Source organism: Sinohyriopsis cumingii, chromosome 3 (genome assembly GCF_028554795.1).
Source record: "Sinohyriopsis cumingii isolate HCF-2022 chromosome 3, ASM2855479v2, whole genome shotgun sequence".
In the NCBI taxonomy this organism is placed as follows: domain Eukaryota; kingdom Metazoa; phylum Mollusca; class Bivalvia; order Unionida; family Unionidae; genus Sinohyriopsis; species Sinohyriopsis cumingii.
In genome coordinates, this window is record NC_142963.1 from 75050399 (window position 1) to 75338756 (window position 288358).

Sequence of the window (288358 nt, forward strand, 5' to 3'; positions counted from 1 at the left end):
CACCAGAAAGCCTTAAATCCTCTATCAAAAAGAAATGCATCAAAATTTTAAAGATTAACGATAACTAACCAATGAAACCGAATTTAACAAAGGCAATGACATGTGAAGAAATGTCTCTCACTTTGGAAAGGTAGGTAAATGTAATCTGTCATGCACCATCAACTTGAAAAAATTATAAACAGAGAGAAATCTGAATACAAAATTAATTTTTTAAAAATTGTTTCGTTTCTTTTTTCTTTTTTGTAACAAATCTAAGCACTAATATAGAGTGGAAAAGGGAAAATGCACATAAAAGCTTTGATATTTCTGAAAAAATGAGGGGATATTCCTAACGTTCATAATCACCTATATATGCTTGGACTTGTCTGTGACTTATCCACAAAACAAGATGTACATATTTCTGGTCAAGCTGCAAGTGTGTGCGTGTTTTGGAAAATGGTAAAAATTGGATATACAATTTTCTCGTGACACTTATAAAGTGAAGAGTCTGTGCAAGTGTCAAAAGCCAAAGTCATATAAGTTTTGTATTTTGTACGGCTTGTAAAGATTTCCACTTTAGAAAATGTGAAGTATCACAAGTTATTATCACAAACAGAAGTGGAACATAGGGGCTTGCAAGAAAGAAAATAACCCAGACAGTTGGTGTCATCAAGAGTGCTAGAGACGGTACCCGAACTTGCTTGCTTGCTTACTTAATTAAAGTGATTTTCTCTCCAATGGAGCATGTATCACTGGTTTAATCACGCACCGCGTGATTTTTAATTACTCCTGGGGAAGGAAAGAGAGCCTCATCCCCCAGGATTTTATGTACTCACAGACTACTTTTAAATTTAGCCACTCAAGGTGTAGGACTAAGTAGTCCTTAACAACCTGACGGAAAGGCTTTGAACATGAGTGGGAATAGTCTCACCACACACTCATTACATTGTCGCCCATCATGGCTACGCATTTCCTGATATCAAGAATCATGAGACTAGGAGTGCGGGAAAGATCGTGAGGGCGAAAGAGAGACGTGGTACCTTCTAGCAGAAAAAACAACCCTTTCTAGGGCTCCAAAAGATTGAAAATCAAAACGGGGCAATCTCCAGTCTGCCCATCCATTGTCGACTCATCTTCCTACGAAGATGTGCTCAAGATTAGCCAAGTTCTCCATGAAATCGTTTCATCTTATTGCAAAATTACATTTGACTAGGTTTCATACGCAGCAGGTCCCTGTATATAGGGAGAGTGTCTTAGCGTCAGAGTATTCATTCCACTCTGAAACGATCAAGAAGATGGAAGAGTCAGCACAGATCGACCTGCTGGTCAAATATATGCTAAAAGTCATAAGAAAGCATAATTCACAGGCGAAAGTGGCAACAAAACTTACTCTTTTGGTCGTTGATTTGATGAGAGTCATACGAAAGTGTGTAAGTGCTGATGAAGTTTGCTATATCTGCAAAGGTAAATGGGTATTTGTCTCCAGAATACCTGCTTCGTCTAAGAAAGAGAGACAAAAGTCAAGATACCTAATATCGTTGTCAGGAGAAAGGACACTGGGATTCAGAGTGCCCTAAGAGAAAAGAGAAGAAACAGAAACAAGACGAAAAAGAGAAGAGGGATTCAGAAGAAGAAGAATTTGAAGATGAGGAAGAACTTGTGCTAGTGAAGACATGGAAATGGAAAAATTGACAATGTGAGCCGATGCGTTGGCCCTGATGTGAAATTTCATACTACCTTCTAAAAGAGAATAGACCAGAAAGAAAACGTAAGTGTCTCTTGGTCTTGACATTGTATAATAAGGATGGCGTGTTTTGTGTTTACTCACACTTTATGAAATTGTGCTCTTTCACCTCTCTCTATCCCTCTGGATCATGTTTTAGTTAGAATTGAAATGGAAGGATGTTTTCCTTCACGCACGCTCTTTAGGCATGCAAGTCGGTAAACAATAGTCAGTGTATTCATCCATCATTTTGTGTCTTGATGTTTCCTAAATCACACACTGATGCCATAAAATAACGGGTTAAATGGGTTTTGTAGTGTTGGGGTGGGGTGTGGGGTGTAGGTGTTTGGCAGAGTTGGTCATTGCAGGTGAGGGCTTAGGTGCTTTCAAAAAACTTTTTCTTCTTCACTCTGTGTTGATGGAATATAATGGGTTATTTTCTTCACTCTCTGTTGATAGTATATATAAGGGTTATTTCTTCACTCCGTGTGGATAGTGTATAATGGTTTTCTTCTTCCCTCTGTGATGTGCGTGTGTGTGTGTGTGTGTGTGTGTGTGTGTGCAAGAACGTCTGGATGGTATATTTGTTGGTTGTTTTTCCTCTTCCCTGTGTGATTAGTATATTTTGGGTTTGTTTTTTCTTCTTCCCTCTGTGGTGTGCGTGTGTGTGTGTGTGTGTGTGTGTGTGCGTGTGTATTGGTCTCTGTTTGTCCCTATAAAACTCCCTTTATCTCTATCAAATACATTCTACCTACCTACCTACTGTAGCGCGTATTCAGGTCAGCCACTTGCAACACTGTTGCTATTTATCCCCTAGTTTCCAGTACAGTGACGTCACTGGCGCTGGAAAATTTTGAGACTATAAATATGGACTTGGGGTTTTCCACAGGTTGTAGCTATACATATGTACTAAAGTTCATAAACAGGAACGTCACTCAAGCTGAGGCTATAAAAAGATAGTGGGGTTTTCCAAAGGAATAACCCACAAGTTGTAGCTATAAATAGATATTGAGATTTCATAGGAATTTTAGCTGATTATAGCTATAAATAGATACATGGGTGTTTATCCACGATCGTCACACAAGTTGATATTGTAAGTAGTTATTAATGTTATCCATTTTAGTCCAAACCATTGTAACTTAATTTTCGGGGATATATTTATTTTCCTTTAAATTCTGGGACAATTTCGTCATTTTAGCGTTAGTTTTAGTCACATCCATTTTGTCGTTGAGCATTTCCTTGATTATAGCTATTTATAGCATCATTACAATTATGCAAATTTTTGAACACCCCAGCAAGATTTCAGGTCTTGGTAATGCTTTATATATAAATCTCAAGTTTGTACTAGTGTATGTATGTCACTGTCTCTGTTGTGTTTAGCCCTCTACCATCATTGTCCCTAGACAGTCCCACCATGTTCAATTCCCCTTGACGCTATACAGACCCACCATGTTCAATTTCCATATGTTAAATTCTCTTGAGGCTATATCCCCCCATGGGGTTTCCGTAATGTTAAATTTCCCATTGTCCCTAGACAGTCCCACGATCTATTCGCCATGTTCAATTTCCCATTGTCCCTAGACAGTCCCATGATCTATTCCCCTGTTCAATTCCCCTTGTCCCTAGACAGACCCAAACTCTATTCCCCATGTTCAATTCCCCTTGTCCCTAGACAAGCCCAAACTCTATTCCCATGTTAAATTCCCATTGTCCCTAGACAAGCCCAAAATCTATTCCCATGTTAAATCCCATTGTCCCTATAGTGGCCCAGCAATTTTTCCCATGTTAAATTTACATAGTCCCTAAAGTGGCCCAGGGGTGTTTTTAATGGTAAGTCCCATTGTCCTTAAAGTGGCCCACCTTACTACTAATATAGCTACAATTATTGATGTATGACATTTGATTAGTGTCCCCCCCCCCAAATGATAACAAAATGGAGAACTATGTTTGATGGTGATGTAGCATGCAAATAATATACAATAGGAGATGTGACCCCATCCTTCTTCCGAGTGTGGTGAGTGGTGCAGTTCTGTGGCAGAGGATTTAAGAATAGAGGTATTTTGTAAAAGATTCTGATAAATTAAAAAAACATTAATGTAAAAATTGAAATGTTACAATTATTTTTCTAATTTTATTTTCTTTAACGTTTAATTTTTAATTTAAAAAATAGCATGCAGATTTAAATCTGTTCATGTGTAAAAAATGCCTCAAACTATTTGTGAAATACTTATAGAAAGTTTGCTACTTAAATAATTCAATGTTTTACCGATTCCAAAGAAATCGAGAACATAATATTTAAACCCTTTTAACACGTGTCCCCCAATAAATTAACTTATCAGTACAAGTAAACAAAATAAATACAGAATTATTATAATATGACGTATAGATTAATTTAAGAATAGTATAAATGAGTGAAGATTCGGTGATGGCACAAATCAATATTTGCATTAATGTTTCAATGGCATTAAGCAATGCTTGGAGAAAAAAGAAATGATTCAGAAACATAGACCAATTGGTCTTTTAAAAATACATGTAGACTTTAGGATCAGACTTATGAAAATACCTACCAATACGGAAGATAAAACTGAGTGCACAGAACAAGACCCGTAGACATAATGAACAGAGGTGAAATGAATGATGTTATGCAACATTTATTTGACACGAAATGAGAAAAAGTATGAAACAGATGTTTGACAGGGATGAATATTTGAATTGCACATATATACATGTATGCAACGCAGAGGAAATTCATATACAGATTTGTTAGATTGTAGCAATGTGCAAAATACATGATGATTCTTTTCAATGATCAGTTTAAAGTTGAAATACTCACACTGAATCGCAATAAACCACCAATATATAAATTGAAAATGCCATAATGATGGTTGAATGTCTGTCTGATGAATACTGAGGATGTAAGAAAATGTTAAAAATAATATGACAGATCTGTAAAAGTGTTGGAACCGCTTGAAGGTGGTGGGAGCGGTATGGTGTGTTGGAACCGCTGGAAGGTGGTGGGAGCGGTATGGTGCGTTGGAACCGCTGGCAGGTGGTGGAAGCGGTATGGTAAAAGACTGCATTAAATCTCATATAGAGACTGCATTACATCTCATTGAGAGACTGTATTAAATCTCAGAGAGAGAGAGAGAGACTGCATTATATCTCAAAGAGCGACTGAGTTAAATCTCAAAGAGAGACTACATTATATCTCATAGGGAGACTGCGTTACATAAAATTGAGACTGCATTAAATCTCAGAGAAACTGTATTACATCTCATAGAGAGACTGCGTTAAATCTCATAGAGAGACTGCGTTACATCTTATTGAGAGGCTGCATTAAATCTCACAGAGAGACTGCATTACATCCCATAGAGTAACTCAGACATAAAGTCAGATAGATTAGCATGTTGATAATATTTTCCATAAAAAGATCCTTATTAGTGAAAAGACAAAAGAGATCATTACCTTTGGAACGAAATAGTTATCAAGGTTAGTATCTAACCAAATTAATGTACAGAACAACAAGACATGCATGGTATGAAAATGTTAAATTTTTAATAATAAACCCAAACAGTTAAGAGAACAAAAAAAAAAACAAAAAAAATAAACAACCTGTAGTCTAAACTACAGACAAGTCAAACATACAGTAGAAAAACCTAAATAGTTTTTATTATGATTTTGAAAGTATCGTCGAACCGTATACAATGTTTCTGTGCTGCACAACACAGAAATGTAATAGTGATACTTATCACAAATATACATAGAGGATAAAAAGAAATTAAAAAATGTTTCTTTCAGTTTTTGCAGATATGTGAACATAATATACAAATTTTACAAACTAATTACAAAGAAAATGGTTGTATTTTAGTGTTTCAGAAATGATTGAGTAATGGAACAAAATTAAAATCTAAAATGCAAAACCTGTGGTGCTCACGGACGATGAGGAAAAATCATTTGAACTCCACTAACATTTGTCATAACTGTGAAAAAGAAACGTTAAACAGGAGACCATAAGCATTCCACCAGTTAATATAAACGTCTTGTTCATGAAGACTGTAATTTAAATTTCAGGTATCCAAATTGCATCTCTTTGTTCATTCAGAGCTTGAATGGTCATCACTGTCATCCCTTTTATTAATCAAAACACTTGAAAAACATTTACGCTAATCAAGAATTATAAATTATACCGAACAACAATAAGAAATATATTTCATTGAGCAAGGATTTTTTAGCTGATAGGTTCAGAAGGAAGGCAAGGAAATAAGAACGGGAAAAAATAATTAAATATTTAAAGAACTTTCTGTTTATGGCTCGATCTCGAGAGCAGCTGGCTAACTATTTCAACGAGTAAAAGTTTGTTGGGCAAAGGAAACATTTTGACACAATGACACCTGTCTTTTTGAGGAAAGACTTGTAGTCATACAAAAACATCGATAGCTATGTGTTATGTATATTTAAATTGCAGTGTGTTGATCTTTATCTGTAATTGAGGGTAGAGAGGTTTGGTCTGCCATCCTTTTCTCATATTTTTTTCCTTCATGCTTTTAAGTTATTAAAAAGTTGTTTACTGATACTTGAGTTCAAAGTCTAGCCTTATTTACAAACTTAGCATGTTCTGGAAGCAAGCTTGTGACCCACATCCTGTTCATTTTATTGTGTCTTAGGTTTATATATAAGGCCTTGGTAAACAAAAGTTATTCATTCATGTTTTGATACCAGTCTTTGGGAATCTATAATCAGAGCTTTTGGCTGTGTTCAGATATACTTTGAAAGAGATCATTTACAAAGTATTGATTGGAATGACAAAGTGCTCATTTACGTTTAGGACAAAAATATGTTTTGTGATTATTGTGAGTTCATTCAAATACATTCTGGATTATATAATTGTGATCCATCAATATTGTTGGCACATAAACCTATTCAAGACTATTGGTATATCAGCATATTCAATATTGAAATTTATTTGGAGCACTATACTTTTGGACTTGTTATAGAACATTTATGATTATTTGGGATTTAGTTCACAATACTGTGCGTTTCTCATAAAATGTCACGTTGCAGTTTAGAGAAATACATTTATTTGCTGACTGTAGCTAGATTGTTGCTTTTGCTTCAAACTGTTACATAATTTACGACGATTGAGTCGTACGATTTGAAAGAAAATTCCAACTGAAGTCTATGTCCATGACTCAATATTTGCCAAAAACCACCAAATATGGCTGGGCCATGATTCAATATATGCTGAAAACCACCAAATATGGCTGGGCCATGACTCAATATACACCTCTCCCTCGATAACTCGCGCACAACGGGGGGGGGGGGTGGGGGGTGGGGGGTGGGGGTGGAGGGGGGTTCCACAAACATAGACCGCACTATAAGCGAGGCGCGGGTTACCGAGGGACCTCCAAATATAAAAAAAAAAATCGCTTTGACATCGAGAAAACCATGTGTGTGTGGGGGGGAGGGGCGGCGTTAGGGAACTGAGCTGTTTAATGACTGAATCCTCATTTTGCAATCACGTCGATAATAATTTTTAATAATGCGCTTTCTAATGAAGTTTTTCGTTATTCTGTTTAAATAACATTTTATTCTTCTCAAAATATCCAACATATGAAAGATTGTTCCAACTGGTTTGAACAACCATCACTTGTACGCGAAAAATCTGTGTATTACGTCACTGATCTTTTGTTTTCTTGATGAGTCTGGTTCCCGCAGTGGTCTTTAAGTTGGCGCTCTACAGTTGCGTATTTTGCCAACATTCTCTCCATTGTGCATGTTTTAAATGCAAATTACTTCCCCTTACATACGTCACTCTCTCAATAGTACATAATAACTGGTGAGCGCCCCCAATAGGACATAGTACACAATTAATTTTACTATATGTTCTCTACATTTGTTTCTCAGTACTGACCTTTCCACTGTGTGACAATCAATGCAAATCATATGTTAATCTAAAATACCTTCAAAGATGACTTCGCGGTGAAGTTCTTGTCAAAGGTTGAACTGCTCTTTTTTTAGATGATTGACTGTCAACAGAGCAGCATGTAAACAGAACACAGATTTCACTTCCGGATCATCACCAAGGCCTTATTACTCACTGTGCACTGTCACCAAAATACATACAGACAACAACACCCTGAGCTCATATTATCAAGAATAAACAGTTACCTTTAAATCCCTACCAAAAATGCATAAATAAAACTCTTCTATCAGCACCAAAATGAGAGAGGAAAAAATGTTCTAAAAATAGACTAGAACTACATTCGTGGGTACTGAACTGGAAGTATTAATTGTGATGTAATTCCAATAGTATCTTGCCAAATCGGTAGTCCACAATTTGAGAACTAGACTAACTGTTGATACACCACCAAACAGGATTCCTTTTTTTTTTCAAAAACACGCGACATTTATTTCGTGACACGTCTACGTCGAAACTCAATTATTTTTTATTGTTCAATCAGTACAATGTTAATGTCGTGATTTCAATGGAAGTAATAATGAAAGTTCTTATCATCCCTGAGGATATCTCTAAATGCCACTTCAAGAATTCTGAGACTCGCTTGCCCACAATGGTCCGTACCTGTGAAATCAAGCTCTTTATTTTGCAAAGTATTCTTTTCGCTTTGCTGCCTCGTTATCTTTGATCAAAGTTACGAAAGAGTTGGTTAATTTAAGGTAGTTTCTGTTTCATACACAATAATAATAATAACAATAATATAATAATAATAATAATAAGGCCTAATCTTTAGAAGCTCTAAGCATTTTACAACATTAGACAACACCTATAAGATAAAAAACATATAATATTATTACAAAAACAAACACCATGAAATTAAAAAAAAACATTTTTTAAAAATAATGTTTATTACAGTGTTCGAATGATCAAATGAAGTGAGTTCACCCGACATACAACCAAGGCCGCTAGATTTTAAGGAATGTATGATGAAAAAATCAAAATTCAGATGGACAGCTTTTTAAAAAAATTATTCGAGGAAATTCTCTTTGAAATGTCAGATGACTGTGCTAATGGTTGTATTTTAGAAGTTGACTTGGAGATTCCATCATGTCTGCATCATGATTTCCACTGAATATAGTTTCCATTGCTATTCTGTCCAGAAAAAGAATATTTTCCCTAAAATCTTTGACTGTAAAGTTGTAATTTTGTATACTGTTACTTCAAAAACTCTAACATAAAAGCTAGTGTGTTTGGGTAAGATTGCACCAATAGTCCTTTACAAACAACATATTCATACCTTTAGTCAATCAATAATGGTATGTCCTTTTCCATTTAATATACTCCTTTTTAATAGCTGTACAGCTGATTTTAAACCAGAGTGTAATAATTTGTTTTGAATTTGCAGAAATTGCAATTTCTCATGAGAAAGAAAGTAAAAATGTTGAACTCAATTTTAAAAGAGTCTGTGCACATTCAATAGCATGGATACAAATAATAATTTTGTTTTTAAATGCTGATACACAATGATTGTATCAAGGCCTACATCTTAGTGCAGTTTGTATACACATTTTAACTTTTTATTTCACATATTTTACCTTTACCACAGCTTCATAGAGGAAAGAGAGCATGTTTCACAACTAAATCGGTTTAGGATGAGTGAAGAGCCAAATAAATGTTATGCAAAAAGCACACACACACACACACACATATATATATATATATATATATATATATATATATATATATATATATATATATATATATATAGAGAGAGAGAGAGAGAGAGAGAGAGAGAGAGAGAGATAGATAGATAGATAGATAAAGAATACAAATCATATGGCGAATAACAATCCTTTCAAGTGCACTGAGTCCAGCAAGGGATCACATGTGTCAGGGATTGATTAAGATAAATGCAATTAACTGACAATGAACAGTGTAAACTATTATCTAGCTAGCCTGAGTGCTTTTGACTCCTGAATGAGTCTTTTTCAAAGGCAAATACAAATCACAGACAAGACAAACAAATAAAACAGAAAAACTGTTATGTTTGTGAAACTTTACATGGCTGTTTCTACAGGAATTCAACCTTTTAACTTCATTAAGTTTCAAATAGACTCATTAAAGAGTCGAAAGCACTAAGGCTAGCTAGATACTAGTTTTGCACTGTTCGTTGTCAGTTTATTATATATATATATATATATATATATATATATATATATATATATATATATATATATATTTAAGCAGATCCATTCCACAAATGGTCTACACCTGTACCAAATACTACTATTCAAAAAACAAACACATAACATATATGAAAATTGTTCTGTTCACTTAGATATAATACTGTTCTGTCAAATAAATTGATTTGAAAGGTGTTATATGCTGACATCACAATTATGAGACACAATTTTATATAATTATTATGTTCACAAAAAAGTATATCAATATATGAAAATAGACAATGCAACAATAAGAAATTATGATACTATGTCATTCATATAACAAACATGAAATAGTTATATTACAATGTACATATAACATGGCATTATGAAATACACCATTCAATCACTAATGTGAAGTTGCCCTTTTTCAGTTTAATAGCATAACAGAAGGAATGATTCCATATTGGTATACCATTCCCCTCTGGCAAATGATGTACTGTAACCTCTCTTAGCAAAGCCACATTAGATCATGAACCACTGACCGCAGACAAAACTTTTTACATGGCTGTTTCTACAGGAATTAAGCCTTTAATACAGTGCAAACATAACTGTTTCACACTAATATTGTTTGAACCTGATACAAATATATACAACTTAATTGTGTAATACATTAGTCTATAAAAACAAGGCTAAACTGTTTTAACTTAGGAATTCCTGTTGACACAGCCATGTAAAGTGTGCAAACACAATGGTTTTTGTGTTTTATTTATTTGTCTTGTCTATGTTTTGTATTTGCCTTTGAAAAAGACCCATTAAGAGTCAAAAGTGCTCAGGCGAGTTAGGTACTAGTTTTGCATTGTTTGGTGTCAATTTATTGTCTATATATATATATATATATATATATATATATATATATATATATATATTTCCAACCTTGAAAATACAAGACTTCTAAAAATAAAATAATAATGGATCCCATGTATGAGTGAATAGCTGTTAAAAATTTGTAACTTTAGTTTGAATCATATTGAAAACTTTCTTCAAGATGTTCATAATATTTTTAATAATATTACAAGATGCCATTTTAAAACTTTGCACTGTAGCTGAGTTTTATACCAAACAGGTTTGAATAATATGGTACATGAATTTTCACAAGTCTGACAGCTGCATTTGAATCAACATTGGATTTTGTACTTAGACATTTTCATGAATTACAGCCTTAAGTCCATTATTTACCATTATACCAAGTTTGAATATTTCAGTGGAGAAGAGAAAAAAAATTCAAGTTTAATTTGGGGTTTACTACCCTAATTTAATTTTGTATGCTCACCAATAACCTTTACAATAGTTTAAGTTGTATAGGTATGTAATATTTATGTATTTTTCTTTCTACTATTCATGTTTGATAGATGGAGTAATAGCTAGTAGATGATTTGGATTTTTGTTCATCAATTTTCTTATATATATATATATATATATATATATATATATATATATATATATATATATATATATATATATATATATATATATTCTTTTCTTTTTTTCTTTCTTTCTTTTCTTTCAGTGAATAAATCAGAGGATCAGAGGAAGATTATTTTTTAAGTGTTTTGGGGACCAGGCAGTTAAAAAAATACCAGCTCCTTCCCCCGTGACAATTTGTCTGTGCCTTATAAGACCATTTGATTTGTAAAAAATATATAGATAAGATTCATTTATGAACTTTGTTACCATGTAATTCCATGTAGATGTTCCTAGCAGAAAACAGTTACACACCAAAAGTGTATTTGATGTTCAGCTGTATACATTTCCAGATGATTTCCTGTGTGCTTAGCACAGCAATATTGGCAGTTGATTCATTTGTGTTGTAATGTGATGTGATTTGGATTTTTAACATAGCTTGAACAATTTTCAGTCATAGCACTATGATGTTTGCAATGTGGCAGTTTATAGTGATGTCTAGCACTGGGGCATCATGCCACAGACTTTTCAAAGCATGATGTCCCACTCAGTCACATTATCCTGACACCAGGCTGACCAGTCCTAACACTGACTTCTTAATGCTGCGCACCAAGCAAGGCAGCTGTTAGTACCATTTTTGTAAGTCTTTGGTATGATTCGGCCAGGGATCGAACCCATGACCTCCTGCATACAAGGCGGATACTCTAACCATTAGACCACTGGAGCAGTCAAATCATTTGTGTTAGTTGCTAGGAATCCAAGTCGCTCAGATCAGCATCAATACATGATCTGACCTTTGTCTGTACTCTAACCATTAGACCACCGGAGCAGTCAAATCATTTGTGTTAGTTGCCAGGAATCCAAGTCGCTCAGATCAGCATCAATACGTGACCTGACCTTTGTCTGCACTCAAACTATTAGGCCACCGGAGCAGTGAAATCATTTGTGTTAGTTGCGAGGAACGCAAGTCGCTCAGATCAGCATCAATACATGACCTGACCTTTGTCTGCACTCTAACCATTAGGCCACTGGAGCAGTCAAATCATTTGTGTTAGTTGCGAGGAATCAAAGTGGCTCAGATCAGCATCAATACATGATCTGACCTTTGTCTGCATGAGAGTGAGGCTCTGATAGCGTTCTTCGGCAGACCGGAAGGAATGCCACATATTGATTCATTCCAAGTGTTACACTGAATTACAGTGCAATGGTGTGGCTTCATGATCATTTGAGGAATGAAATAGTTTCATAATTTTATGTTCATTATATGAACATTCAGTATTATAATTTCATATCTTTGTATCTATTATACGATGAGAACAATTTCATATTTCATGTCCATTAAATGAACAGTTTCATGTCTATTAATAGAATAATATTGTAGATCGTGTTTCTGCACAGGATAGTGTGTATTGTTGAATTGGTAATATGTAGCTATTCAAGAGTGGATAAATCTAGTATTTGCATGTGGGGAATTTCTTGGCACTTGGAAATGTCAGCATCTGATTCAGTATAAAAATGTATCATATGTGTAGACTGTTTTTTGAAAGTATGTCTAATAATGAAACGTGATCCAAATCAAATTTTGATTATATATATATATATACACTCACATACACACTAATTGCTTCATAATGATTCATCACATGTATGAACTCAATCTACCAAGGGATCTAGGAAATGTAAACAAATGAACCTGACCAAAGCCTGAAGGCAAATATTCTTCATGACCTTGACCCCAAGCTCAAAGGGGACAGAGTCGCTGAATGCATTACCATTATTTCATAATGAGTCATCTCAAGAATGAACAGAATCCCTTAAGAGGTTTACTAAATTTAAGCAAAACATGAACCAATAATATAAGACAAATCATCTACAACTGTGACAATCTATCAAGGAGTTTTAGGATGTGTGTGTGTATATATATATATATATATATGATAAACTGGAACCAAAATCTTAATAAAACTGTTCGCGCTACTGCCCCATGAGAAAAGTGACTGTATTACTCACCTTTCCACTACCAGAACTAGTATAACTGACAAAGCAAATTTCTTATCTCAGTTATTTTTGGAGTCTGGAATGGAGAAAAAATATGAAACGGTGTTATATCTTTGTATGCAGTTTATTTGGATAAAGTAGCAAGCAGATCACAAAGACAGAATCTTTGCCAGACAGATGCATTAATTTTTTAAAATATAAAATACATGACAACAAACTGAATAAAATGGATGGAAGCATGAATTACAGTGTTAAAATGGACTTGATTGTATTTTAGTAGCTAATAACAAAAAATGATGATATCAGTAAAGAGCAAGGTTCCTACCACTTTCTAGAATAATCAGCAACAAAACTGGTAATCAAACCTACAATCTTGTAATATTAACAATTTCACAAACAAAAGTACCATAAAATGAAATTTGCCAGACTCATTGATCACTGTCTGAATGGACAATAACATTACATATTACGGAAGACATATAAAAAGTGCTACAGCATGAGAAAATCTGATGAAAATAGATGAAAATTAAGGTGTTTTCCTCTATATTGATGACATACTTTATTTACATTGAAAGTATAGTAGATCTGTCTTGTTTCATACAAACTCTTTCTTTGGTATTAAAATCTGGCAGCTACAATGCCATAAAAAAGCTTTCTTGGCTCATCTTGTGATAGAATAAGCATGATCTAGATGTATAGTACATACATTTGCATTCTTTACTTTTGTGTTAGACCCCTCTGTACAATATGTATATGTACCAATAATCATTTAGTCATGTGATGAAAAATGCTGTTGAATTACTCTTTTAAATTTCTGAATCAAACCAATTATGTCTCTTTCAAGGTTGCATCAGATCCTAAGTTGGGATAATTAAGCATCTATCATCCTTTACATGGACAAGACTGGATACAGGTTTGCTGAATTGATTCAGTTTGATTATCTAATATAAAGAAAAACATGTACCATGAATGGTTGTTTTTGTTGTTTTAGGGTTTAACACCATTTTTCAGCACAAGATAGGCTATACATGGCAGCCAGTATAAATGGTGGAGAAAGAAACCAAGAAAACTCTGGAAATAACCACTGACCCATAAGAAGCTAGGGGCAAGCTTTCTCACATACCCATACTGGCCGACTGCCGAGACTTGAATCCATGCAGATTGGTGAGATGGCAGTGATCTGTAACAGTGAGAACTTTCGACCAATCATCTACCATGAATGGTACACTGCTCCATGTTTAATAGTACTGTGTTGTCAATACTGCAATACTATGTTGTTGCAGCAGGGTATGGTTGACTTAAAAATTATTTATAAATGGTACTCAGTGACCTGGACATTTGGTTAATGTATGCAGTCTTGAACTATTAACTTACTTTCCAGAAACCATTATTTTCTTGTTTGGCTCTGACTTTTACTTTAAATTTTAGTTAAAGTACATGGTCAAGAACAGAAATTGTTGTGCAAAAACCATTTTTTTTTGCAGTGACCACGACTTTTGGGTGTTTTACTCCCTTATTGATAGGTTTCTTTACTATCCGAAGTGTAAGCCATTCACAAAATTTCATCCAGGACAGCTTGTAAAACTACTGTCATTGTCCTGAAACTATTTTTCTTCTTGCACTCAGTAATCTTGATCTTTGAATTGGAAATTCACTCTGTTTTCTTAACTGTAGTGCAATTCACCTACAATGTTTTTGTGCAGGACAATGATGTAAAACTAATGTTTGTTAACAGAAACCATTTTTTAAAATTTCATTTACAGTGACTTTGTGTCTGCGCCGGTTCGAGTCTCAGATTCAGCCAATGTAGGTATGTGAGAAAGCATGCCAGTAGCTTCTTGTGGGTCGGTGGTTCTTTCTGGGGTTTTCCCGGGTTCTTCCTCCACCATTAATACTGGCCGCCATATATAGCCTATCGTGTGCTGAAAAATGGCGTTAAACCCCACAACAACAACAACAACAACAGAGACTTTGACCTACTAACCTGAAATCACTGGGCAACTGCCTAAATTCAAGTATAAGTGATCCACAAATTTTGGGAACTTTAGATCTTGAGGAATGAAATTAGATGCATGTCAATGTATGAATGAATGAACAGACTATGTAAGCATGGATGGATAACAGCTTAATGTAATAAACTCCACCCATATGGTGGGAATGTAAAAGTCGATTAATCTGGTACAATCATTTTCTGATACTGGGTCCTATAAAAGTATTAATTGTTTACTGATATTATCAGTTTTGTGTCTGAGTTATTCTGGTAAGTTACCAAACATATCATGTGTTTATCTCCATTCTTCTTTTCGCACACACGTTTAATAAAGCTTTTATTAAAATCACTTGACAGAAAATGAGACATAAAACAGGTCCATGTAGAAACTGGGTTCTTCATCACAAAACTCACTAACACTTTAGACTTTTTTCAAAAGACTTCCATAGTAACTTAAGCTTCTAGAAAAATTAGCTGGCATGGCTTTGCAGATAAATCCAGTCATTTCATTTACTTTCATGAGTGTCATTATCATGGATTTTTCCTAAAAGGTAATTTTTGTGGGTACCTGAATAAGTCAATTTGCCTCCGTCAGAGTATGTTTAATTTCCTGGATTAACAAATGCACAATACAGAAGATCAAAAATATGCTGGCAACAAAGAGTGGTTGCTTGAATGGTTGAAATAACTGGCTTTATTGATTCTGGTGGATCAAGAAAAGATAAGCCTTAAATCACAGAGAACTGCAGAAAATAAAATAATGATATAAATAAACAAGTCTTTTTTATAAATCATTTCATTATTTGCTAAATGTTTTTTAAAAAAAATTAATAGTAGCACTAGGGTCTTAAATGCTTGTTCTCTTTTCCATCTAATGTTATTCATTTCACGGTACAAATGGAGTTAGGCAGTGAGTTGCCAAATATTGTGGACATGTACGAGGACTGAAACAAAATGCTTTGTTGTGGTTTTTATAGTTTAACATCATTTTGCAACATGTAATAGGCTGTATATTGCAGCCTGTATATCTGGTGGAGAAAGAACCACCAACCCATGAGAAGCTAACCACAAAACTTTCTCACGTACCCATTTTGGCCGAACCCAAGACTTGAACCCACATGGACTGAGGTGAGATTTCAGTGATCTCTAAAGTCAATCACCTCGGTCAACTTGGGCACATGGGGCCCCTAAAATGCATTGTAAATTCTTTATAATTCTTATATTTTTTTTTTAAAAAGGGTCAAATAACAACAAACACATATGAAAGGTAAGAGATAATATTTTCAGTACAGTAGTCAATCTGAACTAACAAATAACAAATAGCTGAGGTTAGTTATAACAAAAATAGGTCATGGTAAATGTTAGTGCTTTCACTAACAGCGCAGAACAGGCTGTTTCTTGAAATAATCGGTCTCTTAATCGGTATCAGCAATTTTAATAATTGGCTATACGCTGTATTGGCATAATCGGCAAGAAGTGACATCAGTACAGCTTTAGTGCTGAAGCAACTGAAGCAAAGTGCCTTGCCCAACAACACACCACAGTAGCTGACCCGATGGTAGGATCTGAACCCACACCCTTTCAGTTGTGAGTTGAATATTATTCCATGTTCTTGAAAGAAAACATTAGCTGTAGAATATGATTATAAAGAAGTGTTTTTTTTATATAGATGAGAACAGCTTAATTTTGTATTAATAATACAAACTCACTTGTACTGTACATACTGTAATAGAGAAACAGATCTCTTAATTTGCAGTGTTATTATTCATAAAACAAACACTGACAGTTGTTAAAGGTTAACATGCCAACAAGATCATTATATGTTGATGTGTTATGATTTAGTTTGGTTTCATGCAGCAATACAAGTAGGATTTTTAGTGCTGAAGCAAATGGAGTAAAGTGCCTTGCCCTAGGACACACCACAGTAGCTGATCCACGTAGGATTCAAACCAACACCCTTTCGCATGTCAGTCTGGCATGCTAACCACTGTGTCTCCTTGATGTAATATGAGAGAAGCCAACAAAATGCAAAATAATTTCATACACAAATTTCCACAGCTCATGAAATGTGAAAGTTAAAAATCAGATACATGTGAAAATTACAAGTAACATTTTTTAAACATTTACACGACTACAACAGTAGTTAAATGGATAACAATAGTAATTGATAATTAACTATTATATTAGAGAATGTGATGCAAAGCCTTCATCCTTTTCAATACTGGCAATGAATGTGAGCTGCAGATGTGATGATAGGGGTCCCATTAGTAATGCCAGGACTTACAGTATGTACTCCCTCATAAGTCTTGTCCATCTGCACAGGTACAGATCATAATGTGCTGGTAAATTTAGGTCTATGCAGTTTTGTTAAGAGTAATTAGGAGAACAAACAACATAGACACTGATCTGCCAGTGCATTTTGTGATGGCAAATCAGAGTCTATGTTGTTTACAGTTGGATCCAAGTTACTGGAAAGAATATATGATGAAACCAATGAATGTTAATGGATTTTAGGATATCAAAGGAATGCCCTGATTGAAGTTTTGTATGCAATTTATATGAGTATAGATGGTAAGTACAAGGACAGCATATGCATCCTTATAAGACGATTTCAACTGCATACTGCACAGACCCAGATCTGCCATCACATAATGCACTGGCAGATCTGGGTATGTGAAGTTTGTAAAGAATAATTAGTAGAACAAACAACAAAGACCCTGATCTGCATGCATATTATATTATAGCAGATCAGGATCTTTTTGTTTGCAGTTTGATTCTACTTGTAAGTGAGCACAGACAGTAGCATCAAACTCTTAATCAAAATCCTGAATCGTGTTTCCTTGTTTTTTTAAAAATATGATAATGTTTGCATCTCCATGTGAAACATTCTGACTTGAATTTATGATGTAATTTTTACAATTATAATGTACCTAATCTTGCGTCTTGAAAATTTGGTAGACATATAATTGTTATTTCACACTTGTCAATCATAATGCACCACCAATGGTGCAAACTTGTGGGAAATGATTTTTCAAATCATCAGAGACTAAAAGAAGGTATAAGTGGAAGCCATAGAAAAGGTATGCTATTAATAACTCTATTTTGTTGAAATAAAAATAGCAATCCCATTACTGGCTACAGCCATATGGAATGTCTTTACACATTCATCTTCTGAGTTTTATTTTCCATAAAGATGCATACCTCAGGATTTTGCTGTAAAAGAATAATAATTTGACATCCACACCATCAAGTTGAATGTATTCAGAAATATTTTCAATTTTTGGAATAATTCTATCCATGTGGCCCATTTCCATGTTCACCATATTGGTATACATCAGCACACTATCATACTGCATTTTGTATTGGATCAGGTTCTTTTTATCTGTATCTGAACCCTATTTGTTTGACTGGTTGTGGAACTATTTTTGTTTATTCAAAATATTACTTGGTAATATAAAATAACATTGTACCTGTCAAATGAATGGTTTAGTAATGGTTGATGGTCAATCACTGTTAAATAAGACTGAACCAGAATTTATACTCAGTAAGCAGGCAGAATGTTATTTTGACACAGGAAGATGGTGAATTAAATTGTTAACAGAGTGCTACAGATGTTTTTAGTAACATGAGATATTCTGCATTTTCTCCCCAAATAATGAGTCACATGGCTGGTAGAACATGTTATCTATTATAATCCGATTTAGCAAATCATGCTGACAGCTGTTATCAGAAGGTCTTTTCCAAACTGGAAACTTTGTAGCAATGCATATTAAAACATACTGCAATACAATCATCTTTATGACAATATACTGGAATATGATTTCAGCTGGCAATATTCACCCTTGCCAAGTACATAATTCTACATAATCCTAGAAGTTTTCAGATAAAGAGGACTTGTACAAACTACAGCCCATGTCATCCCTGAAGGAAAAGTGAGATATGCAAATGCAAGACTAACAAGACCAGGGACTCCAGTTTAAAGAAGAAAGATGAGCCCCCAAAAAGTATGTGACTAAAACAATGGTAATAAAAGAGACAACAATAGATGAGAGCACACTATTTTACAAAAAGGAAAAGAAATTACACTGCAAAGCAAATGGTACATAGATACAGCAACAGATAGGGATTTTATAAAAAAAATGCACTGAAAACAGACTTTCTTTACTTTATTGCTTTCTTTTGTCTGCTGAAATACAAAATAATTCAGTCAAACATTGTGTTATTGTTATAATTAGAAACATTCAGATGGTTTCAGAATTTTACAACCCATAAAGTGTTGTGCAGATAAGCCATATTGAATTTATGCATTTTCTATGGGAAATTTATTTCAGTTTTGTCTGGATCACCAAGTATTGGAATGCTGTTGCCATTTTGGGGTCTAATGCCATGTTTCTGCACAAGATAGGCTGTACATGGCAACCAGTATAACATGTGGAGAAAGAACCCAGGAAAACCCTGAAAGAACCACCAACCATGGGAAGCTACTGGCAAGCTTCCTCACATACACTGGCCAAGCCCAAGACTCAATGCGGACAGAGGTGAGACGGCAGTGATCAGTTAAGGCAAGTGCTTTAGACCATTTGGCCTATAGGGCTCCACATTACTGGAGTGTGAAAAATGCTTATTTCTGGAAAATGCAAAAGCAGGATAGGTCTTGAATGTTCTGAAGTTAATTTTACTATCACTTCCAGGAAAACAATTGTTGACAATATTATTTTAAAGATTCCTTTTGTATTAATTTCAGAGTAATTCACCAAAAGGCCTGGATTAATAGGAACAGGTAATGTGAGAAACATAAACATGTACATTGTCTTCAATGATTGTATGATCATCTAAATTACTGCCTTGTCACCTTGGTCCTAGATTAAGTTGTTAGACTGACTAATATCATTATTTCCATTTATTAAGTTGTTATCCCAAACTATCTTTTGCTGCATCCAATTAAATAATGTGCCAACTCGACTTTCTGTATTTATCATAACTTACAATCTAATCTTGTTTTTAGTGGAAGCATCTAAATGTATATAGCTAAATGGTTAGCATGCTGAACATGCAGTCACAGGGTTGTGGGTTCAAATCCTTCTTGGCATCAGTCAGGTACCATAATTTAATAAGAAAGCAACTCTTACTCTGAAGAATGTAACTTGGTTAGGCATAATTTTCCACTATGTAATTTAGTCAGATACAACTTTCCACTAATGTAAATTAGACATAACTTTCCACTAATGTAAATAAGTCAGATATAACTTCCACTGATGTAAATTAGTCAGACACAACTTTCCACCGATGTAAATTAGTCACATATAACTTTCCACTAATATAAATCAGACATAGCTTTCCAGCAATGTAAATTTCTTAGACATACTTTTCACTAACACACTAAGATAATGGCATGAATTTTCTTTAGGAATGAAAGCAACTGAGACTTTGACAGCAATTCTTGATGCAATTAACAGTAATACATTTTCAACTTTTGATTTAGGTTGATACATCGATTTATGAACTCTCCAAACACAATATTCAAGAATGTTGCAGGTTGAGATAATTATCCAGATACAATGCTGGCCCCATTTTCATGACCAGCATACTGATCAAAGACATTTTGTAAGTTACATCTGAAAATTGCATTGGATTTTTAAATATATGATATATTCCACTCAATTAAATCTATTATCCTGATAAACCTAAATTTTCTTACAGTCAGCCAATTATTGCAATATTGTCCACTTCTTGGAGTTCCTGTTTGCCACAGACTGCTTACAATGATGACTTGGTAACATGACAGTATAATGAGTTTCTCATTTTAAAGATTACTATAAAAATGAAAAGTAATCAACAATGAGAGATAATTCATATAAATGCAACCATCATCAGATCTATGATACAAAAAAAATCATTATACTTTTTGATGTAAAGAAATCACAACCATAAAATAATAAATACAAGTCCTCTCTACCTAAAATCTAAAACCTTTTAAAATTATGTACTCTGCCATGGAAAACATGTAAATGGGCCACAGGTTTCAAAATTATTCCTGAAAAATTAAAATCTTTTTGTGAATCAGACCAATTTAATGGCATGGATGTCATTTTGTGATTATTGTTAAATCAAGATGCTGAGATACTGGTATGCATTATTACAAAAATATATATTAAAAAAAGATGAATCTTTTATGCATTTTGTGTGACCAGTAGCAGGGATGTTATCTTCATATCAATAACATAGATAAATAAATCACATACTCGTTTTGTGACTTCCTTTTCCACCATTTATTTCATTGCCTGTATGTTGGAAAAATGTTATGGGCTATTCCATTTATGCATACATGGTACCCAGGGAAGGCACTTTAAAAACAATATATGCTAGGGTACTCAGAGTTCATATGAAAACAACAAAATTCTAAATTGCATCTATGGGTGATTACTCTACATTAAAAGTGCCTTCCCTGGGTCCCATGTATATTTTAATATTTTACTGGAATAGCCATAATGATGTACTGTCATTGTTGCAAGTGCATTATGACTGATCAGCATGTGTTTCAAAATTGAGGTAATCTTAACAGTTAAATACCCAGCCTGCAAAAGAATCTAAACATGCCAAACAATATTCAAAACAAGATAATAAAACTAAGTCAATAGTTAAAATAAAGACTGATACATGTATCAGAGGAAGCTTTTGGGGATGAGACAAATCTGAAAAATGATCCAAAGGCTGTGTCACAATTCATCGTTTACTTTTGCGGGCTTTTCGTCACTCATCTCACTAAAGTCACCCTTTGCTTTCTCAGGATCTGGAAAATAGGACACTTTAATAAGTACTGTTGCTTTTAAAACTAATGAAAATCATGTACAAAATGAATTCCTTCTTTTTGAATTTAAAGGTCACTGCTATAAACACTGATGTATTTAAAATTATACCTACAGATCAATATGTCATAGAAGACAAATAGTTCACACCTGTGTATTAATTGTAAATGTTTATTAATTGATTACAACAATGTCCCAATAACCAATAAATGCAGTGTGTGTGTGTGTGTGTGTGTGTGTGTGTGTGTGTTTGCAATGGATAGTTTCTTTTTTTTCTCCCAGATCCTCTGTGGACCATAATTAGATGTGTAAAATTCTAGTCACCAATACTTATGTTTTATAAATGTATTACTGCACTATTTTCTGAAAACAATATAAGTATCTACATCTATATTGCAGGTCAAAAATGGAACTGAAAAAAATATTCACCAAACTGACATCTAATACATCATTTTTCACAATGTTTATGTAATGTGGGGATCGGGTCAAAGTGCAGTGGAAAGAATCAATGTACAATTTTCCAAATGCAAAGACAAAAATGATTTAGTCTGAACAAGTACATTAATATAGCAAATAGTAGCACATATTGTAGGAATCTGGTAAAGGAAGAAATGGAATTCTAAGGTTTTTTTTTAATATACACATACTTGTACACAAAAGAGAGCTTGTGATCAAAGTTAATACAGGTAGAAAAATGTCTGAGTCTTTATTCATAAAGTGGAATGACTGAAAGTATTGTTTTTTTGTATAACTTGTATCTCCACGCAATTTGAATATCCATAAACAAATTATTATACAAACCTTTAGGTTTGGACTTTTTCTTCTTCTTTGATTTCTTTTCTTTGCTAGGTTCATTTTTGGAATCAGACTCTTTCTCTTTATCAGACTCTATTTCAGGCACTTCATAAAGACAACCTGAAATTGATCAAAATTTGTCATTAAAAAAAAGTAACACAAAAAGTAAAAATGCTGAAGGGTGATACCATCATATCACTCATGGTCAAAGATCTTAGGTTAATTTAATACAACTACATACCACCATCTATTTTTCACCTTTTGGAATAGTACTTCTTAAGAACTATTTCATCAAAACAAGAAGCAGATGAAGGGACCAATAATTTACAATGGAAAGAATTTGGAAATCATCTCTGATGTTTGGAAGCCATCTCTGACATTCTTAAGAAGAATGGCATTTAAAAATAAAGGACTGTGGTGACCATATTGGATGCAAGATTGGCACTACTTGCATTAATATGACCAACTAGATATCATTAGAAATCTCGAAAAAAAAAAATCACATGGCGTAAATACTGTACTTAGCAATTATCAAGTGTTATAATTCATACTGGACGCAAGATTGGCACTACTTGCACTAATATGACCAACTAGATATCATTAGAAATCTCTCTAAAAAAAACCCCACATGGCGTAAATACTGTACTTAGCAATTATCAAGTGTTATAATTCATACTGGATGCAAGATTGGCATTAATTAATACACATATCTGAATGCTGTGATGACATTGAGAAGGGAATGCTTCAAAACACTATTTGAATCGGTTGGGAAGGGACATGAGGGGCCAAGCAGGGGAATGAACCGAATAGCTAGAGGCATGTAGGCAGAGACTTGGGACTGGAGCATAAAAGGGGAATAGGCCACACCTTCAGTTGACTGGTGGACTCCTGGCCCTGAGAAAACTTGTGCACAGGCTCAAAAACCATAGCAGAGTTTGGGAGCAACAGAAGAGAGTAGGATCCAGAAAGCCCATACAAACGAGAAAGAATCTTACTGTCCTCAGTCCCAGAAAGCTTTGGGCAAAATTGTGTGGGAAAGCAGCATGTACTGCAGTATAAGCAAGTCTAGCCTTGAATGATGACAGGGAATAGCTGCAACTTTGCTGATAGATTCAAAATGTGCTTGTCTGTGAAATCTTTATCGCCAGACTGGTCTTTTGATCAAAATGTCCGGACCTCCTCCTTTTCAACACCTAACCTGACAGGTAGGTAGGAGCAGGAAACCCAAATGGAAGGGAAGGACATGCGCTAACCACCCTTTCTTGGAACTCATTGGAGTTCATCAGAATGGAAAGAGCATAATTTCCTAGACCTGCTCCAAAGGAAAGATAGAACTATCTTCCTGGCATACCTCTCTGGAAAGGGATATGTTGATTTAGGGTTTGCATCATCCCATAGATGCTCACACAGGGTGTGGGTGGGGTGGGGGTAATGGGACTAAGCATACTTTTGTCTAGTTGTCCTCCAAGGCAAATGGGATTGCTGTTCCCTTCTTAACGGTCTTAGAGGAGACTGACAACCCAACTCTATTCTGATGGATGAGGACACAGGTGACATAGCAGGTCCCCCTTCTGTCATGTCCTCCATACATTGAAATCAGGTCAGGGACATCCATTATGTCAAGACTCACTACTACTAGCAAGGTCCCCAAATTCCATGGAAATTAAAAAAGGAAAACTGGGAAGGAGAGTTGCCTATCTAATCCTCTTTTCCAGATGGGCAAACAAAACATGACCCCCTATCCCATATGGATTGGATGGTAACACAGAGATGGGGAGGGGGTAGAGGTATGGACCTGATTCCTGTCCCCAAACCAAACCAATCAGAATGCCCAGTATGACCCAATCATTGGCACTTTCAGCCCAGTGACTGGACAGAGACTGGCACAGTGACGAGTCAAAGACTTGTCCAGCAACAAAGATCAGACATATTGTTTCTTCATGTTGCTGGGAAGGTGCAACTCACAATTCATCCCTTCTGGGAAGGCAGGACTCACTCCCAGTCACTTATATTTCTTTGGGAGGGGCCAAGGATCTATTATTTATTGGCAATGACAGCATGGGAACAAGAATCAGGGATCCTTGGCCATTAGGTGATCTCCAAACCATAGAGAATACTCCTTGCTTCTGCCACACAGGGTCAGACAGACTGATGTATTCCATACAATATTTTTAAAGATTCAAAGCTTAGGAGTAAATCACCATATCTTCAGTGCAGACAGACTGATGATTCAACTCCACAGTAAATATCTAGGTCCAGTCCCAGTTACATAAAGAACTCATATGATATGGTCTAGGAATATGACCTTGACCTGATAGCTTCAACATATTCCTATGCCATATCAAACCTGATTCTTCAGAACAAAACACTTATGTAGTTTTGTCTATATATCAAGCAAAGTTTCGCTCTCACAGTATACTTAATCCTTGTCTGCCATCTTTAATACCAGCACTTGATGTCTTGAGGGCTGTAAAAAAGCAGCAAGGCTTACCAAAGTATGGTGGAGCTAATAATATGTGCCTTGTTGATCAAGATCTCAAGAAGGCTTACAACAGTATATCTGAGCTAATAATATGTGCCTTGATGATCAAGATCACAGGAAATATTACACCAGTATGGTGGAGCTAACAATATCTGCCTTCACAAAAAGATCTCAGGTAAGTATGATAATGAGTGAGATCCAGCAGCCTCATGGGATGATTTATTCCTTGCTACCATTCTGAAAATCATTTTCTGATCTGTGTTTGATCAAACTTGGAATATAGGCTTATACGATTAAGAGCTTACATGAATTCAGTAATGGGTGAAAGTCACACATATTAATGAGGTAATTTACTTCTGATTTTTGAAATTGTCACCACTTTAGAGACTATTTCTTGCTCAGTTTCAGTTAAACTTTGCAAATAGAATTAAATCATCAAGACTGCAAAGAATTCACCTCTATTAGTCACCCCTTACGACATGCAAGAGAGCACATCTGGCTTAATCTACATTCCCAAAATAGGCATGGATCTTGCTCATTTATAATTTGATTAATCTGTATTCTGTATGATATAGGCACAAATTCCAAAAATGATCAAAACCAGATTTAAATATGGCCTCCTGAGTGTAAAAAAGCTCAGTCAATTAGATGCAAGATTATCTTATTTATTTGTGTGGATCTTGCTCATTATCAGACTGAGTTCTTGAGGATATAATCTCTTAATCCAAGTTTGATCAAAATCAAATCAGACACATGGCTGCCAGAGTGGTAACAAGCAATTATGATAGTCGATGAATACACAACCAACAGTAAAGGAGGGTCGTACCCAATCTGACTAAAATCAAGATCTACTTATACATAAAGCAGAGCTGATGGATGCTGATATCAGGTCAGGTCCAGCAAACATTTTCACTGATCACATTTTCAGCTTTTATATGGCTGAGAACAAACTTGTAACATATCATTACTAATATTAAATGGACTTAGAGTGATATGCAAGGCTTTATCTAATTGGCTACTAAAATTAAGTGGACTGTGAATTCTAATGGTTACTAGAACATGAACCTTTATCAGTGCCTGTCAGAGATCTTAACTTTAATCTGATTGGGCCATCCCATAAAAATATTAATGGCATCAACTTACTACTGTCATCTTTTTTGAGAACGATATTTTTGCAAATGTATTCCATGAGGTCTTGATCTTGATGGTTGTAATACCATTCTTCTATGTCTTCTTCATAATCCTCCACTATCTTGAAGCACTGTAATGGTGTTATAATAATAATAATAATAATAATAATAATAATAATAATGCCAATAATAATAATAATAATAATAATAATAACACCAATAATAATAATAACAATACCCCATTCCACTCACATATAATTATGTCTTATTATATACATATATATAATACATTCTGCAGATCAAATAAAAATTGTCTGACAATATGATACTGAAATAAAATAAAGCACCCATAAGTATTTTCTCATTTTGTATTGTCAGAGCCTGAGAAAAAAAATGGAATTACCTGTACTTTGTGACGTCATGTGAATGACCACCATCAAACCCAAATTTCAAGAAGTTAACGTTAGTTATAGAATCAGAACATGTATATAATTCAAATAATTACGCAGTTTCAAAATCAACAGCAGCAAAAATCCAACTGTTTTTTTCAACAATGTTTAAAAGCTTACTACAGTACCCAGCAGTGGTCAAGTGGAGATTTGAGGCCAACGAGTTTCATGTAGTTTACACTGACTCTGAATAGTACAATTTGATGAAATACATAAAACCAATTAACTGAATCATCAGTGTCATCCATTTGTATCAATACAATTTTTGTAAACAAAAAGATATTTCAAATTACTGATACTGGCACCATGTAAATCAAATTTACAACATTCATGAGAATGTCCATGTTGCATATCCAGAAATATGTCACCATATCCACTAGAAGTGCGCCATATTTCCAGCATACAGGTTCACCACTATATTTATTTCTAGTGGTATGTACCATGGTACTTTTTCATGGTAGTGGTACTTTGGTACTTTGAGTCAGAATGGAATGTAGGAAAATTCCTGAGTAATCGTTACAAATTTAATAACTTTAACAGCAGGTTTTCATTTTTCGTAACACAATAATATTTTTTTTTTCTTCACAAAACAGTTGTACTCATCTCAAATCAATAAGTTACAAATATAATTATATTTATGATCCTTTAATCACATGTTTGATAAGAGATTTGTGTTAAAGGTGTGTTTAGCAGTAAAAGGCACTCATCTCTAATGAGTAGCCATGAAGATTTCTCTAAAGGCATGATCAATCTAAGAAAATATTAACTATCTACAAACAGTGTTTATCATTTACTGTTTACGTAGCAACTGCAGGAGACAGAATCAACTTACTGCACAGGAGTTTGAAATTTCATCCATAGAAATCATGAAATGTTACATTGTATGAATATTTGCTGACATGCATCAGACTAGAATCACTGTTCAAGGAATTTACAATAATATCTGTTCATAACCTCACAAACTGGGCCAGTAGATTAGGGTCTATACTGTTTGCTCTACTGATTATTCCTATCAAACTGAATGGTCCTAGATATGCTAGATTACTCCTAACACACTGATTGGTCCTAGATCTGCTAGATTACTCCTAACAAACTGAATGGTTCTAGATTTGCTAGATTACTCCTATCGAACTGAATGGTCCTAGATCTGCTAGATTACTCCTAACAAACTGAATGGTCCTAGATCTGCTAGATTACTCCTATCGAACTGAATGGTCCTAGATTTGCTAGATTACTCCTATTGAACTGAATGGTCCTAGATCTGCTAGATTACTCCTAACAAACTGAATGGTCCTAGATTTGCTAGATTACTCCTATCAAACTGAATGGTCCTAGATTTGCTAGATTACTCCTAACAAACTGAATGGTTCTAGATTTGCTAGATTACTCCTATCGAACTGAATGGTCCTAGATCTGCTAGATTACTACTAACAAACTGAATGGTCCTAGATTTGCTAGATTACTCCTATCAAAATGAATGGTCCTAGATCTGCTAGATTACTCCTAACAAACTGAATGGTTCTAGATTTGCTAGATTACTCCCAACAAACTGAATGGTCCTACATTTGCTAGATTACTCCTAACAAACTGAATGGTCCTAGATCTGTTAGATTACTCCTAACAAACTGAATGGTCCTAAATCTGCTAGATTACTCCTATCAATCTGAATGGTCCTAGATTTGCTAGATTACTCCTATCAAACTGAATGGTTCTAGATCTGCTGGCACATTATGTGACGCGCCAGTCAAGAATGAACACCAGACAGATTTTGTGTCACAAATGAAGTTCAATGCAAAATAAGGACAGCGTAGAATGGTCAACACTCACAACAGTGAAGTAACAGCAGATATTTGTATTTACCTTTCTATGAAGGTGTGAAACTTCAGCTGGAGTGTCATTCCACATCTGATAAGGAATACCAAGCTCCACTTTCACTCCTTTGTTCCTATAAAGAATGATCTTTTTGTGTAATCTCCTTGAAGTATGATCACTGAAGTACACTAACCTAATTTCTAAAAGTTACTTTTTTTAATGTTTCAAGAGAAATGCAAATAAACCCATACATAAACATCACAAGGCAGCAAAGTTACAAAAACCCTATTAATACTGCATGAAATTTATTATTTAAGTTTCTACCCAACTGACTGGTGACATATAACACTGGTGACATATTAACAGATGTTGTGTTTTTGGTAAACTTCTGAACAGCCAGGCTACCTTTCTCACACAGGAAGAGGGAACAAATACAGAATGTAAAATATAACATTATTCTTTTTAAACAAAAATTCTGCTGGCTGTTAGGTTTAAACTGAAACATCATGAAGGCTCAATTTCTTGCTTTTATTTTGTTTTCCTCCATTACATATCACACAGATAAATTCATAATTATATTGTATCCCATGTTATTAATTATGTGATGTTGCTCATTGTTTTCAATATTTACCTAGGGAAATTTCATGTCATGAGTCCATTCAAAGTAAATGTTTCACATAATGGCATAACAACAGTTCAATAACTGTGAAATGCTAGATGAATCCAATTTAATTTATGACTTAAAACTATTAAATTTTAATGAGTTTATTTCATTAAAAATAATTATATTTTTACATGTGACAAATGGAACTGAATATTTATTTCAAATTCATCAAATTTAAGAAACTTGTTGAATAATTTTATATGACGTAAACATCCAAATAAGATTCTCTATTTCCATTTCCATTAGGTTAATGTTTAATATTTTTTAAAGGTACTTATGTATGTCATATTCCAGTATCCTGTCATAAGCACTGATCAATTCATCCAAATCCATCAGGAGACATGGATTGTTTGCAGTTAATTGGTAGTTTGGATAAAAAACAATGTTCATTATAATTTATAAGATAAATAGGAATTCATTATTTCAGACTTCATCCATACATCTAAATTAAAATGTAAAATATAAAAGTATTTTCATTGGTGTCTTGTGTACAAATATACAGACTAATGTACAACTACAGAATGTGTCTGTCAATTTTTAAGAACAAAATGATGTAAGACATTTAAAGAGTGATTGGTACAACAATCAATCAACGGCCATCTGATGGATCCAGGCCACACAAGTCTTAATTGCTGGCACCTGAGTAATTTATGTTTCACTAAAGTATACTCATTTTCCTTCATCTTGAATTATTTATATAATTTGTATCCAAAGATATTTTTGCAACATATGACCTGCAACTTTTTGAATACTTTAAAAACACATGCAAGAATAAAACAAATTAGTAACATTAACAGTCAAAATGCCAACTCTTGACTGTATTCTTCCAAAAAAAAATAATCCATAGAACTATTCCTACACTAGGTTTTGTAGTGTCGACATGGTCTGACTACGTCCCCTGGCAAAGCGTAGACTGCCTTTCCTCTCCTTATGTACGTCATATTCCAGTATCTTGTCACAAACGTGAGGCTCCTGAAGGGCTTCTATCAGTCGAAGCTCTCTGAAAATTAACAGTATGAATGAGGTCACTGATTTTTCTCTTCAATCTTACAGCTTCCATGTGATCTATTTCTTACATGTAAGCCATGCTGTGATATATCCCTAATACACATGACTCTCAAACCATAACAGAATTTAAATGATTAATGCTTTCTTTTTAACTCTTCAACTTTTCTAAACTAAATGTTCCAGGAAAAGTACACTAAGTAACTAACAGTTTCCAATTAATCCATCCTACCTTCCTATGTCACCAATGACATGGCAGATGTCACCAATGCTGGTAACCAATTGCCTTTCTATTATACAAGCAACTTGACCATTCCCATGTCTGTGAAATCACAATGACTATGAAATAATATTAAAACTATAAAATATCCCCCAAAAGATTAAACTTGTGGTTATAATGAACCAATGATTGATCTTTGAATTTCAACCAGTTTCCAGCCTAAAACATTTTAATACACAATATCTGATTATAAATGCCACTGCCATCACTGTCACTGTAAAAGTGATACAATGATCCCTAATTATTCAAAGTACCTGTGTACACAATATGTAAGGATGGAATGTATCTCAGTATCCCATGCTTGTTTAGAAGCCATGGGATATTGATGTAAACCACATTAGAATTTATTCTCACTAGCCATCAAATGAAATAAATCCTGTAGCAATAATAGAACAAAATGAAGCCAGTTTCATGGAATTCTTTATCATGCATTCATTATATGAATCGCCATCATATATATGGGTACCTTTTATTAGGGAATCTGTGATGTACATAGGTACTTTATAATTATGGAGGCTGTGCTGTACATAAGTACTTTATAATTAGGGAAGCTGTGCTGTACATAGGTACTATATAATTAGGGAAGCTGTGCTGTACATAGGTACTGTATAATTAGGGAAGCTGTGCTGTACATAAGTACTTTATAATTAGAGAAGCTGTGCTGTTCATAAGTACTTTATAATTAGGGAAGCGGTGCTGTGTACTTTTTAATTATGAAAAATGTGCTATACATAGGTCCTTTTTGAAAGGGAAAGCTGTACTGTACACAGGTACTTTGTATAATTAGCGATCATTTTATCTTTTACAGTGACAGTTGACAGCATGTTGTACAAAGAGCAGTCTGGAATTAAATTTTTAAATGGCACCCCCCCCCAACACCCACCCACCCCGACTTTCCAACAATGATGAAAAGAAATGTTTGCAGATATAGAATGGCTTGATTTTTCAAGACTAGAATTAAGAGGAATATGCTACGTAATATAAGATAAGTCACAAGTGATACGAGTTTGGGAATGAAAATTCTTCAAAGCAGGTGGAAGTAAATGAGATTGGCAATTAACTGTTTTGTGTAAATGGCAAAGTTACTGTAGTGGCAGGCTCGTTTCTGAACAAGCTTTACAGTCTGATCAAAGTCAGATTCAGAGAAAATTTTGGAAGGTCTAAAAAACAGTAAATCTTATCATTCACAATTTTATCTGAGCATTTCATCAATGGAGAAACTTTTCAGGATAATCTTGACCTTACCATAACTTGCAAACATTAAAACGTTATTACAATTTATACTGAAACTGCAATTGCTGAAATTTATCATCTGATGTGAGCAATATCCAATAATGTTTTATTGATTTTCTGCCTTCACATTTTACGTGTTCAAAATGTTCCAAGCAAGTCTTTCTCTCTCTCTCTTTCTCTAAACAGATGTTGGTATGAACATTCCCCTAAGTTAGGGGATAGGGGAAACGTTGAAGACCAGAGTGTCAAGAGTCTGACTATGAAAATGTTTGGTTTTAATGGCAGAGAGTAGATAGAAAACTGTAGCTCCTAATGAGTTTTATTATTGTAAATAACTACAGCCTCATAAAAGTACCGGATGCTTACGCTGTAGAGTATTTAATTTCCTTTTTCTTAGTGTCCAGGCCATGACCAGTCCTTATGATTTCCTTGGATTTGCCTGTTTCCTCAAGTCTTGCTTTCAACTCTAACACCATGTACTTGCATGCTATGAAGAGAAAACGAAAAACTATTAATGTCAATCATTAACATGTGCGATGGTTAACTTTAAATTGAAGCTACATGCCATGTTCAAGATTTCATAATCCCCCTCACTGATACATGTATACTGTATATATATGCTCTTGAGTCCAACTGCTAATTGCACAGACCCAGATCTGCTGTCATATAATGCAATGACAGATCTGCTTCTATGCAGTTTGTTGGAGTAATTGGTAAAGTAAACAACACAGACACTTATCTGCAGGCGCAATATGCTTCAGCATCTTTGTTGCTTGCATTTTGACTCTACTTATAAGGGAATATATATGGTAAGTAGTTAATCAAATCCAAAGTTTATTGCCCAAGTCCCCAAAATAAAATGAATTTATTTTTTAACTTTATTTATTTCATTCAAGTGAAGAAACCAATGCAACATAATTAGTAGCTAGATGAATAAAAGAAGTAGATCTTTCTGACATACAAATCTGACTTTCTTTTCTAAATTAAGTACACACTTTAATCATCATACTGGGAGTTTTAGCTCATGGGTTAAATATGTGACATGATCCGCAGAACAAGCAGAATGGAATCAATTTTCATGATATTATTCAAAGCATAAATGAGATTAGTTCTGTTAATGTGATAACAATTCTGTTGTTTTTGTTGGTGCACAAAATAGCATTCACTCGTACAGAACCATGCTGTGAAACAAAATATGCTAAACACAAAATGTCTGGGAAATGAATATGAAACGGGTGTAAATTATAATGGCTCCTGCATCTATCACTTTTAAAAAGCAAATATATTACTGTGTTTACTTTGAATAACTGCATATATATTTTCAAAAAATCACCACAAATGAAAATACAAGTATGATTTGACTTCAGAATTATTTCAACCTACAGACTTTTGCTAAACGTTCTTTACATCAAATAAATGCACACTCATGTCCATTGTTGTTATATTTTTTCCTTGTAGAACTGGGAAACATCAAAATTTTAGTAATACAGTAAAAAGATCAGAGTATTTATCTTGATTTTAAAACTTCCCTTTTTCTACATTTTTTTTATATTGCTGTAAACAATTTTCAATTATCACAAACTTGAACAAGGTGGCACAAGCCATAGATTTATATCTTTCCTTCAAGCTTTGGAAACTGGCTCATTTTCTTCCTATTCAAGCCTAAACAAATATTATCCTGAAGTCTCATATATGTTGGCATGTAATAACAACTAATTTGGCTAGACATCATGAGCCAATACTAAATATCAACTCTGTAAAATATAGAATAACATGGAATAAATTCATCAGGGTTCCTGTAGACTTAACAAAAGCAAATTCCATGACTTTTATAAAACTTTTCCAGTGTCTTTTCACAAAACTCTAGGACCACAATATCTTGCAATGTCGATTGTAATTGTGTTGTGTTCAAAACAACAGTTCCTAATCGGTGCTTGGAGCTAGAAATTAGCAGTAATCAATTATTTATTAACTCCTTGTCTGAAATTCCATGACATTTCCAAAATTTTGCAAGGTTTTGAGAAATTCCATGACTTTTTAGGCCCATGAAATTAATTTTTTAACTTCCAAAACATTTCCAGGACCCACAGGTACCTGGATTTATGGTTGCCATAGGACGGTAAAAGCAATATATCTGGTGTGCCTCTGTCATCTATTCTTGGACCACTGTTATTTTTTAGTTTACATTAATGACATTGTGACCGATATTTAGTCCAGTATAAGACTCATTGCTGATGATGCATTGTTGTCAATTATTTTTGAGGACCCAACCCTGGCTGCTGGTACATGTATTTTGCATGAAAATACTTCAAATCAATTTATGGCATAATCAATCGTCAGTTGATTTTAATCCAAACATAACCGGATCAATAATAAAATCCACAAAATCTCAAAGGGAACAACACAAACAATTTTTAATAAATTACATCGTTCTTAGAAATGTCACTTCTTATATGCACTTGGGCCAAACTTTAAATGAATCCCTTTCACTGACTATGATGGAAATAACTACAAAAAAGCTGATAAAGTTAGACATACTACAAAATTTATATTTAAACTTGACGGGTTAATCATTAGAACTTCTTTATTTCACCTTTATAAGAAGTCTTTTGGAGTATAGGGATATTATTTGGGATAAATGCACCCAATATGAAACAGATCACATAAAAATGGTAATAGTACAGTAAAACCTGTCTTGAGAGACCACTGCTATGAAAGACCACCTGCCTTGACAGACCAGGTTCTCCATGTACATATTTATTGATTATATGGTGTTATGACCTGTTATGAGAGACCACCTGTCATGAGAGACCATTATGTTTTGGCAGAAGTGGTGGTCTTTCAAGACAGGTTCCTCTGTAGTACAAGCAGAAGCAAGTAGTATCTTATCTGGGGGCAGTAAAATATACATTGTATGCTAGAATTTTGTAAGAAACAAAATGGGAAAGACTTTTAACAAGGCACTAAAAATATTTGATGACTTTTTTAAAAATAAATATGGCATGGCTCCATAATGCATGCAGGTGTCCAGCATTTAAGCAATAGACAACTTCGTGATGGCACAAACCTTTAAATGCCCATCACCTGGACAAATCTATAACAAGGTTTATTTTTTACCATGTACTCTTTTAAATCACACCTAAACATAAATCCTGAAAAGTCCCAATCTATTACTATCAAGGAGACTGAATAGCAAAATTAATGCACACAAGACCTCAACTTAGTTTCGCGTTTAATGAATAATGAGCTTTTCAGTATGCCTTGAACCAGAAACTGAAAAGCATTTTTTCTTCAATGTTACAAAATATGTTACTGTCAGAAACCAAACAATATGAATATTGCCCAATATTATAGATATAACTTCATTATTAATGGGTAACTTATTGCAATTGGTTCTGGTCAATAAGGAGGTTTTTCAAGGTAGCCTATATGTACATAATTAATGCCTAATGAATACTTATGTTTTCACTTTAAGCCACTATATCTCTAGTACATATTTGTTTATAAAAAAACCTAAACTGAAGTAAAATTGCTTTATCTACTCCATCAATCTTTATACTTTTCTTTCTAATTTGTTGATTTTCAACTATACCATAAAATGTTTCTGCCATAAATGCTTAATTATTACTATCTAACATTATTACAATAGTGTATATATAATTTTCCTTTAATATCTACTTATCATTTTTCAATGCTTTCAACAATATGCCTACATTAATCACATCAGTCACATTATAAAACTAAAAATAGTTTTTGCTTAATGGGAACAGAAATTAAAATAAGCTTATGTTTGTTACACAGTCATCTAATATGACTCTTGTTCAATTTTCTGTACTTTTCAGGATTTTTGTAAATACTGTTCAAACCATGATCTTACAGATATCAAAAGAATCAGAAGAAGCACATAAAAATTAAACAAAATTATATTATTACTGTTTTTAAAATAGAGAAATGGGGGTATGAGAATGGTTGTGGTGTGGATACTGGTACATAATGAGTTTGTAGGATGCTCCTGGCTGGCTATAAAAATCCTTTGATCTCCTCTGCAGTGTCCAGTCCCTGAGCTATTTTACTTTGATGGTTTTGGTGATAGTTTTATTAAAATTGTATTTTTTCTGTGTTTCTCCACAGAATTAGCATAAAGTACTTTCTGGCTGCCAACCTAACATAACTGTTTAGTTTCTGTCTGACTCTGAATTTGAAAGAATTAAATGTTAGAAAAACATACCCCCAAGTAACCACCCATTTCAATCTTCATCTTCAAGTGCTTTCACCACTACCAATATTACAAGATTATCTTCATAAGTTTATAAGAATACTTCCTTTTTTTGTAAAACCATGAGCAGGTATGTATAAAAGGCAAGATTGATAAAGATTTGAATAAAATTATTCTGTTATACAGTTTTTGTTTACTTTTAAACTGCCAATAAAATTAAAGCTCATCAAATGACAAAATGACATTCTATAAAATGACTTGTAGATGTGCATACAGCGCATAAGACTCATGCAAATGTATGCATATATGTAACATACATAAATGACAGTGATGCAACGAGTCAGAGAAGAACAATTCTGCTACTGTGCAAACAGTACACAATAAAGGGCGGTTGCTCTTAAGATACTCTCTGTTTAATATCAAGACAAATTTGTATCAACGTTTGTGGGTGCAATTCTCTGACATATCATACAATTTTAATGTTTTTTTTAAACTGTTTTGAAGATCTAGAACTGGTGAGCTGGAAGTGGCTGCTGTCATGGGGCCAACAAATTACAACGCTCAATACACACTGAAAGATATTTCTTTTATTACATGAATTAAATCAATAGCTGTTTTTAATTAAAAAATCATTAGAAGCTCAAAAAGGTTTGTACACAATAGGTCCCACATCTATTGGTAGCTGATAAAAAATAGGCTTGTGATGAAATCACCCAACAGCTATTCACTAAATATGAAAAGAGTGACCAGAAACACATGAAATGATGTGATATATATCCTAATAAATACCCAATTATTTCAAGATATTTAAAGCACAAGTTCCAAAACACTGTAAATTTACAACTGGGATTTCTAGTCCTCCTCCTAATACATATATCAAATATCTCCATTAATTTCCCAGTAGCAATATGTATTACTAAAAATAATCAAGGTAGCTATTCCAAAAAGACACCTATGGAAAATGCTAAAGATGGTACTAGGATATTGAGACTTCATTTTTATCCATTGCAAACTGGAGTAAACCAAGTCTCCCATATCTAGTTTACCAGGGGTGGGTATAAGCAGGGTAATCAAGCATAACTGAGCTTAGTTAAGCTCTGATCACACATTCCTTTTACTGTAAACACTCATAAAGTCCAATTACTGTAAAAACTCATAAAGTCTATTTCATTCTTTTTTAAATATTAATCATGGGATAAATGAGACAGAACTTTGTTTCATCTTTAAGATATTGGTTGTGAAATAACTGTCAAAACATGTTCATAAAAGTTGATTTTGTGTATTTTATTTTAGCTGCTTAAATATGCCTTGGTGGTGGTACTAGTTTAAAAAGTATTGAATTAAAATGACAATTTTCAAGCTGAACATCATCAGTTCATCGCCATATATATATATATATATATATATATATATATATATATATATATATATATATATATATATATATGCATATACACACACAAGTCCATTGAAAAACATCAATGATTGCTCTGGTGGCCTAAGAGATTAGAGCATCTGCCTCAGATGTGGGAGGTCACGGGTTTGGACCCTGGCCGAGTCATAATTCAAAGACTAATAAAAATGGTTCTAACAGCTGCCTCACTTGGCATTTGACATTAAGAGATTAGTGTTAGAACTGGTAAGTCTGGTGTCTGGATAATGTGAATAGACGACATGTCTGCAGCATGATGCCCCAGTACTAGACACCACCATCAATTGCCTAACTGCAAACATTGTAGTGATATGACTGAAAAACTGGTTAAAGCTATGTTAGAAATCCAAATCTCTCTCTCACACAATGAAAATAAACAAGATTATAATTATACTTGAACAGCTCTCTCTGTCTTCATTCAACCCTTCTTTCTCTCTTTCAGTTTGTTTCTATGATATCATACATATATGTCTTCTTGACCCTTGTATATTTCAACTTTCAACTTTCTTCTGTTTGAGGGTCCAGTTCTCGAAATGTTACCAACAGCTTTGACTGTGGTTTACTCAGTATGTCCATAACTTTGTCTTCTACAGTATGGTTGGGTGCAATCCAAGTGTTATCATTTAATGATCACACATCATTAGGATTATAATGATACAATTGTACTTGAAAAGCCATGTCTCTATCTTTCTCTCTCTCTTTCAGTTTGTGTGATTGATAACACAGCCATATGTCTTTCTTTTAGGACCCTCACTTTTTTCAACTGAACCCTTAGTTTCTATAGTCTGAGGGTCCAGGATTTGTGGGACTGCTCCAGTTACCCAGCGGTTAGAGCATGTCCTCTGATGCTAGACATCATGGGTTCAAATCTGGGCCAAGTCATAACCAAATACATAAAAATGGTACTAACAGCTGCCTTGCTAGGTGCTCAGCATTAAGAGGGTAGTGTTAGGACTGGTCAACCTGAATAATGTGATTGGGTGGGACACAATGCTACATGTCTGCAGCCTGATGCCCCATTGCTGGACATCTCTATAAACTGCCATACAGCAGACATATGACTGATTTTTTTTATAAAGCTACATTGAAAATCCAAATCACACACACACACAGAGGCTTCATGGTCCCAAAATTGTAACCGCTCCGGTGGCCTAGTGGTTAGAGAATTCACCTTGGATGTGGGAGGTTGTGGGTTCTATCTCTGACCATGTCATACCAAAGACTTATAAAAATGATACCAACAGCAGCTTCGCTTGGCACTCAGCATTAAGAGGTTAGTGATAGAACTGGTAGGACTGGTGTCAGGATAATGTGACTGGGTGGGACATCATGCTACATGTCTGTGGCATGATGTCCCAGTGTTAGACATCACTATAATTTGCCACACTGCAGACATTGTAGCGATATGACTGAAATTTTTTAAATTTTTTTTAGCTATGTTACAAATCCAAATCACACACACCCAAAATTATATGGACAGCTCCGAATATGACTGATTGCTCAGTCTATCTACCCCCACCCACCTACAGCTGAACTGGCTTTATATAGTCATGACATTTTGAAACCTTTACAATATGGAGGTAAATGTGGCATTTTAAATCTGCTGTAAAAATTTACCAAACTTGGTACATATGTCGTCCATGTGATAATTATCTCTGAGTGGGGCATGTTTGGGGAACCTTGGGACCAGTGGGAGTGGGTTACTGGTCAAACATAGAAAAAATCACATGTACACTGCCCTATTTTACATTCCCGAATGGGAGGTGGGTTTTTAAGGCGAGGTCAGCTGCAATATGGTTATGTAATATACAAAGAAGAGAATTTCCAGTGGCCAGCGATGGAAGTGAACTTTAGTCTTCAAATGGTACAGTGAAGTATTAAATACTGAAACCAGTTTATTGGCACAACACACTAGATTAGACTGAAATACAGCAGCAGAGGGGGCGAATCGGACATTTTGTCCAATCGTTATTTTGCTTAATTAATACTTTCTGCACTCAACGATCTAGTGTCGTCAGCGCCTGGTAAAAAAAAAACGACGACGGTCCATCCTACACGATGGTGACGTCATTTGGTTTAATTAACACCTTCTGCGCGCCGATCCCCAGTGTCGTCAGCGTCCGGTAAGCACATCGACGACCGCGTCGATGTCATCGCCCCCTCTGCTGCTAAGGAGTTATTTACAATGAAAATTATTTACAACTAACCGAATATTTGGTCAAGTCCGATACGATATCGTGTCCGAGGATCATGTAAATTTATCGTTACGAATCCATGTGGGGTCGACTGAGCATGACTAAAAAAGTTTCGAAAAACATTAAAGTCCATGTCACCGCCGCACCATGTCTGCCAAATATTTCGTAGCGTGTGTGTATCAACGCCGTTGAACACAGCAAGAATATTACAGTTGTCTCTAATTACTTTTGGAATCTGAGTGTATCGTTGAGTGACATATATCACGTCAGTGTTTTTATGCCTGCCTCTGGAAAATATCCTAGCTGGGTTCTTTTGATTGTCTAACATAACATCATCGTACACGACTAGATTGTTAACGTCGCCATCAATATCATCGATACCCGGTGCATCATTGATATCCGTAATAAACTCAATAACATTCTTTTTAGCGATCGCTGATGCATTCTCGTTGAAATCTTTCAACACCTCGTAGCATCGTTGATCATCTACGCTAGGAGCAACCAAATACAACTTATCCCACTTCATCCATCTCATTATTAAATTGAGTAACAATTGCGTCTTGCCGGATCCAGATGGTCCGATGATAATCATCCGGATCGAGTTTGGTAACGCTGCAACATGCTTAACTGGTTCTCTTGTTTTAGTCGCCGAAAAATCAATTATATTCATATCTCTATACATAAATTATGGATCTATATTGTGTGAAGTGTAGAGTGCGTACTGGCACAAATGATATGACAACCGTTACGACAAGAAATAACAGATCGGCGCTTACTGGTAAGTGTGTACAATGCGGTACAAAGAAATTTAGATTTATTTCTATTAGACCCGGAGATGTTTTAAAAAAAAGCGAGGAGGTGACATCGCAGCCAAATTGGCAAAACTCCCCGGAACACCGTGGGCAAAGTATCCAGGAGAAAAACACCTCCCAGGATATAACTACTGTGGCCCCGGAACACGATTAGATATTAGACTCGATGATCAAAATCAGCCCAAACCCGGTGAGTATCCAATAAACGCTATCGATAAGGCGTGTCATGCTCATGATGTTGCTTACAAAAGTAGCGATCTGCAACAGCGTCATATCGCGGATGTAAAATTAATTCACGCGCTAAATGCTATTCCTGATAAATCCGTCAAAGAAAAATTGGCCTCATGGTTGGTAAAATCGGCTATGAAAGGTAAATTAATGATTGGCGCTGGTAATTAATAACAATCATCCAAGAAAAACGATGGATTCCATCTATTATTCTCCGAGAGGATACTGGAAGGGGAAGGCCGCAATTGGTAAGCTTGCAAGCGCTGCAAAGGTAACAAAGACCACTGCGGCTAATTGGTTATCCAAACAGGCTATATGGCAAATCTATCTACCACCGCCTAAACAAATCAACTTCTCGCGCTTTGATGTCAGCGTACCTAATGAAGTTCATCAGGCTGATATACTATTTCTGCCGCATGACAACGGTTACAAATACGCGCTAACCGTAGTTGATGTTGCGAGTCGATACAAACAAGCGGAACCATTGAAAACAAAGTCAGCAACTGAAGTAGCCGATGCGTTTGAGCGGATTTATCGAAGAGGTCCTCTGCGCTGGCCAAATCTATTACAAGTTGATCCTGGTAGTGAATTTCGCGGCGCTGTTTTATCAACGCTGAAACATCATAGCGTCGCGATACGACGAGGTCATACTGCGCTACATCGTGATCAGGCAATTGTTGAACGATTCAATCGGACTCTCGCTGAACGGTTATTTGGATATCAATACGCGAAGGAATTCATCCAAGAAAAACGATCTCGTGAATGGGTTAAAAGGTTGCCAGGTGTAATTGCAGCGTTAAATAACGAGATTACCCGAGTAATCAACATGAAGCCCAGCGACGCGATTAAATACGAGTATATACCCGGAAAATCAAAAATAAATAGCGTTTCCAAGCCGATTCTCGGCAATGTCACCGTGAGATATCTATATGAACCAGGAGAGCTTGAAGGCGGTAAAAAAAGGGCTACCGATCCTATTTGGAGTGTTACCACACATAACATATCAACGATAACACGATCAACTGGTAGACCACCGATCTACAGACTGGATTCAACTGCTCCTCGGCGCGGATTTACACGCGAGCAACTACAAGTGATACCTGACGATACTCAATTGCCCCCGCGTGGCCTTAACTAGCGCCGTTGCGTCTATTGCACTCAAGACAGGTCAACCTCACATTGTTTTTGACATGACCGAGACTGTTATCGATCCTGTCCACGGTAAATTGGCGAGCGTCTTTATCCGAATAACGCCAACTCATTATACAATTGCAACTCGCGCAGTGATTATTCTGTTGTTGTCGTAACGCAATTATTAATTCGGCATCAATATCAAAACGCCGCTGTTTTTTTTTATCCTGTTGGCGGTAACCCGAGAGTTTTCTATTAATGACGCTTGCATCGATAATGTCGTTGTCGTTGGTGACTCCGTCAGTGACTCCGTCACCGGCTTCGTCAATAACAATTCTTCGAAGCTGATTTATTCTCCGTACTCGGGACACTGCAAGATAGACTAGATTTGACCATTCGATGCGATTATCAACCATCCAAACAATTGTGTCCGTGATGGTTAGTCCCTGCGAGGAATGTATTGTTGTTGCGTATCCTAGCGTCCACGGGGATTTATCAGCACGTAGCGCGTCCTCAACGACGCTGATATCAACGAGCACAATATCATTCAGCACGAGAATTTGTTTTTCTGTCCGGCCCGGGATTTCAACTTCAATGTTCTGCCGCCGTGTGTCCGCGGGTCTATAACATAACGGCACTGGACGCGTTGGAAACTTTTCCTTATGCAAAGTAAACAACCTCCGCTGAAGTGTGTCTCTGACTATCTTTCTACTCGCTACAATCAAATCGTTTGGTCTCCATGTTTCCCAGAATTCATTTAACGGCGTTTCCGGAATCACCTCGCGGATTATTTCACACTGAATTCTATCCGGCTGTAATCTGATTAATTTTTTAACCTCGCGCAGTTGTTCATCAAGTGCTCGGTAATCAGTATCGGTTTCTTCATAATAGTCCACAAAACCCCTTAACCAATCATGTGGACCCTCGCCGACAAATGGTGGTGGTTGGCCATGGTCGCCACACATGATTACCGCTGTATTCGCGCGCAGCAACCAATCAAGAAACATTTGTAAAGTATCTAACGAAACAGTACATATCTCATCCCAAATGATAACCCCAGGAATAAATTTTTCACCCATTCGATCAGGAGTCCACTCACCGCCGCTGTATCGAAAAAAGCTGTGATAAGTAACGGCGTCAACATTTCGTTGTTTTATCTCTCGCGCTAGTCTATGGGTCGGTGTAAGCACGATTATACTTGCCCGCGTTCGAAATAATTCAATTGCCCGAGTCGTCTTTCCTGACCCGCCACAGCCGCTTAAATAAACTGTTTTATATCTACAAATTGGATCAGAACACGGTGGTGCATTAGACCATTCTGACAATTTATCACCGCGTAAGTAGTTGTTCTCAACGGTGACATCTGCTGACGGGGAATAATCGCGTCGTATTTCATTTTTAATTCTCCATGTACCCCAACTCTCGTCCGGACTAGTAAACTCGGCTACGTTTTCCTTATACGCTACGTCTATATAAAATGAATCAACGGCTACTCTAACCGCGGTATCGGGGAATCTATTTATCATCGAGAATAAATTGATAGCGGCATAACCCAGCATAGACGCCCTCAAATGTGGATACGCCGGGCTGTCTCCGTCGCTGTAGGTAACAACTGTACCCAACTTTGTTCCATTGGACAGCAGAGCTGTTTTGCAGTTCACGTATCTATTTTTTACCACTGCGTCCTTGATTACGAAATCATATTCTGCGTCATCTATAATCAGCCGTGAGCAATATCGTTTGTAGTCGTGGTTTTTTCCACCTTGTGTAAACTTACCAATTATTCTTCTACCGAGATCTTTTGCCTCGTGGTTTCGTTGGTTGAATATCCTCCTGGACCATTCGATGATATATTCCTCGTCGGCATCAATGTGTGCTCTGGACTCGTCAATTATGCTATCTAGACGCTCCGGTTCTGGTAACCAGACTTCAGTCTGCGCTCGGTATGATATAATCGCGTCACTGACAATCAACGAAACTAGCATGCTACAATCAATCATATACCGTAGCAGCGCTATTGGCAGCCACTTCTTTTCAGCCATGTGTCTACCGATCCAAATATAACAACAGCGATGAAGTCCTGCCGCGAATTCAAATGATACTATGCGAGCGAATCCGGTTAAATCAAAATCAGGCAGTGGTCCATTAATAGCAACACGAGTCATTTCATGACTGGGGTGTCCAAATCGTCTAAAGTACTCAGCGGTGGATCCATACCCGAGAAAACTCGCTGGATAACAGGCAACCATATCAACTGAGATCATAGCGTCGCGGCTGTATTCAGTGTTCCATAGTCCACCGTGATAGTATTCCAAACAACTGGATTGTATATCCGGTAGAAATTCCCTGCGCGTTGGTCTCCACGCATTTTTCCTTGCTGCAACATGAGCTACAACCGATGTAATCGTAAAACAATTTGTTAGCAGTTGTTCATCATGCTCCTCAAATTCTATGGCGGTTTTTTTCATCCTGTTGTGAAATGCTTCAGTGCGATATAATTCGCCGTTTGGTCTTACAAACTGATCAAAGGTATCCGCATCGTTTTCAGCGCTGCGAAGTAACCACACTGATACAGGGTCGTTTTTACACAAGTAGGCAATAGCATCAAATAGTTTCCTCTCCGCGAGAAAACCATCCCGGGAGAATTCTTCTCCTAAAAATTCCCCCGGGATATACTTTACTGTTCTATCCCGTGGAAATATTGTGATCACGGGCGTCCATGCGTGTTCGTTATGATCAATAATTTTGATTGGGGCTCCCTTCGATTTATACTTCGATTCGTATAATACTTCACCGGTTATCGTTGTAACGGTTATTGGAAATCTCAGCGATGTTTCTAATCTCGCTATGTCGCTGATGGTTGCTCCACGCTCTTTTACGGTTAGTTCCCACTGGTTGATTTTGCTACGTCGTAAATCAGTCAATTTGTTTCCTCGACATGCATTTGTAAAATGCTCTATTATTCGTTCTGCTACACAATTTATCCCAGTTGACTGTTTCATCGGTTTCAGTTTTCCGATATCAGGTTTCTTATTTAACGGGTATATTCCATAAACAACTGCTGTTTCAGGATACGCTCGTTCATAGTATGGTTTGTCAATTCCGGTTAACAACCCCGGCTTGGAGTCGCGGCTGACAGTGACTGTTTTCTTGTCGCTGAGAACTGGTTCAAATTTATCACGCATGATCCAATCGCCTGATTCCACCCGGACAATGAATTTTACTCTGAAGAAATACCTTTTACCGTCAAGTTGTGATATTATCATTGCTGCGCGGTTGTCGTTCATGGTAGCATCAACAATGCCATCAATTCGAAATGTTGACCAACTGTGAGATGCGCCATCACGCTTGAATTCATTGATACAATCGCGTATTTTACTCAACAGGGTTTTATCGTTTATTAACGCTTTTGGTGTGTCCTTGAGGACTCTATCGAGATTAAACCTAATATTTTTCCGGGGTTTAATTGCTGCCAATCTCTCGAACTCATCCATATAATTAAAACAAGTATTTAAATGAAAGAATATAGTATAATGAATCACTGCAAATGGTTGATGATTGGGTCGACAACCCCGTGCAATAAATCATGTAGAGGTGAATTCTGCGGGTATCATTTACAAAGCGTTCGTAATGGTTCTCTTGGCCCCCTCCCGTGCTTGGTTTGCCACGTCGGTGTAAGAGGAAAATCACAGTTGTGTATCAATTGTGGCGGAAAGCGATACAGGGAACTAAAACGCTATTATGACAAGCGAATTAAAAACGCCGTCATCAACCCCACCGCCGACTTCGTCATCAAAACCCCCCAAGACTACGTTGAAAGATTCATAATTAAACCAAATAATAAATTAGACAAGTAGTATTATTATACAAATGGACCAAGAATTTCAGCCGCATCCCCTGCTCGTCAATTACGAGGCATCTCGCGACGGTATTGTTAGAAATCGTAGACTGAAGAAGCCGGTTGGATGGAAAAACAATCACGGGTATTTAATGTTTACTACTGGAGGGAAAAAATATCTCTGTCACAGAATCATCTATGAATGTTTCCACGGATTGATCAAAGATAGTCTCGTTATTGATCACATTGATTCTAATTATCAAAATAATAGACTGTGTAATCTGCAAGCCATCTCTCAGAGTGAAAATAGTAAAAAAGGCCAAACTGGTAAATACTCAAAGAAAGCAAAACCCGTAAAGTCATTTGATACAACAACTCACGAGGAAAAAATATTTCAGTCGATGAATGAGGCAGGAAAATATTTTGACATTTGTATCGCCTCAATACAATTTGTTGCAGAACGAATATATCAAACAGCGATCTCAAAAAAGACGGGTCATAGAATTCGATTTTCATATATAACATCAAAGGGAGATAACTCGTTTTGTGATAGCGTCGCATGACAAGAGTTACGTCCCTTGAAGTCTAATTAATGTTGCGTCCCTTGAAGTCCAATTAATGTTGCGATTAATTAATCATTTTACGATGAAAACTAATGAAATACACGCTATTATCTAACAGCTGTATTCTTTTTTTTAATGTTTTATTTGAGTATTTGGTTTCATTTAAATGCCGTGAAACACCATTAATAAGTATTTAAGGATTCAAACGATTCAAGGGAATTCAAATTAACACACACCTTGTGACTGACGCCGCTGTATTAGTCACTTTATATATAAGATGACTCGTTATAAGCCTGGGGCTTTCGAAAGCCAATTCAACTAATCAAAACTAACCCACGCTCTTGACCCGGGCGTGTGGTTGTCTTTTGTTCACAATCATGCAACCGGGTTAATTTAATTGGGTTGCTTTTGATTGGTTGAATTGGCCGTAGAGTTCCGCCCCGCCGTTTTATGTTTGTGCTGTCTTGTGCCGTCCCATCATCCATCAATCATTTCATTATAAATATATTCATCCTTAATTAAGTACATGTAGTGATGTCCCCCAAGCATATCTTCTGGGCGGTCTACGATGACGTTTGTCACCCTAGGCCTCCCTCCCGGAGATGTATGCTTTGGGGTTCCAAGATGTGAATGTCCTTAATTAAGTATATGTATATGCCTGCAATCTGCCACAACACTCGAGTGGAGATCTACGGCATTGTACTGTCCATGTATGCCTGCAATCTGCCACAACACTCGAGTGGAGATCTACGGCATTGTACTGTCCATACAAAAAACGGGTCAAAAATGGCCCCAATAATTTTATTAAAATTTTTGATATTAGAAATAAGATGTTTTATAAGAATAATGAATATCGAAGACATCAATAATATATTAACTGAGATTTCAAAATTAAAAAATCAAGGAATTGAATTATCTGATGGTCTCGACAGTGAAAAAATATTATCCGATTATGAGATTATTAACGAACAGTCGAAACGGGGGCGTTTTACCCTGGCCCGCGAGTATTTTTTTATAAAACGATTACAACATACGATTAATGAGAACCTGTACCACAATGACGCAAATGCATTCATTGGACTATTTACTGCCGTTGAAATAATACGAAAAAAACTCGGACGTGTTTATGAACGACGCCGGGAGATTTCTAGTAAGATCAAAAACATTAGAAGGATTATAGACGAAAACTCCGTGGAGCTCCCGATGGTACACTCGGCGGAAAATTAGAAAATTGCGGATCAATTTACAATAATGGTAGGTGAATCACTTACTACTCGGCTAGCCAGAGAGCGGCTAGCAGCGCTTAAAAAGTTTATACCGTTACGAGACAGGGTGAGAGAGAAACTTCAAACGCGACAACAAATGCAAACCGATTTTACTGTTGGAAGCGAACAACTCTTTGCCCCGGTAACTAAAGCGACTAAGGATGTTACAGCGGCAACTGTACCCGTTCTTGGTGCGCTTGAAAAGATAGCGGCAGAGACAAAACAAACAAAAAGGTCTTTAGAAACACTCCCTGCAAAAATAGCGGCTGCTACAACACGGAGGCCACCACCACTCGCTATAACCGAACCACAAGAACCTTATGTTACAATGGCCGACGAGGAAGAATTAGGTGCTACTGCGAAAGAACCAGAAGAAGAAATACCCGAAGAAACACCCGAAGAAACATCGAAAGAAAAAAAGAAAGAGGGAAATATACCCCGTAATGTTCTTAAAAAGTCCGCAATAGATCAAATTAGAGACATCGACGACGATGAAGAATTAGTTAATTTTGTTGCTACAACATCAACTAAGAGCATTCGAGATGAGTATATCAATGAAGGTTACAAGAAAAAAATAACCTCGACGGAGAACTGGGCAAGAATAGTGTATTTAGCGAGTAAACATAGAGAAGCATTACCACATCGTGGTGATCCCGATTACGATAAATTCCTCGAGAAAGTTAAGAGTAGAACACCAAAAAAAGGAAAAGGATACCCTGTTGGTAAAGAATCCTACGGCGTTACCTGCCCTAATAGTGTTCTCAGTGATATATCACGGCTGGAAGTACTAATTGGAGGAAAACGAGCCGGAAATAACTCTACGGAAATAATCAATGAGGCCGCTGATATTTGCAAGCGGTTATTTGCAGGCGGTATTATGGACATTAATGCATATCGAACGCTCATAGACGAACTCGTGGATGATTAATTGGAAAACTGGTGTTTTTAATAAGGATGATCATACACTACAACCATGATAAACCAGTACTCGTCTACTTGGTAAACTCGCGATTGCCTGTTTACCGCGCGTACTATGGAGATGGTCTCGGTAGCACCATTGCGGGGTTATTTACAAGAATGGCTCCAAAAGTAGCGCCGTTAGCCAAACAATTAGGAATGAAGGCTATTGATGTTATTCGTGATAAGGGTATTAGTGCCATTGGAGATGTTGCCGGAAGGGCGTTTTCAGCCGCGCGGGACAAACTAATGTCATTGGTGAAATTCAGGAGAAAAAAACAGAAACCACCGGTAATGCCATCAACGACAGTGATGCCTGCAAATGTCAGTAAAGTAATAAATAACGCCGTGGAAGAAAAATTAGAGTCGTTGGCGACGACTTCGCCATCCGCCGATGCGGCAACCAACGCGCTCATGAACGCGATAGCGGGGAGTGGTTTAAATTCAAAGAATTTACGACGAAAAAATCGCAATTGAAAACATCAACATGATAAATAATAGAATGTTTGCGCGTACCGCTGATCCCGCGTTTGATATGGACGCCCCAGTACGCAGGGATGATTCTGTCCGTGATTATCAATATTATTCTTATTATGCAGCGCAACCTGACCTACGATCGCGAATTGAACTTCAAGTCCAAGATACCAGTAAATATTTTTTGCCGTGTGAAGCGTTTATCGAAATCGAGGGAGAACTCGTGACAAATGCCGCCGATAATGCACCATACGCAGATGACCATCGTGTTCGAGTTGGCTTCGTCAACAACGGTATCATGGCGTTATTTGAGAGCGCCAGATATCTTATTGACGGGCGAGAAATTGAATCAATAGAACGCGAGGTTGATGTTGCAACAACGATAATTGGGTTGGCGAGATACTCGGATGATTATACAAGATCGGCGGGCCCATCTATGATGTTTTCGAAGGACACCACCAATAACGCTGACCATCTTCAGTACGTTAACGTGCTGACACCACGAAATACCGCAGCTGACCAGGATGAAGCAGCTAACCCAGACCGCAGAGCAAAACCAGGTGACAATTTCACTGTTATAAAAAGCACCAACAATGATTTCAATCTAGGATTCGCAACACGAGTAGGAATGTTGCAAGGACCACGCCGAAAGTTTTCATGCGCGATTCCACTCCATCACATATTTGGATTCTGCAGAAATGTCAGAAAAGTTATCTATGGGGCTAAGCATACAATCGCGCTGACGCGAAGGGGCGATGATAACAATGCAATATGGCGTGCTGCTGGTGTCGCCGCCGGTAAAGTCATTTTAACTAAAATGGCATTGTGGATGCCGGTGCTGACTCCATCAGTTACCACGGAAGCACGATTGTTAGCATTTATGGAACAGGGAGGGAAATCGCTGTTGAGTTGGCTAGCGGTAACAACTGATGCTAAAGAGGATAACGTCGCCGATACGTTTACATGGCACCTGGCGTCAAAACAGGGTGTTTCAGCCCCGCGTCATATATTCATAGCGCTGCAGAATAGGAATCGATTGGGTAGTCAAGAACACAGCCATATGATATTTGATCAATTAGGAGTCAGGGATGTTTCGCTGAGAATAAACGGACAACAGGAACCATCCGAGGATATACAGCTTAATTACGGCGACAACCATATCGCACGTGTGTATCATCGATTGCTGTCATATATGGGTCGTGATCAAAACGTCGACACTGGTTTGCAAATATCACAACTTGATTTTAAAAACCTGTATCCGATTTATTACTTTTCGTTGGAACATCTTGATTTAACGAGACAATCCGTCGTTGATATACACTTCCGAGCTCGTATAGCCCCGGGTGGTGTTAATTATAGAGCGGTTGCTGTCATTCTCAGCGATAAATCAATGCTGTTGGAAGGCGTTGGTGGACGAATGAGAATCGTTGATGCACCAGTGGAAAACATGTAATTGAAAACACAAACGCGTTTACAATAAAATGTCGTATAGTGTCGTCAGTGTAGAGTTGACTGATGGTCAAGTCAAGAAATTACGATCAAAGTCGGCTAAACAATGCGGAACCACAATAACGCTGAAGCCGTCACAGATGGCGGGTGGTAATCATAAGATATCGTTGACGGCGCGTCAAATAAAACATTTCAATGATGCGATGAAGAATAAAAAGGGTGTTCAAATAGATTTTTCCGCCGCAGCAATTAAAAACATGGAAAAGACCGGTGGGATATTTCCGCTGTTAGCTGCGATTCCAGCGTTGATTGCCGCGGCCGCACCAGCAGTGGCTAAGGCGGCGGCGTTGGGGGCCGTTGGTACCGCGGCGGGAATGGCATTAAAGAAGGCAACCGGGAAAGGCTACAAAAAAAAACGACCCGTGGCCGGAAAGGGTCTAAGACTACCGGGAACCCCGTATTCATGGTATTCGGGAAAGGGTCTAAGACTACCGGGAACCGTTTATTAACTCGGGAGTCAATGACTCCTGAGTCTATGACTCCAATGTCTAATTTTGATTTAATAGACGCCGCAAACGCGTTAGCGATAAAAAACTTCAGAGGTGTTTTTATGAGGGATCAATTACCGGCGGCCCCAAGGAATACTGAAACAGGCATAATTAACCTCGATGGGTCCTCCGGAGCGGGAACTCATTGGGTTGCGTACGCGATTGATCCGCGTGCAATCGTCTATTTTGATTCATACGGGTTAGCCCCGCCGAAAGAGTTCATGCGGTATGTCCGGGCGTGTTCAGCCCCGGCGTGTTCAACCCGGGTTTTTTATTCCACGCTGCCAACACAGCAATTGAGTGACCCACCGATATGTGGCCGTGAGGTATTGAACGTACTCGCGGCGATTTCATCATCGCGAAAACCACCTCATGTGGTTGTAAACGAATACACTAGTGGGGTCGTAGAAGCTCAACGGATTTTAGAGAATAACATTTACAATAATAATGATTGATATCTGGGGACGACCGGTTTCGGCGCTGAAAGAATACACGGAAACGGCCGCCGCCGACATAAAAAAACTAATTGAGGATGAAATCGCTGATATGTTGAATCTAACAAGTGTTGACCCGGGCGAAATAGTTGTATTTCAAGACCGCCAGGGTAAATTGAAATCCGGTAATATGTCACTGAATGACGTTTTAATACGACAGCGTGATGCCGCCGAGGACACTATCGCGCTGTATACCAGCGACGGACGACTCAAACCGGGTGGACATATATCAGCGGTGACGGATAGGGTAACATTAGTCCAGGGCGGTTTTACAAGGTTAGATAGATCGGTGACCGAACTTGACGCGCAGGTGAAAAAATCTGTCGCCGAGGTGAAAAAATCTGTCACCGATATACAACTCACTACCGCTAGTTTTTTTGGAACCCCGACGGTAACCGAACCGAATCTTGCAACAATAAAAAATACTATTTTGGAGTTTACGACGCTGTCGGGCCAATTTACCTCGTTACGAAAAAATGTTAACAGGATCGATGACAACTTTGATAAATTCCTTGGTAAAAAAAATGCCAAACCGGATGAAATCACAATAACTATAAATGATATCACTGCGTATGGACAGGAAATAAAAACAATCAAAACTGATGTTGCAACAAACAAAAGGAGTGTAGACGCGCATGAACGGGAAATAGAAATAATCGGCGCTAATGTTGCAACGATCATAAATAATGTAGACTCGCATGGACGGAAAATAGAAACAATCAAAACTGATGTTACAACGATCATAAATAATATGGACACGCATACACAGGAAATAGGAACAATCAAAACTGATATTGAAGCGAACAAAAAGGGTGTGGACGCGCATACACAGGAAATAGGAACAATCAAAACTGATGTCGAAGCGAACAAAAAAAATGTAGACGCGTATTGGCGGGGAATAGGATTAATCAAAACTGATGTTGCAGCGAACAAAAAAGGTATAGACGTACATACATATGAAATAGGAACAATCAAACTTGATGTTGCAGCGAACAAAAAAAGTATGACCGAGAATACACGGGAAATAGAAACAATCAAAACTAATGTTGCAACGAACAAGAATAATATAGACGCGAATTTGCGTAGAATAGAAATAATCAAAACTGATGTTGAAGCGATTAAAGACGGACTACCGAGAATAACAGAGCAACTCGAAACTAATATTGAAGCGAACAAAAAAAATGTAGACGCGTATGGAGGGGAAATAAAAACAATCAAAACTGATGTTGAAGCGATTAAGGACAAACTACCTAGAATGACAGAGCAACTCGAAAAAATGAAAACACCTCATGGGATCATCGGCAGTGGCGTATACACGGTTCAATACGGATCATTCGATTGGACTCCTACGCGTAATGCAATAGATGTCACCGCAATTGTTAAGGGCATTTATCGATTGACATTGATTTCGGCGATGCAGTTCAGTATATCATCGCCGAGTTCATCCGGGTTTAACAATACAATATCAACAATCATCGACAAGGATACAATCGAACGGTTTATAATTAAAGCCGTTGATAGCAGTCTATTTAGGGCAAACATCACATGGTATGCGGAATTTGTAGTGGATCTAAGTAATTAAAAACACTAGCTCTTTTAAAATAAAAATGACCACCAAGGAAATTGAATCAGAGGTATCACCGACGTCACATCAATATCGATTCGATACCGCAAAAGAATTTTCCGCGAACTTGAAAACGCTTTCCGAACAATACCGTGTAAAAATAAAAAAATACCGTCGTAAAATAACCGCCATCGACGCGGTCGTGTACTCGGTGTCGGGTATAATAGCCGGTACCGGTGTTATTTTATCCACGGTAACCACGATAGCCCCGATCGCTGTTCCAATCGCTGTCTCCGCAATGACAACAGTTGCTGGAGTCGCCAACGCAATCACTAAAAAGATATCATCGTGTTTTCAGAAAAAACTCAACGAGTATACAGTAAAACATCAAATAGTATCCGACGCATACTCGAAATTATCCGGGTTGATCTCGTTATCGATTGATAATTTGTTCGTATCCGATGTTGAATTCTCCACGATGGTCCAGTTGTATAGCTCCGCGATGTCAAAAATCGAGGATTTTCAACTGGAAGCCGGAACCACCTCAATGGGCTCTGGTTATTAATATTAAACACTAAAGACAACAAATAATAATAATGTCACTGAACCCCGAAGGGTTTCAATTACTTCAGCGGATCGCGGAGAACACCACTCCGGTACAAACAAATATGATATCGATAACATCAACGAAACCCGAATTCAGTGTAAACTTTCCATCACCGGTTCCAGTGAAGGAAATAGCGCTGGCAAAATTGCGAGTATATCACAGTTGGCCTAATATTCGAGCGGACGCATTTAACGGACAACAACCTAATAACTCGCTGATTTTTGCACGGAAAAATAAACCCGATGGAACCCCAAACTGGGAGGAGGTTACAATACCAACTGGGTCATACCAAATAGAACAAATCAATAAAGAATTTCAACGCAGGATAAAATCGATCACAGGAAAGGAATCAAAAATCGCTATTACGGTTCATGAACCGACGTTATCGTCGACGATTGAAATAAGCACACCGGGGTATATGGTTGATATTTATAACAGTTCAATAAGAACCATACTAGGATGGCCTAAGAATCCACCTTATGAAAACCCCGAGGGCAAACAATCGTATCATGAGATTAATCCCAATTATCGAGATGTTTTGTTTGTTATGAAAAACTCGTCACCCCCCGACTGGTTTACATTTCAAGACAGGAATACCATGTATTGGTATTTTAGGTACGAGAAAACTCCTGGATCGGTCGTCGAGGTCGAAGTTAATTTAAATGATATCGATAGGTTTTTTATCGAGATTAATCGTATTTACCAATCACAACTAGAACAGCTACGGGAAACAAAAGCACAAAAACACGTTGAGGTGTTAAATCAACTTATATTAGACATGGAATATATCAATGAAAGAATCATCGGGGTAATATCCACTAGCAGAATTGATAATAAACAAAAATTCCTAACCGAGTATAATATCGCAGAAGCCGATTTACCCGATTTTAAGTTTCCAAGATACAACACGCCAGAACTAAGAAAGTCTCTTAATGATTTTATCGGTCCATCAACTTATATCCTCAGACACGATAACGGGGATGATGGTAGGCATATTGCTCCATACAACGTAAATATCGCATCGGTGATAGCAATCAATCTAGTGTGTGATGTTATCGAAGGGAGTTACCAGGTAGATACCAATCAATCAAATCAAGCTCAACAGGGATATATCCTTTATTCATTTTCACCAACAGCCCCTCCGGGATTTTTAATCGTTGAGAATCCGATTAATCCGGTCTATATGCGATGCCATGATCGGTTTTTAACGAGAATTAATTTTAAACTCACCGATCAGTCAAATAACCTAATTGATCTACAGGAGGAGGAGTTAGTGATCACTCTGTTTGTAAGATCATTGTAAATAACCACTTAGCAGCAGAGGGGGCGATGACATCGACGCGGTCGTCGATGTGCTTACCGGACGCTGACGACACTGGGGATCGGCGCGCAGAAGGTGTTAATTAAACCAAATGACGTCACCATCGTGTAGGATGGACCGTCGTCGTTTTTTTTTTACCAGGCGCTGACGACACTAGATCGTTGAGTGCAGAAAGTATTAATTAAGCAAAATAACGATTGGACAAAATGTCCGATTCGCCCCCTCTGCTGCTAATACAATATTTCTGTGATCATCCAAACTGCCATATAATACATATATGACTCATTTAAATGCACCCCTGCATATTAAGGTCATCTACAGCAATAAAAATGTACACACCGACATCATGAGTAAAATGCAACCAATTTTGGTTTGTGCACCTAAATAGTCCATGACTGGTTTATGACTCCATATTTAACCCAGTTCCCTGGCAATGTGTGGAGAATTTTTTTGAAATTCAAGCTTTAGTTGTGTTATTAGAATTAATCTCACTTGCCAAACAATGATTTGTGGTTGTCCAGGCTTGATGGGCTAGAGAATTGTTGTCCCCTGACAATTAAATATAAGACAGTTCATGTTCTTCATTCTAATAATGTGTCTTTTAAGACACATACAAAAAGTATTGAATATGGAGAGATTATTTTTTCCCTTCACAATAAATTTATACTTTTACAATGAATTTAATTAATCTGCTAAAAATCACAATTGAGATTTAAAGCACATTTATATTCAACAGGAAGATAAATGATACACCTGTCCAACCAATCAGATAACACCACATGGGCTTTATTTTCCTACCAAGATAAGCCGAGTTTTCTGTAAAAATTCAGACTAAATTCACAAGATCTTAAGATTATTAAGACATTAATTTAACTCTTTAAGTGGTACAATAGGTACTGTAAAAAGTATTTTAAAAAACAGAATTATGGCCGGGGATCATTCTTGGCCATAATTAAATTTATTCCAATATAACATTTTCTACTTTCTACGTTTGGTACAACCTTCACATAGTGTTGGTTCCTTCACCGGTCCTTCGTCCTCATCACCCTTTGCACATGTCACATATGGAAAGAGGATTGAGAAAAGTATAATTCCTCGAAGAAATGGTCCCACTCTCATTACTGTAAGTCGAGCCAAACTTTAAAAAATTCCGACGTTGCCTCAGCGGAGACAGTGCAGTGCGTACTTATGTACCACAAGGAAGACCTTCTTAACCTCTGACCTTTCACTTTCGGTTTATTTTACGAAATGTCTAACGTGTGGGTTTCAATATTTGAATTTTTTAAATTATACAACTAAAGTGTTTATATTGTAATAAATTGCTACATAATATATTAATTATCTTTTCTTAGTATTTCATAATAATATAATTAATTATAACCAAAAGATTGACATAAAAAAATCTTTCTCGTTTGCTATCACGTTCAAACCACGTGATTTCTGAAAGTCTTCCGGGATAGAAAATTCGTGTAGACTGACCATAGTCCACGAATTTTGTCCGAGTTTGTGTAGATTTTAAGCTTATGAAAATTTTAATTAATTTTGTGTAAACTCATTGTTACGGCGAGAAGGTAATATTTATTTTCTACACTGCGAAAAATACCCTTCTTAAAGGGATACAACCATCTATTACGTTACAGAGATCAAGTTCCAAAAATACTCTGGTCTTATTCCTAGTTATACATGTAAGACCTCGACGCTAATATTTATGTTGTGGGCGATAGCACTAAAACAAAAACAACCTGTGCTATGTCTTACCTTGTAGGACTATTCTTATTCCTTGTTAAATGAAGACCACCTTAAACCTCTTGAATCAACACGGGATGCCTGGGTAGTTGGATCCATGCATGACTAAGTGTTTAGTTTGGTCTATGGAGGGTATTACCGTTATAATTGTATTGATATATATTATTGCATATTCTGTTTTGCATTTTCTATGTGTGTGGGATGTTCGTTCTATATTGCATTTTTTCATCTACCAATATTTATTTCTAAATTTGATATGGGTATTGGAACGCTGCAATTTCATATCTTCAGTTTCCAAGTACATATTTTCAATACATTTTTTTATGGAACACCCCATTGTTGTGAAATAGTTAGGACCAAAACATTCTTCATTGAAACAGTGTATTGCTTATGTAAACTATTTTGTAAAGTGCAATATTTGTCACTTGAAACTTTGTACACAAATCAGTATTAAATTTTAATTTAAAAAATGCCTTGCTAAATGTAAAATGTCTATAAATTTAGTATGATTGCTGTATTACTAAGAGGAAGGATTATTTTATAGCTGTGAATAAAGAATGATAACTATAGGAACAATACTAGGTGTTCATCTATTTTCATTTACCAATTATGCAGCTTTGTGTGATTGAAATATTTTTAAAAAGCTTTTTAAAAACATTAAATCTACCACATGATGCTGTCTTGTGCATTTATTAATGTTATCACTCCCACAGGAATGCTTTATTTGAAATGGTTGAGTCAGAGTATGTATGGGTACTAGTTCTCCTAACGTATTATAGTTGGGTAACAAATATTTTCATTTTGTGGCCTTTCAGTATATATGTAAATGAAATCAGGAACATATCAGGGATAGTCTTTGCTGAAATAAATGATGAGTATCACAACAGCATTCAGCTCCTTGTTTAGTCAGAAATGTATGATTTTACATTTTTGCTGGCCTTGCAAAACAGCCAGTTAACTTCATATACCCATTCCTAGCCCTGAAAGGCATGTTTCTTGAGCTATAATTGAGAAACTTTTGAGATCCCTATCCAATAACCATATATATACTCGCTTGGCATGATAAGACAAAATCAAATATGCAACAAAAATTAGTCCCTGTTTTGTTTTTGATACTGAAATCAGTAATCTTGTGACAAGATTGTAAAATCTTCCTCAGTTTTTGTTACACTGTTTTAAATTTTTTTTATATGTTTCATTGTAAAATGGTCAAGATGTCCTTAAGTATTGTTTAAATGAGTTTTAACTGTCTCCATTGACACCTCTCTAGTTTGTCAGTTGTAGCTGGACTCATTTAAATCCACTTGCATGCCTGGGGATGTGGAATTGGCCTGATGCAACCGACTGCATGTCGTTTGAGGCAACATAATAAGACAAGGCCATGATGGCACAGTGGTTAGCACATTGTACATGAAACTGAAATGGTGCAGGTTTGAATCAGCCATGGTCAGCTACTATGGTGTTTCTTTGGGCAAGGAACTTTATTCCAATTGCCTAGTTGTGTTTTTGTGCTGTTAAACACTAAAATCAGTCATTTTGATATCCTATGTTTAATATATTTTAGGCACAGCATTAGAAGATCATGGCTACAGAGAAACATGACTTTGGAACTACCTCCATCACTTGTCATTCATTTAGTGCTGACAGAAATCGTAAGTGTGGTATTTTTATTGAGCCCATGTTTTTGGGAATGTGAGACATAGCACTTTTCCCATTGTTGCAGCCTATACTTTGTTTGGTTGTTTTTTTCTCAAGAATTTGGTTCAAGTTTATTTATTTTTTGCTTTCTTAAATCCCCGTATAGATTCTTGTTGTTCTTAGCACAAATCATGTGACATGCTTCTTTCACAACTTTGACCCCAGGGTCATGGTCACAGTCATAATGCATCTTGCTTTCACATTTTAAATAAAATTGTTATTGTGCTTATAGTCAAACTTATTTATAACAGCCATCATTGGGAGAGGGAAAATGTGGCCTTTGTACTTGGGTGATCTCTGAAGGAAGGTACACCTCTAAAGCTTGGTTCAAGACAAATGTATATAGTATGAACCAAATAGTATTATCACTATTATTATTTCACTTGTATTATTAACAGTATTAGTATGCTACCAGGATACATGAGTTTTGTTTAGCTATTTAACAACAATCAAGAAAACTACAACTGTGTACATGCGCTCATTTATCTATTTCTCCCTCTCTTTCTGTCTTATTCTAAAACTGCATTCATTTATCTCTCTCACACAAAAAACGGTTATCTTATCAGTAGAAATAGCTCCTAAATAAATTACTAATTGACAGGGATATGTATTGGATTCCACTCTTATCATTAAAGCTCAGTGTCTCAAATTTGCTTACATACAATTGTCGCATCCAGTGAACAGCTTCATACATATATAATGTTCTCCAATTATGACCATCTCTTACTTTTCAGCATTAAAGCTAATTGGTCATGCCTGGCTGAATGCATGTAGAAATACTATATATACTCAGTTATAAAGTCAAATCCAACTGCAAACTGCACAGACCCAGATTTGCTGTTGCATAACATGCCATCATATCTGGGTCTGCTTAGTTTGTTAGGAACATCAGTAGAACAAACAATATAAACCCTGATCAGCTGACACTTGATGCGATGGAGGTTAGGATCTATGTTATTTGCAGTTAAATCCTTTTTATGGTTGATTATCTATGGTACAGATTTAGTTATGTAAGGTCTTGCATATCAACACTCTAGATGTTTTATATCGCAAGGTATTGCAAATTATTTTCATAAGTTACTTGCCAAAATTTGCAAGCATGAGATCCAGTTTTATTCCCAGTATTGCTAAAAACAAGTGACGCCTGAGTAGTTAAATATTGAAAAAGATTCTACATGAATGACTATAAAATTCTTTTCTGATCATTACAATATAGCTTTCAAATATATAAGCTGTATTTTATCATTTTTCATAACATTTGCAATAAATCTATTTGTTTTTAATTTTGTCAGAACATTTATTTAGAATTAAGATTACAACATAATGTTTTAAATCATCATCTAGTTCATTATGTCATCAGCCTGATATAACCTTTGTGCTTGGGATGGCTCATTTCAGAGTGAAAACCTTTATTTGCTAAATTGAATTTTTTGTTACTACAGATTCGGAATTTACAAGTTTTTAAAGTGTTATGCAATTTACATGTATATTGTTTCAGTATATGGTTACGATTTTCAACCATAACAGATTAAACATTGTTGTACAACAAAAATCTTTCATTTCTTTTTTAATGTTCCCTAGAGTTAGCTTTGTCCCAGAATGATAATGAAGTGAAGATCTTCAAGAAGCAGGGAATGAAATTTCAGGAGACTGGTACACTGACTGAACATGGGCAAAGAGTAACAGGAATAGACTGGGCACCCAAAAGTAATCGCATTGTCACCTGTGGTGCAGTGAGTGTACTTGCCTTAACCCCATAATGTTCACATCATGATTTCTTGTTCACAGAACAGTAACTAGGATGACATATTGCCGCCGAGTAGAATATTTAGAATTACCTACACACTTTATCATGTTTCTTGAAGTTTTATTAGCTTTATATATGCATGTTTTTTCGTCACTAATAATTTATGCACAAACTGAACTTGGCCTTAAAATAAAAATTAAATGTGGAATTAAAATAGATCTGAGGACATAATTTAAGTTGAAGTTGTAAAATATCTTTTTACAATTAATTGGAAGAAAGTCATTATATGTATAATTTAGTCTTTCATCCAGCTTTCTTTTGCTTACATAAAGTATAGAGTAACATATTAATTTTAAAGCTGTTAGAGAGGTGGCTTATGGTGGGGTGGCATCTTTTTTCCAGAGTTTTGTTACAAAATGATAATTCTCTTTGTGTGTTTAGAGAGGTTACATTGGGTGCAGTGGCATTTTTTCCCAAGTTTTGTTACAAAAGGACATTTATCTTTGTCTATTTAGATGGATTGCTTATGGTGAGGTGGTATGTTTGTCCAGAGTTGTTAGAAAAGGACATTTACCTTTGTCCATAGAGGTGGCTTATGGTGGGGTTGCATCTTGTTCCAGAATTTCATTATAAAAGGACATTTATATTTGTCTATTTAGATGGAAGTCTTATGGTGGGGTTGCATCTCTTTCCAATTGTTACAAAAGGACATCTGTCTTTGTTTATAAAGGTGGCTTATGGTGGAGTTGCATCTTTTTCCAGACTTTCATTACAAAAGGATATTTATATTTGTCTGTTTAGAGTGGTGGTTTATATTGAGGTGGTATCTTTAAGTTTTGTTACAAAAGGACACATTTCTTTGTTCAGAGAGGTGGCTTATGGTGGGGTGGTATCTTTTTTGGTAGAAAAGGATATTTCTCTTTGTTTAGAGAGGTTACATTGGGTGGAGTGGCATCTTCTTCCAGAATTTTGTTACAAAAAGTAATTTATCTTTATCTATTTACTAGAAAGGTGGCTTATGGTGGAGTGGCATCTTTTTCCAGTCTTGTTACAAAAGGTCATTATCTTTGTCTATTTAGAGAGATGGTCTATGGTGGGTGGCATTCCAGAGTCTTGTTACAAAAGGTCGTTTGTCTTTGTCTATTTAGAGAGGTGGCCTATGGTGGGTGACATTCCAGAGTCTTGTTACAAATGACATTTATCTTTGTCTATTTAGAGAGGTGGCATTCCAGAGTCTTGTTACAAAATGACATGCTGTAGAAGACATTTATCTTTGTCTTGTAAAAGGAGACAAAAATGCAGACCATTATTTCATCAAATATGAAAAGCATCAGAAAATGTGTCATAAAACGAAAAAAATAACAGTATTAAGAATATACTGTGGTGATATGGATAAGAGACAGGGAGGGGCATTGGTGGTAGTTAGGAGCTTTATGGGGGGGAGGAAGGGGGTTTACTCCTGTGTTCTGTTTATATTAAGCTTATGAATTTGTACACGTTTGGTTATGTAAATAAATTTAAAGGCATGGTGATTATCATTTTCAGCTGTATTTGTGACACAGTGGAAGTAGTCTAAATGTATTTTGATTAAGTATCGAAGAAACCGATTTTGATCAAAGAATTGATTTCTTATTACAGGACAGGAATGCATATGTGTGGACAGTTCAAGGTGGAAAATGGGAGCCATTGCTGGTCATCCTGAGGATCAATAGGGCTGCCACCAGTGTCAAGTGGTCACCACAAGGTTAGAGAAGCAAATATATCATTATGGAATAACAATAGCATTCCCTAGTATCATTTTGGTTTTTAGAGACATGTATATTTTGATGTTAACTGCTTGAAGAAAGTGTATGAGGACATACCACCCAAGAGTCTTTCATTTTATAAATAAATGCAGTTTAAACAAAATTTTAGTCATGCTTTAACAATTTAACTTTATGCTTTTTATATAGATTTTACAGAAATGTAACATTTTTGTATGTTTTATATTTAATCTTCTTCTGCATCATGTTTGTATTTGTTTAGAAGGGTTTATCTTCCTGGAGTTTTTGTGTGATTCATTTTTAAATGTGTGAACAGAAAGACTCCATTTTTGGCAGTTTTTACAACAAAGATTTAACCTTGTAAAGATGACATACATGCCAAAGTGAAATTTATGGTATATAACCTAGTGGAGAAATGTTAAGGGACATACTGCTTTGTTGTACATTCTAGCTTTGGATGTTATGTGGTAATTAAGGGAAGAAAATCTGTTTGACAGTGAAGACATGTCGACCTCCCTTTAAAAATGTATGGCTGAAATTTTATTCAAGACATATTTTATGTTCACAGTGATGACTACATGTGGATCCCCCTTTAAAAATGCATTAGCTAAATGTTATTCAAGGCATATTCTTTGTTTAGTACTAAAGGAGTTTTGCTTTCTTCTGGCAGAAAACAAGTTTGCTGTTGGAAGTGGAGCCAGGATAATATCCATTTGCTACTTTGAAGTACAGAACAACTGGTGGGTCAGTAAGCATATCAAGAAGCCGATCAGATCCACCGTAACTTGGTAAGGAGCAGAAGAATCAATGTTATTTTTGTATGTTAATTTTAAACATGGGCTTAGAAGTCTTTACATTTTTGCATTGATTTCTTTGTGGAAAGGGAGACACATCACTTTTTCATGTTTCATGAATAATTTGCTTAGGTTTTGTTTGAAGTTTTCTTTCATTTGCATATATTTCTTAAACCGCTTGATAGATTCTCATCATGCATGGCATGGACTATCATGAAGCTAAGACAAATCATTCTATGATGTGTTCATTCACCCATTTTACCTTTTATAGGTTCTTATGTTTGGCATAGTTGGCCCCTGTGATCTTAAGAATATGCTCAGTCAGAGAAAAAATTCATTTTATGTTTTGGTTTCAGTTTTCATTTACTTATTTGTTCAAACCAGTTGATGGATTTTCTTCATTCCTTGGATGAATCATTGCGAAGCTTATTCAGTGACTTGCAGTATTACCCATTTAACCTTGAGGTCGAGGTCACAAGCATATAATTTTTTTTAAGGTTTTGGTTAAAGTTTTAATTTATTTGAATTGCCTTGCCCCCAAAATGGATTTTTATCAAACCCAAATCAGTGATAAGTGAGATGTAGCAGTCACCTTTCCTGATTATAGAATTAGTGTAAGTGCCATAATCAATGTCAACAGTTAAATATTTTGGTTTAAGTATTTTATTTTCACATATTTTCTAAACCTCTTGATACATTCTCATTCTGCTTGGCATAAATTATTATGTAGCTAAGAAAATTATTTCAATGACATGCTCACTGACTCCTGTTACCTTAGAAAAGTTGTGTTAAGGTTTTGGCTAAAGTTATTTCATTTGCTTATATTTTGTAAACCCCTTGATGGATTTTATTCATACATTGAATAGATCATTATGAAGTTAAGACAAATCATTCTGCAACATACTTGCACAACCTTTTGACCTTAAGGTCAAGGATACATGTTTTATAGCGATGTTGTGATCGCATGTATGATATACATCACCTGGCCATGTCTTCATACTAGATATGAAACATTATGAAGCCATGCAATTCATTCTGCACAATGAGGTTTTGCTCCTTTGATATTTGTGTCAAGGTTACAAAGAAATAAAATCAGCATTGCGATTTAGTTCAAGTTTCTTCATTTTCATTTGCATATATTTCATAAACTGATAGATTTTGTTCATACATTAGACAGTTCATTATGAAGCTAAGACAAGTCATTCTGCAACATGCCTGCTCAACTTTTCAACCTTTCTTTAAGGTCCCTTTTCACAGCAATGTAATCGTGGGGTCTGCATACAGGCCTTGTCCATATTTTTATTTTGGCCCTATGTATGTCAAAATATACTTACTTTTCTGTTTAATGAATTGATGATCATATAGTAATTATGTTTTTGTGTTGCAGTTTGGACTGGCATCCCAATAACGTGCTCATTGCAGCTGGATCTACGGATTTCAAGGCAAGGTGTGTAATAAATGTTTACTCCAGGATGTGAAAATATAACATGCTTACTTATTGATCAGATGTCAAAACTTGTAAAGTTAAACAGTACAGTTGTACACAATATAGACACCAGTGTGCTATCATTATGCATATTGTGATGTACAATTGTACACAACACAGATACAAGTGTACTATCATTATACACATATGGTTTAAAATTGTACACAACATAGACATCAGTGTGTTGTGATTGTGCATGTTATGGTATACAATTATACACAGACACCAGTGTGCTATGCATATTTTGATGTACACAGCAGACACCAGTGTGCTATGCATATTTTGATGTACACAACACAGACACCAGTGTGCAATGCATATTTTGATGTACACAGCACAGACACCAGTGTGCTATGCATATTTTGATGTACACAACACAGACACCAGTGTGCTATGCATATTTTGATGTACACAGCACAGACACCAGTGTGCTATGCATATTTTGATGTACACAACACAGACACCAGTGTGCTATGCATATTTTGATGTACACAACACAGACACCAGTGTGCTATCGTTATGCATATTTTGATGTACACAACACAGACACCAGTGTGCTATCGTTATGAATATTTTGATTTGCAACTATCAATATCTGCATATTTTTAGTATATATGAGAATAGGATTGACAGTCTTGTATTTAGAGATTTTATTTAAAATAAAACTTTTTCTTGTACTTTTCTTTCATTTTATCAAATATATTTACGTTAAGTTTATTTTAAAATGCTGTGTCATGAGACTGTATGAAGGTGTGTTATATGAAGAAGAGCAAATTATGCATAATTATCTTATTTTCTTACATAGCATCAATATTAATATATCATTTTATCCAGAAAATCATATCTGACAATATGAAGAAAAAAAAGAAAAAACAAATTGTGCAAATATTTTATTTATTTTTAGGTTCCACTGCTTTTTGACATTTTTTGCACAGGGTTTAAAATTAAACACAAGTTGATTCTCCTGGTTTTCTCCAATGATAATTCATGTTGCTTAAAAAAATTGTATTTTCCTATGAAAGGTTTAAAGCATCTACAATTTTCTTTATTTTGACTTTTAAATAATGGGGTTGATTTGGGTTTAAAGGACAACAGGTAGACCTTATTTCTGATGAGCACATCTTTGATGATTGATAGCTCTGCATGCCTCTTTTCACTTTCTGAGTTTAACTGGAATGTTAAAAAATGAGCCAAGTATTCTTAATATTCTGATATTTTATAATTGTGCTTTCAGAATATAGTAATGCCTACACCAGTGTTGTCCAACCCATGGGTCACGTGCAGTTTTCTGCTGCGGCCCTCAGCTTAAAAAAAAACATTTATCAGTGGCCCATGGTATCAAAAAGGTTGGACAGCACTGGCCTACCCTATGAAAATTTGTTTCTATGCTTCATGGACTGCAAAGTTTATGTACTTTGTGGTATTTCAGGTACTTTCCATCATCATCAGCTGTCTGTTTCTGATAATAATAAAATAATAACTGTCATTCCAGGAAGTAGGTAAAGTTGATATAAGTGCATATTAACTTTCTCTACACTGTGAGAGTTGAAGAGAAAACAGTGCCATCAGCACTTTCAGCAGTGCTTCTGAATCCAAGTGCAGAACTATAGGAAGATCTGTTGAATGCATCTTCTCAGACACTGATAAAAGGAGTTCCATCAAATTTGTTTGGAAACATCTTTATATTCAACTTTACAGTGTGCACTGACTGTTCTGGTGACCTAAATGGTTAGATCATCTGCCTTGGATGTGGGAGGCCACAGGTTAAAACGCCAGTTGAGTCATGCCAAAGACTTGCAGAAAAATTGTACAAGCAGCTGCCTCACTTGACGCTCAGCATTAAGAGGCTGGTGTTAAGATTAATTGGCCTATGTCAGGATAATGTGACTGGGTGGGACATGATGCTACATGCCTGCAGCATGATGCCCCAGTGCTAGTCATTACTATAAAATGCCACACTGCAGACATCATAGCGATATCACTTGAGAATTGTTGAAGCTACGTTACAAATCTAAATCACACACACTCACAATTTGCACAAATGATGCAGGTCTGTTGCACATGGCTGTTATTACAAATTTGAAAAACCTTTAAATCACCTTTTGAAAGACTTGTTAACAGAATTTGGTAAAATTTGACAGAAGGCATCCTGGTTTGGAGGCCTTTAAATATTTAAAAAAAATGATGCTACTCTGCCATACAGATGAAGATAGTTGAGAAACCTTGACAAGTTTTATTTTTTTAATAACCTATTGGCAGAACTAGAAGAAGAAAAATTTGTGACCCAAGTTAACGAGAGATTTCTTCTGGACCAGCTCTTGCATTTTGGCTTTTGTGTAGATGTAGGACAGATGAATGATTTCGTGCCTAGTTGGGTCTCTTGTTTTTCTATGGATTCTGCTGCCTGTACAGTTGAATTCAGTTCATGTTGGTAAAATCATTTCAGGATTTTAAGTAGAGTAATATAGTCAGATTTTCATAAATTCTAACGTGAAAGTTTATTTTTTGAATTTTTTAGAATATTTTCTACCTACATAAAAGACATTGAGGAGAAACCATCTTCCACAATTTGGGGGAGTAAAATGACCTTCCAGTCATTGATGGCTGAATTCTCTAATGGAGCAGGTAAAGAATTTAAGTTTGCATTTTTAAATCTATAGATCATCAGTTTGTGCAGTATCATCTGACAAATTTGTACTTTATAATCACTTTTTTTTGCAGGAAGTTTTGTAAAGTCAGATTTTGTTGTGGTCATTGACCAGTTAGGTAGTGGTATGGTGTTATTTGACTATATACAAGGGCTATATCTTGGCAAGTTCGTACTCAATCACCTCTATGGTGTGGTGATCCTTCATTTAGATTCAGATGGGTCATTAATGAGGGGGGTCTGTTTGTACTAGGATTAGGGGCAGTCGGTTTGTTTCTTATCCTTGGTCATACTCATTTACCTTGTGATATTGTGGTAGCAATCGGATCATGTACACATCTTGAGCTAAATTATCTATGTTAGAAGCTGTACAGTCATCTCCCAGAGACATTTGATTTTTACTTAGCACAATAGTCTGAGGCTGTATTTCTATTTCATATTGCTTCTTAAAGTAATTTGAACAAAGAATGTTATTTTTTTCGTATTATCATTATACAGGCAAACCATTGTTCAAGACTACATGTTGTAAGAAATCACAAAATTTCATAGCTTATATCTGTAGATACTCCAAGAGACTTGTATTTTGGTATCAGCTATCTTTAGAGACTGTTCTGTCTTGGTTCTGCAGCTTAGGCAAGATATAGGCATGATACACTGACCTGCCAACCCTCACAATTTTGGCGTGAATTTCGCGACTCTCGATAGCAATTCACAGATTCACACCACATGCACAAAAAAAAATCACGAATTCCCCTATTCTCAATCAGCTTAAATCAGGAATAAAATAAATTATAGCTCATTAAGTGCTACTCAAGATGGCAACAGTGGTCCCTGATACCCATCACAGTCCTGTATTGCTAGTCGTAGTGATAGTAGAACTATATACAATAGTGTGTCCTGTGGCAAGCATTATAAAGTATATAGTATATGTTTAGAACACAAATTTTAAAAATACTCATGAGGAAAACCATGGCCCAACCTTTTATTTTGCACGTATATATACTTATAGCAACTGTACTTTTTTTTAAATAAACACTAAATGAAGCAGCTTTTTCGAGTGTATGAATTTCTGAGATTTTGAAAGATTAGCATGTATCGACCTGTTAAGAGAAGCAAAGATGCAGGATCCAGAACATACCCTCAGGTGTTTCCTGAGGTGGACAGACAATATCCACATCATCTGTTGAAGACTGTTCCTACAGTTGAAGGGAAGAATGATGACATTACCCACAAGTGCTGGCCACTTGGCTCAAGGGAGATATTTAATCATTGTAGTCTGAACTGTCACAAGACTAATGATGGTGTCCTCTCAAAAAATCTAGTGACCATCATCAGCATGGACTTGCATATAATGGCTCATTTTGGGACATAGCGAAGTCAGCTGACTGGCATGCCCAGTCTGCCTTCTCTAGCTTCCATTTGCTTGACATGGCCTTGATTAGAAGAGAACTGAATCTTGTTGGGTTAGTAGTAGCTGCACAGACAGTGACCACTGCTCATTCATGAAAGCACAACCTTTGATCCAGACATGAATTTGACACTTTTACTGGATTTGCCTGGAAAACTTTCAATGGTGAGACAGTAAAATCCCTCTCATGTGCATAAAAATATTTTCCCTCAAACATTTGGAGGAGTTCAACCTTTAGTAGAGCAATCATGCTCCAATTTGGTGACACAAGTAGAGGTAAGATGATAATTTTTTCCTCCTTTTAACTCATCTCTTAACATAATATGATCAGGTAGTGTATTTGCAAGAGAAAGCACTATTTTTCTTGTAAATTGTGTTTCTTCAATTATACTTATCTGATCATATTACAAATAACCCCTTTCACCCTTCCCATAATGCAAACATCTTCAAAGGTTTGGCTTAAGTTTAATGGTAACCACTTAGTGTGGAAGAAAGGGAAGATAGCCTGTAAAGTTGCCTCCCTTTGTCTATCTATATAATATATTGCTAAAAAGACATTATTTCTCTGCATCTTTCAAGGGGGCCTGAATTTGAACCTAGCAGAAAAAGTTATCCCGAACGTAATTTGATCAAATAGGTAGTATCGTTATTACTTTTTTTAAAAATTGCTTTGTCGTGTTTTGTTATGGGTCACTGTTAAACTTTGTACATACAATGGTCACTAACTAATTTTGCACATACTGACAAATCTCTGTGCTCTTACGATATTTTTAAGAGTTATTCCTCTAAAGTGACTTAGAGCTGGATACATATTTATAAATGCAACTACTCTTGCAATATTTTTCCATGTTGTGAAAAGGTATATATTATGGTCATCATCAGAAGTTATGCAGAAGAGTTTTGTGCTTTGTTTTACTGTAGATTCAGCTCCATTATGAAGTAAGGGTGGGATCCTGGATGGGTGGAGCTATATTTGGGTGAGGAAGTTGCTCACCATTTCTCTAGTTTATAATTAAATCTTGTTGCTACAAAAAAAAGAGCCTATTCGTAATGATTACACCTGAACTTGCAAAACCTGGTGGTCCCATTTTTGTATTTTTATGTCTTATGACATTGATTTAACAAAGCAGTTATGACATTTTTCAACCATTTTTCTTCATAAAAACAGGTTCAGAAAACGGTCTTCATGGTTCTTTGAAACAGAACATTTATCTTTTTGATTTCAGGCTAATATGGTTTTTGCATGCCACATTTTTATAGTTGCATTTTGTCCAATTGTAGGTGGCTGGGTGCATGCTGTGTCGTTCTCGCCTAGTGGGGACAAGCTGGCCTGGGTTGGACATGATTCCAGTATCTCCATTGCTGATGCTGCCAATGGCAACAGGTAACAGTATTTCTCATAATATGCACAAACAGAAAACATGTAAAGCCTTATATTGTGTTGATAAGAGCTCATCCACATCCGTTATTGATCAGAATTGAAGGCTTTCAAATATTGTGTGGTCTCTATTAAATAAATTTAGTCCAGTTTTTCAAAGTCATTTCATGCGATGCTTCTAAATGATGGGAAATAGAAAGTAGCTTTATTGGCAGGAGTACCAGATAATCTCTTTTACTTTTTATCAGTTTTTAACTCATGGACATAAGGTGAAATGGCCCTTTCACTGTTGAGCATTGTTCATCAATCATCGTCGTCTTGTAAAAAAATTGTATACAGATTTCCTTATGAAAGCCTGCTTGACCAATTTGCACATGACTTTACATGGAGCATTATGGTATTGGTGTCATTCAGATTTTTTAAAGTAAATACTCATAAGCCATCAGATTTGACTACCATTCCTAAAAAAAAATTACTGAGCAGAATTTGACCAAATTTTACCAAAAGTGTTCTAGTTTGGAAACTTCCAAATTTTAAACATTTTACCAAGTAACCATCAAAGATGGCTGCCATTGCTAAAAGTAGTAACAATTTTTTCTCGAAAGGAAATCAGCAGAATTTGAATAAATTTGGTAAATAGCATATCTGCAATTGTTTTTAAATGATGCTAATACTTCCTCAAGTTTGGTAGAAAAACCTTGAAAGCAACTGATCAGAATTGCTCCAACAATTAGCATCCTGTCATAGTGGGCTTTCAGATTTGTACAGATGAAGCTGATCCACTGTCAAATATGACTGCTTTTACTAAAATATCACACATTTAAAAGACTAAAACCATTCAACAGAATTTGATCAAACTTCAAGATAGCATCCTGACATAATGTTTGTTCAGGTTTTTTCAAATGATACCAAATACTGACCAATATGGTCACTATTACCATACATAGAAAAAACATTAAATAATTTTTTCCTGCTTAGCAGAATTTGACCAAATTAGACAGTAAAAGTATTCTGACATGAAGGGCTCTTAATTTTATCCATATGATACCAAACAACCATCAAATATGGCTGCAGTTATTAAATTTAGGAAAACCCTAGTAACTTACATACAAAACTCCCGAATAGAAACTTGCAACCTCCTACATGTCATATGAGGCAATTAATCAAGGCAACATTTTTGCAGTGGCATGCTTTCCATAATAGTGCTCCAAATGAGAAGGTCTAATGATAATGGGGTAATCTTGCACACACGTTTAGATGACCTTGTTACCAATTTTAATGCTGTATTTCTGATCCAGTTTTAATCAGACTTGGAATATATCATCAAGTTCTTGGACAAGTTTAGTAGTGAGTGAGATCCATGCATAGTTATGAGGTTATTTTGCATGTGATTGACCTTATTACAACTCTAGAGATTCTTTCTGATCTGATCTTGATTATTTTACTCCTTTATGCATTAAACTCTGCTTTGTATGCCTAAACTTACTTGGAACCATTCAACACAGGGTTAACATGTTATCGGGAAAAAGTTAGGAGAAATGATATAAAAAATTCCCAACCAGGAAAAGTCCTGAAATTTCACAAATATTGATGAAAGTCTGGAAAAACCCGGAGATTTTCTGCCACAAATTGATGCCTGAAACAATTATGTAATTGAGTCATAACTAGACTGATCGTGAGTTAAATTTATCAAGTTCTAACCAGAATATTCGAAGGGTGTAGTATGGGTCATTTGGGTGCTTGCAATAAACATATGCTGAGTCAGTCCAAATGCTCAGTGGATTAAATTCATCTAGTAGACTTTTATTTTCAAAGTCAGCTCGATATCCATATAATTCCTTACACTGAATGTATAAAAACCAGTCTAGCATCACAAGAGGCAAACATAATGGTGGCAAAGTGTAGCCACTTACCGGATGGCCTAGCAAACTTTAAACATTGTTAGATCGAGTGATACTTGCATGAAATGGATATGAAAAGTACTTATTTTTTTCAGAAATTGTGAGTATTAAAATCATTATTTCTATTATCTGCTGAAACACAAGATACTACTATGGTGTTGATGAAATGTGACCTGGTACTCATGATTTGCATTGCTAGTCACATGAGTACACAAATCTAACCCACATTTTCAAACGTTGTAGAGAAAGAAAAAAATATTAAATGAAAGTCGTATACTGGTTGTAATAAAAATACAAAAACGAAAAAAACACAAAATTTTCCATATTTATTTATTCTGAGAACAACTTCTGGAGTTTTGTTATAACACTTGTCTACCATGTTGACATGTGCTCTCTGCTTGATAAATCAGACTGGCCAGATTGTAGGTTTCTACAAAAAGTATCTGACTTTCATTTAGTATTATTAAATTTCTCTACAACAACATTAAAATGGAGTTTGTTGTTGACATCACGTGACTAATGGACTTCCGATGTCGTCATTTGAAATTTGTGAAGTGACTAGTAATGCAAATGGCAAGTACCGGGTCAGGTTTCATCAATGCTGTAGTTTCATCTAGTCTGTCAGCAGATTAAAGACATAACAATTATAATACTTGCCATTTCTGAGAAAATAAATCATTTTCCTATTGATTTCATGCAGATATAAGCTGATATAACATAAGTTTAAATTTTCTAGGCCCACTGGTATGTGACTACCATGTGTCGTAACTGCACAGTGATGGCAATTGCAATGACCCCACACCACAATCTAAATGTCCAAAAAAATGGAGTGAGAATATTCAGAGGAAACCTGATTTAGAAAACAGACTGCTATTCATTTTAAACTAAATTTGTAGTCCAAATTGTTGAATCTCATCTGAAATGAGAAATTGTCGTTCCTTGCGTTAAATATTAAAAAACAATTTGAGCCCCTGTATCAATACAAGTTTGGGGATTGGTTTAACAAATTACAAGAAGACAAGTTGATTTACAGAAAATTCAGTCCTTGTATATACAACAGATTATAATTTTGAAGGTCTTTTGTCAAAATTTAAATCAGCTCTTTTGAAAATGTTTTTTAAATGATGGATTTTTAACCAGATCGTCTTAAGGAGAATAGGTTGTTTGAAAAATCTTCTTTGGGATTTTATTGGCACAGATAAATTCAGGGATTAAACTGTCTTTGTTACAAGACAAGATTCTAATTATTTGCGTTTATTGTTTTTTATACTGTAATAGAAAATGTTTACTTTCTATAAGATGCAAATATATATTGCTATAGAATTCTTTAGAATTAAAGGTTTGAAAGGAAACAAAACTAATTTGTGTTCTTTATGTTGTCCTCACTTTGCAACATAATGCAGGTCAGCAAAATAAAGTTAGAATTTTTATTTTGTTCATTGAAGTGACTTTACATGCCAATTTATAGGAATATAATCAAATTGTTTTGTGTGATACATTTTGTGGTTTTGTACATGATCGTCTTTTCTGTCTTAGATGTTTTGGAGAGTCTTGAAAGAGAACCAGCTTTAGATTTTGAAAATGCATGTTTTATAATCCAAAATGTTCTTTAATTCCATTCAGTAATGGTCATATGTGAACCTTGAAAAAATTAATTTCATCCTGGAAAAACCCTGGAAATTTATCTTTAGAAAAGCGTGGGAACCATACATCATATGCATGCATCCCTCCATCCCACCACACATGCATGCACATACACATGGGGCCCCAGATGGCAGAGTGATCAGTGATCACTGACATCTCACCTCTGTCCACATGGGTTTGAGTCTCAGGCTTAGCCATCATGGGCATATGAGAAATCTTGTCAGTAGCTTCCCTTGGGACAGTGATTCTTCCAAGGGTTTTCCTGGGTAATTCCTAGGTCAAATATGCTATCTGCCATATATATATATATATATATATATATATATATATATATATATATATATATATATATATATATATAGCCTATCCTATTGCTGAAAAATGGCATTAAACCCCATGACAACAGCAACAACTTAACATACATAACATGATGTACAAATGCTAAGCATAATTTGATCAGATTTAACAGGAATCATTCCAGTTTGAAGGCCATTCAGACATGTAGAAATTATGCCAATCTGTCATCACATATGACCACCATTATTGAAATACAGAAACATTTACCCAGCTTTATCTTTCCCAAAAACTGCCATGCAGAATTTTATCAACTTTGTCAGAGAGCATCTGTCATATAAGCTTTTCAGTAATGGACAAATGATGAGAGAAACAAGAGCTGGAAAAAGCATTAAATAATTGTTTTCAGAGCATATGCAGACAACAGCATTGGAAGGTATTTATTTAGAAAGCATCCGTTATATTTTTTGGCCAACTGCTCCTGCATTTGACTGCTAGGCAGATGCCCACAGGCGAGCGATCCCAGCCCCACTTGGAGTTTTCTTTTAATAACTTTGTATGATTTGGTCTCATGAATTACCGTAGAGTTGTAAAATAACAACATACTAAATATACGTCATTTACTTTCACTTGGAGTTTTCTTTTAATAACTTTGTATGATTTGGTCTCATGAATTACCGTGGAGTTGTAAAATAACAACATACTAAATATACGTCATTTACTTTCAGGCTGTCTGTTGTAAAGGGAAACTTCCTGCCATTTGTTGATATTACTTTTGTGACAGAGAACAGTCTGGTTGCAGTTGTAAGTTATTGCAGTCCCATTACTTTATGTTTATTATGCATATAGCCTGTTACAAACACACCTTGCTGTTGTTTTTTTGTTGTTGATATGAATATATAAAGTGGTATATCAGATAACATTTTGTTCATCTATTGTTTGTAAACTTTGTTGATTTGTACTTGGGTTTATTAAGAACCCTGTTGATTTTGAGGTCCAAAGGTCAGAAGTCAAGGCCACTGTGAATGATGATAAAATATTTTTTTGTGCAATGATATTAGTTCTGCATCTCAGACATGGACCAAACTTAGTGGATGGCATGCCCTTTGGGTAAGGAAGAAGCCTATTTGGGGGTTAAAAGCTCATAGGTCAAGGTTTTTGTAACTGAACAAAGAGTGGTCTCTGCACAGAAATTTCAGTTATCCACATAGAGGACTGTTAAGCGTGCATTTTTTACTAAAAGACTTATGTAGTTGGTCCCAAATGAAATTGGTGCTGATCTTATGTCAAATATGGTCACTATGGTAACTATCTTGAAACTCTTGTTATAGCTCCAGAATATCAGAGATGGTTTTAAAACTTACTTGGCAGTTCAAAAGAAGAAACAATCATGGATTTCCTGGAAATTCTTTTCAGATAGTAGAAAATCAGTGCCCAGTAGGGATTTTTTTCTCTTTAATCACATATGCAACAAGTGGCATGAAAGGTAAGACATGTCTTCATTTTGTCCTGCATATGTCTATTATTTGTCTTATATTTTTCAGTAAATTTTTAACAGCTGATTTTCATTCACAAATTTACTTTTTTCACTCCCACCAAAGAAGTGCATGGTGCATGCATATAGTGTTAACCATGTCTTGTCTCATCATTCTTTGCATATTTTATTTTCACTTAGTCACTTTTAAATGACTTTATGGACTGAGACCAAATTTGGGTGTGGGGCTTCACTTGAAGGATATCTAAGTAAAGATTTTCATCATTGTCCATCAAGATTTAATGAAGGTATGGCATGTTGTTCGATTTTGCCCAGAAGTTGCATCTTACTGGCAGGGACATTTGTCTCATATGGACAGACATTAATTCTGAACATATGTTGCACACAATATCATCTCTGAACAGGGATGATATTTGCTATTTACTGTACTTGGGTAGTAGGTCTCAGAAAAACAAAGTTCAAGATCATTAAAATAAAAAATATCAAATGACAGTAAGATAGGAGGTAAACACTTGTTAAGATCATAGGGTTTAAAAAGACTGGTGATGTGGCATGCTACTTATTCTTGTGTTATTAAAATTATTTTGTAATTTTTAATAATTATAACTTCATATTTTTATCATATGACTGTAATACTTGGCAAGGAACATCAGATTTTAAATCAGGGTTACAAATTAGAACTTAATATGGTTTCACTTGATTATAGTTAGAAATATTTTCCTAAGGTAATCACAAAATGCTTTTTCTCTTAATTGTTTTATGGACATCACAGAGTGGTTTTTTATGAGATGAAGTGAAGAAATATTTGAACATTTATGATTAAAGTGTATTGGTATTTTTCTTTTAATTATTACAGAATGGGCTTTAAATATGTTTCAGCCTGGATCATGTTTATAACTCAGATCACATGACCATTACTGGCTAAGAATTACATGAACCTGCCAAGCCATCAGTATCTTGAATACTTTGATTTTCTCTAGGGTTATGATTGCTGCCCAAAGCTCTTTAGTTTGAAGGCTGGAGAACTCGGCTTTGTCCATGACCTTGACATTCCAGATGAGAAGGAGCAAATGACCAAAAGGTTGGATAATAAAGAAAGAAATGAAGAATTTATTTACAACTAGAATATCACCATAATAGCTGAATTTTGTTACTGATCTCTTATCTTACTCTGGGATGTATGTTACATCTATAATGAAAACAAATTTTTGTAATGTAAAAGTTATGAATAATTAAATGCATGTTTGTCACATTAAGTCAAAATCATGCTGAATATGTGTATTATAAATTATAGTTTACTATGCTTTTGGCATTTCAGTACCTTGCCATTGCATCAAAGAATGTATGGCATTCAGTATGGCTGTTCTGTCTGCATTTGTGCATCATATACCGTCAATGCATATGTTGGATACTGCTTGGGAATTAGTTTTGGCCTGAATACTTAAACCATTTTTATACTATACCAAAGTCACAGGACTTAAGTGTGTGCGTGTGCAAGCCAAAAATGATGTTAGTGTTAGTTGATATACTTGAGTCATCCAGTCATTTACATGGAATAATCATTCTTTGTTGGGCCTTTAAGTTTGTGGTTGTAGAAACTAAACCATAAAAACTGATACACTAAGAAAGTAGCAGATGCACAGTATTTATTGTACATCATCTGTCTGATTTCAGTGCAATGATGCGCTTCAAGGATTTAGACCGAAAAGCAACAACCGATGACACTAATGTGGACCTGAAGACTCAGCACCAGAACACCATCACGTAATATTTGTTTGTATTTAGAATGCATACACCTGGTCTAACTTATTTGTGTGTGTGTTTTGAAATCACCATATAGAAGCAAAGATTGTGGACGTTTGTCAGCCATCTTGATGTAGTTCATAAACTACAAGTTAAGATATGATGGTTCACTGTGTTAGTCATCTGTCGTCTGTGTTAGTCATCTGTTATCTGTGTTAGTCATCTGTCAAACTTATGTTGAGTTATGTTGAGTTCTACTTTTGTTGTCTTTCTGTCATAAAAAGGTCAGTAAATTGGCTGAACAATTACATAAGGTGAAACATGATCACAATCGCTAACAAATCCGTTGACTGTTTATGGCAGATGTCATCCTCAGTTGTGCATGAATTAGGAGTAATCAGAAATGACCAGCAGCTACTGAGAGAGAGTCTGATAAATCCACCTTTTTCTTAGCTATCTGCATTCATTGCATCTTGACTTAATTACTAAGTGATTGCATATGATGAAGATTTATGTCCTTGTGTGATAAAAAATTTCAGCCCCCCATGATTTCCCATGAATAATGGTGAACATTTTATTAATGGGAAAGGGTCAGGTATAACAGTCTATATGTAGATTTTATTTTGGGTACACCTTTTCACTTTCTATATTAAATGTATTAATAACATGATGTAAGATGTGACAACAGAATATGTTGTAAATCTTATATATAGTATGATGCATTATTGTGGTTACTGCATTAAGAAAATGACTGATTGATACAATTACAGCATTTTGAAGTAAAATGACCTTTGAATGCATTCTGATGCCTTGGCATTACAACTTTGCCTTATGTGACATCATTAAATTTTTGTTAGTGTATGTACATGAGGTAATATCAGAATGTATTTATATCGGAATGCTATAAAACGGTTCACTGGGATACTCATCCTATTTTTAGTTGACTTAGAACTTTTACTTTTCTTGCATCAATTTATTTCTTCTTCATCCTACACTGTGCTTGTTAGAGAAACTGCTTAAAATACCACTTGTCCAATGGGACAAGCATCTTCATTGACTTGCCCATCCTCAGTTGACACTAGTAAATATGAGTGGACAAGTGGCAATTTCAGACCAAGTTATTGTTACAAGCCCATTTTTTCAATTAATTTAATTAATCTTTTGTTAGTACTGGAGAATTTCAGTGCCTTTTTATTCTACCAGCATTACAGGGGAGGAACATTTCCAAATTTTAATGCAGGGAATATTATGGTATCAAAATTGGAAGATTTTTTTATGTTCCTATTAACAAATTGGACTTCATAAATAAATTTCATTTGCCTGACACTCATTTATAGTTTACCAGGCTACAGTACATGTAAGATGAGCTAATACTGGTGTAATTCCACATTATTAACAAATAGTAAAAACCATATGTTCTTGTTTTCTTTGGTATAATAATTGTTTTAAGAGACCATGTCCATAATTAGAATAAGTCCATTATGTGATATAATTAAGTGCACAAATATTCATTATGGATTCGAGCACAAAAATTATGGCCTGTTCAGAAAGTTACAAGGGTTGTCCCAGTAGGTGGCGAGACCAACAACACATCATATGCAGTGCAATCAGAATAACCCTTGCAGTCCATTATAGATATGATTAATTATCTTAATTTTTCTGATTATACAAAAATGCCCTACCAAGCCTTGTTTTTCCAAGCCATTATTTTGTGTTATTTAGGTAAATTGTGTTTATTACTGAGAAAAACTCATAAATGGAATGCTATTGTTAGCAAATCTTGTGCATACTCTAGTTGGGCTGGAGAATTCACACACCATAATTAATTTAGACTTAGATATGCATATCACTTTTCCAGCAGCAGTGGTGTGGCTTTTGCCATTGTTTCAAAACTTTTTTGTTGAAAAGTTATGTATGGTGGTCCCTAAGTATAAAGTCCTTCAGTTTACTTTTGCCTCTCTTATTAAACAAGTGTGGTCATTAGTGGTGCACAGTAATAATGAACTGTTATATTTCATGGTAAAAACCTATGATATAAAAATCACTTTATATGTGTGTTGATATATATATATATATATATATATATATATATGTATATGTATATGTATATATATATATATATATAAAATTTGTTCTTTTTCATACATTAATATTACAATTTTCCCACCTAGATCTGCTGGTGCATTATGTGATGGCAGACCTGGGTCTGTACAGTTTGTAGTTGGAATCCACTTGTAAACAAGTTTCACTGTTACCTTCTATTGCATGTTTGATTCTGATCTTGGGATTACTATAATGAATTTAATTTTAAAAAATTGATTGAGAGATTTAAATTCACATTTAAAATTCTTGCAAAATAATAAAACCATAAATCACACATGAAATTAATGGTTTACAGTTGTTTTTTTATCATTTGTTCCAGTCAAGTGTCCATTTATTCTGGTGACAAGTCCAACTGCAGCAAGTTCTCCACCACAAGTGTGGATGGGAACCTAATCATCTGGGACCTCAAGGTACAAGATTATTTGAAACCCGCTTGGTTTTACTCTTTGCAAATTAAATAAACTAGGTGAGGTTGTGACTAAAATGTATTTTTATTTACTATGCAGCCAGTACAGGGTACATCAACTATGCTGTGCAGAAAACAATTTTTAGCTTGCCATTCTACATGGAGAGACATTATATTATCCCATTATTGACTTCCATGTCCATACATATAAAAGCATTATGCATATGTACAGTCTCCCAACATATAAAGTCTTCTTCCAATTACCAAGGCAACAGTTTGGAATAGTTTTCATGGCACCTACCCCCTGGGGAGATTTCTAAGGAGACTGACTTGGTGCACACATTAATTTGTGCATTCTTGGTTAAGATTTTGCATTTAGCTCCTGGACACATACAGCTATGCCTGGAATCATGAAACTTGGTGAGAGAGTGCATTTTGATGAATCTTACAATCTTACACCCTCATTGCAAAAGTAGATCAGTGTGACTGACATTTCATGTTTCATTGACTTCAATTTTTTTTCAATTTTGTGTTTTGCAAGTTTTATTTCTGAAGCATTGTTCACTCTAGAATCATTAAACTGATTGTTTACATGCATTTTTGCTAGAACCACACCCATACAATAAATGCAGGTTATTGTGACCTAAATTTAACATTTTACTTTGCTTAGTTGCAGTTTTGCATTTAGCTCATGACCACACATCATCCTGTGTATATACTATCACACATATAATCTTGAAATGTTTTGAGGGGATGCATCTTGATGAGTACAATGCCACATTTGAAAAGTAGGTTACTGTGGTCCAGATTTTATTCTGTCTTTGAAGTCCATTTCTCATTCCCTGCTCATGCTAGAATCATGAATCTTGACAATACAGTGTCTTTAGTACCACACCATTGCAATAAAAAAGGTTCACATTTCACTTGTTCAGTTTTAATTTGTTGCATTTAGCTTAGGACCACACGTGTTTTTGCATGCTGTGTATTTACTAACCAACCTAGAATCATGAAGTTGGGCAAGGGGATGCATCCTGATGAATACAGCATGTTATATGCATACCATCTGACCTAGAATCATGAAACTTGGTGAGTGGATGCATCTTGATGAATACAGCATATTATATGCATACCATCTGACCTAGAATCATGAAACTTGGTGAGTGGATGCATCCTGATAAGTACCACATTCTTAGTGCTCAACATGTCTTTGTGATCTACATTTCATGCTTCTATGGCTGTTTTGATTTCATGTTTTAAGCTCTGTCTTGGGTACTGTGTATATAGGAGTCAAGAGACTGCTCCGGTGGCCTAGTGGTTAGTGTCCGCCTCGGATGCGGGAGGTCGTGGGTTCGATCCCTGGCTGAGTCATACCAAAGCCTTACAAAAATGGTACTCAGCATTAAGAGGTTAGTGTTAGGACTGGTCGTCCTGGTGTCTGGATAATGTGACTGGGTGGGACATCATGCTACATGTCTGCGGCATGATGCCCCAGTGCTAGACATCACTGTAACCTGCCACATTGCAGATATCGTAGCAGTGTGACTGAAAAATTGTTAAAGCTACATTAAAAATCCAAATCACATCACATAGGAGTCAAGAAATATGAGAATTATATGCATCAGTTAGTACTAGACACTTGAAAGAAGGTCGTTATAACCTATATGTTATGATTTACCAGCACAGGATTTTTTGGCCCATGAGCACAGAGATATTTTGCATGCTTTAACCATACTAACCTACCCTAAAGTCTTTTGCTGACTAGTATGGACCTGCCAACACTTAACCATAAGGCTGCTAAACAACTCTTGAATTATGGACTTGTGGAACAGTAGCAAAAAATATTGGTTTTGTTTGGTTTTGGGTTAGGCACATCAGAAAACCATACAAACTTTTCAGGCAAACATCAGATTTAGTCTGAATACCATACTAACTTTTCAGGCAAACATCAGATTTAGTCTGAATACCATACAAACTTTTCAGGCAAACATCAGATTTAGTCTGAATACCATACAAACTTTTCAGGCAAACATCAGATTTAGTCTGAATACCATACTAATTTTTCAGGCAAACATCAGATTTAGTCTGAATACCATACTAACTTTTCAGGCAAACATCAGATTTAGTCTGAATACCATACAAACTTTTCTGGCAAACATCAGATGCTATAATCTACCCACATTCATGTAAACCACCTTCATGATCAATCTTTGACTTTTGCCATTCAGTTCATTATTTTGAAAATGCTTCACTCCATTTGCTTTTCCATCCTTCCGTCATCCTCACTTTCATTTCAGGGGCAAAACTCCATAAATGTTTAAGATAACTTTGTAAAAGTACAAGATGGGGGGGGGGGTTGGGTTGGGCAGGGCTTTTTATTCCTCTCCCATCGATGAAATTATGCACATATTAGAGTAGTGGTACAGAGATGCCTTTGCTGTCAGGAATGTTTCAGTTTCATCTATTTTGTATGGTTTTGTTGATTGATCTATCCATCCATATCATAGGTTCATTTCTGGAGCAAACTTTAGAGTGTTGGTGACTTTATGAAACATTATGACCATTTGTAGCAATCATCCAAGATAAATAGCCATAGAGAAACACCCCAAGCTGTGCTGAATGCCAACATCACCTGTTCAGTTACTGGATAATTTTCAAAGAGATATAGAACTGAAGGTGACACTTTAGGATATATTTGTTTCCTTGGTGTAAATATCATTCTAATTGAGTTCTGTTTTTTTTTCTTCTAGGGCTTGGAGCGTAGCATGGCAGGGTTGAAGATAGTGTAAAGAATCTACCCAACGTCTTTCACTCCTCATTCACAAGGAGATTCATATATCTGTATATTTCAATATATGCATGTTCCTATAATGTCTAATATTATATTCATATAAAATACTTCAAATTAAACTATTGCAGTATTTTATTAATGCAATATTTTTCATTCATGATGTATTTTTTTGTTCAAATAAATAAAACAGGTATGGTAATCATCCTTAAACTTTATCATCTTCATCAAGAAATATAAAACATATGAAGAATTAGATTAGTCATATGGTTAATACTTTCTATGCTCAGCTGTGACTCAATAGACCTTGACCTGCTGTCAGATGATGTGCCAGTGGATCAGAGTCTTGTTTGTCCTACTGATTACTCCTAACAAACTGCATAGATCCAGATCTGCTAGTTAGATTTAGAAGCAAGTGCATTGGCAAATCTTGCTGTTAAAATAAAGAACACCTGTGTCACTGTATCAGTCTTGTAAAATTGTTGAGTGTTTGCTGGCTTATTTTGACTGTTATGTGTAACATGATCATTTGAATGCATCCCCATAAACTGTTACCAATGCATCTGTTACACTCTAAACATCAAGTAGGGCATACTTAGCTATGTATTACTTTATAATGAGCTTTAAAATAAGAAAAATACTGACACTAGGTTGGTTATTGAATTTCCCTTTTAGTCCCCAATTTTGTTAGAAAATTTCATACATTTTCTGTTTACCAGGAAAGGGTTACATTATGGACTTTCCATTCAGACCTAGCACCTGATCAACTTTGTTAAATTCCACTGTGTCTGAAATAGTTCTGTTCAGACTAATTAAAGTTGGATTTCTTGCTACATTGTGCATTCTGCATAATCCTTGGTTATGAAATTTAATCATCAGCTGATACAAATCTAAAGCTATGTCACACAAGTAAACATCAGCAACATCAAGGTCCAAAGTACCAAGGTTTACATTAGTCTGTAAAGCATGACTTGATTGTATGAAGGTTGGAATGGTAGAAATTGGCTACCATTGAGAATTTTTTTAATTATTTCGTCTTTATATGTGAAGAATACCTACATAAGCTCAAGTAAAACACTCGCATGCCAACTTAAATCATTCATTAGAATTGGAATGGGAAGTGGCTAAGATTCTAGTACAGAAACCTAACAAATCCTGAGCAGGAAAATTCCCTAATTTGCATGGCCATATGAAGAATGGCTTGAAGAATATGAAATATCTTAAAGGAATTGAATATTAATAACCATATATTTACTTGTGTCATGTAGAGTAGAAAAATGAAATAGTATGCTGACGTTTTGTTATCAGAGATTTTAAAGCTTTGTTGTACAACATCTAGTTTTTAAGTGTTGGATCTTGAAAACATTGCCAGACTTTGTATGTATTAATATTAAATAAAAAATAAATATTGCTGGTCAATTTTATGACTTTTTTCTTCACACCCATCTTCTAGTAAGCAGTACTGCTTATGAATAGATAGGGAGTTGTATGTAAGGCACATCCAGAAAGAAAGAGGTGCAGTCTGGATCAAGATATTTTTAGTTTACCTACGTTTACACAGGACACTCTGGTATGGATATCTAATAGTGCCTCTTCTCTAATCTGGCCTCTGCTGACTGGCCATGTATTTTGTGTCAAATCATGTCAATGAAACCTCTTTATACTGGCCATATATTTAATAAAATGCTTTTAGGGGATTTTGAAAAGTTGCTTAAAGGCCGATTGGCATCAATACTGGAAGGCCTTCATGCCAAACTCCGACAGGCTTGGGGATGTAGAATAGATGGCACTTGACTATAATCACCTAAAATGACCTAACTTTGTTGCTATGTTGTAAAGCACCAGATACCATGTGTACTTTGTAAGTCTTTTGCAGTTATGCATTAGTGAAGATGTAATAATATGAAACTTGTAAATTAGTACAGTAACGTAACTGAATGTACAATTGTAATTTGTCTCTATCTCTACTTGGTACATATACAGCTGTGTTTTTCTATTATTAGCTAAACTGGTCAGACCAGATGAGCTTATGCCATGGTCTGTTGTCCATCATATGTCCATTGTTCATCCATGGAATTTTCACCAGAAAACTCGTCATATCTAGCTGGTGATGAATGAAAACTCTGACAATCTGACCTACAGTATGGTCACCCCCTAGTTATCACGACTCATAGATGATCATATTGATATTAGGTTTTCACCAAAAGACTTTTGATATCAAGTTGGTTCTCAATAAAAAATGGTACTAATATTAGTGACAATTTGGTCACTGATGGCCATCTTGAAATTCTTATCACTACTCCTCTTGAATGGATGGTTATATTAATACTGGGATTTCACCAAATGACTTTTTATGATGTCTTGCTTGGTTCAGAATGAAAATTGTGCAGGCCTTCCATCAAAGAGAGCCACCATTTATGGCAAGATTTTCAAACATGCTGTTGTGGTGGACATATTGGGATGTCAGATTGGCACCATTTTCATTCAGAACCAAGCAGACATAATTATTAGTCATTTGGTAAATCCTCATGTAAAGATTACCATCCATTTAGTAGTGACAAGATTTTCAAGATAACCATTGTGGCAGCCATATTGGATTACAGTTATCACCATTTTAATTTAGGACCAACTAGATATCATAAGTCTTTTGCTGAAAACTCCATAATGACTTAACCATCCATTTAGGAGGAGTAGATATATCTTCAAGATTGTCGTCATTTTGAACCAAACTAGACACCATAAATACTTGTCCCACGTAGACTGATCGGGTGACCTAAGTTGTTAGAGCATCCAGCATAATAGGTTAGTGTTAGGACTGGTATCAGGATAATGTGGGTGTGACATGACGCTACATGTCTGCAGCATGATGACCCAGTGCTAGACATCACTCTAAACTGCCACACTGCAGACATCTTAGCGATATGACTGAACAGCTACGTTAAAAATACAAATCACATACTCTTCTCATGTAAACCCCGATGTCAAAATGACCTTCCATTTAGGAATAGCACGGACAGGTTTTTACCAAATCCGACATAGCATCTCAGCACAAAGGGCTTTCAAATTTGTACTAATGCTGCTGATCCGCTATCAAATGTAGGCACCATTACTAAAATAACAAAACTCTTTAAACAATGACTTCTCAAAAACTACTTAACAGATTGTGATCAGCGCACGATAGGCTTTAAACATGGTAGCCAATGCATTTGGTTGAGGAAAATCTACTGAGCCACAGAAAACTAATGGCAAGTTTTCTCTGGCCAAGCTGGAGACTTGAACCCAGAGAGATGAGATCTGTAAAGGTGAGCTTCATAGACCACTCGGCCATTCAGGGCCACAGAAAGCATACTGGTAAGAAGGCCTTTCGACAAATGATGATCCATCTTCATCTATGGCCGCTGCTACTAAAAACATATAAGGCACTAAAGAAAACCTTAAATGTTTTTTTTCCCCAAAACAGCAGATTAGAATTTTACCAAACTTTACAGAAAACGTGGCATGAAGAAAAAAAAAATATCTTTGAATGACTTATCCAAAACAGAATCTGATATTTGACAGAAATCATTCTGGCATGAAGACCTTCCATATTTATCAAAATGATGGCAATCTGCTATTAAAAATGGCCACCATTACTAAAAATAGAAAACTCTTGGAATGGCTTGAAACATCAGGCATACAAATTTGTACAGTAATGCTGATCCACCATCAAAACTAGTTATTAATCCCCCAAAAATAAAATCACACAAAAGTTGTTATTCAAAACCACAGAAAGGTATTTGAGTCAAAGCATGCTTAAACATACATTTCTTGTTTGTACAAATGTTGATTTGCTAATAATACCACAGTTACGCGAACAAGAAAATAGGAAAGTATTTAACAGATTGGTACATATGAAGCCAATCCACCAATAGACAAGAGTCCCTTGAAGGGACTGAAAAAGACTTAAGGAATTGAAGACCATTTCTTTCTTTTAACTGCAGAGTGCTGAAACCATCAGTCTGATGATATTCTTCATCAAAAACAAGATTTTCAAATCAATTGCTGTGGTGGACATATTAATGTCAGATTACTACCATTTTCATTTATGAATGACAAGACGCCTTTCATTTAAGACCAATTAGACACTGTCATTAGTCTTTCACTGAAAAACCCCATGCTGATATAACCATTCGCTCTGATGATGTGTGATTTGGATTTTTAACATAGCTTCAACAATTTTTCAGTCACATTGCTACGATGTCTGCAGTGTGGCAGTTATAGCAATGCCTAGCACTGGGGCATCATGTTGTAGACATGTCGCATCATGTCCCACCCAGTCACATTATCCTGACACCAGGCCAACCAGTCCTAACACTAACCTCTTAATGCTGAGTGCCAAGTGAGGCAGCTGTTAGTACTATTTTTATAAGTCTTAGATATGACTTGGGTGGGGATTGAATCCATGACCTCCTACGTCCAAGGTGGTCACTCTAACCACTAGGCCACTGGAGCAGTACATTCACTCTGGAGTAGCGACAAGATTTTCAAGATTATCACTGTTGTGGCCATATTGGATGTCTGAGCAGCACCATTTCTTTGAGAACCAACTGGACACGTCTTTAGTAAAAAAATATTTGTTGATACAACTATTCAGGTGGACTGGTAATAACATTATTTTCTGATGCTCCAGTTCACAAATCTTTTAAATTTAATTCAGTCACATATGCAGGGCACATGGCTTTAAAAAAATAACTTGCCCCAATAACGTCATGTTGTTTAATATTATCTGACACACCCACTTTCTCCAGAAAAATTAAGTGGTTGGTCCTTTATATTTGATAATGTTCAGGAAACTAAACCCGGATTCATATTCTGCTGAAAAGGTGCTCACAGACGTGAGTTAGAACAATTTTGCACTTTCTGTATGCTCGGGCTGTGAATTCAAAATGATTGTGGCTGACACTTCTGCGCTTGCGATCTCCATATTTATACTTTCAGCTTTGCTTTCAGATCGATGTTCAGTCTGTGTACCTCATCATGATCTGTCAGCAGCAGTATCTAGGTCTCTCTAGAGTAGTTTTATTTTCAGAATGCTGCAAAAGTCTCCATCTTTCTTGAGCAACAATTGAAAACAAAGATGTTTGAGAGGCACTGATCTTTTTTTATATCAGTGAAAATAGTTGTGTCAAGTTTTGTAATTAGTTTGTGTGGATGTCACAATTACAGAAAACAACCATGACAATAGAGTCAATGGTTACCAACTCTTTGAACTAAATGAGATTATAATATGTAATTGTTTACTTTTGGGTAAAGCACATTGTAAGCCATTAATCACCTAGTTTAGTTAAATTGTTCAACTAGCAATGTATTAGAAGTCAGCGACAGCAAGGGACAGATTATTATTCCTGCTGTACAAGTGAGTGCTAATTATAGGTAAGTAATGAAAAATGAAGAACAGAAATACATTACTACTATTCCTACATTCATAGGCCACATGCTTTGCTTTGTACACACCAAGTTAATAGTTTCTGACACAATTAAATTAAACAGAGGATATTCATGATGTGGAGGGACCTACAGATGGAACCTCAGCAGGGAACTAAGTATCATTAGGCTTTTTAAAAAACTTCAAAATAAAAACGCTGCATTTTGTTTGTGGGCTCAAGGATTTTTTTTCAGGCAAATTAAACAACACTTAGGTTTTGGCAGGCCTGACGATATGAGTGGGTCCAATCTAGATTTAGACAGGCATTGGGCTAAGACTTTTAATACATAATTGGCTGTATCATGCTGAAGAATTAGGATATGCATAGGCAGATGAGCAAGACTAGTCTGGACAGATATCAAACCAGCAACTCCTGTATTAAGAGTCTATGCTATGGTGAGTCCTGAATATAAAAACAGGCATGTGTTAGAGAGAAATACTTCATTACCAGAATATAGCTGAATATTTATACAATACTGTGGAGTGCTTTAAACTTTCTCTTCGCTCGTTATGAACTTAACGACTAAATTGTTGTTGTTTTAGGGTTTAACATTTAAGATAGGCTATACATGACTCTCTCTCTCATTGGTGAAGAAACAAATGGGGAAGTCTCAGTACAAATCAGACCCAAGGGATGCTAATGCATTGCAAGCTTTCTCACACACTCGCATTGGCTGGTGAAGGAAGAAATGGGAAAGTCTCAGTACAAATCACAGACCCAAGGGATGCTAATGCATTGCAAGCTTTCTCACACCCCTGCATTGGCTGGTGGAGGAAGAAATGGGAAAGTCTCAGTACAAATCAGACCCACGGGATGCTAATGCATTGCAAGCTTTCTCACACACCCGCATTGGCTGAACCCAAGACTCACACCCATATAGACAGAGGCAAGATGGCAGTCATTGGTAAAAGCAAGAGCTTAAGACCACTTTGCCACCCAGGGCCCCCAAAGACTTGATTGAGAGCTGTGTGTATGTGTGATTTGGATTTTTTAAGTAGTTTTGATGTCTGCAGTGTGACAGTTTTATAGTGAAGTCTAGCACTGGGGCATCATGCCGCAGACATGTAGCATGATCTCCCACCCAGTCACATTATCCTAAAACCAGGCTGACCAGTCCTACCACTAACTCCTTAATACTGAGCGCCAAGCGAGGCAGCTGTTAGTACCATTTTTGTAAGTCTCTGGTATGACTTGACCGGTAATTGAACCTACAACCTCCTGCATCTGAGGCGGATGCTCTAACCACTAGGCCACTGGAGCAGTTGATTGAGAGCTTAAAGCTTAAAAATCCCTTTTTATCAATTTTCTATTTGACTCCATCATCAGTCCATTTAAGAAGCAAATTACTTGAAACATATGCAATTTCAATACAAAATAAACCCTGATGGAAATTACTTGACAAGAAAGGCTATTGATGAAAATTTAGGAATCATTCATTTGTTTCTTTACATTGTTTCTATCAGTAAAAGAAAGAAAAAAAGAAACACTACTGATGAATACCCACTCTTCTTCCATTATTTTTTTCTGACAGAAACAAGTGCATCTCTGTGCAGTGTACTGAATTGTAACATAGAACACAGGATAGTTTCTGTGTTATAAACGTATAATGAATTACAGGTTTTCATTCAACCAATAATGGTACACATCAATGAAAACCTACATAGCTAAAGGCATCAAAAGAAACAGCCTCATTATCTTTTAAAACACTGTGACAAAATTTAATTTCTTAAGCAAGCCATAATGTAATTAACATTGGACTTGGAGTTTAAAAAATAAAAAAGAAATTCATTCCAGCAAGGTAAATTACATTTTTCATTATCAATAATAATAGTAATGTCTATCATCATCATCAGCAGCAGCAGCATAATATTTTTCTATTATTTAAACATTTTAGCAAATTAAAAGTTATTTTATTTCAATGTATTTAAATAATCCATGGCTGTTACATACAGTCATTGTTGTGTTCATTGTAGTGTTTTTAAATTCTTTCTTTTCTTACTATTGTTATTGCTGGACTCTAATTTTAGATTTTTTTGTGTGCATTCAACAATGATGTCTGTGCAGAGATGAATTATGTGAAATTTTTTTCATGTGTATTTACAATCCATGATACTGAACTTAACACATTTACAAGCCCTCTTAATAAATCCAGAATATTTAACTTACACACTTACATAACCTCTCAACAGAACCATATTTAAAATAAAATACATACACATTTACAAGCCCTCTTAATACATCCATATTTACCATACATGTACATTTACATGCCTTCTTAATACATCCATATTTACCATACATGTACATTTACATGCCTTCTTAATACATCCATATTTACCATACATGTACATTTACATGCCTTCTTAATACATCCATATTTACCATACATGTACATTTACATGCCTTCTTAATACATCTATATTTACCATACATGTACATTTACATGCCTTCTTAATACATCCATATTTACCATACATGTACATTTACATGCCTTCTTAATACATCCATATTTACCATACATGCACATTTACATGCCTTCTTAATACATCCATATTTACCATACATACACATTTACATGCCTTCTTAATACATCCATATTTACCATACATACACATTTACATGCCTTCTTAATACATCCATATTTACCATACATGTACATTTACATGCCTTCTTAATACATCCATATTTACCATACATGTACATTTACATGCCTTCTTAATACATCCATATTTACCATACATGTACATTTACATGCCTTCTTAATACATCCATATTTACCATACATACACATTTACATGCCTTCTTAATACATCCATATTTAACGTACATACACATTTACATGCCTTCTTAATACATCCATATTTACCATACATACACATTTACATGCCTTCTTAATACATCCATATTTACCATACATACACATTTACATGCCTTCTTAATACATCCATATTTACCATACATACACATTTACATGCCTTCTTAATACATCCATATTTACCATACATACACATTTACATGCCTTCTTAATACATCCATATTTACCATACATACACATTTACATGCCTTCTTAATACATCCATATTCAACGTACATCCTTCAAAGCTCTCTTTATACATTGATGATATTTATGCTCTCTATCGAATACGTCCAAATGCAACACTGAAATTTGAGGCCTTATCTGTGCAAAAAGTAAACATACATTGACAAAGAACAATCTTAAATTATGCAAGTTATTTCATTTGTAAATAATGTTCCATATTTTGTCTTTGTCTATGCCTGTTAATCAAATTGCAATGGTGTTGATATGCTTTTCTGCCTGTCATACCTTATAATTAGGTTTTTAACAAATACAAAATAAATCTCATATTTACATAAACATCTATAGCCAATGTTATGTATATTTAGTTTAAATTGTGTGCTTAACTTTTGTCCATGACTAAGTTGTAAACAGAATGTTTACATAGCTAACTTTTGTCCATGATTGTAAGTTGTAATATAATCTTCACATAGCATTTGAGCTGAAGGCCAGTCTCTTATGCAATTAAAGTTTTTCCATTGGTCTGCTACACATTTTATTATGTTATAAAACAAGTGAAAATTTGTATAAAATAGGGATTTGACAAACAAATAATTCCAGTTTTAAATCAGTCCGTTAGATATATTTTGAGAGGAAATATTTATTTAAAATATTCAGTGGAATTGCTTAGAGTTCATTGACTTTTGGATTAATACATTACTTTGGATTTTTGAGAACCCATTCAAAGACATTCTAGATTGCACCACTGTGTTATATCAATACATACAAGACTACTTGAATTCATTTTAAATATTTTTTTATACTTTCAGACTTGTGATAGGACATTTATGATTATTTGGGATTTAATTCACAAAACAATTGTTTCTCTTGAATTTTCACTTTGTAGAGAAATAAACTGCTTGTTTTTATTTCAGTTGTTGGTTTCACTTTCTTTCTGTTACAGGTTTCAAGACAAACAGTTGTAACAAGAAGAAGAAACAAAGATCCAGTGAACTTTTTAAAAATAAACATATTTATTTGGCCAAGGAAAAATGTCTGCTACTACTAATGAATTTTGGTTTATTCTGTCAGTGACTCAGGAGTTAGTGAATGGGTACAAAAGTTACAGCTGGGCTGTGAAACTCCAACAGAATGTTATGGATAACCCTTAAGTAAAGTTTCTTAAGCAGAAACTGAAGGGGCCCCAGCAAAGACTGCGATGGCTGATGAAAATGACCGCAGCATCTGTGTGGACTTACTAAATTATTTTTGGTTTGAAAACATAATGTAATGCTTAAATTAGATTTCTGGATGAATAGAATGGAATGACCTGAAAGCTAAAAAAAGAACAGATGTGAAGCTGCCGTCATCCCCAAAGAATTGAATAATGTGGGGACATTTACAGAGTTAAATGACATAATTAACAGCAGTCAGATTAATAGCATGCAATTAGCAAGGTATGAGTATCAATATGACAAATTCATGTAACTGCATGCAAATACTGTCCTAATGAATTCTCAGCACTAGTTATGCTGTGGTGATTACTGTCTTTGTATAATCTGTACAAGAGCTGCACATCTGTTTACAAAGTGCAATACACACCACAGACGGTGGCAAAGAATCCGTCAGAACCTACATTGTCCATTGCAGTCTGAGAAAAAAAGTTCTACTATGGAAAGAAAGGAAATAATCTGAAATATAACTGTAGCAAAAATGAATGCGAGACCATCCTTTCTGCCAACCAGAAGTGCTCACTCAAGACAGGTGGTCTTTATAACAGGTCTTTGCAGGAGGGCTAGTTTTCTAGTTGAAATTCAACTGGGTTCAAGAATAATACCTATAATTACTGTATATAATTTTCTTTATTCATATTTCTTGTTAAAATATTACAAACATTCACGTGTAAAAAATTGTTTATAAATCAGTACAAATACACTGAGCATATTATTATTTTTATTTGAAATTCAGACGTTAGTCTATTAGCAAATGAACTGCACAGTTATCTGTAAGGTGACGCTTATCTACTATGTCCATATAATTGTCAAGTTAGCTAATTATAACACTTAATAATTTATTTTGAGCTTGATAACTTGATAGCAAGTAGATTAACATGTGCTATGGTGAACAAAATGGATTTATGTGTCAAGGTGATTACAAAATATGATTTCTGACCACAGTACATTTGTCCCTGGTTGCATGCTTTAATAACAGTAGTGTCTATAAAGCTACAAAGAATACAAACCTTTACAATTAGATTAACTGCCTCATCTGGACAATGCAAAGATCTCATTACGAAAAAAGACCCCAAATATTTCCTTCAACCTGGATATTATGCACTGAAAAATGATTTACTGCAGTAATCAGTGTGTAGTGCTACAGTGAAAGCGGGGTGAGAACTTGAGTCTGATGTATTGTCTATAGCACACCGTGTAAAGTTAAAAAAAGAAACCAGCTTTTCCTTTCTTTTTCTTTTCTGAAATTGTAACAATCTGCCCTCCGCCTGCATACTCAACTCTTCAGTAATAGTTACAAGGATTAAATAAAAGTCTTTAGTTGCAATATGGTTGTTCATACCAAAGTCGAAATCAATATTTTCCACAAACTTCACAGCTACATATCATGTTTGGCAGCTAGGCAGTTCTGTCAATTCATTTATATTTCAAACAGATCCATTTAGGAAAGGTGATCAATCACAGCAGAAGTCACTCAAATGAGACTATACTCATATTGTTTACAAAATTAGACAAAAGTGTTAAAAAATTGTGAAACAATTAAACTCATAAATACAAAATCCCCATATCAGAATTGGCAAAGGAAAAATATAAAAATGGGTAATGACTGTTATTAATAAGTCTGGTACTGATATATCAGTGCTTAGGAACAATCATATAGGTAACTGATTGGGCTAATTACTGTATTTTCAGCAAATTCTATCATAAACATGTTACAGATGGGAGTGAATTTAGCTGTGAGCATCCCAAACTTCAATACGCTTAGGAAATGTATATGCATCCTACATATAATACTACCAGTATATTAAAGTTTTTATTTGTTTTTTTTAAAACTATTTTGTTTTTGTTAATATCTTCTACATAAATCAAAATATCTCACTGAAATCTCATGTGATCACTAAGGAACTTCTGGGGTTTATGAAATTCATTTCAAATATCAACTTGGCAAGTCCAGTTTAATTTAATGCTGAAAATACTGACTCTTGATGAATAGAACATGTCCAAAAATAAATCCTGCAGATGGCATGTGTGTATAAATTGGGTATACTTAATGAGCAATGCATGCTGAAAAAGAGAACCAGTCTTGAAATCCCAAAGTATACTTACCCTATGAAGTGTCAGGCAAGTGATACGTGTAAGTTTCATTAAATTGTTAATTACACTTAAGTACGTTTGAAGCTTTAACATTCCCTGAGATACAAAACTGTTGAATATTAAGTGCAAAACTACCAATAACCAAGTCTGATGTTACACCACATGAGACAGTCCATGTGTTAACTCTGGTTACATAATCTGTAACAGCCAGCTGGCAGAGTCTGAGGTATTAAGATCTGAGACAGCCAAATGACGGAATCTGATGATACAATATCTGAGACAGTCAACTGGCTGAGACTGAGGTAACATCCGAGACAGCCTATTGGCCAAGCCTGCGGTTACACCATCTGAGATGATCAGTTGGCCAGTTCTGAGGTTATAACATATGAGACAGTTCACTGGCTGAATCTGCAGTAACATTTGAGACAGCCATTTGGCCAAGTCTAAGGTTGTAACATCTGAGACAGTTCACTGGCTGAATGTGCAATAATATCTAAGACAGCCATTTGGCCAAGTAAGAGGTTATAACATCTGAGAAAGTTTATTGGCCGAGTCTGCAGTAACTTCTGAGGCAGCCTTTTGGCTAAGTCTGAGGTTATAACATCTGAGACAATTGGCCAATTCAATTCTCAGGTTATAACATCTGAGTCGATTTGCTGAGTCAGTGGTTATAACATGAGACAATCAAAATAGTGAGAGTAAAATGGAAGGAGTATTTTCTTCTTGTGCTCATCAAAATGAAGCACTTACTAACATCTGTGGTTAGCTACCTGTTTACTCTTGCCATGATGCTAATTTTGTCATCACACCCCATCAGACCAATTATGCATAAGAATTTATAAAATATATCCCTTGTACATCATTGTGGAAATCAAATGGGTAACACGTTCACAGTGTGAATAAGATTACAAAATCACCCCAAGAAAAAGCAAACTGACTTCATCAATAACATTAGAAAAAAGTGCACTGTTATCGCCAACAAGGAAGACTGGCATCCTATGAATCAATGAAGTAGAACATCCCTCAGTGTTATCAACTCTTGTCACTTTTAAACTCCAATTACACCTCCATTTATCCTTTATCTTCTCCCTACTCCTCTACTTCTGCCCATGCTTCTTCAGCCAAAGCAAAGTACTTGTTGGCAAGTCGTCCCTTCATCGCCTCTATAGCTGCTTGTGCAGCTTGGTTGTACAAGTCTCCTGCAAAATAAGCACAGAACAGTTACAGTACTTAAATAAACAAAATATAAAACTAATTCACTGCAATTTTAGTGATCATATACTAGTACTAGGTCAGAAATGACTTCCCACTTCCAGCTAGATGAATGGTAAGCACTCTGTTCATGTAAATGAAGTCACACTTTTCCTGCAATTCACCCAAACTCTATAAATTATACGAGTTTGGGTGAATTGCAGGAAAAGTATAATAATGGAAAAGTGTCTTCAATACAGTCCTAACTGACAACAAGCGAATTCCAGAAATTCATGTCCACCTTTCTTCCTTCAAAATAAGGGAGAGAAGATTTAAATGGAAATGATTTGGTGACTTGTAAAAACCCCACTAATGATGATATATAATATTGACAATGGTACACAGGTGAGATCTCAACAGTATAATGTTGCATAATGTTGACCCTACATTTAGCGGCAATTAACAACACTTAATAATAAACTTCTGCTAATTTATGGTAGTACAGAGCTGCAAAGAAAATTTTCCTGAAATGAAGGGCCAACTAGACCTTGGGATGAATGTGTATGAAGTTTCCTGCTGATCTTCTTCCAAGTAGTTTAGGACAAAGTCGTGTTAATGGACAGAATGACATAGGGCAAAAGACAGCACACCAACCCTTCTCAAGCTCTTGTGGTCTATAACTAGTCAAGCTAAAAACTACAAGAGCAAAGTGATTTGATGACACGCACATCATCAGATGATGTTCATAATATACACCAAGTTTGATGGCAATCTATAAAAAAACTGCAGGACTAGTTGTACATACATGATTGCTCATAAAGGAAGCTTTCAAACGTATGAACCCATCCTCAAGTGACCTCTGAAAGATGGCAAGCTGTTTCATTCAAACAACTCAGGTTTGGCTCACATGCATAGTTTATAGATAGTTATAGCTTTAATAAATATCAATTATTCTGCACTTAGAACCAATCTTAAAATTATCGCTGTGGGCAAAAACCATGGTATCTGAATATGATCTGAAAGCTGTTACTATTTTGTATATTTAGCACTACTTTTAAGTGATGGATATTTGCATACAGATATGCAGTCAAGTTAAATTTCACAAAGCAGTAATCTTTTTAGTCTGTTTCCATAGAGAAACATTACCGATAAACTACTTGACCTCTATTCATGGCATAATGATCAATTTTCACCCCAAAAGCTTTACTTTCTTCAGTCACCTTTACACTTATGGGATTATTCAGCAGAGGTCAGGTATTTTACATCTACAGTTGAATTATAAGGTCCATCTGCAACTTAATTATTAGGTCCATCTGTAGTTGAAGTATTAGGTATATTTTCAGTTGAATTTATCAGGTACATCTGTAGCTGAATTATTAGGTCCATCTATAGTTAAATTATTAGGTACATCTGCAGTTGTATTATTAGGTACATATGTAGTTGTATTATTAGGTACATCTATAGCTGACCTATTAGGTCTACAGCCAACACGGTCATAATGGTGTCTATCTGCATTATGTTGAATGCTATAAAAGTTGCAGGACAAGGTGTATTCACAGGATTGTGTGATTGATAGATACAAGGCATCCAAAATACCTCGACCTCAACAACCCCAACCCCCTTAGACTTAAAGAATGAATGTGACTTTTTGAAAAACTGTGAAAAGTACATGACTCATTATGCTTAAGTAACAAAATTTCCATTAATTCCAAATGGCAGAAGGCAAACAACTACTAAACATGATAAATTGTACCAAGCTGATCATAAATGAGGGTCTGTATGGATCTAATGGTTTACAATTTTATCGTTCAAAACAATGAGTACCTTTAAGAAAGAGAAACTGTCCAACTGTATAGATTCTACATGAACAATGCCAATGCCACTGCCAACAATATTAAAAAGGGGAGAAATATTGATGACTAGACCAAGACTCTAACAAAGTGATGCTGCCAGGAGTTTTCTTAAGTCAGAAATGTTCCCCACATCTAAGTTTGTGATGGTAGGGATGGGGGGTGGGGTGGGCAATGCCAAATGATACCTGATGGTTGACATTATTATAACATATATGTATACTTAATTCAAGACAAGCAAAATGACTTTATATTGCTTCTTTGATAACAAATATATAAGGTATCTTCATACCGAATATAGTTTGCTGGGCTGGTCAATATTCTTCTCTGCTTCTTATCACTCCTCTTCTTCAAAACTTCTCACAACTGATAATCATTTAGATGAACCACTTGTATCTGAATAGTCATCAGTTTATTCACTGTTTCTGATGTTAACCTATTCCTCAGAGCAGTGTACATCCTGTTTTGTCAACTAAATTCTATCTCCATCTGCTGTTCATAATGAGAGCACAACTCCAATTTTAGTTAATTAAAACAAATCAGGGAATTGGTCTTCATGATATTCGAACTAAATTTTCCAAAACTCCATCAGATTCTATGATATTTTTGATGTGGGATCACAATTTTGCAAGACTGCATTTAGCCAAGGTTGTAGCACCATCAGTGAGAGCTATTACTGGTTATATTACCAATTTCCTTGTCCTGTCAAAAATGTTGAACAAAAATTTCCATTTCAGTTAGGTCACGATCAGCAACTTCTATTTTTAGAAAGAAAGATCTATTTTGCAGTCCCAAAGCTGCAAAACTTGTGGCTATTGTTGCATCATCTGCTGTAAATCTTCTTTTCAGCTGAGCTACAATCTCATCAAAAAATCTTTCTTGGCCTGATTAATTTCTTTGCTAACTTTTCTCTGGTCCATATCTATTTCTCCTTCTTTTGTTCCACACCCTTTATAGAAATTAAGGGTTTTTTGGGTGGTGGTGGTGGGGTAAAACTAATTTTAATCATGCTTACCCATAGCTATTGTTTAGCATTCTCTTTCATGCCAATAAACCCATCTGATGTAAATACATTCTCTTCTAAAGTGAAGAATTGTCAATGTGATGCAATCCACTCATGCACTTCCCCATGTCTTTAGTAAGTCATGTACAAAGTAAGTGCAGATAGTTCATCTTTCATCTTTCATAGATGACTATTACATCAGGACAGCAGAGTAGGGTTAGAGGAAGGCATTCAACAATAGCTATGGGTAAGTATTGCATAACCTAAATTAGTTTTAAACCCCACCCAAAACTACATTTTAACAGCAGCAATTGCTTACCCATAGCTATTGTTTAGCTGAATTTGTCAGTAAGGAGTGCTTGTTGATGCTCCATTAAACTGCTAATAAAAAAAAAAGAAAATGGATGGAGAGGCCCATGTCATGTTGTGCTGCAATGATGGGACCCCGAGAAAAAAATGCCTGCACTATGTTGTGTTAATGAGAAGAGGTAAAAGGAGGAAAATGTAGTATGGAAACACCAATATGTCACCTTCATGATGTCCTCCATGGACGAGTGACTAAAGAAGGCCCAGGAGGTAGCAGAGGCTTGAACATCATGGGCTTTAAGTTTCATAAGGAATGGATTCAATCAGTAAGAGACTGGTTTTGATAGTGGTTACAATCCATCACAAAATAGTGGCTGCTGAGATGGAGTCCTTGAGAGGGAGGAAAAAACACTTCCAACCCTTCCTTTTCCTTTTGGATACTTTAAGAGAGAAATGGAGTGCCCTCACAGGGCATAAAAGTCTATCTGTATGACACACGGCAAATATTCAACCGAGACTGTCGATTTCTATTGACAGTGTAGCTATGGAAGGTAACTGAGTTTTGACTAAAGGTCCTGATTGACAAAGGAGGAAAATGAATCATAATTCCCATTAAATTGGAAACAACAGTGTCAATAGATAGGGCATGAATCTCACTTCATCTTCCTGAGGAGTTGAGGGAAGTAGAAACACAGTCCAGAAAGTAAGGTCCTGAAAGGAAGCCTCGCTAAATGGTTCATAGAGGGGTTTTGGCTAATGACCATAAAACACAAGAAAAATTCCATCTGGGAGTAAGAGAGCATGAGATAGGTCAGATTAATAAGATCAGCATTGTATGAATTCAAACCAATTACCCTGCCTTGGGAAATTTAAGAATGTTTTAAAATGGAAGCCTTATAGACCTTGATAGTGGATACTGAGCATCTTTTGTCCTCAAACAGAATCAAAAGGAAATCAGCAGTAGAAGTTACTGAGGGACAGATAGGATCAACGGGTTTCCTAATGCACTAATCACAGAAGATTCTCAACCTGGCATCACAGACCTTGGATGTCGAAGCTCTCCTGGCCTGAAAAATATGTTCTGGCAGAGAGACTGCCTGAGATGAGCCAAGATTGAAGGTGGAGAATTTGTGGGCTGTTGTGAAGGAGGGATCCCTGCATTGAAACAGAAGATCCCTCCTGAGAGGATAAGACCTGGGTCAAATGATTAACAAGCCCACAAGATCAATGAACCATGAGTGCTGAGGCCACAGCAGGGCTATGAGAATGATTTGAGCAGTGGAAAGTCGGACTTTTTGCAGGACTCGATGTATCAGTCTGAAGGGTGGGAAGGCATAAGCAAACAGCTTATCCCACTGCAGTCTGAAGGCATCCACTGCCCAGGTTCCTTGATCTGGGACAGGAGAAACATAAAAGGGAAGTCTGTTGTTTAGCCTGCTTGCAAAGAGATACACCACGGGCAGACCTGCCAACCCTGACGAGTCGATCTCAGTAAGGCAGCTGATTTTTTCCCCGCAAGATTGACCAGCTGGAAAATGGAATTTAAAGTTTGACGCATCAATGATAAACATTATGTTCAACTGAAAAGTTTGTAAAGTACGCACAGAATTTATTTACATCTAGTACAGTTGCACAAACTCTAGTTCCAAACCCTATGCAGCTCAATGGCTTGTTGCTATCCATTTCACATGACGATGGCAATCATATCTCCCGCCATGAGACGTACTCAAATTGGCACGTGATGTCCAATAAATGTAACTGTGTCCTTTCCACCTTTCATTCACAAGAATCTGAATAATCCTTTTTATTCTTCTGTGTTGATTATTAACACTTTTCTAGAAGTTTATTTTCCCTTCTGTCTTAACATGCATCACCTTCTAAACGCCATTTTAAAATATCTATGATCAACAGTTTGATTGTGCAGATGCTTCACATGAACAAATAGCTGCAGTTTAAAGCATCTGGGGTGCTGCTGTAAAATTAGTCTGGTTCCCTGCCTAATTTTACTAATTTTAAGATGAAACCAGGATCCAAATAAAACACAGATGAACCAATTATCAGTATTTTTCGGAAACAATAATTTTTCTGTAGTTTTTGCTAGTATGCCGTAAGTCTGTATTTTAAGGGTAATTTTCGTAAGACTTATGGCAAAATTGTATGAGTTGACAGGTCTGCAGGGGTCATCCCGTGTGAAAAGGGACTCTGTAACAGAGCTTGTGAAGTCCATTTTGTGCGGATGGCTCTGCTAGTTCTGGACAGACTGTCTACCAAAATGTTCTAATTGCCCAGAATGTGACAAATTCTGAGTGTTATGTTCTCCAAAGACTCCCAGAAGATGAGGTTCCAGACTTCCACAAAAAGAGAAGGAGCACGTGTACCTCCATGACGTTGGAGAACAGCTATGATGACATGCTGTCGGAGACCATGACACATCAACCACTTACTATCAACATTATTGCTGTCATATCTAGGTTGTTTATGTGGAGGGATGATTCAGACAGTGTCCAAAGACCCTGTAGAATTATGCTCTCCAGTACTAAATACTAAATACTAAATGAGCACCCCAACCTGAATCTGACACATCGGCCCAACTGTAAAAGGTTGTGTACTTCATTCCTCAGTTTCACCTTGCTGGATCGGTGAAGAAAGATGGGGGTTCTAGATAGAGGAAGTCACTTCCCAAAATTTGGAGTCAATGCCCCTCGATCATAATTTAAAGGATCCAACCATCGTCCGTGATGCCTGACTAAGCCTCAAAAAAGATACCTAGGTGATCACTGATGAGAACATCTGGCACAGGAATGTGTGGCAAGAAATGAATCAAGCCCCACGGGCTCTTCCCACCCCCACCATTGGGAAAAGAAGGAGTGAAAACTGGCTTCGTTAGGAACCTGTTTTTCCAATGCACACAGCAAACTGTAGTCAAGTTTTCATGTAAGAGAGATCTGTTTCTTTTATAAACTTTTACTGATTCAAGGAAATAGAATTACATATAACAGCAATGAGAAAGGAAAATTCAATGCATTAAATAAAAATAATATAGATACCATATTTGATATTAATCTAGATAGAAGAACACATAGCCTCTGTTTAGCAAGCTGTTGTTATTCCTACATACAGCAACTTACAGGTACCTAGATATGATTGATAAAGATAGTACAGTGTATTTGATCCCTGTGAGTGTACACAAAGTAACCCCAAGTCCCTGAAGGGACCAAATACCAGAGGGTAAAGAATAGCATAACACCATTAGTGAGAAATAATTGTAGAGGCCTGTCAGCCAGTTAAAAAATGCTGCTACAGGCAAATTTTATCTATTGAACTGTTGGCACTTGACTGATCACTACAACATCCTTGAAAAAGATGAACTATCAGCACTTATTTTGCACATTAATACATAGATGCATGAGTGGATTGCATCATACTGACAATTCTTCACTGCAGAGAAGGATGTATTCACATCAAATGGATGGTGAGTTTTTTGGCACAAAAAGAATGCTAAATAATAGCTATGGGTAAGCTATTGTTGCTATTAACACAATTTTACCAGCTGGGTCCATCTTAAGTTCATTTATAAACAGTCTGATAATAACCTTTCCCTTCCAAAGCTCTCTGGGCAGCAGTATATAACCCATTAAAAACAGGTTTCAGTGCAGATACATCCAATTGCTGCTTCTGAAATGTCATGCTGACAGATGCCAAAGATGGTATGATGTCCAAATAAAGCATGGCAACAAACTTATGATGTGTGAAATTCTCATCTACATATATGCACATGTTTTGCTGTCCTTTTTGTGCCTTTCAAAATAGCAGACCAGAGGCTTCCATGAATGGTACGCTGCATATAATGCACTGTAGAATGCGAGCCAATGAATTTCAAGTATTTCTTTCATAGAATATTCATTCGAGTCCAATACATTTTTAATTTGTTCATCTGTCCTCGAAAATGACTTCTTAAAATACCTGAAAAATTCCTTCAAAATGTTTTGAAAATGTCTTCGGTTGCCTTGGAAGATCACAAGCTAACACCAGTATTTTTTTGTCATAATGGAGGTACAATCAATGGCAAACCATCAAATCTTATTGAAAAGACACACCTTTTTTCTTAACAAATTCTCCATTTCACTAAAGACAACATCTGCTGTCACACATACTTCATTCACATGCAAATTTCCAAAAAAAAGGGCTAATGCATTTAAATCATTGTTAACAACCTTTACATATGCAACAAGCTTTATTGACAGAAATGTCAGTGTTTTCACCTATCATAACACTGCTAATCCACTAGATTGCAGTTTCTTATAAAGATCTGTTTTGAATAAATTCAACAAAAGCGTCTATGAATTCTTCCCCTGTGCTGCAATATTCACAGTGTGCATTACCCTTTCATCTTAATGCTTCACATCCATTCAATTTCTGCAACTCGATCAAACTAGACTATTTTACAACTGGCAGGCTCTCTTTAACACTGTAACATGTTGTTTGCATGCCACACATTTTTTCCACCATTTCTGCAACTGCATTCAAGCTGCTGATTAGAAATCTCTCTGCAATACACTTTCTCTACAAGTTTGGACATGAACTGCCAATTCCATGAGTCGTATCAAAGTTTGTGCAACCATTTTCGTTAGTAAATAGATTGTCTTTCTTATATTTGAAACAAAACACATAACATCCCTCCTTTTGGTTCTTTCCTTGACCAGTTGTATGTACTCATCCAATTATCATGGAATTTCTGTACCTTTTTTCTCTTTTTCTGCACCTGTAGGTATACGTCCTCGTGCCCTGTGGACGAGGTGCCAGATGTTTCTGAGCCATCAGTTTGTGCAACATCTTCAGTTCATGTCAGAACATGAAATCGTTCCTCTTGCTCTTGACATTCACGTAACTTGCTGCTTCTTATGTTCTAAACATTTCTATTATGGTTGATCAATGGATTAGATTTTTTATACCCCTCTAGGATACAATTAAATTTGAACCCCAGGAAAGTTTCTGCCAAAAATAGCAGCAGATCTTAAGTATATAGATCCTTGTATTCAAACTCGAAATTGACAAAAATATATCTTGATTGAAATCACTGGCAAACTGGATGGCCAAGACTTAATTTGACAAGCCTTTATTTTTAATTTCTGTGTTTAACAAAAACCCAATAAATTGCAGGAACTGCAATATTTGTGTGACCTTTTCTCTAATGTTTTATTTAAGTTGCGTGACTAGTAATTGTTGTTGTGAGAAACCCATAAAACCAAGGCCTGGCAGCATCTCTCTAATGGAGGACCCAACTTAACCAGATGCTCATCCAATTGAGCCATCAGAACCAATATTTCTAGCTGGTTCTTCATAACTAAAATAACTTGTACATTTCTCTTTTCTTTCTTCATTTTTTGGTACTGACCTGCTTTCTGTGGGTCCTTGTCTAGCCCATTTCCACCTTGTCTATACATCTCCGCCTGTTTAGCCATCAGCTGGTAGACAGGGTCATTCATTGTAGAGTCAAACTCACCACCTTCATCGTTTTCTTTGGTGTTCACTGCCTGATCATACCAATACACACTGTCTTCCCAGGAAAGGGACCTATAGGAATGAAGGACAAATCAGTTTTTGATCTCTCTTAAAAAATAAATTTTCATGAAAATCTGTGATAAGCATTTCATAAATGCTGCTTTGAATGGATACCATTATGTACAACTCATCTGACACATTAAAACTTAGTTGGATCTAGTCACTGTTCATGAAACTTGCATACTCAGTATATATGTGGCAGCAGTGTATAAAGTAAACTTTGTATCTGAATACTGACAGTTTTATTTCTGCTAATTTAAAACCATTTTTTTTGGACCCATAATATGAAGAAATTTGGAAAAAAACCTCTTTTTTCCTGATAAGAGTCAAATAAATTTGTTTATCTGATATTGGAAAATGGACGTCTGGCTAGATGTGTTTAGAACATAACATATTAGACCTTGAAAATACAACATTTCAATAATCAGTGAAATAACTGCACATTAAATTGTTATTCCTGCAGTGTTGTAATGAAAGAAATTGAAGAAATCATTTGGTTTCAATGGTCTGAGCTACTGCTTGCATTGCCGTTAGTGACAACTATTCATCTGTTCATTTTGAAATTATGAAGCTATGATGTAATAACAGTATTGGCTCAAGGGCAGTTAAAAATAGGCATTATTTAAAAATGTCCATTTTTTTCTTTAGCATGCGAACTGATTATGATAACTGACCCGGGAAAATAGCATCGACATAGGAGTTACATGGCTAATGCATTTTTCTCATGCAAATTTGAAAAATGTACCATGCCTACCATTTCCACATTGGAATATGTCAACATTTGACAAAATAAATTTGGTTTATATCTGCAAGTCCATCAATACAATTTTTATATTATGAACTTATGATTGCAATTACTGAATTATCCAGAAATATATACATGTATGTATGTATATATATATATATATATATATATATATATATATATATATATATATATATATATCTATGTATGTATGTATGTATGTATGTATGTATGTATGTGTGTATATAACATTAATTCGGATATAACGCAGTTGTGGCATGGCTCCCGAAATTTCATACATTCATTTGGAAATGAAAAAATAATTTTTTCTTCAAAGTACATCAAATAGTGTACAAAAAATGCATTATCATTTTGGGGAAGAGATCGTGTATGAATTCAAATATAATATGATTGTGGTGTGGTTTCTGAAATTTAAAATACATGTACACGTGTTTTTCTTGTACCTGGAAAAATATTTTTTTTTAAAGTATGAGAAATAGTGTGTAAAGTGTTTATTATCATTTGGGGGAAGAGTTCACATATGAATTAAATTATAATACAATTGTGGCGTAACTTCTAAAATTTAACAATTGCACCAGGTTCCTGAAGTGTTATGCCAAAATAAACATTATTGGAAATGTTACTTATTACTGATCCATGAATAAAGCCAGTATGTTGTCTTTGTGATTGTCTTCAATTAATTCTGTATACAATCATTGCTCAAACAATAGCTGACATGCGTTTCTTCTTTAACTGCATACACAACCAAGCAGCAGACAATACAGTGGTTGATAAAAGATTATCACAATTTAATAAACATCAAAAAACGAAAGCTGCCAACATGTCTGCTGGGCTTTGCGGTGTTATTAGATGCAATCAGTTGACCAGCAAAGTATTAGCTGGAAATTGAAAGGGTATGAAATTGTACATGCGTTCAGCCTAAAAATCTTTTTAAAAGTATTTTTCACATGTTTCATTCAATATTCACAAAATCTGAAGTAAAAGTTATATGCACACTGCAAGCATGTGTTGTTTGTTAAATTATTCTTGCTGTAGTCGCTCAAATGAATAGGTGTACAAGTGTTAATTATTGGAAATTTACAATGGATAAAGGTACACGGAAACACATATGAGAAAATTTTAGCAGTATGAAATTTGTACAGACACTGTTCATCTTCCCTGGAACGTAATGAACCGTACATGTGCTTCGTCTTTCTTAACCTAATTTTGCTGTTAATTTTTCCCATTGAATTCAGACACATAATGATCTGTGACAAAATTACTGAATAGTTTCAATATGTATGCAATTTTTGCTGTGGACATACAGGTATTATATAATAACTGCATACCACGATGGTACAATATCAGACGGTAAGTAAACGGTGTTAATACCCTGTTCCTGCTATATATTAGATGTTTAATTCAGACACAATGATCTGTGACAAAATTATTGAATATTTTAAATCTTTGTGAAATTTTTAAATGGAATTACATGCAATATGGATGAACTGAATGTCACGACGGCATGATAGTAAATGGTGTTGATACCCCTATTTATCATATAAATTAGACATGAATAAACGTATATGTGCCAATGCGCTGTTCTCTGAAAAAAGTAAAAAACTCTAAAACCCAGCAACCCCGCTATTAACATGATCCAATTTTTTGGACCCCAATTATCATATTATAGCAAGGTTCCACTGTGTATTTGTGTGTGTATATATATATATATATATATATATATATATATATATATATATATACACTATATACACACACATACACACACACAAATATACAAAGAGACCCAACACTCCTGAAAATGAAGAGAAATTCCTTCTGTTTCTAACTAGCATACCAAAATGGCATCATAATATGCTGTAGCATTCCTATTAAAGCTACAATAGGGTTCTACGGTAACATCCAATGTTATCAAACTCGACATAATAGGAATATAACTTTTCAAAAATGGAGAAGAGATGAATCCCCTTAAAGGCACAGCAATATCTATAGCATTCACACCCAATCACATTAGGATATGTTGAATTCTTATGTCATGTGTTTAAGCTCTAATAAACAATAACAAAGAAAAAGTGAAAACAACAAGCTTTAAAAAGTTTAACAAATAATTTATTTCCCTGGAAAAACAATGTAAAAAAAATAATTAAAAAATAAGAACTTAGTTTTCAGAAAATAAATCCAGAAATAATCCAAGAATAATCCACGAATTAAATTTTTAAAAGTCCTAGTAATGAAATGTTCTAATAAATTCAAGTTCGAGTCACCACGAAAATTCTAAAATGGAAGACGATGATGCATACTGTAGCTAGTATTGTGCTGTTGTGTCTACAGTTCTGTGTTGTTTCACGAGCAATATTCTGGTGTTTGAATTTCCAAATAAAATTTCAAGAAATGTCATTGTCCAAGAATTCTGTATGAGCACTCAAATATTTCAAGGAACAAGAAAATTAATCTTTTAGAATCCAAATAATTTGAATAAAACTTAAAATGTAACTCCAAACTGGTCACAAACACTTTCCAGTGTAAAGGCCCAACTAACAAATTTCTCTATAGACAAAGGTTATACAGTCAAAAAGATGCAAAATAGATACCTGTATGAAGGTCATGTGATCACATTCCACAGTTTAGAAACTTTTTACATGTATAAGGTCACATATTCCTCGATCTCACTCTATGTATCTTACAAAAAAAAAATATTTAAAAAAGTTGTTTACTTGATTCTCAATCAAGGCCAGGAACTAGGTCAGCTTTTAGATACAAAGTTTGGTGTTTACAACAAAACAAGTCAAAATAATTTCTGGAAAGTATCAAATTCCAGTCAACAAAATTACATTACTTAACGCGTAATGAAATAAAAATAAAAAGATTTTAAACCTTACAATTAAATTAAATCAAATATAAATTAAATCAAATATACATAAAACTACCCCCATAAAGAAAAAGAAAACTTTATATGATAAAACTTTCTTTTTATCATAGATTAATTATGTATGAGGTTAAAGAGAACTCTTATAAATTATAAAAAGTGTACATGAAATAATCAATTTCTATACACAGGAAAGTGCATCTGCTATTAAATTATCTCTCCCTTGATGTGCCTGATGTCAATATCATATTCCTGTAACAAATAACTCTAGCTAAGTAGACTTTGATTGTTATTTTTCATCTTGCCAACGAAAGTAAGGGGGCTTGTGGTAACTAAACACAATAAATGAAGAAGAAGCTGAACTATGTAAACTTCAAAATGCTGTTATGCCAATAAGCCAAACATTCCTTCTCGATTGTTGAATAATTTCTTTGGTGCTTATTTTAATTTCTTAGAAAAATAGCACACTGGATGATCAATATCATTTTCATATTCTTGAAAAGTGAGATAAGATCTTGAGACAAGTCGTATTGATCCCTAAATGAACAGCCAAAGGAGTTTCATGGGCAGGACTATTTCCTGTCTGTAAGGTTTTGCAACTACAATTTTATAGTTCACTGACTATTCGTCATCAGGTACCTTAGGAGGTCTCCATTTTCTCATAAGAATTCCATTTTTAATGATATAACATACAGGTACTTCAGTAGCTTCAGTTTCACTAATGGCCCTTTGAAACAAACAGATCCCAGGATCTTTTTCCTGTTCGACGACAAGTCATTCACCCTGATTAGAATAAAGAGAATGAGTAGTTAAAAGAGGATCACTGTGGTCAATACCTTTTGATTGATCCAAACAAGGAGTGAAAGTGAACTCATAAAAAGCCTGACCAATACATGTGTCAGCTAAAGGAATACTTTCCTTATCAACATCATTCTCAAGAGCTTTCTTTGCCATAGCTCTGGTAACTGCACAAGCTGGGAATAAATCAGGGAATTCTATTTCAACTGGATCGACTTTCTAATCCAAACAAGGCTTGTCAGTTACAAGTGGATTTACCACAACCTTGTCTCCAGCTAGGTCGTTACCTAGTAATAAATGAATGCCCTCAATGGGCAAAGCAGACACTGTTCCAACTGTCACAGGACCTGAGACTAATTCTGATGACAAATTTACACAATGGAGAGGAACACTTACAAAGCTGCACTCTACTCCCTGAATAAGAACACTCTCATTAGAAGAAGACTTCTCAGAAAAAGGCAAAGTACCTGACAATAAAAGACTCAGAGAAGCTCCTGTGTCCTTTGAAATTTTAATAGGGATATGATTGGCCAAATCACCTAAGAGTGATATAGAACCCTTCAATATGAATGGTTCATAACTCTCCATAATAAATCAGACTGGGGTTTATGAGACCCAACAAATGTATTGCTTTCAATACATGACTGTGACCCTGACCTCTTAGAAATAAGAGCTTTTGGAATAGGTCTGTCTTGATTTTGATGCTTATTTTTCCAATTTGTAGCAATCAGAAATAATGTGTCCTTTCTTCTTGCAATAGATACACGTAGGAAGAGACAAGGATCTTTGATCAAGCTCATCTGAAGCTTGACTTTTAGACATTGTGCCAGTTTGAGATTTAGAAGGGCATGTATTAGGCTGCAATACTTTTCTGCCAGAAGACTGTTGAGTGGAAGTCTTTTTTACAAAAGGAACTTTATGAATTAAAGAATACTCATCAGCAGCACAAGCAGCATTTTCCAAGGTTTCAATCTGATGCTCACCAAGGTAAGTCTTACTGTTACTATGGACACAGTTCTTGAACTCTTCAAGTACTACAAGTTGTTTGAGACTTTCATAATCTTGCTCAACTTTCTTGTCTAAGCACTACCTATATAATTACTGCTCTTTTTCTCTAGCAAATTCAACATGAGTTTGTTCAGCTTCTTTTTTTTTATAGTTTCTGAACTTTATGCTGATAAGCTTCAGGGACTAATTCATAACCCCTTAAGATGCATTCTTTAACCACACCATAGTTACCACTTTGGTGAACTGATTTATTATGGAGAGTTATGAACCATTCATATTGAAGGGTTCTATATCACTCTTAGGTGATTTAGCCAATCATATCCTTATTAAAATTTCAAAGGACACATGAGCTTCTCTGAGTCTTTTTTTGTTAGGTACTTTGCCTTTTTCTGAGAAGTCTTCTTTTATTCTAAATATCACTAGCCTTACCAGTGAATACACACTGTAATAATTGAGTCCAATGCTCCCTTGGCCATTTCAAATTTTCAGCAACTTTTTCAAAATGAGTAAAATATTTGTCTACTTCTCTTTCTCTGAAACCAATAATCTAATATTATTTGCAACATCAAAACTTAAATTTGTATTTGAAGTAGGCATGTGCTTTTCACTTGCCAGCTCCATTTCTTTTATTCGAAATTGATATTCCCTCTCTTTCTCCCTTTTTTAATTGCATCTGCATTCTTTCTCTCTTTCCTGTTTCTCTCCTCTTTCTCAAATTGTAACTGCATTTGTTTTTCTTGTAACTGCATTTGTCTTTCTTTCTCTTCCTAATCTACTTGCACTTGTTTTTCTTTCTCTCTTTCCTGTCACTCTCTCTCTCTCTCTCCTCTTTCTCAAATTGTAACTGCATTTGTTTTTCTTCTTTTTTGTAATAACATCTGTTCTTTTTCTTTCTCCAATTTCATTTGTTCTTTCTCTTTCTCCAATTTCATTTGTTCTTTCTCTTTCTCCAATTTCAATTGCAACTATGCATTTGTTTTCTTCTTTATTTTTCTTAAGTTCCAGCTATTGGGAAAGGATGATTAGTTCCTGAGCAATGCAGATTGCATAAATCTGAATCAGAGAATGAGCTTGAAAGATGCTACTATAAACAGGCACACAGTGATGTACAAAGCAGTTCATTCAAAATGGCACAGAATTATGAAAGAAGGTTGCTGCTGAGCTAGGCTAGTTAGAAGAACTGCTGAGCTACACTCATCACAAGAACTGTACAAAGATTGACAGATGGACAAGAACTACTGGGAAATGCTGGTTACAAGAACTGTGTACATACTAACTTGACTGACAAGAACTGCTGAGCTATGGTGGTTACAAGAACTGTGTACGGCATGACCGACGAACAAGAAATTCTGGGCAATGCTGGTTACAGTACTGGGTTATGCTGGTTACAAGAACTGTGTACATACCGACTGATAGGTAAGAACCACTGGGAAATGCTGGTTACAAGAACTACTGGGCAATGATGGTTACAAGAACTGCATACAGACTGACTGTTGCACAAGAACCACTGGGTAATGCTGGTTACAAAGAGTTACTGGGCAATGCTGGTTACAAGAACTGTATACATACTGACAGATGGACAAGAACTACTGGGTTATGCTGGTTACAAGAACTGTGTACGTGCTGACTGATGGACAAGAAATACTGGGCTATGCTGGTTACAAGAACTGTGTACAGCATGACCAATGGACAAGAACTACTGGGCAATGCTGGTTACAAAGAACTACTGGGTTACACTGGTTACAATAACTGTTTACATACTGACTGATGGACAAGAACTGCTGAGCTATGCTGGTTACAAAAACTGTGTACAGACTGACTGATGGAAAGAACTACTGGACAATGCTGGTTACAAGAACTACTGGGTTATGCTGGTTACAATAACTGTTTAGAAACTGACTGATGACAAGCACTGCAGAGCTATGCTGGTTTCTAGATAGAGTTAAAAGAAAAGGTGCTACAGAACTCACACATCTTGATTTACCTTAATATGTATTTACCTAAAAATCAAATGGAAAATAACATATACCCTGATATGCCATCGTATAATATGCTAGCAGATCAGGGTCAATGTTTGTTCTACTTATTAATTCTAATAAACTGCACAGACCCAGATATACTGACGCATTATGCAACAGATCTGGATCTTAGCAGTTTGCATTTTGGAGCTGATGTATATGAGAGTATATGTATATGTGGTAATTTGAATTAGTTAACATACATAAATGGTTAAGTGCCAGTTATTTATATAACATGCACTGAAGCACTCTCTCAAATAATTGTACACATTTCCTTCTAGAACGTTGGTCCTTCTTACCTCTTAGTACCCAGCCCCAGGCCAGTTTCAAAGGCTTTGGCCATATGGAGCATGGCTCCTCTGTCTCCAGCCTCTGCAGCTTGTACCATGTAATCCAGTCCCCTGTCTATGTTCTCCTCACATTTCTGCAAGGGGAACACAGTTAGGTTGACCAAAACTGGTTGCTTCTTACCCCCCAATCTAGCATCAATCCTACTGTTACCACAAAGCTTGAAACTTGTGGGTTGAAATGTGGGAGATAACAAGTTTGAAAAAAAAGATTTATGGGTTCCAATGGTGACATTACTATCAAAAATCAAGTCTCCATTGAGTAAAATGGATATTTGTAATATTACAACCAACATTAATGTCTTAAATGCTTAAATGTATGATTGCAACTCCTATTTCAACAAATTTAGAACATTTTGTTATGGTATGATAGTAAAATTATTCTCTATGACAATACATCATGCTGAAAGTCATGCTGCAAATATTTTAAAAACAGTTTAATATGGATTCAACTGCCATAAATATTGATATTCCAGTATGATGACATGACCAGCAAGTCTAAGGTGGCAAGTGCTCGCACTCATTTTTCCAGTTTTTTCCTTTAATTAATTGCTTCTTCAACTTTTAAAGTAAATAACAAATGGACTAATTCAGGTGAGATTGGCACCATTTTAATATACTCAACTAGATAACATAAGAAGTTTTCAAGTGAAAAACCCAGGCTGATATGACAATTTATTCATCAGATTTTCAACAAGTCCACTGTGGTATCCATACTGGATATCCATTTTCATTTAGGACCAAGCAGATATTATAAGATGTAATTTAGAAAACTTCATGTTGATACAACTATCCACTCAGGAGTAGCAATAATAAGGTTTTCAAGTTGATATCTGAGATGGAATAGCAAGCAGCTCCCTTTCATTTATGATCAATAAGACATCATAGGACGTCTTCTGGAGAAAACAACTTGGCTTTTCTTTCAAGAGGAGTAGCAACCTTTATTTTCATTTAGGACCAACTAGACATGATGAAGTCTTTCACCCCTTAACGATTTTACCATCCATTCAAAAGGAGCAGTGATAACAAGATTTTTAAGATGGCTGCTGTGACAGCAATATTAGATATCTGAGCAGTACCATTTTCCCTTAGGACCAATTATACATTAGAAGTCTACGGTCAGTACAGCTAAAAACAAAAGGATTAATTCCTGTCTTGAGATAGTGTGAGAGATGAATGGATGGTCAGAACGATTCATATATGCCAGAGGCAGAGTTATACAAAAGTACTGTACAACCTCTTATAAACATCTGCTTAACTACAACTTCTGATATCTATTGTTTCTGCTTTTCCATCTTTACTTTCCTACATATTATCTCCCTTCAAAAGCTACATTAAAATGACAGAATTATAACATTTCTTAGCAGGCTCGTTATATAAGATTGCAATGTAACATCAAATGTATAGTTTACTATAAATAAACAGTTTACTTGATGAAAAACCAGCTATCACCTGGACTGTACAGTTAACAAGGACAGCTCTCTCCTGTCCCAGGAATAATCTGGCTAGTGTCAGAATGGCCTCCAGTTCACCCAGCTCTGCTGCATGTTCCTCATGATACAGTGCAGACTCCCAGTCTATGTCGTCTTCCTCCCTTGTTGAGAATCTCCCTATCTCATAGTACTTGGCCATCTCATGATGAATCTGCAATGAATGACAGAATTTGAAGCTGCAATTATCATAATTAGCTGTACCCACTCTTGATAATAATCTGGGATTCAAACAAATTGTCCCTTACAACAAACTTAAGTTTAAGGTTCTATGTGGGAAATTGTTATATCGGGGGGTTTGATACAGTAAGGGATCAATGCAGAGCAAAGTCTCTTGTCAATTCAATATAGTGTGTGTGTGATTAGGATTTTTAATGTAACTTTAACAATTTGGCTATGATGTTTGCAGGGTGACAGTTGATAGTGATGTCTAACACTGAGGCATCATGCCACAGACATGTAGCATCATGTCTCACCCAGTCACATTATCCTGACACCAGGCTAACCAGTCCTAACACTAACTTCTTAATGCTGAGCGACTAGCGAGGCAGCTGCTAGTACCATTTTTACAAGTCTTTGGTATGACCTGGCCCAGGTTTGAATCCGCGACCTCCAGTTTCCAAGGTGGACACTCTAACCGCTAGGCCACTGGAGCAGTCAATTCAAATTAGTAAAACAACAGATATCTGTCCCATTTGGGACAAGGACTAATACATGGCCTAAAGCAGTATTGCTAACATATTTACAATGGCTGATTGTCAGCTGGTAGTACATTTTGTATATCCTTTAACTTTCAATGCATATCTATGAAACAAAAAGGCATCTTTATCATTTGCCAAAATAAATTCACACATTTAAAAAAAAAAATGGAATGACATATTAAAGTATAAAAGACCGGAGTCCCCCAAAGGGACAGATGCTCTACTGGCCAAAGAGAATATACAGGAATTCAAGACAAGACTTTTCTCTTTTCTTTTAACTGCTGAGAGTTGAGACCCTTTCTGATATTCTTCAGCAAATAAAACTTTTTTCAAATAACCTGCTGTGGATGTCAGACTGTCACCATTTTCATTCAGGACCAACAAAACTTCACTAAGAACCAATGAGAAATCATCCAAAAAGATCTGTTGGTGAAAGCACCATACTGATACAGCCAGCCATTCATTCAGAAGTAATGACAAAAAAAGTTTCAAGATGGCCACTGGGGCAGCCATAATGGAGATCTGAGCAACACCATTTTCATTTTGGACCAACTAGACATCATTTGAAGATATTTTATAAAAATCTGATTTTTGATATGACCATCCATTTAGGAGTTGCTATAATAAAATTTTCAAGATGGACACTTTGATGTGCCAGCAGCACCAATTTCATTTAGGACCAACAAGACAGTAATAAGTCTTCTGGTGAAAATCCAATGGCAATAATTTTCAAAAGGAGCAGCAATAAGATCTGCATAACCACTATGGTGGCCACATTGGACATCAGATCAAGACCATTTTCATTTAGCACCAACTAGACATCATAAGAAGTTTTCAGTTAAAAACCCAGGTTGATATGACCATCCTTTCTGGGGCATAGATAAAACAAATTCATACTGGCCTTCAGATTAGCAGAATTTTCATTCAGAACAACCAGACATCACAAGAAGTCTGCTGTTGAAAATCTCATGTCAATATGAATTTATATTCTGAACAAGTAATAATAAGATTTTCAAGATGGCTGCTGTGGTGCTCTGTCATTTTTTGGGAAAAAACTGGACGAAAGACCACAACACAAGCTTACTTGGCCTTAGAGCCAAGCAAGATTAAAAGTCACCTTTCCCAACACAGAATCATTCATCTTTGCATTCACGAGTTTGCGGAGGTCTTTCTCAAGAGCTACACAGGATGGTCGATGTCTATGCTGCATTGCCATCTGGAAAGTCAGCCTTTCTTCTTCCTGGAGAAGAAAAAAGAAAATCTCTTATTAAACATGTGAATATGTCTGAAAAACTAAAATACTGACTCCCTTTTCTACACTAGCCTTTTGCAGTTAATATCTATGTAAAAAGTAGTAATGTAAAAACATTAGTATTTTCCCCCCATGCTTTAGTTTAGGATATTGTGATAAAGTATTACCTCACTGTAATGTGCCTCATTACAAGTTATTCCCTTTTATAAAGCATGTATAATCATGGATTCAAGTTCATTATTGAATAGCAATATTGTATATAAAATACCTAAATGAAAAATTAACCCAGATTTAAGATAGTCAACGTTTATGGCTCCCATGATCATTGTCTTATGTCAGAAAACTATATTTTCCATCTGTTTATCTCTCTGTCCATCTGTAACCAATACTCCTGACTAACCATCTGGTACACAGACTGCTCATATGGAGATCATCTGTGATGGTGATATGATTTTAAGGCCCCTTCCTTGGGTCTATGGAAGAGTTCAAAGATCAAATATACAAAAAATATCAGTTTCACTGACCTTTTCTAACATTTTTTAAAAACCAAACTTGTATATTCATTCATACAAAGACATGAAACATGTAATGGAGTTAGGGTTACAACTGCTGAATAAGGACTGAGGGGTAGGGGGAACAGAAAACAAACATGTTATAATGTTATGGGATTACCATTGCAAGTTATTTTTTAAAAGCAGTTATATTATACAAAACCTCAGCAGTAACAGATGACTCTGATTCACTGATGTAACGCATTTTGACTCGCTCATAGGGGCTGTCTACTGACATGGGCTCATCCTCTGTGCTTTGGGATGGAGACTGAGTTTCAGGGGTGGTGTTACTTCTGGAGTAGCTTCTGTCATGATAAGAGAAGCTCATGGGAGATGTCATGTCTATGGAAATTGGGTCACTGCTGGTGGATGAGGTATGTTTCCTTGATACAAAGCTGCTGATATCCACTTTCTCCCCTGCAGATGGACTCATGCAGATTTCCTCACACCCCCTCACTCTAGTTCTTGCTGCTTGCTTTGTCTGGAAAGGAATAATACTGCAAATATATTCTTAGAAATAATGAGGAATAAGCCAAGTAAATGTAAAATTTCAAAGAGGGGTGGGGTGCCTGGGCCCTAGATTAGTAAATCCAGGGCAAAGCAATAGCCATTGCTACTACAACTTTCATATTCTGACCTAGTTTGACTGTATTTGCTAATTTTTCAAATTCCTTTAATCTTCTGTTTCTTGTCTTAATAACATTCCAAGCATTTATGTTATACAATTACTACACAGTTTGGTTATGGCCAAAATGTTTGTATTGCCATATTATGTGATTCAGGATAATGGATTGTGGCACATATTTCAATATACTGGGAAAATGTATAAGAAGTGCATAATGATATTAAACAGTGAACAATAGTGCAGGGCTGTTTGGGAAACATCCCTTCATATGAGCAAGTTGGAGCTACAAGACATAGAAATAGTCTCCTGTTAAGTTTCCATTTTCTCAATTCTAGCCTCACTGGCAGCTAGGATGGGATGATGACAATGAATGTGGATAGTCAAATCTGTTGTCTCACCATTGACCTTCACCTCCACATTACATTCCTGAAAAATGTCAAGGTTATTAATTAATTTTCCATCTTTGTCCGAGACTGTCATCCAAAAATGCTGCCTGACAGTTCATTTTGCCTTTCTATTCTGCAATAATTCATGCAAGAGTTCAGGTTCTATGTCCCATTATGGTTGTTGCTATGCAACAAGCAGGATATAGCATTTAGTTCAACTGACCAATGAAAATGATTGTAACATAATATGAATAAGAGACCCAGGAGGACACCTGATCCCTTGCCTTTCTGAAGTTATTCTTGAACCAATATAACATTATCTGGCCAGGTAATTTAAGTTGACAAGTATTTTTTTCACTTGAAAGCTAAGAAAGCTAAGGAAGCTCAATGTTTGATTGACAAAGTCATAAGATAATTAACTTCAGCTAAATATGTTTCAAAATATATTCCTACAAAACTATATCAAAAATAAGTCCATTAATGAATGAGATATAAAAAATACACTTCCCCATGTTTGCTATTTAAGCCCAACAGTCCCTATGGAAAACATTAAAAACAACTTTTGTAGAACATGTCTTGAGAAACATTTATATAAAGTTTAATCAGAGCTGGCTCTGTAGTTTCTTTCTTGTTATGTTAAAAATTACATTTCCCCCCTAGTTGCCATGGTTATCAAACAGATGCATTTTAAGTGCTTCAAGGGCAAAATTGTTACTGTCTAACTTAAATTTTTTTTCCCAGAAAATGTTGTTCCTGTTGTTTTGCACAAAGTTTTTTTTGGGGGGGATTAGAAGTGCCTGACTAAACTGTCCCCCCCCCCCCGTGCCGTGAGAAATGAAAATAGGTTTAATGGCAGTAAGAAAAAGGAAAACAATTAGGAAAAGCATCATTTTCTTGTCATAAGGAAAAATGAAAAACCAAACAATTAACTGAATATGAGATATATTAACAAAAACAAAAAAAAGAGCAAAATATATGTGGACAGAAAAAGCAAGAGCCATGGTGGAACTTGAACATCTGCTGTGTGATAATTAAAGAGGTGTCTGTGTGATAATTACACCTGTTGTGTGATAATTACACAGAACTACAACACCTGCTGTGGATAATTACAAAGAACTGCATATGTAGCCATGGTGGGACTTGAACACCTGTGTGATAATTACACAGAACTGCATATCTTTTGTTATGAGTCGGTGGGAAGAATGAGTTTGATATGGCATAAGGAAATATCAAGGCCATCAGGATGAGACATTGATAAACCATATCAAAACATGTTCTTTCCCCCGACTCAGGACAAAACATAAAACTGAGGTTTTTTTAAATTTATTATATATCCCAACTTTTAAGCTTACTAAATATTTGTAGCTTTACTGAAAGAATGCAATTCAAAATGAATTGGGTTTATAAAAGGTCAATTTACTGCATCCAAAAATACGTATGGACTGATATCAAAGAAGAAACCTAAGTAGCTCCAATCTGGGTGGGTGATATGGAAATACGGACTAATCAGCTGTATGAATGTCAGATCAAGCATGCAAGATTAAATGAGGCATGCAAGATTAAATGAGTAAGTGATAAACCAATCATGTAATAAAATGAAATGCCTCCACACACACAACCACTGAACTCATATATAACAGATGTTGTAAATAACAAAGCTATCACTATTTTTTTATATTCCCACAAGAAGCTAACAACTGCACTTCAGCAATAATGTGCTCATTTCCTCTATTTCTTGACACACAATTAGTTCCATTGATAGAGTGTTATATTTTGCATAATACCTGACAATAAATTTATTTGAGATATTCAGATATATTTCCAAGGTGGCACATAAAACACAACTGGAAAGACTGCATATGACTGAGTTGATGTGTATTACTGCCAAGGTGTAGATGACTGAGTTGATGTGTATTACTGCCAAGGTGCAGTGCATTTGTCTTCATGAATGAAGTAAATAATTCCATTTTCCAATTGATCAAAACAGATGTAACCAAATATACCTTCAAAAAGATCAGGTGACTCTTTAAGCAGTTTTAAAAATGAAGGCAAGAATTATGTAAATACTGATTTATGCAGGTTGTAGAAACCACATACATTTTACTGAACATGGATCATGCACATATCTTATAAAAGCTGAATTAGATTTTAAAAACAAACTCACCAAACTTGAAATTAATAAGTTTAATCAAGTCTGTAATTTGGTCCTACAGTCAATTCTCGATCAAATTCAAACTCTGATCACATGATAATAAATTGTGTAACAACTGTTGCCTCCATGCAATCTTTCAACACGATGGGGTCAATTTTTATTTGTAACAAATTCCTTATCAATAATGCTGGTTATTTCAAAAGAATAACTAGGTTTATGTCAAAATCATTTTATGTGTTCATTATAGATGAAACAACACTTTCAATTTTCTTTGATCAATACACAGACTACCAATGAATTGTAAAGGAGCTGAAGTGTCTCTTTTTTTTACATGGTCCACATGTGACAACCAAAATGGTATTCTTATTCACACATACCTTTATATTCTGTAACAATAAGAACTTGGCTGTTGCATGTGGACTTCTTGAAATGTTTTAAAATAGCTCCAATTTTAGCACAAAATATCTATTCTACAGCCAAATATGACATCATGACAATATGACATCATGACAATGTGCAGATGACATCACATTTAAGTCTTTTTTACTGTGGTGTTCTCAAATCAATTAACTATTAACAAATGTGAAAATTTGTGTGCCAATATGAGGCTTTACAGTTATGTATACTAAAATGAGGCTTTACAGTTATGTATACTAAAATAAGGCTTAACAGTATGTATACCAAAATTAGGCTTTGCAGTATGTATACCAAAATGAGGCTTTACAGTATGTATACCAAAGTGAGGCTTTACAGTATGTATACCAAAATGAGGCTTTACAGTATGTATACCAAAATGAGGCTTTACAGTATGTAAACCAAAGTGAGGCTTTACAGTATGTATACCAAAATGAGGCTTTACAGTATGTACACCAAAATGAGGATTTACAGTATGTATACCAAAATGAAGCTTTACAGTATTATACCAAAATAAGGCTTTACAGTATGCATACCTCACAGCAATTGAATGCTTAGATAACAGTAATAAAATGCCAACATGTTAAAGACTTTAATGCTCTTAAGGACTGAAGTATGGTCAACAGAAATAACCTTTTTACCTGCAGTAGCTTTTGATGCTAAGTATTAGTGTACATTCAAACATTAAATTGTGAAATATGGTTCAAATACAGTTTGCACTAAAATCTAGGTCAAACTATCTCAACCAAAACTGTATTTTTGTGAAGAAGTAACATAAATATATATACTTGCTTATAAGACAAGTCCAACTGCAAAATGCACAGACCCAGATTGGCAATCACATAACGCACTAGAAGATCTGGGTCTGTGCAAATTGTCAGGAGTAATCAGTAAAACAAAGACAGACCCTTATCTGCAGGCACATTAAGCAAGTATATATGATAATAAACAATTTAACAAGTTACTTAGTAGCAGCTAGGATAATCTAATCTTGGATAGAAAGTATTGCGATGCTAGCCAAGAACAAATCACAGAAGAAATTAAAAATATAATTATTTTAAACTTACAATAAATAACTATGTAAAGTTATGTTGGCACCAGCAGTCACCAAAATTGCCAATGGCAATGCAAATTCTCAGACAACATCTAATTACAAGAAACACAAGACTGGTGATTGGAAATTTTGAGACTTGTGATGTCTGCTGACTTTTGCCCTGAAGCGGTCTTGCATTTGATGGTGTCTGCTGGTGTAATATATATTCAAGGTTTATAAATAAATTTGTAACGGAGAAAATTCTAAATAAAGGAATATGCATAAATACACAATTTAGCAAAAGATCAAACTTTTCTTAAATCTGAAATAAAAAAAATTCAGAAAAGAAGGAAATTATACAAGAAAATATAAGTTATTAATGGGTATTGAATGACAATGAATAGGAGTCACATATGGAATGGAAAATTTCACCATGTAGACCATTTCTGGTACACTAGAGAATTGTACATGCATTTTGCAAAATTTGGTGACTAATTGGAAAATTCAAGCACCAACTAAAATAAACCGCACAGTTATTTACAAATCAAACTACTAACCATTCTCTTCAGAAATTCCTGATGCATGCAGATCTCATTGCTTGAAAGATCAAAGGGAGTTAAGGACAGACTCTTGCATATGTCATTACAAAGGTGGGAATGGAAGAATAGCGCCATGCCCTTGGCACCAAGGTTTCCATCCCCATAATCTGTCCCGCGTATGGTGTGGATCTGGGGGTCAGTGTACAAGTCTTCCACTCCCTGGATGTCCACAATGATCAGCTGATGACCTGACCGCTCAAAGGTAAAATGGCTGAATGCCTAATGGAAGAAATAATATGACACAGTTACAACATCATAAGTGGAAAAAAATTGTGTCCAATAATTAAAAAAACTTGGCTCTAATGCAGTTTACCCCATTATTTTCAGTTTTATATATGACCATCATTTTGACCCTATGAAAAGACAACCCTTAGGAAAGGATTTCAAAGTTATTTTGCGTTTCTTCATTCATTACTCACATATATACTATTTATTTCTACAAATTTAATAATAAATGCAACTATCTGCATATCCTAAAAGCACATACAGATGCAAGATAAAATAAAAATCACATGCTCTTTGTTGTCTTGTACAAACCATGGACAAAGTTTAGTAAAAAGCAACATGTAAAATACCTCAAGGCTCTTAAGTAATTTATTTCTTCCTAAAATCATATGGCTATTTATCCCAATTTAAAGATCCTACACTTGGATTGCTTTATGTTTCCTGACAGAGCTAGCACCAGTTTATTTAGAAAAACTTCAATTTTATATTAAATTTTAACAGGACAAAAAAGTTTCCACTTGTGTTTTCTGCATGATAGGTGAGGAAGGGCAAATGACCATTTCAAGTCACTTGCCCTCAAAGCACTTTAAGCTGATTATCAAATAAAAGGGAGATAAAGATGTGGGTTTATTTCCAATCAATGGCATCCTTTATTCGGAAGGTGTTTCAGACAACACAACATATTAAATCAATAGAAATTCTTTGTTGCTGCTTGTGTCCACTTGTGAGTGTCATTAATATTAAACTTACTCATTCGACATCATTTAACATTCATTAGATTTACATAAGCATCCATTACCAGCAATCATTGCCAACTTTTGAACAGAAGTGTTTTTAGTGCCTGGCTACTAACAACTCTGCATTTAGTACAGATCATTTAGATTCAAAATGTGGACTGGTTTGCAGTTCGATTATTTAAATAATACTCAATACATAGGTTCAACAGAAACTTTATTGTATATATAAAATAAAATAATCTTTGGCATAACTGTGGCAAATCCTGTAACAGCACACTGCAAGAGCCAAGCTCTGAATTTTTTCATAGAAATACATCATGAAGAGAGACTTGGGGGAATTGTACAGTTGTGAAGAGTGTCTGATACCTGTATGTGGAGCCGCAAGGGGCTGATATGAGGTATACAGGGACACTGATAACCAAAACTCGAAAAGTCTGATCCTGAGGATTGCTTCGATAAAATTATTTATGTTGGTTGCAATAGGAGATTTTCTCAAGCATTCATCTATAGATATCACTGGATGATGTCACCTATGGACATCAGAACATTACACATGATGGAGATTTGCAAGTTTTTTGGTGGTGGGCCAGAAAATAAAAGAAATGACAGAAAGGTTAAAATCACACATACAAAAAGAAATAGCAGAAAAAAGCAGTATGCTTCCTTAAAACACAATAGATACATTCAATAGGAATGGCATGCCTAATCTGATTAGCTCAAGCATGAGGAATCCTGTGTACTGTCTTGCTAAGTTTGCTGCAAAATACCCATCATTCTCAAAAGTCATCTTTAGCTGTGTGTTCAAAAGGTGCATTAGGAAATAATCACTGAAATTTCACAATAAAAGCTGTGAACATGTATAATGTGTAGAGCATGAAAAGGCATCAGAAAAGCCTGAAAGTAGAATGTTAACCCTGCTAAATCATTTTAAAAATATTGTAGATGAGTTTAAAATTTTCAGTCTTCAGAAATATTCATAAGTACTGGGCAAGTAAAACTTCCAAGTTTCAATTTTAAAAGAAAAATTTCTGAACTAGACTTAAGATTACTGGAGATGAAAAAATTGTTGTTGTTGTTGTTGTTGTTGTTGTAGGGTTTAATGCCATTTTTTCAGCACAACATAGGCTATACATGGCAGCCAGTATAAGTGGTGGAGGAAGAACCTGGGAAAACCCTGGAAAGAACCACTGACCAACAAGAAGTTACTGGCAAGCTTTCTCACATACCCACATTGGCCAAACCCTGAGACTCAAACCCATGCAGACAGAGGTGAGATGGCAAAGAGCCTTAATGGTAAGCACTTTAGACCACTCGGTAACGCGAGGCACTCAGGTGAAAAAGTATTACAGGAAATACCAAAAAGTGCTTTAAAGCCCAAAAATGATGCTGAAGATCAGGTGATAACAACTTTATTATGGACATGAATATCCAAATTAAACCCATTATATCTGGCAATGAAACCATTCAAAGTCTTTGGCAGTCATCTGAGTTGCAGTGCAAAGTCTTTGATAGCTACACTGTACAAGTGTAATGTGTTTTCAATGTTAAAGTCACACCTATGGGAAGGAAAATTTAATTTGAGTTTAAATTAATGACAAATGAGACTAAATATATGTAAATATCCAATATGTCATTTAATGAATGATTTATTAGTTTGAAAGAAAAGCAATTAAACAACAAGGAAATGTATATATCATAGGTGTCAACCCCTTGAGATGAAAACCTGTATGCCAGACCAATAAAAACCAAATAAAGACCAAAAAAAAACCTTACATGAAAAAATGTATTAGATCAACAGTTTTAAAACAACAAATGCTATGCACAAAGTATTTGTACACATATTTTACATAATTATTTGCAAACTGAAACTTTATTTCATTCCTTTTACTTATAACACTATCATCTTCCTGCTTTGGCTGAGCAAAGAAGCTTTTGATGGATACTCCCTTCTTCATTTCAAAATTTCTTTCATGCAGTTTTGACCTGAAGTGTTCTTCCAGATTATATATACCCGACGCCACCACTTTATTGTCTTTGCTGCATATTTTATAAAAAGCATGTGAAGATCTTAACTTGGATACATCTACAATGCCAGGGTAAACTTTAATCCAATCAGCCTGAAACTTGCCATGACCTCGGTCAGTGTCTTCAAGCTTGCGTTTCTTTGAGTTCGCTAGGCTCATCCATTTGATGGATGGAATATTTCAACTAAATATTTCAACTAAATAAAAGAAATTAAAACAATAAAAAAATTAAAAATTAAGATTTGACATGTGAAAGAGAAAGATCTCTTGATTGCAAATGTGTTACGAATTTACATTTTCCCCCATAAACCCCAAGATATTATGCCAGGAGCTAAGCAAAAATTGACATCTAAAAATAAAAGAAATGGACAAAGTAGCAGTCCAGAAGTTTATACCTCAAAAGCTGTTGATCGTTTCTATTAAAATTGCATATCTGGTGTTTGAAAAGTTATGAATTTGCAATATGGTGTGACATTTTGGTCAAAAACTTGACAGTGTTACATATTTTCAAGCCACGAAAATGACATCACTCACTGTTTGCATTACGTATCTGATAAAAATTAATTAAAAACTATGACAGCATGATAAAGTGCCAGTGCTAAATTCAGCAGACTATTTATTTTTAATTAGTATACATGTGTATTGTTAAAACTTTTAATAAATCAACTTCATCTCCACACAGAAAAGTTTGATGAATTAAGGTTACACCAAGATGACTGCCACACTATTTAAAGTATGAAAATTGATGTAAACTTTATGCATTTGATAGTAAAAAGTATAAATAATAAAATAATGTAAAAAATAAGAAAACATACTTACTACACAGTTAGTCAATATTAGAAATTCGTGTGAGCGTCAAATTTCAGAGCGATAAACGACAAGATCTTCACACACAGGAATTGAACCATGAAATGAAACTCATTTCATTATCAAAGGAAAAGCGCAGTTTTGAGTATGATTTGATTGGTTGTTTTGGGCCATCCTGATCTCAGTTAATTCTCGTTCTAAATAAAGCATGTCCAGAGTCATGAAGGCACACAAAACAATTTTTTTTAAAAACAAATTTTTTTAAACGAAAAACCATACAAAACACTTATATGGCCGTACACAGACAAAAATGGAAACAAAATGTACAAATTATGGGTAAACCGTACAAGTTGACACCTATGATATATTGATATAATTTTATTATAATAAATGCTGATAGATAATGAGTGAACACTATATTTAAGTGACAGCAAAATATGGAATGGAAAATTGCAGCTCTTTGTAGGTTCTCCAGATATTCAAACATGTTAATGTTTTCTTGATTTACCTGAGCACATGATAATACATCTATCATAATAATGTAAATGTCCATAAAAATAATTGTAGTCAAGGTTAAGATGGCAAAACTGTCAAGTAGGTAAGATCATCATATCTCATTTTTTTAACACTACTAGTGTATTACTTACTACTATTTTCTTTTGTCCCTTTAAAAGGTTGTCCTAAAATCTGGAGAGTGGGGGACACACTGTCTCCTGCCCTTGGGATCCTAGATGCAACATTGTAAATCTGATGTAGATTTTTACTGGGCAGCAGAATGTATAAGCAAGTAAAACCTTAACAAGGAATGAACTTGACATGCAACTGTGTAAGCTGACAAGTGGACACAAGATTTTGTAGTTTTAGTGTGAGCAAGTATTACCTGAGCAGGTAATGAACTCAACAGGTGACTGTGCAAGCTCAAAAATGGACATATATGACACCAGAATAAATAACAAGAAAAAATCCAGACTTTCTAGAGCCTTTATTACAGGAATTATGGTGTGTAAATGTCAAATATGTGGAGTTCGTGGAGTGAATGTTTATTAACTGTCATTTTCCCAACACCCGCGATCTTCACATCGAAAACAAAACTGTAAAATACATATATGCAAATGGTTGTACCAACAAAGAGTATTTTTTTTTACAGAAGAACCTGAACTTTTTTCAATGTAAAGAAAAGAAACAAAAATACAGATGACATATATTGGGAGTTTTTTTTTATTTTACCTTCACTTGAACCTGTAAGTGCAAATATGATAAAGTATGTGACTTGATGCTTAAAAAGTCAGACCTTGACAGTTACTCTTCACATTGGGTATGTGTATTGTAAATTAGAGAATATAGCATGTGGGGTTTTCCAAGTTCTTCCCTACCATACACCCCTCCTGATGTTATGCAATTTGATTTTTTACTTGCATTAGCCCATTGTAGTAATATTTTTAAAGACTCATTTCCTATTTCAAACAATGCACCAAGTTTGAAATAGTAATCAAGTCTAATGTTGATTATAAAATCGTTTTACATTTTAGCTAAATTTTTATAAGTCTAAAGACGATATATTAACAAGAAGACAAGATCAACATAATAAAATCGGAAACCCCAATTTAATAATTTATTAAGTTATGAAAAGCAGCAATGTTCTGTTTACTGAAATTTTAAAATGCCATAATTTTAGAATATGAACTTCCATAGTGCAAGTTTATCAATGTCAATAAAAAAAATGAGCTATAAAAATCTTGTTAATTAGAACTTTGTGAACTGCTATATTCCAAAGTTTCATTTTTCAAAACATAGCAGTGTACAAATTTGTCCAAATAGCTAAGGATCTTCAAAAGCAGATGGAAAGCATAAATAGGGGTAGGCCTGAGGAGACATGGCAAAAGACATTTCAGATTAATGACATTGTGACCTGACATTGGAAAAAAAACAGCAACAGTAGTTCTCTCTCACTGAAGCCTAATATGAGAAATATAAGGCACAAATTTGGATTGAATGAAATCAATTATAGGATCTAAAAAGTCTGAATGGAAATGGTAATGTAAATATAAAACATGCAAATTTCATAATCTATTAAATCATTATATTTTCTCAAATTCACCATATTATGTTATATAAATGGGTCAAGATTTGGAAATTATTCTTTTTAGAAGACATTTTACAATCAAGATAGGGGCATCAATAATTTGTCATAATCTGACCTGACTTGCAAAGACCAATGTAATGAGCAGTAAATCGGCTTACTTAAGATGGAATGGAGTGAGAATTTTTCAATTTATTAAATCATATTAGGAATCATTGCAATTTATTCATTTATCCTTACTTCTTAGCGAATGCTCTGCTTTTTCTACAGGAAAACAATTTTGAAAGAGAATTTCTTACATTAACTGGTACAAATACCTGTCTTCTGGCTGGATGACTAGAGATGGACAACAGCCCATAGCATAAACTCCTCTGTTGCTTTACCAGTAGAGCTAAATTGGGGATTTTAAACTACAGGGAGATTTAATGAATAAAACAATGGTAAGGTTTGCAATGTTAATGTATAATTTTCACGCATTCAGATTAATTTCGGGCAATTATTTTTACACATCAGCATGATTTGCATTTGCCAAGCCTAGAGATGACCCATCATTAAGACATACCTGTGGTGTGTCTGACCATCATTAATACATACCTGTGGGGTGTGTCTGACCATCTCCTCCACAAATCCCGAGTTAGAGTTGTACTTGATGTACTCCCCTTCAATAAAGTGTTCCAAGTGAAAGATATTGGGCTCAGGTCGTTTGCTGAATTCAAGAATGCACATCTGGAATATGTCCACCTGAAAGAAATGGAAATTATATTTCAAATATTTCTTATTGTCTAATCTGCCCTAGACCACTAGGCATCATACATTAATAAACCGTGTTTTTCTCTAAAACATTAACTTGGCCATGGCCTGCATGTTTGTCTCCCCTCAAGCATTGATAAAGAGGGCACAAATTCTTAAGATGTAATATTGTTTTAGAAAAACAGACAGAGAGTAATAAAGCAGGGCACACAATTCCTGAATATGTACATAATGGTAACAAGCTTCTACTGGTTTAAAGTGGTTGTTTTTTTGTTTATTCCAGAATATAACAGAATGATGATACCAAGCAGTCAATTTTTAAAACTGTGAATTAATTAAATTGGTCTTCACAAAACTGTATGATAAACAAAAATGCTTTGTTACATTAGTGTGTGTGTGTGTGTGTGTGTGCATGTGAGATTTAGATTTCTAATGTAGCTTTAACATTACATTTGTTACATTGTTACATTACAGCTGTTACATTAGTATGTGTATGTATTAGGGTTTAATGGTGTGTCAGGGCAATATTGGCTGCATGGTACCTATAAGTTCTAAAGATGTAAATACTGCAAAAATCTGTACAAAAACAAAGCCTTCCAAATAATGTAAACATATTACTACAAAATAAAGTATAAAATGTAAAGATCTTAAAATTCTGTGAACTGTATATAAAATGTGTTAAGGTTTAAAGAAACATCTGCACAATACTGTCTGCATCATACAGATTAAAAGTAAAGTTTAAAAAAAATTTAGATATAAAGAATTGCAATAAGATAACTGCTCCAAATATATATAAAAAAATATAAATAAAATTCTATAAACTTTATATAAAATCTATTACAGGTTAATGAGACATCAGCACAATAATGGCCACAAGGTACTGATTACAAGTAAGGTTGTAAAAATGGAGATGTAAACAACTGCAACAATCTTAAGGAATATAAATTCTTTCAAATAAAAAAATATAAAAGATAAATATCACAAAACTCTGTAAAGGTAAATAAAATATAAAATAAACATTAAAAAAATATAAAATCATTAAAATAATGTGAAAAAAATGTTATATACTGGTAACTCTCATTCAATTAAAGTATCCAAGGTTTTCTCTGGCAGTATACCATCATAAAGTTTCCTGAGTTTACCCATAAATAAACTTTTGACACAGGACGTAAAGCAGTATAATAAACAATAATGTGTTCCATTGTCAGTAGACAAGGTTGAGGTTCACCCTTCAGAAGATATGTATGGGTCATTGTCAGTAGACAAGGCTGAGGTTCACCCTTCAGAAGATATGTATGGGTCATTGTCAGTAACAAGGTTGAGGTTCACCCTTCAGAAGATATGTATGGGTCATTGTCAGTAGACAAGGTTGAGGTTCACCCTTCAGAAGATATGTAATGGTCAGGTATATATGTCCTACACACAACTGTTACATCAGACTTGCTGCACAGATGTTTAACAAGGAATCTCCAATAAATTAGGGAATTGTTTTCAATTGAAAGAATAATGTTTTTATTCTGATGAATGACATGTGTAAGATTTGGTGAAACCTGGCCTAATGGTGACCTGTATATAACCATCACTTGATCGCAATGGCTATTCTAATCCCCTACAGCAAATTTCCTTTATCAATGTCTTATGCATAATGGTCACCTGCCTTCTGTAGTCAGCAACAAGGTATCTCCCAACTAAAAGTGGTTTCTATTTACCTTGCATGGTCAATGGAGTATATCAACAGTAACTGCTTTAAGTATGCAAATTAAACTTCTACTTGATGAGCATGGTATTGTTTAGATAAAGGCCTAATGTGTGAATCGACATGTAAACATTTCATATTTCACTTGCCTAACTGTACTCCAGTAACAGTGTAAGTCTCACTCAAAGGTGTCAAATATGTGAGACAGCATTTATCCATACAGGATTGAGTCAAAGCAATTCATTGACTGGGTGGAAGGAATATTGTTATTGCAGTAGAAATGCAGTAGCTTTTGTGCAGTGTGATAGGTATAGTTCAATTTATCTTTTTTAAGTTATCACTTCATCTCTGAGAAGAGATACTGGTTATATCTCTTTTTATTGCTGTCAAGAGCACTCTGACATGTGCTGTCTTTTGATTTAAAAATAACAGATGTCCTCCTACTTCTTTCAATAAGAAGAGTTAGTGGGTTTGTTAGGAGGCATCAATTGAGCTGTTTCGACCACGAAATTGTTGGAGTCAACAACGACTGAAACAGCATGATCTAGAACACTCAAAATAGAAGAGTGGGTGGAAGTGACACAGGAGCACTCTGTGCAATTTCCCATACTTCAGCATCATGAGTAAGGGCTCAATATGTTCTAGAAGGTCCAGGATAAAGACAAAACTGCTTGTCTTTCCTTAATGATGCTATACTTCCTATGCGGGCAGGGGCGGATTAAGGCTCACTGGTACCCTAAGCACTGACAAATCTTGGTGCCCCCTTCCTTTCCACATACACCTGGGAAGATAACCCTAGGGTGCACCATGATCAAGAAACAGAACATTATGATCAATCTGCACTAGTTTTATCAATTTTTTATACAAATCTTCATTTGTTTTTCTTTTTTTCACCCTTTTCTCAACTTTGTGGTGCCCCCTTTGGCCCTGGTGCCCTAAGCACGTGCTTAGTCTGCTTAATGGTTAATACGCCCCTGTATGCGGGACATAAGCCAGATCTGACTGGTCATCAGAATGAAGTTGCCTGTGTTCATATACTGACTGGTCACTTTGATGAAATGACTGGTACCTGGTGACCAGACCCTGACCATGGACCAGACCAGTTGCCAGTCAATGACCTGTCACTGGTGACCAGTTATGACATGTAAATGGTCAGTGACAGGTCAGGCGACATACACTGTAGTTATGTCAGAGGCTAGTTTGTCTTCATCGCTCATCAAAGTGCTGCTCCTCCCATTCAGAAGGGTGTGACATGCTACCCTAAAACAAGTCATGCACTTCCTTGCAGAAGGCAGCATCATGCTATCCTGAGCAGTGCACTTCCTTCCTCACGTAAGGCAGCAAAAATGCTCCGTACAAATGCTCAATGAAGACATCATAATGCTACTGTGAATGTGAGGGATGTTCGACTTATCTCTTTCAGGGGAAGGTAATCTAATCCTTGAACGTTCATTCTCTCCTATGGGAAGGATCTTACTCATCTCCAAAGAAACTGGTCCTATAAGCTCCTGGGACCTGTGAATGTTCTTCCTAGCTGAAGAACTAGCCCTATTACAGTAGGCATCTTGAGGTTCTGCATAAAAGACTCCACTATCCCATTATAAGTGAAAAAAGTACAACAATTCTTATATGTGTACTTTAATAAGTGAGGCAGTCAAGGGGAGTGTCCCAAGGGCCCTTCTTGTGGCCACATTTTCCCCCAGACTGTCCCAACATTGTTCTCTAAAATAAAATAAACCTTAAAGAAAACAATAATAATGACAATATGTACTATATGATGTGAAATTCATGTTTTGTATATATTGTATGTGGTATAGAAACCCAAAGTATTTGTAAAAGGTAAACAATGATTGAATCATTAGGATTATTTCCTGTTTTTTCCTAAATAAGGAAGATGTTCCATTATTAAACCTGTATTGTTCACAAGGACCAATGCAGATACATACAATAATAAAGCAATACAAGTCACACAAATAATATTTAATATACAGTGGTGAATTGTAAAAAGATTTTAAAAAACCCACAGAACTGATTCCTTTTTTCATTAATATTTCAAATAAAGGAATACAAATTCTTATTAAGTTGAGGTCGAACCTATATAGTGTTTAACTTAGCACCAAGACATACCAGTAACTACTTGTATATCAACTATAAGAGGGGTGGGTGTATCTGACCCTTTAAGGAATGAATACATGTGGTAACCTAACAGGTCCTTTTCAGAATTACAAAAAAAAAGGGCAGGGTTTACCAGCATATGAACAGAAAATGAGACGGATGAAATGAAACAAGAAGAAAATTGTTTAAGGGAAAACAAAAAAGTGGATATAACTTGCAGGAAGTGGTTTCTGGACATCAAAAGAAAAACCTGTGCAACAGTGATGGGTAATTTATTTTTGCTATTAGAAATGTGCCATCCTTCATTCATTTAAATACTGGTTTTCATACATTTACATGGAATTATCCAATCCAGTTTGGATGTCACCAGAAAACAAATTCCAAATTGCAAGAAGTCTCCCATTAGGATCAAGACATGACAGTTAATAAGATTCTCTTCTCTGTCTGTAGATGATACACAACTTGATACATGTTCACCTTCTCCCTATGTCAGACGTATATGAAGACTTTTTTTTAACCATCTCCCATGTCATAGGAATATGAACACACCATCTCCCATGTCATAGGTATATGATGAACACACCATCTCCCATGTCATAGGTATATGAACACATCTCCCACATGTCATAGGTATATGAACACTTCTTCACCATTTCCCTTATGAACACCTCTTTCTCATCTCCCTATGTCACAATCATATGAACACTTCATCACCATTTCCATTAGTCACCATCTGCCTCATTTAATAGGAACATGAAGACTGCTTCACCATCTCCATACGTCACAAATACATGAACACTGCTTTGCCATCTCCTTATGTCATAGGTATATGAACACTTTTTCACCATCTCCCTATGTTATGTTTATGTGAATGCTTTATTATCATCCCACTTCATCACCTAAAAACAACCAATGACCTCATCTTCCACGTGTTTAAATACCACATTGCACATGTGAATAATGGACAGTTTTAGTCTTGTCAATGTTCCTAAGATGTACAAGAATAGTTTTTTGTGAAAAGTGTGTGAAACCCACCAAAAATACCTGCAAGCCCAAAGGACCAGTAACCTGAAAATACTATTGGTCCTTTCCTTAACCAACTGGTTCTTCATTTCATCATGCAAGACAAAATGTAGTCAACGGCTCAATGGTAGATTTGGTAAGACATGAATATTAACTGTTAGTAAGGTTGATTATATATATAATGAAACATGGAACACAGAATAACACAAATAAGATATTTATATCAGTATACTAATAATATGGCCACTAATTACTGACCTAGGTGATGATGCCAACCATCCAGCAGATTCATATATAACTTATGCTGAGGTTGGGCACCATGTTCTAACCAGTGATGACCTCTGTAACTTAAATTCAGACTAAGAATTAGGATCCTCATCCACTGACTTTTCATCAATGACAGTATCAGAACTAGACCCAGCCTCCAAAGGTGAATCTGCAGTATTCAACGTGCAGCTGCTTATGACATCAGACCTGCAGAAGATGAGGTCTAATAGTGGATTGCTGAACTAGATCACAATGCATCCACATCAAAATACTGCAGCTGAACAGTTATAGTTAATTCAGCTCAGCATCATGAATGATATCCATGTTTGTAGGCCAGTGAATGATCATATCAGTGTCTTGAAATTATATAATTCAAACTTCATCTGAACAATCAAGTTTATTTTACATTAATTTACAATTTTACTTCATGAATGTTTGTGATATAATTTGTCTGATGAGAAGACCATTTTTTTTACTGGCACACAATGGCTTCTATAACTGCTTAGCCCTGGATGTTATGCATATTCAAAGTGTATTGTGTGCTTGAAACTTGTCCATAACTGAGGGTAGAGGTTTGGCCTACCTGACTATTCACATGTTTTAAGTCAGGCTGTTTACTGATATTTGATTTCATAGTCTAGCCTTGTTTACAAAATTAGAATGTTTTAGAAGCCCCATCTGGTTTACAAAATTTTCCAGAAAATACTAAAATACTAGTGTCAGGTCAGGTAACAGTAAGTACCAAATTTACTGTAATTACCAGGACACCATATTTATTGGGACACCATAAATTAATTTTTAAATTAACATTTTTGTGTACTGTATGTTCTGGGACACATTGGGAATTTCTTCAGTTGTAAGTTGTGGGACACCTTTTATATCATTCTAAAATTACATGTCAAAACATGCACTCAAACTTAAATTTTAATTTTAAAAAAATTATTAAACTGTGCACTTGAGATAAATCTCTTTAATCCACTGTGGCATCACCTCATCAACCCAACCCTTCTACTGCACACATACGATACATTCTTTCTGTGTCTGGATACTGTGGAAACAACATGGACTTTGATTTCTTTTTTATCTTCACCAATCATCCTAATTATCACACTTTTATCAACCTTCTTATCACCAGTCTGTCCAGGAATGAGATTAAAGTGCACTGGCATTTCATCCATGGTAATCATTATCATTATCATCATCATCATCAGTCTCTTGACTTAGCGTGGTTGTAGAGGTGCTGTGCTGCTGAACATCTGACCAGTTCCCTTCACTCGTCTTGATTATGTGCCAATGCCTGTGTCTCCGCAAAACTGTTCCCGGTCCATTCTGTGATATTGTCAGTCCACTTTTTTCTATGTCTACCTCTCCTCCTTCCACCCTGGACGCTACCCTGCAGGACTGTTGTGGATAGACTGTTGACTCTAATGACATGGTCATACCATTTTGCTTTCTCTTTTTGCTGGTGGTGAGGAGGTCCTTATATTGGCCTACTTTGCACCTGATGGTGTTATGCACTTCTTCATTTGTGATGTGGTCCATGTAAGAGATGCCAAGGATGGTTCTGTAGCATCTCATTTCAAGTGACTGGATTCTTCGTTATAATTCTGCTGTCAGGGTCCAGGCCTCACATGAGTACAAAAAGACTGAGATGACTAGTGCTCGCAATAGTCTGATTTTAGTTTTCAGACAGATATTCTTGTCTCTCCAGATGGGTCTTAGCTTTGACATAGCTGCTGTTTTTTGTGCTGCTCTTGACAAAATTTCTGCTCTTGATCCCTCTTCAGTGATTATGAAACCAAGATATTTGAACTGGCTAACTGTTTCCAGTTCCTGTCCTCTGACTTCAATCTTGGCTGAGATTTGTTTGCCACTATTTGTCATCAGCTTTGTCTTCTCAGTGCTTAACTCCAAGTCAAATCTGGAGGATGTTTCATCCAGGTTCTTCACTAAGTTGGCAAGCTTGTCTTCACTGCCTGCCAGCCCATCAATGTCATCTGCAAAGCAGAGGCTGGTGATGTTACGCACTCCAGTGCTGACTGTCCCACAGTGATTTTCCAGGGCTTCGCTCATGATGCACTCTAAGTAGATGTTGAAAAGAGTGGGTAACAGGAGACAGCCTTGATGTACTCCGACTGTTGTCTGGAACCAGTCCCCCACAGAACCTTGGGCAATTACTGCACTGGTAGCCGTAGCTGCACTGGTAGCCATGGCATAAAGCTGCTTGATTGTATTGGTCAAACTTTTGACCCTTGTTGTACTTCTTCATTGTGGCCCACAATGCCTCATGCCACACTCTGTCAAAGGCTTGTTCTTCAGCAATTATTTCTTCTGCTTGTGGTTTCAGTCTGTTCAAGATGATCTTCAGCATTACCTTACTAACATGGCTGATCAAACTGATAGTTCTACAATTTTGGCACAGCTGGAGATTGCCTTTTCTGGGGAGTGTTATAATCAGTGACTGGGTCCACTGTGTTGGCCATTCACCTGTCTGGCAGATCTTGTTGCAGATTTTTTTTAGTAGCTCTATCACTGATTCCCCCCCATTCTTGATAAGTTCAGCTGGGATGTTGTCTACTCCAGATGCTTTCCCATTCATCAGTGCTCTTATTGCTGACTCCACCTCTTCTTTGAGAATGGGGAAATCATCATCATTTGAAGAATATGGAACCTCAAGCACCTCTGAGTCTCCGGTGGACTGATGGTTGTAGAGTTCTTTGCAATGCTCAGTCCATCTTTCTGCAATGTCACTTGCTTCTGTGAGGCATTTTCCATTTTCATCTTGAATGGTACTGACTCTTGGTTGCTTCTGTCTGGTGAGGTCTTTCACAATTTGGAATGCCTTTATGCTGTTATTCTTTATCAGACTGCTCTCTATTTCTGTGCACTTTTGTCCAATCCAATCTTCTTTTGCTTTCTTCAAGTTTTTTTCTGATATTCTTGTTTATTTCTCAGTACTCCATTGCCCCTATTGTGTGTCTGGTGTTTTTTGAGGTCTCTTCGGGCATCACACAACTTCAGAATCAGTAATGATCATATTGTTGGCAAAATCACTCTCTCTGTGGCCTTCATGAATTCATGCAATGATTTTATTTTCTCCTCCAATACTTCTGGGAGATGCCAGGCCATCATTATCTGTTAGAACTGCGTTGCTTTCAAATCTGTTCAATATATTTACATAATTCAAACATCATCTGCATCACCAAGTTTACTTTACACTAATTTACATTATGAATGTTTGTGATATAATTTGTCTAATGAGTATGTTTGTTTACCTGTGGTACCTGTTGGCTTCCATAATTGCTAAGTCCTGTATATTATGTATATCCAATTTGAATTAAGTGTTTGACATTTATCCTTAATTGAGGGTCGAGTTTTAACCTATCCGACTATTTGCCTACTGATATTTGAGTTCAAGGTCTAGCCTTGTTTATGAACTTAGAATGTTTTAGAACCCTGATCTGGTTTACAAGTTGGTCAACCTTTAATCTACTGATCCTGAAATCAATAGGGTTCTTCCTTACCCCAAGTGCAAGCAATACATAAAGTTTGGTAACTGTTGAAAATGAATAACTCGAGTTATTACATAGAAGCCATTATGCTTCTTCAGTCAGTGACCTTGACCTTGAGTTATTGTGCAGAAGCCATTATGCTTCTTCAGTCAGTGACCTTGACTTTGAGTTACTGAGTAGAAGCCATTATGCTTCTTCAGTCAGTGATCGTGACCTCTCAATTTATTTTACTCCAAAACTGACATGGTTCTTCATTATCCCATATGCAAGTGATCTATAAAGTCTGGTGACTTCTGACAGTCAAGAATTTGAGTTATTGTGCAAAAGAGTAAAATAGCAACTGTTCAAGACAAATGCGCACACATCAGAACATTATATGCTCCACCTCACTGCAAGCATATACAACGGAGACAAAAATAAAATCCTATCTATTGACAACATGTTCCACGTCTGTGAGGGGATAGTGAGAGAATGGATATATAAAATTTGATTTCTTCTATGATGTATTGTATGTGATCCTCTAACTATGATAAACTTAAGAGTTTTGTTTGACCTTTCCACAGCTTAGATATAGCAATTGAACAGTTACCTTGGATGACATCTGACACCATCATAACAACATAGATACTTTATTATTATCTAACACTGATTGAGAGAAAGGTCGGAGGGACTTGGACTAAGATAAATTGAACTTGTCTGATGTTTCTTCAGGTTCAAGTTTAGTAAGTGGATAGTGGCATATAAATATATATATATATATAGAGAGAGAGAGAGAAATAACATGAAAATTAGGTTAAAAATCATTGTTTAACATTAAATTTTTATTGGTTCTTGCATACTTCTGAAGATAAAAATGCATAGGCACAACTAGATTATGTGCAGAAACAAAACACAAAATGAGATCTTTTGTTTTTTATATAAAGAACCAGTAAATTTATAACATTTAGAAAAATTGCATTTTGTACTGAATTAACCAAATAGAAATCACTGGTTTACATGCACATGAACTGCATTTCTTGACAGCTGCTGCAGCCATTATGAACATTTTTCACTTGCCTGTTGTTCCTCAAGTGGGTCATATGCTAATGGCAAAATGCATGCATGTACATATTGGAAGACTTTCAGCAAAAAGAAGCCTGCAAAGGGTTCGCAGTCTTTTCCAAATGTTCCAGCAAAAAGCAGAACATAAAAAAATTGTGTATGTTTGCAACTTTGATGTATGTAATAAATAAATACAAGGAATACAATCAATACACACGTGCAATTTTCAGTGTTTCAATAAAGCCAGCTGTGCATGTCAAGAACAAGCTGGAACCAACCTGATAACGTACTTTCTATATTTAGAAAGCCAAGGTCATCACAGATAGTATGAACTGTACCAAATATGGACCATATATACATGTATAAATCTGAATGCTAATATTTAGAAAATTGTTCATGAGAAGAAGAAAAAAATTACCATTAAGAATGTATGCATGACTAGTATATACAAAATGACAACATGGCCATCTAAACTTAATCACCCAACAAGACTTAAATTTCTAAAACCAAAACTTTGTGGAACAAAAGATCCATGTCCAAAGCCCAGTTATTTGCATGTGTCAGTAAAAATTACATTCCAGATTGCAAGAAAAATCGCAGTATGATTTATGATACAAGTTCTTTTCAGCAGAATGGACAAACTAAGGATGAACTCAGTAAAAAGGTGCAAAATACTCCAAACCATACATAACTGTAAGAACAAACAAACAAAACTGGAATAAAATAGAAAAATAAAATAATCTTTACAAGAACATCTACCCGGGTATGCTGAGCACTAGATAAAAAATGTACTTTATGTAAACAGAAACTGAACAAAAAGGTATAAAGAAATTTTACATGCGTTCAAATTATGTGCATAACATTTTAATTTCAAACATTAGGTCTGAAGTTGCAAGCATGATGATCCAGCTGTAATCCAAGCCTATGTTTAATGATGGTGCACTCAATCAACATAAACTGTGCTATCAGCACATGTTCCAGATGTCATGGACATGTTTGACATTATAGTACTTAACAACTGTTCAGATCACACACTCAAGTGATCAAACATATCCTGAATTAGTCATGGTTACTAAGCCACTTGAAGCATGCTAAATAGCATGAACAACATCTTGATAATTAAAACTCAAACTGGTATTGCATGCTGGTATTGTGGTATTCATGAAATACCCCACCAAATTTTTAAAAAAATGCAATTAGTTCCAAAATATGGAGTAAATACCAAATTTATTAAATTCTTATCTAGAGTTCTGTCTTTGTCAATATGACTGTACTTCTATTTGACACCAATTACAGGTGAGATTTCCTTAAAAGTCAAATATCTACGTACAGCAGGAAAATATCCCATCCTCCCACTGGTAGTATTTCTTCCAAAGGCATGTATTTAACTGGAGAAGGATAAGTGATAAACTGGAGTTGTATTCCAAATCCTAATATTTTGGGATAAAATAAAATTGAAAAAAAAAGAAATATTAACAAAATTTAAAAACTGTGGTTAATGTGGGGTTATGACAGACAAAAACACGGATATACTGATATGTATATGCAGTAAAATGATCGTCATGAGAAGCTACGTTTTACTTCATGACATTTTGTTTACTGCCATTGCCTAATTACAATGGTACATCAGCTGACAACCTCATGCTGTCCATAAGTTCAAAATAGGGTCTCACTAAGTTGACACATATTCCACACAATTACACCTTGTCTACACTGGTAACATTATGTATATGTAATATGTATTGCTTGTTTGTATTTTTATCATTACATGTTATGTATAATTGTAACTTGTAACCGACCTGGTCCAAAATCAAGCCCATTGTGTACCTGACTAGGGTCATTCATTCTGTAAACAAAATACATGGCTTCCATTTCTGAGTATAGGTTAAATATTGGGACCATCATCAATGGGGAAAAAAAACTGTTGATGTTTACCATACTCTGTATTATAATTTTAGTAACAGATTTTATCATGTTGACAACTTCAACTTAGAATTTTCTAGAAATGAACTTCTGACCCTCATTCAGGTTCTACTTTTGTGTCTTAGTTTTTCTTCTTCATAATCTTGTTTACTTGAGAAATTTACTCATTCTTGATTTTTAACATAGAGGCAGAATTAGTCTCATTGATGCATTCAGTATTTCATTTGAGTGGAATTACTTACTGAAATCATTATTCACTGGAAATACAAAGTGTTCGTTTAAATTATTGGATCAGAACAAAAACTTGGAATTATAGTGAATTTAGATAAGGACAGCTGGGATTCCATTATTGTGATTCATCAAAAGAATGTTGGCACATCTCCACATCACAGGCCACTACAGGCAAATAAACACACACATTCAGAGTTGAAGCTCTTTTTGAGTACCACTGGAATTTAAACAGAACTTTATTCATTAGGACTGGTGATAAAACTTTTTGGATTATTTGGCATCTAATTCACAAGACTAAGTTCTTTTTTCAACTTTCACTTTGTATTCTTTGGAAATAAATTATCCATTGAATTATCTGAAAAACTTGTTGCAGACTTGCCCATTGAATACTAGGGAAATTAGGTACAGGAGGGTAAAAAATGTGTGATTCTATTGAAAAATTTGTGACACTTACCACAGTAAAGAAAATTCCATATAGAAGCCAGAAGAATGATAAAATCATTTTAAAACATTATAAAACAGGTCTGTGACAGTTATACAGCACTATTTACAGTACACAACTCTATGTATTCTTTGTCCTCCAAACTGACATGGCTCTTTTCAGCTTTGACAAAAAATTCATTTTCCAGTATCATTTCATGGCAATTAAGATAGCTTACAATCGCTGTCCAACATTTTAATGTCAAGGCACACAATAAAGGTTTTTTTTTAGAAACATTGCCGATTATAGTTCGCAAATAAACACAAATGTTGTAGAGATCTCATTTTTTAAAACCCAAAGAACTCAGTACAACATGATGAAAACACAATCAAGTGAAATGAAGCATTCTGAATAATGGCACAAAACTGATCATATTCTATAAAGTACAGTAGAACACGATTATCTGTCAGGGTGCGGGACCAAGACCATGACGGATGTGAGAATAAATGGATAACAGAATATGTACATTAAAAATATTATACAATAGACCAGGTCATAAAAAAATCATAATATCTACATATGTACACGTACCTATTTTTAATATTTTGATGTACAATGCCCTGACAGTTAACAGAGACTGATGGTTAATAGGGTGATGGATAAATGAAGTTCTACTGTACTGGAAAATACCAGGAAGGACCAAAATGAACTGTTCTGATAATAATAGCACATTATATGCTAGAAACTAGTCTTAAGATGCATTTACCATAAAGATGTGAAACGACCTAAAACATTCTCAAGCTGTATCCCGGAAACTGAAATGTTACATATTACCAGAAAGGACTAATAAAAGGACTGAAATTACATGTACTCACATATGGCTTCAACTTCCACTAAATTTTGTATTTTTTTTCTTTAACAAAAAATTGTGATTTTTGTCTATGGCAGCATGATTTGCGAACAGGCTTGGCAATTCAGGACATTCATGCCAAATTTGGGACCATGGGCATCTCTGTTGTTGGTTCTGCTCTTTTATTGTAAATTAGTTTCAGACCATAGGGTCATAATAACATTCTTCTTCATATCCACCTCATATACAAATGAAGACTTGATTAATGGTCGTCAGTGTACTGAACTGAACTGAAAATGTTACTGGACTAGCTTTAACTCAAATCCAAACAGCCAAATGACCCTCAGTTCTAACTGCCTTACTAACTGCTCCTTTATGTCTTAGTTCCAACTCCATAGCTCAAGTATCAATTTGACATTTACTGATTGACAGATTAAGACCTTTAGCAATAATTAAAGTTTCTTATTGGTCAACTTAAATAAGATGGGGCTATCATATTTCCTAACTAAGCATTCCATTCGTGTCCCCAAACTGCTGAACAGCCTACAAGTAGCCTGACCAAATTGGAAATGAAGTTAGTGTGACCATTTGACTTTGTATGGCCACTTTCTCCACCAGCCAGATATGCCCAACTTCCTGCCTAACACAGTTACCACAGGCCTACTGGTTCTTTCACTAATATGACCAACAATTGACCCCTGGCCATCTATCACTATCTATTCATAAATATGCCATACTTAGACACCAACTGTCAAACACATATGGAATGCAGATCTAAATGCTTTGTAAGCATGAACTTAAACTGCAATATTATTAAAAAATTGATGTATCAACAAAAAAAAAATAATTTCTTCATGCTTCTATACAATGTATAAAATACTGAATAATGTTAACTCACTGCATAGCATTAACTCTTCCTAAAATCCATTCTGATGATACTGTATATACTCATGTACAAGTCCAAATGCAAACAACACAGACCCTGATCTGCTATTGCACAATCTGCCAACAGATCTGAGTCTATAATGTTAGTTCTATTGATTACTGTTATGAAATTGCACCAATCTAGATCTGCAGACACATGTGATGGCAGATCTGGGTCTCTGCAGTTTGTAGCTGGACTCAACTTATAAACAATTTTTCCCTACTGTTTAAGTGCAACATAATGTAGGAGCTGTCAATGTATATAAGGGGAGGTAAACACTCCACTAATTTTCTTTCACTGATTAGAAATTGAGTTACATCCCATAACAGCTCTTTGCAGGTTTTCAAGGTCAAAAGGTGCAAAAATAAACAGAGAAGACAGGGTGCAATAGCCAAAAATATGAAGATAAAAAAAAATTGCCAATTTTTTTTTGTACAGGAAGATAAATCCTTCCAAAGAAACAGAAACATGTAGTACAGGATGAAAGTGGAAAAAAGGTAATGAAACTCTGTAATAGATACATGCAGTAAAAGATAAAGGCCAATAATATAAAACTTATAAACTGTAGGGTTAGAAATTGTTACACAGACTGCATTCCTTCAAAATGTCATAGATTTTCTTTGGTGGCACATCATCATATAACTGGTTCTAAATCAAGCTCTAATAAAAAGAACTTGTCTCACAGCAAAGTTCAATACACTTTACAGGAAATGTTTACTACTGTCAGTCAACACTGGCAGGGTGCATGCACTCTGGTCAAGGGTCACCTTTAAGAACTTGTTGGCAAAATTAGAATCAAACATTTCTTATTATTCTACAAATAAGTCCATACTAGTGTTCTGCTGCATCTCCTCTCCCATGATGCCCACTATAAACACATTTTCAAAGATTAATTAAAAGAATGATGGTGCCAATTAATGCATGGTTGGAGGAATCTGTTGGTGTTTTAACAAAGGCCTTTAGTAAAGAAAAAAAGCACTTTTGTCCAGATCTTAGCCTGGCAGATGACAGCTGATGAGGGTACTGGTAAAACATGAAATCTGCTCAGAACACATTGCTGGTGGTAAGTAAAGATGGTAGAATGCCATGAGAAATATAGTTTGGACAAATTGTTGGTAATCAACAAGGGTGGTGGTATGACATGAGAATTAGTCCTTAAATCTGTTCTGTATATACTATAAGCTCTTGGCAATAAATGAGGGTGGTGGTATGACCTGAGAATCAGAGTTATTGAATCTGTTCTGTATAAGCTCTTGGCGATAAATAAGGGTGGTGGTATGACCTGAGAATCAGAGTTATTGAATCTGTTCTGTATAAGCTCTTGGCGATAAATGAGGGTGGTGGTATGACCTGAGAATCAGAGTTATTGAATCTGTTCTGTATAAACTCTCGGCGATAAATGAGGGTGGTGGTATGACATGAGAATCAGAGTTATTGAATCAGTTCTGTATAAGCTCTTGGCGATAAATGAGGGTGGTGGTATGACCTGAGAATCAGAGTTATTAAATCTGTTCTGTATAAGCTCTTGGTGATAAATGAGGGTGGTGGTATGAACTAAGAATCAGAGTTATTGAACAAAATTCTTGATGATAAAAGTATTGTAATGGATGTTCATTGTCTCAGACTTTAACATTATGACTGCACATAAGCTGCAAGGTCATGGGTACTGTACATTATTTAAATGCTGTGAAACAGAAATACAAAAATGCAACATTAAAACGTTCACAAAATAAAAGTTCATATTTTAACCTTATCATACTTTACATATCATAAACACTATAATTCAGTTTAACATCAATTTAAATTCACATTTTTCCTCTTTGAAGATACTTTGATACTTACAAAGTGCTTTTATTTCTAAGCTTACAGAATTTGCTATAAGTAGAGACATTATACTTTATTCCTTCTTACATAAAGGCTTCAGATAAAACCTTCGTTTGTTTGTAAAAATGGTATCTACTGTCAAAAACAAAAAATATGGTCCCATTTCATATATTTGTAACAAGACATGGAAATTTTTGTATGCTATAGATACCACTGGTAAAGCGAAACTAATAAATGTCCCTTCAGAATGTGTATGATTTGTTAACTTCCTGCTTGTGGTTTACTTCCTGAAGCATTCTCAGCACAGGTGCTTTTTTGTCTTTGCAAACCAATCAACAGAATGGCAACACTTGTAATTTATGTGCACAATAGATTAACTTATAACTCTTCACAGAAAAATACAGGATAAGAAATATCAGTGAAAGAATTGTTTCATGATATGTTGCCCTTAAAAAGAATACTACAGTAGTACCTCTTTTGTGAACCCATTTTCAAATGATGCACACTCCATTCAATGCATCCGCACCCCCCCCCCAGCACCACCAGATAATCTGACACTAAAGTAAAACTTTTTTTATATGTTCTGTTCTCCATTTACAACCCTGAACAAGGTCCACCTTCTGATCATCTCACCTTCCCTCTTATCCTAGAATGGGTGACCCCAAAAAAAGGCCTCTGTATACTTCTCAACCATGATGAATTATCTATCAAAATAAAAGTTATATGGCAGGCCCAGGTTATGACCCTACTAATAAAACTGTAAACACTCAAGGTCACCTTCATATTCACCGTGATCAAAAGCAGGCATTTTCATACTAATCACTGTATGGATCTTTTCCCATTAATTATGCAAATACTAGCTATGACTCAGTCAATAAAATGCATATAAATCATAATAAAAAACAGTTATAATTCCCTAATAATGATCACATGAAAACAATATTACAAGAGGCCCAAGCTGGTCTGAAACTGCTCATCCATCTGACATCTATCTAGCAGCTAAACCAAGAGGCAGTTCACCAAGAAATCTAGTTTAATATCATGTGGCATTTAATACTTTTTAATAATTTTAGCAACTGATGGTACACCTCTCACTTGATAATTCATGCCCAGATGCAAACACACATGGCATGGACCCATTTTCCCCCCCTTTTTTTGTCTATTTATTTTTGTTACTAAAATGGATTCATAGTTGGTTTCAGTTCTTGTCCAAAACTGCACAAAATCAAGATGATTTTTACCACAATTCAAACATATATCATACTGACAGATTTTATATATAATACACACTTTGCTTATTATGTATATCTAACTTTCCACTGCTACTAATTGAAAAGTCTGCTTCACAATCGTGCAATGAGCATGATGTCCTTAGACTTAAGTAGCAGTATTAGCTCACGTTCTTATTCTGTTAAAATTTATAAAGCACTCTTGATTTGTCCTTTCTTTTATCCAACATGTGTTAAAGTTCAAAAAGATTGCCATCCTCAATTATTGTTTCCAGTCATTTAACACTCATGAATCACATGGATCAAGCCAACTTCACTTGACATCTTACACCATTATTTAGACAGACTGGTTACTGACAATTATATTTGTATAATAAAGATGCATGACAGGTTTTGAAACTTAAGAAACCTGTCTAATTTCTAAGAAATTTGCCACATAGAGCATCTATAAATAGAACACTATGAAACTACATGTACATTGTTTCAAATATGCAAGCATTAAGCAAGAACCTCTTTTCTAGAATTTTCTCACAAAAATAAGCTGTGTTAAAGCTTGTGGATAATATGGTTTTTTAAAAAAAATGAACAAACTCTACCTGAACCCCCCCAGCTTTTTAGGGTTTTATTTCATTTTATTTTGATCAATATATCAAAGGTGTGTGACATGCAGGCAAGAATAGGATGTAGCTCATAGTATTGAAAATAACAATGATTATTAAACCAAACTTGTAATGGCTAACAGGTAAGTAAGCCACCCAAGTAAAACTTTAAACAACTCTTCCTCAACACCTTGCTCTCTGAGCTCATCTGACTTCAATCTCTTCGGATATTCCTACCCCTACCCCAACCTACATCCCCATAATATTGGAGTGCCTTTAATTTTTTGTTTTGATTTTGGAAATCATCAACTTTCAAAATTTGAATTTTGGAAGTCCTATACATCAAACTGGGAAGTCCCATCATTGCATTTACCTGAAAACATACTTGGTACATTAAAATCGGGTAATATCTGTGTAAATATATCACTTTGAACTGGCAAGAAACCAGCAGTGATGCTTATAAATGCTGGTGGCTTGGAATAAATATACTTTCTCCTGACAATTTGTCCCAACTGTAAGATATACTTAAATCAATAACTAACACCCTAATGTCATTACTTTACCAGTTTTCACAAAAGGTGGAAATAGTCATGGTGACTACTCAGGAAATTACAAAGTTGGCATTCTTTTCTTTACTGGTTACTACAAATCAATTAATTGGCACAATTAACTGACACTGGTAGCATTGTGGATGGACAGGTTTATTATTTGGGCATGTATGTAGAAAAAAGGAAGTCCATAGGCTGTCATGTGATAGAATTTTGTACAGCCTGGAGAGGTCAGACATGTATATAATATGCAGGAATATCTGTTAGCAGAAACAATCAAGGCATTTGTGAACCAAGTCTGATGATATTCTTATGATAAAAACAAGATATATAAAACAAACATATAATCAGCAATCAAATCATGACCAGCTTACTACAAATGGTAAACCAGCAGTTCCATATAGGACTGACACAATCTTTGAAGAAAATATATTTAATATCCTCTTGCAGTGATTGCTAAGTTTAATGTGGGTACTGAGAGGATACCTTTTTAGGTGGGTTATGTCTGTTGTATTCTTCCCCCCAAAGTTTGGCATCCATCTGTAGTCTGACATCCTGGAAATATACATCTCTATCTACATTCTCAATGTAGCTCTTGGCCACGTAGTTGTGTGCATGCTTCCAGTTTTCAACCCCACTGAAGTTTGACAGCTTTTTCCTGAAAGTACATGAATGGATCACATCTTGACATAATTCAATTACAGCAAATTTTCATTGTCAAAATACAGAATTAATAATATTTGAAATTTCATGCAGATCAAAGTGAACCATTACCATCCTGCCTTGATTTAGTTTTCAACAAAATAACATTGTTGGAACTTGGGCTCACATGTGCATTATCAGAAAAGCTCATTTAAAATCCAAATAAAAATAACTGTGCTCAATGGGTATGAGATAATGACAGCTTTAGTGTTATTAAATGTAAAACTTGAGAAACATATGGTTGGTATAGTCAAGAGATGTACTACAATGGAGGAGATTTGGTTTTTTGCATCCACAATGGAATTAGAAATTCTATATTTGCCAACCATTCTTTTTTCAAGTAAATGATGTTAGCATTTATTTGCAAATAATTTAAACAAGTCCCTTTCTTCACACCATGCTTGCAAAAGTAGAGTTTACCCTTTTCATGACACATTTACTTAACAAATACTCAATGCCCACCATCAACAAGCTACCAGTCTGCTGCAGCCGCATGCATACAACAGGTGTACAGTGACACTTTATTGCCATATTTTAGGATAATGACAAATTAAAGCATGGCAACATGTGCATCATAACAAAGTTACCATTGATTATAAAAGCTAATGATATCTAATGTAGTTATTATAGGCAATGCCGAGGTTTTCAACATATACAGGAATGCTGTTTTTGTTCGATCACGTCAAATAGTTTACAAGCATATATGTTGGCACTCTGATTTTGATTAATCACAAAGATTAATTTGACCATAAAATTATATTCTCACACTTGACTTTTCCACTGAAATTCATCCTGGAATTCAAACAGTTAACTGTCTCATTTACATATATCATTAGTCATGCTGTTAGTACATAGATTCTATTAAAACTTAAGGCCATTTTTACCTCAGGCTGTTGTTTATGTAGGTCAATATTTAAATGCCATTTATAAGTTCGGGGAAAAGTCAGTTATACATTACGGTACACATGAAACCACATCATCATTATCCATTATGTTACACATGAAACCACATAATAATCAGCCAAACGTCAAGTGAAATAAATGAAGGCTCAAGACTGAAGAAAAAACCTATTTCAACAATAACTGAAATCAATGACCCTCTCCATGTTGTATAAGGGACTGCGGTATGCGGAGGGGCTTTATTGTTATGTGCAACTGTATCTATTTCACATCCTAAGTAATTACTTTCAGTATTCTGTTTTAAAATCTGCTTCAGGTTTTTAAAAAAGAAAATATTTGCAATTTTGTACATTTATGTAAAGGTCTGAAAAGAAATTACTTGTACAGATGTCTGTATTTTAATGGTTCAAAAACTTATTTATTAAGCACAAGCAGAAAGCACGAGAAAACATATGTAGCAGAAATTTCACTACAGGATGGGTACCCACCCCACCCTCTATACCCCCCCACAATCCAGGATGTCTATAATTTACATATGTTCTATTTACCAAAAAGATTTTCCAGCAATTCAAGACAATTTTTTCTTTTTTTTTAATCATGAGTGCTGCAAACATCTGTTACATTTTTTAGTAATAACATTTTCAAATTAGTCACTGCGATGGCCATACTGGATATTTGACCAGCAGCACCATCTTTATTCAGGAACAAGAAGACAAAATTAGAGCTCTTTTGGTGAAAACCCAATGTGAACTTTTCTATCCATTCAGGTGGGCTAGGTATAAAAAGATTTACAAAATGGACACCATGGTAGCCATACTGGATGTAAAATCAGCAACATTTTAATTTAGGCTTAGCTAGATATGATACAATGTTTTCTGGCAAAAACACTATGACAATAAGACTTTCCATTTAGGAAATTACTCATAAGTGATGATTTTCAAGATGGCTATATTGATTGTCAGATTAGTACTATTTAGTTTTTGGAATAATTAGACATAAAAAAACGTCTTTGAGTATAAACTCAATGTCAATATGTCTTTGTGTGTAGCAATGACAAGATTTTCAAGACAGTCGGCATAGTGGCCATATTGGCTGTAAGATCAGCACCATTTTCATTTAAAAGCCCAGCTAGACTTCACAGAAAGTATTTGGTGAAAATTCAATTTAAACATCCAGAAGAAGTAGTGACTAAATGATTTTCATGATGGTGTAGTGGTAATAACAGAGGTAAGATCAGCACCATTTTCATTTAAAAGCCCAGCTAGACTTCACAAAAAGTATCTGGTGAGAATTCAGTTTAAACATCCAGAAGAAGTAGTGACTAAATGATTTTCATGATGGTGTAGTGGTAATAATAGAGGTAAGATCAGCACCATTTTCATTTAAAAGCCCAGCTAGACTTCACAAAAAGTATTTGGTGAGAATTCAATTTCAACATCCAGAAGAAGTAGTGACTAAATGATTTTCAAGATGGTCACCACTGAAGTGGGAATAATAGAGGTAAGATCAGCACTATTTTCATTTTGGACCAATGTACATTATACATAGTCTTCAGGTGAAAACCCCAAGGCAATATGACTTTCCATTCTGGAACAGTACTGACAAGATTTTCAAGATGGCTGCCATACTGGATGTCTGATTGGCACTGTTTTTACTCAGGACCAAGCAGACACCATAAGAAATCTTTTTGTGAAAACATCATGCTGATATGGCTTTCCATTCAGGTGGAGTAGCTATAACAATATTTTCAAGATGGCTGTTGTATGGTTGATGTTTTATGGGTACCATTTTCATGCAGACAAAGTAGACACAATTCTTCTGGTGATATGACTTTCCATTCGGAGTGTGTGATTTGGATTTTTAGTGTAACTTTAACAATTTTTCAGTCATATTGCTACAATGTCTGCAATGTGGCAGTTTATAGTGATGTCTAGCACTGGGGCATCATGCCTGTGACAGACATGTAGCATCATGTCTCTCTGTCACATTATCCTGACACCAGGCCAACCAGTCCTAATACTAACCTCTTAATGCTGAGCACCTGGAGAGGTAGCGTTTAGTACCATTTTTATAAGTCTTTGGAATGAGTCGGCCAGGGTTCAAACCCGCAACCTCCCCCATCCGAGGCATATGCTCTAACCACTAGGTCACCAAAGTGGTTCAGAAGAAGTAGCAACAAGATTTTCAAGATGGCTGTCATGTTAGTCATACTGTGCAGGACCAACAATACATTATAAAAAGTCTTTTAGGTGGCGCTCTACAGTTTCGTATTTTGCAAAGGGTTAGGATTTTAAAGAAAAAGGATTTCCCCAGCTTTCCTCACTGGTTATACTGGTTATTTAAAAAAAGACCTTGTATATCTTAGGTATAATGCAAAGAACCTTTAATTCCCTTTATTTTGGTGTATGATTGATGGGTGTACTATGGGTTATATAGTATATAGCTTGGCCTTACTTCAGATGTGCACCTTTCAAAAAAGTGCTAGCTCTACTTGGTCATTTTCACTTCCTAAACTTCAGAGGTAAATTGTATAAAAAAGAGCCGATAGCTTTTTTTTACATTTTATATATTTGGTAATTCATTCATTGCACTTTCAGCAGCTGGTATTGTCTAGTCTGGCAAAATTCATTTTCCCTATTTTAATAGCTGCTATGTATAGTGTACTTTAGACTAATTCAGGCTGATTTTTTAACACAAGGGAGCAGTCATTTTATTTAGTATTGTGCTTAAATCATGTAAAATTTCCAAAAGTACAATATCCAAAAGAAATATCATCCATACTACATTAATGCAGCATAGAGGTATGCCAACATTCTCTCCACTGTGCATGTTTTAAATGCGAATTACTTCACCTTACATACGTCACTCTCTCAAAAGTACATATTATCTGGTGAGCGCCCCCTTAGTGAAAACCCCATGTTAATATGACCATCCATTCAGGAGTAGTGATAAGATTTTCATGATGGCCACTGTGGCAGCCATACTGGATGTCTCAGAAGCACTATTTTCATTTAGGACCAACTACACAGTGGGGTGGATGTGTCTTAAGTTCTATGGCAATGCTCAAAGCATTTAAGAAGCTATAGTGATAACTTGTGGTAATGGATTGAAGGATGATGGACTACTAGTCATACTATAATCTCTATTGCCAGTAAGCTTAGACCACTCCAGTGGCCTAGTGGTTAGAGCATCCACCTTAGATGTGGGAGGCTGCAGGTTCAAACCCAGGCCTAGACATAAAAATGACTTTAAAAAGTGGCACAAACAGCTGCCCTGGTGTCAGGATAATGTGACTGAGTGGGACATCATGCTACATGTCTGCGGCATGATGCTCCAGTGCTTGACATCACTATGGACATCACAGCGATATGACTGGAAAATTGTTAAAGCTACATTAAAAATCCAAATCCAAATCACACAAACACACACCAGTACAACTTAAACAGCAAGAGTTCCTCAAAGGGACCCATGCTGACTGAAAATAATTTCCAGGAATTCAAAATAAGATCATTTCTTCTTTTGAACTGGTGAATGTATGCTCCGATACTAGCTTAGGAGACAAGATTTTCAAACTAGCTACTGTGGTAGCCACACTGATGCAAAATTCACACCCTATTCATTTAGAACAAACTAGATACTATTAGAAAACATTCTTTGAGAACCCGATCATGAAATGAGCATCCAATTTGTTGAATCAGTAAAAAAAAATTCAGTATATTCATTTTGGCACCCATATTTGAGATCACCATTTTCAACCAGGACCAATTAATTTTTATAATAATTAATCTTCAAGTGAAACTCGCATTCTGATATGACTTTCCATTTAGGAAAAGAAACAATAAAATGTTCAAAATGGCTACCACAGAGACCATATTGGACCTCCGATTGGCATTCATTTTGGACCAAATGAGTGAAGCCACCCAAGGATTATCAAGATGACCATGTTGGTGGCTATTCTGGATGGATGTCCAAGCAGAACTAGTTGATATGACCCATTCAGGCATAGTAAGAACAGAATTTTCAAGATGACCATGTTGGTGGCTATATTGGATGGATGTCCAAGCAGAACTAGTTGATATGACCCATTCAGGCATAGTAAGAACAGAATTTTCAAGATGACCATGTTGGTGGCTATACTGGATGGATGTCCAAGCAGAACAAGTTGATATGACCCATTCAGGCATAGTAAGAACAGAATTTTCAAGATGACCATGTTGGTCGCTATATTGGATGGATGTCCAAGCAGAACAAGTTGATATGACCCATTCAGGCTTAGTAAGAACAGAATTTTCAAGATGACCATGTTTGTGTCTATACTGGATGGATGCCCATCAGAACAATTTTATTTAGCACTAACTAGACAACATAAAAAAAGCTTACAGTAAAGAAAAAAAGATGTCAATATGGCTGTCTGTTCAGGAAGAGAAGTAACAAGACTTTCAAGATGTCTGATGTGGCAGCCAAATTGGACTTCTGATTGACACCTAGTATCATTTAGGACCAACTAGATTCCTTAAAAAATCTTTTTGTGAAAACACTTTGCTTATTTAATGATCCATTCATGAGTAGTAGCAATAAAAAAATGTTGACTGCTGTAATGGCTATACTAGCCATTGGATCAGCACCATTTCCATTAAGAACAAACTAAACATCATAAGAAGTCTTTTAATGAAAACCCCATTTGATATGACCATTCAATCCAGAGTTGCAGCTATATAAAGATTTTCAAGATGGCTACCATTGTCCAAGTGGGACCATTATCTTGGAATAAATGTGTCTGCAAATATTTCATGGCAATCCTCCAAGTAATTTATGAGCAGCAGCTATAAGAAAGGTGCTAATGAAGGGATGGATGACAGACAATAGATCAAAAGCTCTTCTGGTCTCTGTCCAATAGAGCAAAAATTTCAAACAATTATTGTATACTTCTTCATGAACAACTTATTAAACAAATGAATACATTTAATCCTACACTTAATCCAAATAAAATCACATGTATATATAATAAGTAGATCTGACAGATACCAAAATGAAGTACTGGCTATACCTACTCATAAGTAAACTGCAATCTGCCTAGACCCAGATCTGCCGTCACTTAATAATGTGCTGGCAGATCTTGATCTATGCAGTTTGTTAGGAGTTTTGCGAAGAACATATAACACAGACCCTGATATGTTAGTATATTGTCCAATGTGAGATCAGGATCTGTGCAGTCTGCAGTTGTACATGACTTTAAAGTAAGTATATACAGTAAAACCTGTCTTGAGAGACCACTGCTATGGGAGACCACCTGTCTTGAGAGACCAGGTTCTCCATGTACAGATTTAGAGATTATACAGTGTTATAACCTGTTATGAGAGACCACCTGTCATGAGAGACCACCTGTCATGAGAGACCATTATGTTTTGGCAGAAGGGGTGGTCTTTCAAGACAGGTTCCACTGTATAGCAATGTTCTGTTGACCTTTCAATTCACAAATCAAATAGCAACTTTTATTTCTGAAAGTGCAAATCCTCAATTGGAACGTCATGACAATGCAGGATCACTAAAATTCCAAAGATCATCAGAACATTAACTTTTGTCAATGTCTGACGGATCTCCATTATGTTGAAGATTTTGCTTTTTAATCAGAGCTTCATCTAGTCCATCAATCAACAATTGTTATTGTCATCTTCATCATCATCATCATCATCACCAAAACCATCATCATTAATGGTACAAATGAATTTGTATTAACACATTTACCCAGCGTTTCCTTTTATCCTCATTTGCGCTTCAGAGACCCCCAAACTTTTAATTTTACCCCCCATTTTTGGTACCAAAGTTTGTTTTTTACTCAGTCAGACCCTCAGTTTTGACACCTAGGTGATTTCTGACTCTCAGTCTTACACCCCTGGGGGATACACTGTTTACCCCTAGTGACGAGTTTATGTGGCAGGAGGTAGTAGCCTACTGCCGAGCTCTGTAGCATCAAGGTCATGTATGATACACTAAAGTGGGTGGTATTATAGAAAGGTAGACAGATGTAGCTCTACAATGATACCAAATAATCTGGAAGTTCTAGCTGCACTACAAAATACAGAGGAAAAACCTCATTTTTTGGACCCGATTTTTTTCCACCCAAATTTCGCCCATGGTCAGAATCCGATTTTGTGTCTAGATTTAAGACTTTCTGGACTCAGATCTAAGGCAAACTGGTATGAACCGCAAACAAGCAGATGAACCTTTGCAAAAAATAGGATAAGATGGGCGTTTGGAACAAAGATTGGTCTTGATACGAAAAATAATGGGTCCGTTAGGCAAAAAAAGAAAAAAAAGAACTAAACTTCTTAAAACTGTACCAATGTCACTTTTTGCCGACTATGATGATACCGCGTATTGCCGATTATTAAAATTGCCAATACCAATTATGAGACCGATTATTTCAAGAAACCGCCTGTTCTACAGTTAGTGAAAACACTAGCATTTGATTGACAAGTAAACCATGCCCTATTTTTGTTATAACTAACAATGCCTAAAATGGGTGTGGATTTATGTTAACAGTTCAAATGTGGTCTCAAGCTACCATACAAGTGATAACTATTTTCCACAATTTATATCCCACCTTATTTCTTATTGTTAACTCATATAAGCAAATAAAACTCTTTACTAAATAACATATTTATTCCGAATTAGTTTGTTGGGGGCACATAAAAAAATTGCTCTGTGATATGTTTCTTCATTCCTTCTTTTAAATTAATAATGGTAATCAATGCTTATATATACTGTACAGTAATGCCAGGTGAAGCTGACTTGTGAAGTTTCACTGGTGGGAATGGAGATCATAATTTGCTTGTCAAGAAAAAATCTACAGCATTCAGTGATCATTCCTGGGATTTAGGAAGCAATTCACTAACAGGCAAAGCATTTAAAGCGCAGCAAAAATAAAGTTCTTAACTCCTGGTTGACGGAGATGTACTTTGTGATGCTAGCCATACAAAAAAAAGGAAGGGGAGGGGGGCATTTAATTCCGGAATGTGTGAAATCGACGGTCACATTATATGTCACTTATCCTACATTGCAAAGTACGATCATAGGGTTTTAGTATTAAAATGTCATTATCTAAATAAAGTTTCTTACAAAACTATTATTTGGAAAATAATATACATAATATAGATTTGCTTAATACCTGATGTTTCTATTAAAAAAAGACAGACTGTAGGAAAGCAGATATTTTACATTTGATAATGCATTTATTTCAGGTGACAACAGTTAGAACTATGCACTAACAGTGATGCGCAATGAAAAGACCATGGAAGTAGTGTAAAACAGTCATGTAATGATTTATTTTGTAATAGTATGGCTGTATTGCTTGTTGTCAATAAAGTAATAACTATCCCATCTTTTTCAATTTTCATTGCCTATTACATTAATAGTCTTGGAAAAATATTCACTACATATTATGGCGACATTTTTCGAAAACTGGCAACAGAATATTGAGATTGGCGATTTTCTTTTGCGACAACTTTTTAAAAGCCAGGACCATCCCTGTAATGTATATGCTAGAGGTTCAACAGCCACACGAGGCCTCATTGGCTGGTTGGCTGCTGTGAATAGGATGAGTGCATGCATGGTATTGATAATTTGTTGTGAGCAGACATCAGCGGTAGTTTACAGCAAACATGTTAAAAAGTATTTACTTTTAAGAATATACTCTCTTTCACTGAACCCCCAAATCAAATGTTTATTCCTTAATTTCCGCTATTTAATTCTGATTTAAAATTTAAGCCATGTCAAGATGAACATTATGATTAAATTTATATTTTGGAAATTTGTTTACATCGATTATTTCTGCTGATACCGATTATACTGATTGTTCTAATAATTGACCCGATTATGAGTATGGCCGATTAATCAGTACAGCTTTAACTCTTCTGCTCATGCGCGAGCCAAATAGCCAATGAAAAATGATGTTTCTAACACAACTAGCCATTATATTATTAGAAATCACCTGGAAGTTGATTTATTACAATTTATTCAGAAAAAGCTTTCAAAATGTGTTTCCTACTTGAATTTCAGGCGAAAACGACAAAAACCTCCAGGGGTTAATGTGTAAAGCACACTAAAATATTTACAACCTTACTCAAAAACTAAATATTTTTTGGCCAATTATATAGTGAAGGAAGACCTATCGTTTATTATTAGAAAAGAAAAAGTTATAAATTCTACAGTTCATGTCAAGTGTATATTATATGGAATGGCAATGCACAGGGTTTAAATACTGTGATACTTAATGTCTAGAATACATGATTCATCAAAATACAATCATATGATGAACACTGATCAATCTAGGACATGAGCAAACTGCAACAGATTCACACAGTAGATATGCTTATATGATAACATTCTGAATACGTTTTTTCAAAATGTAAATGGCTTTTAAATGCAACAGTTTTAAAAAGAGCTTGAGGCTAATGCACAAAAGATGTATATCACCTTAACTTGTCAAAACCCTATAATCAAAAGATTACCTGAGAGTCTATACTATAATGACATTACATCAGTCACTGACACAATATGCTTTTTAACTTCAACGTACTGCTGTGTTGTCTGACTAGTTCAAGAAATTAGCCCACAAAACATGTACAATACAATATCAGGCAAGATTTTGGGAGCTGATTTATTGGATTTTTTAAAAAATCTGATCATAAGAAACAAAATATGTTTAACCTAGTACCTACATAAAAAAATATGCATGTACTCAACAACAAAAAGTAATTTTCATTATTATCCTCAAAGAAATGTTCAAGTACATAATAAAACAAAGCTTTATTTTCTTATTTGACCAGAATTTTTTACATATGCATAATTAATTACACATAATGTATTTCAAAGATGTGAATAATTTATTTTTAAAATTGGTATAGAGGCATAAAACACCACTGCTGGATAAAATTCAATGGTTTAGTTTTTTTTAATAAATAGTTTGAGAGAAAACTATTAAAGCAAAAGCAGTTAGTGTGTATCAATGTTCTTTTTGTAAAAAGTATACTTACTGTCTATCCGTCCTTCCATCCATCAATCAATCCATACATGGATCAAAGCATCATTCTGATTAGACTAATAATAACCAAACAACAAAAGGAACAATAAGACTAAAATTGAAATTATTGCTTTAAGTACAAGTACTAATTAAACATAATATATATATATATATATATATATATATATATATATATATATATATATATATATTATATACACACACACACAAAAATGACTAAAGCACCCACTTCACTGATTTTCAGATAAAAACTCGGAATAAATACTTTGCCAATCAAGTTTCTTGCTTTGTCAGGTAAATAATCACAAAATTGCATATTACACTGTATGTCAGTACAACTTTCTCAAAAAAGCACATATAATTAGATCTAATCTCTCTCACATTTCCTTAAAGCCCTGATTATTCTTTCAGCAAAAATCAACTTCATTTTTATATTAGAAGATCCACTGACAATGTTCATTCAGCTCTTCATCAGTGACATTTTCCTTTTCATGATCTCTGCCTTGCTTCATTAAATCTAACAATTGGAGTTAGTCCAACAGGAAGGAGGAAAAATCAAAGGAGTGATTTCAATGTCTTATAATTTAGCAAGCATCTTTACTCTTTGACAGCTTTGTTGAGACAATCAAGGATTGGGATGTTGGTCATGTATGTTTCATACATGAAATGATGAGATATCCAAATACCGTGAATTTTACCACTAGAAAATAAACCATCGTGCCATTATTATCTGAATATACTCATACTCAGGGCCAGTGGAAGACAATATGATGTCCTGTGCAAAATGTGCATTTGACACCACCCCCAACCATTAAAATGTTTGCTGATAAGAAAGCTCATAAACTGAAGTTACGTTATGACTAAATAAAAAGATGTTCATATCAAGAAAAAATACAAAGATTTTTTTTCATTTTATCTCCCCTGTCTGACTTTTTGCCCCTTTTCTTCTCTGACGTGGCCACTTGGAGCCCCTCTGATAACAGCTCCCAATGCAAGCGCACTGTTTGCACATAGCTTGTGCCGAACCTTGTGACAGTGATCTATGTAAAAGATCATACAGAGGTGCTTCAACAAAATGCTTGGCTTGATAGCGATTACAGCTGAATTGCATGAGCGCTCAGTGTAAGTGATTACAGGTTTTTGATCTGCACTCGTACTTACATTAATATTGTCTTAACCACTGTTCAAGCTGTCAGTAGAGTTCTGTTTTTAATTGTATTCTTAATTTTGGTATTTCCAAGAAACAAAACACCTACAAATACATGTATGCAATCCATGAAACAAAACACCTACAAATACATGTATGCAAGGTTAGCCAGCATGAAAAATCCATAAATTCAAATACCCAAGAAAATATATTTTTTAAATCAACAAAACAATGAAAACTGCTACCCATGAAAATGTCTTTTTCATATGCAATGGAATCAATACTGCTACCCATGTCTATTTTTTCTTATACAAAACAATGAAACTGACACCCATGAAAATGTCATTTTTTTTCTTATACAAAAGAATGAAAATGTCTTTTGTTTAATACTCAACAATGAAAGCTGATGCCAATGAAAATGGTTTTTTCTTCATATGCAAAACAATGAAAACTGATACCCATGAAAATGTCTTTTTTCATATACAAAACAATGAAAACTGATAATCCATGAAAATAAATGAAAAAGTGCTAGCCACTGGTTTTGGTATTTCACAGGAAAAACATGAAGGTATATATGATGACAAGCAACTCTCTGGGGCCCCATGTGGCCGAGTGGTCTAAAGCGCTCTCAGTTATGGATCACTGCCATCTCATCTCTGTCTGCGTGGGTTCCAGTCACGGATTCGGCCAATGTGAGTATGTGAGAGAGCTTGCCAGTAGCTTCTCATGGGTCAGTGATTCTTCCTGGGGTTTTCCCGGGTTCTTCCTCCACCATTAATACTGGCCGCCATGTATAGCCTATCGTGTGCTGAAAAATGGTGTTAAACCCTACAACAACATGACAAGCAACTCAAAAAAAGTTACTTTGGGACACACCCAGTAGGTTGAAGCAGTAGAATTTGAACAACATGCTGGTCTACATAAAACAGACAGTGTATACATTCAATTACCCTTAGTCAAATAATGCAATTCTATCTGATGTACAGTGTAGCATGTACTGTAGGCGAGAAATTTAATACATTAAACTTTAAATCTCTTTTTTAAAATGATCTATGTCCCATGTTTTACTCAAATGAACTGAATGTAAGTGCACTGACGATAAAAATGTCATTTGATGATAAAAATAGCAAATTAACTGAGCGCAAAGTGCACTGACAATAAAAAAAAAAAAACACCAGGAAGAACTTGTGTTTATCTGTAATGATAACCTGGCCCAACAATCATAGGTACCTGTACATCTAAATATAGCTACTACTTAGCGAGTCAATAATTAGATACTATAGATAATTCAATAGATATCTCTCGGCTGTTAAAGCAATCTTCTGGTGACTGAAGTCACGTCAATAATGAATACGGACACAGTAAGGTCAATGCCAGGTGATATTAGTCATTTTTGGAAATTGATTCAAGCAGGAAATCAGTTACATAGATGTCAAAAAACGAATCAATGCATAAATCACTAAAAGTTGGATATATCGCTTATCATGGAAAACTGGTCAGTACCTGGAAAACTGATTAAACATTATGAAATCTGCAGCTTTTTAATAAAAAGCCTATATAAGTTCAACTTTCTTTCAAAACAAACAAGTCCAAGTACAGTGTAAATAGCAACATAGCAAAATATTGGTCAAATAAAATATTAGTAATGCCTATGGTAGCACTTTAAGAAATAAATACCAATTAAATAAATGAAGTATCTTTTAATTCAATTTGAGTGCAATTATTATAAATGCAATGTGCCTCTTGAATTAAAACGTGAAAAGTGTCTATTCATCATCACGCTGATGCCTGTGAGTGTTTCTGTGAGAAGCTAATCAGTACCAAAATGTAATTTGATTACTTAAGGAAGTGTTGGATGCAACCTGCATTGTATAATCACATTAATTAGTACTCTGAATCAAATTAAGCAAAGAGGGGTGAATAAAATTGTTAAAAGAAACGTAAATCCTACCTATGTAAAAAAAAATATCAGTCACAGTAATGTGTTTAGTCAAAGGTGTACTAAATGTAGGAGGGAATAATGCTCGAGCTTGAAGAACTAAGTAACCAGTTACTGACATAGCCATAAGTAAAATCAAAACTGTCATGTTGCTATGTGTGACACAGACCCCTAGATAAGATTGTGATGTTTTGGACATCATCCTCCAAAGACTGGCAAGAGAATGGTTGTGTGATGCTGTCTGCTTCCATCCAAGTTTCCTGGATGGAGAGACTGGTCTGGTGACCGTGACATTTGTTTGGAAAAAGATACATCATCCAACTCCCAAAGAAGTAGAAAAGCTAGCAGAAAAAAAGATGCAGTCATCATGTTGTCTGGTTTTAGAGCCACCTACAATAATCAATTTAAACTCAAAGTAGGGCAAATAGCTACAAACACAATGGTTGACCCCATCAATACCATCAGCACACACTGAGATGTCATTTCTGTGGTAAGACCAAACATTCAGCACAGGAATGCAGATAGACTATTCAATCAGAGACCAGTCTTGCAATATAGGACAGTATCATATACCCATGGCATCCATTTTCAATACAGATTTGATCCCCTCAATGTAAGATATTTTAAATTTGAAAATTTACTAAATTCTTGTACATGTTCAAGTGTATCTGTAATTTGAAACTTCTATGATGAATGTAAAATATCAAATGCTATTGATGGTTTCTCATTACAATGAAAGTAAAAGACTTCTTGTATGTTTGCATAGTGTAAATACAAGCAGTAGTTTCACTTATTAGGACTTCAGTGTAATGAAAAAAACAAAAACTAATGCACAGTACCAGTACTGATAATAGTAGAAATGATCACTGTAAACATAGTTATAATACCGTTAATGTCTCCTTGAGTACCTCTAGTAATAACTATGAACTATATACATGTACTCAATTATAAGTCGAGACAAACTGAAAAAAAAAACCCCAAAGATCCTCAGATCTGCCATCGCATAAGGTGTCTGCACATTACAGTCTATGTTGTTTGATCCACTGATTACTCCTAAAAAACTTCACAGACTGTGATCTGCCATCTCATAATGCGCTGGCAGATCTGGGTCTGTGCAGTTTGAAGTTGTATGAGTTTATATACATAGATCTCATGAATTTATCAGTTTCTGGTAAGGGTTCACAAATAGGTCTTTTAAGTATTCTGGGTATTTATGGAAAGATGGATAAAGAGAAGTTATTGTTAACCTCACCAACTAATAATGTACATTTATTTTGGACTTGCCAAACCCATGCTGACATAAAATCTGGGTGGAAATTCCTTGTATATCAACGGCTATGAAAATCTTTTCATTGGGTGGGAAAGCAGGAGGTACAAATACATGTACTGTATATGTAATTAAAGTATGAAACAATTAACCAGTAGTTTTTCATACTTATTCATAAATGTATGATAGCAAAGGAATCAAGTGGAAGGGGTACTGTGTGCATGAAAAGCTTAGCTTCTGAGAGAGGACTTAAATTATGAAGTGAGATCCAAAGTTGATAGTGAGCTTCAATGTCCCAAACTGAAATGAAATCACAGTATCAGCATTTTACATAATAATTTAAAATAAATAATGCTTAGATGTTGTTGTTTCTTTATGTTATTGTCACTCATTTCTGAAATAATCTAGTTTTATTCTCAATGTACAGTAACATTAGAACATATCCACATTCATGTGCAAAAGGCAGTGATGTAAAACACAGTAACATTAGAACATATCCACATTCATGTGCAAAAGGCAGTGATGTAATACACACTGCTTTTGCTGATACACATCTGATGTGTGTTGAAACTACATAGAAACAATGGTAATTTATACAGAAAAGGGAAGAACTTCATTAGTGATAACTATATATTGACAAATAATTCCTAATATATGTTTTCATCCAATTAACCCACTAAAAATAATTTGTTCTGCAACTAATGTAATGGACATGGTAAAAAAATTTAAAGCTATTAGGAGGCTGAATTCTGTCCTTCATAAAATATCCAATCCCTACATCCCGATCAAGAACAAAATAGTCAGTTCCTTTAGAGTCATTTTGGAGAGTATGACACTTATCAGCATAGTAGTATCACCCAGAATCAAAACAATATAAGAATGCCAAGTCCAATCCCAAATGAAAATAACATGTTCATACATTCTAAGCAGCATGACCACTGAATGTTGATGCAGAAAAATCATTATTAATGCTGAGAAAAACCAAACAAGCTCTTCTGGGAAGTTTTAACTACAGTACCATCTATGTAGTTTCTAATGAGTGCAAAAGTAAGTACACTTGCATTACCTTCAACCAATACCAATGAACTGATGACTGCAGGAAAGACTATTCCACTGTCCAATGCATTTGAAGAAAAGCTTGGTTTATTCCTTTTAGATATTTATTGTCTGTGTGGTACAATCATGTTATTATGTGTCAGTGTGTGTGCTGATGATTATACTTGAAAATGCTTAGTCTACCAACTATTTTCTGTTTGAAAGTATATTAAATGCTTCAGAGAAAACAGATCTATAAATTTCTTTAATTCAGTTTTTAATTTTCAGAAATTTTCTACATGCTTAAATGAGCAGATAACTTATTCTCAACTGTATGATATCGCCTGTTTGGGTCGCATGCACTACCACCCCTTGGGACCATGAAACAATTTTTAAGTCGCCACCCCCCACCCAAAAAAACCCACCATTGCCCGAAAGGTTGGCAGGTATGCATTCCAAATCCTCACTTGGCATTATGGCATGGTGAGCTACACAAAACAAAATCATGAGCAATCATTTGGAAATTTTAAATATACCACAGGCAATAACTACAAAATGTCACTGTTTATATTTGAAAAGTAATGGCAGGTGAGAATGTCATCATATACAACAGATGGAAAGTGTGGGAAAACTACACTGCCTTAAAAGTATGCAATTATTGGGGCTGTACAAACTTTAATATGTGAGAACAACAAGTGCACACAGCACATCTATTATCTGTACCTGTTGTAAATTATATGAGATACTAAATGATTCCTCCATTTCATAACAGGCTTTAAGGTCAATATTCTGGCAAGTGGATTTATGATTAACAAAAATAATATAAAATTGGTCTGAAATGTCAAACAGCCATGCATCTGATTATGTACTTAAATTTTCAAAATTAACCAATTCAAATTTTCTTCTCTGGAAAATTCTGTTATTACACATTTAACTGTAATGTTTTCAAATGTATAGCCTTTTTATATGTTACTCTTAGTGGTTACTGATGATCAATGTCAGCCAATCAAAGTTTCTGCAATATAACTTGGTATTAGTGATAATTCTGTACAGTCAGTAAAGCATAGCAATGCTTCCATTTAGGCAAAAATCAATTCTTTCCATGAACAATATAGAAATACCTCAAGCTATTTAAAACTGATGACTCAAAATCAGCCAGGACTAGAATCTAACATTTTTCTTTCTAGTCATAAGGAATAGTAGAGTGAGACATTTGCTAGTACTTCTGAATCTTCACTTGTCCTTCCCATAAAACAATGTCAAACACATATCAAAATTGACTAGCTACTGACTATTACAATTATGAAAACTACTTGTCCGACAGGAAATTTACCTAAAATGCTACTGGAATGGTGCTAATTTCAAGCCCAGATTCGTACTGATCATTGATCTTTGAGATTCCCAGTGCTACTAATGGTTGGATATTCAAACTTCATGGATTCGTGAGTTTGATAATGGTAAGTGGAGTAGCAGAATGTAACTACCATATGTACTTGCTTATAAGATGAGTCCAACTGCAAACTGCATAGATCCAGATCTGCTGTTGCATAATGCAGTGGCAGATCTGGGTCTGTGCAATTTTTTAGGAGTAATCAGTAGAGCAAACAACATAAACCCTGATCTGCAGGTGCATTATGCTACAGCAGATCATGATCTTTGCTGTTTGCAGATTGACTTGACTTATAAGTGAGTATAAACGGTAAAGTATTATTCCTATCATGAGCACAGAAAAGCCAATGTTTTTCAAAATTTGTACAGGTGTGGGTGGGAGTAACATTATCACTAGTGAAAGCTGGAATTCTGTTTAATTATCGTCAAGCATAATCTTATTACAGGATAAATTATATAGGTACTGTGTATGTAGGGGCACCGAGTGGCCGAGTGGTCTAAAGCGCTCTCCATTACGGATCACTGCCATCTCACCTCTGTCTGCGTAGGTTCGAGTCTCAGATTCGGCCAATGTGGGTATGTGAGAAAGCTTGCCAGTAGTTTCTCAAGGGTCGGTGGTTCTTTCCGTGGATTTCTCAGGTTCTTCCTCCACCATTAATACTGGCTGCCATGTATAGCCTATCGTGTGCTGAAAAATGGCATTAAACCCTACAACAACAACAACAACTGTGTATGTACAAACATCAGTCTAGAATGCACTACTGCAGGATTCTAAAAAACTGCATACAAAAACAATAGAATGTTGCAATATTGCAAGCCCAACCAGTATATTATCATTAACTCCCTCCTATATTTTGAGAATTCTCCCCTTTTTCTTTTTACAATATAAGAGGCCAATCTCCCCACCCCACCCCCTTTAAGTACTAGAATAAATGGTGACAATTTCACACGTTCTAGAGTCAAGACAGTATTTTTACTGATCCAAATTCTATGCAATGATCATCAAAATCCTTCCCAGGATGCAGTTCTGACCTAAATTTGGCCAAGACCTAGGCTGAGTTTTGTCGTTGTTGTTGGGTATAATGCCACTTTTCAGCACACGATAGGCTATGCATGGCGGCCAGTGATAATGGTGGATGAAGAACCCAGAAAAACCCTGGGAAGAACCACTGACCCACAAGAAGCTACTGGCAAGCTTTCTCACATACCCACATTGGCTGAATCCTAGACTCGAACCCATGCAAACAGAGGTGAGATGGCAGTGATCCGTAATAGAGAGCACTTTACACCACTTGGCCACTCGGGACCCCAGGCTGAATTTTATTGCTTATGTAAATTTTACTTGTTACAAAAACAAAAAAGTGTGCATGTGCATGGATTTTAACAGATTTGTAAGGCTGTCCTTGTAGAGTTCCTTCTTGTCAATTGAAATATTTACTGCTTTAAGTAAAATAACAGATGGCCTCCAATATGATTCACAGTGTAACTAAACATGTGTGAAACTTGCTCTAAATCTTGAACAACAAGACTAGAGACCAACCAAATATGTCAAGAGTGGGTGATAGGCTTCTTCTCAGATATAATCTCAGTCAAGACAAATCAGTGACAACCAGGTATACCACACTTCACTGTTCATTTGATTTCTGGCAATGATAGTAAAATCTAGTAAGAGAACTATGATCAAACCATACTTTTTACATATACTGTATATAATAGTTTAAAACTGGATCTAACTGCATATTTTCAAACACCCAGATCTGACATTGCATAATGCACCTGAAGATCTGGGTCTATGCAGTTTGTTTGGAGTAATCAGTAGAACAAAAAACATGGACCCTGATGTGCTGGTTTATTATGCAAAGACAGATCAGAGCCTATTTTGTTTGCAGTTGGTGCTGACATGTAACCAAGTACTGCATATATATGATGCCTGTAAAGAGAAGCATCAAATAATTACCAAGAGTATAATGATGTTTTTTCCAGCGTTGGGGTTTAATACATCTAATTTAGGGGGCTGTTCTCCCTCTCAGAGGGCCCTGCCTATTTTTTCATCATTTTTATATAAATGTTTTACTAGTTTATTACATCACATGATTCCTCCAGGAGTTTAAAATGAGAGATTTTAAATCCCCTGACATTGGTGTAAGATGGAATTTCCAAGGATGCAGCTGTTATATGAGAAGAGTATTTATTATCGGCCTTTATGGTACGTTTCAACAACTGTGTGCATGTGATAAATAACTTTTAATTAATAAAGACAAATACTGCTGTTGATCATCCTCATTATCGGAAATAGCAAAAATGTGATATGTGTTTCACATGTTCAGTAATTTTGTTTTAATGCCAGGAAATATTTCAAAGCCACAAAAAATGCCTGTTAAAAGAAATGATATATGCAACAAAGTAGGCAGAGCCTTGTCTGTTTTTCTGTGGCATCAATTTTATCTCCTAAACCTTTAGGCAGAACTGGTACTTTACTTGCCTATTTGGTGAAACGTGTGTAATAGGGGTATCAATTTGGGCTCCACTGCCAGAATTGGGTGGAGGCAATAGGTCAAAATAAAAGTTAAATTAAACAACAGTGGCATTTCTTATGCTTGTGAGGTTTTGAAATCTTTTCTACTTACAGTCGATAACATTGCCTCATTGCTCCTCTGGTGAAAGGCTGAAGAAAAGACAAAAAAATCCATAAGAAATCAACAGAGTAGACTTGAATATGCAGTATAATCAGACTAATTAAGCCTTAATGGGAAAGGAGAACTTGCCAGACTAAATAAACAACAATTCTCCCTGAATTAGCAAATATTATCATTAAATGGGTTTAATAAATAAAACATGAAGCTTCGCATGTTATTTTTAATTCCTCTTTAGAAACATTATTACTTGACAAGATTAACTACACGAATGCCATGAGAGGACAAAATATATTTAATTCACATAAACTAAAATTAACTGTCATTTTGTTTATCCCCTCTCAACACACAAACTTATTATGTATACACAAATTCACTTTTTTTAAAATTTCTATCCTCACTACTCTATGATTTGATAATTAATGCAGTCAGCAGCCATGATCTCATTCACATTATAATGAAGGAAGCTGTATTTGTATGTAATGATACATTGCTTGATGATGTCGGAAATAATATCACACTTGAAGGTATTTTTGTGAGGATACACGTCTCATCAAATAAAGTGAGGACAAGTACTTTCTTTATTAATGGGCATGAATCTGATGCAACTGACGTTTACAAGTGTTTATCAATTTGTGTGTAAAACAAAATTGTTTTAAGAAGCTACGTACATTCATTACGGACACATGAGGCAAATTATAATGATACCCTGGTATAAGTATTCAAACTACAAATTAAAAAAATATCCTGCAGGCAAAGAAAAAAACTTAGCAAATTCTTTGGACTTCCCATTCATTTATTTTTTGTAAATCGAAACTGTAAATGTTCACCCGGCATCTGGTTTATAATGACTGTTCTGTAAAGCTGGAACAATGAGACCATAATTTACAGATATCTGTTATACATTTCTGTCTTAGCTGTTTTTTATTTTAAAGGAATGATGGTGGGAAAAAATTCCAGTGAACATAATCAACAACTCAACACAGATATCAAAGCAAAATCTTTTAACCAGATAATACCTTTCTCTCAATTTTAACCTTGACTTTGTCGGTAATCCAGGACTTCTTGAGTGCACTGTAACGATGCCTGAAGCAAGTCTCTGTCTCAAGATCATCAATGTGGAATTTCTCCCATGGATCGTCCATGCTTTTGGCTTTCTTTAAGGCTTTCAACCAATTTGTATGGGCTCGATTTATATTGAGTTTCAGTCCCTCTATTGATGCGATGGCCTTGGAGAGGCGTCTTTGCCTCAAGGTCATAAGGGCTTTGGGTTTCGGTTCTTCAGCTGCCTCATCACTGGAATCCTGTTCATCTGAGACATATCCGGATGGTGACGGCTCATCATTGTCCCAACCATGAGTGATCGGGAACAGGACAACATCCCTATCACTGTCAACAGATGACCCAAGAGACATCTCGAGGAATTAAATGTTTGTATCAAGGGAGATTAATCAAATCTCATATAAGAATATTCACTAGTAATTCATCAAGTAAGCTCAATTCACTCTCTGTTGGTGGCCCAACACTAACAATGTGAAGCTGCCACAACAGTTTCAGACCTCATCCTGTCTCCTAACTTCCTTTCCATGTTCACAATGCTAACATCAGTTCATTAATATCATGGACCTGTAAATATACAATAAGGCTGTCACAAGCACCTGCATGCAATTACTAATGACATCAATATGAACCACAAATAAAACATTTTAAATAAAAGATAAATAAAAGGATATTAAATGTTTTGTTTACAAATAGATTTAGTGGCTAGGATTTTTCTAGGGTAATTTTTGGGAACAAAGTGTAGCTTCTGGGGTGTAGCTCCTGGGTTCAACCTAGGAATCAGTTATACAAACCAATGACCCTTGATATTCCATGTGCATAGCCAAGTCTAATGTAGCAACTGTCACAGATTTATACAATTCTGACACTGAATGAAAATTTACTCACAGACCTCTACTATTGTCTCTAAGGCTGATCCTTATTTGATGTGTGTGTATGTCTGTCTGTGTGTGATATATTCAAAATCACATTAAACAGGACAAATAAAATGGTGTAATTGAATGTTTATTGCTTTCTATTTTCAAATGATCAAATAGCTCAGTACTGGCTGGGTTTTTATACTAGAACTATCTGAAGCAATCAAGTGACTGTGTAAATCAATACCTGTTGACCACTTTAACTGGTTGAAATGGAATGGTTGCTGAGAAATACTGAAGTCTGCTGAACTTGGGATAATTTTATTTTTAAGGAAACAAATATGTTTAATCGCACTGTCATCTAATTGTAGCGGAATTTCCTTCAGTCAGGAGAAAGGCATCAGAGTAATTATAGTATGACTAAAGCAATTATGCTCTAAGCTGTGCAACACTGTTAATATGCACAGCCAACAATGTGAGATATTCCTGAAGGCTGGCATCCAGTTCCCAACTGAAGTTGATTGTACAGAGCTACAGTACTGGGTAAAATGTGAGTAGCCACTTATGTTGACATCATACTAGTCATAGGTCAACTAAGATCACTGCTATTTGTACACAACTTCCTGATACCCAAATGTAAAGATCAATACAAATGAGATTGGTCTTAGATTTAAATTCATTCATTTTTTAAGCAATGCTTTAAATGTTTGGCATATATTCTCAACAATCTTGGACAAGGCAATTATCCTATTCCTACTGGATGTTTTAGTTTTTGTTGTTTTTAAGGACACCTTTAGGAAATGTACTGGCTACATGCTCTGAAAGTGAGAGCTAAGTGCTTTTTCCCAGAGACAAATTGTGGCAGCTGATCCAGGCTGGCTTGGGTGGGTATCAAACCAGCATCCCTTGTAACTGAGCCTGAAGCTTAACCAACCAAGATATCATGACTCTCCCAACTTAAAGGATAATTCCCCATTGGGACCACACATAGTTTTAAAGATTGCTATATATATTGCTATATATGTGTAACGTTTGCCCTCAACTTGGATCAAATATTTAACAAAGTAATGCACACCCAAAACATATTCTTGAATAGCAAGCAAGTGATGTACCAGCTTCATCAGGCTTTTTCAAAATATAAACATTTGAACTTTGTACAAAACAACACTAGATTCATCACTAAAAGTTACTCCTGACCACTAGTTTTCAACTGTTCAGTTATGTATCTATTTACGCCTGTAGAAAACATCTTTTTCCACTCATTACATTTCCAGAATATTACCCGTAACTACTCGAACATATATCTTTTTTTTTCTCATTTATATATGGTGCTTTAGAAACATTAACAAACAGATGTGCTAAAATGAACAGTGAATAAAAATACCTTTAGGCAAATAATTGGAAATTGGTATTCTAATACATGTACATGTATATCATCTGTACATTAAAATATTTAACTTTAATGCACCTCATTAGTTAGTCAAACCGAGACAGCCAGTGTCATATTTAGTGTCACTTAGCAACCATACTATCCAAATATACATTACTGTTGTCTCACAACACTGGCAACCCAACAGCAGCCACTGACAAACCACATAGTATTGAATTTGGAATTGTGTTTCCATGTGAGAAAGGCAAAAATACTGGCTCCATCAATCCCATTTTTTTAAATCCCAAAATAATATAATGGATTTGGATGGATTCATGCATAGCTGTTCAGCACACAGCTGATCTTATATAACTTAAACAACAAACACCACTATAGCTAAAAAATATACACTTATCTGCTGGTACTTATTAGGAACATGAGAAAATGCAAGTGACTTTTTCAAGATGCTTGCCAAACTAATATTCAGACAGTTGTTTCAGCCAACATAACATACATGTAACAAACAGAAATAACATTTGTTGCTGTTTGCTTACAAGCATATTCATTTATAATAACTATCTATCATCCTGACAAGTCTGATTTAATATTAAAGCTTGACTGCTTAAAGTCATTTAACAAAAATCACATTTACATAAGCATCCCATATACTAGGAATCCCTCAATATTTCCTGGAGGCATGGCTCTGAATTTGTTTAGCTGGATCAGTGTGATGGAGTCCAATGTTTGATTTTGTCATGTTTGTCACAAATACTGTATCAATACCAGATGAAAAACTATCACAAGATGTGTATTTAAAGGAACATTTAGGAAACAATCTCTGAAACTTCACGATGAAAGCAGGAACTATGTACAGTATATTGTGCATGAAACAGCATTAGAAAAGCCTGAATGTACTTGCTAAAATACATCATAAATGAATGATTACATTTTCCTCAAAACTATACACAAGTACAGAACAAGTAAAATCTTTCCACAGTAAATTAGTTTTGAGGCACTTGCCTGACTAAATGAACATTTTTTTTTGAGGCCTGAACACTCTGGTATTGTATGAAATATGTTTGCCAACATCATCTAGTTTTCCCAAAAATTCTCCATGAATTTGCTGGTCATACAATTATATGGTGAAAATAACCCATGCTTGGAAAGGCTATATATCTTTTACTGATGACAGTCTTGAGAATACCACTTAAACAGTTCTCCAATGGATTCACCATTTTTTCACCTGCTGTCACTATGGCACTTGCAGATCCAGCAATGGCAGTTTGAAGGCTTCCATGGGTAAAAATGGATCCATATTGCAACAAAAGAACTCTATTGAAAGTGGATTTTAAGTATAATCTACATTTTTTTGTGTGTGCATTCAGCTTAGTAATTCAGCAACCTGGAAGACAAGTCAAGTCTATACACAAGATGCACAGGTCACAATTGTTTACATAATCTGTTCAAAAGCTCATCTTCATGGCAATCCAAGTTATTGATGACAATGGTAAATATTTCATAATGACATCACAAAAATATCTGGATATAAAATATGAATTCAGGTTACAAATATTAGAAAAGTCAAATATGGTAATTGTTTTCGCACTAATAGATTTTATTGGAATATCAAAGGTTGTAATCAACATAAGAAGGTACACAATTAACGTTTTCGCTCATGATATTTGCACTCCCTAGTATTTCCTGTTCTCCTTGGATCCACTACAAAAAAATCTTCTGACTTTTATGAGTTGCCAATCATGATATTTCAGTAATTTTGGTAATTTTACTACCGCTAAATTTTTTCTCTATTTCTGAAGTGCCATTTGCTTCAGGCAGTATGTCAATTTCTAACCGTGAAGCATCATTTCTGCGTACATTCCCAAATTTGAGAGAGAACCATCATTGTTTTGTTTTTTTTTTAGTATTATTTCCAAAAGAAATAACTGATTAAGTTTGCAACTTCTGTTGGAAACTATTTTATTCATCAAAGTGTATGTTGACAAGCATGAGGTATGATTTGGAATAACAAATTTCTATGAAATATCCAACCAAAGTTTGAATCCTTTCTGGTATCACCTGGACCATACTGTAACTGAGATATTTACCATTTTCAACTGTTCTGAACTGTCAAAGTGTGTACACTGACCAATTATTTTGTAATTCACATCTTGATTTAGAGAAAATGTTTTCAGCATGACAGAGGTAAATTTTTGGTTGACTGCACTACAAAAGTGGTCTTGCATGTCAACACCTTGCAAAGCAGTGCCATTTTCAAACAATAACAAGTGTTTTCACACACTCCATAAATAGAATGAAAGCAAAATGGGAAAATGCCATGATTGAGGGAATTTTTAATGCATATGTGTTTAGATCATGAGTATAAGGTTTATAAAATAAAATTAAATAAAACCGAACAACAAATAGAAAGGAAAATAAAATCCTTTAAGTTTGAGATACATGCATGCATACTGATACCTAAAAATGCAAAAACTAAATAAAAATTCCTTACAAATATTTATCAGTCATCAAGATAATCAAAATAGAATTAAGAAATAATTAAGATAAGAAAACTGAACCATAGTGGATGTAATTAGATATTCAGAACTGAAAGAAAGTAAACAAGAAGTCAATATTCAGCAAAAATATGTGTAGAATAAAGTAGATTCTTTAATGCATGGACTACAAAGAATACAATGCCATGATAAAACATTACAACTTCCTGGAAACATTCAAAACTAATGAAAACTGAAGAATGCACCGGGACATGTATAGACGATTACAATTTATTCCTATAAAAATGTTCTATATATAAAATAATACATATAAAATGTATAAGTAAATTGTAAACAATGATGTGAGCACACATGGAAGAATGAAAGTTACTTTTTGTTTGTCAAACACATTTGCCCTACTTCTAGTAGCAATGCTGCCAAAGAAATAAAAATTTAAAATTAAACATGAAAAAAAATATCATTGGTAACTTTGAATACTCTCACCCCAGACAAATCTTGGTCAAAAAGTTTTAAAACAAATTAGTGTTATTACTGTCTGTAAAATCACATTATTTTATACGTAATTATTGATTGTAAGTTTAAATGGGCACTCAAGTTGTTTAACTGGTTATACATGTCAGCTTTTGAGCAACCTTGTTTGCTAAGATCAAGCATTTGTATAACCTTGTTTGCCAAGAGCAAGCATTTGTATAACCTAGTTTGCCAAGATCAAGCAGTTTATGCATAGTTGTTTTCAAATGGTTTGCACACTGATGACTGCATGAAAAAGTATTAAGTACCCAACAATATAAGCAAAGGAAATCTAACTTCATTAATACATTTTTTCATGTAGTTTGTCTGCTGGATTTACAGGCAGAACATGTAGACATTTTATTTTATTTAAGGTGAGATAAAGAGGTGTAATAAACTCTTCCCAAAATAAATAAATAAAAAGCATAATGTTTTCAACTAAGATTTGTTTATTTTCTGGAATTTAATAAGATTCTGACTAAGAAAAGCAAATGAGTACATATGTATTAGACTGCTCCAGTGGCCTAGTGGTTAGAGCGTCTGCCTCAGATGCGGGAGGTCGTGAGTTCAATCCCCACCGAGTCATACCAATGACTTATAAAAATGGTACTAAACAGCTGCCTCGCTTGGTGCTCAGCATTAAGAGGTTAGTGTTAGGACTGGTCGGACTGGTGTCAGGATAATGTGACTGGGTGGGACATCATGCTACATGTCTGTGGCATGATGCCCCAGTACTAGACATCACTATAAACTGCCACACTGCAGACAAAAATATTTTTTAAAGCTACATTAAAAATCCAAATCACACACACACATAAGTAATGATTATCTTTAAAGTTTCTCATCCAATATGTAATTAAAACTTTTGATATATGTGGCTCCATGCATATTTTATTGATGATCATGCAAGATACATACATGATACTGTCCAGTCATGCATACTACACTGTACAGCGAGTCTTACATTGTTGGAAACTTTACATCACGAAGTCCCCATTTTAAATGCACTGTTCCACACAAAGGGGTTCGTTACAAAGAAAATGTGGAGTAACCTGTAACAATATAAAAAATTTGGAGTATCCATCCATTAATCATGGGATGGGGGTTCTAACCTGTAACAATATAACATTGTTATATTGTTACAGGTTAGAACCCCCATCTCTTTATTCATGGACGCATACTCCAAATTTTCTTTGTAACGAGCCCCTGTGGTTCCACAGAGGCTCGTATCATTGCTTACAACTCATACATATAGCAATAAGCATGTATTATTTTATACTAATGTATGACTGACAGTTAAATTGTAAGCAATGATACGACACCGTGTTTACTGTTCTGGGTCTAAATATCGACGTATTCCTACGTTAGAACCATTTGCTTCTTGGGATACGTCTATGCAACCATGATACATAAAAACGCAGCACAAAATTTATTTTAGAGCCTGACGCAGTAACTGACAGGTGCTCTTATCGCTGCTTACACTATACCTATACATAATATATGTACTTCAGGGCCTATAATACTCGTAATCAACGATACGAGCCCGAGTACAACAAAAAGCAGGACTCCTAATCCTATACAACTCCTAGTCATACAACTCCAAAATAAAGTTATTAAGTCCTATTATATTAATCTAATGCGAGCTCAAAAGCAGAAAGGACAAACACTTACCAGTATGCAAGATGGCAATTCCAATCCAGGGCTTACAACAGAATATTATAGATAAAATGTAACTCGGATCCGTGACAACTAGTTCATACTCCAAACAATATGGACAATTTCCCACTCTGCCTCTTGGCCATGTGACAGTGTTGTTTTGATTGGTTTAACGCATGCGTAGGATGAACATCACGTACTCCAGTATGTGTACAAGTAGTCAGGATTATCTGCTATCAGCTAAATTTGGGTCAATAGAATCTTTTAATCAGCACGTATGTGTATCTTCAAGTTTAATGATAATATAGATACATTTTATTTGGAGTTGATTGCAATTACATAATAATATACTTCAACTCATTGGAGATATTTCACAAAATAAATAACGCAACTTTACCAAATCAAGCGTTGCTTCTTAAATAGGTCACGCGAGAAGGGACATATCCTAGATTCTTAAATCGGTCACGCGAGAAAGGTCCTCCCATGATTTTTTTTTATATAATTGTACATGTATGACTGATAGGTAACTTTTAAGCAACTATATGAGCCCTGTGAAAAGACAGCATTTTCACACATGTTGCTGATTCGAACTGTGGCTGATTTGGACTAGGGTAATCTGGTCATATTCCGACCACTGAGGTCGTTGACATAAGATCGACAACTTCATTATTGAATCCGATTTCTGTGTACCTAAAATAGATACGGGAAGCACTCAAGCGGGCTTCTTGCAACAAGTTTCGCTATTCATAAAGCGTATAATTTGAGTTCTTACTGAAAATTGATTTCATTAGGACTATATACACAGGGTGTAAATCCGACCGTGTTGTGGCTTATTCCGACCTCTGATATGTGTAATTTCGACCACCATATATTGACCGTACATATACAAGTTTCATCTATAAAATACAAAGATTTTGTTTATCTTGACAGATTTAAAAGCTTTAAATTGTTTTTATTTTATTTCAGATAGAGAGATAGCAGATAGAAAGCGATATTGTTAAATAGATTACTGTGGATGTTGTTATAGAGATAAGTGTGGAAAGAAGTAACATTTTATTTTTATTTAGATTTATACCTTCAATTTTTTATTTATTGTTTTTAATTACATATTTATCCCTGTGTTTGTTTTCTTCAAAGTTCAATACAGACTAATTATAATTCTACATTTTCATTTTCTTTAAGCTTGTGTTCTTGGTCGGAATTGCCCTTTTATGATAAAGAACCAGGGGTAAATCCGACCACTAATACAGAACATTGCATACTATTGTTATTTGTCATAAAACTGGTGCAATTTTTACGTTTTGTAGCGAAACAACGCATTATTTTAAAGCTACGATAACATAATTATTATGTTACTGGAAGCTATACAAATCTTGGATGATTGATGCCTGACCAGGGTCCTGAACAAATTATTTTATGAATGCCGTTTCTGAACTCGCGCGGAAGAGAGGAAACTGAGGCGATTAAGTCATTTTGTCACACGATACCCCTCGTCCCCTGGAAACATCTTTACTAATTTGCATACGCATGTGCACAAATCAAAACAAAGAACACAGCAAGTAATTTGCATATCTCTCATGTAAACAGCAGGACGTACATCCACGGTCGGAATTACCCTACTGGTCGGAATATGACCATGTTACCCTAGGGCTTATTCGGCTCAAAACTGAGGATGTTTAAAATTAAGATTTAAGTGTGACATTTACAGTTGTTTCAAATATGATGAACACTTCAAAACTGCATTTAAGGAGGAAAATCATATTTTGCGTGAGAATATGGCGCTGTTCTGTGTATAACTCAGTTAAAATTATGCAAGACTGTTTATCTTGCTGTGCCAGATAAATAGTGAAATATTTTCAAAGCAGCTCACTCGCCTTTGTGCAAAATTGAAATAGTTCATCAGTTCAGTTTGCTTAATTGAAAAATAATAAAATAAATAACACTGCACTGAAAACAATCTTGCAAAAAGTCAATGCAGTAAAAAAAAATCGTATAAATTGCGGTGTTCTTTGTTTTTATTTGTGCACATGCGTATGCAAATTAGTAAAGATGTTTCCAGGGGACGAGGGGTATCGTGTGACAAAATGACTTAATCGCCTCAGTTTTCTCTCTTTAAATATATATATATATATATATATATATATATATATATATATATATATATATATATATAATAATGATGACTTTGTATAGCGCTTAATCTTTAGAAGCTCTAAGCGTTTTTTTACATTAGACAACACCTATAAGATAAGAAAACATATAATAATATTATTACAAAAACAAACACCATGAAATTAAAAAAACATTAAAAAATAAAAAAACATGATGAGAATATTTCAGGCAGAAAATATTATTAGGTCTTTACGTTTGTTATTGCAGTCGAAATAAGTGAGTTTTGAGAGCCCTCTTGAATGTGATCACTGTGTCTTTGTGTCTAAGTTCAGTGGGCAATTCATTCCGCGTTGCTGGGCCCTGGTATGCAAAAGAACGCTGTCCATATGACTTTGTTTTCATAGTGGGAATAATGAGTATACGATTGTTAGAAGAGAAGCGTAAGTATCTTGCTGGTGTGTACACATGGGTGAGGTCAGATATGTATGTTGGACTAGAGTCCGACAGTGAAACGTAGCACAGAGAACAAATTTTGTGTTTGATTCTGGATCGAATGGATAGCCAGTGTAGGGTACAGAGCAATGGGGATGTGTGCTCTGATCGTGGTACTCTAAGTATGATCCGAGCAGCTGTGTTTTGAACGTTTTGAAGTTTCTGGAGTAGATATTGAGATGAACCAGACAGAATTGAGTTACAATAGTCCAGTCTTGAAAGTACTAATTAACACACAAATGTTTTAGTGGCATCAACTGAAAGATATTTGCGAATTTAGCTGATGCGTCTCAGCTCAAGATATGCAGCCTTGCATATGTTCATGACATGTTGGTGCAATGTGAGAGTACTGTCCAGAGTAACACCTAGGTTTCGTACTGATTGTGTGAATTTAATGTTGGCGTTGCTGATATTTATTTTTTGAGGTAAAGGATGTGAATGAGAAAATCTTTGTGTTGTGATCAGAATGGCCTCAGTTTTATCATCATTCATCTGCAGCTTGTTCCATGTCATCCATGATTTCACATCAGAAATGCACCTCTCTACACCTTGGATAGTAGCATCAACTTCAGTTGGGTGGCTAGATTTGTATATTTGGGTGTCATCAGCGTACAATTGGTGAGACACTGGATGATGATCTATGACACCTGAGAGCAGCTGAGTGTACAGAATGAAGACAACAGGTCCAAGAACAGACCCCTGTGGAACACCACAACATAGATCAACTGGGCTGCAGTGTGTTCCATTTGTAGATACAATTTGTGTCTTGTTGACCAAGTAGGACTTGAACCACAGTAAGGCTGTATCATGAATGCCAAATACATGCTGGAGACGGTGAAGTAATATATCATGGTCTATTGTGTCAAATGCTGCAGACAAATCAAGAAGGGTGAGGGCTGTAATCTTTCCGCTATCCAAAGCAGAGAGAATGTCATTAACTACTTTTAGAAGAGTAGTTTCAGTACTGTGGCAAGGGCGATATGCAGATTGTACATTGCTAAAAAGACTTTGAACTTAGATGAGATACAAGCTGGGATAGAACAACCTTTTTTAAGTTTTTTGATATGAATAGGAGATTAGCAATTGGGCGATAGTTCTTTAATTCGTTATGGTCTAGTGTTGGTTTCTTCAGCAGAAGCTTTACAATGGCAGTTTTGAAAAATGATGGGGATTCCCTGGATGAGAGAGAGGTATTAATAACATCAGTTAGTGAAGGCAATACTGGATCTAAGCACTCAAGCAGCAGTGATGTTGGAATTGGATCAAGTTCACATAACTTTGGTGCACTCTTCATCACGATTGTACATACAAAATCCATAGAGAGAGGTTCAAATGCTGCTAATGGTTGCCGCTCAAATTATGTATCCCAACTGTATGGTGACGACGAGTCAATTGAAATTGTGGTGTCAAGCTTATCTCTAATGGTTTGTACTTTGTCACGGAAGAAATTTGCAAACATGTCCGGAAGGACGACTGGAGAGAAGGTATTTGGAAATGGTGTTGATTTGTTCCTTGACATTAGCTTGTTAGTAATCTCGAAGAGCTCTTTGCAGCTGGAACTTTCCATGATCTTAGTAGTGTAGTGGGCTGATTTCGCTGCATGGACTATATTTGTGACATTCTTCTTAGCGACTTCATATATTTGCTTATGATTAGTGAGTCTGGTGGAAAGCCAGAGCCTCTCAGCTTTACGGCGGCCTCTTTTAGCAGGGCGATGCTGGTCCCTAACACTGATATACCATGGAGAACACTTTTGAATTGATACTCTGAACTTGGTAGCTGGGGCATGTTTGTCAAGTAATGAACGCAGACAGTTAACGAGTTGTTCTGCGGTAGGAGGTAAGCAAGTTGTTAGATTAGCTTGGATGTCGTGCATTAGTTTGGTTTTATTTATCATACTGAGGTTTCTCTTTGTTGCAGATAAAGGTGGAGGGTTAGGGACTGATACGTCCAGATGGCATATAATGCAGAGGTGATCTGATGCAAGGTCATGGGATACCAGGGAGGACCGTAGAATGTTATCATCAGGTCTATGAAGAATCCAGTCTAAAATGTGACCATGTTTATGGGTGGGTTGGTTAACTGACTGTTTGAGGTAGAAAACATTAATGGAATCTATGAGTTTTGATGTATTTGAGTTTCCGGGACAGTGAAAGTGAAAGTTGAAATCTCCAAGAATAATCAGGTTGCCACCTATCGAATTTCCATAGTCCAGGAGATTCGGAAACTGCTCCAAAAAGAGAGAGTCAGCCAGCTTGTTTTTTCTATTAGGAGGACGGCGGTATAGGCAGAAATAATGGACTGACCTTTGCTCCAATGTGAGTGTGGTTTGGACTAGTTCAAACGATGTGTGGTCGAAATTGAATGTTCGATTGAATATATATATATATATATATATATATATATATATATATATATATATATATATATATATATATATATTGCACTGTTGTTAGATTTATGTAGAATTTAAACTTATCCTGTGTATTGAACTGTATATTAATAGTGCTAAAAATGAAACATTAATACTAAAAGTGAAACTGGGTTCCTGTCAAATTTATGATTTAATTCAATATGTAGAATCAAAAGTCAGTATATTGATGACATCGTAATGATTATGATAAAGAAAGTGGTGTTATCTCTGTTGAAAAATTAAATATTTACTAATCTTTGTTTTAACAAGAAATGTATGTTATTTTCCCTTGAATTCACGATGTATCATTTAATTGTATGCAAATTACTCACAACGAAAATAAAGACATTCAATGAAGGTGCGTGCAGTTTAAAAGTTTCGTCTAAATATATTGATCTGAGCATGATGATAATTTTGTTAGATATATTTGTATATAATAACTGTTATGTTAATGCTTTTGTAAATTGCATGCAGAATTGATCCTTATGCTGTTTGTAATAATATACACTAATAGTACTAAACAAAACGTACATTCAAAATTAAACTGAGGTCTTGTCAAAGCAATACAATATCGTACGTCGCTATCGTCAGTCTACACTCTGTTTATCTTGTGTACCTGGTAATAATTATGATAAAGACAATGATAACGTAACGAATATGCTGGACGTATCTCTATTATAAAATGAAATACATGTTATCAATCTTTGTTTATAGAAACGTATAATAATAATAATAATAATAATAATAATAAACTATCTTTAACGAGGATAACACATTTGGTCATGACTGACCCATCTGCCATGTGGTCCTCAGCTTTTGTAATAAAATAATAAAAAAAGAAGTTCGTGCACATAACCATATATCGTCGCACACTCATTTGTACATAATTGACATGAATGCGAAAAGATCTGTGTTAGCGTGCACTGGATACAAGGCTAGGTCGTTGATAAATAGTAGAAAAAGAAGAGGCCCTAATATAGATCCTTGAGGAACACCACTTAAGATATGATAGTTCGGATATATGTTTACCCGTGCAAACAGCCTGGTGTCTGTTTGTAAGATACGACGTGAACCAGGCAACTGAGTTTGGAGAAAACTTGTAGGCTGAAAGTTTTTTAATGAGCACCGAATGGTCAACCAAATCGAATGCTTTTTTAAAATCAATGAAGATTGCACCAGTAAGTTCACCTGATTCTACTGCTAGTAGCCATTGGTCTATACGTTTTGTCATTGCAGTCTGACATGAATGATTCTTTCGAAAACCTGATTGTGATCTATGGAGGAGTTGGTACTTGTCAAGATATCTGAAAATATGCTTGCTGACATGTTTTTCCATAGTTTTTGAAAGTACGGATAGAACAGATATGGGTCGATAGTTGGATGGGTCATTCTTTTCATTTCCCTTATAGATTGCAAATACTTTTGCTAACTTCAATGACTCCGGGAATTTATTGGAAGTAATACTACAGTTAATTATTTCTTTCAACGACTCTGAGATTGATAAAGCCGACATTTTCAGAGTTTTGGGGTGAATTCCATCTAGACCAGCTGATTTGTTTGTGTCAAGTTTATTTATAATATCAAAAGTGTCATTTATTGTTATTAAGGGAATGTTGAAACTAACATGATCGGGTACCCTTTCATTCACGAATTTAGTAAGTTTGTCTAAATTAGGCTCTGTATTCTTAGACCTGTCAAGCGTTTGGGAAATATACTGTCTCCCCCACCCCCCACCCCCCGAATTTACGGCATATACTACCCCCCCCTTGAATTCACACGTATACTATAATTATAATAGTACTAAACAAAACATACATTCAAAATTAAACTGAGGTCTTTTCAAAGCAATACAATATCGTACGTCGCTATCGTCAGTCTACACTCTGTTTATCTTGTGTACCTGGTAATAATTATGATAAAGACAATGATAACGTAACGAATATGCTGGACGTATCTCTATCATAAAATGAAATACATGTTATCAATCTTTGTTTATAGAAACGTATAGTACCCCCCCCCCCCTTTGAATTCACCATCTATCATTTAATTTGATGCAAATTACTAACACTGAATTGAATGATGTCGTTATAATTAAACATCATATTATCACCATCTGTTTAATACATTGTTTGATCAGTACACTCTTAAATAATTAAATATTGAATTTGCAAACACAAAGAGTGGAATCAACTGACCATCAATTTGCATAATCTGTTTCATCAATTAAAGCACTCTTTGTTGTCGTTTTCTAATTTGCTGAATTTGGCACAATTGTAGAACACGAAACATAATGCTGACTTTAAATAAAAATGTGGTCTTTCCGTATCCGGAACTGTTATTATTATTATTATTATATATATATATATATATATATATATATATATATATATATATATATATATATATATATATATATATATATATAATCTCTATTAAGCTTAATTGAATTTAAGAAATGCTTTAAATGAGATATGTACGTTCATTAATATTTGCAACATTTTCAAATATTAGGATGAAAATAAAATAAGTTTGCTTACTCTTTTTGGATTTGAGTGTCAAGATAAAAATTAAGCGATACAACTACAGTACATTTTAATATTGCATTACTGATCGGCTTCTCTGTACACGATATTTATTTGTTAAATATAATGTGAAGCAAACATGATATACCTGAGAAATAATACAAGCCGCGGGTCAGTTTATATACATTTATGTTTGATGGTTGTTTTATATATTTATTTTGTAGTGTGCGTTGGCTTTTATTGATGACCATATGTTATTAATACATTTAATTTCTACTGTGCCACTGACCTTGATCCATAAACGAAGGTAAAGAGTTGGACCTAAGTGTCTAAAGTCACGTAGAGGATAAACATGGTTACTAAATTTGAGTTCTGGACACAGCCTTGATTCTGACCTTTTAGAATTTTCTAAAAACAAATTTTGATTAGAGTTTGATGGAACATTTCATTAAGAAGACAGATTAGTGGGGTTCTATGTAAAATTGTTTATAACTTTGAATTTTCTGGAAATGAACTTTAGACCCTCATACTGGTTCTGAAACTGAGTCTTAGGATTTTATATTAAGATCTGTTATATTGGCATTGCTCAATGCTACCTTAACATCCGAAGTGGAATCAGCCTTACTGTAGTGTTGAGTTTTTATTTAAGAGGATTTATTTATTTCGTTATTCAATGAAATTACAATAACATTGTGATACATCAAACTGTTAACACATCGCCACATTCCATGTTATCGGTACATCAGCACATTCAAAACTGGAAGTCATTCGGATCACCACTGGAATTCGTTTGGAACTCTATACTGTTTTAAAACTGTGATAGAGTTTTTGAGACTATCTGGGAAATAATTCACAATACTGTAAGTTCTTTTTAAATTGTCACTTTGTATTCTAGAGAAATAAATTATTTGTTGAATTTCACAAGGCTTGCTTGTTTTCGCTCTTTTCTGTTACTTGGTTTAAGAACACAGAGCTGTAACATAGTGTTGGAAGTCGGCTATACTGGCCTGATTTATGAACACATTCAAAATTTTAATATTAATTTTAAAGACTAACTTTATTTTTCTTTACTTTAAACATTTAGAAACTATTTTGTGTGTGTGTGTGTGTGTGTGTGTGATTTGGATTTTTAACGTAGCTTTAACAATTTTTCAGTCATATCGCTACGATGTCTGTAGTGTGGCAGTTTTTAGTGATGTCTAGCACTGGGGAATCATGCCGCAGACGTGTGTCATGTTGTCCCACCCAGTCACATTATCCTGACACCGTGCCGACCAGTCCTAACACTAACCTCTTAATGCTGAGTGCCAAGCGAGGCAGCTATTAGTAAGTCTTTGGTATGACTTGGCCGGGGATCGAACCCACGACCTCCCGCATCCGAGGCGCACGCTCTAACCACTAGGCCACCGGAGCGGTCCTTTTGATTGGAAAAAAATATGAGCTATTGAATGTAGACACTTGTTTTTGAAAAATGTTTCTACATTCGATAGCTTATATCTTTTTCCTGATGATTTCAACTAGAAATTTAAGAAGAACTAAATCCTAGAGCCGAAAATTAATGTTACATTCTCTTACTATGTTAATAACTACTAAAATAAATTAAGCATACTTGTTCATTGCCTTTCTTGAAATATTTCACATGGTCCTAAGCAGTCAACGTTCCATATACACACACACATACTAATCCATGTTACTAGTTATTTAAAATTTTGTTTCTGAGTTTAGAAAGATAGAAAAATTAAATTTCAAAATCTAAACATTTCATGAAGGGAAATCAATATACATGAGAAGATTATAATCTAAAATTACACTAATTTAAATGTACAAGGACACAGAGCTGGTCAAGACCATGCGTATACATACACAAACACGACACAGAGCTGGTCAAGACCATGCGTATACATGCACAAACACGACACAGAGCTGGTCAAGACCATGCGTATACATACACAAACACGACACAGAGCTGGTCAAGACCATGCGTATACACACACAAACACGACACAGAGCTGGTCAAGACCATGCGTATACACATATAAACACGACACAGAGCTGGTTAAGACCATGCGTATACATACACAAACACGACACAGAGCTGGTCAAGACCATGCGTATACATACACAAACACGACACAGAGCTGGTCAAGACCATGCGTATACACACACAAACACGACACAGAGCTGGTCAAGACCATGCGTATACACACACAAACACGACACAGAGCTAGTCAAGACCATGCGTATACATACACAAACACGACACAGAGCTGGTCAAGACCATGCGTATACATGCACAAACACGACACAGAGCTGGTCAAGACCATGCGTATACATGCACAAACACGACACAGAGCTGGTCAAGACCATGCGTATACACACACAAACACGACACAGAGCTGGTCAAGACCATGCGCATACATGCACAAACACGACACAGAGCTGGTCAAGACCATGCGTATACATACACAAACACGACACAGAGCTGGTCAAGGCCATGCGTATACATGCACAAACACGACACAGCGCTGGTCAAGACCATGCGTATACATACACAAACACGACACAGCGCTGGTCAAGACCATGCGTATACATGCACAAACACGACACAGCGCTGGTCAAGACCATGCGTATACATACACAAACACGACACAGAGCTGGTCAAGACCATGCGTATACACACACAAACACGACACAGAGCTGGTCAAGACCATGCGTATACATACACAAACACAAAGCGCACATAAGATTAATGTAAATGTGCTGGAGGCATAATAAGTAACAATTAAGAACCACCTACATCATATGCTGGAAAGCAATATACGTGAACAAGACACAGGATTTGAAAATAACTCATACTTACAAGCGAAACTACCGACGTTCATATTTTGGGGGTGGGACTCGGCTTCTCACTTCAACACCCCACCCCCCAACTTCCATTGATAGTTTACATTTGGAACTACAGATAATACTCGATATACATGACACCATTTATGGGACTCGAGGAAGGCGTTCAATTCATTTTCCGAAAGATTCTTTATTACAAGAAATGGGGTACACGGTGATGTAGTGAAAAAAGGACCTAACTTGATGTAGATAAATTCCAAACGCGAGAAGAGCGTGTGCGATACATTAGTAGTTGTGGATGGAATAAATGTAGCTACAATAAAATTATTTTGTAATACAAAACAACTGCACTAACAAGAATAACAGATGTATAAAAAAAATTCACGTGTTATGTCTGCCTCGCTGTCAATGAAGGTATGCGATTGGAACACATACAAGTTACATTCAATTTATAGCAAAATGACCCATGATCTGAGACGTTTGGATAAAAAATAACATGTTTGACGCAAAATAGTACCCATAATAATATATTGGTAATTGCTAACTGGCACAGAGATGATGACAAAGATATAAAAAAATATTCTATAGAGTACTCTAACTCGCTGTAATGCTAGCATCCCATATTGTCTGCAATTAGATTATATAAAAAAAAATGAATTAAAGACCAGACCAACGATGATGATTTTTTCTTTCTTCTTTCTACCGAGTACTTTAATTCGCTGTAATGCTGGCTTAAGGGTAATTTATCATCCTGTCATTTAGGCTCCAAAAGAATGAATTAAGGATTTGCCCATGTTCTGTCTCGGGCATTGTTTTCTAATATTTGGATATTGTTGTATGGTACGAGTAATATACTATTTGGAGACAGAGAAACTAGGTCTAAGTTGAAGACCCGTCAGAAAGACTAATTTGTTAATTAAATTGTGATTATTTCCGCTGAAATTTGCAGGGATAATACGTCAAATATACAAAGACTTTATTTTATTACATTCAATTAGATTTGTCTTAAGAAGCGAATTACAGGCTTTATTTCCACAGATTTAAGAGTCCAAAGCAGATGCCATGTTCCAGCATATCTGAGGCGCATATGTACTGGCTCCAGAGCTGACTATGAAGACGCTCAAACTGAAGATCATATGCAATCTATTTAAATTAATGAAAGGATAGGAACTATGAGAACGTCAGACGACAATGTAGAACGTTAATCAGGGGAAGTAATGCAAGTAATTGTTTGTGCAAAAGTTCATAAGGCTAAACGAGTTGTTTCCCATGAACCCAATACTGCCTCTCTGAAGTAAATACCACTAAAAATAAAACATTTACATTGAATGCGTTATAATCGCTTATAAGAACCATTATATTTATTATCATTCTAGTGCATTCTATGAAATTTAATAGATTTCTGATGATATTGGTCTTTCATCGACATGTACTATATGATACTATTTACAAATTAATTTAAAATTTACCATATTTTGAATAATTTTTCCTCGATTTAAATTCTCGGTTTCCGCAAGAAGACTTAGAATAAAAGAAAACAAAAGAGAGAAAAACAATACTGGGAATATTTATTTATAGCGCACCTGAATCCTCTGATATTAAGACGAAGAGGAAGAAAGGGGAAAAGTAAATGTTGCCAGATACAGAAATTGAAGTATGAACGAGGCTTTACGAATAAGTATCAAACCATAAATGTGAAAGACACCCGGTTCTTTGGTCTTCGGGACGAGAGTAAAAATGTTTTTGTTAGATGGATACAAAATGGACTGACCAAGACAAGTTTGATTAAAACGTGAATGATATAACGGACTCAAACGTATACAAAAGTTGAATAATTAATAACTAATGAGTTATTTAACAAATTTTTCAATTTGCTTTCTACTAATGAGACTATGAGAGTCATCATACATTTTATTGATAAGCATCTAAGAACAAAATTGTTCTCTCTCTCTCTCTCTCTCTCTCTCTCTCTCTCTCTCACACACACACACAGAGCAAACTTTATTTTAAATACTTTTGACAAGTTATCTTCAGAATTTTGTGCGACTATGATTTCCATACTATAGGTGTGAGGTAATGGATTTGTGATTCTGCTTCAGAGAATTAAAAAAAAAAACTTCTTGCAATTTACTAAGTAACAGTTCGAATTCGTTCTTGCAAAGGAAGAATTAGATTGCTGAGAGATTTTAATTCTCATTTTGTGTTTCGTAAGATGTATTTATATAATAATAATAATAATAATAATAATAATGAGGACTTTGCATAGCGCCTAATCTTTAGAAGCTCTAAGCGCTTTACAGCATTAGAGAACACTTATAACATAAAAAACATATATAATGATATCATTACAGAAAACAAAATGAAATTAGAAAACATAAAAACATGCTGTAAATCTTAAAGGTAAGGAACATTATTAGGTCTTTAAGATTGTTTTTGCAGTCGAAATAAGTGAGTTTTTTATATTATTTATTAAGGTCAGTCTTAGCTCTTTCTTTGAACAAAGAAAGTCTTTCTTGTTGTTGTGTTTTCGGTCATTCATATAGTTAACATAATTATAAATTCTTTGACGGTTTATCTTTCTTTTTCTTCAAGATTTTGGGTATATACCTACACATGTAACCACATAGATTACAAGATATTTAGGTTTGATATATAACTATTTTCATTATGAAAGGCAGCGGGTATCCCGGTTTTTTTTCGCCATTCACCCCACATAAGCAGCGTACTGACTTTGTCTACCTGAAGCGTAATTTACATTTGAGGGTTTGATAGTCATTCCACGTAGTTTGCGTGTTTTCAGCGTACCGATTTTGTCTACCTGAAGCGTAATTTACATCTGGGGTTTGATAGTCGTTCGACGTAGTTTGCGTGTTTGCAGCGTACTGATTTTGTCTACCTGAAGCGTAATTTACATCTGGGGTTTGATAGTCATTCGAAGTAGTTTGCGTGTTTGCAGCGTACTGATTTTGTCTACCTGAAGCGTAATTTACATCTGGGGTTTGAAAGTATTCGATGTAGCTTGCGTGTCTGCAGCGTACCGACTTTGTCTACCTGAAGCGTAATTTACATCGGGGGTTCGATAATCATTCGATGTAGCTTGCGTGTTTGCAACGTACTGACTTTGTCTACCTGAAGAGCAATTTACATCTGGGGTTCGATAGTCATTCGATGTAGCTCGCGTGTTTGCAGCGTACCGACTTTGTCTACCTGAAGCGTAATTTACATCGGGGGTTCGATAATCATTCGATGTAGCTTGCGTGTTTGCAACGTACTGACTTTGTCTACCTGAAGAGCAATTTACATCTGGGGTTCGATAGTCATTCGATGTAGCTCGCGTGTTTGCAGCGTACCGACTTTGTCTACCTGAAGCGTAATTTACATCGGGGGTTCGATAATCATTCGATGTAGCTTGCGTGTTTGCAACGTACTGACTTTGTCTACCTGAAGAGCAATTTACATCTGGGGTTCGATAGTCATTCGATGTAGCTCGCGTGTTTGCAGCGTACCGACTTTGTCTACCTGAAGCGTAATTTACATCGGGGGTTCGATAATCATTCGATGTAGCTTGCGTGCTTGCAGAATTTTCTACTTAGTCTTACTGACCATCATTATTATTTTTGTTTTTTGTCCAAACATCTTCTTTTTAACTGTTTTTTTTTCTTTAGTCTTTCTCATTTCTATTAAAAAGTCTTGTTTTATACATTATGCCATGCAGATGATATCCAGTGTTCTTTCGGTGCCTATTTTGGTTATGTGCTCCCCCCCCCACCCGATTTTGATATGAGGTCTTAATGTTGCATTCCATTTTCCGTGTAATGAATTGTTCTGGAAACCTCTTGTTTATAGTCTTTGTTATTTTTATAAACTTAATTTAAATTTGTAATTCTCTTCTCATTTCTTCAAATATATCAATTACAAATGACAATTTGAAAGTTTTCGAAAAGTCTGTCACTTTTCCCATGTTTAAATTCCATTGTTACACATATTTCTCAATACCACCGATTTAAAACAATTGCATTTAATTGGTATAACATTTAAAAAATATTTTTTCTACTTTTTAACATCCATCAGGTAATGTTTAAACTTTAATTGCTAAATATTTATTGTTGTCAAATCAATAAAATCGCTAATTTCTTTTTTCTGAACTTTGGAAACCTCGTTTTTGTAAAATTTGATGACTTGAAACAAATATTCTTTACATCACAATTAATGAACAATTTTTATAGAAATTAAACTTCCAATTGTTAAGAGCTGACCTTTTTCATACTTTCTGTATTTTACGGTTTGTACTATCTTGAAATATTACACTGTTCTCCTGATTCCAATAAATTCCTTGAATACAAGCTCAGTTTACTTCATCTTTGAAAATTCCTAGCCCAATAGTAGATTTTTTTTATTAGTCTTAGGATAGTCCAATGTATTGAAATGATATATGATTCAATTCATTCCTCGTAAATAGTTCAGTTCGAAGCAAAGTACGTCAGTTCTATATGATTTATGTACGTAGGCTGTAAGACTCGTAATATAATAGACACATTTGTAGTCTGCTTAGTTTTATCTCGGTGAATTACACACGCACACTCAAATACACACACGCGCGCGTGCGTGCGCGTGTTCCAGCTAGGAAGAAAGGGGCTCCGTTAGTAAAAGGAACATTTTTAAAAAATAAAGGAGCACGTTTATAAGCAAAGGTCATGTTTTTGCGAGAGAAAAAAAAACATGCCAATAACGAAAGTTAGCATTTAATCCTTCGAGAAACAGAAAAAGACAAACAGCATTAAATTGTTCATTCTACATTAATTAAACAGAATAATAAGTTGAATCATTAGAAAACAACACAGATGTAAGATGTTTCAGTTATCTGCAAGAGCGGAATGCTCTTGGCAGGCGGGTGGGTGGGTGGGCACTCTCACATATTTCAATCAAGCTAGATTTTGTTTGTACTAAATTAATTTTATCACTGATAGTTTTCTATAATCTCTAGAATGAATGAATATTCTTACCGATTGTAACCACTGTTCTGTTCATGACATTTGATATCGTCAGGCTCGATGCAATATTTGTAAATCAGTTTGAAAAGGTATTTCTCAATGTCATTAGTCACTCTGTGCGTCTATAAGTATTCAAAGATAGTGTTCTATCAAAGATTTTTGGAAGAAACAATGTTATTGTATTAAGTTTTTTAGTCTTATATATGTAAACAAGTATTGGAGATTCATGTAGTCAATGACGCAATTAGTCTTATCATGACGCGCATACATTATCTTTGTTCCTTAGATAATTTTCCTTTTCTACGTTCAATTAATTGCTTTTGAATTGCTGATATTTCGTAATGAGTGGTAGTATTTTTCAGGTGCTAATTGGTTGGCATTGAAGTATCCGTCTGAACGTTTGGATGCTTCATAATGAGCATCTTACATAATCCATTTTGCCTGGTATCAGACCATCTTTTAATGATCGGCTCAACGTTTTCTTTTTCAATTTTATTTTAAATCCATCTTCATTTAGTCATCTAAGATCTCCACACGGTAAGTACTGTGATACAATCTAATCATACAAATTATTCCGATCAGTTACACAGTATATAAATGTTCTTTAACCGGATCATAATTGTTATCAACTGTTACGTGTGATCAACAAGCCACGCCAATCGTATTCCTTGTTCGTATTGTCTCTAATACTGTTTCACTCATCTTCAGAGCAGCATCACACGCGCATGCCTATACAGTGTAACAAGAGCAGAGGTGTAACTCGTGGCTTTTCGTTATTGGCCAACGAAGCTATTGGAATATGGCACACCATTAAACTGTCCTTCTTCTTCAGACAGTAGGCAAGACGATCACCGAAACTTTTAACTTTTAAGTGTTCCGTTATCTCAGCTGCATATTGAAATTCTTTTCCTGAAATATGGGTTCTATTCAAGGATACAACTTTATTATCCACGATGTTAAATCGATCGTTTAAAGCTCGTTAAACAATGACAACAAACGTTTCATGTGAGCTATGCTGCTGGCGTTGTTTTTTTGCGGCTAAGGACCCCAACTGAGAAAGCAAGTAAGCGGCTTACCAAGACAATTCAGCTTTTACTGGCATTAGTTTTTCATATTCAGAGCAATGACTTGAAAAGGTCTGTGCAACAAAACAATAATGCATTTGGTGTGGAATATGACAAGGTTTATCCTTTGCACTGTCATCAGTGACCAGCGGAAAAAATGTGGACCTGCTCTACGTTCATCACGGGACCTCGGACGGCCACTATTGCTCGATCAAAACTTTTAGCAGGTTGATGAACAGGCAGTACAACAAATCTAAGGCTAGAACGTTTTACTGCAGAAAGTGTATTCATGGTTTTACAAGCGAAGACATACTTGCTCAACATGGTCTGGGCTGCATTAATGATAGCATACTTGTTATGACAGGCAGGGACAAAACTATGGTCGCGGTTGATAAGCTGACTCACATAATGAGAGAGCCTCTTGTGATTTATTGAGATTATTTGACGTGTACTGTCGCAATTGCTGGCGGTGAAAAAATTCCAAATCTATTTCACGCGAAATACCAAGAACACTTTCCTTTCATGATGAAGTAAGATATGTTAACGCCATTCCAGCAGCAAGGATACAGTGAAAAAATAGTATAATTTTATTAAAGATGAAATGTGCTGGATATGCGAAGAGCCGCTTGGTTATGGTGACCCAAATTTGATCATAAAACAATTTTGGAAGAAATTACCATGACATCATCTACATTCCAAACAACATTGAGTGACATATGTCATTTTTACTTGGTCATCTGAGCTTTATAGATAATTATCAGTTTATGTGAGATTTTCATTAGATGAGCTAGTCAAGAATACAAGCGTTCAGACATACAGCACATGAATTTGGTAAGAACATTGATTTGGTCATGGAAAGAGGAATCTTAATGAAACCTGTTTGCAGCAGAAAGAAAGTTCATAGCGCATCTTAACAACGACGATGTTTCTGACGCCGACTACGAAGATGCCTGCAATGCCTGGAACAAATTCAACATAAGAATCTTGGCGCGTATCACGACCTTTATCTGAAAACGGGCGTGTTGCTGCTTGCTGATGATTTTTTTTTTTTTTTTTTTTTGGGGGGGGGGAAAGTTTTCATGATATGTGCATGTCTTATTGCTGACTAGATCTTGTTTGGTATTATTCTGCTCATCTCGTGGTCTGTGTTGGTATGATAGGCCGAATATGTCATACGTGCGAATTGGTCATGGATATCGACATGTATCATTTTATCGAGAGCGATAAATATCGACAGAACATGATACAACACAGTCATCAAAGTACTTTTGATTTTTCGTAAAACACAATTGATCTTTAGTGCTGGGCCATGACACAAATAATACCAGTTGGCGGTTTTTAGTTGGAAGTTGTCAGTACGTTTTACCGGGAAATGTTGCAGAGAGATGATGATGGTGGCTACATTGTTGGAGTCGATCTTTGGTACCTTACTGAAAATCATGACCCGCACAAGAACTCTCCAATTTCTCCAGAAAATATCCATATGGACGAAGCTATGTCGGGTCTGCATATATTAGTACTCAAAGAAAAACTTTATGTTGGTAATTTCAGTGTCCCAACGCTTAATCGAAATCTGATGGATAAGATACCGTATGTCATTCAATGCAGGAAATCAAAGACATTATCTCGACTTGGGCATGATTCTGATTAGAATTCATCGCGTGATAAAATTCAAATAAACAAATAAGTCATCGTCTTAATAATATATATTCCTTACGTTTTTAAAGAAATACGTTGCATTATTTTAATTTGTTTACTACTGAAGGGTACACGGTTCTAAAGTCATCGCGATCTGTGGGACGCTTTTGATGCCCATGCACGTAGTCTCCTCGATCCTCTAGAACCTTAATCAGGGTACTACCTTTAACCTCTTGATACAGAACGCATGCGAGATGAATTTATCTAATTCACGATTGAATTGAAAGTTAGGAAATTAAATCTGCCTTGAGAACGATTTATATGTCCCACAGCAAATGTGTTAGTAATAATATGGTTCATTCGTCAGGTCAGGTTCTGCATGTATGTTAGTTCCATAGGCACTCTGCTGGGGAATTCGTGTAGTTTACTTATATGGTAGTCGTCATTGACCAATAGTGGCTTAATGTGCCAAGATTTCTATTGACATTTAAATATTTAAAAAATATAAGACTTGAGAATATTGCAGCAAAGTAATTTCCTCTAGACCCAAGAAAGTTTACTGGTTTGACTTAAACTGCAGATCGTTTGTAACGGTTCCCTCAGTGAGTTCTTATAGACGGGAAATTGGCGTTATAATCCTCCGATGATTTTGAATATGCATAAAATTATTACAAATTAAAAACCCTCCCCACCCCCAATCAATTTAAATAACACCCATGGTGGTCAAGGTAAATAATTTCCTGATCTACCTGTGTAGCCTTAGAACGTCATTCGGAAAATCTGTACTGCTGTAATCAATTAACATTTACCGGAAAGATATTTGTTTATTTCGATTAGGTTGTGTCAAGACTACATTAAGAATCGAAGTAGTAAGACAATTACAGCCTTAGGTATACACGTATAACGTCAATATAATTCGTCATAATAAAATCAAACAAAAGCAATAACGAGACTCTTTGCCAATTTGTTATTCATTCGTGGTCATATAGTCATATCTCTCAGAGGCTTTTATTTGTTATTCCCGAAGATACACTCTACCTTCCGTATCATTGTCACCAATTCAACGTTAACTTTTTCTTATTTTTCAATTTTAATCAAATTCTTGATACATACAGAATGAAACCTTCTTCAATTTTCACAGACATAAATGTTCGCACTTGTTAAATAAATCACATCACCCATTAGAATATTATTATGCAACATAATATAGGCTCCAACTGCAGTAGATAGGATAATATCTCGTGTTGTGATGATAAAATAACCCATCCTTCATAGTCATGAACAAACTTAGTTAACTTAAAAATTAAACAATCATATGAATGATCAAACCAGACCCTTGGGAAAGCTACGTACGTGTGCAATATTACATCAAAGCCTGATCTATAACAGACCATTCGTCCCAATTTGATTGGTTGATCTTCCAGTGGCTTTCTTATTGAAACAATTTACGCAGTACATGCCTTGCAAAAACATTCCTTCGATGTTGGTGAATTTTGTGCGTCAAAAGATTGAAAGCTTTATATAGTTCCAAGGAAAGAAGAGCCATTTGGGTTACATAATGACGACGAATTGATTTGTTTACTGTGTATGTATGTATGTATGTATATATATATATATATATATATATATATATATATATATATATATATATATATATATATATATATATATATATATATATATATATTTACAGCTGTTCAGAAATTGAAACATACTGATGAATGGCTTTCTCGGTTTCAAGAAGCCATACTCTACACCCTCAAACAGCAGGGCATCGTGACTGCGTGATTAATCATTGATTTGTATCGAGGTAGGGCGATATCTACATGCTTGAAGCATTTTTGAGAAGTATGAATGTCAGTTAATTCTTCTGTAAAGAATATGCGTCGAAATTCAAAATATGATGATAATAATGCATGTCTCTAATTTGAACAAAAGAAAAATATCAGTACCGGATACATCATAAATATTATTCCTGGTATGTTACTTTTTTGTCCGCGATAACTTATTTAAATTACAGTCGCATTTTAAATCGTTTCAGCAGGTTCAAGAAAGACAGTTTAATTTAAAATTGGGCGAGGAAGGAATCAATGTAAAATGAGTACGCAATAAATAATTGAGAAAGAATCTACTGTGAATAATATTGAATACGAAGAAGAAATTGCCACTGTAACACGGGTCAATCTCTTCTCAGGCCTTATAACGTACATAAACGTAAATTGTTTATAAGGACCAATATACGAAACTTCTATAATTATTAATCCAGTAGGTTTTGTTGCAGTAGGCGACATATGTTTTCCTGCATGAATTTAACAATATTCAGATAAAAGTAACAAATGGTTACAATAATTTCATACAGCTTTTGTATAATATAATAAATCATTCAAACATAGGAATTCGGGTTATATTTTCTCTCTCTTAACTTTCGTAAATGGGTTTTCACGGAAAGCGATGAGCAGTATATACCACTCAGACCCCCGGGGATCACTGTGCCAGGACGTTGCAACAAGAAATCAGCAACTTGCTGACCAAAGAGATCTACTGGTCTCAGCTGCTTTTTAGTCTCTGTAAACCGTTTAATTTACCATAATGAGGAAATTCAGATAAAAGGGTCTCATATTTATCGGCATGAAAATATTGAAAATTGTATTGTTCATGGGAAAATTCACCATATCTTTCAGTCTGTCTACGAAACGTTTTCTTGTCATGCTAATTTCTGCTGTGTCTATTTCAAGATTATCAAGATAACTCGAGAGGAAAGTAACTATTTAGGAAATAAGAATCAAACAGACATATTTGTGCTGTCAAAAATATGCAATTCAGTGAATCTCTGAAGCAGAAAGAACACTCGCGTTATATAATTAGTTGCATTTGTATTTCAGGGTATGTCCATACAAAATGTGTAAGGAGTATAGAGTATATTCCTTATAATATGTATTGTAGAGTAGTAATAGTGTGGAAAAACTTTATACTTTGCTTATTATTAACGTATCGAACGAGTATACAGCGCAATACAAATGTTTGTTTGATTGTCTATATAGCGGGTGTCAGAATGGCACATGTTATTTTTTATCCGTATTCCTTGACGTATTTATGTACACAGCTAAAAAAAACCCCCATAAAAACCAAAAACAGACAAAACAACTCCTTGATATTTTGTTAACTGGTCTTCCCCTTGTCACTGTTCCAAAACCTATTCGGTCTACACGTGTGGCATGTAGATGTTCTAGTAAAGATTAAAATCTAAGATCAATCACGTTTAGGTAGAGTTAAATCTATCTGAATACACTTCATAACACGGTGATTTGGTGAGTGATTAAACAATGTTCGCAAGAATCTGAGACAGCTTGTATCCAAACTTGTTTCATTACATCATTATCATCTGTCCAATTTTTATGCACAACACGACTTAAGAGAGAAATTGCAGCTAAAGGACGTAACTGTGATCTGAAAAGATACAAAATATAAATTATATATAGTTTTAGAGGTTTTAATGTATACAAAGGAACAATGCTTGATTTATAATTAATGATTCTAGCATTCTTGATGACGTGGAAGAGAAACCAACAAACATGAGTTGTTTTTTAATGATAGACATTTAGAATACTTGTATACATGTGTCCAATTGAGTTATCGTACGTATTCGCACATCTGTAATCAAAACTTTCAAGGAAAATGCTCGTTTCGTGGTTGTCTTCTGACAAAACTTGCCCAGAAGAAGTTTTAGAGGAGAACCATGTCAGTCCATACAATCTGAAAGTAGAAATTATAGACACATTCAAACATAAAAAGACCAAACTTTTAATGAGACTTGAATATTATTTTTAAATCAAAGTTCTTACAAATACTATTTTGTGTCAACTACAAATGCACACATCTGGTTCAAATTGACTCAAATTGCACGCTTACTCGTCTGTGGGATAATGTGTCAACGTTGTCAACCCAAACAACAATTGTTGTCATAGATAGACGACACTACTGTTGTCGGTTTTATGTTATGAAATTTTTGAAACAATCTATATATATCTTGAAATTTTAATTACTTTTGATCACATGTCACAAACATTTATTGATACATTCGTTATCCATCGTTGTCCTCCCTGAATGAATAGAGTTTTGACTTTAACCCACAAAACGTTATAACTGGAATGTCATTCAGCAATCTTTGACATGTCCAGTAATTTTTGAGATGCCAAATATGTTAATATTCGTTGGTTTCTTGTGGGGTTGTGGGAATAATTACCAGGGTCATGTCACGTTATGCTATACTTCATGTGACTGTAAATTGGTTTCAACAGAGATACACAATGAACCGGAATCAGTCATTAGGAGTCTCATTCTATCATCGTATTTTGCTTTGTATATTATAGTAGTAACATTAACACATAGACATTCATATATAACTCGAACACAAAAATCCGCATAAATTAGTTTGGTTCATTGATTATCTTGTTCGACAACTAATAAACATTAAGTTATTTTCAATAATTGTCCTGATTGCATATCATAATCGTTTCTGACATTTGGAAAACATACTTACATCTGTAGATTTATCTTTTCTTCTTTTCTTGAAATTCCCCATTTATTTATCCAAATACGGTAGTATTCATTAATTTGTAGGAGTCTTTGCTATCATCATGCAAGTGTAACACAATCTCCAAACTCACTTCGAAAATGCAAACAGTATCAAAGTAAAAAAAAATTAATTTATTTTTATAAATCCCTTTCCTTTGTTCATTAGTTTCCCCATAACACTTTTTTACCCGCTAATTTATCGCGCAAAGATTTAAGGCACAGTATTGTGAATTAAATCCCGAATGATCCTAAATGTCGTATTAGAAGTTCAAAAATATAGAATGTACCGAATGAATTCCAAGAGTCTTGAATGTCGTGACATAACACAATGATGTAGTCCAGAATGACATTGAATGAGTTCGCAAGAATCCAAAGAAGTCTGTGAAATCAAAAGAGAATGAACACTTTAGTAATTCCAATGAATATTTTAAATAAACAATTCCTATAGAATTATATTTGACAGAAAGATCAAAATCGAGAATGAATTATTTGTTTCTCAAATTCCTATTTATGTATATTTTTCTTTTTTGACCTATAAAGAACTAGAATGTGAAGATTTTTTGAAATCAAAACGTGGGCTAATCATAAATAAGACTAACATCGAACTTTTGCTATGTAAACGTGTTGTTTAAAACTTACAATCATGAACAAAGGTTAGCTATGATAACATGTTTACAAATTACAACCATGGACAAAGGTTAAGCATACAATAACAATTAAGTATACATAACAAGACATCGTGTGAAGAAAAAAACAGAAGCAGTGACATAATGAGCAGGACCTAGTTTGTACTTGTTATTCATAAATTAATAAGAAAATGTCTAATTGCAGCAATGAGTTTTTTCTTCACACCATTAGTCATGCGCATCTCGATGTTTTTGAAGGTGAAATGTTCCATGAGATATTTTAGCTTATATGCGTATTGATAACGGTCATGCTATTTGTTTGAATCATGAAGTATTGGGTAAAACGTTTATATTTGTGTTATGTCTGTTTCATTAAATCTTTCAGAATATCTAGTTATTCATAAATGTCTTTCCTTAAGTGTTTACACTATATATTTATACACGTGTTCGCTTTTTACCTTTATCGTGAATTTTAGAAGAGATTTAAAAATATTCCACAGTTCAAAATGCCATGTATTCTAAGGGATATTTACTCATATTCTTTATGTTTACTCATATTCTTAACATCATTATGATGTCATACTCCCACTGACGGGAAGTCAGAGAGAGAGAGAGAGAGAGAGAGAGAGAGAGAGAGATTTATGTACAAGATGGTTCACCTCTGGCAAGAAATGAACTCCACAACTTCGCTTTGAAATCGAAAGTTATACGTATAGACCATTTTGAGCATGGAGTATTTAATCTCTCTCTCTCTCTCTCTCTCTCTCTCTCAATAGCTTGGCATGGACGTCCACATTAAATAGTTCCAATTTGTGGTGTTGGGGATTGGTGGAGGAATGCCAAAATAAAAGCCACCACCACCACTACCAACAGCAACAACAACCGGAAATATTTCCTGCATACGTCCATGCCATCAGTTACTAAAATTACCCGTTTACTAGCAGAAGACAAGGCTGATTTCCATGAGATATTTCAACGTATATGCGTATTGATAACGGTTATGCTATTTGTTTGAATCACGAAGTGTTGGGTAAAACGTTTATATTTGTGTTATAGCGTTTACATGCAGATGACAAGCTGGTCCTGAAGTGAAACCGATAATTAAATATCGGAATAATAGGGCTCCTGTACACATTCTCTTAATTCGATTAGTTTAAATGATATTTCAACATCACAATTGTAACACTAATTTGAGTAGACTTTCAAATCAGTTTTCGCACAACCAGTTGCCGCATGATCGTTTCCTATTCTCCGCTGTCAGCAATATATTTTGGATTAGTAGAGAGAAATATTAACACATAATACAAAGTTATGATTAACGTCTGGAAACTACACAAAATCATACAACATAATCTTGTTTAAAACAAAGTACTGAAAACATACAGACTCCATAGTAAATACTGATTTTTCCTCCAACCCGAAGCTATCAATCTTTTTCTCATAAATCGACATGAGAGAAATTATATCGTCTAGCTCATGAGATAAGAGTCTGACGAGGAGACAAACCAAAGAGAATAGAAACATGTATTTACCTGTAAAACTCAGCAAATAAGATTGTTGCCACAGGAAACATTGCTTGTCCCGTAAGGTAGAAACAAAACTGGACACTGGAACAATAATTTTAATGATTTGTAAGCAATACACAAAACATGAGTGGTCGAGTGAAATTGTTGATTATGATTTTTAATGTTCTTAAATCTTTTAAAGTAGACCTAGATCAAAAAGTAAAGATTGGACTCAACATTGGAATACAATTAGTCAAATGAATTATGTAGTATTATCATGTATACAGTGTTCAGACATTATGTAATATACTCTTGTATACAATGTTCAGTCATACTGTAGCATGCTAATGAATGGTGTTCAAGCCTTACGTACTATACTGATGAATGCATTGTTCATACATTATGTAGTATACTGATGAATACAGTGTTCAGACGTTATGTAGTATACTGATGAATACAGTATTCAGACATTATGTAGTATACTGATACAGTGTTCAGACATTATGTAGTATACTGATACAGTGTTCAGACGTTATGTAGTATACTGATGAATACAGTGTTCAGACGTTATGTAGTATACTGATGAATACAGTATTCAGACATTATGTAGTATACTGATACAGTGTTCAGACGTTATGTAGTATACTGATGAATACAGTGTTCAGACGTTATGTAGTATACTGATGAACACAGTATTCAGACATTATGTAGTATACTGATACAGTGTTCAGATATTCTGTAGTATACTCATGAATACATTGTTCAGACATGTATTACACCGATGAATACAATGTTCAGACATTATATAGTATACTGATGAATACAGTGTTCAGACATTATGCAGCATACTGATGAATACAGTGTTAAAAAATTATGTAGTATACTGATGAATACATTGTTCAGATATGTAGTATACCGATGAATACAGTGTTCAGACATTATATAGTATACTGATGAATACAGTGTTCAGACATTATATAGTATACTGATGAATACAGTGGTCAGACATTATATAGTATACTGATGAATACAGTGTTTAGACATGTATTATACTGATGAATACAGTGTTCAGACATTATGTAGTGTACTGATGAATTCAGTGTTCAGACATTATGAGTATATTGATGAATACAGTGTTCAGACATTATGTAGTATACTGATACAGTGTTCAGACATGTAGTATACTGATGGATACAGAGTTCATACATTATGTAGTATACTGATGAATACAGTGTATAGAAATGTATTATACTGATGAATTCAGTGTTCAAACATTATATGGTATACTGATGCAGTCTTTAGACGTGTAGTATACTGATGAATACAGAGTTCATACATTATATAGTATACTGATAAATACAGTATTCAGACCCTATGTAGTATACGAGTTAATACTGTATTAAGACGGTATTATGTATTATTACCATTTATAAAGTGTTCATGCATTATGTATCATTATCACGTATAAAGTGTTCTGGCATTAAGTAGCATTATCATGTAAACAATGTTCAGGCATTATTTAGCATTATCATTCATACAGTTTCAGCCATTATCATTTAATCAGTGTTCAGGCAATTAGTAGTATTAGCATGTATATAGTGTTCTGGAATTATGTAGTATAATCGTTAATACTGTGTTCATGTATTATGTAGTATTATCATAAACACAGTATTCAAAAATTATGTAGTATTATTATGAATACAGTGTTCAAACATTATGAAGTATTATTATACATTCAGAACTCAGGCATTATGTAGTATTTATAGGTTACTGCATTTGTATGGGAAAATATGATCGAATTTTGGGATGGAATACTGCACGAACTTGTGAGTGCAGTATGTCCTTCCGACAAAACGAGTTCATATTTTCCCATACAAATGCAGTAACCTTTTTATTATATGCTCATTTTTTTAAATTCTACCTAAGGTTTAATTATATAAACAAAATACACTACAAGAAAGAACGTAAATGAATGAATGCCGTATTCCAAACTAAATACACAAGCGCAGATTTATCATTACACAATGACATCATTATTAATGCGCACATAACTCCGCCCAGATAAATTTGAACTTAGTCGCGCGCTCGACATAACTTTCGAAAGAAAATGGCGTATCTAGTTAAAATTGAAATTTGCAGTCATATTGTGAATGAATGCGCATTGCAACAAATTTTCCATTTGATCTGGAATGAATATATTTTGGTATTTTGTTTCGATTCGACGAAAGTTTGTGATTTTGAACTGGATTCATCTGTGCAAATTATACATGAAATATATCGGATTCAAGTGGCGCGGGAGAAGTGTGTTTACGTCTGCAAATGTGTTTCTGTTTCTGTCACTGAATGTTTGAAATTATAACGTGGGAAAAATATGAAGTCTTTCAATTGCAATTATCAAAAAGACGCTATGGAATTTAACGCTTATTTCATTTTGAGTACTTATCATCGAAATTACAGCAAAATTTCGAAATGTGTAATCCAGATTGAAAACCTATGACATGGCTCATGTAATTCGGATTTGCAGAATTAAGAAAAAACATTTTGAGGAAATTCAGGATGTAAAACTGTAAGTATATTTTATTTTGCCATTCTTATCAACAGATAAAGAAGACAGTATATGCCTTGTCACTTGTATGTTATTTGTAATAACCTTAACCTTACGTCTTTTATATAAAATAGCTAGCCTAAATCAGTATCATTGTGTCAACGTGGAATAAGCCAAAATAGCTGTGTTTTTTTGCTTTCCACGAAACATGTTTTAGTTCATTCAGAAACAAATTTAAACAACCACAACGTAAAGAGCCTCTTACGCGAGTGTACATGATTTGTTTACAAATCAAAAGTGCTGGCGCCTGCCTCATTGTTTGTTTACAATAGAAAGTAGTTCCTTTATTCACGTGAATGCTATATGTGTATTGTCGCCCGCGTTCAGTATCGGGGAATATTGAACGATTCTGATAATGTAAAGTTAACGGGGAAAAAATAAACATATAATAATACTATATATTCAGTGTTTTGGGATTTTGAAGTATTATTATGTATACAATTTCAGGCATTATGTAGTATACAGATGCGTACAGTGTTCAAGCATTATGTAGTATGTAGTATTATTGTTATACAGTGTTCAGGCAATTTGTAGTATTCGCATGAATGCATTGTTTTGCTATTATGCAGTATTATCATGAATACAGTGTTAAAGAATTATGTAGTATTATTATGCATGCAGTGTTCAGGCATTATGTAGTATTATCATTTATGCAGTGTTCAGGCATTATGTAGTATTATCATTTATACAGTATTCAGGCATTATGTAGGGTTATCATTTATATATTGTTCAGGCATTATGTAGTATTATCATGTATACAGTGTTCAGGCATTATGTAGTATTGCCCTTTATACAGTGTTCAGGCACTGTGTAGTATTTTCATGTATACAGTGTTCAGGCAATTTGTAGCATTAACATGCATACAGTGTTCACACATTATGTTAGATTATCGTGTATACTGTGTTCTGGCATTATACAGCATTATCATTTATGCAGTGTTCAGCCATTACGCAGTATTATCGTTTATACAGTGTTCAGGCATTATGTAGTATTATCATTTACAGATTAGTTCAGGCAATTTGTAGCGTTTACATGCATACAGTGTTCACACATTATGTTAGATTATCGTGTATACTGTGTTCAGGCATTATAAAGTATTATCATTTATGCAGTGTTCAGCCATTATGCAGTATTATCATTTATTTATACAGTGTTCAGGCATTATGTAGTATTATCATTTATGCAGAGTTTAGGCATTATATAGTATTTTCATTTATACAGTGTTCAGGAAATTGGTAGCATTAGCATGTATACAGTGTTCTGGCATTATGTAGTAATATCATGAACTCATTGTTCAGGCATTATATGGTATTATATGAACTCATTGTTCAGGCATTATGTAGTATTATCATGAATACATTGTTCAAGAATGATGTATTATTATTATGTATTCAGTGTTCAAGCATTATGTAGTTTTATAATGTATACAGTGTTAAGGCATATTGTAGTATTATTATGTATACAGTTTCATGCATTATGTAGTATACTGATATATACAATGTTCATGCATTATGTGGTATTATTATTTATACAATGTTCAGGCATCATGTATTGTTATTATTATTATTTATACAGTGTTATGGCAATTTGTAGCTTTAACATGTATAAGTGTTCACACATTATTTTGTATTATCATGTATACAGTTTTCAGGCATACGTAACCCATACCGAAACACATGAAGGTCATGAATATTTAAGAAAAATACCGAAGAAGCATGTAAAGCAGTCTTTTTATTCAAGATATGACTGTGTGTGTGTGTGTGTGTGTGTGTGTGTGTGTGTGTGAGAGAGAGAGAGAGAGAGAGAGAGAGATATTCAACGTGAAATATATTTCGCCGATTTGAATTTGGCAAAGCAGTAAACGTAACAGACTGTGACTTATTTATGACAAATTACACATTATTAAGAATAATTATGCTCTTAATCTTGATGCACGTTGACTGTACTATGACAAATTACACATTAGACTGAACTATGATATAAATTACACATTAGTCAGTACTGTAACAAATTACACATTAGACTGAACTATAATATAAATTACACATTAGTCAGTACTATGACAAATTACACATTAGACTGAACTATAATATAAATTACACATTAGTCAGTACTATGACAAATTACACATTAGACTGTAATATAATATAAATTACACATTAGTCAGTACTATGACAAATTACAAATTAGACTGTACTATAATATAAATGACACATTAGTCAGTACTATGACAAATTACACATTAGACTGTATTATGATATAAATGACACATTAGTCAGTACTATGACAAATTACACATCAGATTGTACTAGGAAAAATTATGCATTAGACTGTACTATGACAAATTACACATTAGACTGTATTATGATATAAATGACACATTAGTCAGTACTATGACAAATTACACATCAGACTGTACTAGGAAAAATTACGCATTAGACTGTACTATGACAAATTACACATTAATAAGAATATTTATGGCCTTAATTTTAATACACGTTGAATGCATTATGACAAATTACACATAGGCTGTACTATGACAAATTACACATAGGCTGTACTATGACAATTACACATTATTAAGACTATTTATGCTCTTAATTTTAATACACGTTGAATGTATTATGACAAAATATACATTAGACCGTACTATGACAAATTACACATAGGCTGTACTATGACAATTACACATTATTAAGAATATTTATGCCCTTAATTTTAATACACGTTGAATGTATTATGACAAATTATACATTAGACCGTACTATGAGAAACTACACATTAGACATTACTATGACAAATTACGCATTAGACTGTACTATGACAAATTACACATAGGATGTACTAAGACAATTACACATTATGCTGAATATGTAAGCCCTTAATCTTCATATACGTTGACTGACCTATGACAAAATATACATTAGACCGTACTATGACTAATTACTCATTAGACTGTACTATGACTAATTACACATTAGACTGTACTGTGACAAATTACACATTATTAAGAATAATTATGCCCTTAACCATAATAAGAATTTTATATTTCACAATTGTTTATTTGCTTCATAAATAGAGTAAACCAATATAAAACTGAACAAGTTCATGAGTCAAATTGGGCAAGGTCATGAGTTGAATTGGACAAAGTCGTGAGTTGGACCCTTATAAAGCATGCTTGTCGTTTCCCTGATGCTCAGGAACTATTGTCAGGGTAATATAATATCATATTAGTATCCAGCTGACAAAAGTAAAAGCTCCGCCTAAGGATTCTCGCTTAATAATCAGACTAAAATACAGATTATTTTGTTAACCTTTGGCATAGAACCCGTCAGAATGAATGTACTACCTGTATGTCATCTGCTAAATCAAGTGTTTCTCTTTATGAGTTCATTTAGACAATAAACGAAATCAACTTTCATAGTGGTCACGGGAAACATTTTCCTGATCTGCTTATATATTCTTTATCTCAGTAAGGCTTACAGCATCAAAGGGAAGTCAGTTGCTGATATTGACATTTACCGGAAAGAAGTTTGAACTCTGAGTCAAAATATTCAAAGCTTTATCGTTTTTCATTATGTCCACAACTGGATTTGTTTCATTTACTGATGTTTTTATACCTGAAGCTAAGCACTGAATACCTGAATGCTGAATTTGGAAAATTACTTTACATTACTTGCATTTAAAATTACCGATCATATATATATATATATATATATATATATATATATATATATATATATATATATATATATATATATATATATATATATATATATATATATATATATATATATATATGAACTTTGTTCCTCTTCCAAAATCAAGTTCACTGTGTAAATGACCATGGATATTTATTCTTTAAACAACATAATACACGACTAGTATTTCTCTGTATATATAGATCAAATATTAGGACCATTATCAATGGAGGTAAACATATTTATCTTAATCTCAGTTTAAGACATGGGGATTCCCTCATGGAAAAACCTGGTGTATCTGATATTTACCATGTTCTTTATAATAATTTTAGCAAGATACCTAGTATTGTTGACAAATTAGAACGTTATAGAAATGAATTTGACCTTCATCCTGGTTCTATTGTTCTGTCTTATTTTTACAAAAAATACATATAATATTGTTTACTTGAGAAATTATGCATTCTTGAACGTAGCATCTTGAATCAGAATCAGTCTTATTGCTGAGTTAAGTTTTACATTAGGGTGGAAATATTGATTCAAAGTATTATGCACTGGAAATACAAAGTGCTCATCAATGTTTTTGGACTGGAACATACTATGCAATTATAATGAATTCAGACAAGACCATTTTTGGATGATATTATTCTGATATATAAAAAGACTGTTAGTACATCGGCATACTCCAGTCATTGGCAAATTACCATGTTCGAGACAACAGGCACATCAACACATTTAATATTGTAACTTATTTGGAGTACCACTGAAGTTCAGTTGGAACTTCATACATTTGGAATTGTGATAGAACTGTTATGACTATTTGAGATTTTTAAAAATAATACTGTGAGTTCATTTTTAAATTTTCACTTGAGATCCTAGGGAGATAATAATTTGTTGAATTTTACATAACTTGTCTTTTTTATCTTTTCGGTTAACTAGTTTAAGACCATAGAGTCGTAACAACCGTGATTATGTGATTGTTCTTATACGCATATTGAAATATGGCAACATCAACATTCTTGAAGTATTTCGACAGATATTCCGATGAAGATAAGTTTATCAACCATTCATGGATTAATAGACATTGTTTGTTCCATTTAAGTACAGGGAATGAATGCCTTTGAGCTGAACACAATTCGAACTTTGCATGGCATAACAAATGTGTATGTTGATCCAAGAAATAAGGGATGCACTGAAATTATTTTTCTTGAGATTCAATTTACAATGAGTAATTGAGAAAGAATCTACTATGGGCAATATTGGAAAAGCATAACAGGATCTCTCTGCTGTAAGACGAGTCTGTTCTCCTCTGGGATCCTAAAGCGTAGATACGCGTAATTTGTTTTAATGACCTATACACGAAGCTTCAATTTGAATTGTTAATCCAATTGTTTTGTTGCAGCCGGTGTCACATGTATTCCTGCGTGATTTTAACAACATTCGTGTAATTTCATATCTTAAAGTTTGGTACTTGATATATAATAGGAAAATTAGGGATCGTATTTTGGACTCATATGCCTATGGACCTATATCTTAGAAAAGCTAAAACCTCTATTAAGTGGTTTTAGTTTGGATAATTCACCAGACAGTGGTTCAATCCGTTAACGGAAAGTACTTTAGCTCATTTTTTTTTCTGCGACTATATCATTAGTGAGAAAATGGTGTGGCATACGTCTTTAACGTCCTTAACTAATGTTAGATTTCGTTCACCAAGAATGTACTTAAAAAGCGTTTTAATTCTCTGTAAGAAGGTTGTTAAACCTAGCAAAATAAATAACATGATTACTGTGAAATGATCTCCTAATACGTTTGATTCCCAAGGGAATAAATTATGGAAACCGTTTATCGCAGGAACAAAGTGATATTTTGGATGAGGAGCAAAAGCACATAGAAATCAGTAATCGACGAGTTGATTATTTGTATGCATGATATGACGAATCATGTAAGAGTTTAAAAGTTGAAGAAAAACAGCTAAAATATTATGTCATTAAATAAGTGACATGTTAAAGACATATCTACCAGTAGCACAACTAATTGTCAGAACAGCGTAAATAGCAGTATGACAGAGCATGGATCACGAGTTTCTATAATCTTACAGATGTGGAGAAGATGGTTTTGTGGCTCGAAAGAATTCAAACATGCATCATATGTGAATTATCACATGGAGTAAAGAATGTAATTACAGAAGCATAAGTAGCCAAATGGGACACACCTGCAGTAACAATAAATGATATTACCTAATACATTAAAAGAATCAGTATTCATTTTCAAACGTTTATATCAAGAATGCATGCAAATTACATAATCAGCTATGCTATTTTAATAGACAAAATATTTACCATGTACAATCTTGACTTGTCCATAAAACCTTCAGTCACAAAGAATTATCACAGAAAATAACCTCAGTTGATAAGCAAGACGTTTTGTTCACCATATGCATGAAGTAAGAAGTAAAATTCAGTTCAGGTTACATAATTCGTAGATAAGCTGATTTCAAAAATGCAATTTATTTAGGAATTAACAAGATAAAATTGATAGTGGACGAATGTGTAATGAACGAAGTTAAAACGGTACTGCAGTGGAGGAAACGAACAGATTAGAAAAAAGAGAAACGAACTAATAATTACAAGTGACTGCAGAAAAACTGTAAATAGAGGATCATTGTATTTGCAGAAGAAAAACAATTTAACACAAAAATTCTTTTTATCACCCCCCACCCCCGAGCTAATTAATGAATTAAACTAGATTTACTCAACGCTGTAGAACCGGGAGAAACTTTGGATTACTCATGTACAAAACTAACAGGCTCTAGTTATAAGTTATAGTTCTGATGTGATTGTGCCTGCGTTATTGCCTGCGTCGACGACAGCTCTCCAAGAGCGATTGGTACGTGTTGTCACTGACACGATTCATTTCATATAAAAACAGACTAGCACTGAACCGTACACTTTTATTGAACTTCAGTTTATAACAATAAAATGGTTAACTCGCCGACTGTAACCACAGCAGAAGGCACTTAACGAGGTAAACATTTACTATAGTAAAACTAAATTTTTCACATTTAAGTCATTATTTTTTTCTCGATATCTTCACATTAGGAAACCGGACCATTATTTTCCCGTATAAACCGATGATGCTTATCTTAAAATTATGTATAAAATCAATTTAATTGAATACGTAAAACACATATTTAATGACTAATATAAGCGTGGTTTAAATAATAACAAAAGAAACATATCGTCTGCCATTGCTAATTATATTGAGAATATACAGAGATGCATTCGACATCATCAACGTATTCAGAAGCCCTTTAATAAAGACAACATACAGTAAAGCGGACAATGTGCTGCCCTGGGATGTCCACTCTTATCCTGTTTATATACTGTAACCTAGAGCATATATTTTAGTACACACTAACAACGATTTTTAAATTTCTAATTACAGCATCATTTAACTTAAAGAATAGACTATCACGCCAAACATTGTTGACAGTGTTTGTTTGTAATGGAAAGGAGAAATGCAACTTTCTGCAAGTCACTTCCGCACACCATATTAGTTCATGTAATAAAACAAGTCAACATATTACATTTGAACCTTTTCTGATATCGCTTTCTTGCTGTGGATCTAGGGAGAATGCGGTAGTAATCAGTTTAACATAATCTTTACAAAAACAGTATAAATTTCTCGACGGAGCTATAATACGCTATGGATATTGAACTCGCATTCATTTTTGTTACCTCCCTTAAACAAAAGGTTAATCCTTTTGCTCTCTTCCTTTATATTTATAAACAGTAGAACAAAGTCTTTGAAATGTATAAGTGTATCTGGTATAAGTCTGCAGACACACATCCGATCAATCAATGAACCGTTTGTTAAGTGTATCGAACATGCGCATTCTTATAACCTCTACACAGTTCCAGTGCAATAAATGATCTTAAATCATTTATATCCAGAAACGATTAAAATTATTTATTCCTTGTGTTCGATGAAACATAATGATCGATTCGAGTTCAACTCACCACCCAAGCCACAACAATAACTGTTCTGCATTTATAATGCATGATAAAAGTCGAATTTAATATTTGAATATATTCTGAATAAAAATTAAGTTCAAAATCCATGACTTTTTATATTAATTGGAATGATGAAAATGAACACATCATATGATATTATTTGTTTCATACCTACAATCCAATTGACTGCAATAATGAGCTTCTTAATACTTAGCCATATATATATATATATATATATATATATATATATATATATATATATATATATATATATATATATATATATATATATATATAACATATTCTTCATCGTTAATTAAGGTTATCATGACATGTGTAAGTCTAGGCTTACTATTGTTATCAATAACTTTCTCTGAAATGCCCAAATCATTTATGATATCAAGTTCTTCATCTTCATAGTATGCTACCATTAGACAGTTTGCTGGGAATTGAATCATGCTCCAGTATTTGAAATCTATTTAATTCTGCGATTTTTCTAAACTGAAATTCTGAAATTCACAGCTAGGAATATAGATAGTTATCCATGTTTACATTTATCATAACTGAGAGGCAACTACAAGTTATTAACACATTCATATTTTGGCAGGTGACTGTGTAGTTTTGCATATTCTTTACTACTTGAGGATACAACGTAGTCGGTGACTCACTGCCTAGGACACAATACATGGCTTGCTCACATCTTTCAAAACTGTTTAAAGCTGAATAAGTTTATCTAAATCACCCTGACCTTTGTCTGTGTCCTGATTTCAGCCATCAAAGGGATATATGCATAATTGTAATTTAAAAAAAAACTATATGGCACACATCTTAAATTTTGTTCATACGTTTCGACAAGAAAATTTCCCTTCATCAGCAGGATTCATAACATCTCAACTTTCTGTTCAACACAGTATATTTTATCCGTCTCTAAATTACAAACATACACAAAATTTATACTAATTAATATTTGATCGATGTTGATTAAAACCGATTAAAATCGCTATAAATGGACTCTCACTATGTTAAGAAAATAGCATCCAATTTTTCATAAGAAAGATATAATGTATGCAAGTAAGCAACATTCAAAGGCTGAAAACGAAAATGGAATGTGACGTGGGCAGTTAACCATCTTGGTAACCGATCATTCAAAGCCATAGTCTCAAGGCTGCGGGAAATTTTATAGTTTAATTAAGTCTTTAATCGTTCAAGTCTAAAAGTCCACTTAGTTTCACTTGCGTAACATTAACATAGATGTCACTTGCCGGAATGTTTTTTTTTTCTTAAAACAAGAAATTCAACATCGTACATGCAATGAGGAAAATTCGTTTACAAATGTAAAGTCTTGTGACCTTTGAACAAAAGTTATGCTAAAAGCTGACAACGAACTCAAACCAACTTTGAAGCAAAATCACCTTATTTATTTTGAGAAGCCTTACTACTCTATGGTCATACACTAAGTAACAGAAATAAGCAAATCTGAAAAGGTTTGTAAAACCTAGCGAATAAATTAATTATGAAAGTTATTTAAAAAGATTAAGAGGAACTTACAATATCATGAATTAAACCCAAAATAATTTCGAAAGTTCTATCACAAGTCCTAAAGAATCGAATGTCCCGAATGAATTCCAGATCCTCAAATGTAGTGGTATGCTAACAGTCCTGATATATCAAACTGGCAGTGTCCATAACTCCCTTGAATAATTTCACAATAGTCCGAGAATAATATTTTAGTCCAATGAGCTCTTTGTAATTCGAATGAATAATCCAAATAAAACAAATGTCTCCTCTCAAATTATATCTAAAAACAACGATAAACACATCTACAGACTGGTCTTGACACAAGAACATAAGAAAAAATAATGAATTATTTTCTCATTTCTCTTCTAATATTTATATCTTCATGAGCATATTAAGACTTCAATACTTAATCCCACATTGCACAATACTTACCCACGTGACCTATGTCGCAGAACAAAACCACATGGCGTAACTAGTAAACCATAAATAGCTTCAAACTCATAAAAAAGGTTATTATTAGAAACTTGTCGACAGCTCTTTATAAATCCCATGCAATCTACAGGCACTCACCAAAAGTGATAAATACTTTATATAACATATGGAAAAACTAAACGGTAAATATCTACTTCTCGAGTAAAGGAAAACGATTAAAAAAAATTGTGTGAGACAATAGCATTGTACTGAAACATTCAGTATATTAGTGTAATTTATTGGCATAATCTAATTTTACTTGATGAATGATGGACACGTGATTACATTAAGGCTTTCAGGTTCCATGTTTGTACATTATATGTTTAGTATGTCAAAAGGACAAGGTGCTCTTTGGTATTTTTTGTCTTCCCCTGAACACGTAGGATTTATTGATTAAGAATATACGGGCTAATGATTAATGAACGAGATTACTGGACTATAGTCAAATTTTGCATATCCAAGTAATGTTGTAACCAGTCAAATTGAAATTCATTACGAATATTTTGCCCTTTACGGATCACTGCCATCTCACCTCTGTCTGCGTAGGTTCGAGTCCAGGATTCGACCAATGTGGATATGTGAGAAAGCATGCCAGTAGCTTCTCGTGGGTCGGTGGTTCTTCCCGAGGTTTTCCCGGGTTCTTCATCCACCATTAATACTGGCCGCCATGCATAGCCTATCGTGTGCTGAAAATGGCGTTAAACCCCACAACAACTACAACAATAACAACAACAACAACAACAACAACAACCAAATTAAGTTCTAATAAGTCATAAACTTCTATTGAGAAAAACACTTCCAATATTTTAAAAGCTCTATTCTCCCATTCGGACATTGTAAGATAACAAAATGATCAATGCCGCTGAAGGTTTTTTCTTCAACAGTTGATTTGATCCAAAAAGAATATAGAACTGGTTTAGTGTTTTTAAAGTTAATTATATGATTTCTCTGACCCGTCTAAAATTAGCGGTTGCCTCAGCATAATGCATTGTTTTAAATTCTTTTCCATTAATGATATTCCCTTGATAAATTCAACTTGTAGAAGCATTCTTCCAAACATTTTAGCATATAATTAAAACCAAGAGTGTGAAATTGGATCGTCTTGTGTACAGCCTCCGTGCAGTTTTAAAAGATCGTTTCAATGTCTGTTTTGTAATCTGTTCTATCACATTTAACCATAGAATTCACATAATTAAAATAAACTATACAATGTGCAGGATAAATTATCAGAAGCATTTACAAAGTTAGTAATTAAAACTAAACATTTTTTCCCATAGTCATGTATATAAAGGATACATTATTCTTTTGAAGTAAATAATAAAAACGAACCATGATTATTTCAAGATAAATAATTCAAACGAAACAGGAAGACTGATGTGTCTTTGTTGCAGATAAAATGTCGCGAAAATCCTAATATTTCACCAGGAAATACATCACTTTTACACGTCTCAATCTTTAAATATAATATAAAATTTGGCTTAAAAGTTTGTCGTGACACAAGTGTTTTATTTTTAATGGTTATTCATAGTTACTGATACGTCTTCCTTGAGTTTCTATTCTTTACCTCTGAGCCACTTGACAGCATCGGATTTTACTATTCCAAGATTTCCTACATTGGAGAATTTAGAGGAAGCTGGATATACAGTAACACTATTAATCCCAGTAGTCTGGGTTATTATCCATGATAGTTTTGCTGTGCCTTGATCCCCTTTATGGCAAATGACGCTACTATTTGGTCGATTCTCGCCACGTGAGGGGTGTTATTGATGCGAAGGAAGATTCATTAAGGATTATAATTCATTAACTTCACTTTTTCTTCGGTTTCTATAAATTGAATTTTTTGATCAGTAATTACTTTCAATACTTTAAAGTGCGGCAACGCATCCGCAAAAAATACTGAAGAATTTCTAGTCTACGTTTTCTTTGCAATTGGATGGTTACAATTATGCCATTGAAATGCTCTGAAATGCAGGAGCTTTGGCATGCTTTGCCCCCTGGTACGCGCCATGGATTCCATTCCACAGATGTTTCGCTTATTTTTTTAAACTCTCTCTCCCACCTACACAAAATAAAAATGATATTTCTGGATATCACCACTGACAGAGCAATAACCTACATTAAACTTTTCAAGGGAATAGTGGAGTCGGCATTACAGTAAGAATGTAAATTGAACGAGAAGCACTGAATGGCACTTAAGTTCCCGTCTTTGCGTACCTGTAAGGCGATGAGAAATCGGCCAATCATTGAGCTTGCAAATGTGACATCAGATAGGTTTTAGAACAACAAGATAAATTAATAAGAAAATGTCCATTTTAAAATTTGATATCTAATGCAATATGGATTTTATCAAAGTTTTATTTTTATAATAATTTCCCAAAAGAAATCAAGTTGTCATGGGCATTTTACTCATTTCATCAGTTGTTTTATAGGCATAGTAATAATAATTGTTATATTATTACGACCCTATCAAAGCATATTATACTGTTTGTTTATATCTGGACACCACCAGATGCCAAGATATGAGAAATCTAACTGCCTTGACTATCTATGGTCCAAAAGTCGAAGGTTTTATTTTATTATATCTGTCCATGGCTTACCATTATCTCTCTCTCTCTCGCTTCATCTAATTAATGCGGTGTATTTTCAAAAGAACATAATTGGGAAAGTTATTTTTAAATGGGGATGATATTTTAATTTGGTAGGGACGTTATGGTTTTGATTAGTATTGCTGTAATTCTATTTTTTCTGTTCCCGGTGTATAAAGCGCTTTATAGTTTACCTGAGCATGTGCTCCCCTTCACTCGAACATTAAGTTAACAGCCCGGTTTCATGGTCTTTCTTTATTACAAGTTTAGTACTGAACTTTACAATCGATCTGTATATTTTGTCCATTTAGCTTATACATATTTCGTTATGCATTTCTTGCAGGTTTTTCTTAGCGCACGATTAGACCATGATATACTACTTCACCGTCTCCAACATGTATTTGATATTCAAGATACAGCCTTACTGTGGTTCAAATCCTACTTGGTCAACAGGACACAACTTGTGTCCGCAAATTGAATACACCCCAGCCCAGTTGATCTATGTTGTGGTGTTCCACAGGGGTATGAACTTGGACCCGTTCTGTTCTTGTAAAATACACTCATCCGCTGATGACACCCAAATATACAAATCTTGCCACCCAACTGAAGCTGATTCTACCATCCAAAGTGTAGAGAGGTGCATTTCTGATGTGAAAACATGGATGACATGTAACAAGCTACAGATGAATGTTGATATAACTGAGGCCATTCCGATCACAACACAAAGACTTTCTCATTCACATCCTTTACCTCAAGCAATAAATATAAGCAGCACCAACATTAAATCCATAGTCATGACGAAACCTAGATGTTACTCTGGACAGTATTCTCACATTGTACCAACATGCCATGAACATATGCATTGCTGCATATCTTGAGCTGAGACTCATCAGCTCCATTCGTACAAATCTTTCAGCTGGTGCGACTAAAACACTTGTGTGTTCATTAGTATTTTCAAGACTGGACTATTGTAACTCAGTTATGTCTGGTTCGTCTCAATATCTACTGCAGACACTTCAAAACACAGCTGCTCGGATCATCCTTAGAGAACCACACCCCTGCTATTTACCCTACAATGGTTATCCATTCGAACTAGAATCAAACACAAAATTTGTTCTCTGTGCTACGTTTCACTGACGGACTCCAGTCCAACATGCCTATCCGACCTCACCCATGTGCAGACACCAGCAAGGTACTGGCGCTCCTCTTCTGACAATCGTATACTCATTATTCCCACTATGAAAATGAAGTCATATGGACAACATTCTTTGCATAACAGGGCCCAGCAACGTGGAACAAATTGCCCACTGAACTTAACCACAAAGACACATTGATACCATTCAACAATATCCTTTCTTCTCATCCTTCTATATTGATTAATTTGGTTTAATAAACATGCCTAACTGGGAAATTAAAAAAATTAAACAAATTAAGCAGACAGTGGGGTGAGAGGTGTTCCCTTATATATATATATATATATATATATATATATATATATATATATATATATATATATATATATAGTCAATGTATTTAAAGATTATTTTTCATACATCTGACATGTTTTTTCCCATCGCTTTTTTTGGTACAGTTAAACTTGAATATTTGCACAGTAACTTGTGTGTGTATCTCTTGCAATTATTTATATATTCGGCATTGCTGGCTTTACAGATCAGTTATGACGGGCTTGAAGGGCCTGGTTACTTTAGTTTGCAGATGCGTCCTAGTATTGTGCTTATCATAGTAATTACCATTGTATGACAGCATGAACTATATTACTTACTCATCATTGTTAAATAGTATCATTATAATTGTTCACTAATGGTATGATTTGTATTGTTCGAAAATTATTTTAAACTATAAAAATAAACGATTTGTTCATTTACATTTTTGACTTGTTATACATTTATCAAGAGTCAATATGTAGTCCCCGTTCTTAGAAGCGAATGCAAGAAACCAACGGTTGATGATACATAATGAGTTAATCAAAATACGTAATAATAGTTTCCTCCGCTAGGTGGTATTGTAGTTATATATGTCTTAGATGAGAAGGTATATAATTCTCTCGATAAATTTAATTATTGTGTGTTTATGAAAGAATGGCTCATCTATATTTACTGTTAACTTTGGCATCAGCAATCCCTTTTAAATATTGTGTTAACTATCACAGTGGGGGTATGTTACGTCCAGCAGTTCATTCCGGCAAGCAATTGCAATTATGGAACCCATTTTCAGGCGAGAAATGTGTGTTTGTAGACTTACAAAATAATCACCGATAGCAAATATCCCTTAGCCAAACATTTAGATTTGTGACCATGTATTGCAAAATTTGTTGCTTCCTAAGTAGGTGTAAAGTGCTTAAAATAGAGCAAAGTAGTTAGAATGTAATTTGGAATTAATTAGCTCATAAGGAAATATTTTACAAGAAATTTCCCATTCTAATATTTAAAAAACAAACAAATTCTAGTAAAAATTAAACATCTCACTAGGGATTGTGAATAGAGCGAGCTTATATGGTTATAATTCGAGGATAGAATTTAGGTTTTGTGCATTTCGGTTTATATGTTAGAGTTTGATAAATGTCTGCGATTAACGCAATCAGATCAAAAGTTAGCTCAGCTTGAGTCGAGGAAGGTCTTCAAGGAATGCTTCTCTGATTTCCTCCTGAATCATTGCTAAATTACAGTCAACCAGAGTGCAGGGAGGGATCAAATCAACAGTCAGGGTGCAAACATTTAGAACTAGAAGGCTTCATATGGAATTAGATGTGTAAAATAAAAACTCTCTCGCTTTTCACCCTCCTTCTAATGGTTAATATATATATATATATATATATATATATATATATATATATATATATATATATATATATATATATATATATATATATATATCCTCACTCTATATCTTTTAAAGTGACCCAAAAGAATAGGTAAATATATATGCAATTTATGACGGAACTGTCACCCGTTAAAACTTCCCTTGTAATTATAATTTGACATTGAAGCTTGCTCAGTTTACTGCTTGCTAGTACTGTTACCCTTGAGTTCCTTTCGTCTTTATTTTTATACTTTGTTTATAACAGCGTGCAATTTTTTGTTATGAATTTACTCTTTCTTCAATAGTGATAAAATATGTTTCTTGCAAGATGGTAACATCCTATTGTTATGTATATCTAATTTATTTTGTGTGCTTGACTTTTTCCTCTTAATTAAGGGTCGTGGATCGAGTTTGGTATATTTGACTTTTGTTATGATTGTGATTGAGGTTTGTGAATAGAGGTTTTGCCTCCCTGACATTTGCCATGGTTTTAAGCAGGACACATGATATTTACTAAAATCTGAGTTTAAGGGTTAGAGGCATTTTTCCTTGGAAATTATTAGGTTTCCAGAACATTCTATTCTATTGTAACTTAGACAATTCTTTTTTTTATTGGTTTCACTATATTTGGTTTCGCTTCCTGCTGTTATATATTTTAAGACCTAGAGTAGTAACATTATTCATTATATCCATGGTATATATAATTTATTTTCTTGATGTCAATGACAATAATATTTATAGAAATTACTGACAACATGCTTCCTTCCACAGGCATCCGATATCTTAGCAATATGCTAATACAGGACTCGCGGTACTAATTCAGATCCTATGGTAAACCTATGCAAACACCATGATATTAAAAATTCAATAACTTATAAGTTTTGAGTGTTCATGATCAAACCTATATTTATCAGTATACCTGGAAGTCAGCATCTGTTTGAGGAAAGGATATGAGCCGGGGCATTTTCTGGACCTGCATTTGTTTGAAATATGTGCTTTCAATTCCGCACCAAAGAGTCAGGTGTAAATTTTAGTAATGAGTGTTCGAAACTCAAGACTGTTAATGGACTAAAATTCCATTAATAAAGCAATATCTCTATTTTTTTCCACTTACAACTAGGATAAGCTCTCAAACGATTCTTTTTCCTAAACCATAACTTACATTATTAACCAATCCTGGTCAGCCAAACCTATATATACTCTATTTTATGTTCACCCATATCCAGGCTGGTTCCCATTTTTCCATATCATTAGTACCGTGTGTCCAATATTCATCCTTGCTTTTCTTAACAACCCTATAAATAGTAGCTCAATACATAAGTAAGCAATGTGCATAATTCTGCTTGTCAAAGATTACATTTGTGAATATTACATTATATTGCAATTTCATCTTCACCTAAAGACCAATGGTGCATTTCAGGCAACATTTAAATATTTGAGCTTTATTTAAGAAAATCAGAAAAAATATCAAAATAAAGCTGTCTAATAAGAATCATCTTTTTAATATCAATATTTATCGCTCTTCAATTTAATGCTGAAATATATTACCAGCCTTGTCATATTATGTTATTAATGAGTAAAAGGTCAAGGTGACCATCTATATGTACATGTATTATTACATAAAAAGACATTTAAATGACACAAATTACCTAAATTTCCCACAAGAAGACATATAATTTAAAACTAGAGTAAAGTAGACATAAGTTCATTAAAATGCAAAATATGAACTTTCAGAACATTCACTGAAGGAAATTAGTGGGATGAAAAGTCATAAGAGGTCATCACCATTAAGCATGGTGGAAGAGACCTAAGTGATCATATCTGAAGCATTATGTTTCAAAACACATTAGGAAATATCATAGTCCTTACTGTAATTACTCTATAAATGGTATATTTTATAACTTTTATATATGCATCGCTTAGATGTAAACCAAACTGCTAAAAACTCCACATAACATAGTCAAATCTAAACACTGTTTCACCTCCCGCCCTTCTTGGCAGCAGTTGATATGTCTGAATATACGTTTAATTTCCGACTGAAAGTCACTCCGTGGTTTACAAAATGCATTAATTTTGCTTGTTATCCACAAATAGAACCATATGATTGCATTTATAGTAAAGTTAATTGCACTTGCATATGTGGAGTCACTGTGTATTGTTGTGGCGGTCTATAGGACTCACGGTACTAATTCAGTTCCCATAGTAAACCTATGTAAACACCATGATATTAAAAATTCAATAACTTAAAAGTTTTGAGTGCTCATGATCAAACCTTTATTTATCAGTATAGATGAAACCTGGATGCCAGCATCTGTGTTGAGGAAAGGATATGAGCCGATGCATTTTCTGGACCTGCATGTGTGTGTTTGAAACATGTGCTGTCAATTCCGTACCAAAGAGTCAGGTGCTAATTTTAGTAATGGGTGTTCCAAACTCAAGACTGTTAAAGGACTGAAATTCCATCAGTAAAACAACGTCTCTATTTTTTTTCCACTTACAACTAGGATAAGCTCTCAAAAGATTCTTTTTCCTAAAATATAATTAAAATTATTAACCAATCCTGGTCAGCCAAACCCATATATACTCTATTTTATGTAACCCATTTCTAGGCTGGTTCCCATTTTTCCATATCATTAGTACCGTGTGTTTTATAAGTGGCCCAGATATCCTCCCCCTCTCTCTCTTAGGATTTACGCGTAGACAGGTTTATATTACTAATTCATTGACTGATTGATTGATTGATTGATTCATTCATTCAACAATGTATCGTATATCAATTATGTTTTGTTTCGACTATGTGCTTTTTGCATTCGACATGGCAATACAGTTCTGTGGTTTTATTTTTCTTCCTTTGTCCGAGTTTCTCTTTGATCTGCATTTCCTTGTTTTATATCTTGTAAATGCTTTTTTCGGAACATCAGCTGGTGCCAGCGTGTGTGTGTGTGTGTGTGTGTGTGTGTGTGTGTGTGTGTGTACGTGTGTGTTGGCGGGGACCACTAATTGTCACTTTCGCAATCTTCCTATTTATTTTCACGTTTCAGTGAAACTTCCATAGTTAGTTTATCACTTTTCCTGACGCTAAAGCTTCCTTTCGTAATTTGATTTATTCAGGTTCTGCGATTTCCAGGCCAGTGATTATATATGTCACATCTTAGGCATAGTCTGTGATTAACACAGCCATTATACCATGATTTCTGGAGGAAGCCCATAAGGCAGAAACCAGTGGGCACTTTCTGAGCTCTTTTTTGAACCCCTACCCCAATTTGTAATATGATTTCGAATTTGATTTCGAATTTGTACATTGCCTTTATTTCCGAGAGCAGTGAGGTGGATCTCTAGAGTTTATCTGGTTATCTTCATGTTTAATGGACATGGGGAACTTCTCCGTCCCCCGTATTTGAATCCCGCTTTGCAGAGGAGTTTATGACATCCTTTTGCATAAACTATCATGTTTCCATAACCTATGTTATGTAGAGCTTTGTATAAGGTTAACTGTGACCGCCCACACATATATGGCGAACAATATGCCTGCTTATTTCTTCTCATTAAAATGGATACTTGAAAGATTTATAACATAGACACCAGCTTTTCTGCGTGCTTTGAGCACCTTCTGTCTCCTATTGTTCTTAACAAGTTGCGCTAAAAAAAAGTATTCTTCCAGTTAGGCCTTCTCCATCTTGTGAATACTAGGGACCATAATGTTCCAAAGTCGGGTAGGGTACATACGAGTTACGAACAAACAAAAGTACACTAATTTGGGAGCTGAAAACCCATATACAAACGAATATACATGTACACAAAAGGTCTATACGCACAAATGAGTTCTTGCAACAAAAGAAATGTTGTACTTTAAATGATAAAAAATGAGCACCTGCACATGAAAAATTAATTACTGATTTGTTCTCGAATGGATGCTTAACTTGTGAGCATCGAACTTATTTGCTGCCTTATGAGACTTAAATAAGCAACGTGAAACACTACACTACACCACACTACAATACAGCGCACTACGCCACACAACACTACACTACACTACACTGCACTACACTGTATTATTATTATTATTATTATTATTTGAATTCGTGTCCATTTACATGCCACTGAATTCTCTTGATAGAGTTCATTTACCTGAATATATCTTCTTTCGTAAATTTTGTAGGTGGCATTGAATTTTCGCATATAGTTTCCGTTAAGTTCTCCCCAGCATGGAATTAGGTCATACAATTTTTAATCTCATTGCAATATGCACAATGATATATTTTATTTATGTTATACAACTTTGTTGGACTGATGGTTGTACTATAAAAGGAATAGATAAATAGGTCTCTTCTGACGCATGAACGAATGTAAGACATAGTCCAACAAAAGTAAAAATGTTGGTTCTAATATTTGTTTCTGAATAATTAATCAGTTTTTAATATCAAACTCGCCTCATTCTTTTATTTTTTAAGACATTACGGTTTTTTCTCATTTATATTCCATGCAGGTGGCCTTAGATGTAATAAAAAAAGTAAGGTTCATATAGTGAGAAATCGAACTTCAACTGCTATAAACGATGAAGAAAAAAACTGTTTAGGAAAGTTCTGATATAGAAAATGTTATTATATGCTACAAAAGAAAGCTCATACGGAGTCTTTCCTAAATGAAAAAGTCTGAAAATCATATTGGAATCTTATTGAAATTACAGTCAAATATCAATTTGCTACCTGCACGCTATTTTGGCGATATTATTATTACTATTGTTGTTGTTGTTGTTGTTGTTGTTATTATTATTATTATTATTATTATTATATCTTGTTTGATATTTTGCTATGATATTTTTATGACATATCTCTTTTACTAACTTGATGCATAAATTTACCGATATACAATATTTTTAGTACATGCTGTGGATTGTGTTGCTTTTTGGAAAGCATGATTTTCTTTCTTTGTCCACAGTCTGTAATGAGGTTCAAACATTTTTTCCTCCATTATCATTCCATCTTCGATTTTTGCTCTTTAGCTATGTCAGTCTGACTGCATTGCAGAATAGACTTATAGTTTACGCTTTTAAAGACTACTATTCTTTTATTTCTTCTTTCTTTTAACCTTTTTTAACTCTAATTGGTAGATTTACCCTGTCATTTATACATGTAAGAATCATTGTTTAGTCTTGGCTTGTGTGGTTTTTAGCGTTGAGCTAGTGTAAAGTGACGAAGTGCTACCTGGTTGTTTGGAACATATTTAATGGACATAACAATAAATGCAATAATGGTTAACAATATTTCATGGTCTGTCCTTTTGTCTGTCGATATATTTACAGTTTAATGCATACAGATATATCTACGTCCATTTATATTTTTTTCCAAACCACCGGGCCATGTACATTCTTTCACTTACGAAATATTAGTTAACCTAGTGTGATATGAACGATATTAGTGATCATGGCTATTTATGCACACAGTAATACGCCAACCATCCCAAGAAAGCTTTATTCAGATAAAGGGCCGAATGGTCTAAGGTACATGTCTTTGTAGATCTCTCACACATTTCCCGTTTTGTGAGCGTGAGTTCGTGTCACGACTTGGGTTTGTGACAATTTGTTTAAAGAATAAGTGCAAAATCATATAATATTACATATATTATAGCTGAGACCCGTATTGATACGATGTTAGTAGACAATTAGATCATTTAGATTGATAATTAGAATTTAGACTGTTATCCTAAATTAACACGTAGATGTGCAGTTGACGTTTCAGGGCTTGACATACGTATATATGAGTTTGCCCTGTTTTTGATGGTTGTGTGTATTGTTTATTTATTTACGGAAAGGAGGGGGGGGGGGTAACATGAACTTAACGTGACTTTTGATATCTTGGTATTGTTTTCTATATTTGTTTGAGGAAAAAAGGGGAGAAGTACCTATCCAAGGATACATTGGAGTAGCCAGCCCCGACTGGTCCTAACGGATGTTGTAGCTTATGTACTGAATGTCCTGTTTTTACAAGTTCTTGAAATATAATTTTATGTCCCAATCGTAAATTTCCAAAACATCGATAGGTTCGCTTCGGTGAAACTTTGTGCAAAACATAGTGCCTCTTGACTTACTAATAATATCGGAATATTGTTTGCATAACGCCTATGAGGTACCATGAGCAGCCGTAATCTTATTAGAATCTAATCATATGAGCAGTAACGTCATTAAAGAAAAAGTGAATTCGTCATCAAACATCGCGGATGACAAGCTCTGACCATAAGAACACACAATTTATTATCTTTTGTTAATGTACCAGCATATGATATTGAAAATAAAATAGTCAAACGTTCGTTTACTGGTAATCAACTGGTATAAACTATGTGAGTGCATGTAATGCATAATTTAATTGACATTTTTACTCCTGCAAAACAGAACGCTAAAGCTGTACACGTTTCTACATCAGCTTGCTTCTTTAAAAAGGAAAGGTTTTAAACATTACAGACACATACAAGTGTTATTTCATAAGTTCTGAGTAGCATTGCAGTATAGAATAAATTCTTTGCTAGTTAACCTTTATGTCACTGCATCACCTCAAATTACTCTTTATGCAGCTCTACACATACTTTCTTAGTCTGATTGTCCAATTAGTAAATTACCTTTTGTATTCAGTTTTGAGATGTTGTTCATACAGTGGGAAATCGCACTTCCATCCACATTACTGCTTTCAAAATCGTCTACCTCTCTGCGTAACATTGATATCGACATTCAGCCAAAACTAACTTGGACCTTAATCAGGGTTATATGCAGGATGTGGCAAAGTTAGGATGCTGTGCTCCTTCATAAAGTCTTTCAGAACGTGCGTCGTCTTCCATATATTCACGACCATATTTAAAACAACGAAACCGTTTCAAAATTGTAATTCTTAATAGATAATTACAAACGTTAAATATATTGAAGTCGGCCTTGTCATCAAGCAGGGAGTATCCTAACTGAGCATGGATTTTCAAGGATAACCTTTGTCCAGTAGCACAGTTCTTTTAAGTCACTGTCATTTAGCTATATTATGTTACACTCATCTATCTACATGTCTCCTTTGTCCATTACATCTATACAATAATAAATGACAAAGTTGTTGCAACATCTGCTTTCCATTATCTTACGCCAACCAGATAATTACGTTATCATTATACATCGTCTCAGACGAACGTCATTAATATTTTCTTACCATGCATGACATCAATTATAAAATCACCTTTTTTATATTTATGTATTAGCAAGAACTAAGCTCCCTATAGCAAAACATTCTTGTTCGAGTGCTATGCAAGTCTCCATGCATGGATCTTTTAATCATTGTAGACAGAATTTAATGACTCAGAAAGAAACTCTTCTAGACAATTTGACTTTGTACAATATAAACTGTCTTATAGATTAATAGTCTACTAGACGCAAATGAAGCTTTCCTGATTTTATTTGAACGAGAAAACGATGCAAGTGATCAATACCTTAAAGCTATCGTTTTTATTTATATCAAAAGCCAGACCAAATTTGTTCGTTCATTTAACATAACCCGTATGAAATGTCTTGAGATATGAAATATCTATAATATCTTACTTTTGTGTTCTATCAGTTAACTAAATAATTAAGAACGCAATTTATCAACTCGGTATCGTTGTGCCTTATTTGCATGTTAGATGGTACACGGGTACTTACATTATCATGTACTAAAGGTGGTTTGGAAGTTCACGAAACTTAAAGCTATCGTCTTTGTTGATCAATGGCCAGATCAAATTTGTTTTAGGTCAGTACAAGCAAAACTGGAAATCCTCTGTGAGGGTATCGAACAAACAATAATATTGGTATTGTAAAAATAATATTTAACATGTGAGTAGTATTTAGATGTAATAAATCAAGCTTGTGTTAGATTGGAACAAAATAGTTCCAGAGCAGCATCAAATAACCTGAATATAGAAATGGATTGATTAGAAAAACCGAAAACCATTATATCTTTAAATTAAAAAGGAGTCTTAATTGAATTGTGTAGATTTTTTATTTTGAGAAACTGAAAAGATCAGAAAAAACTAATTGTGGAAAAGTAATTATGATTATATCACATTTTAAGACTAGTAGAATTAATTCTATTTGGGTCTGTACATTTTATGTAAATTTAGTTGTATTTTTTCACTAACTCGAATCCATGTAATATTGCATACCCAAGATATTTATGTTACCTATCATCTGTTTTAATACACGTTTGCATCGTTATGTCTGAATGTATAAGTTGCTATTGCAATTTAACGGTACATACATTTTTCGTGTTTGTTCTGTTCTCTTTTAGGAGTTCATCGTTGCCATAGATGATAGTTTTAATAAAACGCATAGACGTTATTATACTTAGCTATGCATTCTTTTCATTCAGTATAAACATGATTCCAAATAGTCTTCACTTCTCTGTATCCACTAGTAGGCAGGTTTTGAGTAAGATGTTTATTTGCTGTTTCGATCAAGGAAAACCGTACAAGACACATGATTCACATAAAATAAAGAAATGATGTGAGCGATTGAATATATAGATTTTAACATTATGTAATATTGTAACCTCACATCCTTACTACACTGGATAATTTCAATACATGACGCGACATCAATTTTAAAACTCTTTGTGATCCCGTTCTTTTGTTTCTTTTTATTTTCTCTTTAGCTTAATCCCTTTTCTTACCTTATTATGCCATATTTATTGTCTCTAATTATGCAAAAAAGAAAACATTCCTGTCAATATTTATAATTTAGTTCTCAATAAAAACGCAATAAGCCTTTTAAGGAAGGGTAGAATAGGTTTGTTTATACACCAAAGCATCAAGCCTTTCAGGAATGTTTGTTTATTCAAAGCTCAAGATGGCAAAGGCATTGCGGGGCCAAACTATAAAATGATGTTTTGCAAATATAAGTCATCGTTATCAGTCTCGAACAATTCTATGATGCCTAGCATTACTTCTTGAACTAATTTGTGAATTTATTTTATTTTTCTAATCGTTTATTTGACAAAGTAAAAGATTTAAGGCTTAATTAAAATAAATACATAAAATAAATATATACATAAATAAAAATGCTTAAAATATTCCTGTTGAAGAATTTCTGTCATATTACTTTACCTGATTTGTTTGGAAGAAATCGCTTTTTTGGGAAATGCTATGTTTAAACAACACATGTTTTTCTAATCTGTTTGACTGTGCAAATTATTTTTGTTTGTTCTTTTCTTCATTTTGCTAGAATTGAAAACAGTCTGTGAGGAAGAATATATGTCTCAGTAGAAAATATCAGGATAGAAAAATTTGTAAATAGTATAGAAATTACAACCATCATTTTTTATAAAATGGCGTCCTGTTTGTTTTTTGGGAATATTATGTTGGACATTTGAAATCTTACATGGCTGGAAACAAGTTCTTCGTACGTTTAGGTCTGTGAATTCTATTTTCTTCTTGGTTATCACTTTTCGCTCATTATCTCGAATCTTCCCTTTGAAAATGTTTGCATAGGAATATGCCATTTTGGTGTTTACTGCAGCTCCATTAATATGTCGTAAAGTGTTCGTTCTTCGTTCACGGTATACAGCTACATCAGTATTATATATTTTGAATTTAACAAACGGTAAAGACTCCATACATCCCTACATTACGCAAAACTTAACATATCCACATAAAGTTTCAAACATTCATTGTAATTTAAGAAATTTGTAATTGTAATTTAAGAAACTATTCTTCAAACTACAAGAATGTATTATGCATTGCATTTAGAACCATATCAGCTTGTAATTTGTTGAGTTTTATAAATTGTTCTTTTACTATGGGGAAAATGACAAAGATAATTTCAATTTTCAACCATTTCAGTATTATTTCTCGCCATGTTCCATACTTCGTCTTGAATCAATGGCTTACAAGTTGTATGAAGACCATGACGTTTGTTTTATTAGAGTTAATATTCAGATTCCATTAGATACAATAATCATATAATTCATGTTTTGATCCCTCAATGTTTTCTGGAAACAAAACCAAATCGACATCAAACAGTAAAAAGAACCCATAAAGGCAACTAGTCAAACTGTATTAGAAACAAATCCCGTGGATTGTAATGATATTTCTAGATATTCAGTAAATAACGAAAGTAATATCGGTGACAAAATTTCACCCTGTATCAACCTGATCCATACTAAAAGAGATACTACGATTGCCGTTGTCCAGCTTCTCTGCACTAAGGAAGAAAATTTAATATTTACCATTTACATTAAATATAAAAGCCTCCAACTACAAACCATTTGTACAAACAAATAATAAATGCATTTCTAATGTCAACAAAAACTGCGTAAAACCGTTTACCTTGACTTGAATATTTATTAATTAAAATGGGCACTATTTACAGACCATTGCAATGATGATTACTGTCCAGCAGCTGATCCAGATCCATACATAGTTGATCGAGATGCTGGACAGCATAATATAAGCACTGACCAGTCTGAATTACAGTCAGAATAAGAATCAGGAGTGAATCATCATCAATGATAATATTGGATCTAGGCCCATCCTCCAACGATTAATCTGTCGTCTACAAAGTACATTATGTTCATGAAATAAGATCTGCGGAAAGATGAATTTCAGCAGTGGATTGCTGAAAGCGAAACTGGATCAAATGCATCCACACGAACAAAATACAGCTTAACAGTTATAGTTCGTTCAGCTCAGCATCGGAAATGTTACCGTTTTTATAGCTAGTCAATTGCAGACAAATTAACCTAATTTAAATATCATCTGCATCATCTAGTTTTTATTAAAATAATTTGCATTTTAACTGAACGCATGATTGTGACATAACTTACCTAATGAGTAGACCATGTTTGTGTACCTATGGCACGCTACGGCTCCAATAACTCCTTAATTCTGCATCAAAATTAACTCGGTCATATCTCCAGGGCAAACATGACTAATTACATGCACATATACCACCTTTCTTCGGATCATCGAACAAGTAGTATTGTTTTGTATGTTGATACGAATGATGTTGAAATCATTCAAGCGCGAAACGAATCCCGTAATTTTATTTACGTTATGAGAGGTTCACGTGAAATTCAATGAAGTCGTCATGGATATCATTCGCGATGCTGAGATGAGCGAACAATAACAGCACGTCCATGGTCTTAGCACGCATCCTGTTTCCATATTTCAATCGAGTTCTGTAACCCAACATCAATTTCGTTTGTTAGTGACGTATTTCTTTGCAATGGTTCTTTTTCCCTTGGCTGTGTTTGGTTGTTCAGCCTCTGGTGACTTCCAGGCATCCAAATACCCACATATGTTGAGTTTGGGAATCGGAAGTGGCATGTGTCATTAGACATAGCATAGACGCAGAAGAGTCTCTATTTCGAGTTATAAGCATCTACTGAATTATCGAATAAATACGAGTTATCTTCTCAGATAGCCGTTATTTATATTTTACTTGGTTTTTAATTTTTATTGTAGTACAATAAAACTATAGAATTGGTAGCTTACATTTACTCCATATGCCTAAAAGTCCAACTGGCCAAACGAACTTGGCACTCTTTTTTTGGGTGCTTGTCAAGTGTCTCGACTTCCACCATACGAGACAGAAGTATTTTGATGAGAGCTCTATTAGGAAGCAAAATTATAATCTGCTGCCAGAGAAACCCTTGGACTATTTGAGGGAGTGCTGTTTATATAATTAATTTTGACTGTATATATTAAGGATTTTATTTCTATTTACCTTTGTCGTTTATTAATACACCTTTTTCTTACAGAGGTTTTGCATCTTAATCTTTTATGTTTTACATTGTTGTTCTATACTTTCATCTTTAATTAAGTTTTATAACTATCCTTATTTGACAACCACAACAACAAAACCCGCTGTGATGCATTGATGAATTGGACTTGTATTGTTTTCAGATAGGGTGATATATAGTATACAAAAGGACAAAAATGTAATTTACTGTGACAGATTAGGTCAACCCAATCCTACAGCTTTATTAAGTCACGTATATTTATATGATCAGGCTATTAACGTGAGGTGAATGTTTGAAAACGAAATTGTGGTTAGCATGTTGTGCGGAAGAGTGAGTTTACTCTTCTAAACTTCGATTTCGGAGCAGTTTTAGGATATAATAAAAGAACATTGTCTTTTTCCTAGGTTAATACCTGATAAATTCGTATTGTGGTACCAAAACCTATACATTTTTTCGAGGCGGGAACCACACGATGAATATATATATATATATATATATATATATATATATATATATATATATATATATATACGGTATTAACATAAGAAATAACATAAGAAAAGAAAATATCCCACCTCTCTCTCTAACTATATATCTATCTATATATCTATCTATCTATCTATATATGTCATATTACAGAAACTCAAGTGGATATTCATACACTTTTACAAGAGTAATATATATATATATATATATATATATATATATATATATATATATATATATATATATATATATCCTATACTTGTAGAAGTGTATGAATATTCATATTCATATCCACTTGAGTGCCTGTAGTATTTGACTGATCTTAAAACATTAATTAAAATAATTAGAATGTCTTGTCATGATAGTACTAGGTCTGCATTCAGATATGAATGTAAGGGAAGTAAAATGGGAAGAAATGAAAGCAATGTTTTATGCCATCTCCTAAATTTCCTATAAAATAATAGTATCTATGTTTTGGTGATCAGCGTAAGCGGCTGCTCCAAAGCAGAGCTCTGATAAAGGACGCGTCTGAATCGATAGTCTGCCAGTTGAAGAAATTCCTTACTGCCATAGACGCTGGAGCCAATCATATGGTGTTAGAACTCTGCTGAATATTTTAGGAATTAAACATCTACGTGAGTAACTGATGTAGATGGCGCATGCCGAAACATTTTCTAAAGAAAATGGAACAAAGTTCTCATGCATGTGACATTCACTTTTAGAGAAAGTTTGGACAAACGAAGTTTAACATGGATCAGACAAACATTACGGGTCTGGACATAATTCCATTGCTATTACCCAATAATACGAATTATGGACTTAATGGGTTGGTGAAGGCTTCTTTACTCTGTATGTACGCGTTGACCATTGTAACATCTTTAGTGGGCAATTTTATTATTTGTAGTATTCTTCTAATAAGCAAAAGACTTAGAATTGTGACGAATATTTACATCTTTAACTTGTCATGCTGCGACATTCTCGTGATTACAATATGCGTACCGTTCACTGCAGTAACAAACCTTATACTCTACTACTGGCCTTTTGGACCGATAGTTTGTCCTTTAATTATGTATCTCCAGTTAGTAATTGTTCTCCAAAGATCCTTGTTACTGGTAGCGATGACTTGTGACAAATACTACGCTATTTGGCAACCGCTGAAAAGGAGACTGGGCACCAAGTGGACGAAGTTATTAATAAGTCTTCTATGGTGCATTTCAGCGACAATATCCCTTCCTACAGCGATACATTCCAGAATTTTGCACTTCCCATATGAACCAGGCTCCAACGGTCTTTGCTTAGAACAATGGTCAAGCCATGTGGCCCGCTACTGGTACAGCCTTTTCATCATGTTCGTACAGTACTTCATCCCATTGTTGATTCTGAGTGTCACGTATCTCCACATTGGGATTATCATATGGGTTAAGAGAACACCCGGGGAAGCTGATGCAAATCGAGATAAGAGACTCGCCAAGTCAAAAAGAAAGGTAAGCTTACTTTATTGACTATCTTCTATGACGATAACGACGACGACAACGATGGTGATTAAATAATTATATCCTCCTATTATGTTGTGATGATGACATCGCCGTCGATGATCATGATGAATTGAGATTATATACTTTAATATATTTTTATCTTCGTCTTGTATCTCTTCATCATGTTTCTTAGCCTTCTCTACCAAGCAGCACACACAGTGAAAGTAGAAGAGCTCAATGTACGTGTCAGATTTGATAATCCAAAAGTACCTCAAATAAACAGCCATGGTTCGAATGTTAATTAGCAAAGCATCGTGCGCTTGACGCACTTAACACGAGTTCAAATTATTAATGAAAGTGAAATTTGGTTTGTACAAGTACTGTACGAATATCGCTAAAATACCAGAATACATCAGTTACGTAAAATGAAGGAAAATGTAAATTTAGAAATTGGTTTACAAAAAAAGAATCAAAACAAACAAAGACGGACGAATTTGCAACACTTTTAAAATTCCCGATAGTCTCTAAATTACATAAGTTAATAAGACAGCATCATATCGTTACTTTTAGGAACTATTCAATGTATCCCATGGACTTATTCAAGCATACACAATAATTCATACAACTGGCAATTATCACGAACTTCCAAAAATCAGAATAGCTGATGACTTGCAATGAATTTTTAGAGGATTACTGTCTGGAAAATCTGGTCGTATTTTGAACCCTCACGTTATTTTGTTTCTTTAAAGGCGACATAAGTTATATCAGATCCCTTATGGAAGTCTATATTCAATAAATTATTCGATCTTGGCACTTTGGTAACTACATCTCTTTCCAAAATATGTGATATAAAAACGATAGAGGACTTAGTCTGCTACCGCTGTTGTGTAAAATATTTCTTCTATTTTTAAGTAAAGAATTGTGTCATGGGTTGAGGAAAATGATACCATAGGTGAAGAACAAAGTGACATTAGTTCCGGATACTTCACGGTGGAATATATATAAGCAATCTTTGTTCGCCGAATGGAAAAAATAGAACATTACACTGCACCCTGCCTAAAAAGACCAGGGTGAAGCGACTGAGTATTGATATACTATATACTCACTGCATATTTTCTTACAAATTCCAAGTACATAATTTACATGTTCTATAATGACGGCTTCCTTAGCGTAGCACGTCCTATTTGATTAAATTCAGTTCAAGACTGTCACATATTAGTAGTCGTAGGTACATACTCCAATGCCAGCTTATGGCAAAAGTTTGAGTTCCGACTTGAATGTCATACCTGCTTATTGATGCTTAGTGAACGTGTTGAGTAACACTTTGAAGCAATGCAGGTTTATTTTTGTGTAAAGACTACTTCTAGTTACCAGATTATTGTGAGAACCATTTGGCACAAGATGGGATCATGATTCTTTTTTTAATCATTGTCGCTTTCCTCCGATCTTAAAACGTGTCTAAATCAGTTACGTTTTGATGAAATCATCCAAAACAATAAGTCAAACATGTATGTTATATTATTCTATTGAGATGGCAAAGAAATTGAAAATAAAACTTGTAACCCTATAACGAAACATTTCCCGCATTAAATTAAGAAAAGTACTTTCTAATTGACACTATTTAGATTATATTGCAATTAATCAGTAGAAAAGGATTATTAATTGTTTCTTTTATACACCCTCAGATTGTTGTTCACAGGTATTCACTGCTACATGAGTAAAATAGTGTACAAGTTTACGTACCCAGTTTAGCTGGTTTTTAACAAGGTACCCTTGCTTATAATTTATATAATAAAGAGAATGTGATGAATCAAAATAATTGAATTGAGCCTGGGGTTTGCCAGTACGATACCTCGTGGACACTGCTAACGTTTTTGTTGTATTAAATCTGTAAACGGTTTTGCTTTATATACGTTGTAAATCAAAGATGCAGATTCTTTTCAGTTACCTAGTCATCTCATACAGACCATTCTTTGTTTTAGGGAAATCGTCCTCTCCACCCTCAATAAATATTCATTAAATACTTTTGTATGTATCCCGCCATCTTTAAATATGCAAAGCATAGCTTGATCTTGGAATAATATCACACCAGCTATTTAATCCATATTTTTTTTTGTAGCAGCAGAAAGTATTCTATTCTTATCACAAGAGCTCTGATATCTTAATTTCCTAATTACCTTTTAGAATTTATATCAGGAGATTTATGTCTAAAATTATTGCTTTGGGGAGATAAAAGATCGATTATTTATAAAGTCTTAAGTCTGTTCCATAAAATTCACCGCAGAGCCACCTCCTGTATATTTTGTTTGCAAATATAAAAGCAGCAAATACACAATTAGAAAAGGACAAAATTAGCGCTAAAAGTCATTTTTGAACATTGAAAAGCAAATTACTCGTCAGGTCAGGAAAGGATATAATTGCTTCGACCAATTCCTACTTGGCCATTACATTCTGACCTACTATGATTGGTTTTATGGCTATAATTATTGAACGGGAACTATACTGCATTATACATACAATTTTAAGATATTTAGTTTTAAATTGCTACTTTTATTGACTTATTTATTATACTAGATTTAAATGCTGCTTTGATAATTATACTAGACTTAAATGCTATTTTGAAAATTATTCTAGACTTAAATGCTATTTGGTAATTATTCTAGACTTAAATGCTGTTTTTATGATTATACTAGACTTAAATTTTATTTTGATAGTCACGCTTAAATGCTATTTGATAATTCTACTAGACTTACTACTTTTTTGATAGTTATGCTAAACTTATATGTTATTTTGATAGTTATACTAGACTTAAATACTCTTTTGGTAATTATACTATACTTAAATATTATTTTGATAACCACACTAGACTTAAAGTGACATATTTTAAAGTAAAAGTGTTATTCAGTACAGAGATTAGGTCAGTTAAAAATCATGTATGCATATGTTAGTTTTCGACGGTATACGTCGTGATCTGTCCTATACAACAAATCATTTTGCTCGGATCTATAGACCTGTCGAAATGCATCTAAACCATCTCTTTAGACAAACTGGAGTGCAAATCTTAAGTATAAAAAATACAAACAAAATATTAGCCGTAAAAGGATGAATCACATTTTAAATGAAAAATATTTTAGCAGAAGTCAATCGACTCTTTGGTTTTAAACTAAGTAACCGAAAAGAGCGAAAACCAACATCTTTTGTAAAATTAATCTAATAGTTTATTTCCCTAGAATACAAAGTGAACATTTAAAAAGAACTTTTAGTATTGTGAATTAAGTACCAAAAAGTCTTAATAGCTTTGTCGCAAGTCAAAATGTATAGAGTTTCAATTGAATTCCATTGGTATCCCAAATAAATTTCGATATTGAATGAGTTGATGTGTCTGTACTCTCGAATGTGCTAATGTGCCATGGATTGTGTTGCTGAGTTATGTCTTTTGATGTATCACAATAAAATAATCCCAAATATCCTTGTCTGAATCCACTATAATTACAAATTTAATGTTTTAGTCCAATAATATTATTGCGAACTTTATAATACCAGAGAATAATAAATCAATCAATCAAAAACTTAAAAACTGAACACAACAATAAGACAGATTCTAATTCGGATGTTAAGGCAAGTTAGTAAGTAATTTTTCAAGTAAGCTAAATTATGTACAAAGCTAAAATATTGAAAGATGTTAACGACAAGTTTGGGAATTTCAAAGTGAAAAACTAATATTCTATGTTCAGATAGAAGTAACATGCTTACTTCCATTGATAATGATCTAAATATTAATCTATACTTATATATAAACATTAGTTATCTATTATATTGTTTGCAAAATAAATGTCACTGATCAAGTTCACCATTAACTTGATTTTGAGCAAAGGTCAGTTACAAAACACAGATATATATATATAGCATATAATCATGGAGAAAAGCCAATAAATACAAATTAAATATAGATAATACAGAACAAAGCAATTTAGGCATAACGTATTAAAAAATAATCATTATCGGTTGTAAACTATTAAATTGGTTTGGAAATTGCTTGTGGTGTTATTAGCAATCATTTTCTTCTGTCCAAAACAATATTGCGACATTTGATTCTTTTTCTTATTTCTTTTTACTTACCGTTTCTTTAAAGTGTATCTTAACAAAATACGTCAAGTAAGTAACACAAGTTAGATCAGGGAATGGGACTTTGGAGACAAACGTTAGATCGAAAGGAAATTTTGTTTTCAGGTTTACCTTAAGACATTCAATTATTTTGCTTCTCTACTGAGTTGTCCAGAAACATGACGACCAGCATTGTATCAACGGTCAAAACAAGGAAAATGTCAAGACAAGGAATATACTCAGTCATTGCCAATTGTAAAGAAAAGAATGTGTGTATATGTATACGTAAATAAAAATATATTTATACCACATACATTAAAAATAATATGGCATTTAAAAAGTATTGGTATAAAGCAGTTTGATATACCAATGGTATATTAAATTGTTATCCGCCCATGGCGCAATAACACGCCTATATAAACATTCTCGCGAGCGTCTGCAGGTGATTCTAGATCAATGATCAATTTCCACACATTAATCATTAGCGATGTTTGAAAATAACGATAAAAAGTATTAGTAATCCCCGTTTTATAAATGAATTTAATATGGTACACATTTTCATCACAATCCTTTCTGCTTTCTGTCCCCCCCCCCCCATGCATAAGGAATAATCTCATCAGAAAAGTGGAGCGAGAGAGAAGAGTAATTTGGGCTGGATTAAAACCTTAAAATAGAAATTACACAAAGTAACCTACAAGAACATGGTTCGTCGTAACGATATGTGTGCACTTTCCTTGGGATTTATCTACAGTGTTTATCAATGATACAAAGTTGAAAATCATGACGACATTATACGGTAAATTTCTCGGTTAAGTGGTTCACATACTGTCATGTATTTAATGTTTTAATGTTTTGCTGCTGTTGTTGCTTATAAAACGTAATATAATGTTTTAAAAAATCGATTATTATTAATTATATTATTAATTAAATATGAAAATGTCCAGAGGCCACACTCTCTCTCTCTTCCCCCTCTGAACCATCGTAACAAGCCACGGGCTAAAATCTATGAAATGACGAGTATAGAGGATTTTCGTTTGTGTCAGTCTACTATGTCTCTGGACTTATGAATGATGGCAACAGTTGTCAAATTAGAATTAAAATTTATGGTCGGTGGTACTTCTACTAAAGCAGAATAATGACTTGGATCAACTGTAAATATATTAAAATATTTTAATTACCTCTTGCTGGTGCGTCATTTTGCTAGGTTTCTATTGCAGTCCTATAGAACTGTAAAGTATCGAATTGTGAATTGTATTGAACCGTACCGTTGAATGCAATGAGCATTAAAATTTTGTAACATTTAAGCTAGAAAGTGAAATTTGACCAGGGCATTGCAACGCTGTCCTTAGAGAGTAGACATTTGAGCTACCAGCCATAACCGCTTGATAGGAACCCATGTCAAATTATCATTTTCAAAGGGAAATTGAGATGCACCGTAATTCAGAGATTCTAAGCTGTCTAAATGTGACGAAAGAAATGATTATCTTGGCATAATTTAGGAACCGCTGCTTACGATTTTTCAGAGTAAGTTAAGGCGTACATTTTAGAAGTAATGTGAATTTTTTGTGATGACCTTCGTCGAAATTCTTTAGCTTATATTTCCTGAGAGAGGAAGGTTGGATCAGAGGAAGCCTGTAAGGAGGCAAATTTCTGTAGATTTATGAAGAGCACATTAACTTGGGTCAGAGCACAATTAATTAGAATTATGGGGACAGGTTCTTGTTAAATCGCCATATTGCAATGATCTTCTTTATATAAGTTTGACGAATTGTTTGAATTTGTCGTCTTGATTGTTATACGAATCTAAAAATTTCATGCATTATTTTAGTTGATGTGAGGTACGAGAATCCGTGTGAATTCACCGATCTTAGATGATTTCACGTATGATAAAGACTTGAGTGTCTGTGTTCGCTGAAAATAACGTAGTTAATTAATTAATGAATTTCATTTATTCATTTGTGTATTTGAGACGAGAACGGAACTGTTATTTCTCGTGTGATATTAATGTGAGTCAGGATGGAATAGCCATTAGAGAGTACTTTAATCTTATGAAACTTGGTTTGTCTATGGTCTGCCATGTTTAGCTTGACCAGATAGCCTTTGGTATCTGTTTGAATTCCGATATAACGATATCTGACATAACGACAGTGGAGTAATGATCTGTTCCCAGTAGGACAACTGACAGACGATTTAGGTTGCTTCTCTGTTTATTTTGAAAGGGGAAATAGCTCCACTGACGTATCCACTGATGTATGCACGTACCTATTGATCCAAGTATCTACGTATCTACGTCCTTACGTATCCACCTACCCACACAAAGTTTGAGGGCCGAAAGAGGCGAGACAGTAGGGAGGCTGGAGAAGGGAAAAAGCGAAATGACCTAGAGGAACAACCACAGTGAAGTTGAAGTGGACTGGAATAAGTAGGTTATGAAGTTGCACAAGGCAATAACTTCGATTGATCACTCGATTATATGATAAACCGATTCTATCATTTAAACTGATCTACTATTTATATAAATATATTTGTGTTTGAAATTCGGTGAAAGATTTATTTAAAAAAGACGAGCAATCTCTTACTAATAGGGAGACGTCACAAAGCGTGGTCTATCGTCCGGGATATTTTGAACGGTATGAGTGACAGAGGCTGAGTAGCATATTCTGTAGAAAGTAGATTACCTTAGCAATGATAAATTTGGTTATTGTTTAAGCAAGGAACTACGAGAGTGAATTGTGTCAATATCTATGCATTCTGTAGTTAGATCATGCCATTGTTTGATTTTTTGTAATATATGTTATGACATTGTAAGAAATTAGGATTCCGTACCCGAACTGCTTTGATAGCGTGGTCGTTTTCTGAATTAAAATAATTCAGAAAGAAATATTGCCTTTAGTTACTCTTGCGAGAAGAGATATTTAAGGAAGTCCCGAGAGAATAATTGCACATTGCACATTGGAAAGAAAATCAGAATTTTGTACTGCCAAACCTGTTAGGATGCTTAAGAGTCAGTAAAGTAAGTCCGTAGGTTAATACTTAGTGGGAATATAATACGGGTAAGTATTCTTAAGGAAGCTTTTTCTGTAAGGCAGTACGAGTTAGTAAATTCTTAAGCTAAGTAAATTGGCTGGTGATAAAGTCGAGTAGACAAGAATGGCAACTGATAGGCATTTGGTCAGAGATTTTAAGTCTATTGGTAAAGACGAATTAGATTCTAAAGGGACCCAGTTAGCGGAAATTGTAGAGCGGAGTTTCAAGGAATAAAGAAAACAGCAGGCGGCAGAGAAAGAAAGAGATTGACAATGCGAGGAAAAAGAAATAATCAGACAAGCCAAAGAAAGAGAAAGAGAAATGGAGTTAGCCAGATTGCAGGCCGAAGAAAGTGCCAGGGAGAGAGAACACGCGTTAGCCATGTAGAGACTGAAGATCGAAGCGGTATCTAGGAGGGGCGAAGAACTGAATGAACATTCAGGGCCCACAAGCAAAATATCAGAGAATAGACGTATCGTCTAGATAACAATGCGGGTATTTAACGACAGAGACGAAATCATCGATAACTTTTTAACTCAGCTTGAAAGTTAGCTTTAATCCATCATATACAAAAAGATCAGCGGGTCATTAATATCTCTGCATTTTTGCAAGGAGTTGCTAAGGATGTCTATCATAATATGGCACCGACTGAAGTAGATGATTACGACGCTCTCAATGAAGCGTTGTTAAGGCACTACGAGTTGTCGTCTGTAAGTTTTCGTAAACGTTTCAGAGAATCATCTAAGCGAACAACGGAGACATCCGTGCAATTTCATACTCGCGTGCGCGTGCTATGTTCTCAGCTCTTATCGAAAAGACCTGGTCGTATTTTTAGCGGAGCGTGATTTCGCGACCTTAGAATATATCATTGTGATGGATGAGCGATCTGAGAGTGCACACTCTCGTCCAGTCACCTAGGGTGGAAGGGATCGACCCAGCGTCAATGACTTTAGAGGAGCTAAAGGTTTAGCACCTCATAGGCGGAATGGTCAAAATGGTGGGAAACTAGGGGCTGATAATCCCAGCCGTGATCAGTTCTGTGGCCCAGGAAAGACCAAAGGGGTAGATAAGGGTACCCCTGTTAAGAAAGCTGAAGTTGTATGCTACGGCTGCAACAAACCTGGCCATATTCTCAAAGACCGCAGGAAATATCGTCGCACGATAAATGCAGTGACATCATGCATTGGTAGAAGGTGTAAACCAGTAGAATGGTCGAATACAGCAACAGCTACCGTAAATTGAGAGAAGGCTACCGTGCTGTATGCCACCGGCTGTAGTTATCCAGCCTTGGTGGATAGCAAATTTGTCAAATCTAATGATCATACAGGTGAGACGTTGGAAGTCCAATTTGCTAATAGCACTAAAGATTCTCTCCTGGTTGTCTACATCGACCTTAATTCTACGTATGTGAAAGGACGATTCCAAGCCGTGTGCTTGTTAGGATTATGGCACGACATAATTTTAGAATGTAGGTTGTGTTTCCACAGCCTAATCCTATGACGTGTACACCTGTATACGTGGGATCTATAGAGACGAGGTCTATGAAGCGAAGGTCAGGCTCGAAGCCGCTGTACCCCTCGACTTCGCCCATAGACAATTTGCAACCTGGTGAATTAAGGAGACTTCAGGACGAAGATTCTACCCATAACAGGATATGCGGGTATGCAAAGGAGGAGTCCGTGCGGGATTTGCCAGACGGTGAGGTATAGTTCGTGCTGAAACGAGGAAATTTGCAGCTTGGCCCAGAAGAATGTCTGTGACGCACGGGGTACGTCAAACCAGGTACTAGGAAAAGAGGACGAAGGAACGGAAATTTGAAGTGGGCGACAAGGTGCTTTTGTTGTTACGGTTGGAGCACAACAAACTCCAAGGATCCTGGAGGGGACCGTTCGTTGTAACGGAAAAGAAGGGTTGACAATACTACCGTGCCCAGTTAGTAGATGAAGAGAGGTTGTACCACGTTAACCTTCTTAAAGGTTATCGTGAACGGGAGACACCCACTGAGTTCGTTGTTGCTACAGCTGTGACTGAAGAAACCGACGAAAGCGGAGGAGTTTCGGAAGTACATCCTAATGTCCTTTGACGGGGGATGAAACCTACGTCGACGTTGTCCTTGACGTAACGTTAACGTCAGAATAAAGTAAAGAGGTGGAGGAGATACTCCACGACTATTCAAATGTCTTGACAGAGAGACCAAGCATGACGTAGTTGTCAGAGTTCAGTTTGAAGTTGCTGGATGAAACGCCTGTGCAACTGAAACCCTATCCACTACCTCTACCCCAGTAAGAAACTGTACGGGACGAAATTAGAGCTATGCTTGACTTAAGGGTCATTGAACCAGCCGAATCTGCATATAGTTCACCGGTTGTTTTGTTTCAGAAGAAGGATGGTGGTCACCGCTTTTGTGTCGACTATCGGAAATTAAACAGAATCACATAATTTCAGGTCGAAATGTTACCGGCTCTTGAGTCCATATTTACCGGAGTAACCAACGCCAAATATGCTTCTGAAATAGACTTGTCAAGGGATATTGGCAAATTCCAGTTCGTAGCGAAGACTGCTCAAAACTTGTCTTTGCAACACCAGATGGGACATACCAATGGGAAGTCATGCCGTTCTGGGTCCAGATTTGCGCCCAGCATTTTCACCCGAATGGCGAGGTAACTTCCGGAACCTTTAGGAGGATTTGTTATTGGCGACACCTACTTGGGAAGAACACGTGGTCTTACTGAGAAACGTTCTGGAACGACGTATACAGACAGGGCTCACTGCCTGACCATCTAAATGTCACATAGAATTTAGGAGACTGGCTTATCTAGGACACACACTCAATAAAGATACATTAACCTCAGACAGTGCTAAAGTCGACCAACTTCGGAACGTCGCACGTCCAGTTACGAAGACAGAAGTGCGATCTTTTTTAGGACTTGCAGGTTATTATCGTATGTCGCAAACTTCAGCGCTATTGCTAGTCCGTTGACTGACTTGACAAGAAAGAAGGCTCCGGCGAAGGTTATTTGGACAGACGCTTGTGAGAGAGGATTTCTGACATTGAAGGATAGGTTGACGTCAGACGCCGTAGTGAGACCACTGAGACCACTGAACGTGACAAAGGACTTTATCTTACGTACCGACGATTCTGACAGGGGTCTTGGTGCAGTTTTAATGCAGGAACTTGATAGGAACTTATTTCCAGTTGCTTATGGTAGCAGGAAGTTGTCGCCAGCCGAGCTGAATTATTCTGTTACCGAAAGGGAATGCCTAGTTATTATCTTTGGGATCTCTAATGTCCAGCGCTATATGTATGGGCGAAAGTTTATTCTGGAAACTGACCACCAACCATTTGCTTATTTGGCCCAAGCTAAATTGACAAATGGACGTTTAATGAGATGGACATTATTTCTTCAGCAATATCAAGTTCAATTGCGTTACATTAATTGAAGTGACAATGTAGGAGCAGATTGTCTGAGTAGACTAAGTGATTCTGAGGTGAAGGGGTCACTTCAGGACACGTAAACAATAACTTGAAGGCAACTTCAAAATTCGGAGAGCAAAATCCCAGATTTTACTCTTAACGGGGTGCCTACGTAAAGTGTCGAATTTATATATATATATATATATATATATATATATATATATATATATATATATATATATATATATATATATATATATATATATATATATATATATATATATATACATGTATGTATATCTATGTATGTATATCTGATTTTGTAATGTGTAAATCATCTTGTAAGTTAGGGATTGCTGTGAGCTAGAATGTTGTGAATTTTATGCAATAGTAATCGAACATGTGGTAGCGTAGATAATGAGATACAGTACTGTTGGATATACCACTCACGTGCTAAATTATAGTCGGCCGGTGTGAAGCGAGAGTGAACATATAGCGGATTAAGTCAGAATTTATGCAGTTTGGATAGCTAGTAAGCTTCTGAGTAACGTAAGTGAGAGATTTTATGACGTGCTGAAAGTGGTACATATAGGTGGCACTCACCAGATAATATGTACTTTTGAGAGAGTGACGTATGTAAGGTGAAGTAGTTTGCATTTAAAACATGCACAGTGGAGAGAATGTTTGCATACCTTTATGCTACATTAATTTAATGTGGATGATATTTCTTTTGGATATTGTACTTTTGGAAATTTTACATGATTTAAGCACACTGCTAACTAAAATGACTGCTCCCTTGTGTTAAAAAATCAGTCTGAATTAGTCTAAAGTACACTATACATAGCAGCTATTAAAATTGGGGAAAATGAATTTTGCCAGACTAGACAATACCAGCTTCTGAAAGTGCAATGAATGAATTACCAAATATATAAAATGTAAAAAAAGTTATCGGCTCTTTTTTATACAATTTACCTCTGAAGTTCAGGAAGTGAAAATGATCAAGTAGAGCTAGCACTTTTTTGAAAGGTGCACATTTGAAGTAAGGCCAAGCTGTATACTCTATAACCCATAGTACACCCATCAATCATACATCAAAATAAAGGGAATTAAAGGTTCTTTGCATTATACCTAAGATATACAAGGTCTTTTTTTAAATAGCCATTATAACCAGTGAGGAAAGCCGGGGACATTCTTTTTCTTTAAAATCCTAACCCTATGCAAAATGCGAAACTGTATAGCGCCACCATAGAGATTTAGGGGCAATTTTGTCCTTTAAGAAACATCTTTCTGGGGAGAGAAGGGGATAGTCTGAAGACGGAAGTCCGAATAAAGATGTGACGAGTTCAGAATAAAGGACTAGGAAGTCCAGTTAGGAGTGAGGCGTAGAGACTAGGAAGGCTCGAAGAAATAGGAAGACGTTGATACACTGTCAAGGGAGGAAGGTGATGCAATCAGTCGTGGACATTGCGCTATTTTTACCACTCGTTATTATGATGAAATGAATCCAAATTAGACGCTGATATTAAATTATGTTGACATAAATTGGAGTTGCTGCTATTAATTGTTATCGACTGAATTTTTTTCTTGTCTAAGGTGGCTCGTATTGCACTATTTGTTCTCAATAGTCTTGCTCAGTTCTCTGTTAAAATTCTATCTTTCCACTTCCACCGGGCTATAATATCGAGAAAGGTCATCCTCTAGATAACGCCAGCCAAATCCAATTAACCACCCTACTTACTAAGAGGGCGACGTTACAAGATCATTGATTAATTTCCACTCATTAATCACTAATGACGTTTGAAAATAACGATGAAAAGTATTATTAGTCCCCGTTTGCTAAAAGAATTTAAGATGTTATACAATTTCGTCGCAATCCTTTCTTTTTTCCGTTCCCCTATCTCCTATCATGCATAAGGGGCAACATACGCATAAATTTGGAATGGGTGAGAAAAACAATTAGGGTTGGATGTAAACCTTAAAACTGAACCTGCACCAAGTAACCTACAAGAATATGGTTCGTCGAAACAGTATGTTTACACTTTGCTTGAGATTTATATACAGTGTTCATGATATCAATGACACGCAGTTGCAATAGCCTGTCGACATTATAATTTAAACTTGTGAGTTACTAGGCACACATATTGTTATGTATATTTGATTTAATTATATCTGATTTAATATGTATTTATTTCAGTTTACTTGTTTGTTTGTCAGCTTTAATTTTATTATATTTTCATTACATGCTATTGTAATGTAAATTTATTCACTAGAGATGATACTTTTTCCAGAAAATAGTTTTACCTTGAATGTTCATATTTGTACACACCAGGTGTTGGCCTAGATACTGACCTTGATTCAAAATTAGTACCACTCACATAAATAAATTCTTTTTTTATTTAAAAGTATTGGTTGTTGTCGAGGTTATGATGGGATTACGTGGCTTAAGATGTTAACAATTTTTTAAATTTTATTTCTTAGAGTAAAAGGACTGGTTTTCAACAAGTAAATAATTTCGACGAGGTCATGGAACATGAGCACGTGATCCCCTTTTGCGTTTTAGAATACGAGAAAACCTTTGTTTTGGAGAGATATTCTCAGTTGGGCTTTTTCTTTACACTGGAAGGTGTTGTGTCGTTTGGAGTTATTATGATTAATTCTTTTTTTCCTGGAAAATAAATGTGCTCATATGAAATTCTTGAACAAGGACAGCTTTTATAAAAATTTATTCAGATTTCTAAAACCGGAGTATTATCTATTGTTTCCACAAGGAACTGATGATTTCAACGCTGCAGGTTACAACATACGTCATCGTCTTCCATCTTTGATTCTTCTTCGGGACTAGAATTTGAAATCATTAGAACATTTTGTTATTAGGGCTTCTAAAATTTTATTCGTGGATTGTTCTTGGATTATTTTTTGATCTGAGTCATAAAACCGTAAGTTCATATTATTTTCATTTTTACAGAATATTTCCAGGGAAATAAATTATTATATTTTTCAAAGCTTGTTGTTTTCATTCTTTCTTGTGTTGCTGTTTATTCGAGCCTAAACACGTAACACATAAAGTAACGTAATTTAATGCTTTATTGTTGTTGTTTTTGTTGTTTCTTAAACCTATATTTAGTGTTATGAAAAATCGATTATTAATAATTAAATATAAAAATATCAAACGCCCCCCCCCCCCCCATCTCTCTCTCTCTGAATCATCGTATTAAGATATGGACGAAAATCCATGAAAATACAAGCATTGGCGATATTCGCTTGTGTCGTACGACGATGTCGCTGGACTTATGAATGATGCAAAAGTCAAGTCAAACATTCCAAAGGTAAAGAGAGAGAGAGAGAGAGAGAGAGAGAGAGAGAGAGTATGTTATGGTCTGTAGTAATGTTAATTAAAGCAGAATAATAACTTAGATCAACTGTAAATATATTAAAATATTTTAACTGCCTCTTGTTGGCTCGTCATTTCGCTTAGTTTTTTTTTTTCACGCTAATTTCCATACGCAGGTACGTGAATGCCCGAGTGTTCAGTCTGTACAAAAGCTAATGTATTTGCAGTGCTCTACTTTCTTCATAAAAAAACAATATTTCATGTTTAAATCATAGGCATGTCTTATACTGATTTAATGAATGTTAATAAAAAAAGAAACTTAACAAAACAATCAACTTATCAATTTTGTATATGTGATTTTGAACAACAAGAAAAGTCATAGATCTACATTTTGTAGCGGACACTCTCGCAGGGATGTGAGAAGGTCAATCACTCGGTAATACACAGTTGCCCGGAGCATATCTTAACTCCTTTCAAAGGGCAAATATTTTTATTTGTTTGTGATATAAATAAAATATATGTATAGTATGTACACTTTATCAATGATATACCACTCGTTGTATAAATTTATCATTAAAAGGAAACTCGGCAAACTCGGTAAGACTAATATTCTCACATATTTCAATTTAAACAAGAATTTCTCAACAATTTTCGTTCGATATCAACATCTTGCTGCGTTGATCTGCAAAATTTCGACAGTTTTTTTTTAGTGCACAGTGGTATCTATCCTTGAAGAAAACTTGTTTAATACCCAGTGCTTATAGATTAGTGTACCTAAAGAATTTTCAGGATCATGAAGATTATAGCTATTGTACCACTAAAAGCGTATTAATCTATGAGCCGGAGATAATCGGCAAAGGTTTTTGCTAGGTTACATTACTTATTGTAGGACTCGAGACAAGTGGATGCAACATGCTTAAAGCAGTGGAGATAGAAACTTAATATTATCTCGATCAATGGATATAATTTGGAAAATATATCATTGTCTAGTGTCAATTTCTCGCGTCTATGACACGGCATTCGGAACATCTCGTTTCTTTATGATGGGAGTCGAATGGCTTTGACTTTCACAAAGAAACTCGGTGGTAATGATAGTGATACTTCCCAAATTGGTTATCTTTCGTCAGATGAATATTATGCTAGATGTGCGAAGAACGTACTAAGATTATAACAGTATAGGTGTCGATAAACAACACTGGACGACGTTTCAACAATTACTGAAGTACCTGCGCATTTAAGTTTAATGCGATTCCTTCAATATTTTAATGAAAAAATGAAGAAATCATTTGGTTTAAATTCTCTGCAACTATTGCCTGCGTTGCTGTTACTGACATCATCTACTCATTGTGATTGTAATGAAGTTATTGTGACGTAAGAGCAAATGTGAGCTTGAAAGCAGTTCTAAATGGTGATTATTCACATCTGAGTTTTTTTCTTCTTAGGATGCGATGTAGAAAGCAGAGGAGATTCCGATTGTATACCACGGATGTGGCAATTGTCATCATAATTAATCATAATTAAACAATATATATATATATATATATATATATATATATATATATATATATATATATATATATATATATATATATATATATATATATATATATATATATATATATATATATATATATATATATATATATATATATATATATATTGGGATTTGACATGTTAGACCTCTACGAAAGTAATCATCAACGACGATGGCACTTTAAACCTCAAGGATACCGCATGTTGGGAATGAAGGGGCACAATTACAACCAACTTTCAAAAACAAATCCGGGTTCTTAGGTGCGTTGTTGACGACTACGAAGTAGTAGAAACCGAACCTTTGGATCCTCAAAGGTTTGTATGGAGGACGAAGCAATAACACATACATATTGTACGATTAAGACAAATCTAAAGAAGAACAAAAAAGTTTATCGATGCATGTTCGATGTTCCATTTGTTGCGTTAAGGTTCTCAATTTGTCTTATCAATGCAACGGAAAAATACCGTTTTCATTATTTAGAACGAGCAATAAAACTTGTAATCAATACGAACCATACAAATCATAATGTCGAAGTGCGCGCATTGACAGGAACAGGGGTGAGTGTGGAACAATTCCTCGCGTTCTGTCGTGGACACTAGTTGTTTTATTCATACAAAATCTGGCATTTGTCCACCAAAAAAACCCACTTCCAAAAACGGTTTTGGAAACGTCTGTGAAAATTGAATCAAGAAACTATACAACACAAACAAAGAGAAAGAAGCAAGCACATGATGGTGGAGGGAATGGAATTGGAACGAAGAAAGTGTTTTGCCAAATCTGTGCTAAATCGTTTCCGGGAAATATTAGCTCAGTGGAATACTTTGCAGATTCATGGCAGTACTTAGACAATGCAGAAAAACGTTTCCTAAATCGTACGAGAAGGTTATATCATAGTCAGTTACGAAGTGAAAGCTGAGATGTCCAACCCAACCAATTTGCCAACGGGAAAATTGCTGTATTCGTCACAGCCATCGCACGTTTGAAGTTGTACTCATTTCTGGAACCTCTATGTGATTGAGAGCTTTACTTTGGCATAGACAACCCTATACACATGGATCGACCTGGATGATATCTTCCACACACCAAAGACGAATGTTAGGAGCATGGACTGTTGAACATCACAAAAAAGACACCATTCTTAGTTTTACAAGTGACGCATCTAAGAATTACTGTTATCGGTACCATTATAAAATTAGGGCACATTCACACTATATGAAACGCGAAAATAGTCTTAAGAATATTTCCTGAGAAAACTGCAGACTTCGTACCATCCCAGCTCCACTCCCCAAAATAATACACAGACAAGTTTGGTTCATTGCCTTCTTTTTGATGATCATTCATTCGGCATTCATCAACGTTCATATCAATGATGCGACTTATTGTTTCTTTTTCAGACGGTGAAAATGATGATGGCGGTAGTATTGGCATATGCGGTGTGCTGGTTACCATTGCACGTACTAACTCTGGTTGGTGACCTAAATCCAGATATTTTCAACCAGGTGTACATGCATACAATATGGCTTTTTAGTCATCTACTTGCCATATTTAATTCCAGTATTAATCCACTGGTCTATTTCTGGATGGACTCCACGTATCGTTGCGGACTAGGCTACTGTGCAAGGAAGATTTTCGGTACTCTGACAATAAACCGCCATTGGAAAGTGACATTTCGGTTGACTAATTCATCGCCGCAACGATCGCAGGGTAGTCCATGTTAGCACTATTTGTGGTATGGCAAGCCGTTTTTAGGAATAATTAGATGTTTTGATAAGAAGTTGAGTACCGTGGAATACTTTGATTGGTTACATAAAAGTTGAGTGTCATGCATAAAACAGAGTCTGTTATTTATCTTTAAGTTTTACACTTGCCACAGGGGACAGAGTGGATTTACGCGTGGATTCGTGTGCACGATGGCAAAAAGTTTACTCGATCGGTATGACGTAACTATGACGTCATTCATTGTAAGAGATATTATTATTATATGCTCATATTTTTTTTCTCCGTCAACTTTACTTTGTCAGAATCTTGCAATTACGATATTGAAGTCGCGTAAAATTCATATTGTATTCACGTACATAAAGGAACTACTTTCTACTGTAAACAAACAATGGACGCAGACGCCAGCACTTTGGATTTGTAAACAAATCATGTACACTCACATAAATGGTGCTTTACGTTTTGATTGATTAAATTTGTTTCTGAATGAACTAATGCAGATGTTTCGTGGACTGCCACGTACCAGCTGCTTTGGCACATTCCGGGTTAACTTTTTTGATACAATGTTTCGGATTTAGGCTAGCTATACAGTAGACGCCAGACAGGGTCCTTACAAATAACATGCAAGTGACAAGGCATACACTTGTCTTCTTTAGCTGTAATAAGAATGGCCAAAATATTATTACAGTTTTACCTGAATTTCCTCAAAATGTACTTTCTTAGTTCTGTAAATCCGAATTACATGAGCCATGTCATATGTTCTCAATCTTGATTACACATTTCGAAATATTCCAAGTGCAATTACATCCTCATAACTGCACTCAAAAAGAAATAAACATTAGATTATATAGCGTCTTTTTGATAATTGCAATTGAAAGGCTTCATACTTTTTCAACATTATGATTTCAAACATTCAATGACAGAAACAGAAACAAATTTGCAGATGACAACACACTTCTCCCTCGCTTCTTCAATCCGATGTATTTCATGTGGAATTGTCACATAAATCCAGTCCATATCACGAAATTTCGTAGAATCGACAGAAATACCAAAATTTTTTCATTCCAGATCAAATGGAAAAGTTGTTGCAATGAACATTCATTCAAAATATGATTCCAATTTTCAAGTTTAACTAGACACGCCATTTCTTTCGAAAGTTATGTCTAGCGCTCGACTAAGTTCAAATTTATCTGGACGGAGTTACATGCTCATTAATAATATTGTTGTTGTGTAATGATGAATCTGCGGTTGTGTATTTAATTTGGAATACGGCATACATTCAATTACATTGTTTCTTGTAGTGTATTTTTGTTTATATAATTAAGTCTTAGGTAGAATAAGAAAATGAGCATACAATAAAAAGGTTACTGCATTTATATGGGAAAATACAAACTCGTTTTGTCGGATGGCTATATTCACTCCCAAAGTCGTGCAATATTTCCATCCGAAAAACTCGTTCATATTTTTCTATACAAATGTAGTAACGTGTAATTACCACACTATTTGACTGCGCTCGCAGAATCAAATCATGCCAGCAAATATGTCATAAAAACGTAGAAAATGTCAATGATAAATGGATTTGCCGTTCGTTTATAATATATTTCCTGCTCATTTTCTTACTGGTTCAAGCCGCTTTATCGATGCTCATCTTTCGCAATCATAAACCCTTCATGTACACAAATCACAAGCTTTTAATTGATGATTAAGACACGCACGCTGTAATTATGTACTTTACATGCCAGTCATGATAATTCACGAAATCTTTCTCATTTGATCTCATGCTTTCGATGGACCGGTCTCCCCCTTCTTTCTCTTTCCCAGTTTCAATCACGATTAGAGTATGTCGAATCAAGAACTGTAAAAGGACAATCATGAAGGGAATTTGTAAATAAGAACTCAAAGTATTGACCAACCGTATATATTTGGATGAAACCATCGAGGATAGAGGTCAGACTAAATCCATATAGACCTTTCCATTACTGTTTCAGATGGCTGGGCCATATTTTAATATGTGACACTCCACCATAAGAACACTGATATCGCCCAGCGCGGTGTACGATAGAAATTGTATTTGTTCAAATTTTTTGTGCTTGTAATTAATTTACACAAAGTATTTAAGTTAATTGCGTATCACCATGAAAGAATATTTGATGCCCAGAAGTTTCATCAGTGTTTCAGTTCGTGTCTCTTCCGATATAATTTACTCTAGTTTATTTTTTTATAACTCAAGGCAGTATTTTTCATAGATGACTTTGTTTCATTTTTTTGCTTCAAGTTGTTAATATTATCGTTTGACTGTAATATGGAGCTTTTTACATCAAACTGTCTACAAAGAAATTTATATTAAAGAACTTTAGTTAGAATAACTGATAAGTTTCGTATATTCGCTTTTGTTTCATGTATTGTTTCGTTCACTAATTGTTTAAGCTTTTGTGAAAATGTCACGTGAGAATGTATATTAAGTGAACAAATAAACACAAATAAATCAGTTAAATTAGTAATGAAGTAAGCAAATAGTTAGAATAATTAATTAATACAATAATGAATCAAGCAATTTGCACAAATATGTTCAGAACAGCTGTGAATGTTAATTTTTTTTGTGGGACTGATGACATAAAGAGATAAATTTGGCTGTCAAACGAATTTTTCGATGTTTAAAAGAAATGTTACTGTACATGGAAATAAATATATAGATAAAACAAAATTACTTGCACGTTCATCATTACTGAATTTTAATTTGTTTAAACTTGTTCAAAGTAAACGATGCCATTTACTAGATGAGTTATTCGAACGAAACTAAAAGCTGGCAAGACCTACTGGTGATTAAAACAAATCGTAGCTTAAACATTTATCAGATCCTTTCTCTAACTCTTTTCGAATACATGGAGCCAGTAATTTCAAATATCATGATTTAATTTATGAAAAAAGAAGAAAGAAGTAAAATGCTGTTTCATCCATCAAAATTCTTTGGACAACTTGGACACAATAACTCGATATTTCAAAGAATGTTTCTAAAAATATACACTATTGCCGTGTGTGCGTCTCAATTTACAAGGAATACACTAATCATTATATTGATTAGCATGTAATTTTTTTTCTAGTTTGTTACATAATAATAAAATCAAAATGTGTTTCCAGTCCGTGGTTTTCAAATGACTTGAACTTTTAAGTATTTTTTGGACAGATGATTTGTCGAATTTCAGCATTCGTTTATTCAGACTAATAAAGAAATACCAAAGTTGTTTGCGATGTATCCATTATTTCAATCTTTCTAGCCACCTATGTAATCAGCACATTAATGACGGATGCGTTTTGTTTCGAGTCGACGGAAAGAACGAGTTTGATATTGTGTAGGGATACGTCGAGGTCGTCAGGTCATGTCGAACGAGCTCTTTCACTGACTCAGAAAATACATGAATTAGTTTTTATATTTATTAATACCATATCTTTTATGCTTTCTAAATATGTGTAACTTTACTGAATGAATGCAATTCAAACGAATTTGGATCGATTCATTGCGTCAATAAATATCTTCGAGCGGATGTCAACGAAGAAACCAAAATAGTTCGAATGTGGGTGTGTTATACGGAAATACGGATGGAACCACCATATCGAATGCCAGATCAAGCATGTAACATTAAATCGAAATGTCATACAATAAAATATTGCGGGTTATGTTTAGTATTCATTAGAATACGATTTGATCGTGTTCCACCCATATATAAAGACGGAAGACTTAAAGTTGACTTAAAGTTGCCTCCTCTTTAAACATGTTAGTCGCTCTTGTAACCAATAAAAGAAGATAATAATTGTTTAGATATTTTATATTTAGTAGTCATTATCGCATTTGTTATATAAATTATTCATGGCGAGACCGACTGTATCTATATCTCGAACTGATCAGGGTTTATTTACTCTAGGATTGTCTTTGTAGCGATTTTCCCCTGCCTCCTAACCCGGGCTGTTTTGATAAGTATCCCAGTATTAAAAATGGGATGGTCCAGTTAGGAATAGACTCGTCTGAGTAACGTGACATGTCACGCGGTTGGGAAAGCACACTAGAGAAGCAGTAAATGAATAAGATTATCATGAGGTAATTATTGTAATAAATGGGCTAAAGGTGAAATGCTTGAAGAAGGCTTTCCACGACTCTAGCAGTAATAAAGGCGATAAAGTGAATCCCTGCTTTTATCTTCTTCGCATAGGCAAGGTCCAAGGTTCGAGAAGATTTATCAACCGCCGATACCGATCTCCGAGCAAAAACAGAGTACGAACAGCAAGTTGGAAGGTTCGCCACTAAAGCTGTAAATATTTGTCAACGCACGACGTTACATATTATTTGATGCCAGCGGTCGGATTGGAAGAAAGTGCTTGTATTGACAGTTTCTGAGCATGACGTATAGACCGTTAGATGACGAATGACTTGTAACACCGTCTCATTCAAGGCGTAGATAAAATGCTCAGGAGAGAGATGTGGCTGCAGAGTTTGCGCTGATTGATTAGAGGTTAGCACAAGAGGAGAGCACGACATCAAAAGACTAGCGCCAATGAAGATATCATTCAGATTATAAGTGGACTAGCAGCGAAGCTCGAAGAGAACCTTAGTAAACTTATTTATGACGAGAGGCTGCCCTCGTGACAGTATTCCACAATTAACAACTAGTACAGGGCATGTGGCGGCGCAGGTACAAAATAAGCGCCGTACACCTTTGCGCATGCGCAATGGTCGAATACGTCAGGAGAAGCTAATTGCGCAGATGCGCAGTTGTAGGGGTCGCATGCTTCGAAGGCGCATGCGTTGTACGATACAATTTTGGCGCCAGACAATGGTAGTACAATACATGTTAAGACTGTGTAATATAGCACAAAGAAAACCACAGATTATGTTGGGAGAACACCAGATTGTAGCACTTTTCCAGTGTTTTCGACCAAACAAATTGCTCACACACAACATTTGAGCCCATCAAACACACATATAACTTGCTCCAAGGTGTTGCTGCAATAAGCAGTATACATGATAAAAGCCCTAAGTTCGTGTTTGCGCGCGCATGTGTATACCAGAAATATTCTGCCAAATCAGGGAAATTGGACGAAATTATGAAACCAGCAACATTTGATGGAACTAGCTAGATTACAACTCCCATTTCAAGGCATTTACTCACCTTGATGGTTGCAATACCGAGCAAAAGTCAGGTATATCTGCGGTTCCCTTTGCGGCGGCGTCAGATATATGAAGGGTGGTGCTGGTGAGAATTATGAGCGTCTTTCAAGGGCGCTTGAGGAACGATTTTCACTGCCCAATCAAACGGAATTGTATAAAGCGCAGTTCAAGCAAAGAAGACAAAGAGCTGGCAAAATAGTCCCAAACTTGGATAATTGGTAATTGTTTTCAATTTCAAACAAGTTCAATTAGTCAAAATGATAATATAGCTAATTAACTATGTTAACAGTCGTGCCATCCTCCACACCCAAAAATATATACTCGGTCACAGCTGAGTAAAAAGGATATATACTGTCCACTTTTATCCACTTTTGTTTTTTATTACTTTATAAGCGACATGTATTTTGCGTGACTTAACGTTCAAAATCAGAAGTGACGCAAACGTTTTTCTCCACGTCTTTAATATTTGTGACCTAGTTTAATTCTGTCAAAAGACAATGCAAATGTAAAGTGCTTTCTCTGTCATGATTATGTTTGCAAAGAATCAGTTGAACCTGTTAATTCTTTTAATCTGATATGAATATTATTATATACTTAATCGTGCATGTAGCCTGTAAATTAACTCTAATAACAGACGTCAACAGATTATGTTCGAAATATATACTTGTTCCGTGTATGGGTTACTCGCGATTTGTGCATAAATAGTCCAAGTATATAGCTAATTGAAAATCTTATCTTCCAACAGACACGACCATCGATTAATTTATGCGTTTCATAAAATGTTGAGTCTAGTCAACATCCATGTCGTGATCGACGGAGTCAGAGTATATCACTAATGCAACAAAAGTTCCCAGTGCTTGTATCGGCAAAGAAAAACCTCCTTTATTTCACGTTAAAAAGACAAAAACATCACAAATTAACAAAAATATCCAGAAGGAAGTCCATTTATTTCACTCTAATACAATTAAAAATGATGTTTACTGAGTGAACCAGAAAGAAAAAAAAACGTCACCCGCAATACATCAGATATTAGCATGTACCGTTTTATACATGTTATATGATACTTAAAGAGAACCATCTAATAATAATAACAATAATAATAATAATAATAATAATAATAATTTCACTCTTTTACCGTTAAAGAAATGGGGTTCTCTAACTGTGCCACAAAGGAAAACCGCCATAGGCATTACTTCTGATATTAGCATGTGCCGTTTTATGCATGCAATATGATTAATTAAAGGAGAAGCTGATAATAATAATAATAATAATAATAATAATAATAATGATGATAATAATAATAATAAATCATCTGCTCCAAAAACACTGAAATAAGCGGCACTTCTTATTGATAATCTGACTTCACGTATTATTTAAATTCATAACCTTTATATTTTAAATATTTTTGCCATTTTGTGTGCCTCCATGAGCAGACGTTTTTTAATATTTTTTCCAACACTTTCTGAAGACCCCACGCAACATAACTGCCCACGGAACTTCGATTTAATTCATGTCTATAATTAAATTATAAGTTTAATATTATTCCTGTCTGAAGGAAGCTGATCAGCACTGAACACTCCTATCAGACTGGCAGTTCTAATGCAAAATAATCAATATATGTATTTGGTCTATGACTAAATCATATTCTGACAGGTAAACTAAAAAGAAGCCATGACTGCTATCAGTTCCAATTACATAAGTTTTTGAGCGATTTTATTTCCATAAAGGATTTCTAATTGCATCTTGTTAAGGCATCCTTCAAGGAGACATATGAGATTAAAGAATGCAACACTTATAAGACTGCATCGCTTCAATTCCTCCGCTCCCTAAATAAAAAGAATCACTAATTTCAGTATTTGACCTAGATTATGAGTTATATTTGAATAACTCATAAACATTTATGATAATTGGTTGATCGATTGATAAGTGTCATGAATATGTAAGGTGTGAAAAGAAAAGATTAATATTCAAGGCAACATTGTAAATGGATTCCAACTAGAATTTAGCTATTGCCCTTCTATATCAATAACATACAGTAATGGTTTCTCCTTGCTAAACCCTTGAACGTTATTTGTATTCTGAATTCCATGTTCATATAACAGGTGTCTGGATTATTAACGAATAACGCATGGGGTCATTTGAGACTGATGCATTTAAATCCGATTGTCACCATATTTTAGTTAAAGGTTCTCGCAAAATCACATATTTCTATGTTTGTAATTTCATGTATTTTAAAAATAGTCAATAGTTTTCCATAGCCAAAACCGTACTATTATTGTATGTACATAAAACGCAGACGTAAACTGATAGAAAATCTTTCGTTACATTATAATGAAATGAGAAGCAAAATCTTTCACTAATATATAATTTAGAGAATAAATAAATTGTGATGTCGGCTGCATGCTCCTTAAGGGCATACATGTATAATTTGCAATAGGAGACAAATGGAATATGACGTAGTTATTAGCGGGGAGTGCGGGCCTTCGAGACCAAATCGCTTCTACAATTACATATCTGCCGTTTCGTCTACAATTACCGACACAGACAAAGGTCACCTAATTAATGAGTTCTGGCTGGTTCTTTTTACGAATCCATTCGGGCTTGGGATGTTGCTATGATACCAACGTCGATTAACTGGTTAATATTAGATAAATAGCTATATGAATATGAAAATGTGAAAATAAGCCATCAGTTTGAAGAGATTCAGTGCAGTACATATGAAAAAACATATGTAAACTTCAATTATGTTATATTATACTCTACCTAATAAAATTTGCATTCAATTTTTTTAAATTTTTTTTGCTTGCAATAGTTGGCAATATATGTAAAGAAGAGAATTAATATATATGACAAAAGTCTATTTTTAAATTGTGTACAGAATGGTCGGAAGGTTCATTGATGCCTTTGTTTGAATGTACTCAACAGTTCAGCTTTATAATTATCCATTCAAGATCTAGAGGGTTCGGAAAATGGCATGGGATATTGACTGTCACATACTTACTTTAATAAATGAAATAACACAATTATAATAAATTAATCAGGGAAAGGGACTTGGTATGAAAAAAAAAAGCGATATACGTACAATCCAATACAAACTGCCTTAGAAAGTGATGTCTAGGAATGAATGAGTAGGAACATGACATGTTTAAATGACAAACAACCTTGCCAAAAAATATTCGTTCTGACAAACCAACAAGTCCAACTGAACAGTGTAACCATCTTACTCTGTGTCTTTCTACAGTTAGAGAGAAAAGTCAAAAGAAACTGCATTCCATTAAAGGATCACATAATTCTATCGAGAAGCCATAAGTTAAGTTACGGCGACGGCGGCGACATCAGTTTATTTCGCTCGACAAAAACAAGCGTTGTTGGCATACTTGCACTTGACTAATCTCGAAGACACGATGATGTATTTATATGCATCACTACAACCGATAACGATAAAAAAATTCCAAGACTGAGGGGCGCACTGTTGCAAACGAAGCTTTCTTCCTATATCAAAGTGACAGCAAGTTGTCTACGAAAAAGTTTAAAACGAAAGCATACAGTTACACTATCCGATTGAAGGCGTTAAAGGTCAGATGTTCCAAAAGAGAAATTGGACGCCTTTATCACTAACTTGTTTAATTCTATATTAGACAAATTGAAACGAAAATGTCAGCATGTATATCGAGATTACTGACGATTTTCTATCACACCCAAGATTTTTGAAAACAAAATTAGCAGACTTCATTAATTTACTGTTTTCCAAATCATCGACACAATTCAGAATGTGAAGTAATCCAACGACAACACGGACCTCATGGATAAAACCGTGTATATGCTCTCTCGCCTCCTTAGTATAGCAGATTTTACAGAGTGTTATTTGCTGATCAACTCACAAGAATAAAAAAGTATATTAACGATTGACAATGACAAAGAAAATGTGTTTAAGCATGCAATGGTTGCTAGAATTCAAGCAGAATAACTAATGCAACGGGACGGAAGCGATTATGGATGAAAATAAGAAAATTGCACAGACAAAACAACGAATAGAAGCAGGGACATTTTTTAAACAAGGACGAATATGTAATGAGAGCGTGTGCAGACCCAATGGCATGCAGAAAAAAATCAAGAAATATTTTGGGTCTGTCCACATCTTAAAAGTTAATCGCGTCTTAAACAGAGATCTCCAGTTTGGATTACCCGATTTTCCAGACGGAAAATACATCCACATGTATCGAAATAATCACCGAAGCTATACTTAATATCAAATAATTTATCGAATACTGATACTATTGCAAAATTGGGGCAAAGAATTCAACAATTACATAATGGAGACAGATTTCATCCCTGCTTTGTGTCGAGCTCTTGCTTTTCTGAGCGAAAAGGGTTGAGTCGAGCATTTTACAAAATACAAGGAACGAAACAGTTCAAACAGAAGAAAAGCGCTTGTGCATTACTGGAAGTTTGTCCCAAATGTGGGTACAGCTTTTCTTCTAATTCGAGCCCCACACATTTATCTAGAACACAAACGATGTAACATCTGTCATCAAGGGTCAGAGATAACTTTGACCTTACGTTCTATATCTTGAAGTTGTCCATCTCCCACTAGAAATGTAACACAAGCACAGTCAAACTCATATTTACTTAAAATAAGTGTCAAATTTGCATCACCGAGTCTAGAAAAGTACCTTATAGTAAAAGACTATGAGCTCATGTTTCCTTTAAAATCGTAATAAGGATGGGATTGGCAGAATCACTAATAAGCGATACAGAACCTTTCGACATGAATGGTTCATAATAATCCTTAATAAAATCAGACTTAGGTTTGTTGGACCCAACAAATGTTTTGCTTTCAATACATGACCATGACCTTGAACTCGTAGAAATAAGAGTATTTGGAATAACTCTGTATTGATTATATTTCATATTTTTCAAATTGAAGCATTCAGAAAAAGTGCCCCTTTTCTTGCAATCGGTGCATGTATAAAGACAAGGATATCTGATCAGTCTTTTCATAAATCCGATTTATACATTTCTGATCAGTCTTATCAGAAATCTGATTCCAAAGTGTTGAGCCAATTTGAGATTTAGAAGTGCTCGTAAGAGACTGAAATGGCTTTCTACCAATAAACCACTGAGTTGAAGACTAATGACAATGAGAATCAAAGAATAATCAGCAGCCTCTTCCAACGTTTCGACGTTTTCCTTGTCAAGATAGGTCTTGATATTACTGTTGACGAAACTTTTGGACTCTTCAACTAATATGAGTTGTCAAAGGTTATCGTTAGTCTTTACCAGTCTTATTTAGAAGAGCACCACCTATCTTTCTTACCTTTCCCGATGCAAATTTGACATCGTTTCGGTCAGTTGATTTTCTACAATTCCTAAACCGTTGTCGATATGCCTCAGGTACCAACTCATAGCCCCTTCAATATATATTTCTTGACCACATTAGAAGCGGCACTCTATTGTACTGACGATGAACCGTAAATAGCACTAGGTCTTCCAATAAGAACACTTTGTAATAATAAAGTCCAGTGGTCTCTTGGCCATCTCAAATTTTCTGGAACTTTCACAAAATTAAGAAACTATGGATTACTTTTTCTTGAAAAGGGGGTACTATTTTGATATTGTTTGATAACATCAAAATCTGAATTTACGTGTAAAAACAGCGTGGTAGTGCGTTATGCTTTCCAGCTATGATTATTTTATTATACATTGAATTTCCCTTCCCTCCTTTTCGCTCTACATCTGTGTTTGCCATTTTCTTTCTCTCTCTCTCTCTCTTCTCTTTCTGCAACTGCAATTTTCTTTCTTCTTTAGACAGCTGCATTCGTATGTCACACATTTTTTATCCAGTTGCATTTTTCTTTCTCTCTTTCCTCTTTCTCCAATTCCATTCGTCTGTTATCTTCCTCTATCTGCAACTGCAATTGTATCATTTCTATCAAAAAACAGAAATTTTCTTAATTCTAATTCCATCTTGTGTTTTAATTTCAATTCCTTTACTTTTGCGCCAGAGCCTGACGCAAATTTACTAATCAAATCTAAAGCGCTTTTATCCAAAAAATTGTTTTCTACCAAATATTGGACCAAAATATTTTTTATTTCTTGCTTCGTTAAAGACACCTTCGCGTCAGGAAAATCGTATTATATGTCGAGCTTTAGCAATTCGTTCGTTCTTTCTTAAGGACTCTAACCTTTCCTGGGTAGGATTTACAGTTCTCCAGTTTAGAAGACATTGTGAAAGTCTATTGGTTTGACTAATGAGATCTCAAATATGTAAAATAATACCTGGGACACAGCAAACCTTTCCAAACTATTTTAGAGAAATTCGTATTCAGCACACGAAACATCGATTTCAATTACGAATTTATGGTCTTCAGCTAAGTAATATAAAGAGCGAAAGTCAAAATGTTGTGGAAAATTCAACTAATCATTTTTTCCCTTGAAAATTTTAAAAGAACGGATAATATTGCGAATTAAACCTCAACTTTAGTATAAAAAGTTATATTGCCAGTCCTAATCGATACAATTGTAATTAAATTTCAGTAGTGTTCGAAATACGATCTAACACTGGATGAGTTGATGTGCCTTTATAAGTCTGTGACGTGGAGGATGTTCCAACAGCTTTTGATGAATCGCATAATCTGAATTCATTATAATTTCAAATTAATGTTCGAATTGAAGAATATTATGGACGAGTCCTTTATATTTTAAGTGACAATAACTTGAATAAATAATTCAACCCAAATGAAATACTGAACATAACACTGAGACTGGTAGTAGTATAATGAGATACTTTGGCGTTAATGGAAATCCCAGTGAAAAAGGTAGTGGGAACATTTGGCGTTAAGAGAAATTTAACATGGGGAAATTTGGCACTGTATAGCTTCAAGGGATTGGGACAATGGAAAACCCAGTCAAAAAGGTCGTGGTACTGTATATCATAAATGGAAATTTAGCATAGGGACATAAATAAGACATTATACATTATACAACAGACAACATACAAACAACTATACAACTAACTAAAAAAATTAGTAGGCAAGAAAGCAAATTTTTTCGAGGCATATCTACAACATACAACATATATAACACAAGCAACTATACAACTAACTAAAACAATTTTTAGGCAAGAAAGCAAATCTTTTAGAGGCATATCTACAACATACGACATATAAACATAAACAACTATACAACTAACTAAAAAAAAGCTTTAGGCAAGAAAGCAAATCTTTTCCAGGCATATGAGTGGCCCTGAAAAGGGCCTTTGGGTTCTTCTATTGTCTCCAGTCCTTCCACCATTTCCTTAATTTTTAAATCATTCCTGTCTGCTTCTTTTTCTCTTTCTCTGGCATCCAGTCAGGATGGCCCATTAATCTAAATTTCTTCTGTACCTTCATCCAGTTTTCATTTAGTCTGTAAAACTCTTCTTTTTTCTTTCTGTTTTCTCTTTCCTTTCTTTCCTTAGACCATCTGTATTTTATCTTCTTCACTTCTTCTTCCATCACTTTTCTCATGAGTTATTCTGCTTTCTTTAGCTGGTTCACCCCCAATTCACAAAGGACCATTCTGTCCAATGCCGTATGTCTTCTAAAACCACACCTGAATTTCATCACAGTATCAAGGGTTTCCTTGAATGTTCCAAATCTCACATACTGAAGTTGAATGAAACATCTTAACTTTTCGACTTGCTCTTCGATCATGCCTTGGAATAGGTCCCTGGCTACTTTCAGGCTGGTCACTTGACTTGTCACAAAGTCCTTGGTAACTGGACACCTCCATTCCTTCTCTAGCCTTTAAATCACATAGGTGGCATCTACCATCCAGTACCAACTGTCTTTCAACTTGTTAAATATCTCTATCACCATCTTCATTTATTTAGTGAACGCTTTGACTTTGATATTTGCCAAGCACGGACGTGAAGGAAAATATCCGCTACACTCACTTCATATATTATCTACTATCCATACATACGGGAACAAAATAACGAACCCCAAATTATACTATCAGAAACCCAATATCTAATATCCATACAAGAAGGAGCTAAAACAAACCAAAATATACTATCCACACACGAGAAGGAGAAAAACAAACCCAAAATATACTATCAAAAACCCAATTATACTATCCACACAAGAGAAGGAGAAAGAACAAACCCTTAATAGACTATCCACAAAACCAAAATATACTATCCACACAGGTGAGGAGAAAAAACTAAATTATACTATCCACAAATGAGAAGGACAAAAGAACCTTACTATGCTATCCACAAAACCATACTATACTATCAACACACGGGAAAAACAATAAATCCTAATATACCATCCATGCAGAAGGGAAATGAAAAACCACACACTGTACTATTCACACAAACCTACTCGATCGCTTACAAACCCCCAAAATCTACTATCCACACAAGCCTATGCTCACTTATGCAAACACACACTCTACTATCCACACAAACGTACGTGAGCTCACGCAAACACACACACACACACACACACACAATCACATCTGTAAAGGAGTGAGTGTTTATAATTACACTACTACACATTCACACAAATTAGCAATTTGAATAGTCTCTTTTCTAGAGTGTTGGGGTAGCCCTGAGAAGGGCTCTTTTTTATAACTCCAAATGCACCTGGCTAATGGTTACATCTTCCGGGTCTCGCGTCACAGACATATCTCCGACTCCAATACTTATCCCAATTGATTCGTGTGGTTGGGAGCGCTGAGAGAGGTTGATTGGCTTCATTCTTCCAGTGTTCACTTTCATATATAGTGAAGACTTCCCTCTCTCTTCTCCTATTCCACACTCTTGGATGTTGAGGCCTCCTTATATCTTCCGCACGCACATGTACTACTACTGGCTGTGGTGCTGGTAGAGGCTGCTGTGTTGGTAGTGGCTGTGTTGTTTGTTCCTGTGGATGCGCCCTCTCCTCAGGCTTGACCTCACACTCAGGTCTCATCATTAGGTGAGGTAGGATAGGTTTTTTCTTTTCCTCTTCTTTCTTTTTTTCTCTCCTCCTCCTCTTTTTCCACCCTAGACTCTTCGGCTTTGGCCTCCATAGCCAGCTCATCAAGGCATATTCCAGGTGCATCTGGAGTTCCATCAGTTTTGCGAGTCTGTTGCTCATTCTCCACAGTTGATGCATCAACAAGGATAGCCAGACTGAGGAGCACTCCTTTTATATGGGTCAAGCACGTTCGTGAATGAAACATTCCCTGTCACCAAAACATACATTGCCCATATCATTACCCCAAAAAACATGGATCACGCGGACTTAAAAGAAACACTCACTTTTTACTTACAAACACTAATTACAATAACAAACTCACTGACTATTTGACAAGCTACAGAAAATGAAGTGTTTATAGACACGCTTCTAACAAGGTCAAACAAACGAAGTGCTTATAGACACACTTCTAACAAAGTTAAAGAAACGAAGTGCTTATAGACACACTTCTATTTTTCTAACTTACTAACAGACCACTTGCAATTTAATTAGTATCTCTATTCTAGAGCATTGGTTAGCCCTGAAAAGGGCTGTTTTTGTGGGCGAGGAGGCATGGCAATATTTTATTGTCTAAGATTGCGTCCCCGTCTGGTGTCTACACGGCAGTCGAAAAAGCTCTGTCTGGTTCCTGCTGCTGCTGCTCTTTCAGCTGTTTCTCAAGTCTGTACGTGATGATATTTACAATGGCTTTCTTAGCATCTTCAAAATGTTTGAGGTTTTTCTCTCCTAGTGCCCCATCATAATAGATCTTTTGATGGGCCTCTATTATATTCCAGAGTGCGTCAGTGAAATAAATGGCTACGTTGTTGTTTTGGAGTAGGTAGGAAAGGGCCCATGCATCACGTCTGTTTGAATTGGTCAGTCTTGGTTGGGTCACTTCTTGTTTTGTTTCTTTAGTGTTTTTTTTTCTCGCAGCTTGTAGTAGTCTTTTTTTACTACTTTCTGGTGGTGTACAAGTTTTTGGTCTGTCACCAGTGCTTGCTTACTTGGTTGTAGTTGTTGTTGTTGCTGCTTCAGTTGAAAGTGTAGTGGGTTGTTGTTCCTTGGTACGCTCACTAGTTTTGGTTATTGTTGTTGTTTTTGTTGTGAGTTTCCCAGGATCGGTAGTTTTAGTTTCAGCAATTGTACCGCCATATGATTTAAAGGGTACTTCAGTTAGAGATGTCGGTGAGTCTGCTACTCGAATTGTTGAAGTTGCTGTTATTCCAGTTTTTGGTTTAGCAACAGTAGTTGTTGCTTTTGTTGCAGTTGTAGTTGCTTCAAGTGGAATTAAGATTGGTTGTTGTTTCTTGGTGTACTTACTAATTGGTGACGACGGAAATATCGTTGATCCTGCTACTGGGGTTATTGAACTTGTTGATGTTGTTGTTATTAAACCCGTGTCCATTTGCTGGGCTATGATTTGTAGTGCACCTGCTACAGATTTTCTAAGCTGGGTTTATAACTTCTGCTGTTGTAAGCTGTGCTCCCTCTGCGGTGCCTCGTTTTCTCTTCTTGGTGTAGGTCTTCTTGGGGCGCATTTCTCCGATTTCTTCTACTGGCACCTCTCCAATTGTATCTGCTATCTTCTTCCCATATCAGTAAAAGTGTGGTTCGTTTGGTGCGAGCACTAAGGTTTCATCATGTGGCAATTTATCGCGTTCAAGGCTTGTATAGGGAAAATGGCTTCCATCGCTGATTCTCTTAGTAATTCACGTGCTGCTTACTGCTTCGTTAGTCGTCGACTGGTCAGAATGGTCGGTCGGTCGATTCAATTAAGGTAGTTTTCACCCTTTCGGGCATGTACGACCGGTTTATTTCCCATTTGGGAATGATAGACTTTTGCGAGGATGAAGGAATAGTGTCCAACGGATTAACGCACTCGAGTGCTAACTGATTAGTCGACAGGGACAATAAGTCCCTTTCGACCTGTATGTAAGGCTATATCGAGTGGGATTCGACCCAGCACACACTCGAGTTAAATAAATAAATGTCTGTGTTAGAAGGTATAACAGGATAAGACCTCTCACAGGATTGGGCACTGATCTTATGACGTCACCCCGGTTCCTGCTTCATCGGGGCACCTAATTATAGACGAGTGGGAATCAATCCACACACTCGTCTTTAAATATCCGAGCAGGCAGGGAGAAAAGAGACTCGGAGGATAGGTCCAAACGTCACCGGAACGTACCTGAAACGACATGGTCTACTTTATATCAAATTCTTTCCAGTTTTATAATTGTTAGAATCCCCTATAACCAATTCTGTGTTAGCTACAATTGTAATTAGAGTCACGCAATATTAAGTAAAAAAAATGTCCTATCGCCTAACTAACAGACTTAACTACTACATAGCGTACATAATATAGTACCCTACTCTTACGTATATAATTTAACTAAGCGACAAAAGAAGAATTTCGTCAATATCAGGTGTCGGTTTCAATTTTGAACGGTGTATAACGAATCATACCAGTATTTGTGGTTTAATCGAATTGGGATTCCAAACCAATGGAATCCCTAGAATAATGAGGCATTTTGATAGCCCTTAGAAGGGCTGTTTTTATTAAGTCAGCTTGAAAGTTTCACGGCAATTTTTTAGTTTTTGGATTCTGCCGCACCTCGTTTTTCTTCGCTGGTCTGTACAGGGAATGCCTCGTATCCGTATAATTCTTACAAATAGTCAGCAGCTTCTACCAGACTAGAAAGGGGATGTTGTTGCCATGCCTGATGACAGAATTGGGTAATAATTCTGACTCCATCCTGCCATTGCTAGCGTCTTGGCTTCCTGGTTTCTAAAGTTTTCCTGCCTTCTTTGTTTCTCCTAGGCCCATGACTAAGAACCTTTGTCTCATTGGGTCAAATTCCTCTTCTATCATCTCCGGGTCTATTTCTTGGTCTTTTTCGCCTTCTGTCTCCTCATTCTTTTGCTCTTGAATATCTTCCTCATTTGAGGAAGACGAGATTTCCAGGTCTGATTCAACCGCTGATTCAGTTGTTGTTACGGCTATTTCTTGTTGGTGTTCTCTGATGGTAACCATACTAATGTCCGTTTGAATCTCACGGTTGGTATTCTGCCTTTTTGGTGGTGTTTCGCTTTTTGGAAGTAGGGATACAATGGTTAATGTTGTTGTTGTAGTTGTTGTGGTGGTAGTAATAATGTTAATTGTTTTCCGGCTTTTCTTGGGCAGTCGAGAACTTTGGCCTGGCCCCTAAATGAACTTCTACTCCTTTAATTGGGGAGGTTGTTCTGTGTGGCTCGGTCGGCTGCTGAGGTTTTTTTTCTTGTTGGTTCGTTAATGGCGGGCTGCTCACTGACTGGGTCGGCATAGGTTACTCCCACTGTCGTTGCTGCTTTTTTTTCCACCTCTTCGACTCCTGGGTCTTTTCCTTACTTCAGTTTGTTTGTCTCATATTAAGAGCAGTGTTGTTCTGCTTTCCTGTGCTCGTAAACTCCAACCGGAGGCTACCAAAATGCCAAGGCCTCTTAGTGCACTCAGCGGTTGGGCGGTAATTATCTCTGTCGCTAGTTCCATTGCTGCTGACATTTGCTGCTTGCTGATATCTTCACCGCTGACTCTGGTCAGACTGGTCGGTCGGTCGTTTGAATTATGGTCGTGTTCGCCCTTGCGGACATGTGCGACGTTTTAATTTCCCATTTTTTGAATGATTGATTTTTTCGAGGGGGGAAGGTATGGTGCCACTCCCCCCAACGTATTAATGCACATAAGAAGTGCATTTTATTGGTCCGATTTCGAGACATTTATGTCTCAGGGGACTAGTAGTGAGTGGGAATGGTCTACACACACTCACCTTGATGGTACATATCTGGATGTTGGAAAGGAGGATTGGGCTCAGTGGAAACGCCCTATATCGATTTCCGAATAGTAAATGGCGTCGTTTCCTTATTTATAACTTGTAAAATCATTTGTAATGTTTGTAGAAAAGATATAGATATAGATGGCAAGATGAATCTCCTAGTCTATTTTAGGGAAAAAATTATTTAATAGTTGGTGTTTCTATTCTAAAAATAAATATGTCCGCATTGTGCGGGGTACCTGATGACTGGGTTTTGTCACCTTATAGATCAATATTTTAAGGACAAATTTCCTAATTATATAATTTGGTGCCACCTTGTGTGGCTGGTCCTGATGGCTTTGGGGTTTTAGCCACCATTTTGTTGCCGCATTGTGCAGCGGGCCCTGATGGCTGAGATTTAAGCCACCTTATAATTTTAATTTTGTTGGCCAGTCATAATTAGTATATTTTGAGTCGATTCATCATGTCTTAAGTAATGATAGAACACACAGATGTTAGTATGAATGATGGTTACTTAATTTCCGATCACCTATTGCATTGCTTAATAGATTATACATTTGGACGGCTCAAGGCGCCGAAGTGGGTGATAGGTGCATGTGTAGCATCAGCCCGCGCACTGGCGGTACTCACCCATATTCGGGCTGTAACCCGTATGCTACTCCCGCCCCCAATTCCCTACGCAGCCGCACTAAGAGGGATGTCCGATAATACACAATATAATGTTGTATGAATGTTTATTGATTTGTCCTATTTCTAAAACTGTCTTAAACTATATTGCTTATGTACTTGCCCTAGGTGTCAGGTCGGTCTGAGTATATGGATTTGGTTGGCTTATAATTTATTTATTTTGTCAATTTCCTTAAGGAAGATTAACATAGCATCAATTGTTTGATTGGGTTGGGATTGGTTTGGTAAAGATGTTCGGGGTAGGTATATGAGGAAATAATTTTCTTTAATGTATTGACCAATGTATTTCTTTGTTTGTCATATTTCGGACATATATTGAAAACATGCCCGAGGTCTTCATCATCAACGCAATTGGGGCATTTTGCTCCAAATCCACAATTAGCCAGGACATATTTCCCTGTTTGATATTGGTTTTCGGTGCTTTGGTATTGCGACTCACTGTTTTTTTAATCGAGTATAGCGTAGGTCCATTGAGGCATATATGACATTGTGTTTGCCAGTTAGAGACAATTTTTGTAGTTATCATGCTGTACAATTCTGGGACGCTGTAATCGATGTGGGCTGGTTCAAGTTCGCTCAGTGCGTTCTTTGCTCCTTGATCGGCCTTCTCGTTGCCTGGGATCTTTATATGTGATGGAACCCACGTGAATTCTAGAATTTGGTCTTGTTTTTCCATTGTGTTTCTTTAAGGAGGTCTTCACGCCCTTTGAGTTGCTTGTTTCCAGTGTTTTAAGTACACTAAGTGAGTAGCTTATGATTAGTATTTTCCGAATGTTCTGTTGATATGCTATCTTTACCGCTTCGAATATAGCCCATAATTCTGCTGTGTACATTAATCATTTATCCAGGAGTCGGCTTCCTATTTCTTTATTCAGTTCCGGGTTAGTTAGTGCTGCAGCAGTTCTGTCTGGGTTATTTGATTTAGACCCGTCTGTGAATATTTTGCCAAAGTCTTTGTAAGAGTTGTCTAATACAGTAAGGACCTTTGATCTTATTTCTAATGGTAGTTCTTTTTTCGATCCGAAGGTTATTGCTAGGTTGTTGATAATTGGTTTTTTCCTTGACCATGGAGTAGGGTCTGGATATCTTATCATTTCTGCACGAAAGCAGTCGAGTTGTAGTTATTTACATAATATGTGGATCATTTTCCCAGACGGTGGGAAGGGGATGAGTCTCCGGCTAAATGGGATGTTGCATTGTTTTAATGATGTTCCTTGTTGGGTGGTTCGGATCTTGTATGGAAATTTTGGCTGCATATCTTAATGTCAATTCTTCTCTCCTTAGTGTTAAAGGTGTTTTGCCTATTAGGATATGTAGTTCTTCTTTACATGTATTTCGGAGTGTGCCCATGCATGTACGCAAAGATTTTGCTTGGATTATGTCAAGGCGTTTGAGTATTGATGGTTTGGCAGATGCATAGATCTGGCATCCATAATTCATTTTGGATCTAATTAAGGCCCTGTAAAATGTTACCAATGTGTCTTGGTCTGCACCCCATTGTAAACCTTTGATGTTTTTCAGAAGATTAAGGTCTCCGCTACATTTCAGTATTAATTCGGTGATGTGATGGTTCCATGTGAGATGTTGGTCGTAGTACATGCCTAAAAAATTGCAACTCTTTCAAATTTGATTGATTCGCCTTGAATATATACGGTTGGTGGCTCTATATTATACTTATTATGGGGGGGGGGGAGATAGAATAGTATTCCGGTTGTTTTTCATTTTGATAGTTTGAACCCCCATTTGTCAGCCCATTTGCCGATGCTAGTTAGGCTGACTTTTAGTTCTGTTAATAGCTGTTGGCTGCGTGGGTTGCCCCTTTCAATAAGCCGCTGTCGTTAGCAAATTGCGATAGGTCTATTTTGTGGATATCGACAGAGCGTTCTAGATCGTTTATCATGATGTTAAATAGGGTCGGACCCAGGACACTTCCTTGTGGGGTGACATTCTCTAGCACATATTCTTCTGAATAATGCGCCCCTATTCTGGTTCTGATGTGTCTGTCTTTTAAAAAGGTTTTAATCCATTTATACATGTTGCCATTGATTCCATGGTGGTTCAATTTCACAATGAGACGATCAGTCCAAACTAAATCGAAGGCTTTCTCAAGGTCTAAGAAAATAGATATGTTGTGTCTATCGCATTTTCTTTTAGCATTAAAAGCTAGGTGGTACGAGACTCGAGCCTTATTAGTTGATCTAGGGTGGATCTTTTTTGCGGAAGCCACTTTGGTTTTGTGAGAGAAGATTGTTATTTTCAAGGTGATGTTTGAGTCTGTTGTTTTGTCATTGTCTCCATCACCTTGCGTATGGTATCTTTAAGGGAGATCGGTGTGTTGGAGGATATATATGTGGGATCCTTGACAGCTTTTAATATAACTATAGCTTGTTTACATTTGTGGGAAATTTCTCCTGTCTGTCATGATTGATTAACCAAATCTAATGTTTTTCTTCCATATTGGGTGGTATTTTCTTATATATTTCATATCCTAGGTTATCGTCTCCTGGGGAGGTGGATTTCTTATTTCTAAGTGCTGTTTTCCATTCGTCCAAGCTAAATAGTTCGTTTAAGGGAGAAATCCTCTGATCTAGGTCATTTAATAGGTATGGATATTTATAGTCTATTGTATTTCTATGTGCTTGGGATTTAGCTGTATGGTTGTCATTTTTGCTCATTCCAGCGAAGTGTATTGCTAGTTGTTCTGCTTTTTCTTTATCAGTTATTGCACCCTTGATATTTGGAATACTGTTATTATTTGTGCCTCGCATTGCTTTTAGTTTTTCCAAACCTGTTTTGAATTGCATTGGTTAGTTTCAAGGGTAGAGCAACATTTTTGCCAAGATTTTCCTTTGCTCTTTTAATGATATTCTTTGCTTGTTTTACTTTTATTTTATAGTTTTTATAATCATTTGAATGACCTGTATTGCGAACTTTATTGAGGGCTTTCTTTTTTTTCGTTGATTATATTTTTGCAGTCGTCGTTCCACCATGGGATTAGTTGTTTAGCATTAGCGGTGTTTTTGGTTCCGGTAATGGGGATACTTTGGGTGGTGGCTGCATTGATCGCTTGAAGGATATTTTGGTTTTATTTGTTAATGTCGTCATCCCGTTGGCTGGCCATAGCTATTCCGGCGGGCAAGGAATTGAATGAATGCCAGTTAGCTTTGTCCAGTCTCCACTTGGAGACTTTGGAGGAAGTGGCAACATGATTGGTGAAATTAATAGCAATAATTATGGGGAAATAGTCACTGCCCAACGTGGAATCTCTATATAGATATAGATGCTAATCTGGGTGTGCAAATTGTTAGGTCAATTGCCGATAGTGATCCATCCTATGATGAAATTCTGGTTTTAGTACCTTCATTAAGTATGACCAGATTATTGTTGGTGATCCATTCTTCGATTAATTTGCCTCTCTTGCTGTGATGCTTTCCAACCCATCTTTTGCTATGTGCGTTGAAGTCACCGCATATGATGTATTCATTTGTTTTGCTGATAAGTTTGGCATAGTTAAGGGGAGAGACGGCACGAGGCTTGCCCGGGTCATAAATGTTAAAAATTTCGAATAAAAACTGCCCACTATGGATGAGTATCGATTGATACTCAAGGGGTGTGGGATTATTGGGGTCGTTTGTGGCTACATGGTGTTGCTGAAATGTTGTATTTGGGAGTGAGTTACTGACAAAGATGGCTAGACCACCGTGTCTTAGCTCATTATCTCTCATAGTGATGTTGCTGGCTGAATGACCTGGGATTTGTTGTATAGCTTTAGTTTTTTAATGGATAAGTGTTTCTTGTATGCCTATCAAATCAGGTTTAATTTTAAATTGTTGTAGTTTGACCATTAATTCTGGTTTATTAATATTTAATCCACGGCTATTCCATTACCAGATTACTATATTCTTTTTGCTAGTTGTATCCATTACAGTTGTTATAATTAATTATGTTAGTAAATTATAGGGTCAAATTAGTGTTTGGTTTGGAGGTGTTTTTCCAATAAGTCAGATAATAACCTGAAGAATGGGATACAAGGTATGTGGTAATTTTGAGAGATGTAAGTTATCTCCACCATGAGGTCCTTTAAGTAGTGGATAATTATGTCATGTGAGAATACCTCATGCGGGGGCGCACTTGTGGCACCTGCATTGTTTTCATCCTTGTTACTTGCATTGCTTATGAGTGGTGAATCTGCAATTTTAGTTTTTGCTTGGTTCCGAACCTCCCAAGCAAAGGTCGATTTGTCTGATTTGGTTGGTTTATTAGTAGTATTATTAACTTTGATTACCTGTTTTGGTTTAAGATCCACCTGTTTTTTATTGGTGCTAGAGGGCAAGAAGGTAGTTCCTGTTGTCAGCAGATTTTTTTGGATTAGAGCGGGATTGGGTAGGGGCGGGCTTGGGGTTTCGTTTAGGGTTTGGCACACTTATAACAGGTATTTGTGGTGTTCGTTCCTTTTCCTGCACGGGGCGTTTCCATTGAAGAGTTGATTTGGCAATTGTAAAGGGCATCTTTTGTTCTTTCATAACTTTTATGATTTCCTCTTCTATTCTGGTGTAATGACAGTCTTTGGAAATAGGATGGTGGGGTCCGTTACAGTTGGCACATTTTTGTCCTAAGTATGTTCATTTGCTGCTGTGGTTTCCGCCGCAGGTGTCGCATATTTATTATTTTTGCAGCTGCTGCCTTGGAGTCCCCATGACTTGCAATGACTGCAGAAACGAGGCTTGATATTGAATTCTAGTAGTGGGTATGAGTGGTCATCAAAGTAGACGAGAAGTGGTGGAATTGAATAGAGGTCTAGTAGGAATATGTTGGTTGGTTGTCCTTGGCTCGACTTAAACCTGGAAGCTCTTGATATATCACCTCCCGGGTTTATTAGTTCTAAGGCTAAGTCGTTGTTATTTAGGTGATTAAATTTTTGATGGAATTTAATGTCCTTTTTGTATGTTATAATTTATTTGGGTCCAATCATCAGTGTTTGTTGAGTATTGAGTTTTTGGACAGCATTTGGTTTTTCCTCCTTTTTCTTGTTCCTTGTCAGGACCTGCTGCATGAGGGTGTTTTTGGATAGCGCTTTATGCCTAGTTACGTTCACTTTGGTTGGTCTATTTGCTGAATCTCCATATATTTGGCCAGTGGCCTTGAGGTGCTGCATCTGACTATGATATAATTTGATCTTGGTCGGATGATTTCGAAGGCTCCAGCATAAGTTTTAGTTAGAATGGATGCTAAACTAATAGTGCTTATATTGAGTTGTTTGGAGCTGTTGCTGGCGATGAATAAGGTAAGGTCTATAATATGGTATTGATTTATTGCCTGTTTATATATCCCCATTCTTGGTCGATTATTCATTCTTGTTTGCTGTTTTGTCATTTCCTTGGTGTTACCTCCTGTTGATTGTGTGGTTGCCGTTATTTCCTTTGTTGTTTTGGTAGGGGTCCTGATTGTTTTGGTTGTTGTCTTGATAATTGCAAATACTTTGGTGGATAATTAATTGGAGATGGGATGGTAGGTGATGGTAATCGGGCTACATGAAATGATAGAGGGCATTTGGGGCAGTTCGGTCTTTTCGCCCAGTTCCATTTGTCTGTTTTTCCCTGATGCCATTCCTATGTTGGGTGTGAAGAGGTTGTCGCCCGGTATGTGTGAGATAACATCCAACAGGCGCTGAATAACTAAACATGAAGTGGGGCTAGATGAAAAATGCCCAAGAATGGTATGAAAATTAAGGTAACTGTCCGGTCTAACATTTGAAATGGATCTGTTACTGGTGTCATTGCTTTCCATGTTTTCTCCAATCTTGCCAGAGGTGTATGGACTTGCTGCTTTATTTCCAATTGAGCTGTTCAGTTTGCTCATTTTGTTCAATAAGTAGTTGGTTTTCTTAACTGCATATCTGTTTTTGTTCATTCTAACTTGAGATTTAGTAACTCTAGACATTCTGAGGGAGTCGAATTTATGGTATTGAGTTATATGGAGGGTCAGAATTATCTTTATGTACTACTTAATCTAATTAATTGAAAAAGGTAAATATTGTAAATAATGTGATTTGTTAGGTAGAATGTGAAGTGAGAAAATAGAGAGAGAGAGAGCGTAAAACTTTAAACAGCACAAATATATGTGTACCCAAAGGTTTAATACCAATAATTAACTTACGTTTAGAATCAAAGACTTAATATGAAGATAAAAGATAGTGTGAGCATATTATATGATTCTGTTAGGCGGGCAGCTAAACCTCATCTGCTGGTCGAAACGGAGGGGAGAGCTGCTGAGCCTCTTCTGCAGGTCGAAACAGCTTGGCGGGCAGGATATTGGGCTGCTGGTCCACTTCTGCAGGTCGAAACAGCTTGACGGGTAGCTAGGCCTCATTTGCAGGTCGAAACTGCTGGGCGGTCTGCAAATCCTCTGGATATTATTGTTGTAGTTGTGGTTGAAGGTTGCGGTAAAGATTTGGTGGTTATGGTCATGCAGCATCGAGCAAAAAACAAACTTGCATTTGTTTGGATCTGCCACTTCTTAAGAGTGGCATAATCCAGATGTTGACTGTTCGGCGTCTGACTATCGAATGGATGAATGATGGTCAGACTGGAGACTATCCCACATTATATGGTTCAAGCGCGGACGCGATAGAACACATCCCTACACGGTTTAGAGTCGGAACGCTAGAATAGTTTGATCTGACGGATAGAGAGAAATCAAAGAGCATATATCATGATAAAAATGGAAAATAAACGACGAACGCCTTTTTCAAAACACAACATTTTTATTCAAATAACTAACATCCAACAACTAACAAATAACAAATTTTTAAATAAACACTACAATAAACTAACAAACATTTTGTCTAATAACAAACAATTTTGGACAAGGTTGACAACGTTATGAAGTGAAGCTAGACTTCTACTGTTGGAAGTCATTGGGTCATTGATTTACATTACGTTCCCTAGCTAAAGACAAAAGATAACCATAATGTTCACAAAGCCATCGATCTACTTTGTCATCTTTTCTAGATGAGTGACGATCAAAATAAGTCACTAAATGTTCTAAAGAATATCCAAGGCTACGTTGATGAAGAAAATACACACAATATTGTCCACACACCATGGAATATGTGCCTTGTAATTTCACATTATTGAATCGTGTTGTGTGAGCATTTCTTCTCATAAAGTCGATGATGTCGTCATCCAAAAGAGGCAATCCATAAAGAATCGAAATATTCCACACAACCTTCTTTAGCAAAGTAGACGGCTACCCAGTGGGTTCATGAGAGATGACTGTCGTCCGTGTTGATGACATAAGCTTCATGGTCTTGAGGTTTGCGATGAGGCAGTTCATCTTTACCACACACGACATGATTCCAAGAAGCAGTGCACGAACTGTGGTTCAAACGGGAATAAAGATCCCAGGTGTCCATTTTTTCTGTTGTTTTATCTTGTTGTTTTTCTGATACGTGATCAGTTCAATCCTGATTTTCTGTTTGACAATGTCTGACAAGTAACCGTTTCTTCGTTTCGTCTCTGCACTCTGAGCCAAGAGAGCTTCGATGTGATGGTTCTCTAAAGTCATCATTGGAGGAGAGGAATGATAACGCAAGTCTTGTTACCATTGATGCAACACGTCTTCTTCCGAGATGAGACTCCAAGCTTCGTCCAGATACTCGTCCAATTTTTCTTCTTGACTCAGCATCATACATTTGTCGTGTTGAATTTGACTAGGATGATAGTTTTGACACCCATATCAATCTTTCTTGATCAATGCCGTACCTTTTTCTTCCAGGTGTTTGGCAAAACAGGAGACTAAATGTTGTTCTTGTTCTGGCCATCTGGACTTCATGACTACGTCCTTTTCATCTTTGTCTTGGGATTCTGTTTCCATGATCTCCTCCCATTCCAAAGATTCTCCACTATTCAAAGAGGGATAACAGTTTTCCATAGCTTCTAATAGTCTAGAATGACTTCTCTCAAACTGTTGATTTTTATGGCATTATCGAATTCGGCACACCATTCGTTCACCATGTTGTTTACAGGTATTGGCTTTGAAAACTGAAGTTCACACGAATCTGGCCGGATTTTATAGGGTCGAAATGTCCCCCGTCGCTGCCTTGGTCTAGAGTGAAATCAAAAGCCCACAAAGTGTAACCTTCTCAATAATCCTCGTACGTAATGCTGTGATTAGGGCTGGTTCCTAACTGTCCTGGGGCTTCGTACAGGGACAAGTACGATCTCAAGTAATTCTTTTTCTCTTTACTAAGATCAGGTTCGAAAGGTCTGGTACACAAAGTTTTACCATCTCTACCGACTTCGATCTTGGACACATTGTAGCGCTGAAACTCGAAAAGAACTTCCTCGAAGGTCCCTCAGAAGGCTGTATTTTTGACAATACCAATGATCAAACGTTTGGGTACCTGAACTTTGAAGAGATGATCTTCAACCATGGATTGATGTCCAGAGTGAATGATGAAAGTTTTCACTTCCACGTATCGTATCGGATACTTGGCAATCGTTCTGCTCAAGGTGTGAGTGAGGTAACACTTCCACACGTCGCACGTAGAGCCTGACTTCTTGGATGATGGTTTTGTAATAAACAGCATCACTTATCAAATGGAAAGCGGTACTGCTACGATTCAGTCTCAGACGGACAACCACACCGTTCAGCAAATATCTCTCTTGCAACGACATGTTTAAATGCAAACGATCAATCAGTTCTAAATTTTTGTTGGGGCCTTTGATTTTGTTTAGGCGGGCATTGAATCAAACATTGTGGTTGGGGTCTTTATCTGTAATCAAATCGGTATCGTCAAAATTTCCCGCTATGTCAGATTCCCATACCACGCAAGCATCCAGACGGGTGTTCTTGGCTTCCTTTCCGTACGTCAAGAGATTTTCCAGGTACGCCCGGTAAGAGTAAGTGTCCATGCTGCTACTGACCAGTTTGTTATTCAAATACAAATCCACTCCACTGAACAAGGAATGCATGAAATTGTTGATGGGGCCTACTTTATCTTCATCCTTTATATTGGGACCGTCGGTCGACGTGTCGATCACTTTCACTTTCAAGGACAAGTAACTGATATTCAGATCTATTTAATCTTCGGGTTGTCCTTTGATTTCAAACTCGATGGGAGCTGACGCTGAGTCCTTGACAGAGGAGTTGGGATGAAATTCGACCCATTTTGATTCTTGCATCCTCATCATAGCAGGCGGCATGGCAAACAGATCCAATTCCGACTTGGAGCAGGCGTAAGATTCTCGGTGCATCATTTTTGTTTCTATGATTTAATAATCGAAAACGTCTAAGTCTCGAGCAGTTCTTCTTTACTTAGTCTTTCTAGTTTTATGAGTGTGCAGTCTTCTGAAGGGGTGTTTTCGTCGTCTCTTTTTACCTTGTCCTTGCTGGGGCGTCAGGGAAGCGAGAATGCCTGACTCATTCACGTTCAGGGCATTTATAGGAGTTTCTCGTAGGCCCAAAATGTCTGTGCCCGTTTGAAGCCAGACATTTTGCCTGCTCTCAAGAAAGCTTCTTTACGGTTTTGTTTGTCGATGAGGACATTTTGGAGAAATTCTTTGCCGTGCGTCAATGAGGCATCTTTCAAGGCATGCCACCATCGGTTTCAACACGGGAGCCACCGAACGAAAGGTCGATTTCAACATATCTCGTAAAGCATGTCTTCGCTGTCGATCGAAGGGCTCGCACTAATTCACTGATCGATTTGGATGTTAATGGTACGAACAAGACAAATTTGGAAAAGACGTCGATGAAACAAAACAAATATTTGTAGCCACGATTATAGGTGGTCAAATGAGAGACATCAGCTAAATCGTTTTGTCATTATGACCAATGCCCTCCGCTTGAGTGCGACTTCTGGAAACGTTTCGTCGAATGGGTTTATTATGTAAAAGTGTACGTGGCTTATTCTTGTAACCATCGTTGCACTTGCGGTAAACGGAGACTTTTCAGACAAGTTTTGGCAGCACAAATTAATTTCTGAACTCCTCCGTATCCCGCAGGATGGGATGGATAGTATTAAATGCAGGCTAACACCTTCTCCATTTTTGTTAATAAGTCACCCACTGTTCGCTGATGATACTTTAGACGGGGCGAGATGGTGGTTTGGAAACGGATTTAAGTGTCCGATGTGCCACTGGAGTAGAAGTCGAAGGTAGTGGTTGAGGTGGTAATGTCACGGAATGGTGTAAATGTTGTTAATTAAATACATGTACTCGGGTTTCGTTTCTTTTTCTCTGTACAACGATACCCGAGGGTGATTATAATATGGTCTATGTATTTCGAAATCGTGAGTACGATTCGTCCTGTGCCACACGTGCAAGGTGCCTTTGATAAAGAATAACGAAAATTCTAAAGGTATAAATACGTTACTACATGTAAAGGACCTTTACAATACTAATGGTTTTGTCAGCAAGCGGCCTGCTTAAAGGATTCGCACAACTCCAGCTGTAGGGGTAGGTAATGTTTTGGGTTTTAAGTGATAACTAGTGTATTACCATATTTGCCTTTGCATATTTGTTAGTTTTCTTTACCTACCATAATGCGTGCATTTTTTATTCTTGTTGCGACGTAGTGCAGGACTTATATTGGTAATGTAAAGCTACATTTTTTAAAAGAATTGTTTACTATTGTCTTATCAAGCAGGGTTAGGTTACTATTGAACCTCTGTTTTGTAATTGCCATTATAATATAATCTTTTTAACTTACCATGTATAACGTCCTTACGTTATGTCTGTATCAAGTTTAGTACACTGTATCGGGTATATTTTCAGCTGAGTTTTGATGGTAGGAATATCCGGGGTGTCCGGTGTTGTCAGAGGGTAGAAACGTCCGTGTGTCCGGAGCGTTTAAGGTGCCGGAGTGTCTAATGTCTAGCGTCCGGAATGTCAAGAGTGACTAAGGTGACCCAGCTGTAGAGCCGTCAAAGGACCAGGGGGTCCGGAGGGTCTAATATTTCAAGTGTCCGGAGGGTCTAATGTTTCAAGTGATCATAGTCTTCCGAGGGTCCGGAGTCTATATTGGTTGTGAAATTGATTCGGAGGAGCTGTGGAGCGGATATGGTGCACGGGTGACGGAGTGCATCTCCACACATGTATTTTTAGCTGTATGCTAATTTTGGGTTAGTAAGACCCAGTGTATTATTCAGGACTGGAAGGATAGATTGTATATCCGTTCTTGTTTAGTGACATAATTTCGCTATCTGAGCGAATACATTTTTTTTACTATGTGTAAACGCTTACATTGTTTACTATTTGAGTGAACTATATTCATCTTTCCATTATTGAATCATTTGTGAAATCATTTATCCTGTGTTTTAGGGTTACTGACCTAAATTTATTTGTACATTTTTTTCCATCTTTGAAATTGTGCGTTTTTTTGTTAAATAGATCCAATATTTGGATTATAAATACGCACATATCTTCATCATCCACTACTCATATAAATCGCCACATTAAACCATATATCTGTGTCGTCAAAACGTGTTCTGTTGTTAATCCGAAATATCCCACCCGGTTATCTTGTTACAAATGGTGTCAGAAGTGGGATCATTTCGGATATAACAGAGCACTGAAATTGTTTTATTATATTTGTATGCTTTTGTGTGTTTCAGATGCGTTTGACAAAGCACCAAGGTTAGGTAGATACCTAATATTACTTATTTTTTGTATTTAATATTTTTGTTGCATTTCGTGAAAGAAAATACGGTTTGTGGTAATTACGTGGTTTGTATAAAACTGCACTTTAAGGTTGGTCACCACCAAACTTTTGAAATGACTTCTATGAAAGAACGGGTAGAACTGGGGAAACAGTTTGGTTATGAGGGGGAGTCCCTTAGAAATTTCGTTCGTGAAGAACAAGCCCGGGAGAGGGACCAAAGATTAAAGGAGAGGGAATTAGAAAGGGAAAAATTTGAAAGGGAACAACAAATAGAAGGGGAAAAAAGGAAAACCCAGAGGGAAATGATAGAATTAGAGAAGGGTAAGATTGAACTAGAGAAACAGGCTGAGAGGGAAAGGATAGAATGGGAAAGGGAAGCAGAGAGGGAGAAGTTAGAAAGGGAAGATAGAAATCGGCAGAAGGAATATCTAAGAAATTCTGAGCTATTGCAAGCTAAAAAAGAGGGGGAACATGATGTTAAACTGAGAGGTCCAAAATTGCCCCCATTTGAAGACGATAAAGATAATATGGATAGTTATCTAAATAGGTTCGAGAGGTATGCTACGGTACAAAAATGGAAGAAAGACGATTGGCCGCTCCATCTTAGCGCGTTATTGAAAGGTAAAGCGTTAGACGTGTATTCGCGTTTATCCACGGCCGATTCGCTCAATTACCCCGTGTTGAAAGAGGCACTTCTCAAGAAATATGAACTAACCGAGCAAGGGTTTCGCAAGAAGTTTAAGTATAGTAAACCAGAGAGAGGCGAAACATTCACCCAGTTCGTCAGTAGGACTTGCAATTATTTGCAGCGATGGGTGGAATGTGGTAAAGTCGTCAAGACATTTGAGGGTCTTGTCGATTTCTTGCTTCGTGACCAATTGTTAACAACTTGTGGCAAGGAGTTATATTTATTCTTGAAGGAAAGATCCTTCACAAACGTACATGAAATGGCCACACAGGCGGATTTGTTCGCCGAAGCTCGGGGAGGTTCGCAGAATGTCATCACGCGAGATGTCAAAGGTGGGAATCAGGTCAACGACAGAAAACCCAGGGAACCTGAAAAATCTGGTAGGAGTAACCAGGGGAAGCGGAGTGACATGCAATGTTTCATTTGCAAGGAAGTGGGTCATATCTCCCACTATTGTCCTAAACGGAAGGGACCAGTCCAGAAAGTAGCGGTAGCCATTAGAGGCAGAAGATCGGTAAATGGAAAACTTAATGTTTCCCAGCAAGTTAAGCGGAAAGCGGTGCGTGAACCGGTGGTGCGTTCAGAGACTAGTCGCGATGTGATCCAATCAATCGGCACGTGTATTTTTCCAGAGGCACGGGTGCCGACCGCAAACGGCACTGTTAACGGACAAGAAGTCACCGTTCTACGAGACACGGGATGCACTACTGTAGTCGTGAAACGGAGCTTAGTCCGCGATGATCAATTGCTTGGGGTTAAATCACCTTGCATGTTGCTTGACCAGACAATCGACCACGTTCCAGTTTCAAGGATAATGATAGATACACCTTTTTTGACCGGGACTGTGGAAGCTTTATGCGTAGCCAACCCGATCTATGAACTGACGATTGGCAACGTACCGGGTTCTAGACTTCCAACCATAGCAGATTTCCGATTCCCTATCATCCAGGCAGTGCAAACTAGGGCTCAGGTAAAGGAGGAAAATAAACCTTTGCTTAAGTTAAAAGTACCGGAAGCCATTACTGATATATCCCGCGAAGAATTCCAAAATGAGCAAAAACGTGACGCGTCTTTACGTGCAACCTCTGAGAAGGCATTAACGGGTACCGTGAGAAAGTGTAAGAACGGGGGTTCCTCTAAATTCCTTGTTCGAAAGGGTTTAATGTACAGGGAATACTCTACATCGGATAGGAAGTTCTTGCAATTTGTGATTCCCTTTAAATTATCAGGCACATGTATTAAAGGTCGCGCACGAGTCGAGTATGGCAGGTCATTTAGGTGTAAAGAAAACAACGGATAGGGTATTAAGAGAATTTTATTGGCCTGGCGTCAATAGCGACATAGCGCGGTTCTGTCGCTCGTGCGACGTTTGCCAGAAGACGATCTCTAAGGGCAGGGTAACTAGAGTACCGTTAGGTCAGATGCCCTTGATAGATACTCCATTCAAACGAGTAGCCATCGACATTGTGGGACCAATATTTCCGCATACAGATCGGAAAAACCGATACATCTTGACACTGGTAGATTACGCTACCAGATATCCAGAAGCCATAGCTTTGCCATCAATTGAAACCGAACGTGTAGCCGAAGCGCTCGTAGACATGTTCAGCAGGGTCGGAGTGCCCGAAGAGGTTCTTACGGATTGTGGAGCGCAATTCACCTCAGATCTTATGGCAGAAATTAGTAGGTTGTTGTCCCTTAAACAGTTACGCACAACACCTTACCATCCTATGTGCAATGGATTGGTCGAGAAATTCAACGGCACATTGAAGCAAATGTTGCGGAGAATGTGTGCGGAAAGACCGAAGGATTGGGATAGATATATGAACGCCCTTCTGTTCGCATATCGTGAGGTTCCTCAGGAAAGCTTGGGTTTCTCCCCGTTTGAACTATTGTACGGTAGGACAGTTCGTGGTCCTATGCGCATACTTCGTGAACTGTGGACAGACGAGGTCGCGGACGAAGAAGTTAAGACCACATACCATTACGTAGTTGATTTGCGCGAAAGATTAAAAAGTACTTGTCAAATGGCGCAAGACGAACTCGCGAAATCTAGTCGTAGGTACGCCAAGTACTACAACCGAGGAACTCGGAGTAAAAAATTTGACGTAGGCGATCAAGTGTTGGTGCTTCTCCCAACGAATAACAACAAGCTGCTAGTCCAATGGAAAGGACCATATGAAGTCAGACAGGTGAAAGGCGAAATGGATTATATCATTGATATGGAGGGGAAGTCCAAGACATTTCATGCCAATATGCTTAAACTCTACGTAGCGAGACCTGGACAAACGATTGATAAAGGGATTTTGAATGTAGTATGCGTTGCGGTGATAGAGGATAGGTCTGGTGACGAAGCGGAATTCGTCTCCAGCACAGAAATACCCCTTGAATACCCCATGGACGTTGGTAAGGAAAGTATTGACCAGATAAATGTATGCCCTGAGTTATCGGAGGGTCAACGTACACAGATTATGGAGGTTTTGTCCAAATATCCAGATGTGTTCACGGACAGACCAGGCTGTACGGGTCTAATTCGACACGAGATCAAATTGAATACCACTGAGCCTATCAGGATTAAAGGATATCCGATACCCTTTAATGCACGGGAGACAATCAGCGAAGAAGTGATGAAAATGTTAGACCAGGGAGTGATCGAACCTTCAAACTCCCCATACTCGTCCCCCGTTGTGTTAGTCAGAAAGAAAGACGGGACCAACCGGTTTTGCATCGACTTTCGGCAATTAAACAAGATCACCGTATTTGATGCAGAACCAATGCCAGATATGGAAGGTGTATTTTCAAAATTGGCAGGTCATAAATACATTTCCAAATTAGATCTAAGCAAGGGATATTGGCAGATACCCATCGCCGATAATGTCCGCGAGTTAACGGCATTCGCGACTCCCAAAGGACTGTTTCAATTTAAAGTTATGCCTTTCGGTTTAGTCAACGCCGGTGCGTCGTGCGTTCGTCTCATGCGCAAATTATTAAACGGAACGGAAAACGTCGACAGCTTCGTAGACGACATCTTTGTTTACACGCATACATGGGATGAACATGTTAAGGTATTACGGGATCTGTTCGATAGACTTCACATTGCAAACCTTTCAGTTAGGCCTACTAAGTGTAGCATAGGGTATTCCAGTCTGGAATGTTTGGGACATCTGGTAGGTGGACTAGGCCAGTTGCAACCTCATCCAGATAAAATAGGAGCAATCAGGGATGCCCCTAGACCAGAGACAAAAAAGCAAGTAAGGTCTTTCCTAGGTCTAATCGGGTTCTACAGGAAATTCGTCCCCAACTTTTCGGCTATTGCCAGCCCATTAACGGATTTGACTAGGAAGGGGCAACCGAATAAAGTTTCATGGGGTGTATGCCAGGAAAAAGCGTTTAACACTCTAAAACACAAACTGTTAAGTGCACCAATTTTAAAGTTGCCGGAAATAGATAAACCTTTTGTACTAAGGACTGATGCGTCCGATACGGGTCTTGGGGCTGTTTTGCTACAGGAGCAAGGGGGGATGAAATTGCCCATTGCTTATGCAAGTAGGAAATTGCTCCCTAGAGAGGAAAAGTACTCCGTGATTGAAAAGGAGTGCCTAGGTTTAGTATGGGGAATAGGGAAATTCCATACATATCTTTTTGGGAGGGAGTTTACCTTGCAAACGGACCATCAGCCGCTTTTATATTTGAATAAAGCAAAGGTCACCAATGCAAGATTGATGCGTTGGGCGTTATCTTTGCAACCATACAGTTTTCGAATCGAGGCAATTCGAGGGTCAGAAAATGTGGGAGCTGATTTTTTAAGTAGGGTGTAATTAGCAAATCATTTCGTTCGGTCTGAAAATTGGAAGTTTTAATAATGATTCATTGTTCACATTCCGTGATTGTTCTAAAAGTGATACCACTTTTTTTTAGGGGGGAGGTATTGTCACAGAATGGTGTAAATGTTGGTAATTAAATACATGTACTCGGGTTTCGTTTCTTTTTCTCTGTACAACGATACCCGAGGGTGATTATAATATGGTCTATGTATTTCGAAATCGTGAGTACGATTCGTCCTGTGCCACACGTGCAAGGTGCCTTTGATAAAGAATAACGAAAATTCTAAAGGTATAAATACGTTACTACATGTAAAGGACCTTTACAATACTAATGGTTTTGTCAGCAAGCGGCCTGCTTAAAGGATTCGCACAACTCCAGCTGTAGGGGTAGGTAATGTTTTGGGTTTTAAGTGATAACTAGTGTATTACCATATTTGCCTTTGCATGTTTGTTAGTTTTCTTTACCTACCATAATGCGTGCATTTTTTATTCTTGTTGCGACGTAGTGCAGGACTTATATTGGTAATGTAAAGCTACATTTTTTAAAAGAATTGTTTACTATTGTCTTATCAAGCAGGGTTAGGTTACTATTGAACCTCTGTTTTGTAATTGCCATTATAATATAATCTTTTTAACTTACCATGTATAACGTCCTTACGTTATGTCTGTATCAAGTTTAGTACACTGTATCGGGTATATTTTCAGCTGAGTTTTGATGGTAGGAATATCCGGGGTGTCCGGTGTTGTCAGAGGGTAGAAACGTCCGTGTGTCCGGAGCGTTTAAGGTGCCGGAGTGTCTAATGTCTAGCGTCCGGAATGTCAAGAGTGACTAAGGTGACCCAGCTGTAGAGCCGTCAAAGGACCAGGGGGTCCGGAGGGTCTAATATTTCAAGTGTCCGGAGGGTCTAATGTTTCAAGTGATCATAGTCTTCCGAGGGTCCGGAGTCTATATTGGTTGTGAAATTGATTCGGAGGAGCTGTGGAGCGGATATGGTGCACGGGTGACGGAGTGCATCTCCACACATGTATTTTTAGCTGTATGCTAATTTTGGGTTAGTAAGACCCAGTGTATTATTCAGGACTGGAAGGATAGATTGTATATCCGTTCTTGTTTAGTGACATAATTTCGCTATCTGAGCGAATACATTTTTTTTACTATGTGTAAACGCTTACATTGTTTACTATTTGAGTGAACTATATTCATCTTTCCATTATTGAATCATTTGTGAAATCATTTATCCTGTGTTTTAGGGTTACTGACCTAAATTTATTTGTACATTTTTTTCCATCTTTGAAATTGTGCGTTTTTTTGTTAAATAGATCCAATATTTGGATTATAAATACGCACATATCTTCATCATCCACTACTCATATAAATCGCCACATTAAACCATATATCTGTGTCGTCAAAACGTGTTCTGTTGTTAATCCGAAATATCCCACCCGGTTATCTTGTTACAAATGGTGTCAGAAGTGGGATCATTTCGGATATAACAGAGCACTGAAATTGTTTTATTATATTTGTATGCTTTTGTGTGTTTCAGATGCGTTTGACAAAGCACCAAGGTTAGGTAGATACCTAATATTACTTATTTTTTGTATTTAATATTTTTGTTGCATTTCGTGAAAGAAAATACGGTTTGTGGTAATTACGTGGTTTGTATAAAACTGCACTTTAAGGTTGGTCACCACCAAACTTTTGAAATGACTTCTATGAAAGAACGGGTAGAACTGGGGAAACAGTTTGGTTATGAGGGGGAGTCCCTTAGAAATTTCGTTCGTGAAGAACAAGCCCGGGAGAGGGACCAAAGATTAAAGGAGAGGGAATTAGAAAGGGAAAAATTTGAAAGGGAACAACAAATAGAAGGGGAAAAAAGGAAAACCCAGAGGGAAATGATAGAATTAGAGAAGGGTAAGATTGAACTAGAGAAACAGGCTGAGAGGGAAAGGATAGAATGGGAAAGGGAAGCAGAGAGGGAGAAGTTAGAAAGGGAAGATAGAAATCGGCAGAAGGAATATCTAAGAAATTCTGAGCTATTGCAAGCTAAAAAAGAGGGGGAACATGATGTTAAACTGAGAGGTCCAAAATTGCCCCCATTTGAAGACGATAAAGATAATATTGATAGTTATCTAAATAGGTTCGAGAGGTATGCTACGGTACAAAAATGGAAGAAAGACGATTGGCCGCTCCATCTTAGCGCGTTATTGAAAGGTAAAGCGTTAGACGTGTATTCGCGTTTATCCACGGCCGATTCGCTCAATTACCCCGTGTTGAAAGAGGCACTTCTCAAGAAATATGAACTAACCGAGCAAGGGTTTCGCAAGAAGTTTAAGTATAGTAAACCAGAGAGAGGCGAAACATTCACCCAGTTCGTCAGTAGGACTTGCAATTATTTGCAGCGATGGGTGGAATGTGGTAAAGTCGTCAAGACATTTGAGGGTCTTGTCGATTTCTTGCTTCGTGACCAATTGTTAACAACTTGTGGCAAGGAGTTATATTTATTCTTGAAGGAAAGATCCTTCACAAACGTACATGAAATGGCCACACAGGCGGATTTGTTCGCCGAAGCTCGGGGAGGTTCGCAGAATGTCATCACGCGAGATGTCAAAGGTGGGAATCAGGTCAACGACAGAAAACCCAGGGAACCTGAAAAATCTGGTAGGAGTAACCAGGGGAAGCGGAGTGACATGCAATGTTTCATTTGCAAGGAAGTGGGTCATATCTCCCACTATTGTCCTAAACGGAAGGGACCAGTCCAGAAAGTAGCGGTAGCCATTAGAGGCAGAAGATCGGTAAATGGAAAACTTAATGTTTCCCAGCAAGTTAAGCGGAAAGCGGTGCGTGAACCGGTGGTGCGTTCAGAGACCAGTCGCGATGTGATCCAATCAATCGGCACGTGTATTTTTCCAGAGGCACGGGTGCCGACCGCAAACGGCACTGTTAACGGACAAGAAGTCACCGTTCTACGAGACACGGGATGCACTACTGTAGTCGTGAAACGGAGCTTAGTCCGCGATGATCAATTGCTTGGGGTTAAATCACCTTGCATGTTGCTTGACCAGACAATCGACCACGTTCCAGTTTCAAGGATAATGATAGATACACCTTTTTTGACCGGGACTGTGGAAGCTTTATGCGTAGCCAACCCGATCTATGAACTGACGATTGGCAACGTACCGGGTTCTAGACTTCCAACCATAGCAGATTTCCGATTCCCTATCATCCAGGCAGTGCAAACTAGGGCTCAGGTAAAGGAGGAAAATAAACCTTTGCTTAAGTTAAAAGTACCGGAAGCCATTACTGATATATCCCGCGAAGAATTCCAAAATGAGCAAAAACGTGACGCGTCTTTACGTGCAACCTCTGAGAAGGCATTAACGGGTACCGTGAGAAAGTGTAAGAACGGGGGTTCCTCTAAATTCCTTGTTCGAAAGGGTTTAATGTACAGGGAATACTCTACATCGGATAGGAAGTTCTTGCAATTTGTGATTCCCTTTAAATTATCAGGCACATGTATTAAAGGTCGCGCACGAGTCGAGTATGGCAGGTCATTTAGGTGTAAAGAAAACAACGGATAGGGTATTAAGAGAATTTTATTGGCCTGGCGTCAATAGCGACATAGCGCGGTTCTGTCGCTCGTGCGACGTTTGCCAGAAGACGATCTCTAAGGGCAGGGTAACTAGAGTACCGTTAGGTCAGATGCCCTTGATAGATACTCCATTCAAACGAGTAGCCATCGACATTGTGGGACCAATATTTCCGCATACAGATCGGAAAAACCGATACATCTTGACACTGGTAGATTACGCTACCAGATATCCAGAAGCCATAGCTTTGCCATCAATTGAAACCGAACGTGTAGCCGAAGCGCTCGTAGACATGTTCAGCAGGGTCGGAGTGCCCGAAGAGGTTCTTACGGATTGTGGAGCGCAATTCACCTCAGATCTTATGGCAGAAATTAGTAGGTTGTTGTCCCTTAAACAGTTACGCACAACACCTTACCATCCTATGTGCAATGGATTGGTCGAGAAATTCAACGGCACATTGAAGCAAATGTTGCGGAGAATGTGTGCGGAAAGACCGAAGGATTGGGATAGATATATGAACGCCCTTCTGTTCGCATATCGTGAGGTTCCTCAGGAAAGCTTGGGTTTCTCCCCGTTTGAACTATTGTACGGTAGGACAGTTCGTGGTCCTATGCGCATACTTCGTGAACTGTGGACAGACGAGGTCGCGGACGAAGAAGTTAAGACCACATACCATTACGTAGTTGATTTGCGCGAAAGATTAAAAAGTACTTGTCAAATGGCGCAAGACGAACTCGCGAAATCTAGTCGTAGGTACGCCAAGTACTACAACCGAGGAACTCGGAGTAAAAAATTTGACGTAGGCGATCAAGTGTTGGTGCTTCTCCCAACGAATAACAACAAGCTGCTAGTCCAATGGAAAGGACCATATGAAGTCAGACAGGTGAAAGGCGAAATGGATTATATCATTGATATGGAGGGGAAGTCCAAGACATTTCATGCCAATATGCTTAAACTCTACGTAGCGAGACCTGGACAAACGATTGATAAAGGGATTTTGAATGTAGTATGCGTTGCGGTGATAGAGGATAGGTCTGGTGACGAAGCGGAATTCGTCTCCAGCACAGAAATACCCCTTGAATACCCCATGGACGTTGGTAAGGAAAGTATTGACCAGATAAATGTATGCCCTGAGTTATCGGAGGGTCAACGTACACAGATTATGGAGGTTTTGTCCAAATATCCAGATGTGTTCACGGACAGACCAGGCTGTACGGGTCTAATTCGACACGAGATCAAATTGAATACCACTGAGCCTATCAGGATTAAAGGATATCCGATACCCTTTAATGCACGGGAGACAATCAGCGAAGAAGTGATGAAAATGTTAGACCAGGGAGTGATCGAACCTTCAAACTCCCCATACTCGTCCCCCGTTGTGTTAGTCAGAAAGAAAGACGGGACCAACCGGTTTTGCATCGACTTTCGGCAATTAAACAAGATCACCGTATTTGATGCAGAACCAATGCCAGATATGGAAGGTGTATTTTCAAAATTGGCAGGTCATAAATACATTTCCAAATTAGATCTAAGCAAGGGATATTGGCAGATACCCATCGCCGATAATGTCCGCGAGTTAACGGCATTCGCGACTCCCAAAGGACTGTTTCAATTTAAAGTTATGCCTTTCGGTTTAGTCAACGCCGGTGCGTCGTGCGTTCGTCTCATGCGCAAATTATTAAACGGAACGGAAAACGTCGACAGCTTCGTAGACGACATCTTTGTTTACACGCATACATGGGATGAACATGTTAAGGTATTACGGGATCTGTTCGATAGACTTCACATTGCAAACCTTTCAGTTAGGCCTACTAAGTGTAGCATAGGGTATTCCAGTCTGGAATGTTTGGGACATCTGGTAGGTGGACTAGGCCAGTTGCAACCTCATCCAGATAAAATAGGAGCAATCAGGGATGCCCCTAGACCAGAGACAAAAAAGCAAGTAAGGTCTTTCCTAGGTCTAATCGGGTCCTACAGGAAATTCGTCCCCAACTTTTCGGCTATTGCCAGCCCATTAACGGATTTGACTAGGAAGGGGCAACCGAATAAAGTTTCATGGGGTGTATGCCAGGAAAAAGCGTTTAACACTCTAAAACACAAACTGTTAAGTGCACCAATTTTAAAGTTGCCGGAAATAGATAAACCTTTTGTACTAAGGACTGATGCGTCCGATACGGGTCTTGGGGCTGTTTTGCTACAGGAGCAAGGGGGGATGAAATTGCCCATTGCTTATGCAAGTAGGAAATTGCTCCCTAGAGAGGAAAAGTACTCCGTGATTGAAAAGGAGTGCCTAGGTTTAGTATGGGGAATAGGGAAATTCCATACATATCTTTTTGGGAGGGAGTTTACCTTGCAAACGGACCATCAGCCGCTTTTATATTTGAATAAAGCAAAGGTCACCAATGCAAGATTGATGCGTTGGGCGTTATCTTTGCAACCATACAGTTTTCGAATCGAGGCAATTCGAGGGTCAGAAAATGTGGGAGCTGATTTTTTAAGTAGGGTGTAATTAGCAAATCATTTCGTTCGGTCTGAAAATTGGAAGTTTTAATAATGATTCATTGTTCACATTCCGTGATTGTTCTAAAAGTGATACCACTTTTTTTTAGGGGGGAGGTATTGTCACGGAATGGTGTAAATGTTGGTAATTAAATACATGTACTCGGGTTTCGTTTCTTTTTCTCTGTACAACGATACCCGAGGGTGATTATAATATGGTCTATGTATTTCGAAATCGTGAGTACGATTCGTCCTGTGCCACACGTGCAAGGTGCCTTTGATAAAGAATAACGAAAATTCTAAAGGTATAAATACGTTACTACATGTAAAGGACCTTTACAATACTAATGGTTTTGTCAGCAAGCGGCCTGCTTAAAGGATTCGCACAACTCCAGCTGTAGGGGTAGGTAATGTTTTGGGTTTTAAGTGATAACTAGTGTATTACCATATTTGCCTTTGCATATTTGTTAGTTTTCTTTACCTACCATAATGC

The 288358-nt window shown here is 35.6% G+C and overlaps 4 protein-coding genes across 5 annotated transcripts; 2 read left to right on the forward strand and 2 right to left on the reverse strand.

The window, feature by feature from the left end:
* Positions 1-16535: 16535 nt before the first annotated feature.
* Positions 16536-56249, reverse strand: LOC149803129 (protein canopy 4-like). The gene is made up of 7 exons (XM_089952748.1): positions 56024-56249; positions 32295-32415; positions 30270-30410; positions 28795-28879; positions 26499-26616; positions 22880-22993; positions 16536-22062 (listed from the first exon to the last, which is right to left on the reverse strand). The coding sequence occupies exons 1-7, from the start codon at positions 56139-56141 to the stop codon at positions 21989-21991; spliced, it is 771 nt and encodes a 256-aa protein (XP_089808874.1). The 5' UTR covers positions 56142-56249; the 3' UTR covers positions 16536-21988.
* Positions 56250-56445: 196 nt separating this feature from the next.
* LOC149803130 (actin-related protein 2/3 complex subunit 1A-like) lies at positions 56446-83471 on the forward strand. The gene is made up of 13 exons (XM_089952749.1): positions 56446-56593; positions 58333-58420; positions 60048-60199; positions 61852-61957; positions 62647-62764; positions 64158-64217; positions 66775-66881; positions 69593-69695; positions 74257-74332; positions 76004-76104; positions 76698-76787; positions 79189-79279; positions 82023-83471. The coding sequence occupies exons 2-13, from the start codon at positions 58351-58353 to the stop codon at positions 82059-82061; spliced, it is 1113 nt and encodes a 370-aa protein (XP_089808875.1). The 5' UTR covers positions 56446-56593; positions 58333-58350; the 3' UTR covers positions 82062-83471.
* Positions 83472-92388: 8917 nt separating this feature from the next.
* Positions 92389-173799, reverse strand: LOC149803131 (eukaryotic elongation factor 2 kinase-like). 2 transcript variants are annotated; one of them, XM_089952750.1, is made up of 12 exons: positions 173647-173799; positions 166687-167293; positions 165662-165699; positions 146099-146270; positions 127253-127399; positions 120744-121004; positions 115740-116057; positions 114891-115013; positions 113035-113226; positions 111535-111659; positions 103613-103791; positions 92389-95066 (listed from the first exon to the last, which is right to left on the reverse strand). In XM_089952750.1, exons 2-12 carry the CDS (start codon positions 167080-167082, stop codon positions 94957-94959), a joined length of 2061 nt encoding a protein of 686 aa, XP_089808876.1. In that variant the 5' UTR covers positions 167083-167293; positions 173647-173799; the 3' UTR covers positions 92389-94956. The 2 variants fall into 2 exon arrangements, with proteins under 2 accessions (XP_089808876.1, XP_089808877.1); XM_089952751.1 differs by lacking the exons at positions 165662-165699; positions 166687-167293; positions 173647-173799 and adding an exon at positions 156250-156287.
* Positions 173800-229099: 55300 nt separating this feature from the next.
* Positions 229100-248960, forward strand: LOC149803132 (RYamide receptor-like). The gene is made up of 3 exons (XM_089953888.1): positions 229100-229834; positions 246631-246868; positions 248941-248960. The coding sequence occupies exons 1-3, from the start codon at positions 229100-229102 to the stop codon at positions 248958-248960; spliced, it is 993 nt and encodes a 330-aa protein (XP_089810014.1).
* The last annotated feature ends 39398 nt before the right edge of the window (positions 248961-288358 follow it).

Coding starts and splice junctions, on each gene's coding strand:
- LOC149803130 (XM_089952749.1), top strand. CDS start 58,351: ATGGCTACAGAGAAACATGACTTTGGAACTACCTCCATCACTTGTCAT. Junction 61,958..62,646: donor TGTCAAGTGGTCACCACAAG/GTTAGAGAAGCA, acceptor TTCTTCTGGCAG/AAAACAAGTTTGCTGTTGGA. Junction 76,788..79,188: donor CAGCACCAGAACACCATCAC/GTAATATTTGTT, acceptor CATTTGTTCCAG/TCAAGTGTCCATTTATTCTG.
- LOC149803129 (XM_089952748.1), bottom strand. CDS start 56,141: ATGAGAGTGGGACCATTTCTTCGAGGAATTATACTTTTCTCAATCCTC. Junction 32,416..56,023: donor GGAACCAACACTATGTGAAG/GTTGTACCAAAC, acceptor TTCTCTTCATAG/CATGCAAGTACATGGTGTTA. Junction 26,617..28,794: donor TTTCACACCTTCATAGAAAG/GTAAATACAAAT, acceptor ACACCATTACAG/TGCTTCAAGATAGTGGAGGA.
- LOC149803132 (XM_089953888.1), top strand. CDS start 229,100: ATGGATCAGACAAACATTACGGGTCTGGACATAATTCCATTGCTATTA. Junction 229,835..246,630: donor TCGCCAAGTCAAAAAGAAAG/GTAAGCTTACTT, acceptor TTTCTTTTTCAG/ACGGTGAAAATGATGATGGC. Junction 246,869..248,940: donor CTGTGCAAGGAAGATTTTCG/GTACTCTGACAA, acceptor TTACTGTTTCAG/ATGGCTGGGCCATATTTTAA.
- LOC149803131 (XM_089952750.1), bottom strand. CDS start 167,082: ATGTCTCTTGGGTCATCTGTTGACAGTGATAGGGATGTTGTCCTGTTC. Junction 127,400..146,098: donor GACATAACCCACCTAAAAAG/GTATCCTCTCAG, acceptor CATTTCTTTCAG/GTGGACATATTCCAGATGTG. Junction 111,660..113,034: donor TTGTTAACTGTACAGTCCAG/GTGATAGCTGGT, acceptor TTCCCCTTGCAG/AAATGTGAGGAGAACATAGA.